Source organism: Pogoniulus pusillus, chromosome 19, assembly GCF_015220805.1.
Source record: "Pogoniulus pusillus isolate bPogPus1 chromosome 19, bPogPus1.pri, whole genome shotgun sequence".
NCBI classification, from domain to species: Eukaryota; Metazoa; Chordata; class Aves; order Piciformes; family Lybiidae; genus Pogoniulus; species Pogoniulus pusillus.
This window is the reverse complement of record NC_087282.1, coordinates 13,727,127-14,013,654: the sequence shown is the minus strand read 5'-3', so window position 1 is coordinate 14,013,654 and position 286,528 is coordinate 13,727,127. Positions and strand designations below refer to the sequence as shown.

At 41.8% G+C, this 286,528-nt stretch overlaps 7 protein-coding genes, 3 long non-coding RNA genes and 1 other non-coding gene across 25 annotated transcripts; 5 read left to right on the top strand and 6 right to left on the bottom strand.

Annotated features, from left to right (window-relative positions):
* Positions 1-3,719: 3,719 nt before the first annotated feature.
* Positions 3,720-65,246, bottom strand: AMOT (angiomotin). Of its 5 annotated transcripts, none has more exons than XM_064159390.1 (14): positions 52,629-53,440; positions 51,671-51,830; positions 38,087-38,252; positions 35,556-36,474; positions 28,003-28,459; positions 26,054-26,198; positions 24,168-24,260; positions 21,185-21,330; positions 10,050-10,199; positions 8,815-9,005; positions 6,513-6,635; positions 5,609-5,841; positions 4,982-5,206; positions 3,720-3,940 (listed from the first exon to the last, which is right to left on the bottom strand). In XM_064159390.1, exons 4-14 carry the CDS (start codon positions 36,425-36,427, stop codon positions 3,840-3,842), a joined length of 2,736 nt encoding a protein of 911 aa, XP_064015460.1. In that variant the 5' UTR covers positions 36,428-36,474; positions 38,087-38,252; positions 51,671-51,830; positions 52,629-53,440; the 3' UTR covers positions 3,720-3,839. The 5 variants fall into 5 exon arrangements, with proteins under 5 accessions (XP_064015460.1, XP_064015463.1, XP_064015462.1 ...); XM_064159393.1 differs by lacking the exon at positions 51,671-51,830 and having other exon boundaries at positions 52,629-52,922; positions 53,298-53,440; XM_064159392.1 differs by lacking the exons at positions 51,671-51,830; positions 52,629-53,440 and adding an exon at positions 65,106-65,246.
* A 3,908-nt stretch (positions 65,247-69,154) lies between these two features.
* PGK1 (phosphoglycerate kinase 1) lies at positions 69,155-81,504 on the bottom strand. The gene is made up of 11 exons (XM_064159388.1): positions 81,351-81,504; positions 78,603-78,653; positions 77,393-77,548; positions 77,134-77,278; positions 74,999-75,102; positions 74,149-74,268; positions 73,185-73,299; positions 72,712-72,891; positions 71,601-71,778; positions 71,234-71,332; positions 69,155-69,632 (listed from the first exon to the last, which is right to left on the bottom strand). Exons 1-11 carry the CDS (start codon positions 81,413-81,415, stop codon positions 69,592-69,594), a joined length of 1,254 nt encoding a protein of 417 aa, XP_064015458.1. The 5' UTR covers positions 81,416-81,504; the 3' UTR covers positions 69,155-69,591.
* A 6,585-nt stretch (positions 81,505-88,089) lies between these two features.
* On the bottom strand, positions 88,090-116,448 carry ATP7A (ATPase copper transporting alpha). 5 transcript variants are annotated; one of them, XM_064159384.1, is made up of 25 exons: positions 116,414-116,448; positions 113,425-113,517; positions 112,402-112,471; positions 109,131-109,267; positions 106,345-106,834; positions 104,920-105,654; positions 104,156-104,362; positions 102,848-103,011; positions 102,164-102,325; positions 101,512-101,588; positions 101,158-101,383; positions 100,486-100,719; positions 100,105-100,196; positions 99,567-99,694; positions 98,679-98,833; positions 98,292-98,426; positions 97,247-97,441; positions 96,640-96,819; positions 96,111-96,324; positions 95,221-95,367; positions 94,657-94,799; positions 94,126-94,329; positions 93,271-93,388; positions 92,691-92,793; positions 88,090-91,782 (listed from the first exon to the last, which is right to left on the bottom strand). In XM_064159384.1, the coding sequence occupies exons 4-25, from the start codon at positions 109,236-109,238 to the stop codon at positions 91,509-91,511; spliced, it is 4,491 nt and encodes a 1,496-aa protein (XP_064015454.1). In that variant the 5' UTR covers positions 109,239-109,267; positions 112,402-112,471; positions 113,425-113,517; positions 116,414-116,448; the 3' UTR covers positions 88,090-91,508. The 5 variants fall into 5 exon arrangements, with proteins under 5 accessions (XP_064015454.1, XP_064015455.1, XP_064015456.1 ...); XM_064159385.1 differs by lacking the exon at positions 116,414-116,448 and adding an exon at positions 115,953-116,178 and having other exon boundaries at positions 112,383-112,471; XM_064159386.1 differs by lacking the exon at positions 116,414-116,448 and adding an exon at positions 115,953-116,178 and having other exon boundaries at positions 109,131-109,270.
* A 1,185-nt stretch (positions 116,449-117,633) lies between these two features.
* Positions 117,634-120,233, bottom strand: LOC135183984 (cytochrome c oxidase subunit 7B, mitochondrial). The gene is made up of 3 exons (XM_064159382.1): positions 120,039-120,233; positions 118,355-118,479; positions 117,634-117,833 (listed from the first exon to the last, which is right to left on the bottom strand). The coding sequence occupies exons 1-3, from the start codon at positions 120,073-120,075 to the stop codon at positions 117,759-117,761; spliced, it is 237 nt and encodes a 78-aa protein (XP_064015452.1). The 5' UTR covers positions 120,076-120,233; the 3' UTR covers positions 117,634-117,758.
* A 161-nt stretch (positions 120,234-120,394) lies between these two features.
* On the top strand, positions 120,395-120,510 carry TRNAL-CAA (transfer RNA leucine (anticodon CAA)). Its single transcript has 2 exons — positions 120,395-120,432; positions 120,465-120,510. It is a non-coding gene; the product is annotated as a tRNA-Leu (tRNA).
* Positions 120,511-121,752: 1,242 nt separating this feature from the next.
* On the top strand, positions 121,753-133,191 carry MAGT1 (magnesium transporter 1). Of its 2 annotated transcripts, none has more exons than XM_064159395.1 (10): positions 121,753-121,930; positions 123,171-123,340; positions 124,167-124,284; positions 125,566-125,706; positions 126,212-126,352; positions 127,194-127,283; positions 128,044-128,107; positions 130,023-130,097; positions 130,557-130,647; positions 131,741-133,191. In XM_064159395.1, the coding sequence occupies exons 1-10, from the start codon at positions 121,817-121,819 to the stop codon at positions 131,754-131,756; spliced, it is 1,020 nt and encodes a 339-aa protein (XP_064015465.1). In that variant the 5' UTR covers positions 121,753-121,816; the 3' UTR covers positions 131,757-133,191. The 2 variants fall into 2 exon arrangements, with proteins under 2 accessions (XP_064015465.1, XP_064015467.1); XM_064159397.1 differs by lacking the exon at positions 121,753-121,930 and adding an exon at positions 122,020-122,267.
* Positions 133,192-139,081: 5,890 nt separating this feature from the next.
* ATRX (ATRX chromatin remodeler) lies at positions 139,082-224,924 on the top strand. Of its 3 annotated transcripts, XM_064159376.1 has the most exons (35): positions 139,082-139,255; positions 151,410-151,522; positions 153,889-153,941; positions 155,716-155,768; positions 156,941-157,065; positions 158,332-158,451; positions 162,087-162,196; positions 164,249-164,316; positions 165,723-168,631; positions 171,292-171,370; positions 177,910-178,040; positions 178,535-178,714; positions 180,294-180,387; positions 180,925-181,033; positions 181,676-181,855; positions 182,245-182,386; positions 183,539-183,648; positions 187,322-187,468; positions 187,670-187,847; positions 193,679-193,816; positions 194,721-194,896; positions 197,302-197,419; positions 201,254-201,384; positions 201,682-201,770; positions 201,941-202,113; positions 203,378-203,531; positions 203,833-203,936; positions 205,519-205,627; positions 207,796-207,973; positions 209,378-209,572; positions 217,306-217,455; positions 219,092-219,217; positions 219,933-220,028; positions 221,053-221,181; positions 221,973-224,924. In XM_064159376.1, exons 1-35 carry the CDS (start codon positions 139,236-139,238, stop codon positions 222,249-222,251), a joined length of 7,266 nt encoding a protein of 2,421 aa, XP_064015446.1. In that variant the 5' UTR covers positions 139,082-139,235; the 3' UTR covers positions 222,252-224,924. The 3 variants fall into 3 exon arrangements, with proteins under 3 accessions (XP_064015446.1, XP_064015447.1, XP_064015448.1); XM_064159377.1 differs by lacking the exon at positions 158,332-158,451; XM_064159378.1 differs by lacking the exon at positions 151,410-151,522 and having other exon boundaries at positions 139,083-139,255.
* Positions 224,925-230,329: 5,405 nt separating this feature from the next.
* Positions 230,330-243,182, bottom strand: FGF16 (fibroblast growth factor 16). 2 transcript variants are annotated; one of them, XM_064159379.1, is made up of 3 exons: positions 242,900-243,182; positions 235,941-236,044; positions 230,330-231,601 (listed from the first exon to the last, which is right to left on the bottom strand). In XM_064159379.1, exons 1-3 carry the CDS (start codon positions 243,174-243,176, stop codon positions 231,356-231,358), a joined length of 627 nt encoding a protein of 208 aa, XP_064015449.1. In that variant the 5' UTR covers positions 243,177-243,182; the 3' UTR covers positions 230,330-231,355. The 2 variants fall into 2 exon arrangements, with proteins under 2 accessions (XP_064015449.1, XP_064015450.1); XM_064159380.1 differs by having other exon boundaries at positions 230,330-231,598.
* Positions 231,761-240,390, top strand: LOC135183983 (uncharacterized). Of its 2 annotated transcripts, XR_010305805.1 has the most exons (4): positions 231,761-232,027; positions 233,065-233,152; positions 238,584-238,784; positions 239,513-240,390. It is a non-coding gene; the product is annotated as an uncharacterized LOC135183983 (long non-coding RNA). The 2 variants fall into 2 exon arrangements; XR_010305804.1 differs by lacking the exon at positions 239,513-240,390 and having other exon boundaries at positions 238,584-239,200.
* Positions 243,183-244,238: 1,056 nt separating the features above from the next.
* LOC135183979 (uncharacterized) lies at positions 244,239-266,597 on the top strand. Of its 2 annotated transcripts, none has more exons than XR_010305803.1 (3): positions 244,239-244,502; positions 246,400-246,559; positions 266,426-266,597. It is a non-coding gene; the product is annotated as an uncharacterized LOC135183979 (long non-coding RNA). The 2 variants fall into 2 exon arrangements; XR_010305802.1 differs by lacking the exon at positions 266,426-266,597 and adding an exon at positions 252,143-252,225.
* A 3,512-nt stretch (positions 266,598-270,109) lies between these two features.
* Positions 270,110-273,142, bottom strand: LOC135183690 (uncharacterized). Its single transcript, XR_010305655.1, has 2 exons — positions 273,066-273,142; positions 270,110-271,906 (listed from the first exon to the last, which is right to left on the bottom strand). It is a non-coding gene; the product is annotated as an uncharacterized LOC135183690 (long non-coding RNA).
* Positions 273,143-286,528: the final 13,386 nt, after the last annotated feature.

Below are 286,528 nucleotides of genomic sequence, written 5' to 3'. Positions count from 1 at the left end.
GGTGTTGGGATTCACTGTACGGGTGTCATGGCTCATGGGATGTGGCTGCTTCACGTCTCATGCACTGCTGGCCATCACTGTGGGCTCCTGGAGCAGGAGGTGTCCTTGGAAATGGTTCTGGCCTAAAACTCTGCAAGTCTCCTTCTTTAGATAGTCAATGCCAGTTTTCAGCTTCACTCCACAAACCTGCCAATGGAGGCAGAGGCCACATAAAAATTTTCAGCCCCCTGACAGTACTTGGTGACCTCAGCTGCCCTTTGCTCCTGAGGAGCACGTCAACAGATCCCTGTGAGTCCACAGACAGAACATTGCTGGTTTCGACCCCACAAGAGTTGCCAGGTAGGAGATATTTGAAGTTAATGATGACATCGGGCCAAATGGAAACAAAAGTCTCTAGATTCCAGGCAGTTCTCTGAGCTGCCAAATCCCAAAGGAACTGCCCAAGGGAAGGTCTCGTGAGTTTGGCCACTGTAAGCAGTGAAAGAAAAAGAGGCAAAATAACTAGATTTGATTTTCTTGGTTTGTTCTACAACAAATATGTGGCTTTCTTTATCAAAGCTACAATTCTGCTTCTAATACCCGAGTTTAAGAAAAACTCTTAGTCTAAACTTTTGGTTTGCAAAGGTCATTGCAATCATCCTGTTAAAAATCACTTCCTACTAGAAATAAGCTCTATGGCAGGAAAAGGAACTAGGTGTGCAGTTTGTCTCCTTAAAGCAGTTTATGTATAAAAACAAAACAAAGATCTGTACAGAGAGACTGAAGGCTATAGTACACATCTTCCTCAAAGCAAGCAGCTCTTTTACATTCACATCAGGATGGCTCTGAGGAAGCTCAAGGGAAAGAATACATTCCTGATGGCTCCAAGTTTGTCCGCAGAAGAAAACGAGCTCAAACTTACAGGTCCAAAGTTTTGGGGGTTTGGCTTTTGGAAGAAATCGAAACCATAAAAGAGAGTAAAGAACCTGACCTAAGCACCATCTTCTTGCAAATTAGCTTCCACAGGCACAGAACTGCTAAGGCTCCTGCAATCCTGATAGTTTGGACTGTCAGAGACTACCTGGCTTCTGTTACTACAGGAGACAGTTGCTGTTCATAATCTGTATTTTACTCACAGAAAGCTATTATGTCCTTTTTTTTCCCTTTGTAAAAACAGATTAGAGTGGCATTCAGTTTGAAAACAGTGAGCTGCCAGGAGGATAAACACATTATTTACCTAGTCCAGTTGGGCAGCCAATATCGATCAGGAAAAATCAGCTTTCTAAAGCAGCTTTTATCTCCAAAGCATGTAGACATTTTTGAATGAACGTGAATAAGGCAAGTTGGAACTGTTTATCTGGAGCCCCACAGCTGCAAAACTTCTCTCCTACTGATGAAAAGTGCTTGTAAAGATGGAATCTAATTTCTCCTGACTTGAAAAGAACAGAAAAGCACTCAAATATCTCTCCTCCCTTCTCACACAGACACTCCATGGCATTTGATCTCCCTTAATGCTCATTCTCAGCCCAAACCACAAAACAGAATACAGAAAATTATGCTGAACTGGCAGAAAGGTGAACACCTTGAGCTAATGAGAAAAGTTTCTCCTGCATTTTCAACTGTGGAGGAGGACGAGAAATCACATCATCCAGAGTGGGCATTACTTCATATAATGGGATGGAATTAAGCCAAGAGAAATAAATGTGAGACATTGTCAGGGATGAGAACAAAGGGGTTGTGAACAGTTTGCCTAGAAAAGAGTAGAGAACTAATTGGATTACTGTAGTATGCTTAGGGAAGGTCTACCATGTTGCCCAGAAAGATGTTACCCCACAGGGCAGAGACAGTCAAAGTCTCAAAGTGAAGCTCTGAAGTGTCTTAAGTAGTGCTGATGAAGGAAAAGTTGTTTGGATGTGGTACTTGAAGACATGGTTTAAGGGTGAAATTTGCGGAGTAAGGTTAACAATTGGATTTGATGATCCTGGGGGGGTTTTTTCCCACCGGAATGTTTCTGTGCTTCTGTGAAGCTTGTGCTGCCCGTTAGAGCGGGCATGGGTACAGCCAGGCCATGTAGGCTAAGCTCTCACTTCACCATTGTGCCTGAAGAACACTAACAAGCAGCACATCTACTGGAAACAATGGGAAGGGCTTTCCTTGGGGTTTAAGTGATTATCACTAGAAGACAAACAGAATCCAACTCATGGCTTATCTTTAGCACCACTAGGTCACCAGTGCAGAAGAGAAAAGGCACTTTCTTTAGCCTCCCAACCCTCCATGGTGAAGTTCACGTTGTATCTGTTGATCTGATAAGGCCACTTTAATTGGATACTGCATCTGTAGTGTCAACTAAGTAGGAATCAATGACATTCACTAACTGTCTGATGACTGATTACTGATTTTCCTTATTTCTGGGGTGAAAAAATCTGAAATGAAAATCTGGCTACTCTAATGCTGCACAGAAAGCTAAGACCAGCCAGATTCCCAATGTGTAATCACTGGTTAATTAAATATTTTAACATTCAGGTAAAATGTAGTAGTTTTTAACAGAAATTAATATTGAAGTGTGTTAATAAAATGCAAAAGTAACAAAACACATTCATGTACTTCTACTGGATTTAACATTTCCTTGCAGCATCTGAACCAAAACATTGCTGCATCTCTGCTAGTTTCCCAAAGTCTGAAAGTGAACCTGATCACTTTTTCTTCTGTAACGCCTCTGGGACCTTTTATAATCTGCTCTCTCCAGTTAGATGGAGAAAAACAAACAAACAAAAAACCCAAACATTTTGGAAAGAAAGAATCTGAAAGATCTGAAATTTTACACAGAGCTCTGGCTTTGCTATTTGAAGAAAAATTTCCTCTCTCCATGAAGGAGGGACACAGAAAATAGAAGGACATTCAAAATACAGACAGATCTGCTACAGAGAAAGGTCTCCACAGACACAGTATATGAAGTTGCCAACACTGAAAAGCAACAGGGCTTGCCACTAGCACTATGGTAAATTTGTAATAGTTCCATGAAAGCCAGTGGAATTACAATGGCAGAAATCTGATCTAACAGATCAGGACTGAGCCTGTAAACTCTCCTTTTTTAATTTATGTAAAACATGAATGCAATATATTACTTGCTATCCACTGTATAAATTACTGAAGAAGTACTTAAGTATAAAAGTGTGGCAAATCTTGCACTGAAACTAAAGAAGTGTGAAATGTGACATTAATCACCGGAGTCATTTTGTTCAACAAAGATGTAACACATTTTGGGATGTTAAAAAAAAAACCACAAAGAATGTTACCACACTGAAAAGGGCAATCTTTCCAGCCTCTGAATGTGAAAAAAAACTACTCTGAGCTCTTGCACCGAGTGTAAAGAGAAATCTCCCTTGATCACAGCTCAGATTTTAGCAGTTTCTCAGAACACTTGTATTATAAACATATAAAGTCATGCTGACAGCTCAGCCCCTAGTTCTGATCATTTTAAGGCTGTTGGGCTCACCCTGCTGCAGTCACACTGGACATTTAACCAGCTGTCAGAGCAGGTACTTCCGTTTAAGACACTTTAAAAACACTGAAATGAAATATCAGACATAGTGCACCTAAGTTCTAGGGGCTTCTCCAGGTGTTACCAGATCCAGTATTTAACAAAGAGGAGGGGAAACTTTCAAAAGACAAGCATTACAGGCTTTCTATAATTTAGAGCAAATTATAAATTAACCTCTCCATACTTTTGAGACATAATATACAAGAGCAAACAGCTGAGTGTTCTTTTATTACTCAGGTACTACATTTTTTTCCCAGTAAAAATATCTTTTAAAAAATGTCTTGCTACTGTATCCCAGCTCAGATCCTGGTCCAGCCTTTCAGATGAGGTATTCTACCATCTCTCCATCTGGTTGATCCTGCCCCATGGCCTGAACAGGAGCTTTTCTTTCCAGAGTGCTGGAGTGGAAGAGCGACCCATCTACGTGATGAGGAAAAACAAGAGACAGAATCAGAGCTGCAAATCCAATGGGGTTAGACAAATGACGTTAACATTTTAAAAGTCTTATTTCTGTCATTGCCCAAAGGACAGCTGAGAATTGATTTTATTTTAAAATATTCAATTCTTCAGGTATGTAGCCAGACAGACAAATAAAGATACTTTATCCAATTCCCTTTGGGTATCTCCCACTGATACACAATGGCATATAAAACTGGAGTGACTGCATTTAAACCAATGTAATCAGTGTAGACTTCCTCCACCAAACCTGTTCCCCTGTCTCCCTCGATGCCCATTAAACAGCACAGCACAGCACAGGCAAGAGGCAGAGCAGAGCAGCCAAATCCACTCTTCCATAAAGAACAACATAATTGCAATGCGTCTGTGAGTAGAAGAGGCAAGGTTGTGTAATCTGCATTGATTTGGCAGAGTGGGCTGGAAAACGAGCAGCTCTTGCCAGCTCGGAGCTCTGTGGGAAGCAAATTCAGCTTCTGTGACAGTCACTGTCAACTGCATCTACTTGTGCCAGCATTGGAGTCACTCCTGAGGCTGGGACAGTGTAACAATGAGACAGCTTTATCACCATAGTCACCTTTCCTCCTTCTGCCTTCCCCTTTTGTGTTCCACTTTGCTCTGAATACCCACCAAAATGCAATGATCCCTTTCCGCAGCTCATTCTTGCAACCTGTTTAAACCCTGCACACCTGTCAATTTACTTCAGAGCAGACATTGACTCAGAGGCTACCCTGAGATTTGCACATACCTGTTCAATTCTTCAATCTCACCATACCTCTCTACACTGTGTGTCCATGCTTGTGCTACCACTCTTTAAGCTTTTTCCCTTCAGGGTGTTTGAGATCCCTCAGGACAGCCAGACTTGTCTTTGAATCCCATCCTTTCTCACAAAAACTAACTCTGAGTTTCCTGAACAGAAAAAGGGATGGCGAGGCCTGTCCCCCAGAGCACAACTGATGATGGGTCAGTGGCAGGGGTCCCTTTGGAAGAGCAGCTGAGCTTTGTTACCTGTTTTGTCTGCACTGTAGGTCAGATTGGTACTGGGAAGCCGTCCTGGTGTGGGAGCTGCAGTGGAAGGTGCAGCTTTGCTTTGTTCACTCCCCCGGTCAGTCTGGGTGCTGCAGTCTCTGCTGCCTGTTTTTGAGTGAGCTGACAGCAATGGGGTGGAAGGAAGGACAGGAGAGGGGGTGGAGGGAATGGATTCGGAGCGATATTCTGTTCCCAGCAGAACACCTTTGTGGAAAAAGGGAAGGAAATTTCACAATCCCAGAAAGCTAACTGGTATGGAGTTTACACCCTCTGTAGTGCTTGCTCTAGCATCTGTGCTTCAGCAGGCTGTAAGAGTTCAGGCAGCACTGATTTTCCTCCCTTTCACTTCTGAGAGCTGAAGTACCTGAAGAATAGCAGCATCCTCGTGTTGCTGCATGCAGCTGCTCAAGTGGGCACTAACACCTCTTCCCTAAGCAGTGATGGGGTAAATCTGCACACTCTAAAACCAGCTGCAGCTGATTCTCATTCACATTTCAAGGCCTTTCATTCACCTGATATGTCTGTCCTGCACCTTCCTTCTCCTGCTTCCCTCCCCTTTAAGCAGTGACTCACAGAGCTGCACTGCCACTAGTATTTAAAACTTACCTAGGCTGCCTTTCCAGCTCTTGTCCTCCCTCTTCTCCTCCAGGATGGGAGTGCTGCTCAGCGTTGATGAGTGGGACAGCAAGCCTGAGCCGGCATTTGAAATGGACATCAGGGACTTGGCAGGTCTCATGGAGGAGAGCTGGTCTGTCTTCCCAGGCTCCTTGCGGGAGCGCTGCTGCAGGACTTTGATCATGGCATCCTTCTCAATGATCTGAGCGTGCAGAGTCTTAATCCTTTTCGAGAAGCACAAAGAAGGACACTATGTTTGTACTCCTGTCTCCTTGGACTGAGACCTCAGTGCCCCCCAGCTGTGACACGGATTCACTTAAGAATTTGGAGAGGCAAAAAGTACATCAGTGAACTTACTGCTCTGAATATCTGCTGCTAGCTGGCCCAGTAGAGCGGATCATGCATAAGACTTTCCGTATACATGCGCAAGAGAGTGGCACTGAGATACCCACCTGCTCTTGGCTACTGGAAGCAGTTCTAAATAGCCATGAAGGGGCTCTGTGACCAAGCTGAAGGTTATGGGCAGAACATGAGATCAACAGCAAGGAGGATTAACACACTTGGAGAGTCTGCACTGAACCTAACTCCAGGGAAAACAGGTCTGTGAGACTGTTAAGAGATAGATGGAATTTGAGGTCTGATGTTCTGAACAGAGAGGAGGAACAAGCTAGATGCAAAATAATCTAAGATAAGACTTTTTTTTGCATTAGCCCTGAGCATCAAGATAGGTTGTGGATTGCTGTGTAGATGCTTCCTTGGCCAAATGAGTGTCTGGCATCCTACATCGTTGCTATTGGTGACGACACAAGAATTTCTGGTTCTGAGGCATCTACCCAGGCAATTAATTTAAAACATCTGTTGTAAAGAAGCCAGATAGGACCAAAGTGCATTTTACCTTCCCTCCATGTCGAGGCATCTTCTGTTGGCAAGCAAGATTTCTTCCTCCTCCTTCTGAATGCGAGCTTCCAGAGAGGTGTCATAACTAGGGTTAGGTGAGTGGTTGATCACTGTTGTGTCCCTGAGAACAAGCAGTAGAGCAGATGAAGGACCAGCCCATGTCACTGCTTTCCAACTAACAGCACAAAATTGCTACTTAAAAGTAACAGTCATGAATATCAGCTGAGTTTGGGCTGGGTCAATCTACTGTCCATCTTGGGCCAATCTATAATCCAGTTCTACGATCTACTATCCCACTAGGTGTTGGACTAGAAGTCCCTCCCAATGCAGTGCATTCTATGATTGATTGTACTACTGTAAACTGACAGATGAGGCACATCCAAGGACACGGGGAGGAAAAAGATGCTACCACCAGACACTTTAGTTAAAACAGCACAAACTTCAGATAAAAAGTTTTTCCCATCCCCTTCCAACAGCATCATACAGATAATCTGAATATCAAGAGGGGCTAAGCATGAAAGTCTTTTGAATAATTTTAAGCAGCCTGGTCCAGAAAAACTTGGGAATGGGCTGAAAACAGTTTTAGACTGATTCCACATTGTGTCTGATGTTAACACTGTGATAGCTGTTCAGTCCACTAACCACAACATAATGGAGAATTTTCATTCTACTTATTGCTGTTCAGCCAGAACAGCATCACTGTGCTATGTTCTGTATCACTCTATGACTCACAACATCAGGAGCATGATACTGACAGAGCTGTGCATTAATAGAACTAGAAAAAAAGAGAGTACTTAAAAAACGGGGAGCTACCAAGAGCTCCAACTGACTGTAAGAAGAAATCTGTCCTCTCAGACCCTGCAGGTCTAAGAACTGTCCAATAGATGAGCCTTTAACTCTGAAGAAATTCAGATTGGGAACAGCAAAGCACCAACGTGAACAGCCCAAAAAGGTCATTTATTAAAGAAACCTAACACCACCCAGACTTCTGCCTGGGCTGTGGACCATTCTTCCCGCAACCTCAGGAACCGCTATCAAAGAAAAGGGAAACTTCTGTGCAAGTTGCCACTGAAATTAGTGGAATCCCTCACAGTCTATACTTGTGAAGGTGCCAACTGCCTAAAAACTTGAAGAGGCATGGATAATAATGGAATAGTCTCTTTTAGAGGAGAAACAGCTTATAAGGAAATGGAAAAACAGAGGCTGCCTCTCTCCGGACTGGAGGGCATTCCTATTCATTAAGAAAACTTGGACAGGTCTAACACAACCCCTCTCATTCCATGACAAACAATAGATCAGGCCCCTGCTTATCAGTGCACACTGAAAAAGTACATGGCCTCTACGCATAAGCAATAGCAAGAGCCTGTAGAGAATCTCTAGGGAGGTGGAAAACCATATACAAAAAGCATCAATACCCTAAAATAACAGCCTGCTTCTGGAGCAAGATATGTGCTTAAATGCTAGCACAGCAGATCTGCAACTTTATCCCTTTAACTCTAGTATGATCTTACAAGCTAGGAAGCCAGCTGCAATAATATCCCCATTTCAGTCTGGTTCTTTAAACAATCCAAAACAGAATCTGCCATCAAGAATCAGAAAGTAGAGTGCAACAAAATGATATGTAAGCAATACCCAGCACTCCGACAACAGCTCTTGTTTACCAACTAGCTGAAGCACTCCGGGTCTATTTACAGCCATATTAAGTGTTTCTGTCAGTTGTCTTGGAATGTGAGCTTGTTACCAAATTTCAGACACCCTCCCCACACCCACAAGCAGTGCTCTCCATACACAGCAGAATGTTTTGAGCAGATTTCCTAGTAGATGTTTCTGGTTAGTAACCATGTTGAGGACAATACCACAAAGCAATTTGCAAAAACATTCTGGAGAACAAGCAAGCCATTCAGTGTGAACAACGTGAATCACCAAGCTCACCCCATCTCACATGACTTCAGTAAGGACTGAGTTCTGCTTAGACAAAAAGAAACAACAAACAACCCCCTTCTCATACACCTATTTTTGTACCAACAGCTTCTAGGAATGGCTGAGAGACAACTGCAGCCTGGAAAATGGCTCCTGCATGTGGAGAAGTCTTTCTCTGGAAAAAAGCTTCTCACTGTTGGCAATTGCACGGCTCCCAGGCAAGGCAGCCAAGCTTCATTTGGATGCAGAAGTCTGAGAATCTGTTCAGACCACAAGGCAAGGTATCATGGGAGGGTGGTATGACAGCATTCCTTGGTGGGAAATACAGCACTCAACTGGAAAAAGAAAATAATCCTTGCACTATGAAAAGTCTTGTTTACCTCTGAGCAGCCACAGTTGCAGCTGCATCCAAAGCAAACTGTCTCATCACACTCTCCTCCAGGTATTTCTGTTCCCACTTGGTCATGTCAGCTTCCAGAGCAAGAATCCTTTCTTCTTTCTCACGCAGGAGTTCCATAAGGGCTGTGGCATTGTACTCTGAGACGTTGGCAGCCTGAGATGTACCCTGACGCTGATTTCCAGAAGTGAAACAAAAAAAGGCAACATGGAAATCTCAGGATGCATCTGTCACACTCGGGGTTGGCTTGTTTGCTTTTCGTCTGAAGGACAGAAGTTGCTCCAGAGCAGTATGGGTCTGATGCAAGAACCTCCCCAGAGTGAAACCAAGTGGCCTGTACCATGCTGGGCAGACTAGGTGATGATAATGGTCTCCTTGAGAGCTTAATCTGAAACATCTGCAGGGGAATTTTGGCCTCACTCTGTGAAAGCCAGGAAACAAGCTCATGTAATACAAAAAAAGGGCTCCCTCTATTTTCCAAATTTTGGAGCTCAAAAGTCATAAAACATCAAACACTGCTCTCAAGAAAGAGACCTTTGCTTACAGCACCCACACTAGAATGCTTCCTGGTGCCATTCCAGAGGTGATCAATTTTAACAAGCAAATATCTGAGGTAGAAAATACTCCTCCTAAGGCCTTTTTCCATGTGCAAAGCCCTACGTGCGCCTGAGAACAAGATCATTCTGTTCAGGTCTGATGTCTACACCCCATCCATAATTCCTAATGTACATAGACATTCCAACATCATTCCAGCAAAGCACTATGACAGTTACCACACTTCAAAAAAAATACATCCAAGACGTTTTTAAAGGATTTGGTTATTAAACCAATATGATCAGTGTACACCTGAGGATTAAGTAGCTAGGGATCAAAAATAATCCAGGTCTAAAGCCAGATTTGGAAGAGAAGCAGTATTTCAAAACAGGAGAGTAGAAATTTGCTGAGCTAATAGTTCAGCTGGTAAAAAGCATAGTTTTATATGGAAGTCTCCTCTGGAATTAACAGGATATTTGATTACAAAGATAGTTTAAAAGACAAGAAATTGGGCAGACAAGCCATTTCACATTCAGCTAAGAATTCTTAACCATGACAAGAAAGTGGGGGTTTTTGTGTGTTGACAGAGTACCTAATCTTCCAAAGGTAACCTGAAAATTCACTGCCCTTCTTTCATGTGTGGTGTAGGGTAGAATGTACAACCCTACAAGGCACAGTGGGTACCTGCTGCATTCGGAGAGATTCCAGTTCTCTCTCCAGCCGGGTCCTCAGCCTGTGTTCCAGCTGCTCCCGTTTCTCACATGCTGCCTGCAGCTGAACCAAGGCCTGCTGCATCTTCTCCACCTTCTCAACATAGACCTGCTTCTTTTTGAGCTGAAACAAAGGAAAGCAATGCAACAGAAGTCACACAATGGGAACACGATTGAACTTCTGGCTTTGTACGCACTGCAGAGCACAGAAGTACCAGCTGGGAAGAACATGCCCAGATGACCAGTTGGACCTGCTGGAATGGGTCTAGAGGGCCACAAAAATGAAGGGGGGGCTGGAAGCCCTCTGCTGTGAGGACAGGCTGAAAGAGTTGGGGTTATTCAGCCTGGAGAAGAAAAGGCTCCAGGGAGAGCTTGTGGTGGCCTTTCAGTGTTTAAAGTGACTAGTAAGAAAGATGGGAACATCATTTTACCATGGCCTGTTGCGACAGGACAAAGGGTGATGGTTTAAACTAAAAGAGGCAGAGTCAGACTGGAGAGAAGGAAAAAAAAAAGACACTGAGGGTGGTGAGACCCTGGCCCAGGTTGCGCAGAGAGGTGGTAGATTGCCAAACCCCGGAACCACAGCAGGTCAGGTTGTTTGGGGCTCTAGTTGCAGACGTCCCTGCTGACTGCAGGGGGATGGACTAGATGACCTTTAAAGGTCCCTTCCAACCCAAATCAGTCTATGATCCTGTGACTGCTGTCAGCATTCCTCAGACTCCCAGTCTGGACTCACTCAGGACATCAATCATAGGTCTTTATTTTTTCCTAGGTATATTTGTTCATTTTATCCTCAATGATCCCATGGTAATGATGGGGAAACTGAGATAATTAACTGTTGCAGCAACAAGCTAGAAGGGACACTTGAGTTCACAATAGAGAGCGTCCAAGTAATCTGACCCATGCTACCAAGTGTAGCAAAGAACACTTAGAGCTGGTCTGCAAGTTTGGAACACTTTTCAGTGAAATACTGAAAATTAAGGGCAGTGTTTTCAGGAGATTGAGCAGAATTTCAACCAGAACTCCAGGCCCATAACAACAAAATAATACAGGATCAAAGCACACACTAGACATAACCTGTGTTCTCTCCACACTGCAGCCGGGTTTATTCTAGCAGTCCAGACATGAATCTTGGTCATCTTGACCCAGTGTGACCTGCAAAGTCCTACTCTACTCCTTGCCCTTGCTCTTCCATCCTGCTCCATTGATCATCTTTCAAGCCAAGCTGTTCTCCTCATGATAAGCAATGAGCCTCCCATTAACTGTCTTAGCATGGTTAATCCACAGTTTAGGAAAAACAAAACCAAACTAAAACATGAATTTTAAGACAATGAAGCACACCCCAGGCCTAGCTCAGTTTTAATACTCTGCACACCTATGGACATCATTTTCTGTTACGGAAAAGACAATCACAAATAGCTGGCCTTCTGCAGCCTATCTGGAGCATTGCTTTTTCAATTATGGGTGCCAGAAACCCTGAAACACAAAACTAGCAGGAAGAAGGCAACTTTTCAGAGCCAAAGTCTAGAAAAGCACAATGTCAAACACAGGCTGCCTTATGTGAGTTCAAAGAGCTACTCTACAGTTTTATGGAAGAAAAGCCCACTGAGGAATATTAAAGATAAAAGATGACACTCTTGGCTCAGAAGTCCTTGGAAGCGAAAAGGATTCTGGGAAACAACCACTGCTTGTTGACCCATTCTGACAGTGCTCCCTAGGACTCTGCTCTAAGTTTTTGTGCAGACAGGACATTAGGCTTGCTGGGTTTTGATCTGAACGTGACCTGTTCTTACATGGCACCTTTCTTCTGAGAAGGCCTTATCATGTGTTTCTTCAAAATTTTCCCTTTTCATTCTCCTGTTCCTTGAGGCAATCCAGAGACTGTGATGTGAACAGCAAAGAGAGCAAAAAATCTCAAAACCCTACCAATCTCGGACATAGTATCCTTTTCTTCTCTTCACAAAGTCAGGAGGCATCTAATCTCACAGCATGAATGTTGCTGCCCTAGAGGATTTTCCCAAAACAAGTATTTTATAATAAAAGTTACAATAAATAGTGAGTAATCAGCCAGAGGCCTTCCCACCAGCACATATACAGTAGCAAGGTATTTTTATTCTTTGATTGCTCAAGATTTCAAGCATGGAGGGACAAGAACGTTTTACTACAATTTAATATTCCAGTGCTGCTCTGCAGAAAATCAATAAAAATGTTATACTTAATAAATCTTTTTATTCCCAATCATAATGCTTAATAACACTGATTCAAGCTTTTTCATATTCCAATAAAGCATAGATTAATGCACTGGTTTTACACTTAGATTAACAGCAGCTCAAAGTTCTTCTGTAACTAGCCAAAGATTATAACCTCCGAATCAGCAGAAGAACCCAGAAATGAAGAGCATTCAATATCTTGGGTTTGCATATGAGCTTACTGACATGCACAAGAGTAGAAACAACCTAACAAATTCACCAGCAGCAAAATATTATGCATGAAGCTGAATAATAATCTCTTGAAGTATCAGCTCTCCTCCCCCAGTTTACTACATGAAAAAAAAAAGGAAGGAAGGATGGACATTTGATCTCTTATCTACTACAAAGAATTTAAATTTCTGAGAAGTTTTTTAAACATGCAGGTAAAATTCTCCTTGCAAAAGGCACCACTGACACCATTTTGCTAATTTCATAATTAATAAAAACCTGAGTATGCCTATGCTTGGATTAACATTTTGGCCTGTGTTCAAAGAATACCAAGAGCCCAGCCAAAAGAAAAGAATGAGGACACAGAAATTCCACTGAGATGTTCACTTTGAAAGTGCTCCCATCAGCCAAACCTGCAGGTGAAATGTTGCAACACAAGCTGTTGCCCAACTTAGCAGTGCTGCCTGCACATGCCTAACCCATGTGCTAAAGTACAGGCAGGGCTTGTTCAGTGGCTTTTCATAGAGACAAGGTGGATTTTTTATAACCCCTTCACAAATTAAACTTCAGCTTCCAGCATCAGGAAGAGTTAGGAATGTTAGAAATCTTACTGCAGGGAGGTTGGATTAGATGTTTAAAGGTCCCTTCCAAGCCAGTGTAGTTCATGATTCCATTCTAAAATTTGAGGGGCTGTGTATGTTTTTAAAATGCTTTAAAAAATTCATAATTCCTCAAATGATATTCATTTTTTTGAGACACATGTTCAGTGAGCTCTAAAGGCATGTTTGTGCTCCAGATCGCTCAGCTTTCCTAGTGTGCCTTTTGACACAACTATCCTTTCCAGACCAGACTGTTTCATTTCATGCACTCGTTGCACACTGCATATTCTAGCAGCGTGGCTCATTTCTAGCTCTGCCATCTCTACTAGTGCAAGCATTTGTGAGGAACAATCTACCTGTCAATGAATCAGGACTCTCCAGAAGTGGTACCAATGCAACCTCTCTTGTTCTTTTTTTTTGTTTGTTTAATCGTTCTGACTTGATCTGTCCTCTCAGTGTAATCAAGGATCAGGGAATAGTTCTTGCAAGCACAGAGGAATTACATTACCATAAATTGAGAGTATGATCATGCATTCCTAAGACAAGAATTGGATGCAGTCTCCTAAGTATTGCCAGGATGCTGCAGACATAAATGAGATGGGAGGAATTTAAAAAGGCAACATGCTGAGGCTTGTTCTTGGTCATTTGCCATGGATTCCCCACCCTCTCTCTTCCAGCAATGAACCAAAACTGTCTGCTCAGTGCCAAGGGCCACAGCAACACCTACCCCGGGGAAGATGGCATCAAAGGACTCTGGAATTCTCTGCTCTGCAAGAGGCCTTGCAGTGAACACGTGCTCTAGATAAGAGTTCATTCCTGAAGCTTTACGAGGATGCAGTCACACCCCTCGGTATAGAATTTTAAATCCATTTGACAGGATAGCAATTTTCCTTTTGATGGTGCTGCATTTGACTAAGAAGCAAGATTATGCTCAGGTAATATATAGTAACTGTTTTGCCTTGAAGGGTGCCCTGAAAATGCAAAACATTTTACTCCCAATAATGTCTTTATTATAACACCTCTTTAAGACAGTAAGATCTCAATGAACCTCAGTACATGTCTGGAAAGCACAGCAGAGAACTTCAGTATGACTGTATCCCTTCCCAGCATTTTCTACAGCACATGGCACAAATTTAATTGTGTGCATACCTGCTCCAGGTCAATCCCTGAATGCTTTGAAAAATGTCCTAGCCAAGGAGCAGAAGTCAGGCGTCAACTCTATCAACAAGATTTTCTCATTAAAGCACTGTAAACCAGAGCTGCCACTCTCCAGTTCACACTCACTACAATGTTTACACAAACTCTGTACCAGGACTGAGGACAAGAAAACACAGAAGGCAAAGAATGGCTTGGGACTGTAGAAATCTAGTACACAAAAGTGTGAATTGATGGAGGGACTACCCCTGAAACATTCCCTGACCTCCTGATCAAGTATTTATGTCTTGATTTTATCTCCTCTATCCCTTGTCAAGATTACTTTCTGCATTTGAGCAGCAGCTGGGGGAAACAGAATACACTTGGGATTCAGAGGCTTCATTGCTCACGAAGTCTGGCTGACCTGGAGAACAATCTGCTTCCAAGTTAGGCAAAAAGATTTACTGCCTGGAAATGTCTGCACACCAATATCCCTGAACTGCAGGGCTTCCAGCAATGGAAAATGAATCAAGCAGTCTAAATAAATTCACTGAACCTAGAAAACTGAAACTAGGCCTTCTGAATCACAGGAGAAAAAAATTTCCCAAGACAATGTAACACCTGGCAGTAGGCAGCCTGCAGGCTTCCTTGCTACAGAGAGCATTTGCATGGTCTGAAATCAATGGCCAAGGAGAAAACCTTCCTTCAGAAATAGGGACATTTGCTTATTACTACACTAGCAGAAAAGGGGCTAACAGGCTAAAATCAAACCCTGGTTTTGCATTTGCTTTAGGCTTTAACACACCACTCAATCTCTTCCAGAGCTTCTGGTCTCTTGCAGAAGCAAGGCTCTGAAGAGGGCATAGAGATTTCACACACATGGCACAAGGAGCATGAGTACACAGGAATGAGGAATTTTCACTGTCAATCGCAAAGCAAGTGAGATGGAGGCTGTAACGTTCTCTGGACTGCAGCTGCCTCTGCAGGACAAATGGACTCTGGGACACTGCAGGTGAGGGAGAAGGAAGGATTTTCTTTTGCAAAGAGATCCATTGCTTCCAGGTGCAATAGGCAGCAAAGAGTTTTTCTAAGGAAGGAAACTTCCTGCACAGTTAGCAGTGATTCAGAAACTCTCCCAGGCATTTTGACAAACCCAGCCATTACCCTCTTCGTCTTAGACAGTTCCCATTTCAGCAAATTGGTAACACTCATCAGCATCTGCTTGTCTCCCACCCACTATTTCTCATGTCTTTAAATTCCTTTGTTTAATACATTCAGGGTGTTCTCATTACATCCTGGGTTTATCCTAAAGCTGAATCCATTCAGACGCAGCTGAAAAATGTGTTTCCCCACAAGAATTTGCCTGCTATGGCAGAAATGTAGTTTAAAAAAAGAGACAACAAGCACATTTAAACCACCTCTCCCTCGTGCAATTGGAATATATTCCTCTAGGATGCCTTTGAACCTTCAGTTTGCTTGAATTCAGGCCCAGTAAGGCACCAGTGGCCTCAGCAAGAACTCATGCTGAAGCAATTTGGTAACACTATCCTTTTGCTAGGGAATTGCGTTTGTTGCAGGGGAATGTCATAATTGTCCTCTCTCTGGTTTTGTTAAAGTAAGTTTTAACTTTCAAAGCCACCTCTGGAAAACGACTAAGAGACAGAATATGAGAAGCAGTGACAGGGCAATAAAAATCCAGTGCTGTGTCAGGAGAACGCAGGTCATTAGAGACTTGCACATGCGTCAGCTACAAAGAAGAGAAGGAGTTTTCTCTCTCTACCTTAACCATCAACGAATGAGAAGTCATCCAAAACCTGCCCTCTGCAAAAGCAACTCTGGCCTGAAAGGATACGTTATGCAGCTCCGAGAGTTTAAGCATTTAAGTGAGACAAAGCAGTGGAGGCTCGGGTTGTCTTTTTATAGACCCAGAGAAGTGACTGGGAAAAAAAAACAGACAAGCCTTCGAGCACACAAACTCTCCTTTGGGTCTCTTCCCTCTAAGATACAAAGTATCTCAGACAACAGATGCCACTTAGAAATTAACGTTTCTTTATTTCCCCACAGACAGAACCCTCAGCGTTATCAGAGCTAGTGTGCTACTTCTCTCCACAAGAGCTGAGCAAGAAATGAATATAATAACTTAGCTCTGATAGATGGTTTATGCTGAATTCTGATGGCTGAAACATCTCACAGCTTCTACATACAAGTCACTTGTAGAAAAGGTATTTCATTCAAACTTCTTCCCTTCAATTTGCACCCATTAGAGGTGATGTCTGGCTGCTCTTTCCACTGCAAGGTGTGTGCAGGAGGATGGCAAGGAATAGCTATTTATATCTTCTTAGTGGTAGGCATTATTCTTCAAAGCTGTCTCCTTGAGGCACTCATTAAAACAGTGGCTTGTAACGTGGTGGAGTGAAGGAGTACAAGTTACACTACTATGAAAGAAACCACAACCTTTTTTAAGTTGAACTGTGGTCTTCCACAGCATGAATTACCAGGATAAGCAGAAATGACCAAGTTCCACAAACCTTCTGGAAATTCCTTGGTTTTATAAAGTGCAAAAACAGTAGCAATTGTACCCTCTATATCCAGCAGCTGTGGTTAGATAAAGTATTTGGCATCAAACTCTCTCCTGCAATATTACAAGCCTGGTAAGGACTCACAGTAAGGCAGTGTTTATCCAGCCTTGGGCTGGGCAGGATGGTCCTTTGTGTAAACTCAGCAGTTCTGCCCTTGGCCCAGCACAAAGCAAAGATCAACCATCTGCTCTGTTTGCTGAAGACTCTCAAGGTGGATGCCAGCAGGAGCTCACATATACAGGCCATCTGTGACCATCTACCAGCTACAAACCTGCTGCATGCTGCAGTCATTCAAATGTTTACATCAAAATTGAGCCCATCTTGGTAATCCATGCCCTAAACCGAGTGTTTTTCATTGCTTTAGCAAATATTTTTATCATTAACCATTTTGAGGGTTAATGATAAAAATATTCAAATTGGAAGAAGCTTGATATAGGTTAGACACTAGGAAGAAATTCTTCCCTGTGAGGGTTGTGAGGCAATGAAACAGGTTGCCCAGAGAAGTTGTGGAGCCTCCAAGCCTGGAAGTGTTCAAAACCAGGTTGGATTTCATCTAGTGGGAGGTGTCCCTGCCTATGGCAGAGGGGTTTGAACTAGATGATCCCTTCCAATCCAAACCATTCTGTGATTCTATGATTTCTGACCACAAAATACATCTTTAAACCAACGTGCATTTTACTTCAAATATATTCAATTTATCTCAAATTCATTTCATGTAATGATCTGAAGTTTTGATGTAAAATAAGCCAAAACAGACTATTACTTTGCTAGAAAAAACTTTCAATAAGCTGCTGACTTATGCATAACTGTGGAACACCTCCTAAAGGGAAGAATTCAAATGAAAAGTGGAAAATAAGGGTTAATAACTGGGTATCTTTATATAGATAAGTAGTAAAGTTTCAATATTACACATAAAACTAACTTAGCAAGTCTGTTCATAATTATATTTAAGTTTGTTTTAAATACTCATGATCACTCACCCTTTTTAGCATTTTGCAGAAATAAACTCCATACTATTGAAAACTTTAATGGCAGCTTGTTCTAAATTTCAAGTCATCTCACCCCTGCTAACAGACCACAGAATGTCTACTTCTGCCTCCAGCTGCTTCACACTATCTCCAAGATCATTCCTTTCTCCATCACATTTAGCATCTCTTTTTCTCTCCCTTTCCCTCTCACTTGGCTGCTAAAATCCAGTATATATAAAGGCTCTCAAATCTCTATAGGAGCGGACAAGTATCTACATTTTACAGATGGGTGGTTTTGTCCAAATTGGCAATGCAGGTAAAGGATTTAATAACCCAGCAGTTCCAATTCCAATGCAACACTTAAATTCAGTTGCAGTGATATATGGCTTAAAGCTCCCATTCAAACAGAAATGTCCTTTTTATGAAGACCCTGGAGCATACAAGGCAAAGGAACTCTGCTTAATGGGAAGTCAAAACGGAAGAAAGAAAAAAAAGGCTGAAAACTTACATTACAGGATAAAACAACTGAAATATGCACACTCCCACCCAGGCCCGGCACCAGACTGGCTGCCAAACCTTAGCCTAAGAAACTCCGCCCTCTTCTGCAGGACTAGTCTGGAAACTCCTGACAATTACAGGGACTGGTAACTCAGATTAGGCTGGCAGAAATAAAAGAAATGACTGACAAATTATCCATGTATCTTGGTCACTGGGAGTCACTAACTCAGGCTCACATTTATAGGCCCTTCTGAGTGGTGCCCTGAACACTGAACAGTTTGCTTGGCTGTCTTTTGGAAAGTCACCAAACAGCTTGAGGTTTTGAGAGGTTTCCACAATTTAATACTACACAGGCAACAAATACTTTATAACCCTAAGTATTTAATTAAAAAGTCCTTTGGGAGACCTGCAAAAGTGATTCTTTACCCCTTTTGTTTCCCCTTACTCCTCCTCACCTCTAGGAAAAAGCAGAGTTAATTCCTGCTGCCTCATTGAGAAGCTTCCATATTTATCTACAACAGGAAGGGTGGCACTTCCTGCACACCCGGGGATTTGAGCAAAGGTTGGATGCAAATGACCACAAACTCTCATGCAGGGCATTTTATGCCAGATGAGCAGATGTGTGGTTTTTAAGCTATCATACAATCTAGCCCAGAGCTACTTACCTATTTTACTATTCTACCTGGGCAGAAATACTTTGCAACAGCACTAAACCCATTTTTTCTATGAAAATGAGAGAAGTCTTTTGAAAAGAAAACAGACAATGACTATTAACCCTAAGGGCTTCAGCTTCACTGTGAGGGACCTATAATCGTTCCTTCAGAGAAGGTGAACCTAGACAAGTGCTGTGTGCACACTGGTCTGGCTGATTACAGCACCTCTGCACAGGCTGACTCCAAGCATATGAAGAGTTCCTGGGGAGCCCCAGTGATGTCCCATGTATTTTAAGTTAGTTACACAGCAGATTCTAGTATAATAAGGTGCTGAAATCTGGATGAAAGCCAAAGAACTCCAATACACTGCAGGATCAAATGACAGACGACTTTTAGAGCCAAAGAGAATCATGTCACATTTAAATTACCCTATAACCTGTCCCCCTGAGCCATAAAGGTGCAAGTCATCCCTGCCAGGAGATGCTGCAATTAGTGAAATCAACTGACTTGTCAACCATGTGCAAGGCAGAGTGTGGCCAGAGAGGTTTAAGAATTTCTCTGACTCTGCTCTTCCTCTTTTGTGCTGTAATTTGTATTGCACAGAACCTGGTTTGCCCAGTGATGGCCTGGCGATGATTTGGGATGCATAAATGAAAGCTCATTGCCCTGAAAGCTCACAGTCTGACTCTGGGAACAACAGGTGGAAACACATATGCAGAGCAGGCCAAGCCAACCAGACCGTCTAGGTTAGGTTGGTGTGAATAGCAGTAGGCTTTGCTCCTAGCCCCTGCCAACCATGTTGTGAGCATCACACTGAGGAATGCGTCGAAGCTGCCTTGGCAGCGTCTGCAGTAAAGGTGAGGACAGTCTGAGAGAAAGCACAGAAATGCTTGTTTAGGGTAGGGAGGAAGAAAGAGTTGGAAATTGAGAAGGACAAAGATAGAAAATATCCTCTCAGTAACAAGAGGAGAAGGGAAACAAAGTTGCGTAAACCATGACCTTAAAGGTATTTTCCAAACTAAACTATTCCAAGATTAGCATGGGAGGTGAAGAGCAACTGCCTCAATTTGACATTTTTGAGAAAGGAGAGTGAAATGGAGCACTGGGCTAATAAGGTATGATGGCAGGTAGTCCTGCAGTGACATCCCAACATTGTTGACAGGTTAAAAGAAGGGTTCTGCAACGGGCAAAAATTAAGGACAACAGAGAAAGACATACAGGAAGGTTCAAGGGAAGGGCTACTGAGGTAATTACAGATCTTAGAGAAGAGCAGGCTAGAATTAATAAGGCAACTACATTTCTACCTGGAAGAAGAGGAAGGCAAGCAAGACAAGGCTGAAGGATGTTCACTTTGTATTTGGTCAGCTCTCCTGTCTTGGCACAGTGGGATTCTGAATGGGCAGAGGAGCAGAAGCAGGCAAGGGGAGGGTTTGCAGAATGTCTCTGAGGACAGCAAGATGCAGGTGGATGTGGGTACAGTGCTCAACTGCAGGTGATGATGACAGCTGGTAGGCAGGAAGATGGCAGAACTGAAGGAGAGAACAAATCTGCAGTGGAGGAAGTGTGCTTGGTAATGAGACTTCCTCCAGAGGCTCTCCATGGAGGAAGAGTAGGACTAAAGGAAGCAGAGGCTGAGAATGAGAATGGAGCCTTTGAGAGGAAAGGAGTAGGTGGCAGGAAAGAGGACAGGCACTGTGACGCAGAAGGGCACCAAGGTGAGAGCCATGTGAGAGTGGCAGAGAAAAGGCTACAAAAGAAACTGCTGTGAACACTGCCCAAGTAAGTAGCTGAAATGCATTCTCCTCTCCTGCAAGGAAAGGGAGAGAAAACAACCAAGGTCATGCCCAGCTTATTATAAATGCTGGGCACACATGGTGATCTGCACCATGCAGCATGATAACCTGTTGTAAGCAGAACACCTGGCAAGGGGACAAATTGCATTCATTTGATATTAGTTAGAAGTCCATCCAGGTCTGAACTGCTGCCAAGTTCACGAGGTTGCCAGGGCTGGGAGTTCAGTTCCAGCCTGCTTTTATCAGTGGAAACAAAAAGAAAATGAAACATGGCTGCTTACAGACTAAAGCACTTCCAAGGAAATACAGATTTGTGGCTTATCTGTGTACAGCTCAGTGGTTTAGCAAAACCAACACAAAGCTAAGCTGATAGAAACAGCTTTGAAGCCAGCAGATTACCTTACAATTCACACAACCACTTTTACTGGAACCCAAGTTATCCTAATTTCTCTCTCCCAGCATCCTTACCTCCTCCTCCAGTTTCACCACCTTGGCCTGAGCATTGTTCAAGGCCTGGTCTCGGATCTCGATGTGTCTCCGTTGGTCCTCGTTGGTGGAGCGAGCAGCAGCAAGTTCTATTTCCAGTTTCTCTTTTTCCCGCTGTGTTTCCTTGTCTAGCAAAACAAGTGAGAGTTATCAATGGCCAGCAGACATCTCTACTCCAGCTTTCAGAAGTCTTTCACTGCATAGGTGGAGGAAAGATCATACTGGAGCTTCTCACAAGAGAGAATGCAAATCTAGTGCTAAGGGGAAAAGTAAGTACCTGGCTTTCAAGGAAGAGGACTTGTAACCCTGAAAAACAAGTATGGCACCTCCAACCAGCAATGTGCCACAGCACTACTGAGAAGGAATACAAGGTGCATCACTCAGTACAGTTAGGTAATTTGCTCTGATTATGCAGATGGTTAGTGAAACCTCACACTTCTTTACCTCTGAGCTTTCAGCAGTGGAAAACAAACTGGGTAATTTAAATATCCTAGGCTGGTGAAAGGAGATAGCCAGCTTGTATACCTGAAAAAAATTTGTGCTCCTTTTTTCACACTGACCCAAGAAGTAGGAAGGCTGTTCTGCCTGGGGCAGCTGTCCTCCTTCTCAAAGTAACACCCTGTTGTCCCACTTTACTGGTGGTACCTTTAAAGGAGTCAGAAAATGAGTGAGTGATGAGAACTCCTCAGTCTTTTTCTACTGCTCTTAAAAAAAACTCCCTGGGCCAGAACTGAGACATATACATCTGCCACTGCCTCATATCAGGCCTGCAGCTCAAGAAAGCCTTTTGCCCAGCACTGCTGAGTTCATATGTGATGCTTTAAAGTCACCCTGAGCACAGCAGCCAGTCCTTTCCTGACGCTCTCCAGAAAGAGTTGAGGCTAGTGGGAGCAGCTACGTTGTGTGTTTGAGAAACAGGACAACTGCTTTCATGAAAAAACATAAATAGGATAAAATAATTGGGGACTGAAGACTTTATCACACAGGGATGTAAAGCAAAGCTGCAACACAGAGCTGACATCCTCACTGTACGCTGTCGTTCCCAGCTCAAGCCAACCAGCTAGAATGATAACATTAACACACTTGCTGGGTACAAAACCACAGAATACTCCCTGCAGTGATCTACACCCAGCACTGATGACACCAGAGAAACTGCATTCCAGAAAGCAATATCCCACGACAAAGGAATGAGGACAAGGAGTGGAAGGCTTGAAAAACAGGACCTAGATCCTGGGTGTTAGGACAGACTGCATATGAAGTACACAGGCCCGTTTGTGCAAGCATGTGCATAACTATATTTACAGGGCCACAATTACTCCCTTTCTTCTGCCAGCAGAGAGCCAGGAGCAAAGCTTTAGCAACAGAGTAGCTAAAGATTCCCTCTGCTAGGGAATCAATGCAGCCCACACACAGGTTGCAAAACAAACCTGTCCACCAACAGCACCCAGAACTCCATAAACTCTGACTGCAGCTCAGAGCTGGCCTGTGACGTAAGACATAAGGACAAAGGCTAACATCACCTTCTGTCTATTCTTCCCCATCTCTCCCATCTCGGTAGTTCTCCACCCAGGAAATAAGCTGCTGAGAGTGCCAATGCACTAAAATATAATACAGAAAATGGGCAGAGATGAGATGGAGTGGCATTATGCCAGCAGGTATGTAGGTCACTGCCAGCATTCCATGTTCTTAATCTGAGTGCCAACAGCAAGGCTTCTGGGGGTTTAGTTCCAGATTTTTCCCCAAAGGAGTACTGCTTCACTTGACAAGTGCCTCCAGCACCCCTAGAAATGCTGAGGCTGATGACATGTAGGATTATGGTTTCCATATCCATCCAAAAGGAGAAATTGATTGTGGGGCTTCACAGTTTTGACTTCCACACCTACAAACTTCAAAGTCCATCCAGTTTGGATACAAGACTAAACTCACAGACTTTGCAGGAGTTTTGAATTCACGCCCTGTCAGCCATCTGCTTGCAATGTAAGCCACAAGAAACACACTAAGGACAATGCAAGAGAGGGACAGCAGCCTTTGTCAGAGTGGAAGCAGTGTGTGTTACACCACTGAAAATCCCTATTTTTCAGTTTTATGACATTACCTTTTTATATAACTGGAGAAAAGTGAGCATTGTCAGAAGGGTGGAGTACACTGTGAGATGAGAAAAAAGTTGACCTGCTGCTGTCAGCCTTAAGACATTTCAGTACAAAGGAAAAATACCGCTTCACATCCATCATTTTGGTTTGCCTTGTGAGAAATCCACTGTTGTGGACAGAAGTCATGACCCTTATCCAGCCCAGCACACTGCAGGCAGCATTCATTCCCTTTATTTTTGTCAAACTAGATAGGGCAGTGGCAAATTAAAGAGTAAAGAGACAGAAAACCTACCAGGTTCCAGTCCTACTGGCCTTAACTCATGCTAGGACTTTTGTCAGTCTGGACAGGTTTAGCGCCAAAGCTTTCAGGGGACAAAACAGGTGGACAAAATATCCTGCAGGTTTTGGGGTAAATACTAATTTCATAGTTTAACTGCAAACTCCACTTGTTCCAAAATCCCTAATAAATGCCATCAGAAGGACACTACACACTTCAATCCCTGCTCCATTCTCTGCAGTCACTTTCGGACTGTCACTGCCCCGATTTCTATCCCAATAGAAACCTAACAAGTCTGACCTATGGTAATCTGCTGCAGTGTTATCCTTCCCAGGGTGACCAGAGCATTTCATAGAATTGTAGAACAGTCCATGCCAGAAGGAACCTCTAGAAGTCATCTATTCCAGCCCCCCTGCATTCAGCAGGGATGCTCCCCACTAGACCAGGTCACCCAGGGCCCTGTCAAGCCTCACCTTGAATGTCTCCAGGGAAGAGGCCTCAACCATCTCCCTGGGTAACCTGATCCAGAGCTTCACTACTCTCATAGTAAAGAATTTGTTCCTAACATCTACTGACCCATAATGACCGTGTAACTCACTTTGTGCAAAGAGCTGAGAGATAGTTTTCCGATTGTCTTCAGAGCCTTCAAATTCCTTCTCAGCAAGCTGCTTGTTGGCTGTCTCCATGCGTTCTGTAATATTTTTTCAACAAAAGGAACTTTAATAATAATTACAAACTTTCAGGCATTAAGTGACAATTCTAATGCAAGCAAAGGGAATGGATCCCCTAATTCCACACAGCCAAAAGTAAAATGCCTGTCAGAAACTGACACTCACTTCTGACACGTTTCTAGTTAACGTCCTTGAGAAAATATTCTCCATGTGACAAAAGAGGTTAAAGAAAGCTCCAAAGAAATGACTTGAAACAATTCTAACATACAGAAAGTTTATTTATTAAATTTCATAAATTCTAAGATGCCTTATTTTTACCGTCCAGATAAATTTCACCATGCAATTAAAAGATCTCCTTATAATTGTCCACTGAATTCTAATAGTTGAAAGATTAAATCGCTATTGTCTGATTACCTGACTTTAAGGAAAAGTGTAAAACCCTAAGTACAGCTCAACAGTTGTGCTGCTGCAGGCTACTAGGAATTTATATGTCTACAAAAATAAGAATTAAACGTTTATGCTGTGCTTTATTATGAATAACATTATTTAATGCAGGCCTTTGTGCACTCTCAACAATGCCGGGCACCATATAGCCTCCCTTCTTGAAAGCAAAACAATTCTGGGAGCACAGCCTGAGTAAGTGACATGGGGCAGCAAGAGCAGATGACACAGAAACATAGAATTGATGAATCACTGTGGTTGGAAAAGACCTTTAAGATCATCAAGTCCAATCATTACCCAACTCTACCAAGTCTGGTCCTAAAACATGTCACTCAGCACCACAGCTCTGCATCTGTTAAACACCTCCAGGGATGGGGATTCAGACACCTCCATGGGCGGCCTGTTCCTTGAGAACCATTTTAGTGAAGAAGTTTCTTCTAACATCCAACCTAAACCTCCCCTGGCACAACTTGAGGCTATTTCGTCTCATCCTATCACTTATTACTATGGAGAAGAGATTGATCCATACCTGGCTCCAACCTCCTTTCAGGGAGGTGTAGAGAGCCAGAAGGTCTCCCCCTCAAGCCTCCTTTCCTCCAGGCTGAACAACTCCAGTTCCCTCAGCACTCCTGTCCACGAAGGACAGACAGAAGTCTTTCATTAAAAAAATAAGTTTACAGTTTAAAAGACTGATTGTGCACCTTTAAACACCTCACATTGCAGATGTTTTTTGCCTCTCAAATTAACACGTAAACTTTTACCTCTGTTGAGGTCAAATACCATTCAACATCACTCTTCACTGCTAGCCGTCACATTGCCTCAGCCTCTTAGCAAGAGCCAGACATTAATAACATCTCACTTTGGAAAAGGAAGGGAGATCTAAAAAACCAGATGCCTAAACTGATAAGGACTGACAAGACCTTCAGGAAGAACAGGGAGTCTGCAGTTTGTGTGTCAGTGGAAAAGGGTCACTGGACAGGAAATAAAGTGAACATGCCTGGTGTGGGATTATGCAGTCAGCAAAACGTCTTTCCATTTGTATAAACTCAACAAATTGTACAAATTGTCTCTAGGATATAAGACAAGGGAGAATTCCAGGCTTGCATTTGGTTTATGGTATTTGGCTTATCAGATGTTTCTTCCCAATGAGAAACAGGCTGGAAATGTGAGACAGCAGCATTCTCCTAAACCTGCCTTTTCCATACTGCCAGCAAGAGCTTAAAATCTGAGACTACTGAATATATCAGAATATACTGAAAATTCCCAGCAGGCACAGGGAATTCTGCAGCAAAATGCTGAACTGCCAAGAACATATAACAATAAAAAGAAATTTTAAAATATCATCAATATAAGGAAATTTTACTTCATTCACCTCGTAGATCCCTGTTGAAATCGTGAAGCCTACGGATTTCTCCTTCCAGCTTGTTTCTCATAGCCTTTTCCAGGGCATCCCGCTTAGAGGATGATTTCTCCAGGTTTTTGTATGCCTCTGAAACTTGCTGAATTTCAGTTTCCAGCTGCAGTGGAAGCAAAAACAAGCACTTACTATTTTATTACTAGTAATTCTTCTCATTCAGTTTCAGAAAGGAGATTACTTTCTCCCTAGTCTTCTTCATGGAAAGAAACCTATACATTAAGTGAAACAACCATCACAGATCTGTGATGGATCCTTCTGTATAAAGAATATCAATGTCTCTCCTAGACTCTAGCTGTTCCAATAAAATCAAAGCATAAATGCAGCAAAACTGAAAAAGTGCAAATGTATTCTGTCTTTTCTCAGACTAGGGCAGCTTGGCCACTACTGTTAGTTCAGGCAAAAAAAGAGCCCTATGTAAATAGCTCATGTGATATCAAGTCGAGTAAGTAAAATAAACAGAAAGGCAGACAAAACTGAGAAAAAAATGTTAGTGGTGCATCCTGCTTTACTGATGAACTTGCAGATCTCTAAGTGTTATGGCCTCAAATTCACAACAATACCTCCTGACGTTACGTGTTTACACTTCTATAACTTAAAAATTGTGCTTTTAAAGGTACAATTTATGAAGTGAACAGAAGGAAACATTTGCAGCAAAGCATGTTTAATCCTTCCTGTAGTCTTCAGTGTAGAGATTCTCTGACCACTCAGAGCAGTTCAATTCTAACCCTCCTTACTAGGCATGGAAGTATGGATTCATGGAACAGCACTGTCTAGAGCAAGAAATCAACAGGAGGGTGGAGGGAAGTGCATTTTTATTCTTCTTTCATTCTCAGGAAGCTGTCAAATATTTCTCTAAAGCATTTCCTTGCCAGAAACCTTAAAAAAACAAAACAAAACAAAACAAACAAACAAAAAAAAAAAAAAAAAAAGAAAAAAAGGAAAGAAAGAAAAAAAAAAAAAACAACAACGAAACCAACATATGTCCCTAGAAACTGGTAACACAGGGAATAACATGTGTGGAAAGCCACACTGGTCACCTGGACTCAAACAAGCATTTCAAGCAGCCACACATTTTTAAGGCCCTGGAGACTGCTCAGTGCAAAGGGCACAGCAAGGCCCACAAAGTCCTAAATCGCAAGGCACATCAGCCTTTTCACAGCTGCAAGGCAACAGCAAAGCTGACCTGCTGCACAGCTTGAAAACACAGGCCGGCAAGAAGTTATTCCTATGAGGCTGGAGTGAAAATGCCTCTACACGTGCATCCTAATGATGGGTCTTAACAGAATACTTTGGTTTTAAGTATCACTTACTCTACTTATTCACAAAGCCAAAAGGTGGCAAATAGCTTGGTCCAAAATGAGATATGAAGTTTTTATGGAGGTTATGTGGTACTGGGAAGGTGACAAAAGAAGTGTTAGTTTCAGTTCTACAATCCAAACATCTGATGTAGCCATAGCACCAGTACTTGTTCTGCACACTATTCTGCCAGTAGCAATGTCCCCTGTTGCCTCCTTAAGTGACTATGGTCTTGTGTCACTTCAAATAGAGCCTTCCTGCAGTCTCTAAAGCCTTTTAAATTGACAGGAAAATTAAACCTGCTGCTATCCTGGACATAAGAACATTAGTTTTAACTTAACCAAGCAAGCCAAGAACCCAGCCTCTTCTAGACAGCTGATGAGGATGCTCTTTTGAGCATGGTCAATAAGCTGTTAGAACAAAGCTGAAGGCTTTGATTTTATCTTCTGACAAAGTCAGGCTGCTGCCCAGAGGGACAGGCTACAGACCAAGCATTTTGAAGCAGATAATCAGTCCCTTAGGCAAGGAACATAACAGTTGCGATTGGATGATTCAATTATGAACCATGTTAAAACACAGGAGAGTGCCTGACATGCAAACCTACCCACCTTCTGCAGCCGAGCTACTTTCTCATAGCAACCATCCAGCTCCTGCCGTAAAGACCGATTCTCTTCTGACAGGATTTCCACCATCTGCTGGGCCCTGGAAACTATGGCAAAAGGATCTACTTGCATCTGCTGATATGGAGAAGGTATCTGCTGAGCCCGGGACATTACTGAATAGGAATCGCCTTGCTGCTGCTGCTGCGGGCCTAGGAAGGGCTGGCATAGTCGGTACAAATCTCCCTGATGGACTTGATTGGACAAGAATGGCTGCTGGGTCCGTGGCAGAAGGCCAGGATCTCCCTGGCTTGGAGTTAGAGGCTGCTGGTGCTGGGAAGGGGACAGCCTGGATGGTGGTGGAGACTGAAGCAAAGTCAAAGATCCCAGGGATGTCAAGGAAGAAGTTGGGCTGTGGTGGTGAGGTGGTCTCTGTTGTAACTGTAGCTGCACATCTGGGTTCTGTCTGGAAAACAGAGAGCAGAAGTACCATCAAAGTCATGCAGCAGATTGTGCACACATCGAGTTACAAGGCACAGGATGACCTGCATAGTTCCTATGCACAAATCTTCCCACTCATAAGACTCATATGTGAGGTCTTTCTCATTTTTATAAGTTTGTTTAGAAAAGAAAAGCTACAAAGTCAAAACATTCTCAGAAAATACAGTCTAAGAACATGAAGGTCTTTCCTCTTGAGTTTATTTCACACAGAAACAGTAAGAGAACCTCCATCAACAACTACTAAACCAAAGTTATTTTTAGAACTTTTCTCCATACTTTGTGGATAAAATGGCTAAACTGAGCACTGTTAGGAATGAGCTTTTTTGTTCTGTTCTGAAATATGCCATCTCCCAGAGAGAAAACAAGGATTTCAGCTTTCTATGAATATCAACCAAGAAGCTGCAGCCTGGTCAAATGAGACACTTAAAAGGATCTGAAAACTAGCCTAAGAATGAGAAAAGCAGCCTTTTGACACAGAACCATTCTCAGTCCTGTGCAGAAGGTCTGCTCCTAACAATAACCTCTACAGGATATCAAAGACAGACTTAGCAATCTACAGCATGCTTGAGGCTACCACAGAACTAACTTTAAGCTACATCAGTTCACATTTCCCAGGCACTGGAGATCCCCAGTTCAATTTCTGCTGCATTAGACAAGTAAAAAACCTCTCTTAGAAGATCGTGTGGATTTATTGTTCTTGGATGACCTCAGAAGACAGGATTTGCTTCCTCCTCCAAAGATATCCAACCTTTAACTTCTCTCTATGTTCTTTATTCTAACAGCTGAAGTCACTCTTTCTCCATACTGTAGCCAGTATCTTCCTAAATGCAGAGCACAGCCTGGTGCAGACCCAGTTTGGCAGCTCAGTATGTTCTGAAAAACTCCTGTTCTGAAAAAATTTCCCAGCTGTTGGGATTCAGTTCAACCTTGCACTTGGAAAAGCACATGATGTTGCTCCACCTAGCCAGAATACCTTCCACCACTTCAGCTGCTACAGAATACCTGAATGTCTGTCTTCACAGGAAGGACCCTGAACGCTGGCTTTGTGGAGTGCAGCAAGGGTACTGGGTGTAGAAGACTGTCCACAGCATAGTTGTCCCACCACACCAGGAGCATTAGTGGCATGTCAACTGAAAACAGCAAGCATGAAGCTGAACTAGGAACTAAAGGGTTACATAATGGGCTTCTCAGCCGATATGCAAACACTCAGCATCATCCTTCCTGTTCTCTGCAGAAAGAACGCATCCACTCTTCATACGAGTCCAAAGAGGAAACGTCTGTATTACTCACATCTGGCTGGCAGCACATGTAGGAATTCACATTCAATTCTCAGCCCAGGGTTTGCTGTTTCAATCTCATGCATCTTACATTTCATTTTCCTTGCTTTCTCACATAGAAGGTGCAGATAAACCTGCAACCTAATGCTCAAATTCCTAATGGGGACACAAATCTAGCCATTGTTCCTTGGGGAAAAACAAATAATTATTGCTCTAGTCACTGTTTCTCTCTTTCTCACACTCAGGTGACTGTGATCCCTGCCAGTAACATCATTTCAGGAGCTGTGTTCCCCCCGAAAATGCTCATCTGCAGCATGAGGATCTCAGAGCTCGGCTCAGGCAGAAGACAGACATGCAGTTAATTTCCTCAGGAATGTTCCATTTAGTAGCAGCAATTTGGTTCTTCCTCTCCTGGGAGGTCAGCTCTGCTCACCATTCCATTTATTTCACTACCTTTAGTTGCCAGTTCTCACAATGAAGAATGAGGCAAAGCCATCACATACCATGCTCAAGGTGACCTGGTTTGTCACAGGTGGTTTCCAGCTCCTTTCCCAGTTCACCCACTTATGTGCAGAGTTAAAACTTTGCATCTTCAGAAATCACTCATCAACCTGAGCTGATGTTTCCCTATCACTCCACTCCTCTGCTTTAATTTTACTATCAGCTAGGGAATAACCTTGCTGTGACATTTAAACTGTGATGACTTGCAGAAGTTTGATCAAGAGATACATTGCTCCATCTGCCACATGGACGCAAAAAAACACCTTCCCAATTTCAAACCTACAAAATAATTTCTTCCAGCCTGAAAACAACCTGAAATAGCTGCTCTGGAAGACTGACTCTGCTGATATCGGTGTGTTAATAATATAAGGTTAATGAGGACTATTCAGATGTCAATTTGAGCTACTTGCCTAAAAACACCTCATTATTCTGCCAGCAGAGAAACACAGACAGAACCTCATAATTTCTGCAGGACCTGAGCACTAATGAACACAAAGATGGCCAAAGGAAAACAGCAGCAGCTGAATTCTGAAGTGACAGTCTTTGTACTGACTACTTTATAAAGAGCAACTCTAAGAAATCATGGCTGGGTATTTTTGAACAAGACACATTTCCAAGATTTCCAGCATCTTGGCATTCACATCTGAAGCCTCTCATCTTCTTGAAATGATACCAATCTTGCGGGTTCAAACTGAAACGTGAGAGCTGGGCGCTTCTAGTTCAGTTGTAAGACCAACAGCACTAGAACTTCCAATATGTCACAAAGGGGGTTACATTCCTGGCAAAACAAGGTAACACAAGTGGGGTAACACATCCAATTGTAAAGAAACAGGATTTCAAATCTCAGTAACCTCACAGTGATAACCAGACCTTTTAAGATCTTATAGACAAGCTTCTACATACACATTCAAAGAACTTTTCAGCAGCTCCACTACTTTGTCTTATAAAATATTTAGATGTATTTCATGGATTTAAAATACCTGTCTCAGAGATCCCACAGTTTAACAGAAGAACCGTGGAAATTATTTCTCTGGTAAACTAATTTGGGACTGATTCATAAATAAATGTGCCAAACTGAACTTTGAGAATTATAGAATTGCTTTGGTTGGAAAAGGCCTTTAAGATCATTAACTTCCATTATTATCTAACTCTACCAAGTCTTGCGCTAACCCACATCCCTCAGCACCACATCCCTACATGTGTTAAACACCTCCAGGGGTGGGGGATTCAACCACTTCCCTAGGGAGCCTATGATTCCAGTGTTTCACCCTTTCAATGAAAAAAATCCTTCTAATATCCAACCTCAGCTGGGTGCAACTTGAGGCTGTTTCTTCTTGCCCTGTTGTTTGTTACTAAGGAGAAAAGACCAACACCCACCTCACTCCAATGTCCTTTCAGGTAAAAAGTCTTCCTAGAGTTTCCTTTTCTCCAGACTAAACAATTTCAGTTCTTTCAGTCACTCCTCACAAGACCTGTTCTCTAGACCCTTTGCCAGCTTCTTTGCTGGCAAGCTCACGCCAACATCAAAGTATCTTTCTTGTAACAGAGGCCCCAAAATTGAACCTAGTACTGAAGATGTGATCTCACCAGTGCTGAGTACAGAGGGACAATCACCACACTTCATGGTCCTTCTTGTCACACTACTACTGATCCAGGCCAGGATGCTGTTTGCCCTCCTGGCCTGTATCAAGATTTTTCAAGACTTTCAATCCAGAGTGCAAATTATTAAGGTATAAATCATTATTGGGGTCACCTAACTGAATTGCTGATAGAATAGTAATAGAAACTTTTCTCCATGGGAGATCAATCCTCAGGTGACCCTGCGGTAGTAATCAAAATTACATCTAAACTTCCCTCCATGAGAGATCAGTTTTTGAGTAACCCTGCTACAATAATCAAAATTACATTCAAACTATCCACTTCATGCAAAAACGAAGCAGCAGGGCTCTCAAAATACATGGAAAACAGAATTACGCAATCTCCTTCCGTTTGCTGCAGTCATAAAGGACCCAAAACCCCCAAATGAAGGAAGAAAGCTCAGAGCAGAAATTTCCACAAGTGCTTAAGTCTTAAAGGACAACTTTAAGGGCCACTTCATTTTGAAGACTATCATACGTGGATCTCTGCTTCCTTGGTGTATACTGGAGAAATGCACTATGCAGGCCAAGTACAAACCTGGATTTATGGTCTTGCACCTACATGGGCTTTTAAGTCATGAAGACAGAGATATGGAGAAAGGGCAGTTCTGCAAGCAAACCTCACCATCAGGAGTCCTGAGGCTGCCGGGATCGCAAACATCAAGTCACGCAGAAGATCAGTGAGCAGAGCAACAACGCGGGGAGGGGATTGGGGGTGGTTAGAATAATGATGAGATCAGGAAAGGTCTCTGGCTCGTTAACACTTTTCCTGCCTTCCCAGATTCTACTGCCTCTCTCATGTTCAAGAAGCTACAGTTCCCCGTCTCTTCCCCAGCCCTCCTGCACAAAACCAGGAAATGCTGACTGCAGGAGGGAGCAGACTCCGCTCGATTAGACCACTGAAATCAAACCCAGGCATTTTTGTTCTGCTTCCTAGTCATACCTGATTATCCCTCACTTTGATGCTGCTCAGGGGAACGCAGTGCACATAAGTGATTTACTAATTATGGGACAAGTTCTGCAGAATCCTTCTCCAAAAGTTTCTATGAAGTCAATAGGATTAACCACCACAGCAGGAGCTCAGCCATTTGGGCTGCAGACAGGGGACGGCGCTTGAATCAGAGGGACAGCAAGCTTCCTCTGCGTCCAAAACTACACCAACAGGAGCCCTTTTTCCCCTCATCTCTCACTGCTCTGACACAGGAGACCTTCCAACCCCACGGGATGCTGAACTCAAGGCATCCATCTTCTCCACTTAGACCTGAAGGTTTGTTTTCATTGCCAATGCTGAAGTGTAGTTATTAAGGAAGAGAAGAGGATTTTGGAGCTTCACATGTCGCCATCCTCCTTCTGAACCTTCTTTATATTTCCAAACAACAGCTCAGATGCCTCGGGCATGCCCAGCATTTACATTAAACCAACATCATTAGGAACATATACCTGTTCCCAACCTTACACCGCCCAAGAGCAGGTGAGGCAAACTGTTTGCAGACTGGTTCAAACTTACCACACAGCCCCATTCCTTTCCCAGACTGGGGAGGGTGAAGCATGAGAATGCTGTGAATTCCCCAATGTTTATCTTGCTCAACGAGTTTTATTTAACCGCATCGTTAGGTCACCCTCAAATTCCCCTGAACAATGAGGGGAAAAACCCGCAGAAAAGGGTGTGGCTTCAGCAGCAGAAAGAAGGGGCTTTGTTTCCTTGACGCACAGTTCAAAAAATGCACACATTTACCAATCCAAATTAACCCAGATGAACACAGAGCTGCTGCACAGGAAAGCTGGAGGCTCTGCAAACACTTTATCACTCCAGCCAGGCTGCAAAGACACTCGTTAGCACTGCCTGGTGCGAGACAAACACACTACGCGAAGTTGTCTTTAAAATCCTCACACTATTACCCAGCTGCACCTTTAGTAACACAGAAGGTTTCTTGTCTAAATGACAGTTTCTCTTAGAGTGTATGGGAGAGGGAGGGGAATAGAGGACTTGCTCCCTTCCCTTGCTACGCTGCTCTGTAATTTATGGATTAGTCTTGCAATTGTTCTACTGCTGCAGCATTTGCTTGCAAAGGAAACCTCTTCTCTGTGCAGCTATTTAGGTTAAAAAGTAACCTCATTAGATTCCCAATGCTTTGAAGACAAATTTCAGTTGCTTCCCCTACTGGAAACTTTGCCAGCTGAAACTTTCCCCTCCTCCCCCCTTCCCCCCCCCACCATGTTCTTTCAAAGCAGCCAGGATCCATCCAATACAGACAAAAATCACCCTGTCTAGAGGAGCTGACTGTTGGCGTGTTTTCAAAAACCTCTCCTTGAACAGCGAGCAGGCTACATTCCAGACTCACTATATGTAATATTGTGAGCATTTCTGATGCTGCAGAACTGTACAGGATCTCTTTACCTTTCCCCTGTGCAGAGATTTGAGACCTTTGAATCTTCGGAATCATTTGCAATGAGCTTCTACAATCGTTACCCCTCCTAAACCCTTTACTTCCCCTTTTCCTGGCCTCTTTATTATTTATTTAGCCAGATCAAAGGGCCTTTTCATCAGGCTTGTATGCTGCTGAAGTCATTTCAGATCACAAACAATGGTGGACAAACTCTGAAAATAGCTCCCCTTAGGACTAGGAAGGTTTTGAGCAGCTTCACATTCCCTTCACCACAGACTCTAATCCCAAATACAGACTGCATTTCTTTATCGTGCTCCCCTCAAAACACAACACAACATGTACAAGCACAAATGCAGAGAGACCTCGCACAGTCTTTCTCCAGTTGCTCCACTGTATTACCCTCTTGAGCTTCAAAATGAAACCAAAATCATTACACCAAATCCCACCTGGTCTTGGAGAGAGATAGAAAGGAAACAGGTATAGCAAAGCCTGCTCTATTTTCAGTCCACCTGAATAAAACTTCATCTCTACTCACAGAGACACCAGAATTTGGCTCAAGCCAAATCTAGCTACTTATCTAAAGGAAGCCAGAATAGGCTGAGATTTCAAATGATCAAAGGAAATCAGCAAACCCAAGACTGGGTTGAGGCACAAAGCAAGCTCCACTTTCCATTCCTACACTTGGGTCCACTAAAAATAACACCTGAAGAACTCTAAAGGAAACTCAGGTGACTTTTGTTACCTGTGCCATCATTGCTTTCTCCTTTTTGCACATCTCACTTTCTCCTTTCCTATATAGTATCTAGATGCAGTTTAAACCTGAAAGAAATCTTTTGTCTGGGCAGACATAATTAGAGAGCAGCTTAAGCCTTGCAGAAAGTAACTGCAAGGTTCTCCAATGAATCACACCATAACTCTGGCTTTTGCAACAAACCTTCTGAGGCTCTAGAGCTTCAGCATTAAACTTGTCAGCACCACAAAGCTGTCTCATTTCGGCTTGGCTTTTTTTTGTTGTCATTGTTTGTGGCAGTTGTTGGTGGTTTTTTTTTCACATCCTTCTAGGTAAGCTACTGAAACAGAACACAGCAAGGACTGTGCCCTTCCAGACACAATTTGTAGCTGAACTCAGTATGTCATCTCACATTCATCTATGACAACAAAGATGAGAGCTTTGCCAAAAGAAAACCTGCCTCAGGAGCGAGGGCGAAGGACTGAGTTCTATGCTGGTTTTCCTCATGGAGTTCTAAGATCTTGCTTACCTGACCGACCCATACTCAGGGGGATGTTGATACCTCATCATAGGCCCATCAGATCTTCCCTGCTGGCTCATGCGGTGATCACTATAGAAATGTCCCGAGTCCTGAGGTTTGCAGTTCACAGATGGGGTGGACACATTTTTGTAAGGATATTCTGGAGGAGGACCCCGCTGCTCCATTCCTTTCATGTTGGTCTGGGAAGGGGCCTGCACTGAGTTCTTGTAGAACTCACTGGAGCCAGAATTTTTGTAAGGATCACTGGACTGCTGGGGAGAGAGCGGAGAGAGGGGGGAGAGCGGTGCGCTCGTGACAGGCGCGTGGGCCTTGACCCCACTGGTGGCCAAGGACAGCTGCATCAGCCTCTCGCTCAAGGAGCGGACGTGCCCTTGCTTGAGGTCCTTAAGTCCTTCATCCTGATGGACCTTCCCTGGGCTCACCCGCTGAACCGTGGGCCGCCCTTCAGTCCTCATTTTTTGGTTGGTGACCCCCGTTACATAAAATGCTGCCCCAACACTAGCATGTGGCTGGCCCCTGAAATACTGTGACTGGACTTTGGCTTCTTCATAGGTCGGGAGATCCTCGCTGTTCTGAAGTCGCGGGGAGAGCTGCTTCTCCATGATGCTGTTGTCCACCTGTATCTCCTGGCCCTGGGGCTCCTGACGGGCAGCATGAGTCACAAGCTGGTGGTCCTGGGAGCTCAGCCCTTCGTTCTGAGATGCTGGACTCCCGGTGCTGTTGAAAGAGGGGGCATTTCCTGTGGCTTGCTGGTGTAAGGCAAGAAGGTTACGGTTGTCATTTGGGTTTCCGTATCTGAGCTGCTCCTGCAGCAGGCGTTGTAAAACTGTCGTAGCTGCTTGCTCTTCTGAATTCCTCATCTCAAACTGTGGTGCCTTTTGGGTGGAATGTAAAAGCTGCCCTTGACCTAAGGAAAGGAGACATGGTTATTAGCGCCTGAGTGGATCAAGCAAGAGACATTTAAGAGCAATGGCTTGAAATACTGGAAAAAAAGCAGGTTAGATTACCAAAGGTTCCCATAACAATGAGGGTCATTAAGGCTCTTGACCTAAGAAGGACTTGCATGCCAGGGGGCAATGCCTGGAAAGGTGATGAAAGGTGACTTGCAAGTTTATAGGAATATCAATCAAATGCAGGCTGTGGGGATGCATGCCAATCTCTCAGACAGCAAGGCTGCTTTCAGGCAGAAAGGAGGCATAACTCACAGGATGCCAGTTAAAATGCCTAAGACCTGTTTGCTTTACACTGAGGGCTATCAGCAGTGAAATACACTTCCCATATTTGCAGGCAGACAAGGATTAAACGGTGAAATCAGCAACTTGCCAGTTTTAAGAGAAGGAAAAAAAAGAGACTCGGCAAACGGGTCAAAGGATGTAAAGAAATCTCTTAGTTTAAAACAATTAACGAATACCTTGTTAGCCAGCAGTTTTTTTAGAGACAGAGTGAGATCAGCATCTGAGTCTCCCAGCTGCAGAAAACTCTATACAGACTGGTGAGGGCTCTGCAGCTTCCTGCTGTACAAAGGCAAGCAAATTCTCACACACCTAAAAATCATCAGCTGAATGCATGCAAATGGAAGAGGAGGAGAGAGTTGTCTGACATAAGGAACAGAAAAATACCTCTGAATAGCAGGGAAAAACACTGTGTACCAATGGGAGAAACACAAAGAGCCAATGTCAAGCACACAGATTAAGCCAGTGGCCAGCAGTGCAATTTTCCAGTAGTCGAGAATTTGTCATGGAAACTCAAGCCCACTGGCCTTGCAGGAGTTGAAATATCCCAAATTAACAATACCTGTGAGATGTTTAACTAAAAGCACAGCTATTTTTGAGAGTAAGTTTTATAGAATCATAGAATTATTTCAGTTGGAAAAGACTTCTAAGATCATCAAGTCCAACTACCAAGCCAACACCACCACAGCCACTGAACAATGTCCCAAAGATCCAGGTTCACACATTTCTTGAATGCCTCCAGGGATGGTGACTTCATCTCCCTGGGCAGCCTGTTCCAATGCCTGACCACTCTTGCAGTGCTCTTGCACTTCCTAATATCCAACCTAAACTTCCTCGTCACAATATCAGGCCATTTCCTCTTGTTCTGTCACCTGACACTAGGGAGAAGAAACTGGAGCTCTGCCCTGGAAGCATGGTGGTATTCTAGGACTTTATTTTGATACCTTTTTTTCCTGCATTGTCCCTTAGTGTAAGATAACTTGCTCCCAAGTTTTTTCCATGGCAGAACCAACGATGGACTGCAGAAGTCAGGAGACCTGCAGGGTCTGCTTTGTTTTGTGTCTCCACAAGTACTCAGTTTCCTCCCTCAGGACAGCCTACAGCCGTAGTCTAACCCCGTAACAAAAAGCCTCAAGGCATCAGGCAGGCAGAACCCTCCGCAAATGTTCATGAAGAGAAAGTTAAAATCCATCTCACTCCAGGCTGCCACGTCAAACCAGGAATTCAGGCTCTGTTAACTGGCTCGGAACATGATTCTTCTGAAATCCTATTTGAAGCGACACATACCTATTTCCTTCACTTTGAGTTCCTTGGTAAGAAGGAACAGTTCCGCCACATGAGGAGATGCACACAGCCTTCCTCCTGCAAGTCCAAGCTTTCCACCCAGAGATAGCTTCAATCTCCTCTTCTTTAGGCCAGATCACTTGACACTCTCTTCACTTCCAAAATAATTCTGAGGAAAGCAATGAAAACATCATTTTAACAAACAGATGACACCCTTGAAATACTAAACCTTGGCCCATTTTAATTTTTCTTTTGTAGCTGCATTTTCTCCCACAGCCCATCAATTTGGATCCCTTTAGGATGATCGAACCCCCTTGTTTCTAGCAATCTTCTCCAGCTGCTGCTTTAATCATGACAATTTCTGCTCCAAGTTTAAATGTTGCCAAGTAATGCTTTGTCCCATCTGTGCCTCCAAGTGAAACAGTGATTAAAACTTGCTAATTCTTTAACTCCATTGTTTTAGTTTTTGCTCAGAATGAAAGCTGCAGCACGGATGATGATACTGTGTGCTCATGGCTCCTTTTCCAGCAGTGTTGGGTTTTTCAAAATACATCCGCAAAAATCCTTTGATAAAAAGGTTTTACATTTTATAAGCTTCAACAAATCATGCCTCAGAAACAACAGTGAGAATGATCACTCTATGAATATTAGCTCTACTTTACAGCTGGGAAAGCGAGGGGAAGAAAAGGACACTGACAAAGCATATGCCAGAAATATATTGCAGAGCACAGCTGTAATTCCCCAAACGTTCTTTAATTACATTACTTTTCTCTTTCAGAATATAAACCACTAAAGAAGCTTTATCCACTGAGAGGAGAACCAAATATATTTTAAAAATAGTATTTAGGCACATTATTTAGGAAGCAGTTGGATCTACTAGTGAAAGTGTCTTAAAGAAAAAGGCAAAACAACACACGAGAAGTGGAATGTACTTGTACGCTCAGTGTGCTGGTATGTTCAGGGCAGGCAAACAAAACAGAAATAGTGAAATCAGAAATATTCATTGAGATGTATAATTTAGCTTAATTTCCTGGAATGTTGCAAAAAATAAAGTGAGCAGATGCAGTGAAGGAATGCAGACGTGGATACTTCTGTCTCTGTCTTATTATGGCACACATCCACACCCAACAAAAACTATCTCCGATCTGCAAGTTAAATACTTGAGGTGTCAACAGCAATTTCAAGGCACATGAACAGTATCTAACCAGAGCACAAGGCTGTGTTGTGTGGTATGGTACTTCAAGATGGTGGATGAAAAAAACCAACATCTAATGTCAAATTCTTAACTGGTGACTTAGCTTGAGAGGGATATATTGAAAACAGCTGCCAGAAAACATGCAGTAAAGAACCTTTAAACCAGGCATTAAGAGAGCAGATAACTAGAGCAATTGCCAGCCTCATGTCCCAGTGTTGCACAAGCTAAGGATTCCTTGTCCCTCTCATACCAGGATCATCACTGACTCTTCTTACCACCCCCCAGCCCCCCTTTTAAAAAAAAAAAAAAAAAAAAAGTTGCCCTAAGCAACCTTTTTTATTAGAGCATAAAAAGGCTTTTATTATGCAATATGATGCTGCCTTTCCACCCAAAGATTTCTTTTGTCTCAACTGGAAAAATCTAACGGGGTAGGGGGGAGGAGATGTTTATTTTTTTAATACAAAGATACAACCCAGCTTGAGATTCTGTGCCTCTGCCTCACAGATTTTCTCAACAGACACATTCAATCTGTGCATGTTTAACTCCTTCAAACACTCAGGGAAGTAACTCTGTGTGCAAGCATTTCACACAGCGCTTTGACTCCACAGCAATACAAGCTCACTCTGCTGATCTGATGAAGGGAGGGCACAGTTCACACTTGAAAGTATATGCTGGAACTGAATCCTACTAATTTTAGTGTGGAAGCAAATTGGGAATCAGCCTGGAAATACAGAACAAAAGGGGGACTGATGTACCATACAAAGATATTCTGACCAACAAGTCTACTTTTTTAAATACCAACTGTCAGCATTAAGCCTCTTTTCTCCTTCCCAGTTTTATCCCATTATTTATAATTAACAAAGAAAATCTTGTGCAACTAACTTGGGTGGCAGCATTCCTGAAATCTGCTTTCTGAGTGAGCTGGAAACCCATGGCAGAAGCAGTGAGTTAACTCCTCTATGTAATGAAACACAAAACTGAGCAGCACAACCAGTACGGAAGCCCATGTGCTACTTATCTGGACATCAAATTCTAGTTGCGTTCAGCAATCCCAGCAATTCCAGTTTTCAGCCAGATGAAGATGGAAATTAGTGAGGTGCACTGGCAAAGTTTTTATGCTAGAGCTGGAAGGAAATCGGAATAGGTTCTGTAGACATTTTAAACAGACAGATGTGAGGTTTAGCCTCAATTTATTACAATGCATAAGGCTGAATTTGGACTACTAACAACTCTGCAAAACTGTACTGGCTTATGGAGTGGATGCTGCACTCTTCATAACCACAAACTCTAGAAACATCTTGCTTTCCAAGTGGAAAATGCACGTTTAGACCAATTCTATCCCAAGAAACCACTATGAGACAGTTTCCCCAAGCTGAATCAATTTTGCAGCCTGTCCCTGAGCACTGCAGCTCTATCACAGACTCAGAATGAATCATTCAGTGGCTTGAGTTGGAAAGGACCTTAAACACCATTTAGTTCCATCCCCCCGTGCCATGGGCAGGGTCACCTTCCACTAGACCAGGTAGCTCTCATCTCAGTACCTTATTTAACTTCTAGTCTGAAATTATTAATGATAACTTGATGCTTGTACATTCTTGAGTGAAATGTGAGTCTAGAACTGGTAGAACTAACAGAGGAAACGCAAAGACTGTTGCATAAAACCATCCCGAGACCAAGAATGGCATCAAAGAAGAGGCTGCATAGGTTCTATTTAAAGAAGGAAAGACCCATGTTTGCAGGGCATTGTGTAAAAAACTCAGTAGCACAGGCTTCTGCCTTTAACATCATGTAATTATGCACAGGAACCTTGCCAGTCCCCTGTGAGGAGGAAAGATTAATGAAGAATTTCAAATGATACCACTGTCAGGCTATAAAGAACCAAAGCAGAGCATTTCTGTATAGCATGCAAATATTTTTCAGCATTATAAAAATAAACAAGCTTAGACAAGTGAGCTACTCACCAGTGTTTCATGAGTGGCTATACTGTACAACTCAATTAACCAGCATGGAGCAATCATAACCTCACAAGAGAAGAGAAGCATCTTTCTTGAGCTTGTGAAATGTAGAGGAATGCAAGAGTCTCTGTGAGGACAGCCTGCACATACTTGCCCAGAATTACGCCTTAGCCAAGAAGCTAATTAGCTTACACATCAGGTGGGATGGGAACAGGTTCACCACCTCAAAACGGCTGCAGTACAGTTAAGCACTTTCAGTTTTACTGCTAAATTCTGTGTTGCACATAGACAGTGACCGACTTCAAATGCAGGCAGCAAATGTTGATAAGAAAAATTAATTCTGTGTTTTCCTGAAAAGATGTGCATGTGATACCACTTATCCTGGCTGGCAGCAAGTGATGGGATGCTATCAGTGAGATGAAGTCTTCAGCTGTTTTTCTAGGTGCAGAGTTATCTTCAGACATACCTGCACACTATAATAGAGGAGGGGAACACAGAATGGAGATCATACAATCATTGTTGTTGGAAAAGACCTTTAAGATCATCAAGTCCAACCATTACCTAATTCTATCAAGTCCAGTGCTAAACAATGGCCCTGAGTACCAGGTCTCTGTCTTTTAATCAGCTTCAAGAATAGGCATTCAGCCACCACCCTGGGAAGCCTTTTCCAATGTTTCACCCTTTCAGTGAAAAAGTTTCTTCCATTATCCAATCTAAACCTCCTTGGTGCAATTTGTAAGCATTTCTTTGTTCTTTCTTCTTTTCTCCCTCCTCTCATCTTATGATTTGTTACTAGGGAAGACACCAACTCCCACCTCACTACAACCTCCTTTCAGGTAGTCCTAGAGACCTAGGAGGTCTCACCTCAGCTTCCTTTTCTCTAAACAACGCCAGTTCCCTTAGCCACTCCTTACAAGACTTGTTCACTAGATCCTTCAACAGCTATTGCCCTTTTCTGGACCTGCTCAATGTCTTTCTTGTAGTGAGGGCCCCCAAACTGAACCCAGCTCTCAAGATGTGTCCTCACCAGTGATGGGTACAGAGGGACAATTTCTTGCCTGGTCCCTCTGTTAGCATAGAAAGGACAAGCTGTGAAGTGCCTAGGCAATCAGAGAGAGCAGCTCAGAGGGTGAGTTAACCACTGGTTAAGAGAAATGTGCATTTGGTGCATGACCTACACAAAACCCAGCAGCCTGATTACCTAGACCTGCAGAATTTGCTTAACATGATCTGTGAGACCACTGGAAACATGACTGCTCTTCACACTCACTGAGGTGGCTAGGAGCACCAGACTCACAAGGGCAAAGTCCAAAATTACTTAATGAATAGTGCAGCTTATCACTGAATGCTCTTTGTTTCATTTCAGTCCTACCCGATGAGGAGGAAAGGACAGAATACACACTAGGACAGTCCTTCAGAATGAAGGTTCCCAACATCTAGCACCAACACCCAAACCCAGAAGGCAGCACACAGTGAATCCCAGAGTTGTGATACTGTTTTGGCAGCTTCTCTTAACCTAAAATGGGTTTCAGACTCCTACCATAAACACCTCCCCTACTTTCACTGAACCATCCCATCCCTGCTTGTCTCAATCTGCTGACTGCAGTTCAGGTGATCTTGGAGGGTGGCACTGAGCAGGTGCACGGAGTAGTGCCAACATTACTCACCTTCATACCAGAGGGACAGAGTCACTGGGCAAACAAGAAAAATTTCCTTCTTTTAACTAAAATCAAGAACAATGTCACCCGGAGGGGTGCAAGTAATACACACAGTCACTATATTAGATCATCAGGCAACTACAGCAAGAGGCCACCACAACATCCAAGGATGGATTGTGGTACTAACAACTCTTCAGGCCAAATCCAGTAGACCTTCAGTAAGGACAAGATTGCCTCACCGAGAGACACTATCCATTCTCCTCCAACACTCATAGTATCAGAATTTGAGCACAGAATGGCCCAAGAAAATCTGGAAGAGCTTAAGAAAAAGCACCAGGGCACCTGGCCTAGCTTGGGGGAAATAAGTCACAGGACATCAAAAAAAGGAAGAATGCCTCTAAATATCTCTATGGAAAAATCTAAGAAGATCTTACTTGACCTTTGAATTACTGTTCCCTCACTATAAAGCATCAATTTCTTCACAAGGAAGTTGCTGTAATCTTTACTACCATAATTTAGCTTTTATATTACAAAAGGCTTTGAAGCATTTTGATAAGAATGCTATGGAATTACAAGTTGCTCCATAAAATTTCAACCATCAGAGGAGCAAGAGGACGTATCCTCGACATCCTAGTCTAATAGCAAAACCAGTCAAGGTATATTCATCCAACTGCTTTTCTTGGAAGTATTTCTACACAAATACATCACACCATTAAAATTCTTAATCTGTTGTGCGGCACTACCCAGCACTGCTCACACATTTGCAGAGAGACAACCTCCTAGTGCCCTGTCCTGTGCTTTCTGCATATTTAATGACACACTAATTCCAGCACAGGTGACAGGAGCTCTGCTATTAACTTCAAAAAGGTCAAGACCTCATCTTTTAGATGTTGTCTTGATAAAACTAGATCAAGCTCACAAAGGTTTAGTCACATCAGATCTCACTTTAGAGGACTAACTCTCAGCATGTAGCAAACAAGATTCATCTGCTTCAGACTTCACAGATTTCCAGTAATTATCCTTCTAGAACTGGGGAATTGCTGCAAACCCAAGCTGCAATTTTAAGCTTTGTTTTGTCTTTTAAGAAAGCTCTACTTCTTGCTGCTGCTAGCACTCAGGCAGCGCCCTGCTTCTGTCATCAGCAGGCCCTGTCCCACAACTATCCCAAGTATGCCTCAGCACCATTTTCATTGCATTGTGTGGTTTCTCCATTCCTTTGCTGATTTAGTCCAGGCCTCTCCTCAGGGCTCTCAGATAATGAAAACCATGTGAGAGTAAAATGTAATCTTCAAACACGCAAACCAGTTTCATGTGCATTATCAGAATGGAGCAAAACGTTGACAGTGCATCATTTGTCCCTACAGATAGGATCAGGCTGCTTTAATTGCTGGAGAGATAAAACAGATTAGAATCAACCTCTACATTAAAAATAAAGTAAAAATTCAACCCTAAAAGCTTAAGGCCTGAAAACAATGGAAATACAATCCCCAAACAACTATCTCTGTTTTATGCTAGCTTAAGGTAGTTTTTCCTCAATATCAGTTGCAACACCCTGAAAATTTGTATGCAAAGATGACATAAATAAAAAATGAAGGTGGAGAAGTGTGTAGAGAAGAGAAGAGAACAATCACTCTGACCTAACTTTAGTATGGAATTTTCTGGTGTTTTCTAGCATTACCACAACTTAAACCATTTTAAGCCCCCACATGTAGGAGCTCTTTTACAGAATTTAACAGGACTAGCCACAGCAGAGGGAAATAAAGCAGGCATGGCTCCTCTAGTCAAAGGGCTGGTGAGTTCTGTTCTTTATGAAAAGAAGCAGTTAAAATACAAGTAACTTCTCAGTGTCAGTCAGCCTGACAGAGCTGGGAATGCTCATTCTGAGATACTGAAGAAAGGAGACAAAAATCCTAAGAGCTGAGGGGAGACCTCATTGCTCTCTACCCTACATAAAAGAAGGCTGTAGTGAGGTGGGAGGCAGTTTCTTCTCCCTAATATCAAGTGACAAAATGAGAGGAAATTGCACCAGGGGAAGTCTAGGTTGGATATTAGGAAAAACTCCTCTAGTGAAAGAGTGTCAGGCATTGGAACAGGCTGCCCAGGGAGATGGAGTCACCAAGAAACACACGGACATGGCATCTTGGGACATGGTTTAACAGCCCTGGTGGTGTTGGCTTGATGGTTGGACTCGATGATCTTAGAGGTCTTTTCCAATCAAAACAGTTCTGATTCTCATGCAATGCTGGGACAACTGTGCAGCACGAAGCAAGCCCACTTTGTGATCTCACAGGTAGCACAAGTTAAAAAGATGGATCTGCTTTTCTGTTTTTTAAGCTAAAATCCAAGAGAAGATCCAGAGCATCACATTTTTTAGAAAGCAAGGATGTAATAAAAGTGGTTTTGGTGGTGTTCTTTTATCACAACCACCTGGGCTTTTCATGTGCACCTTGTAAAAAACCTTTAATGACTTGTAAGATGATTAATTAAGCCTCACCACCACACTGGGAGGAAGATGTTATTACCTTCATTTCAGAGTAGCGTGGATTGGTTAAGTCCTGCCCCCTGTTTAGGGTTTTGTTGCCATAATTATGTCACTCAGGGAATTGATTTCTTTCAATACAACTCTTCCAGCAACCACTCAAAAGCAGATGCAGTTACACTAGGAAATAATTTGGTTTAGGTATATTACTTAGGAAACCTTGTGTAAGCCATACCAGCTAAACTTCCTCACTTATATAAACTTCATCACTACTAGAGAGGTCTTCTGTCATAAATGGAGCAGCAAATATTTTAAGCAGAAATCCTGCCTACATGGTTCTGATCAAGGATGTAGGTAAGCATCCCAGAACCAGTGCAAACAGCAGGGAAACTTTCTGAGTATTTTCTAGAAGATACTTCTGCAAGGTATCCCCAGCAGCTGCAGAAACAAAGTTAGAGCTACATAATATTCCCCTAACGAAGGAAATGCACGTGTTAGTGTTTTGATGGTGCAATGTCAGCATCTAGGAACACGTCACAACTTTATGCCACTTTAGCACTGAGATGTGCTACAATGAGCTTTACTGAAGGCACAGAAACAACAGGTAACACAGATTCCAAATAATGAACCTTGCCCAGCTTCCACTCAACACCATCAGCAAATGCACTGAGCTCTCCACTACCTCAGGAATGTGACTGCTCAGGCCACTCTAGGGCTGGAAAACATGCTGCCCTGCATCTGAAGTGCTCCCTCAGAGCTATTCGCCTCCCACAAGCACCATCTCCAGCCTGATCTCCAGCCTTTTGAGAATGCTCCATGGAGACATCCCTTCAAAGTACCACCTAAGCAGTTTGGTATGGGGCCAGTGGCCTCTTACACAAATTTTCTCTTGCCCATCCCTACTTCCCCAAATCAAAAACACACTGATCTTTCATCAGGTGGAAAATCCACTCATTCCCAACAGCTACTAAGACTTTTTGAATCACCTTTTTTTCCAAACAAGATCCCAATGCTCCACACTGGACTCCAACGTGGCAACAGCTAAAGTTGTTTTTTTTGTGTAACTTTGGAGTGTTCTTTTCTGACTGCTCTCTACAGTTACCTAAAGGAGGATGGAAGAGACCACACAAGCACCCTCAGTCTCTTCAGCTTTTGCCATTTTGCAGTAAAAAGTGCTTTAAGTTGGGTTTTACCTACCACAAATATCAGCATTCAGTTGTGATGATTTCATTAAGCAACAAGTGACCAGTTCCTTGCACACTTCTACAGGCTACCTTAAACTGGTTTTATGTTCTGTGTCTCCAGAAATACAGGGGAAGTATCAGCTTGCTTTCTTTTCCAAAAGACAATGGGAAAATTAGGAAGATCTGTTTTCCCAGCCTGTTTTTCCCAAGCCCCACAATAAGACTGGCTACCCCTAGTATGAAGCAATAAAATTTGTTTCAGCTGAACACAGAACCAAATTAGACCAGCAGGAAAAGTCCACCAAACCCTGAAGCGAACAAAGTTACTGAAATGTGGAATTACTTTCCTTGAGGGTTACAGTAAATAATCCAAAGGGATTATGTAATTCTCCACAAAAACAAGTTATGCAGAGACACGAAGCATTTTAAAGTAAACAGACACTACTGTGATACAACTCTCAGACAAGGTCTAACAAATGTTCATTAATTCATTAAACAAATACTTTAAATGGCTTAATTCATAGACATTCATGTAAGAACGGCTCAACAACTTGGCCTACAGTTAAACAGTCTAAATGCTTTGCTAATACAAATCATAGCAAGACCTTCAAAAACCAATTTTATTAGATCAGTGATTTTTTTACTGTTTGAACAAAATCTTCATTCTGCCTTCATACTCACGAACCTTACATAGTCCAACAGTAATTACCAAGGAAAATGACCAAAGACCTCTCCAAATTTCCAACTATTTAAAAATATTTAGTATTTTAATGAAATAAAAGCTTAGACACAACCAAACTAGACAACAGTCATACTAAGAGAGGATGAGACAGTAAAAAAGCACCAAGTATGAATGGCAGTATTTATCTCTGAAGCTCTTCTGCAGGGCCAAGAATGCAGACTGCGTGCCAGTAAAATATGAGACGATTCAGCTCTTAGCAAGAGGAAAAAGCATTCCCTCTTCCAGTGCCAGCCCAGCAACATGGGAGCTGCTCACAACACAGCACGACACATCCAACAACTATCATGAAAGGATGGCCACAGCTCATGATCTTTGGGTACTACAGGAGACTCCAGCACATGTTCTTCCTTCACTTCAGCTAAGTGCCTCACACAATCACTACTCCACCAAGACATAATTTTAAGGCTTTAAGAACTGAGCTTCCACAGGCCTTTTCATTTTGTTCTCAGTTTTAGACTTTTTCTATTCATTCCTTTAGTAATTCCTCATTCACCAGCCTCCTGCTTATATCAAATGTCTGATTTGCTCTGAATCAGCTATTTCAGACACTATATGCCCCCATCCCTGGAACCATTCCAGGTCAGGTTGTCTGGGGATCTGAGAACTTGATCTGGCTGCAGATGTCTCTGCTGACTGCAGGAGGGTTGGACTAGATGACCTTTAAAGATCCCTTCCAACCCAAACCACTCTATGATTCTATGATTTACACACAGGTAAGTTTCAAACATATACTTTAAATATAACATCCAAGTCTCTAGGTAAACACAAATTTCATCAACCTTGAAAAGCTCATTTCTCTTCCAGGTAGACTAGACACAGTAAGACAAACATTATATTGCATATTTTAAAATTCATTGCTCCTATGAGCTCCTTTACATTATTATTGCCCAAAGTTATTGAGAGTTGTTTTTTTTTTCCTGTCCTGAAGATTACATTTCAAGGCTACTCTGGAGAGCCAAGTAACGTGCAAGATTTGGATATTTGCTGACTTTAGAGTTCCCCATACAGCACACTATTTTCACATGGATACAGTTTCAGTATCAGATCTGTCCAAGGCATAAACCAAATAATCTTGGTGAAGGTACAGCCATAGTGTGAGACTGCAGCATGCAACTCTTCCTGTGGCCGACACTGCATTCCAGAGCTGTTTGGGAATATACTCTCTCCTGTCTAAAAGGGTTTAACAAGCTCCGGCAGCCAAACTGGACTCACAGGGCAGTTATGTGTCCTTTCATAAAGACGATGGCTGAAAGCCTACAGTATGATGGTTCTACGTGTGGGGGCATATACAGAGAGAAGATTAGACCCAAGAGGTAGAATAAAGACTAATCTAGAAAGGATCTACTCATCAGAAAGCAAAGAATTCCTGAAAGCAGAAAATAAGCTTACAGAAATCAGTTGTGGCCCACATTCAACACAATGGACTAAATTATTCTGACAAATCCTCTGGTGCTTCCTGAAACTTTATAACCTCAGCAACAGGCAATTTGGAACACTTCTATGAAGAACCAAGAGACCCAAGTCCTCTCTTGTATTTCAGTGGATAGAAGAGGAGAAAGAGAGCCTTGAACCTACTTGCCAATCACCAAGAATGGCTGTTCTCATACTATTATAAACATCTGGTCTCCATGGAGGGGGGATACCTAGCAGCAAACATTGGCAACCAAGAACATTCCACTCCCACTATACTGTCCGTAATAGCAAGGAGAATAAAAAAAGTTGTAAGGCTATTTTGATGAAGAAACCCTTGAGAAGACTTCTTTAAAAGTGTCTGAAAACACCTTCAAATATGGGAATGTGTAACAACGGTTAGACCGAGAAAACAGGCATCTCACTTTATTCTGAAATCACACTTCACACCCGAGTAGGAACATCTAATAATCCACCAACCTGCTGCCAAAAACAAGCTCATACTTTTCTTTTTAACTCAGAACAGACCCTAACACACACCATATTCTGCACTGAAGAAGGAATCTGGTAATTTACAGGTGTCTGGAAGTAGGTCTCAGTTTAACACAAACTCTTCACATGTGAGAACTTTCTCTTACTGCATTTTGTCTTCCTGTTGGGTCACAGCTCTGCAGCTCTTTAAAAGCTGACAGCAAGAATGAAGCAAGAGCAGCAAAATCAATCTCTGCCCCAAGAGAGGTATGAACAGATAAACTCATTCACAGCTAAAGGTATGTTAATATATGAATACACTTGGCCTGTTGATAATTCTAGAATTAAAGACTTAACTCACTAAATACATTAATATGGCAATAAACTAAATCTACATTGTATTTTACTCCACTTTAAGAAAATAAAGCCTTAGAGGAACCAAAATTTTGTTTTGGCTGCTCATTCATTGCAGGGACAGTGAGCCTTAGTCATGGTCCAAGAGATCTTTGTGCTGGATGCTATGCAGAATTAAATGGTGCAAGTTGTTCCATCAAAAAAATCCCACCACCAATACCACCACCCCCAAAAAAAATCAATCACATTACACTCAAGTGGAGACAAAAGGAAGGGATAGACGAGGGAGAAGTGTTTAGACCTTCAGAACTTGGGGGCTGCAAGGCAGGAAAATGTGGCAGTACAGCAATGCAACCTGATTTCTAAACAAACAGAAAGATTGGTCAGTCTGCTGATGAAAGACAGGATAAAGACAACAAAAGAACTATTAAATTATCTACACTTCTAGGATTCTTACTATTCTTTTGCAAAGTGAATGGCTTATGCTAATCATCTGACATACATCATTCAAGCCTTTTTGTACAAATATAGTTCTTATTTATCCAGAAAGATCCCCACCAGCTGGCAATGTTTGCATACAACGTTAAACCCAACTTCCAGAGCTCATGCATTATGAGTCATTTCACATTTAAAAACATTAGTTCTCTTCCCTCTTCTTGAAGATGGTATAACCCATGAGAAGAATTTGAGTGAAATTCAACACTAACACACTATGTTATCATCCTACTTCCTCCAGCACAAACAAGTTACAAGCTTTTGTTGTTAGGTAGAGTTTTTTCCTTTTAATGGTGGTCTGTCTACAGAGCACCTTTGGAGAAGGGACAAAAGGATTTGCACCAATCTCTTCTACATGAATCAAATATTTATGCTATGCCCTCTTTGAACATTTTCATCTAGTAACCTGTGGAATGTGATCTCCTGACCTGAACACTCAAGCATGTCTAAGTCAGCTGCCCTTTGAGCTGTAATACAGACTGCAGAGAATTTTTATACATTCGTATTGCAGGCATAAGAAAACCTTCTGGCCCAGCTGCAGCACGCGGTACTACAAAGCCGCACACCAGTCCAAAGTCACTCAAGCATGCTTCAGGCAAGAGCAACACTTCGATTCTCCCGTGGTTATGGCACAATCTGAAGTCATGTATCGCGATAAATAGGTAGAATGATGAACCATGCTATCAGTAACCAGCCATCACAATTTACATATCTGTCATGCCCAACAACACCACAGTTAGGAGATGCCAACATCACTGCAATTCCAGGACCCACTATACAGCTCATTCTGCCCAGCCTGCACTGCCCAGCTTCCTTTCTGTCCCCATCCTACTTCCCAGGTCAAGCTGCACTAACTCAAAAACATCTCCTGATTCAAAAACAACACGAGCTTAGGGGACAACCAGGTGCTCCTCCCCAACTCCTGGAAATCTTATCCTTTCCTCAAGGAAGTGCTAGAGAAGAAAAAAAAACTATTCTGTGTTTCATTTGTGGCTCCCAGGAACATTTTAAGAACAAGGGTGATGTTGGAAATAAGTGTCCTGGAGAAAAAGAGAGAGTGACCAAGTGTCCCAGGTGAACTTGCAACTCCAACTATGGGGTCAGCTCATGACCCTACTCCTATGACAAACAGTCACTGAGGTAACCCCTGGTCTGATCCAAAGATTTAACAGGATCGTGGTCCTGATGGTAAAGTTCATGTTTCTATATCAGTTCTGAAAAACCGATGTGATGCTGACCATCACTCACATGGGAGCAGCATAAGGGAGTAGGGCAAGGCCAGGAAGATAGTTCTTGTTTTCCCACCCTGACTTGGTAGAAAGGGTCAGCCATGTCCTCTGCCCCTGGAAGGAACCTGGTCACCAGCCCCCTTGCAAAGTGCCCCACTAGTTCTTGCACCTCAGCAGAGACAGGTACTCTTCAAGAGTCCATCAGTTCAGAGAGCAGTTGACTTGCTCCTCCTCCATGGCAGGAAGAAGACACTTTTTTCCATTTTATTTTCCTACAGAAATCCCTCCAGGGAAGAAAATGGGAAAAAAGAAAGAGGTACAGGGACCACAACAGATGAACATGTAGTGTTTTCTGTAGCATCTACAGGAAAAGCCCATGCAGTGGGGAAGAGCACGGTGTCAAGGTTAGGCTCACCACACAAACAGCCAGATCCTTCTGCTGGAGGATGCTCTGTCTTCACACAGGGAACAATATACTTCTCCCTGCTTCCAGATCCATAAAATTCCATAAGCCTTTTCCTTGCACAAAAGGCTGGCAGCAATGAAACTCTGGCCCTGGATAAGTGGGTACAGAGCTGGGGGGAGAATTCACAGTGGTTTAACCACTTGTAAAAGAGCAGATATTCAGCACTTGGCCCCTACAGCAAGGAGCATGCTACAAAACACATTTCCCTTAACAGAGACTGGGCCTCCATCCAGTTATTATGTGCCCATGTCCCTGCTGTATTTTCAGGCTTACTTTAAGAACAAAAATCACAAAACAAAGAAAACACACCCTCACACTCACTCTGCCCAGTGCTAAGCAGGTTCCTAGCCAGGTTCAATCACCTACTACGGTGTGTTAATGATGGGTTCAAAACTGTTACACCTTGTGACACAGTAGTAAAGCACTTAATGTAAAGCAAATTCCAGCATGAAACAAGAAATCTCAGCAGACTACGAGAGCCCTGCTTGCACACGTGCATATAGAAAGGCACAAACATGCTTCTCTATGGAGCACGACAAGCAAAGACAATCTCAGCACATGGATTACAACACAATGACTGCAATTATTTTCTCAGAGGAGAGGACCATGAGAAACGTGGCTGCTTTCAAACACAGCCTGACACAAGACTACTTCAGCCACTTCCACTGAATTTTACTTTGTCCCAGCACACAGGTCACGATGAATTTTTGCTATTTACAGCCAATGACGAAATGAGTGGAGAGACGTATTTACTTTTTAATCTTGAAAAAAAAAAGAATTACTTATAGGAGAAAGAAGTAATGGACAGAAGCTGACAGAAAAGAGAGGCAGGCTAACTCCCAGGTTTATGCTGCAAGAAGGAATGCGAGTTCCTTGCGCCATGCGCTGTGAGCCATGAGTCTCTTACCTACTGATCTGTTGAAGACAAAAGGGTTTTCTTCTTTTCAGAAACTGGACACTTGTAGCTCGTTGGGTCAGTCACACAAAGCTTCCCTGCTGCCAAAGGTATTTTTCCCCCTCAAGTTTTTGTTGTTGTTTGGGGTTTTTTTTACCCCGGAGAGTAAAGGGCAGAACAGTGGATTCAGCAAGGGCAAAGGGTGGAATTCAGGACTCAACAGGCAAACTGCAGAGCTCTCTCCAAAAGATGTACTTCAAGGCGATTTCATTTGCAAATCCTTCTTCATCCTCAGTGTCAATAAAACTGGAGGGAGGGGAGTAAACTTTTAATTGCAGAAACACGGCGGACTCCACAAAATGGGAAAGGTGATATGAAGCGGATTTATGGAGCAACTTTTTCTTTTATTAAAAACAAATATACTCTCAGACACGCAATGAAGATAGACGGGTAAAAATCCACAACAGCCAGACAGGACCTGCCCGCAGCCCTTGGCAGGAGGATAGCGGTATCTCAAGAGCGGCACAATAAACACAAAGCGCGGAAAATCTGCGTCCCGGCGCAGGCTCCGCTGTCAGTGGCAGCAGCCGCGGCCCCGGCAGGTCAGCTCGGCCCGCAGCATTGCGGCCAGGGCAGGCTGGGCTGGGTTGGGCTACTCCGCGCCTCCTTCTCCGCGGTTACCTGTGCGCAGCGGGGCCGGGCGGCACACGCTCCCCGCGGTGGCGGCAGCAGCGGCGGCAGCAACAGCAGCTCACACCGGCGGGGCAGGGCTGAGCAGCTTCGCTCCCTCCTCCGCCTCCTTCCGCCGGGCTCTGCGGCGCGGCCGCCCCACGGGACGCTGCTCGGCCGGGGCGGGCAGGAAGCGCCCCACGACCCCGCCCCGGAGGCCGCCCCCCGCCACCGGCACCGCCCCTGCCCCCGCCCCGCCCGCCTCTCCAGTGGGGCTGCAAGCTGCAGGAGGCTGCTGTTCGCTGTCTGTGCCCGTGGGAGGCGGCGAAACTCGGCCGGGGATCGCATCCCGGTGGGACGCGGCAACACCTCGGGGCTCCAGCCGTGATGCCCGTTAAGACCCACTCTGCCCCGCGGCAGCCCGCAGCGGAGGATGGAAGGGCTGGAAGGCGTTCCTAGGGCAGTCACTTGGCCACTTGTGGAAACGTGCCCCAGAGTTAGTCCCAAGGATTCCAAACCATTCTGCTAAGCCAGAGGAGTGAAATGGGTTTATTCCGAGGTACACCAGCCAAGGATCTGACTCACCCGCTTTTTGCTAGCCAAATGCTGAAAATAATTGGAAGTATGGCAAGAACTGACCATGACTTAAGCACAGAGAAGCAGGATAGTAAAGGAGATAGTTTCCTGTATATAATGTTCTGCTCCAAACTACAATGTATATCACGTAGTTCAAGGCTCAGTCTATCCTCAGGTAAACATCCACTAACCTGTGCTGCTCTACCACAGCTGGACTGAATGGTAGGTGTAGAAAGGGGATGGAACAAACTTAGTTTTCCCCAAATGCAACCATGGCTTCACTGTGTTTCATCATTTTACCCCATGACAGAAGATGGCAGCCACATTCATAAATCATAGAAACTTGGAATCATCTAATTGCTTCAGTCCTTTAAGCTAAAGCAACCTTTAAGATAAAGCAATACCACTATGTCTGTTAAACCATGTTTACACATTTTTTTAACAATTCCAGGGATGGTGACTCCACCACCACCCTGAGCAGCCCGTTCCAATGCCCAACCACTCTTCCAGTAAATAATTTTTCCTAATAGCCAATCTAAACCTCCCCTGGTACAACTTCAGGCCATTTCCTCTTGTTCTGTCCCTAGTTACTCAGGAATAGAATCTCATACTCACAGAGCTATTTCAGTTGAAAAAGACCTTTAAGCTCATGAAGTCCAACCATTATTTAACTCTTCAGAGATGGCTTTTGTTGAAGGCTTTAGTGCCTGGAATCATGCTGTAGTATTTCAGCTTTAAAAATAGTTTGGTTTTAAACACGTAATAATGTTTGAAGCTGGTGGTTTGAACACCAGCTCTGTGTGTCTCCCCAGCCAATACAAGCCCAAAAACGTGGGTAAAAAGAAAGTTTCTGGTTTAGATGATTTAACAGCACTTGGTAATGACAATGACACCATCTGTTCAGTACCAACCTCAGTCTCAGAGAGGCAAAGCTCTTGTTTTGAAACTGGGTGAGCAACTTTAACTTATCCCAGCCTGCTGCCTGTAATTAGGGCAACCCCCCCAGTCCAAACAAGAGATAACAAACTGGTCCTTCAATGGGGACATATTTGTGTACAAATAATGGTACCTTTCTCACAATACACCTCCTCCTCTGGCTCTTCCATACAAAACACTCAGATTTTCCTCCTGTGAGCTCACTTCTGTCCATGAACTCCAGAAGCACATCTCCCCGTGACAGCTTCTACTCTCTGCTGTTCACTAATTTGGAATTTCAAGAAAGAGCAAAATGAGAGAAGCTGTCATGGTGTGCCACTAAGACCTCACCATGCAAATATCGAATCCATTAAGTAGTCTCACTTTGGTAAGGTTTTGCCATAAGATGACACCCATTTCCTGAAGTACTCAACATGCAAAAACTGGGCCCACATCAAATCCTTGCTTTGTGAAACTTGGCTTACTTGCTGCAGTTAGCTGGAGCTCTGTGTGAGAAGAGGTAACAGGATTCTACCATTTACCTTTTAATCGCTCTAAGCAAACAAATCCCTTCCAATATTCCCAACTCTTTAACATGGAAAAGTCTGGGAAAAAAAATCAGGAAATCAAGTTTTAGAACCCCAACTGCAGGACACAAACCCATTGATTTTTCCCCTCATAACCGACATTCATTTGCTGGAACACTTCAGTGGAACAAATGTAGAAACACATGTAAACAGTTCATTAACGTCCCACAACCTTACAGTCTGCAAATGCCAAAAGAAGACAAGACAAGGCAGAGCCAGCTCATGAGGCACATATTTACCAGATACTGAGCGAGATCGCTGAGGTGAGCTGAAGTTATAGACTGTGCTTCAATCATACTTCCTGTCTCGTTCCCACAGGCTCCAGGAAAATAGTGGGGAGTGTGGAGAGAAGGCAGAGTCATCAAGAAAGCGAGAATGCTGCTTAATGCAGACAGTGAAGAGCAGCCAGCCTTGCCCCAGGCACATTAACCCCAGCTCCTCAACCCCTCTCACAAAGGACTGGCACTGTTCCTGTTTAACCTACATAACTGGAGATAACGGCTTTATCAGAACTGGAAAAGAACAAAGACACATGAAATCCACATTATCTTCCTTAAAACATTCTCCCTGTGCATCCTCCCTTTGCCCAGCTCCCCGCCCAGCTCAGTCCTCAGGAGCTGCAGCACTCATCTGAACGTCTGCCAGCAGAGGAAGCGAGCAGTTTCCACACTCACATCACGCCACAATGTGGGAATTCAGGAAACAACACAAGAAAGGGGTCCCGAATAACTGTTCCAGCACTGTCGGGCCAATTTATGCAATCATACAAAAGGCCACAGGAGATGTGCTAAAATGCACGAAAGAGCAACATTGCAACGGCAACTAGTTCAAAGTGGGAAAATAAATCTTGCGCTGATGAAGTGTTTGGATGACTTGGAATTGCTCCACCTACAATTTCTTAAGAGGTTGTCCTTCACATTCCTTAAAATTCCTCCATCTTAAAAGTTCCTCCCTCCAGGAATGGCTGTAACTCGGCCAGCCTTTGTCTACAGCAGCTGGAGCTCAGGAAGCTGCTGCTATTATCCCTCATGTAGATACAGATGCTCAGTGCTGCATACATTCAGTGCAGCTGAGAAAGGTAGAAATTAATTTCAGTGGACCTCTGATCTCAGGCCAGTTTAACAGAGCTTTTCTTGTCAGACATAAAAATAAACCATTACCAGTACTCAGAAGTGCCATTTAGCTCTTGGGACCAGACAGTTTGTCCCCACCACCACCAGCATTGGGGCTTCTAGTCTGTAAATACACTGGTGGGTGAAATAATGACCCTTCAGTAAATAAGCAGTAATGCAATAGTAAAAAGGATAAGAAGAGAAGATGAGTCGAAGTTTACTAGGTGAAGAGGAGCAAGGAACATGCAATTCTGATAAGCAAGATTGCTTTATCTTTCTTGCCATAGAAGCCAAACAGCTGGAGAGGTACATTAAAAAAAAAAAATTTTAAAAAAGTAAATTAACAAATACATCAGGAAATACAGATCAAAATGAGATTGGGATGTTTGTTTCAAAACAGCACAAGAATCACAAGAAATGCGAGGAGAAGGCACCAAGGTACAGGACAGTGAAGTGATTTCTCCAAAGTTGTGCTGGGAGTTCAGTCTAGACTTAGAGTCTTTGACAGTTACAGGACACAGGACATGCCTTGCTGTCTGCATGTATGGAGAACCCAGGTGTACAGCAGTGCAGCTCTTGCTGCTGTTTTATCACTGGGTTGGATAGCATACATGGCCATTTTTAGGCTGTACTCAGAGGATTTGATGTTGGTGCTATAATCAGTCCCAAGCTGTAAAAAAAGTTCCTACCATTGGGTACAGCTGGAGACCAACAAGGATTTTTGAAGAGAAACAACATTAATCAGACAGACATGAATTATATTTAAAGTCAAATAACATTTGCCAACGGAAGGTAATGACAGGTATTCACAGACCAGCAACACCAGAAATAACTACCATGAAACCTGACATGTACAGAAGCACTATAAAAACTCTCATTTTCAAAACACAGGAGTTATGCACTAAGTATTCCTCTGTCCTTCACAAGTAATCCCTGTGTCTCTCTACACTGGTTTATTATTCAACCAATCTATACGATAAAGATTCAATGACCACAACATTTCTGGAAGGGAAGTAATTGAGACAGGGACTTTTGCACAGCCAAGTTCATCCATTGTGATTTACACTGTAACATTGCTCCTGCTGATCTCAGGTTTTGTATGCCAATGCACATGGACATAGCACCCCCAATGAAGTGTAAGTCAATTTCAGAGGTTGCTTGGGTGAGGAAAGGGTCTGCACAGAAACAGGGGGGGCAAAGCAACAGCTTACCACGGTGAAATGCAATACAGAGGTCAGCAGTGATGTGTCACCCAGGAACTGATTGGTCAAGTACCACCTGTAAAGAGAATTATTCTAACTACTGAAGCTTGGCCCCTTTTTAGGCAGAATTTCAGAAGAAAGCTGTGTAACCAGAAGAGTGACAAACACCTGCCATCTGTAGAAAAACACATTGAATGTTTCTGCTTTGTTCCAAATGCATTCACACCCCAGTCCCCTAGGTTTAGAGGTAGTTTTGGCAACATAAAAACAGTGGGGGTAGTCTGGACAAAAGGACTTCCTCCACTGCTCTTCTCCTGAAGTACAATTGATGCCTATCATGTCAACAATTTCAATGTACATAGTTGGGCCATCTCCCCAGTTTCTCTTCAGTCTAGCTTCTCAGTCCTCTTTATAGTGAGATGTCTCTTCAAAATCTGCTGAAATTAATTAAAGGGTTCCCTCAGTTTCCAGTAGATTTGAATCAGAGTGAACTCTAAGATTAAGCAACAGAGGCCCTGCACTTCCACAGTCCTTGTTTGCTCTCAAAGACTAAAGAATGTAAGAAATCACAAGAGAGTGAGATACACAGCAGATCTTGCAGCAAAAAACATACCTAATAATCCTGATATTTCAGTGACCATAAAGATTAAGGGGGGAAAACCACGGTTAATTTGAAACCACAAAGCCTAACGTCTTCAAGATCTCCAGGACCTAGAATGGTGCTGGTAAATATTGGTAAATATCATGAGAGTGGGGCAGAAGGGCTGCTTTTTGATCTAAAGCTTTTGCAACTCAGTTTCAACACTGATGTCAGAAGCAGACTCAGAACTAAGAAATGAAAGAGACCCATCCAGAGTAATCTTGGCTGGAAGCACCTTCCAACAAATTCCAATAGGAAAGTTAAAAGCATGGTCTCAGTGAAACAAGTAGCACCATACAGATACTAGAGTTCTACAAATGGTAGGAGGACCATCTTCCCCCAGTACAGAAGCTGTCCTGAATAGTAAAGAGATTATTTTGAACATTACAGAGAAATGAAAGGAGAAATAATGTTACCTACAAAACGACAAAATACATTGGAACAAAGTACATTACCTTCTGTTAAATAATTGCTTCAAAAAGCAACAATTCTCATTTTTCCCAGCACACAGTTGTGCTCCTAAAAACAATCTTTTTCCTGCAGTAAGCTACAAAAACGCTGATCATTAGAGACAGCAAGACATCAAGTTACAAATAACTGATTAATATTTCATTTTCTCAGAAATAAGAACTATGGAGCAAAGTATGATTGGATTTTACAATCAATTTCTGAAGCTGCTGCCACATTCTGAGGAGCACCAGCACTCTCTGCTGGTGATCTCTGCTCAATCCTTATCTCAAGGGACAATGAGGAATGAAAATGCAAGATACTTTTTGTATAGAATATCTGATTTTAATGGGTGATTTATAAGTAGATAGGGAACTAATTAAACAGTAGCTCTAGAAGCTTTCTTTGGGGGGGGAACAATACAGACATTACAAAGAAAGTATTTATACTGGGCAATCATCTTTCACTGAAAGACATTTCACTGCCACAAACATCTGATGTTTAATGCTTCTCTCTGCAAAAAGCACTTGTGCTGTGCTGGAGCACAAAGACAAGCTGGTGTGAGAAGTTCCCATGATGCCAAATCCCTTCACTCTACCTTGACTTTCCATCAATTTCAGAGCTATGCCAAGAAAAGTAGCTCTCCTTAAAGAGTCCTACTGTAACATCAGCATCTTTCCCTAGAGCAGTCACAGTGGAAATGCTACTGTGTTTTAATCAAAGCGAACCTGCTCCCAGCCCCATCTCTGCTGCATCCTTTTTCAAGAAGACGGAAAAACTTAGACTCCCTTTCCCCAGCATGCACCCAAACCTTGTCCACACCCCTCCTGGACTGCTTTTCTGCAACCAAGCCAGAGACTCACAGGAACAAACAGATTAGGAGCAAACAAAAAAAATGCAAAAGCAAAGCCAAGTACCTAAGTGACAGCTGTCCCACTTTCCAAACTATGCACAGATCAGGCATCAGGAAGAAGGGTTAAAGCCTGGCAAATTGAATCCATGTGCAGCTCATGAAAGTGTGGGAAACAAAAGAGACAATGTGAGTTAAGGACAGAGTATTCATTAGCAAAGGACTCAAGTTTCTTGGCTTTTGCTGGGCTGCTTCCCAATGGCCATTTTTCAAGGTAGCTTTTTGTTCTTTACTTTTGAACACAGTTCTGGAAAGACTTCATACTCTTTGCTAGCTAACGAACTAAAGCTCAGTACATGTTGAACTGTTTAAAATTATTTGTCTTTTTAATCCTCTGGGGGCAAGAGGGGAGAACAATGTCAGATTTTTTTTTCTGCTGGGCTTTGGATCAGAGCTTTGTATGACATTGCTGATCCAAGGACCTCAGACACCTTCATAAATATTCATTTAAACTACAGTATTAAACATATAAAGAAACCCAATGTTTGAAAAATAATAAATGAAACTCCATAATGCAGCCCTATAAATTTGGTTCACAGTAAAACTCTTACTGGACAATGGCTCCCAAGCTCTGAGCCACTGCCCCATCTTAGCTCTGCAGTGCTGGGGCTGGACCTGCCACCCCTCCTTTATAAACACTTTCAGACACTCAGCAACCTCTTAATGAGAATGGCTTAAAAGGGTTTGGGATGCTGAAGAGATTCAGTTTTTGGGATGCTGAAGAGATTCAAGAGCAACACACCTTGGAGAAAAGGGTCCCAGTCATTCATAGGGAGGGGCCTGGAGTCTCCATTTATTCCACTTGAGGGATGACATAGGAGCATGAGGGCCCAGTGCTCCCAAAACCCTGTGGCAGTTCTATACCCCTCCATCACACAGCAAATTCCCTGGGCCAACATTCTGAAAGTAGCTCCATATCTGGCAGGACATAAATACTACCTTCTGCTTTATAAGGTTCCCACAGATGAAATGACTCTTGAAAACCTGACCTTTGCTTCTGAATTTTGGTAATGCTGGAACTTAGTGGGGAACCGATTTGCTGTTCAGCCAAGAAAAAGCAGCAATTAGGGTGAAGTTCTGCAAAATGCAGTTAAAATAGCAGGTTAAAAATTGAAACCCTAGGTCTATTTCACTGTGTGCATCAGTTGATATCTGCATATTAAGTGTAGCAAGATGCACAGCATTTTGCTTTGAATGCTTTACTTTATTAAGTAAAAAATGGGAAGAACAGCTCCTGAATTAGAGAAACAGCTAAAAGCCCTAAAGGGAACAAATGTAGTCATGAAAATAAGCAACTTTTAACATAATTGTAAGTCAAAGTCAGAAATACTTGTCCTAATGCATTCTGCTCCTGACAAATCACAGCTTCAGAACAACTTCCCATCTGCAGAGTCTCAAGGAACTTTTTAAGCATTCAGGGATCACAGACACTTGGCTGAGAGGAACAGAGTGACAGCCAAATGCCAAGCACAGGGCTGTAAAACACTGCATGAGGAACAGAGATTCCTGCCTAAAGGACTGCAACAAATTTCCCATTGCACAGAAGGACAATAGATTTCAAACTTTAAGTTTTCTGCTTTTCAAGAACATTACTATTTTGGACATGACAGGACCCAGCAAGAAATTGCTGACCTGCAAGGAATGAGAAGATGCTAAAAGACTTGAGAACTTGAGTAACAGCAGGAAATTAACATGATTACTTTGTTTTATTAATTCTACATGCCAGACTGCTCTGAAATATTCTCCTCCCACACTCATACCCACACCTTTACCTTAGTACCACACAAATTCTGGATTCAACTCTGTCCCTTGATCATTAATGCAGACTCCTAAGCTTCAGACTTCAAAGAAACGCACATGGAAAGTCACAGGCACAAGACTGGAACAGTGTCAAAATCTCCCAGTGCAGGAACCTCCAACTCCTGTTTGGCTTCACTGTCCAAATATCTTGTTCTATCAAGACTAGGAAAACCAATGATTTATGTAGGGCTTCCCACAGATTAAGTTAATAAGGGAACCCAACAGTGCCTCATCTCCTTCCGCCTTCCAAGCACTGGTAAATGAAAAGAAATGGGAATGTCTCCCGGGGTAAGGGAAAGACGTGAGCACTCTGCAAATGTGCAAGGGAAGAAACCAAAGGCTTCATTGTGTGGATATGCACTTCTCCAAGAACCCTCTTCCCTTCTTCTCCCTCTCATAAGCAGTAAATGATAGTGCTCTTAGGGAAATTTGGTTCAGTTGTAAAGCTTCACCCACGGCACACCACGTCACCAAGAATGGTGGTGTCTTCATGGGTTTTCTTCTGTATTTTTGATTCCTTTGTCCCTCCCTGATTTCTTCTGTTCTCACCCTCCCTCTTTCTGCTGCTCACAATGTCTGGACTCATGCTTCCTTATTTCTGTAGGTTCCTTTCTGTCACTTGTAGTACATTTTCAGTATCAGCAGCATTACTCAGAGCTCCAGTCATGCCTTACTACTAAACACTTCCAGAATGAGAGACTGAATTACAGTTTAACACCACATAAATGAAGAAATGACAGCACAGACAGATTAAGATACAGGTCTCTCCAAAACCCTTAGGGACTCACTTTAATCTAACTTGCTATCAACTTCTCTCTGAGTTGCATTTGAAAATGACACCAGTATTCCTCAACCAAGATCAATAGACAATCATAGAGACACTTTGGCCTTTTTCAGCTCTATTTGTGGCTGCCAACTTTCAAGGAAATCACCTAACACCAAACTAACACAAGTGCAGTTTCTTCAGTGGTAAGAAACATGCTACAGCTTATCAAAGTCAGGTATTTTCATCAATAAGATGGTCTACACTTGCTCTGAGCTCAATTGGATGTTACAATGGTGAAGTGTAAGAAGCTATTGTACACAAACATGCTTCAAAGTCCACTCGTCTACCCCTCATGATCCCTCATAAAACATCAGGCTAAAGTGACAGTACCAATGGCATATGGTGTTAGGATGCCAGGATTTATTTCCTGAGAAGGTGAACTATAAAGCCAAACTCAGAAATTTCTCTGCCTAATCAGAACATTGCAATTAGGTCACTGTTGAACACAAATCAGAGCAAAAACATTCCCACAGAATAAGCAATAGGTGACAGCAGGTATTTGGAATGAGAACAGGGATTTCATCCATGTAGCATAGCTGCTGAATTATGCAGATAAACAGCACTCCTGAGAGGGTCAGCATAAACAGGGACAGGATACACAGACTCTGTTTAGCACTACCAATCAAGAGCCTGAATTCCCAAACATGAAAGTTCACATCCAACTTGAATGAAATTTAACAGCATGTTCACAGCAAGTTTTGGGATCAGAATTCTATTTAGGTCATGCATGAATTTGATCCAGGCCACAATTTTCCTTGTACCTCCTGAGCTCTGGTTTGAGCAACACTTTTAATTTCCAATAAGTTCTGCTAAAACCCCAGATCAGTTCTGCGCCTAATCTTGCTCAGGTCAGGCTGTACACTCTGGTGCACCTCTGGAGATGAGATCTCTGTTCAAACAAGATAAGGGATTTCAGTAGGAGAACACTCTCTACACTGGTCACAGAAACCGACCCTCTCCCTCCCACGAGTCCTGCAGAGGCACCAGGAAGTACCTGCTGTTGGGGCAGACAGGTCAGGAGAGTGAAGATTTGTGAGGTAATGGGATACTGCTCTGATCAAGGAGATTAGGTTACAAGGCATTGCCTTTGAAGACTGGCTCCTTCAGCATGGCACTTCGGTTTACAACTGGGGATTCCTTTTAATTAGATTGGACTCTTAATTATTTATGACTCATTATCCACAGAAGCTGTGCAAACTCTAAGCCTTAAAAAGGATAACTAGAATAATCATATTCTTACCTCTTTTGTAAAGTACCTTGAACCTTCCTGATGAAAAATGCTAGGATGGGATTAGAAGTTTAATGAATAATTATCATTAAATAGTGGAATAAAAATGAAATGGAATTTGCTATTTTATACAGTATTAAGTATGAATTGAGGATCATTTATCAAAGATGACACTAAGAATTTTAACGTGAAAATTGAATGGGGATCTTTATGCATCTCACAATGGAAGATTCCAGGTGAGGATGACAAGGTCCAGAGTCACAACAACCTCCCAGGTGCCTGCAATATGCAAGCACTGGGCTATCTTACCCTAAGTCAGTCCTTGGCTACAACACCCAGCAAAAACAATGGGTCTTAAAGATCATCTGAGTTCCTGTGTCCACCACAGCTTCTCCACACTAAAGATCTAGTCTTTCAGCCCTCACCTTCCCCAGAAAGTATCCTGGAACTGAGACAGATGGGATTTACAGTTCTGAAAACCATGTGGTAAAAGTCACGGTGAATATTTATGGGCCTCTTTTTATCAGCCCGTTAAGGAAAGGCACAAACTTCCAACCTGAGGCCAGACCAGGAAGCAGCAGCAGCAATGATGGCTAAATCCAGAGACTTAAGGGGCTGCTGAGAACTCCGTTCCCTACCAGGAAAGGTGCAAATGCAAAGCTTTGAACTTCTGAGGAATTACCACCTTCAGACTGGCGTTTTGTTCTCTGAGAGATCAAAGCAGGACGATTTGGAGTCATTTCTCCTTAATTAAGAGTTTGGGCCGATGTGGATCAGCTCCTGTGGGTGTCTGGGCCAGGGATTCTAGAGTTATGAGGAGGGGACAAAGCTTGCAGCAGGGGCAGAGGCCTCGGAGCTGTGGGTAGCAAAACATTCCCTTGCATCGCTTGGACTTGAAAATGGACCAGGAAGGGGACTGGACTGTTCTGCTATCTCCTTCACACCAACTCCCCTGTCCCCACTGCCTCATTTACCAAACAGTCTCTATCACAAGCCCTCACAACCTTCTCACTTCTTCCCTTGCCCATGAAAAGACGGTGCCCGCGATGACCCCCAAGTACTGGACGCAGTCTCGGGGACGAGAGGGTGCAGGCAGAGCCACAAAACTGTCCTACGCCCACACACCTTGCCCTGAGGAAATGGTTGGCGGAGAGACACGGGAGCCCCTTCCCCGGACTCCCAAGGGACACCCCCTACCTTGGGAGCGTCGCGGGGCCATGCAGCCCCGTCCCAGGAGTGGCGAGGAGGGGGCAACGCTGTGAGGGCGAGCCGGCATTGACCTCAAGCTGGAGGCGGGGGGCGCGGACAAGGGCGGGATGCCCAGAGGGCCAGAGCCAGCGCGCCCGTTAATCGGGAGCCGCCGCTGCACGCCCCCGCCTCAGCGGCCCCTCCAGTGGGGGAATCCCAGAGCCGCTCCCGCTGCACCTGCCCCCGAGCTTGGCATCCCGGCTGGGCAGGGCAGCCACGGACCTCTCCCCGTCTCCGAGGCCCACAGGGGCAGCAGCCCCTCCAGCAGCCGGCCTCGCAGCGGCGGCCTGACCCTCCTTCCCCCCCCACCGCCAGCAGCCGCTCCTTACCCCGCGGGCGCCTGCCCCAGCGGCCGCCCGCTCATCCATCTTGCTCCTCTTTCCTCCGAGGTGACAAAGCCGGCATGACAATGAGAGAAACCGAGGAGCTCTGGGAAGTGCCTACCCCAGATTCAGTTATTAACTTTCAACAGGCGGCTGCAACTACGGCCCCCGGCATCCCCCGCTGAGCCGGCGCCTGCAAAGGCGGCCGGGAAGTGTAGTCCTCCCGCCCCGCCGCCGCCCCCCGCCAGCCCGCCGGCCGGAGCTCCGGCCCGCCCAGAGACGAGCGCGAATACCGGCGTCGCTGCGGGGCCGTAGGGCGGAAGGGAGCTGGTTTGGTAGCCTTGTGTAGGTTTCCACAGGGTGGCTGATGAAGGAGAGGTGATCTAGGCGGTTCCCATAGAGGCAGTTCATCTCCAGCAGGCCAGGAACACACCTGAGGGCCTCAAAGTGCCAAAGTCCTCGATGAGACATTGTGTGAGCTGTGAGGCACACCAAGGCAAGCATCAAAGGGAACACAATGAAAAGGAGGGAATGGAGATGCCGATCCTTCCCTCAGGAAAGAAGGATTCCCTCACCGCCGTCATGGCGTCCCTCACAAAATGGCCGTTGCCCTCAGGAGGCCCCGTTCCTCGGGAAGCAGCCCCTCAGCAAATCGCTGTGGCGTTTTAGCAGTGACAAAGGTATGTTTGCCACAGACGGCCTCCTGATCTGCAAATATTTACCATCTCCTGGGTCCCCTCTGCCACATCAGGATTGATGTCCCTTCATACTAGGAAAAGTATCTTCCTTAAGAGGGTCATCAGTGCCTCGCCCAGGCTGCCCAAGGCAGTGGAGGTGTCTCCATCCCTGAAGAGATTTAAAAACTGCGTGGATGTGGTGCTGAAAGACATGGTTTAATGGTGGTCTTGGCAGTGTTTGGTTTATGGTTGAACTTGATGAACTTAAGTGTCTTTTCCAACCTATCCAATTCTATGATTCTGTGTTCCTGCCCATGGCCACAGAGCCACCAGTGCTAAGGCATCTGGTTAGACCACACCTTGAGTCCTGTGTTCAGTTCTGGGCCCCCCAGTTTAAGGGACGTTGAGATGCTCGAACGTGTCCAGAGAAGGGCGACGAGGCTGGTGAGAGGCCTTGAGCACAGGCCCTATGAGGAGAGGCTAAGGGAGCTGGGATTGGTTAGCCTGGAGAAGAGGAGGCTCAGGGGTGACCTTATTGCTGTCTACAACTACCTGAGGGGTGGTTGTGGCCAGGAGGAGGTTGCTCTCTTCTCTCAGGTGGCCAGCGCCAGAACAAGAGGACACAGCCTCAAGCTACGCCAGGGGAAATTTAGGCTGGAGGTGAGGAGAAAGTTCTTCACTGAGAGAGTCATTGGACACTGGAATGGGCTGCCCAGGGAGGTGGTGGAGTCGCCGTCCCAGGGGCAGTTCAAGGCAGGGTTGGACATGGCACTTGGTGCCATGGTCTAGCCTTGAGCTCTGTGGTAAAGGGTTGGACTTGATGATCTGTGAGGTCTCTTCCAACCCTGACGATACTGTGATACTGTAAACACCTTTTCCAAGTACCATTAGATTGCATGTTTTACAACACTGAAACCCTTTCTCTACATCCTGCAGCTAACAGTACATTGTAAATCTACAGGGAGACACCAATGTGAGACCTCATATATTTTTCCCTAGGAGAAACTTAAATTCTTTACAGCAAATTTAAAGTCTTTCCTATTGGATTTTTTTATCATTTCAGCCATGGGGATTTAAGTTCTTTCTGTTTCATCTGGGTCTTATTATCAGCCCAATTACATGCTAAAGCTATTCACTTCATAATTCTATGATTCTATGAGCTTTTTAGGACAGTTTTATCTCTTATCTCTCTCACAGCATTTCTAGTGAGCAATGTTTCTTGCCCCTAGAAGACTCTCTATAGAAGTAATGAAAATGTGAAACCAGATCTGTCAAAGATTCAGGTCTAGAAGAGTCACCAGTAAACATGCCAAAATAATCTAGGAAGACCTGTGTGACTCCAGAGGGTTTAAAATTTAGTGAGCGAAGGAACCTTGAGATGCCATAAGAATACTTTATCACTGCAATAGCCAGGTACTAAAATGTATTAATAGGAAAAGCTTTAAAAACATCTGGAAACTCTGTCACTCAGGTAATCAGCTGCTGCAGCCTTGTGTTGAGATCTTTCACCCATTTTTCTTTAGCCTATAAAGCCGAGCATGTCTCTGGCCTCGTTGCACAAACTTTGCTATGTTGAGCACACAGCAGTGGACATTACCTTAGTTAAAACAAACCATGTGGGAACAAAAGAACATTTTAGAGATGTGAATAGCAAGCATCCAAAATCAGGTGTAAAATGCTTTTCAGCACAGATACCTGCTTTTGTGAAGCATTACTTCTTGCCATATTTGATTACAGACAGCTCTGTTTTGTTGCTTTTGATGAAGAAGGGAAAAAAACACAATAGTTAGTGGTCACACATCAACCTTTCAGGGTAAATACCAAAAGAGTTATGGAGGGGAAGTCTGCTGTTGCTCTGTGGAAATCCAGGAGCACAGGGGTGGAAGAGTGACACTAAAATGGGTTGCACTGTCACAAGGCCTTTTATGTCAGAGCCAGACAAGAATGATCTATTATAAAACGTGGTGGAATGTTTGTTTTTTTAGCATTGGATTTCCAAAATCATAGTCTTTTTGTGGCCAACAAGCTCTCTCCTTTCTTTGCCTCCTTAGTGCAGCTGTCGGAGGTCTGCACCCCTGCCTGGAAAACATGAGTAGCAGCAAGAAAGCAATCCTAGCAAGAATCTGCATCACTCATGCGTAAGCAAACAATGCTTGGGAGATTTACAAAGGAGGGGAGGAGGAAACCACAGTGCTGCAGTCATCTACATTATTTTGAGTTTTTTGTTTTTCCAATAGTCACTTGTAGCCTTAAAGTGTATATCTCTCATACACAGCTTTATTTGGTTTAACTTCAGCGTTACTGGGTTTGAATTTGCATCCCACTGACAGCAAAATCTGGCACTAGACTGGTTCTGTGTAGAACATATTTTTGTTTTGTTTTGTTGATGTATGTATAAATTAACCTAAGTGTTGTGGCTTACTGGTTACCTCAAAGATTCTCTCCATGGTCCATCTTGGCTACTTTATATTATTCAGGCCGTTACAAGCAGACCCACGACCATAATCCAACACACACTTTTGGCTGCTCAGAAACCAGTCTGAGCTTGGAGTCCTCCTTTGGTTTAGAGCCACCCTGTGGCCATCATGACCCACCTTCTGGGTCCTGCGGCAAGCATAGAAACCAATGCCAGATGGTTAAAAATATAAATTCCTACTTCATGTTTGCACCAGGTGGGTGGTCCTCTGCTGACAGCATTTCCAATTCTGCAACATGCTCAAGCCACACACACCCCTAAATAGAATAGTTTGAGCTGGAAGGGACCTTTCCCTCCAACATGGGCAGGGACACCTCCTACTAGACCAGGTTGCTGATGTCCCTATCCAACCCGGCTTTAAACACATCCACAATTAAAGCCTCCACTTCTCCTGGGAGCCCGTTCCAGTGCCTCACTGCCCTCGGGGTACATTGTTCAACTCATGGAAGTTATCCAGCTGTGGCGTTTCACTGTGCTGGTTTTTAGTGCTGAGCAAAGGTGCACTGCATCTTGATTACAGTGGCTCAGACTTAAGTTGCCACTATCATCAAAGTTCTCCCTCTCTTTAGATTCATCATTTGCCTACTGTAAGGCAAGTTCTCTAGAGAAGAAACACTTTTACATTTGTTTTTTATTTACTAGACTTGCATATTCAAAATTTCATCTTACATTAGCATTTGATGGCATCGAAGTTCTAACATAATAGCACATCTGTAACATTTCCTTACCAACAAAGTTCACTTCAGCAACAACCGAGCACTTACAGGTCCTCAAAATGGTATTTAGAAATATTCCAATTAGTGCAGAAAGGAAAAATATCTCCAACTTCTGATGCTGGGAAGAAAATATTTTAATATAGACAGTTCTAAAAATCTGAAAGAAAGACCACATACAAACTGAGAGCACTTTAAATATGTTTATTCAGCAGCTATTGCAATCAGCCTCCAAAAAACTGGAGTCCCCTCTTGTTTCTGAACCGTGTCAAGTGATGGAAATGCCTACTGAAGAACATTGAAGCTAAACAGTGCACTCCTTTCTGAGAAACAGACATTTCTAATGGGGATTAATCTCTTGAAAAGGCAAAATATAAATATATACACTCTAAATTCACAACAACGGTTTAAACTCACTACGTTAATTCAAGTGGGAGAACAGTGGACAAATCCACATCATGTAAACTGCAGTCATAAAGTATCTCTGCTGTCTTCTCCTCAAAGCCTGCCCGGTTTTGGTTTACATTTTGTGATCTGCCTGTTGCAGAGCTGGAATACAGATGCGTTGAAGTGTTGAATCTCAGGGGCTGTGCACAAGACTGGGAAGTGGGGCCATACACGCTCCTCTACACATTGCTCAAGGCATCCACACCAGGAAGAACCTTACCTGTTAGAAGTTAAAAAAATAGCAGTAAAGTTAACAACCCTTCTGGGCCTCTAAAACATAAGGTTTACATTTGCAATCGCAACATTTAAACATACCAAAAAAAGAGAAGAAAGGAAATATCAGAAATTGTAGCCCCAAAATGGCAAACTTTGGCTCTACAAGAACTCCTGTGTGGCTCTGCAGGCACATTGGCATTTAGTGTGGAAGAGTTGAACCCTTTAGAGATGCAGTGAGAATTCCAAGTACCTCTGCACTCCTATGTCAGCAGACATTCTTAATGCAGTCGTCAATTCCCAATTAACAATGGTAAATATCACCCAAATCTCTGCTGAGGTCAGCCTCAAACACTTAAGATCTTTTTCCATTAACTGGATGGCAAATAGATTTTTTTATTTGCTCTCAGGAGCTGTTGAATTTTCCCTCAGTGCCCAGTGGAATGTGATAGAATTTTGGAGCGTGTGGTGGAAATTTTAAGAAATAATTAAGAAAAAGAAACAAAGCTTACAAGGTCTATTTCTTTACTAAGTCTAAATCAGCCAGTTTTAGGTATTAACGCGCCTCGTTCCAGCTGACAGAAGCAGGTAATACGCTCATCTCTGAATATGAGGGCTCAGATTATTGAAATGCAATGTCTATAGCATTTGTACCTTTTTGTCTGACATTAATAATAAAGGGAGACCATTTGGGGTTTGCTTTTCTTTCAGCAAATCTCCCTTTCTAATGCTCAAGCTGTGTGGCAGTACTGAATTTTAACAGTTCACAACCCACTAGTTTGCTGGGGTTTGGGATAGGTTTTTTTGTCTTTTTATTTCTTCAAACTTCAGAAGGTTTTCTAATTAGCCAGACTTCCGTTACATTTAAAAGATCACACACACAAACCCACATTTTGGGCCAAAACTTAGACAAGTTTGTCCTTTTGAATAAATTGGTTGCACAGTATTTCCTTCAAGCCATCTGCATTCTTTCCCTTTACCACCACTCCCTAGGCAACAGAAACAAAAGCTCTGTCTCCCATCTAACCACTGGAAACTCACAGCTGCAATGCAGGGTACTGCAGTTCCTCTTCTTCAGTGGAGCTGACAGCATTAGATAATTTACACATATTGGGAAACAGCTAATTACGAGAGGAAATGAAAACTCAAAGCAAGTCAGAAGAACGCTGTAAATTCTCTCATTCAGAATTCCAAGTGCCCTTCTGCAGGTTTATAAGTGATCACTAGGGGGCTCCCCAAAACCGGGGAGCTTCACACATGCTGGAAAGAAGCCTTCTGGCAAAAATTCCAGGTATTCTGATGAGAGTTCCCTAATAAAAACGGGGCATTTTCAATAGTGGTTAGCAGGTCTCAGGGAATCAGCTACAAAAGACAGTCTGCTCTGAAGGTCATTTCAGTTTGTATACCAATATTTTTGCTTTCTGGAAGTGCATTCTCTCCTGTTTACAAGAATACTCAATATTCTCACCTCTCTTCCTCTAAGACCACAACAAAGAAGAAGCAATGAGGAGCTCATTACTAGTGGTGGAACAAAAGAATATCAACACAAGGTAGAGCACCCAGAACAACCTGAATTGCTCAAACCAGTTAAGATAAAAGAGCAGTTACCCTCTAGCAGTTCCAAGCTGGCGCCACCTCCTGTGCTGACATGGCTAACTTTGTCCTCAGTGTTCCACTTGGCACAGCAAGTAGCTGTATCTCCACCACCTGTGGTACCAACAGAATCAATGAGATGCATGAAAAAAATTCAGCTTTTGATCAACTTCAGGGTCATAGCTACAGGCTACTCCTGCTCCCAAATACACCAACATTAGCACATCCTGCATCTTTTAAAGCCCTAGGTCCAAGCCAAAAGACAGATGAAAAACGTGAGGACAGAAGAACAATTTGACAAGTATTTTTATCATGGTACTGGCATGCAGACACTTCCTTGCTGCATTTAGAAAGACAAGAATAAACATCTGCAACTACTTACCAATAATAGTAATGCTGCCCTTTCCAGTCACTTCTACCACTTTGTCCATCAGAGCTTTGGTTCCTTTGGCAAACTTGTCCCACTCAAAGACACCAACTGGACCATTCCACACAATTTGCTTGGCCCTTCCCACAACTTCAACAAACTTCTTCACACTTTCAGGCCCACAGTCCAAGCCCTAGTAAGAAAAGCCACAGATATATTTAATGCTGACCCTCATTTCAAACCACCAATGCCTAACTGGGATCCTCATAAGCTTCCTGCTTACCCCTGGACACAAAGCAAGTTTATCTGCACTGGATACTGAGGAATAGAAGGATTTGCCAGCAGCTGCTGCAGCAGTAGGCTACAGACTGGTGTGGTATTTATCTTCCCAGTGCAAATAAGTAATTTTCCACCTGTCCTATGGGGAAAAGCTAAGAGAGATAGGTTTGGTGGAGAAGGCTCCAGAGAGACCTTATAGCCTTTCAGTACTTAAATGGGGATATAGAAATATGAGGACGGACTTTTGAGCCAGGGCTGATGTGACAGGACAAGGGGTGATGGGTGTAAACTAAAAGAGGTTTAGACTAGGCAGAAGGAAAAAAAAATAATCACACTGGGTGGTGAGACCCTAAACCATTTTTCCCATGGACCTGGTAGAAGCCTCATCCCTGGAACCATTCTAGGCTGTCTGGGGCTCTGAGCAATGAGCTCTAATTGAAGATGTCCCTGATGTCTGCTATGCGGGGTTGAACTAGATGACCTTTAAATATCCCTTCCAACTCAAATCACTCTGATTGCATGATTTTCACATCAATGTCAGATGCCCAAAGCCTTAGTTAGAAACTTCAGGCAATGCTACTTAAACTCTAGTCAGATAAATGGGATTTCTACTTCATTCAGATCTGAAAACGTTAGAATTCTGCTCTTTAAATCCAAATCTCATGAAACCTACTTTAGACCTAAAAATCCCCAGGACAAAACATTTCATTAAACCAATACACTCTACACTGCTTGAAGGAAACATTTACAACGAATCACAAACGCTCTTTCTACTCCTTCAAGATATGTCCTTCCCATCCCACTGCTGCTTGCTACTTCTTTCAGTCCCTTGCCTACTCAAACCTACCATCCAGCCAGCAGGAATGCCTGAAGCCACTGTGGCTTCCCCAGTCTGTGCATTCTCATCAAATTTGTCCGCAGTGATGAAGTCAACAGGCAGAGTAATCTTCACACCATTCTTCTCTGCCTTGGCCATCAGGTCTTTGACAATTTTTGATCCCTCTTCATCAAACAGAGAGTTGCCAATCTGTTTGGGAAAAGTAAGACAAGTGTTTGTTTAGCTACGGGTCATTACAGAAGACACTAGCAGCAATCAGGCCAAACTGCTCAGAGAGCAATTCTGGAAGACTGTTTCTCAAAGCACCTTAGGTGGACGTGGGCAGTAATCTGATTTTTGCAATGCAATTGTCCAGTAACCTGTCAGTGCTCCCTACCGCAGAGTACAGATAGCCAGTTATCAGTATACAGTGTCAGAATATACAAGAGACATTCTGACTGTCTTCTTTATTAGGAACAGATAACATATTGCTCTTTTCATACCTCCATGTTGTTGATCACTTTGAGGAAGGTGAATGCCATTCCACCACCAATGATCATCTCATTGACCTTATCCAACATGTTGCTTATCAGCTGGATCTTATCCTGAACTTTGGCTCTGGTGAGAGAGCAGGAAGAGAATTAATAACATAGCCACTGCCAAAAACTCCTCAGATAGAACTCACTCTCCAGTAATCTTTAGCTAAGATAGTATGTATCAGAGTGGTGGGGGTTGGAAGGGACCTCTGGGGATCATCTAGTCCAACCTCCAACATGCTAAAGCAAGGTCACTCACAGCAGGCTGCCTAGGATCACAGTGTCCAGGCAGGCTTGGACTCTCTCCAGGGAAGGAGACTCCGCAACCTCTCTCGGCAGTGCTCTGGCACCCTGACAGCAAAGATCCACCTTATGAGCTAAAATATACTGTCAGAGAACTACTACACTGGGTGCACGTGACAAAAAACTGCAGCAAGGGGAAAATATTTCTGCAGGCAAGCAGTCACTTGGTTTTGCACCTCCAAGTTTCTCTGCACATCAGCTCCATGGAAGAGCAGAGGCCAATCCACCTACAGGTTACCACTGCATAAGGACAGGCCATGTCTATTTACACAGTGCTGAGCCTGCGTGATGCCTGTACTCTGAACCCTGGAGGAAAGGTCACCAACAATGTCTCAGGGCCATTGTGTCTATCTAACAGCTCTTCTGCTTCATCTGTACAACAAAGTGCTCTGGACTATCTCAGTTTTGGGAATGTAGAAGGCCAGGAGATAAGATGAACAGACTCTGACAGTATCACCACAGGAGTGCATGGTCAGTTAGTTCTTTTCAAATCCACATCTCAAGATTTACCTAAAAATATGAACTGTAGGTACAGTTAAAAGGAACCAAAGTTGTTTGAACTGAGCCAAAATAGCTCTTTATTTGTTACAGGGAAGTTAAATACAGTCAATATGTTTTTGAGTCTTACCCTCCAAGAATTGCTAAGAAGGGTCTCTCTGGACTCTCTAGGGCCTTAGCAAAATAATCCAGTTCTTTCTTCATCAGGAAGCCAGCAGCCTTCTGGGGCAGATTAACACCTACCATGGAGCTGCAGAATAAAAGTTAGAGTGAGGAAGGGAAGAAAAGACCAATATAGGTCAAAACACCATCACCCCACCTCCCAACCCTGTTTCACAACATCATAAATGTCAATCCTTTAGTCAGCTGCAGCCATGAGAAAGCTACCATCTGCTTGGAAACACAAAGGACTCCATTATTCTGGTTTGGTAAGACAACTACACACTTTCTGACAGTTTTTGCATAGACATACTGGCATGCAAGAAATGTGTAGTGTTAATCAGTGATCCAAAATGCTGAGGGACAAATAAGCAGAGCAAAAGCAGACACATCTCCTCCAATAGCAATGGATTATGAAGTCAAGCTCAAAGAGGACCACTTGAGTTTGCAAGGAAATGTATCTAAAAATACTCCATGAGAATGATCAATCTAGAGCTATTAATCTTTCAGAGAAGAAATCTGCTGCAATTGCAGAACAATTTATACAACTTCTTGGCAAGTCATTTTTGTATCTTCAAAGCCTAAAAAGTCAATGCAAATCTTAAGCACTTTGGCTGCCTCCTGTTGCCAGAGGCCATCCTGAAAGAGCAGACAGCAGTTACAGCTGCCTCCACTGAACCCACTGTTTGGGAACAAACACAGCAGAATGATAATGGGATAAGTCCAAAGGGCAGTTAAAAGCCCTTGCAAGCACACTGTGCGTGTTTCCGTGGCACACATCATTTGGCAGTTCTGCCTGTGGAAGGAAAGCAGGTACGCACCTGTGAGCACGGTGGGCAGTTCCAAAAGCATCATTGACATACACATCTCCCAGTTTAGAAAGAGAAGCTCTGAAAGCCTCCACTTTTGCAGCATCAGCCTTGATCTAAAACAAGAAAGAATGACAAGTTTGTGCTATTCAGGCACACAGAGCTGAAGCTAAAGTCAAAGTCAGCAATTCAACTATAAACCTAAAGCAAAGTCAGCTGGAAAGACTATAGTTCATCCTGTGGGTCACTGCGCTTTATAAACTCTTTCCCAGTCTTGCAGAGGCAACAAAAAAAGTTTACATTTCACAATAAAATCCTGTGATTGCTATCACAGGCCTGAGGACTGTTCCCACTACAAACTTCTAGTACATCAAAAGATCAGGAATGAACTGCAGCACTTCCAATCTTGCAGTTACCCTCCAACAGATCCCTGGTTTGTGTAGTGAACACAGGTACCGTATAAACAGTGTGTAGAGACACAGCAATGCTGGGAGGAGATTAAATAAACTCAGACTTGGTTACTGAAGAAGAAAAATGTGGTCTCCAAAACCCATGGGTAAAAAGATGATCTCTGAAAGACTGGATGTAGTTATTGTTGAGAATTAACTTTGAAACAACCTGCACACTACAATGAGCCACAGTGAAAGCAGCCAGCTCTAGGAAGCTGCAGATAAGCTTAGCACACAGTAAGCAAGAACAGATGCGTTTCTCTTAAAAAGACTTTTTCTCCACTCTCCAAGCATCCTACCATACCCTTTTGGGACAGTTCATGAATTTCCTGTTTTTTTCCCATCAAGAAAAAGACAGCAGAGCTCACCGACAGTGACTGCTCAGACCTAGCTTACAGCCACTTGCCCCTAGAGGACAGCCCAGACTGGCATTCAAGTGACCACCTCTTCAAATGCCTTTCTGATTTATCAGCTCATCATCCCAAGTGCCTGGCCCAATATGTGACACCACAGAGATGGTGGCAGGAAGGTACTCTTATTCAGCAGATGGGTTCAGCATGGCTTTGGGTGCCCTTTTATTCACCCAGCCTGAGTAGAAGACAGGCCAAAAGGGACTATACAGATTACAGAATGAGTGGAAGTTTTTCTACCTGCTGTGGAAAGCCAGCTTCCAAGCACCAGTCAGTAATCTGCATTACCATTTCCACAGCACTGACTTTCACCCCTGTGAGGACAACAGGCAGGTCAGCCAACAGCTCCTCTCCTGTTGTACTCCAGCTGCAGTGTATGTTTCCATATGCATGTGCCTAGCTAAAGAACCTGAGAATCACAGAAATGCATAAAATGAAGGGACTGCTTCGCAGAGAAGATTAAATTCCTGCCCCATTCCTCTCCATGCCACCGTGTTAGTTTTGGGGCACAGTTCTAGCAGTAAATAATTCCAGACTTGCTCAGTTTCTCACTGCCATCTGCAAAGGCTTGTGTAGCTCTCCAGGCTACTTTTCAAAGCTACTGTGTCAGCCCATAAAGGGCAACACACCATATCAGCATTCCACTCCACACTCTGAATCCAAAAGGAGCCAAGGCCTGTGTAAGTCAGCAGGGTCACCACCACTACGAAAAGCAGCTGTCTGGAGCAAGCATTCTTCCTGACCTTCAAGAAAATGTCAGAGGTGTAAGGCAGCCTGGTTCTAGATGACCACTCATAAGAGCAGACAGGTTTATAAAAGGGTTTGATAATCCTTCTGCTGCAGAAGGTTTAAACGTTACATTGAAACATTAGCCAGATAACCTCGACAGAAGCATCATTCTTACAGCATCAGGGCAATAAGCAGATTCGAACAGACCTTGATTTTTGTTCCTGACACATCCAAATACAGTCTAACAAGCAGCAGACAATTTCCTGCACAGCCCTGTTTTGCTTCGTTTTCCTTCTTCTACATTGGTCTGTAGCCTTTCATTTCAGATGTTTCACTGTGGAAATCCAGTGCATTTGACTCAACACATGACTCAGTTTGACTCAATGTGCGACTTTTGCACAGCATGGTATAAATGGTTGGACACACCAAACCCAGCAACTCTAACACTGTTCCAAGAGCAAATATGCGAACTGCACGGGCTGCTGTCTCTCTGTCAACCTGCAGCAAACAAGGAGTAAAACCAGTGCAGTCATTCACAAAGCTTAGCTTGAGGTTTCACCTTGTTCCCTGAAGCATCTTTCCCTTTCCCTTCTTCTTCTACGTGGAATCGGAGGTTCTCTAGCAGGATGATGGAGCCAGGTGCAGGATTAGCACAGGCCTTCTCCACCTCAGGACCAACACAATCCTTCAGGAATAAGACCTCCCTGCAAACACAAGATACATGCTGTCATCCTACCAGTGACTCCTCTTTTCAGAAAAGAAAGCATTCAAGAGCAGTAACAGGGTCTGATGTACACTGCCCTGCTCTTCTACTTTACCTGCCCATGAGTGCTTTAAGCTCCACAGCTACTGGGGCCAAGGAGAACTTTTCGGGCATGGGAACACCATCCGGACGACCCAAGTGACTCATCAAAACCACCGACTTGGCTCCATGATCCAAGCAGTGCTTGATGGTAGGAACAGCTGCCTTGATTCTATAAGGGCAGAGAAGAACAGATTAAAAAGGATTCAAGCAGAGTTTACCAGGCAGCGATTTAATGACACAACAGTGCTGGGAGTTATCCCCCAAAAACAACAAAAGACATGGAGCACCAGAGCTGGGCAGAACAGTTACTTAAGAATTTCATGCTACCTCTGGTGATTCACACAGTTCAGCCTTTCACCAAAAGGCAGCAGGGCATCACAACCAGCCAGGGATGGGTGGGCCTCTTAGCAACCTACCCTTACTAGAAAAAATATGTAGGAGGCTAACCACACCCCACAGAGCACAGCTTTCTCTGTGGAGCTAACCCAACCCACTCCTAGGCACTGTGACAAGCCTGAAGTACAGTCCAGAAAGCAGTAACACAATTCTCTGTCCAAAAAATGTTTTCATGTTTCACTATTCTCTTCCATGCAATGTAAAAGATAGAAGTAAAAATGCACTTTGTAGTATAAATCTTACTGATTACTTGCAGTAAGAAGTGCCAGGACACACTTGAACTTTACTGGGCTTTCTGGTTTAGTCTGTAATCCTGAAGTAGTACACAAATGACAGGAAAGGTGAGTAAATTGTGGTGAACAAAACTGGCAGATGCCTGTAGGTGACAGACAAGACATTTAATATCCTGTTTCTACACCCCATGTCTGTCTGCTGCACCAGAATGATTACCCTAACATAAGCCAACAAGTTAACACAACCCCAAGGTAACCAGGAGGCAGAAAGGCTTCTGAATACTACTAAAACATCCAGGAAGTTTCCACACACAGCCAAAGGGATGTAGTTGTGAAATGGTTGTAACACTTCTATAGTTTTTAAAACATTAAGTTTAAGATCTGTACAATTAAGAGGCCCTTTCTATGTGCTTTCCACAGCAGCTATGGTGAGAAGAGATCTTGTAGTTACTGTAGCTTGCTAATTGCTGCAGAGAGTTTAATTAACTGTTGGACCTTGTCTGAAAGAAGGTGTGAGCAATGACAACATTACAGGGACTGGTAACAGGACTGGGCTAAAATCAGAGGGAAAAGAGGATGGACATGATAGCTTACCTTTGATTGTTGGTTATTTTGTGATCCTTCATTGGAACATTGAAGTCAACCCTAAAAAAAAAACAACCAGAAATAAAATTCAGCACTCCACAAGCTTCCTTTACAAAGAGAGAGAGAAGCTGCTAGTGAAGGTGCTGTCTAGGAAAGAACATTACAATTACACTAAGACTGTCAGCTTTGCCACGTATGCAAGTTCTGTTTTGAAATCAGTCTGTAACAACCAATTTCTGCCTCGAATGACAAAGCATAAATGGAGAGCACCTGATAGAATGGCTCAGTGAAGCTGTGTCACTAATACATCCTGATACTCAATGATCCCAGTGGTACTGATGTTGAAGCAGAAAATAAAGCTGAGACTGAACAAGCTCCCCACAACCTTTTCATCAACAACACATTCTCAGATCACCAGCTAGAAGCTCCTAAGGGAAAGGAAAGAAATGATTAAAAGAGGCATTGTGTTTTCTAATGAGGCCTCTAAAATACTTGGTTGGGGCACTATGACCAGCAGGAAGGCTCAAGTTATTGCTCACTACTTCAAACTGTTGTTCTCTGCAGTGCCAACCTCTCTGCAACTCAGTGCTGTGGTTTTATCACATTTCCACAGAAGACCTGATCTGAGGTAGCTTCCCCCACGATGAAGGGCTGGGAGGAGTTCCACCAGCCATTTCTCACTAGTATACCTTGTGTCCACGTGCTCAGCAGGAGGAAGCTGTGTTGTGTAACTGCAGAGGCAGAAATTACTCACAGAGCTGGGGAAGAGAACAGCTAATCGACTGTAACAGCGTATCACAAGGAGAAAAGCAAAACAGGGTGTTACAGTTTACCCTCCATCCTTCTCTATCTTTATTAAAGTGTAACACCACTCAGGAAGTAGCTTCAATTCTCCTTCAGCTTGCTCAGTACGAGAATACATGGACAGAAAGCCAAAAAGCTGCCAGCAAAACGGGAGTAGCTGAGCAGAAAGAAATTGAACTGTTAGCCCCACACTGCAGTGAACTAATTCTAGAGGCCATTATCGTGCCACTAGTCTAAAAACAGAGACTAGAAGAATTTGCTTTACAGAGCCACCAGAGCCACGAAAGAAACACCCAGGTCAGCCTTCCTCCTCGATAGAGACAACTGAAATCTAAACTCCCCCTGAATCCTCTCTCCTCTCCATTCCCAGCTTCTCCTCTGTCTCTGGAATCAGGACTGGGAGACAAGCAGATTATGAGCACACCAAAATTGTGACGAATATGAGAAGACAGAGAGGTATAGAATTCAACAGTACTGAGAGCACATGGTGACTCTTTTCAGAGCCAAGGAGTTGCAGGCGGGAAACACAAAGGCTAGCAATTCATCTGTTGCTTCATTTCGTTTTAGTAGCCCTTCACAGAATTAATTAACCATCAGAGACTAAGAGCTGTGTAACTTGTCCTTTGCCAAAGCCAGGCTGTTCCCTGTGACACAACTCAGAAAGGGAAAAAACAGTCAGAGAGAAAAAAAATCAGTTGTTACAGAGATAAAAAGATCTTTTGTTGTACTGGATTTAGGAAGCACGTGCAAATTCTGAGCCGGCTTCTTCAGCCCTCATTTTAAGGCTAGTTTCTGGTAGTCAAATTTCTAGGCAACTACTTAAAAATTAGGTAACAGAAAGATAATATAAAAAGAACAAGTTATCTAACACAGATTACAAAGAAGAAAACTTATGACTTTGTTATACCTGCTGACTCACTGAGCAAAATAACAGGCACGTGGTAGCAAAACTATGGTGACCTTGAACGAAGAATCCCACAATAAGAGTATTTTGGATGTATCACAACGTACCTTGGTGCCGTTAGCTCCCAATATTTAGCAGCAATTCTAACAGAAGGCTATTTCAGCAGGCTTTTATGTTTTATAAATAAGCTATAAATTCCCCGTTTCAGAGTTTTATACGGACATGCTGATACCTGCGTTTTGATTCTTATTACAAAGCACAGAATTATTTTATGTGGGGAGGTGTCTAGAGCCATATTTGGACTTCTTTATTCCAATGCTTTCGGGTTTGCAGGAAGGAAGAGAACTAGGAAGTAAGTCTCATTTTCACTGTTCCTGAAAGAAAATACGGTAGAATGGACGGTTTTCCCCTCCAGCAGCCTGTGGATGAGGCATGTGCAAGCACAGTAATGTGTGAAAGCACAGTCCTGCGGGTACCCGATGCCTCCCTCTCTCCCCACCAGAGTGCACCTCGGGCAGCGTTGGACATCGTCCACGTCGGCTTTGCCAGGGCTGAGGAGGCCTGGATTTACACTCCTCCCCATCAATCAATCACATCCCACTCACAAGGATCAGATACGTTTCTCTGCTGGGTAATTCAGGACGGACTGGGCCTTTGCAACACTCGACGTACGAGAGAAAAAACGAAACCAAAACCCCACAGAAATTAAAGTGCCAGGCTCAGACAAGGAGCTGCTGAGGACAGAGATGGCTCGCTGCTGCCTGGGGAAATCCGCAGGGAAACCGGCGCGCCCCAGGGCAGCTCGCCGAGCCTCGCCGCCCGTCCTCGGCCTGCTCGCACTCAGAGCCGAAGGCTGGCAGGGTAGTCCCGCTGGGGCTCCCCACCCTCCCCCCAGCTCCGGGAGGCTCCGCCATAACCCCCGTGGTCTCCAGCCCTCCTCGGGAGAGCCTGGCCGATGGCAAGCGACGACGCCGGGACAAGGGCACCAGGGGAGGCGGCCAGGCCATTCCTCCCGGATGGAACACGTGCGTTGGGCCCCAATTCCTCACCTCATGACGACCCGCTTGCCCTTCACGTCCACCTTATCGAGGGTGAGCTTGTTGGAGAGAGACATGTTTGCTCTCGACCAGATCCGTTCCTCCCCGCTGGGCCGCTCTGCTCTAAACCGCACCTCTGCCGCAGCGACTGCCAGCGCCACCGGCACCCAGCGCGTCCCGCCCTTGTCAGCCAGCGATTGGGCCGCCCTGCCCGCCGCGTGTCGCCATTGGTTCTGCTGCCTGCCTGTCGGCGGACTGCCCACCCCCACGGAAGGGCGGGCTGCGGCGGGAGGCCAGTCACGTCCCACACGCAGCCGCCCGGACCGGCCTAGGCTGGCCTGGCCGTCTCCGGTGGAGCTCCGCCTCAGCTCCGCTGCGGTGCCCTTTGGGGACATGCGCGTGTGGTCCACAGCGGCTTCCTCAACAGGGGTCCTGGGAGGCAGTCAAGCAGCCAGCCACGAATTTAACTGTAGTTGGCTGTGGGATTAAGAATCTGCAAGAATGAAAACTAAACCTGCAGCGCACAAACGGTTTTTTTCTGGCAAGCAAGGCACAGCAGCTCCTGCCGGGAACAACCTGTCCGGCCTCACAGCGATATTCTTTCAGCTTTTGGAATTAATCAGCTATTTGTTTCATTTCCTCCTTCAGTACTTATCAGCTTTCACTCTAGTTAAGCTTCTTTGATTTCCAGCCTCCGGACATCCAAATGAATAGCTTGGGATATCTGAAGGCAAATGATCCATAAATGTTGATTGTGTATTAATTGTTTGGGATTACAGAACCATAAAATAGTTTACATTGGAAGAGACTTTAAGATAAAGTCCAGACAGGAACGCAGCACTGCCAGGTCATCACTAAACTGTGTCTCTCAATACCACATCTACACAGCTTTGAAACCTCTCCAGGGCTGCGGACTCCACCACTGTGCTGGGCAGCCTAGACCAGGCCTTGACAGCCCTTTGAGGAAGGAATTGTTCCTTATGTGCAACTGAAACTTCTTCATATGAAGATAAGATGGCTGCACAGACGACAGGTGTGCTTGCTGTAGGCCTGGCATCTCAGCTGCAAGAACAAGGCAAAAGCCAGAGAGATGAACACTTTTCAAGATAACTGACAAAAGCAACTGTTTACAAGCATACACTTTCCAGAAGCATGGTTTGTGTTTTCTGCCAGAAAATTGCCTGGCCCAGCACAATGTGTGCAGCCTCTAAAGCAGTGTAACGTGCTGCCAACCGAGAAAATGGAGCTCATTGTCTCTTGACTTCCACCTATACGATATCTAGGCCTTTCTCTTTGCTGTCAGGGTTTGGTTTGGTTTTGCTGTGCTCACTAAATTGACACACTGCTGAGAAGATTGTGGTAGCAAGCTGAGTTCCTGACAAAAATTGGTTCTTTGCTGGCAGAAAGGCCAGACATTGAGGAACAGCCTACAGCAAGCAAGCAAAGTGCAGGCAAAACAGAGGAAAACAAGTGTGCACTTCCAAGAAATTAAATACAAAGTTATGCCTAGAAAGCCAAACTAATGCATTGCTCCTGGGTGGATAAAAGCACCCATCCTGTGTGGGCTCTGCACAGAAGAGAAGGAGCCTCCTCTGCAAGATTTGTCAGAAGGCTTGGACAATGCTGGGTGAGCCTTCAAGACAGGGTGGAGACATCAGTTCACCTGAGTTACATGGCAATTCCTAGAGCAATAAAAGCAGAAGCAACACAAATGGGAATGAACTCATAGGTGATGTGAAATCACCTCTTAGGATGGAGAAGACCAGGCAAGCTTTGCCTTAGCTTATCAGTGTGAGTCACTTTAGCTTGTGACCTATAACCATACACCATACAACCAGGGTTCAAATTAAGGTATGTCCAGTAAAAGTCTCAATATTGACTATGGAGTAACTGGTGTGTATGTAGCAGTGCCTTCTAAGAATGAGTAAACCAGCCCCTGAGCCTGAAGAGCTGGGTCCATGTAACTTAGAGGACCTTGAGGGCACTCAGAGCATCACCAGTGGGCAGGGACATCTGGAAGTATCAATGCTAATACAACGTTCACCAAGATCCAGGAGTCAAATCCAAAACCGGTCCTGACTCCAGCTTTCCCAGCAGCCAGGAGTGTTCCATTTTCAGATCCTCTTGCAGGGTTTGTTGAGCAGAGGAGTTCTCTCAGGAGTGGGAATCACCTTCATACATATCTGCAAAGAGTGGCTTTTACCCACAGAGCCCAAAGCATAAGCAACAACAGGTGAACAAACACATTAAAAGGACTCTGGGTAAGAAGACAAGGAAGGGATACTCCGGATCCAGAGGAGCTGTAACTATTTAACTCTTCTGAAACAAATCTATTTCCTTCTTCCTGTTCTACTTTGTGCTGCTTTCTTCAAAGGAAACAGTTACATTCTTTGATGCTGACTCAGAAAGAAAGGCTCAGCAGCAGTCCACAACAAATCCTTGCAGCATCTATTACTTTCCCAAGTAAATTAATTCATTCTTAGAACAAGGCTTTATTTTAAAGAGCCTGCATGCCAAGTAAGGTGGGATTTATTTCTAAGGGTAAAAAATGTGTGAAGGAGAAATGTCACCGTGTGTGGCACAAACTCAGTAATGTGAGCACCCAAAGTAATGTAAGATGGAAGGTCACTACATATTACAGCTGACCAACAAGACAGGACAGTGAGGCACCTGCAAACTCTCACTTAGAAGAGAGCACTGGGGAATAAGGAAATAAGCAAACCAGAGGTAAAAATAATTAAACCCCACCAAGAAGGCACTGATCAATAGGGCTAACTCCGCCACAACTCTTTACATCCAGTGTGCTAGTAGAGTATTGCATAACTAATCTGTAGTCATCTCAAATTAGAATCTTGGTGCAGTTATAAGGATCTAATTTTTGGGGGGCAAAACTGCAACAATAAGGACACCTCATAAGGTGTTAGGAACATAGGGTGTTTTGGTGTGCTTCTGTGTGCTTTATGAACATAAGGTGTACTCCAGATTTATCCTTGCTTGCTTTTTCTCCATTTTTGGGGATGAGAAACATAAGGTAGGGGAATTGAGAGAAAGTCACATGAGAATCTGTGTTGGCAGGACCTAATAATACATGAAGTATGTCCAGGGCACCAAAATTTGTGCATTATAAAGAAGTTACAAAGAGAGGGAAAGTATTATAGACATGTGTTTGAGACTCAAAGCTCATGCTTGAGTCACCTTTCTGTCCTTCCCATCCTTCCCTCTTGTGAAATATTTAGAATATACTGCAAATATTTAAAGAAAAAAAGTCCCTGTAAACAGTCCAGAACCTGCACTTTTAAATTAACCAGTAAAACAAAGCCAAGAGGGCAAAGGGCTGGCAATGAATAAAAACAAGGATAGACCTGTGACTATCCTAGGAAGGAACCTGTAACAGAAGTTGTAGCCACTGCCTGTGTGATCCTACCTGTCTTGTTTAGCCAAAAGGAATGGAAGTGTGGCAAGTGCACACAGATCGGGGGCTTTGGTGCGCTGGCCTGCATTTTTATATGAATCAAACTGAAGTGCTGTAGTTTAGAAACCAATAATCTGCGTCTTCATCTCTATCCCATGATAGAAATTTGCTGCTTTTGTAACCATCCTTTGCAGGTGAAGCTTCTACTTAAAAACAGGCTTCAGCACAAGTTCCAAGTTTTCTCCTTGCATTCACACACTATTCACCGGGAACAAGCACAATCTTAGAGGCAGAAAAATGACAAGGGATTTGTTACAGTGTGCACACACCAGGTTAGCTTTTGCTTTTTTATTCTAAATAAAAGGTGGAGTTACCTGCTAGCACACTTCTCTGCCATTCAGAGCAAGGCAGGGCACCTGCCTCCAAAGAATGTGCACTGCACTCTGTATTCCCACAAAGGAGCACTGGAATACAAGGACAAATTAGGAAAAACTATTAAGATTTATACCCACAAAGTGACTACTGCACTGGAGATTAGAGTATACATAAACACAAATGCAGTACATCCTCACCAGCTCTAATTTTGTCTGTTTTGTGTAACCCTTTCCAGCTCTTCCCTTTAACAATCTTTTGGGATCTGGACTATGAGTAGTCAGTTTGACGCTGGGGAAAAACTGCCTGAAGCATGGGCACAATTCAAAACTGCTAGCTCAAAGAATAAAGGTGTACATCTCCTAGCTGCTCCCATCACCCACTTAACATCAGCAGGATGGCAAATTATTGTCTACTATGCCACTTTGAATATTAGCAGGAAATGAAGAGCTTCAGATCTGTGCAATCATGAAATTAACGATGAGTTAGAATGAAAATGAAAAAAATCAACTCTATACACACTGTCTCTTTTCTCTTGTATCTGAGCATGTAGATGTAGAGCTCTCAAACTCTCCTCAAGAAATTTATCTTACTGATGAGTTTAATGGGGTAGCAGTGTTCATTCATGACTTAGTAGGCATGATACAAACTCACCACTGCTACTTCAGTGTGGGTTCTTCACACTGCTGCTGTGAAGAAAAAAAACAAACAGTATTGGCAGTAGCACAACTCTGGTATCAAGATAGATGCTGAATTTGTGACCTTTAGGGCTTGTAACTATTCTGCAGAGAAACTTTCTAAATATGTAACTTAAAAGAAAGAAAAAAAAAGCATCTTTAAAGAAGATAATCTATCCATACTAACATGAAAGTATTTAGGGAGTAGTTAAAAAGAACTATCTGCAGGAACTATGTGCTGGTAACAGACTTCATCAAGTCTGAAAACATGTTTCAAGTAGCAGCTGCAGCTCCAATGGAGTACCTGGCTCTGGTAAGCAGCTGGAATACAACATCTCTGCATACTTCTCTAAGGCTAAGCAAAAAAGAAGTGTTAGAATATCATATAATTATCTGCTATATTATCTTCCCTCAGACCCTTAGAAGCTGATAATAAATCAATATTTGATCCAAACAATTTAACCTTTCCCTTCCCTATACAATAAACCAGCAGTACTGGCTGCGAGGTTTTGCTCACTCCTCTTACAAGTGTCTGCTGCCACCAAGGGATGAGGCAGGTGAAAAGCAGAAATTAGTGGCTTGCAATAGAGTTCACTCTGTAACGACTCAAGATCTTTCGATCTGTAAACATCACTGACTTCCCAGATTTCTGGTGAGGAAAGACATTGTCACGTTTCTGGAGAGCCTTAATTATTTCTAATTCTGTATCTGTTAGCTGTTACTTGAATCATGAATACTGCCAAGATTTAACACAGGAGCTGGGAACTCCTGGATATTTAACCAGAATCTGAGGTGGTTTTTGAATTTGCTTTTTTTGTTTTTACAATACAGTATGTTACAAACAAAATGTATCTCTACATATAGATCAGGGTCCTCCAGACCTTCCCTGAAACCATGTATCCTTCGGCTGAAAAAATCTTAAAATCCAGATGCGTTCTTCTAGAGGTTGTGCAGCTTCACACCAGGGTAATTTACTTGAACATTATGCCAGAATTCAGAAAGTACAGCGTTTGAGGGAAATGCTGTTGTGTGTTGGACAACAGACTTTCAATTACAGTAGACACTTAACACCACCAGTGATGTCAGATGAGGTGGATGTATGTCTGTGTTCTGTCAACAATATAAAGGCCTGGTTTGCCGATGTGAGATATCTCATTGCAGCTAGGTTGGCCAGTCTGGAGTGACTCACAACAATGAGCCACTATCTGTGGGATTCAAAAGATAAAGATTTCCCAGGTCTCAAATACCCTCACATTGCTATAACCCATTTTACTCCATTTTGGTAATAAAGCTGCTGAAAGACAATAGGACAACTGCAGCATTCAGTTAGTACTTACTTCAAAATACTCCTGAAGAGCTCATAAATACAAGACCTGCTCAGGGTTTTCACATTTTTCTACCTATCCCCTGGAGATGTGCTGCCATCAGAGACCACAAGCAAGCAGCAGCCAGGCTGCCAGGACCACTGCTAACAAGCTATGCAGCTTAGAAAGGGATTTTCTTCTGTTACTGCTCCTGAGGTGTTGTCCTGACCACTTTGTGCTTGGCAGTCTTCTTTGGAAAAGAAGTGACTGCATATAGCACTGCATTTCAGCCAGGCTCTTTGCAGTAGGACCCATTGAAAAAGCAAGAGGCACAAACTGTCACAGAGAAATAAAACAACACTGCTTTAGTGTGTGGATAACTAACCACTGGAAGAGATTGTCCAAGGAGGCTGTGGAGATATTCAGCATCTCAGCCCTGGGCAACCAGCTGGATTGCACCTGCCTGGACAAGTTTTGACTATGTGACCTCAAGCAGACTATTATAGCCTCAGCTATTCCACGACCTTGTAATGCAGCCACCTTCTTTACAGCACAGTTTTTACACAATTTCCCAACTTTCACTAGTATCATTTGCCTACAGCTCTACAGTTGGATCTAAGTGGAGTGTCTCACTCAAGGGAAGGCAGTTTAGCAGAGCTGGAAACATATAAAAGAAACCATGATCCTCATCTTTTTGCTGAACAGGCAAAAAGCAACAGTGCTTCACCTCTCTTGTTTCACTCAAAGCACTCTGCCCTGGGGAAGATGAAGCACATGTGACATACAAAGCTGTTCTCAGAAGCTCCTGCCTGTATATGCATGTTTCAACCTCCTGCAGGGTAAATGCAACAGCATCACATGCCCAAGGTGCCACATTGGACTTTTTCACTGATCAGTGGAAGGAATAGGGAGAAATTCTGCACAGCTGGCAGTAGAATGTGTTAAGTCAGCAAAATAATGATCACAGAACAACATCCAAAACAGCCTTTGGACATTACATCTTTATTATATAGCTTACAATTGCCAATATAGTGATGGAGGCACACAAGAGGAAAGGTGAGGCTACATGTTTGTAGAGGTAAAAAACTGTAACAGCATTGGGTCAGCATTCCACAACAGTATTCAGTTTCATTTTTCATACCAAAACTGAGTAAAAAAAAATTCTCAAGTTTAAAACATGTCACTGGAACTCCTAGGGGGAAAAAAAGTGTTTTTAATAAATAGAAATGTTTGTTTCCACTATGGTTAGTCAGCTTCACATTCATTTTTGTATAAAATGTTCAGTGTTTACTCTTCTAAAAAAAATATTGGAATATTCAAAGAGCATTTTTAAAGCCTCCAGCATACACAGTTTGTTTTCTTAAATAGAGGTTTCATAAATAACTAGTTACAGAAAACAACAAAAATAGACAAAGTAGCAATACGATTGCTTTGTAACTGTGTGTTGCTAAAGGACGTTGGAATTCTTTTAATCCAAACTGCTTCCAAGAAGAGCAACACATTTACATTTTAAAACATTTATGTCTGGCAAAACATTGAGCTCCCACATGATTTCACTTGTACTGCACATTCAAAATGAAAAAAAACAACGTTTTGGTTCTTCAACATAAAGCACCTTAGATAGCATTTTAATCACATGATAAACGTTCTGCAAGCTGGTAGCACACCTTTGGGGGAGTGCTGGACACACTCTATTTTCAAAGATCTAGACTCTGAATGTCCTAATCAGCTACACATTACTCACACAGTATCTTAAATCCAGCCTCAAAAGGCAAGTCCAGACAGATATCCCTAAAGAGCAGAACTGGACTGACAGGGACCTCCTGAGTGTGCAAGTCCTGACCACTTTTTTTTGCTGGCATCACTGATACAGGCCTCTTCCAGAACAATTTGCATTCTGCCTGTATCAACTCTGAAAGAATTGGTCTCAAAACCTAATAGCTGTTATACTTTAAAAGCGTTATCTTTAACTTGGTTATTACCTCTCTAGAGCTTGATCATCTGCCTACTACAAGCTGCTTTCTCATTCCCTCTTAGGCAGCATTTTGCTGTTCCTCATTCCTCAGAAATCATCTTTGCATCTCATCGAGAATCCTGGTTTTGAAAAGTGGCCTTATTTTGTTGTAGCTGGATCAAATGCTGGTTTCACAGAAAATGGAAAAGTCTGGAAATACACCTGTGCTGGGAAAAAGTTGGTGATAAAGGTAGCACCCCACCCTAAACATTCAACTCACACATTATTTGGACAACTAAAGGTTGAAACTAAAGTGTTCTAAAATACATCTGAGACCAACTTCACATATCTTTCGCACTGCTTTATCTGCCAACATGGAATTTAACCTGAAATGACTATTCTGTTTCCTGCAGTAACAGCATGATGCCTGTGCTTTACATGCTACGATATGTATACTACATAACCACTACCTGCAGGAGAATGCCCACCTGCAAGCATGCAAGGGTCTACACTGCATGATTAAGACCACCCCACTGGCACAAGCCAGACAAAAATGGGTGAAGTATTTCCCTTTCTTCTCCAGAATCTTGCTAACAACACCAACAACAGTGAGGGTGGATAAACAAGAAAACTGAAGTCTTTGGAAACACTCTGAATGGTCATGAAGCACTAAAAATCCATCACAATATGATCAAACAGCTCTCAGCTGAAAACTGAGAACAGTATCTTATGGAATGGCTTTGCAGTAATGTATCTAAGCATGTCTTCACACTATAATATGCACATGCAGCCAGCATCTGATTTACAAAAATAATCTATAGTCATGTAGACACAGTAGGAGCCTAAATCCTGCAACAAAAATATTTTGTTTCTTAAACCAGAGGCAGGAACAAATCATGTTACATGTACAGTGATTCACTAACAAGTGTCCTACAACACAATCCTGATTCCAAACACTAATGTTTTTCTGGTAGTTCACAGACAAAAAGCAAAAGCTGTTCACTTATGACTTAGACAAACTGTGCACCAACATCAGACTTCCAGTAAAAAACAAAGATTACAGAGATCTCTTTTTCATACTCTGAACTGAGCACTTCTCCTCTACAAGCACAAGGTGGAATTCCATGTTTACACCGTGGACTGTATTTTGTGACGTAGTTCAATGTTACTGAACACAGAATTGCCTCAGCCACTTCAGCAGAGGATTTAAAGCACAAGGTCTATTAAGTGGCAAACACGTAGCTACTGGGTGATGAATACCTTTTTTTTTCCTCACTGAGAATATTGGTAATATTCATGGTTTAATGATTGAAACCTGCATTTTGATGTTTCAGTTCAGCCACAAACGAAGAATCTTAATTTGCAAAGCCTCAAACTTGACATCCCAAGCAAAGGAGGTTTGGATCATTCTGTGGAGTGGATTCTGGGCCATTCCTGGTATAAAGACTCCTTTACAAGCAATTGATGTCAGTTCAGTATCTGATACAAACAAATCCTCTGATGGAGTCTGATATCTGCAGAGACTGAGCTGTAAGGATTTTAAAAGCAATCTACCTGGCACCAGCCCCAACTACTCTGGTTCACATCAGGAGTGTTAGCAGACACTGGTAGTGAGCACCTGCTGCTCTGCTGCCTTCTTCAAAGTTAAACATTTCAGCCCACACCACATCACACCACACTCATCTTGTATTCACATATTGCAAGAGTTTTTGGTTCAGGAGAAGTTGGGAATGAGCAAACTTCCCCCCACACTCAACCTTCAAGCAGAAAACCTTAGCAGTAGGAGTGTACTGGGGCAGGGCTTTATGGAGTTACTGTGGATATGACATTAGAAAGCAAACCTAAGCCTCTCAGTTATCTCTGCTTTGCAGGAAATCAGACCACAAACAGGGAGATAATTTGAAGGCATGAGTGTGGGAAGCTGGAATCAGATGTCTGTAAAAACAAAAAGCATTGGTGAGGAACCATCCCTGGTAGAAGGGGTTGCAGGAGGTATGAATTAAGGCACGTTTATCTGCAAACACAGATCCTTTGGCGTTCCGCAGATGCAATAATTCATCACATTTTAACACAGCACTGAATGTGACTATGCACAAGGCAGACTGTTATAAGACTGGGGAATAAGTTTCTGGTTCTGTAGACTCATTAATTGTATTTTGATATTTTGCCAAAACCATACTACACTGCAAGCTTCCTGGAGTGGTAACACAGCCCTGTTTGCAAGCAGGAACAGCCCCTGCAGCAGTTTTTTTGGTAAGCCTAGTTTAAGACAGACGAAGACCCTGAACAATCACTGCAAAAGCTACCTTTCTACATTAAAGATGAAACACATCTGAAAAGACATCCAGAAATGCTCAGCACATGCACAGAGTCCTGAACAGCTGTCTGGCTGTTCTGCCACTTTGCTTCAGGGTTGTTTTTTTTTGCTCAGTGGGAGAGGATGGTTGAGTGTCATAATGCTGTGTCATCATCTCCAAAATCTCCCACCAACAGCGAATGCTTATCTGGTTCATGAAGAACGACACTGTTCACTGAGCGCTTGTCTGAGAAGAGAGAGTTTATGGAGGCTCTGCTGTAATTGATGATCCGATCCATTAGGCTCAGTTTAGGAGAGCCTGTCCCACCCTCATCAATTCCAACATGGACACTGATTTCAGATGGGCTCTTGCGCCTCATTTGGCCACGGGCCTGGAACTGAAGTTTCTCAGAACTTGGTTTCTTGTACCTAAGGAAAAAAAACAGAAGATGACAACATATCTCAGGCTGAAGCAAAGCACACTGAAACATGGAGAGGAAATCGCCTATTGCTATGCTCCTTGGTTTGTTCCCCAAGTAGTAGGTGACAGAAAGAAAGGAAACAGCCTCAGGTTATACAAGGGGTGGTTTAGTTTGGGCATTTGGAAAAATTTCTTAACTGAAAGGGCTATCAGGCACAGGAACAGGCTGTTCAGGGAGGTGGTTTTAAGCCTGGAGGCTTAAAACCCATGTAGATGTGGTGCTGAGAGACATGGTTTAGCAACAGACTTGACAGAGCTAGGTTAATAGTTGGACTCAATGATCTTAAAGGTCTTTTCCAGCCTTAAACAATTCTATGATTCTATGTCCAAGCTAGAGGACATTTATAATTTGGTTGATTAGATAGTGAGGAAAGTGATGATAGATTCAGATGTGATAAAGCTACTGCACAACCAGAAGCTAATTCAGTGCTTTTTGGCCAGGATACAGAAGAATGGCTACAAGGTGACAAGTATCACTCAACATTAAACTGCTTTGGTGATGCTCACATCTGCACAGCATATTGGCAAGTTGTGTATACTCAGAGTGGACCACTATAGCTACTGCTGACCAGATTTCTCACAGACAAACAAATGCCACTAGGGATTTCTCCTTTTTGAATGCAATTCTCATTTGTATATTTCTCTTCACATCAGAAATGTGAAGCACCACTGTCTGAAATGCTTTGAACCAACTGACTCTTCTCAAACAAGAACTCAACCAATTGCTTCTGAACACAGACCAGTATTTCAAAATGCTTTGAAATCTGTTCTGGTCCCACACTTCTTTTCTGCCACTCAGTGTTAAAGATTTGAGATTCAAATCCATATTCCAAACAATAAAACTGTTCATACTTACATCTTTAGCAGCAAAGAAGAAAGCACAACAGAAACAGAAGAGGCAGCCATGGCTGCAGACCCCATCCAGGGCTGCAAAACCAAACCAACAGGCATGAAGACACCTGGAAAATGAAATCATACAATAACATTTACGTACACAGCATACAGTAACAGTTACAATTTTACACAGACTGTCTAACTTAAGTTGCACTTCAGTATGCAAAAATATAGTATTTTAAAGGACAAATACATAACAAATCAATATTTGGGTCTGTCTCAGCTGGATGTGTCACCCAGTCTGAAATGCAGAGATAAGTGTGTCTCACCCACCTTGCAGTAAGCTGCTTGTTCACAGGGGCAAGCTCACACAATAAACCTTTTATCTTGAAGTTATTTTGCTGTTCTGAGCATCCCCAAAACAGCCATAACGTGGAAGGACAGCACAGAAATACACCACAGCAACAAGCCCAGGCAGAGAAAACTGCACTTACTGACAGTCAGAAAACCAGAAAGTAGGCACGATTCCACAGAGTGGTAAATCACTGCAGTTTTCTACTCACTAAGCACCATGTCATTACTGCAGGGAAACCTTCACATACCAGCAGCAACGGGAACTCCAATGAGGTTGTAAATTAGAGCAAAGACAAAGTTGATCCGGATCCTTTTCACAGTTTTCCTGGATAAATCTATACTTGCAACCACATCCATCAAGTCATCCTGTAAGTTAATGTTTATTGGAGAAATGAGAGAGGAAAAAAACACACACATAGTGTCATCATACCTCTGTTTTTAAGCTCACCATATCATATGTTGGAGTGGAACTAGATGATCTTCAAGATCCCTTCCAACCCAAACCATTTGATGAATACACTGGATGTAAACTAGATGTAGCAAGTAATCTGTAGGCTGCTCCAGTTTGTCTGCATAGAGCCTATACAGTCAGCATCAATCTTATTCCAGAAGCCACCATAATGCAAATAACACACAGCATCACACAACACAGCTCTGGACACTGACTACAGCTTCTGTCAAGGTGCTGCTGATATGTAGGAAGCAGTGACAATAACCTTGGAGGCCCAAGTGGTATGTCACTGAAATATAACTTATGTTTGCTGAAGGTGAGGTCACTTTTTTAATCCTTTGCCCACTTGCAAATTTCAGTTACCCCAAAATTTGTAGCAGTCAGAAAACAGGGAAGTTTCCTTCATAGGATAGTTACACTGCACCAAGCAAACATTATCCCAACAATCTCTTCTCTGGTCCAGATCTCCTGGCTTATGAAGGTCATACAACTCAACAGGGGTCTAAGTTGTGCAGGACAAATGAGGCCTTCTAACTCCTCTTATAACCTCATTTTCACAGTATCACCAAGGTTGGAAGAGACCTCATAGATCATCAAGTCCAACCCTTTACCAAGGGGATACCATTTTCAATAAAGCACTGTGATTTCTTACCTTAATTAGAACAACATCAGCTGCCTCAATGGCTACATCAGTTCCTGTGCCAATAGCAATTCCCACATTGGCCATGGCAAGAGCTGGGGAGTCATTGATACCATCTCCAACCATGGCCACTCGTTTTCCTTCGTCTTGTAGCTGCTTCACTTTGGCCACTTTGTGGGAGGGGAGAACCTCTGCAAACACTTTGGTGATGCCAACCTGAAAAGAAGAAGCACAAAACTGTTCTGCAGCTTTCTGCTGCCTGTGAAAAGCTTTTGTCTTTAACAGTGCAACTAGGAAGGTTGAAGTCTATTATCACTTACAAGCTAAAGACCAAACCTCTCTAGTATGAAAATAGTTTTGAATTCAAAGGTGATGATGCTTCTGTTAAAAAAAAAAACTCCTTCCATGCTCCCCTGCTCTGAATTTATTGACATGACCATTTTTCACAGCAGACCAGTTCTGTGCCAACCACAAGCAGTACTAAGATGACAGAACATGCTTCCTGTGAGCAGGCAAGCTCCAAATACAGGTGTCACAGCTTACCTGGGAGGCAATAGATCTTGCTGTCTTGCTATTATCACCAGTCATTAGAACAACTTCTAACCCCATACTCTTCAAAGTGTAGACTGCCAGCTCAGCCTCTGGTTTCACAGTATCAGCAATAGCTATTAAGCCACAAAGCACTCCTAAATTAACAGAAAGAATGTGTTGGTGATAAAGATACTTAGTGCTTTAGGAGAGGAAAAAAGGTAACTTTTCCAGTAAGACAAATTCCAGAAACAGTATTACCAACAGTAAAAAGCAAGATGAGAAGCAGTATCAGGGCAGCAGTTTAAGGCAATACAGAGCATAGACTGCTCAACAACAAAAAATCCTTTTTAAAATCCTTCCTCTTTGTCCTTCAAGTCTTTGCACTATGTCCAAGTTCCCTGTCAACTAAGGCAGGCAGGAAGGTCTCTCCTAGATGAAAGCATTATAAAATTAGCTAATGATCTCTTTTCATCCTATTGTTCTGCTTCGGTTATAATTGCTATGACATTACAGCTTACCTTCTACTCTGAGAATGACAAATCAACCTCTGAATTAAAAAGACAGCACTGAACTTACCATCAACAGCTGCTAGAACTGCTGTGCGACCTCTCCGCTCGTGCTCCATCATGGTTTTATCAACTTCATTTTTAACAAGGAGGCCATTTCTGTTCATCCATTCCCGGTTCCCAATGAGGACTGAGTATTTTTGAGAAGTCATAGCAGCTGAAAAAAGAAATTTAAATATAATCCTACCATCATGTGGATAGCCAGGAAGCTTCCCTCCAACTAATCCTATCCAGTGGGCACTGAAATATCATTAGGGAACCCAAACAGAAGAAATCTCTCAATACTTCGTCCCACCAATCTTTTCATGGTTTTGACAAGACAGGCACCAACATTTCTCCAGTAATGGGTAGTTACCATGTAAGCATGCCAAGAATCACAGGCCAAAGGATGGTGAAGGGCCAACTTCCTTTCTTAGTGCTTCTACTTATATATCATAGCCCAATACAGTTGAAAGATGCAACCATGAGCTGCTTTTGACTGAAAGCCAGTCAGTTGTGCAAATATACAGAATTCTGGCTCAGAAATGGTAACTTGGAATGCAGCAAAACAAAACAGAGTGCTGAAAGGCAACTAATGTATGATTGTCCAGCCTCGCACTCAAGATGTTACTTCAGACTGCATTTAATCATCACATCCTGAGTGATCATAGAATCACAAAATTGCTTAGGCTGGAAAAACTTTTAAGTTCAACCATTAACCCAGCACTACCAAGTTGAGTGCTAAACCCTGTCCCTGCACACTACCTGTGAGCATGAAATAAATTAGTGTGAAACCATTTAATGCATGCCTTAATGCAAGCCCAGTTCTCCAGGACAGAAAAAAGTGACTCATTTTTAAGGCTCCTAGAGACACAAAGGCAAAAATGATCCATTTCAGTCTATAAACCGCAGTTGTCTTACTTGGCAGTTCAGCATCAATAATCAAAGCAGGCTGCACAGATTCATCTGTATTCTCCTCAATTTTCACAAGTGTTGCATTTTTAATATTGTTTTCATCAACCATTTCATTTTTCCTGTAAAGCAATGCTTCAATATTGGAGACTTTACAACTGATGCCGCAGCCTGGGACTACTTGAAAATCTGTACAAGTCCCAAGAGTTTCTGAGTCCAGCTCCTAAACAAAAAGGACAGAGTGTGAGAAAATAGCTGAATCTATAAAAGTATGCTGCATTTACAAATCCCATAAAACTAAGTGCAGTCAAAGAACTCTAACAGGAGCAAAGGAATATTCAGTCAATCAAAACATGATTATATATCCAGTGAATCTAATGTTGTACTAAGTGATTCATGTGGCTCCTCAGTTTTCAGCTTTCCCAGGTGGATACTTCAATTACCTTCTAAGTAACACAAGACTACTCATAGATATTAAGTACTGCCAGAAATGTTCTTCTATGTAATAACCTTCTCTTCTCCTAAGCCAGGAACTTACCTTTTTGCAGTATTTTGTTATTGCTGCTCCAAGAGGATGCTCGCTATTACCCTCTGCAGTCCCCACTATTGCCAGCATTTTATGACGAGGCAGCTGGTTACCCTCTAGAAACTTCACCTGCATGACTTCTGGAGTTCCATGAGTGATAGTCCCTGTTTTGTCAAACACGACTACCTTTACCTGCAGCAAAACAGGATGCCTTCAGTCAGTGAACAAAGTTTTAACATAGAGCTTCCTCAGAAAAAACTCAGAGGACACCTTCTCAATGCTGACTAAAGGGTTGAGAGGCAAAAGGATGGGACCACACTCTTTTCAGTGGAGCAATGGGCACAAAGTGGAACCCTGAAGAGACTGCAAACCTGCGGGGCCATTGTGATCCTGAGCAACCTGCTGGGGTAACCCAAGCAAGGGGCTTGGACTGGATCATTTACAGAGTGGGATCCTGTGAGAAACCCCCAGTTTCCCCAAGTGACCAGGAAATCCTGATCGTGTCCCCTTTACCAACAGGTACTGCCACTTGCATTAAAGATCTGCTCAGGCAGCAACTGGCAAAGTGTTACCAGTATCAGCCTTTGAAGTTCTTGTGACAATGACCTACATCCCTCACCTTGTGTGCCATCTCTAAGGGCTCTCCTCCTTTGATCAGAATGCCGTTCTGAGCTCCTATTCCAGTCCCAACCATCACAGCTGTTGGGGTGGCTAATCCCAGAGAGCAAGGGCATGCAATGCACAGGACTGTGATGGAGGCTTGGAAGGCAAAGCGGATTATCACTTCAGCTGTAGAAATGCTCTTGTTATAGCCCTAGTGATAGAGGTTTATGTCAGTAACAGAAGAAATGGAACAATATGAACAATATTCAGCTACACATTGCCTTGAATGTTGAAACATCTGTAAATATATAAGCTAAAGTATTAATATTAACAAGTAAAGCACAGGCAAACCATGAAAAAGCTCAGATTAATGATTAAATTAATGACTAATTAACTAATTCTACTCTGCACTGCATATATCATCTGTTTTACTTAGGGGATAATTACCTAAATAAGGTACCATATGCTATGGTAACTCTTCAATGTTGCAATGTAACATAGTATAAAGACACTCTATCAACAACATAAAGTCACAAACAAGGTGGACATGAAGCTTGATTTCCTGGAAACTAATGAATTCTAAATCAGAAAGAGTCAGAAACCAAGAAACTGGTGATCTAGGTAATCCCAAGGTAGAAGTTAAGATCCACAACATCCTCTGTAAAGAAGATGAACTCCCCTGATTTCAAAGATGAATTTACACAACGCTAGATGGAAGCGGAGGCTGTGGCACAGGGGACTTCATTTCCCCACAGAGAAGGGATGGAAATTAGGAATTTTTCATGTTTAGCTTTTTTCCCCCCTTTCCTTAAATTCACTTATTTTTAAACACTAACTTTCAGGAGTTGCTTAATTACTGCAGAATAATTTTAAGTATAACTGTAAGAGTGACATGGTGTAAAATAATAATTATAGTAATTATTGCTACTACTACTACTAACAACCTGTAGTCAGCAGCTGCCTGCAGGGATAACTCAGAAAGTGAACCATTATAGCCTAGTGGACTTATGGGCTAACTGCTTTTTAAGTATTTCAAAAGGCGTTTAGGGAGACTTACTTACCAGAAAGTACTTCTCTACTATTTCAAAATCCACAAATCCAATTATAATCCAAGCAAAAAGGGTAACCACAGAGACAGCCACAATAGAAGGAACAAAGTAGCCACTAAGTTTGTCTGCAAATTGCTGGATAGGAGCCTAGGAAGTAGAAACACTCATTGGCTCCGGCAACATCATATGCCTTCAGACAGATATAATCACAGCTGTTTGCAGCATACCACACTTTATAATTACCTACTTAATTTGACTATGAGACTTGAAAGAGCAGATCATTTCATAATCCTTATTCAGCAAAATGCTAAACAACCTTAACCACTCTTTTCATGATTTGGAATGCTGATGCCTAAACAGTAAGACAAACCCCAAATGTTTCATTTGGTGGCACTCTACCTTTGAGGTTTGGGCCTCCTCCACAAGTTTTACAATCTGAGAAAGAGTTGTGTCAGCTCCAACGTGGGTTGCTGAAATCAGGAGTGATCCATTCTGGTTAATAGAACCTGCAATAACTGTATTGCCAGGTTTTTTAGTCACAGGCATCGCTTCACCTAAGGAAAGGGCAGCGACAGATATTGAGGTACATTTTTCAGCAATATCTCAATAGCTACCAACTCCTGGCAAGCAGTTTCAAAAGTGAGAACATCAGCTTCAACTCCCCTTGTCAGATTAATTTATAGGAAATCAGTATTTTCACACTTGTAAAAATCAAGGGCTGCATCAAGTCAGGTGTGTCAAGCAGATCAAAGGAGGTTCTCCTCCCCCTCTACTACTTTGCCCTGTTGAGGCCACATCTAGAATATTGTGGCCAGTTCAGGGCTCCCCAGTTCAAGGACACAGACTTGCTGGAGCAGGTACAGAACAGTGCAACACAGATGATAAGGGGACTAAAACATCTTTCTTAGGAGGAAAAACTGAGAACTGGGGCTTTTCAGTCTGGAGAGGACTGAGGGGAGATCTCATAAACATTTCAAGGGTGGGTGCCAGGAGGACGGGCCCAGGCTTTTTTCAGTGGTGCCCAGTGACAGGACAAGGGGTAACGAGCATAAATTTGAACACAGGAAGTTCATCTAAACAGGAGAATGAACTTTAACAATGATGGAGCACTGGAACAGGCTGGCCATAGAGATGGTGGAGTTTCCACCTCTGGAGACATTCACGACCCAGTTGGATGTGTTCCTGTGTTACCTCCTATGAACGAACTTGCCTTAGCAGAGAGGTTGAACTCCATCTCCACATGTCCCTTCCAACTCCAACCATTCTGTCATTCCGTGAAATGCTTACCTGTGATAAGAGATTCGTCCACCATAGAATGTCCTTCGATAACACGGCCATCAACTGGGAATTTGCCTCCTGGGATCACTTTGACAATGTCACCTCGTTGAACCAGTTCAACATCAACTTGCTCTTCACTAGAAGGATGTAGAGTTATTTTAATAAGATTGTTCACTGGAGTTACCCAGGCTAAAGGAAGTCTCACTATACACAAAGCATAATCCCACAGTTTGACATTAACTTATAAAAAAAAAAAAAAAGGCAGAATAAAGGTCTTTTTAAAGAGCATTATGATTACTTCATCATATTTTTCTTTACTATCCAGTTGAGAAAATTCACTAACTTTCTTATAACAGCAAAAAATAGCAAGATTTCAACAAAACAAATCAGAGCAGTGTTAGTTTTTCAGTATTTTTAACATTCACAGCTGGCAAATAGAGAGTTATTTGCTTCAAAGCTCTATAGAATGGTAACATTTGTCTGTGAATTAAGCACATCAACAACAAAAAAAGGAACAACAGAAAAAGCAAATGACAAAGCAAGATACCTTAAAAGAACGTTACCAGGGCCCAAGGTAACAATAGTAGCTTCAGTAGCTTGTAATGAAATTAGTCTTGCCAGTGCTTCTGATGTTTTACCCTAGAATAATAATTTTCATATTTTTCTGACTATGCTATTGCAAAACAAAAAATTGCTGGGTAAATGACAACTGCAGATGTTGCAATTTACCCTATTAAAAACACTTTCTGCATTTACATTAAGCCATTTAATATTTTTACTGGTTCAGTTACTGAGGATGATTTTACAACAAAGATGGTTAGAAGAAGTGAACAAAGCTTTTTTGTGGTATTTTTCTTTTAAAAGGTACATAACAATGATTCTCAGTGTCTTGCAGCTTGTTGACATCATGGGCTTTTGTCTTCCTTACCTTTGCAACATGCTCTAGCCACCGGCCCAATGAGATGAAGACGAAGAGCATTGGAGGTGTGTCAAAGAAAGTTACAGGGTTGACTTTTGCTTTCTCAGCCATCGCAACTAGGAGAATAACAAAGGAGTAGACGAAGGCAATGGAGGTTGCCAAAACAATCAGCACGTCCATATTTGCAGTTCTGTGCTTCAGTGCTTTGTAGGCCTGTATGTAGAAGTGCCAGCCTCCAAACATCTGCAACAGAGGCAGCAGTTGTGGTTTTACACACACATTCGTAGCACAGCAGCAGCATTTCCCTAAGAAGGGGACATCTATATTATTTGTATTATTTGCCTTCTCCATCTCTTCCCAAGCAAGTCTTCTCACCTCCACCCAGTTCACAGGAACACAGGATATTAGGGGTTGGAAGGGATCCACCGGCTCCTTCCCATGCTGAGCAGTGGAGCTAGAGAGGCTGCCTCAGATGCTAGCTGACTGCACAGCACCTCTACACTGACTGGCCTGCCTGTAACAGTCCTTGGCACCACCTACTTTGGCAGCAGCAGAAGCACAGAGCAACCTCAAGAGCATTCTGAATCAACATAATCACAGGTGTGTTTCAAATCTAATTTCTGTATGCCTTCCATTTTGATTGTCTGAGCCCAAAGTAGGAGTTGTCCTACTCCCACTCACCTGTACAGGGACACAGAGTAAAAACGACAGTAGATTCATAACAGACAATCCTGGCAGGAGCTGGTATTCCAAGACCATGGAGGAGCGAAGAGCCTCCATTTCCTCATTGCTCATGTTGTGATGTGCATGAGCATCTGACATTTGACTGTCCATAACCATCATGTAAATCATCAGACCCATGACAGGAATACAGAAAACCAGGCTCACAATGAAAGACCTTTTCCACCTCGGATTTAAAAAACAGAAAAGAGATTTGGTTTGCAGTGCAGAGCTGGGCAATGTTTTGGCTCACAAGCCTGGCACAGTCACAACAAAACAAAGTGTAACTTTACCAACGATTAAAAGAGTACTTACTGCCTTATTTCCTGTTTGTGGTCCAGATGACTAGCTGATCGATCTTTTTTGACTAATGAAGTAGTGAAACCTAAATCCTAAGGAAAAAAGCAGAAAGAGAACAACCAATTTTTAGAGGCTCTTTGTGCTCCCATAAAGTTACTGCCAGATCACTGATGGTGCCAGCATTAGATTTGATTTACTTAATTAACATTTCCAATATGATTGCTACGTTTTTCAGCTATCTTGCAAAGACAGAAAAGCAATCTTATGTAGAAATCAACCTTTCTAGAACATTCCAATGCTATTCTAAAATGTATCTCCCCAAAAAGATTATTTCTGAAGCAGGGAAATTGAGAGAGAAAGATGGGAAACTTATTTCACGTCTCTCCTGCTGCACTATTCATTGTTGCGCCTTATTTTTCTGCAAACCTCTAACTAGTAACTTAACTCTACTATAGACTGGCTTTCCTAGTAGTTTGGTTTAAAAACTTTGGCAAAGTCAAAACAGAGCTTTGCTTTTTAGCCAGAACACACATTATCTGCAGAAACCTGCACCAAAAAGGAAGCAGATGGAAGACATGAGATTTTTTTTTTCCTTTAATAGGCTTCTCTTCTGTTTCTGGAGTATGTAATTCTGAAAAGGACTCTGGATATGAGACATAAAACATACCTGTATTGTTTGTATAACATCTCGAGGACCTATAATCTCAGGATCATATTTAATATGTGCTTTGTTGGTTGCAAGAGCTACTGAGCAGTACAGAACACCATTAGTCTTCATGAGGGTGGATTCTATTTTGTGTACACAAGAAGCACAGGTCATTCCTCTCACCTGTAAAACAGAGGTTTCTCCCTGTTATTAAAACCATGGGTTATTGGTAAAAGAACTAGGAAAAGAAGTCTTTATGGCTATTATGAATTATTCAGTGCATACTTCCGGGGTTTGAAGCAATGGGAGGAAGCCCCCTAGGTTAAGGATGAGAACACTACAGAGGAAGCACAGCGTACAGACCAGGTAATTAAGCTCTGGTGGCTCTTCAAGCTCAGAGCTGAGGTGCTCAGAGCTAGACCCAAAGCTAAAACACAACCAAAAATCCAGAAGGAAATTCATGCAGAATAATCAAAATTCTGCAGAGTAATCAAAGCCCCACAGGAATATGCCTCTGTCTTCAGTGTAGTAGCAGTGAGCCAGAAGAGTTTGCAGGACAAGATACAGTTTGTGACACATACCTGCTGCACTCTTCCACTAGAGCTTAATTTAGGAAAAAAAGCACCTCTATGATTAGCACTTCAGGAAGTGGATTTTTACACACGCATGTAAGTAATATATGGTCGGTTTTAATCAGTAGCTTACGACAAGCTCCAGAACTCCATCTCCTTCATCACAGTTTTCCATCACAGTAGCTCCAAATCCCAGCTCCCGTATGAGCTCTGCAATGGCTGCAGGGTGTATGACAGCAGGGTTGTATCTCACTTCTGCTTTTCCTGCCATTAGGGCAACAAGTATTGAATGTATTCCTAAAAAACAAAGGGTCACACTTCAGAAACACAATGCGTTAGTGGTAACATGGGCACAGAGGCCAGCCACTGAAACTGAGAAAGGGAACACAGAAAGAAATACACTTTGGGAAGACTGATCAGCAATGCAACAAAAGCTCTCGACTGTAGGTGTGACAGATAAAGGTGTCACCCCATGTGAGGTGCATGTTTTTAACAGTCTAATTGTAGCTGCCCTCTCTCTTGGAAGTGTTCAAGGCCAGCTTGGATGAGGCCTTCAGCATCCTGGTCTAGTGGAAGGTGTCCTTGCTCATGGTGGAGAGATCAGAACTATATGATCTTTAAGGTCCCTTCCAATCCAAACCATTCTATGATAATTACAAGCATTCAATCCACACTATAGGAAAAGATGATCTGGTCTTCCTCAAAAGAAGTTCTTATAAAATACAATTTTGCATATTTGGCTGCTCTGCATTTACTTAAAGCCTGTTCTTCAAGTGAGAACATGTATGAAAAAAGTAGATCTAGCAATGTGCAATCCTACCATGCACAAATTCAAAGGCTTTCAATCCATCCATTTTCTAGGATGAAAAAAATTAACCTGGAGCACATCCACCTTCATCACAATAATTAAACATAGTCTACATTAGTGATTCTTCATTACATCACAGTCATACATCTGTTTACTTCCTGCAAATGTAATCAGCACACTGAGAGAAGCTATCAGAATAGATACAACTGTCCTGACTTGGAGAGCCAAAATTAATTTACACCTCTCTAACCCACATTAATGCTGTCCCTCTCTTAACAGGTCCCCTCCTAACACAGGCACATAAGCTCCTGCCTTTAAGTTGTAGGCCATGGCAAGTTCTCCGATAGAAAAGATTTGTTTTCATTTCAAAAGGATCCATATTCGATCTCTGTATTTTCTTTGGAGCATCAGAACTTCTTTTCCAAAGGGAGTCTCTAATCAGCACACCTGCAAAGCAGCAATGACAACGCTGCATCCATCCTGTGAACCAAGAGTAAGCAGACTGTGTTCTCACCCTTGAAACACCAACTTCTTCTCACAACTCCCCACTCAGAATTCTGTACAGAAGGTGGATGGGTTCTCTGAAGGAAGCACTTGGAAATGTAACAGATTACACTGAGATTAACCTCTTACCATCTTCTCTCCTCAAGTTCCTCTCGATGTTTGCGACGCATGAAGCACAGGTCATTCCTGTCACCTGGACATAGCACTTCAATACAGTCTTTGTCTCCTGTTTGCCAAGGTGAGTTGGGGAGAGTTTGGAGGGAAGTTCAGGTTTGTGAGATTCCAGCTGCACTTCAGGTGAGGGCTGGGCTATTGCCACAGGTAGTTCTGCCCTTGCTGGAAAGGAGATTGCAATTCAGGATATTATGAATAGCCATGGCAATGAGGTATGAGCTTGTACAACAACAGCCAAACATACATGTTGCTGTGGTCAGTTTAGCCCAAAAGAAGGCTGAGAAACCTGGGTCTGTTTAGCCTGAAGAAGGGCAACCTGAGAGGGGATCTTCTCAATGCTCAGCAATAGCTAAAGGCTAGAACGCAAAAGGATGGGGCCACAGACAGAACAATGAGCAACGGGCACAAACTGGAGCCCAGGAGGTTCCACCTCAGCACGAGGAAAAAATTCTTTCTTGTGAGGCTGCCCAGACATGTTGTGAGATTTCCTTCTCTACAGAGATTCCAGACTCACCTGGACATTGTGATCCTGGGCAAACTGCTGTGGCTCCCCCTGCTTTAGTAGGCGGTGGGACCCAATGATTGCCAGAGGTCCCTTCCAACCTCCCCCCCTCCCCCATGCTGCAATATGCCAACTGTTAAATTTCATTTTGGGTGGCAGCAAGTCATAAACAGAACTGAACAATCCTTTTAAATGAATAAGTTCAGCATGTCATTACCTGGTAAAGATGCATCAAATCCCATGACCTCTATTGAGGAAAGCAAGTCTTCCGGACACGTTTGCAGAGGGTCATATTCTATAGTCCCATTATTATTTGCAAGGGAGACACAAATGGATTTGACACCTGCCTTTTGGGATATGACTCTTTCAATGGACTGCACACAGGAGTTGCAAGTCATCCCTTCAATATTTACCACCACTACTTGAGTAAGTGGCTGGCTACCATCCTTCAAAGCTGGATGAGGAGACTTGAGTGGAGATGCTAGTGTGGGGAAAAGTGCTACATTTTCATACTGGTCAGGAAGGCTGACTTTAAATGTCTCTGGAGACACCATCTCAATGGCTTTCTTCAGGAAGTCTATGCTAATTAAGTGTGGGTTATAGTTTATAATAGCAGATTTCTTCTCTAATGAAACAACTACATTTGTTACTGATGCAAGTGCTGATATGGTGCTCTGAATGTTGAGGACACATGAATTGCAGTGCATGCCATCAACTCTGAAAACAACTGTCTTTGTATCATTCACATTTGAGTTTTCTTTGGGTGCTGTTTCAGCGCCTTTGGTTTGAGTATTCCTCAACCTTTCCAGGTCCATAGCACTGAGCTTGAGAGGTTTGGGCTGCTTTTTGAAAGATGCTGTGAAACCTGCAGCTTCGATTTGATGTTTTATTTCTTCTGCTGTAATTAGATGAGGTTGGTAGACAACAACAGCTTCCTGGTTGTCCAGGGACACTGAAAATTAAACAGTAAAAATAAGTGTGCATTTCTGCCCTAAGCATAACAAACACCTTGCTCTATGAGCAACAGATCTTCTCCAAGCTTTCCAAGAACGCTTTAAACACTCAGAAATATAATGGCAAAGTAAAGAAGACTGAACTGATTTACTAAACATCAAACTACTTAATTCTTCAACCATTCTATGTCTAGTATTACAACAATTTTTAACTCTTCTTTTCCTCAGCTTTTTGCTCTTTCCCCAGGACTTTCTTACTAAATTTATCCTTTTAATGAGGGTTCTGTGGCAATTTTATGCTAAAACTATTTATACATACAAATTTGTCTTTCTTTTTAGATACAATCACCAGCATGCCAGCATAAATTTTTAATTTAACAGAAAACACAAACTAATATTAATTATAATTAAACTCAAGACATCTAGTATTAGAGACCTCCATAACCAGTAATACAATTATGAAATACTACTAATACAAAGTAAACCACTGAATACTGTCACACAGCCTCATCCCAGTTTGGGTCCCTAACTTCACTTTTAGTCCGAAATAAAGATGTACTAAGTAGCTGGTATCACAAAGAGTAACTGTCACACTAAGCTATCTCATCTAAACCAAAGACACCTCCACAATGCCATCAGAGAATGGCATGGTCAACCTCAATTTACATGAAAAGACACTAAGGTTTTACCTTTAATCCGCTGGACTCCTTGCAGCTTGCCAATCTTCCCCTCGATGGTACTGGTGCAGGAGTGACAGGTCATTCCTGCTACCTTCAGGCGCAGCACAACGCTGCTTGCTTGAGACCAGCTGGAATCTTCCCAAGTTCCAGGAGTTATCTCTGGTGCAGAGATAGTTAAATCTACACCTGGGACCAGGTGGATGATTTGTTTGGCACTGATAATGGAAGGAAGGAAAGTCACCACTGCAGTTTTTTGGTCAGAGGACATTTTAACATCCAGGATACCTTTGTTCTTTAGCAGTGCACTACAGATCTGGTTAGGTGATAGAGATGACCGAGTAGGAATTGTAAGAAAAACAGTGTCATGTAAAACAGGTTGTGGGTTTGAATCAGCTAATGTAGCATCAAATCCCATGTCATATATTGCTTCCTGCAGCGTTGCTGGAGTGTGCAGTTTGGAGTCATAAACAACAACTGCATTCTTATCCTCTAGAGATACCTTGTGAGGGAAAAAGACACAAAACCACAACATTTTAGCAAACTGCAATACTAAGAGATGAGAATTAATACCTTGCAAGAGACTAGAAAAGCCACAGATTACTAACACTTGTCCAGTATATTCCTCTGTCACCACCTTGAAGAGCAAAGCCACACCAATAGCCAGCACAAAGTGACTTCTGCTCATCTGTGCAACAACACAGCCAGGAAGAACAGACAATTTTTTCCTCACACCAGTTTCAGAATCCTTTACAAGTCTGTCTGGTCACTGTTACTTATGACATCCAGACAGCATCAATGCAGTTAATGAAACCTCCAGAGCCAACCTCTCTTGAATTGAGATGACTAACACAATTAAATCTCCAAAGCAAAGCAGCCCAAAGAAGCAATTCTAATCACAGGTATAATTCTGCACTGAGTAGTAATTACCCTTAGGCTACAAGGAAAGAATAAAATGTGCTTTGGTAAAACTCAGACGTTTAAGTAGCAGGGAAAGGAGTCAGTTTTTCTAGGCATCTTTGACACAGGCTGTGAACTTCCTATGAGCAATGAGGTACATCAGACCGTGCAGAACAAAATTAACTTTGGAAATTTGATATATTAAAAACATTAAAGTAGTTGGTTTTCCTCTCTCTACATTTTGGTGGTCCAGAGACGTCCTGATTTGGTACTAACCTTTCACATCAGATGGTACAAACATCCTCAATTTAATTTGCTCCCAGCTGATGATGTATCAAACACAATTACCGCAGTTTCCAAAAGAGAAAGCCAATGACTGCCAGAGGCCCAACACGTTATCATTCAATTCTATCTTTCCTCTGGGCAAAGTACAACCTAAAGACCACGGTCATGATTAAATTAGACTAGGTAAATCATTTTAAGAATGACCTTTCCTCATTTTGGTCACAATTATGTGCCTTAGCAGAATTAGGAATATGGACATTTACTGGTTTCATTGCAGTTGAAGGCAAAATAACCTAAATGCAGCTCTGTTTGCCTGTATTAGCCATCTAACAGTCATCTCCCTTGCTGACCTAATTCATAATCACTTTACCATTCTGATTTTTTCAGAAATGAATGATGTGGCTAAATGAAGCTGTGATATTAGCATGAGGATAATTAATAACTATGACCTCTTAAAAAGTTTCTTACAGCCTTGTTCTACTCAGATTCAGTTTTTGTAATGTATTTTATTTCCAAGAGTAGTTTTAGAAATAGCATTCAGGTTTGGGGTAAGGTCTTTACTGTAAAACCTAAATTCAAAACTGCTAATAGCATCCTTTTAGAACCCTGTATCATTCCTTATGTAAAAGATACTATAGGATGCAATTATTTTCAGTTACAGTATGAATCTTTCCCACTTCCCCATCTCAGGTCATCTGTATATTCTCAGCACAAATCAGCTCATAAAACTAACAGAAACCTCCCAGGTTTTAAATTGCTTCCACTATTATAACTACTGTAAAATGAGCATTGAGTAGGAATTATGAGCTCAGACTGGAATATTCTATGGTCTGATATTCTTGCCCACAACAGAAAAAATATTAACAAAATACTGATTATCTCCTCTGAGTTAAGGGAAAAAAAGTTAAAAACAAGTCAAACCAAGGAAGTCTGTGTTACGGGCAAACCATACAGCTTTGTTATCATTTGGAGACAGCAGGCCTGCTGCTCCTAATCTCATTTCTTCACTAACGATACAAAGGAAAGGAAACTTCTAATGCTTGAAAGGGCCAACAAGGGTTTCCTTCATCACCTGCATTACCTGCTACTCCTATTTCACTAACCACAACAAAACAGCTTTATCTTTCATAGTCAGTCACCTACCGCAAGATTAACTGGACACCTCAATCCCACAAATGCTTCTGAACCTGTGCAAGTGCCCTCTGTGTACTATCAGTTTGAAAAAGACACAAAAGGAAGATTGGGAATAAATCTTGACATTGGTTCAGTGTAAGGGACAAGGACAGGTTGATTTTTTCACCAGTGTACATTTTAGGGCTTTTGCCTTCTCTTACTTAACATGTCCTGTTCTTGCCTTTTCCCCTCATTACTTCACATTACTGAACTAACTGCAAAGCAGAATGTTACTTAGGAGTGACAGACAATGACCTAGCTCCTAGTGCCAAGCACTTGTTTTCTCTTACATCAGAAACACACTAAGATACTTCTAATGCTAGCTTCCCATGCCACATAGAGAACACACTCTTATCCACACACTTTCCTCCTCTGGCACACACTTTATCACAGTTTCTCATACAAGAGCAAATCTTTGGAAGAAGCAGTGGTGGTGTTACCTTGATGTGATGGACGCCATTCATCTTCCCAACATGCTGCTCAATGGTTTGAACACAGGAATTGCAGGTCATCCCCTCCACACCAACGACTATGGATTTTGTCTCCATTCTGATATTCTACTCACGTCTTCTCATTGCTGCTGGCCAAAACCAAAAGAGACATTTGTTCATTAAACAGTTCAGAGACTGAAATCAAAACAGAGATTTAAAAGATGACGCACATGTGACCCTAGAAGTAAAACCTGAGCAAAGATGAACAGGAAGGATAATTTTAGATATTTTTTCCAAAGAATTTTCAAAAGGGGTAAGTGTTCTGACATTTATTATTTGAATTGTCTTACAATCAAGACCATTTAATTGCATGATGCAAGCTGTCACTCATAGGTGTGTGAGATGAAACTATAAGGAAAAGCATGTGAGAACGGAATACCAACCAGCTCTTGGACGTTACAACACTGGGGAATGGCACATAAGCCACACTGGCACTAGTGATGCTCACATTTTTCCACATTTGTATCTCATATATTATTCTTCTCACAAACAAGTGACACTGAAATGAGCCCTAGAAAGTAATTAGAGCTTTTTCCACATCTTAATCAGAAATGTCTAATTTCTGCTCTCATTATTATTTTTGTTCATAAAAATAAGGCCAGAAAAATAAAATTACTAAATTTAAATGAAATTAATTTGTAGAAACAATGGTTAAGGCACGTGACTTTTTTTCTCAATGCAAAGGCTGTTAGGTAACAGAGAAGAAAGGAGACCAGAAGTTATTTCCAGGGGGTCTTTCTAACGTTTTGAAAGTTGGCATTATTTTTTTCCAGTGACAAAGAGATTAGCAACCAGGAAAACGATCACAGTTAACTGTTTAACGTTTGGATGCAGTGGAAGCAGCAGCAACCTTTGATGATTAACTGAAGACCTGAAGTTAAAACAGCTGCTTAACTTGTTTTTGTTCACCCTCAGAATTTACATTGAAAACTAAGTTATACAAAGTTTATTAAAATTAATTTTCTTGCTGCTTGCTGATGCTTCAGAACTGTTCGCTGCTACAGGTCTGCAAGTTTCTGGTTTCTCTTTCAGACATGCTACAAACCGTGTAAGAATACAGGGGTGCTTCATCACAGCAACAGCTTTAACACACTGAAGCACAACAGTAAACGTGGAAGCTTTATCAATAAGAAAACAAGGCAGTATAAACCTCTGGAAGATTGGAATTTCCAAGAGGTTTAAATATTTTTCCCTTGAACTACATTTTGTGTGAAGGGCTAGGAACACATTGCACCTTTCTGTCAGCCACTGATCAGTGAGAGAATTTAACTCACTTCTAGGTCGAAAAAGTTTCACTCCATAAATAATATGAAAGAAGTCTGAGAAGGTGACTTCAAAGATTTACCTTCCTAATGCATTCCCTAAAGCACTTACATGACCAGCTATGTATCCAAAGGACTGGGCTTTGATGTTCTTAAAGATCTTTTCCAACCTAAGTAATTCTGTGATTCTACTACCAAAGAAGACATGGTATTATACACTGGTCAGTAGAAAACAGCAATAATTCATCTCTGCTAAGAACAGAAGTAAGACAACTCTTCAAACAGAGTTATTACAGACCTCCCTTTCTGGCCTACTGTTCTAAGATTTGAGTTATTAGATACAAACATACACGAGTATCTTTATGTAAATATTCACACATTACAGAGCTGTCACTTGACACTCAAGAGACTTATCAATCAGCAGAAGAGTCGAATTTGAGCAAAATTCATGACAGGTCCTTTTCTCAGGCTCATCTGCACACTCAAGAGGTACAAGATATTTTTAAAAGCACTACAAAGCTACCCAAGAAAATCCACCCTTCGTCACATTGAAATATGATCCTTACTGATTATCTCAGCAGTTCAACAGAGAGTGCTTAGTCCATGTAAAACAAAGACTTAATTGTAACTCCACAGTCCGGGAGCAACAAATACTCCCACAAAGCAGAAGGACAAATAACGTTCCACAAAGTACTTGACTCTGTCTGTGGGCACAACCAGACACACACAACTGAGGCACGGTGGTTTATCACAGAGTCAATCTGTACTCCAGTAAGGTTTGGACAAAAGTGAATGTAAAGGCATTTCAAGTACCTAATCAGCTTGAACTGCCTCAGCAACTGCAATATTACTGCGTTTTGAAACACAACACAAACTAAGGAAATACTTTGGTCGCTAGCTACCATACAAAATTAATCCAAGGTTGGCACATAATATGGTGAACCAGTACTACTACAGTGACTAGAGTAGCCATCAGCACTGCTACAGAGTGCCCACCAGTGGGCTAAAAAATTAACTGCTTTTGCATGTCCAACTAAGATTATACTTTATTTGAACATTTACTATAATTATAACCTGTTATATTTTCCTCCATTTCCTCATTTTGTTTTCTTGCCTTTCTGCTGTTCATTTTGATTTAAGAAAACACATCACCTGCTATTTATGCTTGTATTTAAAACACAAATCACAAGCAATCATGCATCAATCACTCCACTGTTGGCTTGGTGAGTTTTTAAAGACTGCCCTCCTGGAACCAACTGATCAGGGCCTCTTGGCATTAGGCATTATAAAAAGACAGCAGAGAAAACCTTTTCCTGGAAGAGATTGCAATTCAAACGTGCAAAATGCACAAAGGCAGAAGTGAAAAAGAATTCTAGCATTTTTTTACCCCTTAAGGCCCCAAAGTGCTACAATTGAATCCAGAACTTCCATCACGGAATGTATCTGCTGGATCAAACTGTCCCTTCTTTTTGTTCTCTGACTTTTAATGAAGAAACACCATGGACTCTACATGATGTACACATCACTAAGCTCTCTGCTAGTGGAGAAGATAACAAACAAGGATTTTTATTTCTTTGTTGCAACTTGCTCATGGTTTTCAAACAGTTTTTAAATCCAGGCTTTTCTCTAAAAAGAGTGATATATGTCCAAATGTAAAAGCAGAAAATGAGCCATTTGTAAGCAACAGTCTCTTCACACCAGTTACATTATACTATTGACAATGAACTGAGAAGCAGAACAGTAACAATGTCAGTTTTCTGTACAGCCTGAAGACCAAACTGTATGAATTTCGAGCTCTCACAATCCTTTAAAGATTGTGTGCTGAGAAGAAAGTACAGGCTTAACGCATAGTGACTGTAAGTGTACACACCCCCTTTACCCTATCATCACTTAAAAACCACGCAGGACAAGTTCAATTTCAAAGCCAATCCACACTTACATCTCAGCCAACGCTCTACCTTGTTATATCCTATGTCATGTCTGATCTTCTGCTTCCCTTACAAGTGCTTCCTGATAGAAATACTTTGGCTGAAACGTAAAATAAAGATTTTTGTCATAATTTCCTCCTTCTGACAACAGAAAATTAAGAAAAAAACATAACTAAGCAGCCTGAAAAGTACACTACACCAATAAATTATAACTGGATGCACATAAGGGGTGTACAAACATTGACAATATAATCCTAAATTCTCCCTATAGATGTTAATATTCACCTGGAAATGGTTGCAGAACTCAAAAGATCTTCATGAAGCTGTGCAGCAATTTGTGTAACTACAGTTACAGCTTGAATTTGGAATATGCTGTTCCATTATTCTTGATATCTGACTCTGTATATCCTGTGTTGGCTTTCCCTGTTTTTTACATTTTTAAATAGATAGAAAATAAATGCACAGATACATATGTGTAGGTGTCTTAGCTAAAGACAACTCCACTGTACAAGGGAGAGTTAACAGGTCTAGCAGGATGCATCTGATGAACTTCTAAAGCTTCTCTAATACCTAAAAAGCCTTCCTGGGTGACAATATATATTTACAAGCTGTCACTGAAGATCTCCATTATTACTGCTGACTGCCAAGCAAGTGACTGGTAATTAAAAAGAAAAGTGATTCAAAGTTATCATGGACATACTCTTTCAAGAGAGATGCTAAGGTGTGGATCACACTGTTTCAGAAGAAATTGTTTCATTCTTAATCCATTGATTCATCTATAAAACATCTTCATCAACTACTAAGGTATTTTAAGATCTGATGATGCAAATGAATAGTAGCCCAATCCCATTTAGTCCAACAGTTATACATTTAGAATACAAGAAGCCAAAAATTTTGACTCAACAGCTGCTGTTGGAGTAACACCTAAAGCAGCTTCATCATACCTTGGCTTTGAACAAACTTTGTAGCAGCTTTTTGTAATCTCTACTACACTGTTTACTGCTTAATCCCTTTTGAAACTCCCATCTTGTGTTCTCTTTCATGACAACTCACCTGTGTTTTGCAGCACACAAGGCAGCAGTACTTCCTTGTTTGGATATTAACACCATCAATGAAGCAGCAGATCTCTAGAAATAGACTGGCAGGCTGCATGTGAAAAAGCAATGCTCAGTGACAGGAGACTACAAAGGATAATTAGAACCAAAATTCTATTTGGAAATAGACATGTCTATTTTTTTCAGGTATAATTTTGGGCTTACTGCTTGGGTTGTCTGTGTGCAGGTTAAAATGCAAACAAGTTATTTATTTTAAGGTTAATTAAAGAGTTTCTATTAAGAAAGAGAAATACTTTCTAGTTCCCACAGTAGCTTCTCCCCATGTCAAGGAAAATTAATCAGCAATCAAGCAGAAGGTGACTAAGAAACTCATATTCAACTCTCTAAACCATTTTTTGTTGTGCTAGCAGCAGTCTCTGTAAGTAAACTAATCTTAAGTCATTCACAACCTCACACTATCAGAAATACAAGCAATGTGAAGATGACTTGACAACACTGGTGAAAATCCAGACTCGTTTTACCCTAAAAGAAACACTTCACTGCTTTTAGAATCCAAACTAACCTAGATGTCCCAGTGTAACCAAACACACTTTGTGCCTGTCCTAGGACCAGGAAGGACACACAATGGTCCTGCCTAGGTGTACAAGTTCAAGTTTCACTCAGATTTTATAAATATAATTATTTTGAACTTACAGCTGCTTAAACTGAAAGAGATCAAAGCTAAGCAAAAAAAATCACACAAATGCCAGATACAGAATCTGTCAGATTTAAGTGCAGCCTTGAGACTTTATTAAATTTCTAAATGTCTGAGTCCTATTTCAGAGTTCACTTTATTTATGGCAGCAGAAAGAAATTACTAATTACATTAGATGAAAAAAAAGGTGCCTGTGCCTGAAAGTGTGCAGTGTCCTACAGAAAAGAGCAATGGACAGCACAAAGGGAAAAACTTGTCTCATCTCATCCTTGGGCTTAGAAAAGTGATGGAAAATGGGTTATGGAAGGATCTGGTCCAGCACGGAAGAATGAGATTTATTATGTTCATTGGCAAACAAGTGTATTTGAAAATATGGATATATGAGGCTTAATCATCAAGGGAGAAACTGTGCATCTGCAATAAACACCTGTCGCAGAAAGCTACGTGACACTTGCGCTAGTTTGCAAATAGGTTGCAATTTAGGTTGCTCAAGACTTTAACAAGTCGTGCTTGGTCAGCAGGCCATGCAAACTGCTCTGAGGAACAAGCTGGGTGAAATGAAAAAACTATACACTGAAAACATTCTACTTCTAACAACAGCTTTGTAATACTTGAGACAAATTCCCAGCAAATCCTTTTACTTGTTTGTGTCCCTCCACTACCTCTTCAAGTCAGGCTTTGAGAATGTTGGGACAATCATAGGAAATGTTAGTGTCATTTATAAATCCCTCTTCTTTGAGCATAGTAAGGCAAAGTGGGGCTCCCCACTGGCAGAACTATATGTAATACATCAGATAGGTGAACATAAGAAGATAAGACAGTAAATTACATGTAATGCCAGCTTTTACTTTCCCAGTTTACTACCTGGGAAAGAAAAAAGCTTCATGTCTTTTCTGTACAACAAAATACTGTGCAATTGTTGACTTTGAATCCAACAGTGTTTGTGCTCGCACAGTGCATCATAATATAAACAACTAAATTCCATGTTACCAAACAGAAAAAATATTTGTTGGTTATTTATATCCACAAGCAGAATCCAACAAATATTTAAATACAGAAATGCAATCTTTGGTACTTATAGAAAACATTTAAAGGAACTTTACACTAGGGAATATTATGAGCGACCTCCAGAACACGGACACAGAAAGGCAATGAACTGAATTTACTCTTGCTCGTTTTTGTGAGAATTTCCCCAAAGCATAATAAATGCTTGCCTTTTTCCAGAATATTTACTCACATTAAAGAAAATGTACTTGTGTACAGAGTGCTGTCATCACAAAGCAAAAAGCTATGCAAGCTGTTCCAGAGGTACAACTGAAGCAACTCAGATTTGAAAAAGACCTTGGAGAAGAGGCTCACTCGATCGACTTGTCCAGCCAAACTCACTTTTTTCTGTGAAGATCCCCAACAGCTGAAGAGGTACCTTCCCCAAGCCACCAGCGAGCGCACACTTGGTCTACACCAAGAAGCAACGAGATACCCAATGTGGATGCCTACTGATAAGAACGATCCTACTCGAGCTGCTGGCACTGGCTGTATCCCAAGGAAAGCACAGGACTGTGGATGTGACTCCTACCATCAGCCCTTGCCTAGCACTACGTGAAAACAACCAGGAAGGCAGAAACAGCTTGCACTGAGAGAAGCGGCCGAGCAGGAAATACCGTTCTGGACCCAGAGCTGTGCCGTTTCAGTCCCAGACCCTCCCTCAGGTCCTCTTTCCCAAACACTCCGTCACTCCCGGGCGGCCCCGCTGCTCGCGGTCCCCAGGCCCACACCAATTCCCCGAGACAAGCTACATGGCTCCGTTTGTTTTACAGTAAAAGGAAGCTCACCACACGTCCTCATCCCTTCGAAGCCACAGCCCTCCGGAGGTGCCGGACAGATCAACGAGCGAGCCGCAATCGCTGTTTTCGGGCTCGGACCCTCCCCCGGTGGCAGGTCGCTGAGGGACAGCCCCTTCCCAAGCTGCGCCTCAGGCAGCGGCGCGGCGGGAGAGCCCCCCGAGAAGGGACACGTAGCCAAGGGGGACACGTAACACCACCCGCCGCCGCCGCCGCCGCCGTCGTCGTCTTCACCCTCTCCCCTCACCCACAGGCGGGCTGCCTCTCTTCGCTCCCGCAAGCCCGGGACACTGCGAAAACGGCTCAGACGGCGCTGGGCAGAGGCAGTCGGGGAAGTCCTACGAGCGGGAACGAGAAGGGGAGCCCCGTGATGGGCAAAGGGGCGCGAGAAGGGGCCATAAAGCAGACCACCCGCGGCAGCTCGGTCCCGCGGCGCTCAGGCCCACACTCACCGGCGGCTCCGGGCGGCGCAGACGAAGCGGCGCTCGCCAGCAAGTGCTCCCGCCTGGCACTTTGCCCCATGCGCCAGCCCCGCCCAGCGCCGCCGGCAGCGCGCCGCCGCGTGACCACAGCCCCGCCCCCGGCGTCACGTGACACGAGCCTGCGGTGCGCGCCGGGTCACGCGCCGTGCGCCGTCACGTGACGCAGAGCAGGGCGCCCCAGGTTCAGCGGCCAGAGCATGTTCTTACTGTCTCCTCTGAATCTCTGCGTTCCACTTTCAACCCACCCCTTCCCCTGGCACAACAGGCTCTGCTGAAGTCTGCCCTTACCTTTCCGTCCCCTTCCAGAACTGAAAGGCCACAGTTCCCCTGGATCCTTCTTTTCTCCAGGCAGAGCAACCCCAACTCACCCCGGCCTCCCAGTGGAAGGCTCCCAGGCCTTCCATCATTGCTACAGCTTCCTCTGCTCCAACAGCTCCATATCTCTCCTGTGCTGATGACTCCACAGCTGGACCCAACACTATTGATGGGGTCTCAGCAGAGAGGCTGAATCCACTCCATCAACCTGCTGACTGTGCCAACTGAAGCAGTTTGCTACTGGGCTGCAAGCACACATGCCAGTCCATGTCAGACTAAAAGTAGCAGTGTGGTAACTGGAATCTGAGAATAAAGGCAGCCATTTCACACATCTCTGCCGTATAAAAAAAGGCAGGGTATTCACACTTTACAGGGATTTAAACTGACTTGGAGGTTTAGAATCTGCATTATACCCTTAATTTAAGCCCTGATATATTACGATTACTGAAGAATTAATTAGGAAAGTCACATTTCTCTCAGTGTCAGCACTGCTGAAATACTGCTTGTTTTCAGTATAAAAACTCTCCAAGTAAGTTTTTCTCTCAAAGGCCTCCCTGGGAAAAAACTTATTTGGAGTGTGATTCAAGACATAAAAATACTTCTCTGGGAAAAAACAGGAATCTCAACTTTGTTGCAGCAGAAGTCACAGGTAAAGAGATGTGAACTCTGTAGTGGGAACACATGTAAGGTTCCCTGAGGCACATACATCTGGTTAAATGGACAACCATACCATGTTTTGGGTGTGTCCATCATCCACTAGTCACCTTCACAGAAACAAATGGGCCTACCTAAAATAAGACTTAATTATTTTGAGCTTTTACATTGTTTCCTATACTTCAGCTGACAAAACAGAAAGGAATCCTGGAAGAGCAAGACAGGTTTCTAGGTATATTTATTAGACCAGGAATGCCACTGAGCAAGTGGCAATCAGGGAACAAATGCCATTACATTATCATTTTTGCAGTGAAAGTGTAGACCAGTTAATTATAAGCAAAGGCTGTTACTCTCTCCATTCTTTCGGAGTGACTCTGCCAACAGGTGAAAAGCCCCACTCTATTCCTAATTGTGTAAGTGCCTGTAGGAGGATAAAAACCAAAATTATTCACTCTGAAATAAAAGAGGCCTTCTGTTTGGAGAAAATTTCTGTTGTTTCCGTTTAGATTTCTTGTATTAGGACATGGCATTTCATTCCTCTAACAAGGCAAGTGGAATAGATTTATATTAAAAATATTTAAATACTTAAAGATATCTAGCTTTAGAACAAAGAATTTGGAATGCAAAAACCCCTTATTACACTGTTAGTTTCATCTATACATTTTTCTGCTGAAAGCTTTACTGGTGCAGCTTAGAAATCCCAAATAAAATACAGAACACTTGTGTTTCTACCACATTTTAGAACCAAGCAGTAGACTGACACACAAAGCTCTGTAATTCAAAATCAAACCATGAATTAACACAATTTTCATCTCCATCACATCACTACGTAAAAAGCTCCTAAATTCTGGCCACATGAGTTATTTCAGACAAGCTTAAACGTAACAGCTTTCAAGTTTACTGCTACAGTCACAACAGAGTGATGATAAAAGGATGACTTACATATCCCCAAACAACAGTGAAAACTGCAGCTCCACCAAGGAGTACCAGGTTTCCATATTTATCATGGAAGTCAGGCTCGTGTTTGCGATGAGCTTGTCTGACTGCGCTGTGCCGAACGCTACGAGCTAATGAACGTTAGAGGGAATTAGAAGTACAGAAAGCAACTAAAACACGCATCCAAACCATTCACAATTCTCAGCTCCCCTCAAACCAGAGGTAAGTGTAAACGCTAAAACATTAAGAAAAGCTGAAAAAAAATTAATCTCTTGGACTCCGAGGCTTGGAATGATTCCAAAAACCACTGCATTTTGTTTTTGCTCTCCTCTGACTTCTCCGTAGAAAGTTATTCCTCAAGTCTAATCCCAGTAAGAAAATTCTTTATTTTTTTCATTAAAGTTTTCTTCTTTCAGCCCTCAGCGTGAAAGTTCAAGTATACTTTTAAGTATTACTGTTTCTCTAATACCTTTAGTATTTAAGGTTCACATTTCTGTACGTATTTATGTTATCAGTATGTGTATCCAATACAAGTATTTTCACAATGAAACTCACTATCAAATTAGGAGGCTGAAGATAGTGGGCACAGGGAACACTTTTCTCATTTCTTCAGATTTTTGAAGGGAGGGGAGGAAAACGAAGAAGGAAGTGTAAACAACCATGGGCTTAACATGAGGTAAATAACACAGAATGAAATACAAAAGCAAATCTTCAGATGAGAGAATGTATGACGTACATTATAAATGCACACCCTCATAGGTACACTCACCGAGAAGAGAGAAGAATCAAATTGCCATCTTCAAAACACACAGACTATTTAATAGTTACATACAGAGCACTTGATGAGACTGTGATACAGGCACAGATACCACAAAATCTTCACCTTCAAGTCAGTGTTTGACATTTACTCAAAAATGACCTAAAGATCATGATGGCAATACCCATAAGGGTACTACGTCCCTAACGTGCTGAGGCTGCACAAGAGTCGTTTCGGTCTGTTTTTTTTAACAGATAAAATAAGTTTGAATATCTACCAAGACAAATACATGCAGACACGCTGGGCTAAGAACATGATGAACAAGGACCAGATTTGAGAGAACCAGGTTAAGGACTGGGGAGCTGAAGAACTGGTCGTTCACTACACCTTGCCATCTCAGGCAGAAAAAACTGGATGTGCTATCCAGGTTAGTAACTATAATCTCAGAATAGTTTCGGTTTGAGAAGACCTTCATCAAGTCCAACCGTTAACCCAGCAGTGCCAGGTCACCACTAAGCCATGTCCCTCAGCACCTCATCTCCACGGCTTTGAAAGCCCTCCGGGGATAGCGATTCCAGCACTGCCCTGGGCAGCCTGTTCCAGGGACGGACAACCTCTACCGAAGTTTTTCGTGATGTCCAACCTCAGCCTCCCCTGGTGCAATGTGAGGCTGATTCCTCCCACTCTAAGGTTACGGGAGGAAAAGCACCGAGGAATGGAAGCCAAGGTCAGATCAAGTAAAAGTAACCAGGAGGTAAAAGAGGCAAAGGTAAAGAAGTAGCAGACGAAGGACGAGACGAGAGCCGACCGCAGCCCCTTAGCTGCCCACACGACCCTCCCACAGGGCAGCCTTCCCAGGGAAGGCAAGAAACAGGAGACTCCCTGCTCCCGAGATATACCCCCAGTACCTCAGGGAACCTCCTCCATGCTTACCGGCGAGGTTTAGAGCAGCCCTAGCCACAGGAAACATAGTGACAAGAAGAGCTGAGCCCTACCGCAGCGGGACACAGGTACCCTTGGCGAGCAGTGAAAAACAAAATGGTCGCGCCGGAAGCGGCCGCGGCGCCGTGCCCCTGAGCCCTGTGGGTAACGCAGGCGCGGAGGGCCGGTGGAACGGTACCAACTCGGTAGTTGAGCGAGAGCCGGAAAAGCTCCGTAGCTAGAAGACAGAAGGAAAAGAGGAGCTGCCCCGCACTTTATAAACTAGGAAGCGCTAGAGATCACATGGAGCGGAGACACGGTGCTGACGACAGTGGTAAGAGGCTCCTGGCGGCAACTTCTGCCGCAGTGTCAGGATGGCCGAGTGGTCTAAGGCGCCAGACTCAAGGCGTTCCGCGCCTTCCCGCGGCGGGTTGGGTGTTCTGGTCTCCGCATGGAGGCGTGGGTTCGAATCCCACTTCTGACACAACTTTTTGCCCTTTATTTCCATGCTAATTTAATGAAATGATTGAAGCGCTAAACCCGGAGATTTTGGCGCGAACAGCGACTGCAGCGAGGACTGAAGTGTGCGCATTTTCGAGTAGAGAAATATCAACACAAATAATTACTTTTTCTGTGGCATTTACACTTGAGAGCCTGTAACATTACATACTGGCTGAGAGTCTCCTGATTTATAGATTTCAACAATATTTGCAACACAGCTCCCAGCAATATACATGTACATAAAGTAAATCAGCTTTGGGGAGCTGCTGAATAAGTTCTTTGGAGCTTTATTCTGAATGGGTTTTGTTTGTTTGTTTGGGTTTGGGTTTTTTTGGAGCTTACCAATGTAAAGTCTGACCTCTCACTGCAGTGCTGCCCTCCCAGCGCCTTCTATGAGCTGAGTACAGTGTGGCTGTGCAGCAGTTAAAATCACTTTGAGTAATTTTGGTTGAAAAAGATCTTTCAGGTCATTAAATCCAAAACGCTCAGGTCACTACTAACCCACATCCCTCAGCACATCTATATGTCTTTTTAAGGCCCTCCAGGGTTGGTGATTCCACCACTGCCCTGGGTAGCCTTTCCAGGCCTTGACAAGCCTTTGGGGGATTTTTTTCCCAATAGTCAACCCAAATCCCCGGCACAATTTGAGGCTGTTTGCTCCCATCCTGTCCCTTGCTTCTTTGCTGATTTGCCCTCAGCTGGCTCCAACCTCCATCCAGGGAGCTGTGGAAAGCAAGGTCACCACTCAGCCTCCTTTTCTTCACACTGAATAACCCCAGTTTCTTCAGCTGCTCCTCACACGATCTGTTCTCCAGACCCTTTTCCAGCTTTGACACCCTTCTCTGGACCGGCTCTAGCACAATCACTGCTTTAGTCTTGCTGGCCCCAGTGTTGGTGATCCAGGCCAGGATACTGTACTGTTGGCTGTCTTGGCCGCCTGAGCACAGCCACTGTAAAACAAATTTTGCGATGATCTTTTCCAACCAAAGCAATTCCGTGTCTGACAACCCGCAGGTGCTGAGGACAGCCTAGGTGTACCCTCAATGCGAGAGGGAAAACGCCCGCGCTGCCGCCACCACCCGGCTTTCCGGGCGCGCTCCAGAGCGGCGCGGCCCGCCCTCGCCCAGGGCTCCGCCAATCGAACGGCTCCAGCTTGTTTCGCTCCTATGGGCTAGCGGCAGCCCCTGACCGAGACAGGTTCAGCAAATGGGGAGCCGGCGGCTAGCCGCGGGCCGGCGCCGCGGCCAATAGGAAAAGTGCGTGGGCTGCCGGGGGGTCGGAGTTCGCCAATGGGCCTGAGACACTGTGCTGGGGCGGCTATGGCGGCGTTGCCGGTGTTGGTGTTGGTCTTGCTGGCGGCAGCCTGGGGCGGGCCGGGCGTTGCGGGGCAGAAGCGGAAGGAGGTAAGAAGCCGTCGGGAGCTCGCTCAGTGGTGGTCGGGCGGTGGAGCGGGATAGAGCTTCACGGGGCCGGGTAGCGGCGGATTCCCGCTGGCGCTGGCCTGCGTGAGGTTGTACAGCGCCGAGCACCCGGGGCTGACGGCAAGGCAGGGCCTAGCGGGGCACTCTCTGGGCGGCCTGGCCTTGCCCGGGTCGCCCGCGGGCCTGCCCAGCCTGCGGTTCTGCGGTCCTCGGCGGCACGGACCGGGCAGTGAGGGGAGGCCAGTGGCCTCGCCCGGGCGCCGAGCGGAGCGGTTGGCTTCTCACAGTCACACAAGTCTGGATTTGCTTTTACTTTTGAGTGCGTTTAATCCCGGACTCTTTTATTCCTGTAGAAACCGCTCTAAGAGCGTTGTCTTCCTGCTGTACGGACTGGGAGAGGAGGCCGGGTGGGGGGACTGTCTTTGGTCGTAATCACAAAAGTGTCCTTTATTTCCACACGCTCGACTCCTTGGTTGTGCAGAGATCCCTCTATATAGATTTCTGTCACTTGGAAGTCAAGGAAGAGTAGTTTATGATTTAAAGTATTTCTCTGAAGAAGAGTGTTAATAAGTGGGTTTGTCACAGTACTTCTCTACTCCTTAAACGTAACTTTGTTGGGGGTTGTCACTCATTTCGTACATGATCGTATTATGCTACAGAATTGGTTAGCGCATTTGTAATGAAGAGCTTGGTGTTGAGCATTCCAGAGTTCTCCAAACAGGTACCGAATCAGGTTGAGTTTTTCCCAGCACTGCTGAAAAGAAAACGTTGAGCTTGCTTTCATCTGTAGTGTGCATTCCACTTCCACCAAGCTCTGAAATCTGCAATAGCGTGGTGTTTTAGAGGCAGATAACTATTCCAGAGTGATTTGGGGCAGCTAAGTGCTTCTGAAAGAAATCTTAAAATTGGCGGCATGGAAGAGTGCTGATGAGCTGACAGCCTGCACCAGTGCATGCAGTAGTGTTGAAAGGGCAAGTGCTTAAAGCATGAGTAGTTACCAAGTGGTTAAAGTCAGTGAGTAACATTAGCATGACTGTCAAAAGGATCTGTGAATTCGTTAAAGATTCTTAATGAAGTATTGAAAGGAGTGCTTAATAGGTTCTCTTTGGAAATATGGAGCAGCTGTTTGTTAAACCAGACCTAAGAGCCTTCAGGTTTGAACTGTGAGGCTGGAGGAAAAAAAACAAAACCCAAACAATGTTACTCTGGCTTTATTTTTCAGATGGTGTTATCAGAGAAAGTGAACCAGCTAATGGAGTGGGCTAGTAAAAGATCCGTTATTCGAATGAATGGTGACAAATTTCGACGGCTTGTGAAGGCACCACCCAGAAATTACTCTGTGATTGTGATGTTCACTGCTCTTCAGCCTCACAGACAGTGTGTTGTGTGCAAGTACGAGCTCCATTTAGTCCTAAATTGGAACTTGAGAGTCATCACATGCTTTGTATGGAATTAAGTTTAATTGCAGGATAAAGCTCACGTGTGTGGGAGGAATATACTAGGGCATGTTACAGTAAGGTTAGCATTGAAATTAAATGTGTGAGAATTTGTGTAATGTGCATGTGAGAAAATAACCTAGCCCTTAATTATTTATCTCCCTCCTGAAATAATCACTGCTTTGCAGAAACAATGTTCACACTGATAGGCTTCTGGAGAAACAGTGAAAACTGAACTGTCCTGGCATAAACTACTGAACAAATACCTGTAGAATTACTGCTGGTCACGCACTCTGAAACTTACTGTTAATTAATAATCTGAGTGGCACTTATTTTTGACACATGCTGGATTCTTAACCATATGATAGCTCTCATGTATTAATCTGGAGGTGGCAAAAGTCTGTAAGGATGACTTTTATATCTAGTTAACTGAAATTAATTGGCTTCCCAGGGATATGGAGACACACCTGTAGTAGTTTTGGTGCTCTGTGAGCTTAGCAGATCATGAGCTGCTGGTTTCCATTTCAAATTTAAATTAGAAATTATCACTGCCTGTGTTTGTGAACTCAACAAAACTTGCCCTTGGGTTTAAAAGCCCATCAGGGTCAAAAGCTTTGCTTGATTTTTGAATGTGTCTGGCCTTAGACTTTAACACTAGGAAATGAATGTGAAGGTGAGTAATGAAACCATTAATGGGACAGGTGACTGCAGCTTCCTCATCTGGTTAATAAGGTGTTCTGGGCAAACATTTGATACAGCATCTTGCCTTCTGTGTTTTACAGGCAAGCTGATGAGGAATACCAGATTCTGGCAAACTCGTGGCGATATTCCAGTGCATTTACCAATAAGATTTTTTTTGCTATGGTAGATTTTGATGAAGGCTCAGATGTATTTCAGATGGTAATGTTTGTCTTTTTTCTTAATTTTACTTTTAACATGGGCTTTGGAGACTGAGGGCAAGAAGGTGAAGATGTATGTGGAATTTAGTGTTGTGATAACGAAAGAAGTAGTTGAAAAGTTAAAAGCTGCTGCTTAGAAGAAATGAGAAGAGCACAGGACAGTGTCATGTTTGCAGTAATAGTAAGAGCTGATAAATCTGGCTTCTCTGATTGTTTTCTGTTTGTCTCCTATAATAACTTAAAGCGTGACTCTTAATGCAATTCCTCTCTAATACATGATGAGGCAAGACAGATCACATTGATGTCATTAGGAGCAGCTATTACTATTCTTAGATTACTAGGGAATGATAGATTAGGTTTTCATTGTGGGTAAACTCTTCAGTTGCCCAGTCATTTTGCTCTTCTATTAACATTGTGTAATGTGTTTGGTTTTTGGTTGGGTGGGGTTTTTTTTGTTAAATGCATGGAAACGTTCCAGATAGACTTGCAATCGTGGATCACCTTAATAGTTCTTTTAAAAATTGTTTTTAGAGGTACTGATTTCTATTTAAAACCTACACAGTTTAGGCAATGATATTTTACTAAGTAGAAGCTTCTTGACTGGAAAAGTTCACTCCACAAGAAGAATGTCTTTCATTATTAAACTTTCCCAGAGTGTTACATCAGAAGTCAAATTGTGACATTTAAAGATCATTGTATGCATTCCTATTTAGCAGATTTCTGTTTCAGAAGTGTTGTCTAGAGAAGAAACAGATGTAAAATCCCTGAAATACTGTGGAGGAAACAGTGTTGGGAAACAGTAGAACTGCATTTTATAAACAACTACTTTTATTTACTTGTGATAATCTCCCTTTAATGGATCAGAATCTTTGGACTCAGTAGCTGTAGATCTGAGTACTAACAAAGGAATGTCAGTCACTTCAGAAAACTGGATTAAAAAAGGAACGTCCTCTCAGAAGTGATCTTTTTCTGAGACATCCAGAACTTTTGGTGACAGAGCTAGAAAAAACCTCCCAACTTCCTTAACACTAAAAGGAGAAAACAGCATGGAACACAAAAGGGAAAGTGCAGGATGCAGTGGTTGCTCTTATGCAGTACAGCAAAGCAAGCCTCTGTCTACTGTCTTTACTTGTCTCTCTAAGTCATTGACAATGAAACCTATTTGTCAGAGTTGCTTTTCCTGATTAATACAGTGACTGTGTTGCAAGATACAAACGGAATAGAATTGTGTTACTAAACAGACTTTTTATGCTGCTTTGTCCTCTAAATTTCCTAAATACAGCTAAATATGAATTCTGCTCCAACCTTCATTAACTTTCCTGCTAAAGGAAAGCCGAAACGAGGTGACACATATGAACTTCAGGTGCGTGGCTTTGCAGCTGAGCAGCTTGCTCGCTGGGTGGCTGACAGAACTGATGTCAATGTAAGTATTCACTTTTTTCCCCCCCTCACCAACTCTGCAGTACTCCCTAACTGTGTTGTTCTAGCTGTGAAATACATTGCTTGTGTCCTGTGGCTGTTGCTCTACTTTGAGATACTCTAAATAGTTCTTGTCTACAAAAATGTAGTTTGGACACATGACTCCATCTCTAAGTTCCTTTACATTCTGTGTTCTAATGTTATGTGCAATTCTGTATGTGGTAAGATGGGAAAACTCCTTCCTTCTCTCTCTTCCATTCCTACAGAAGGCAAAACAGCCTTGAAATTATTAGGTAGGGTAAAGATGCATAAAACCGAAGTTACAGTAATAGGGGAAGAAGCATTGCTTACTTCCCAAGTCAGCTTTACTACACAGAAAATGTTTGTGTGTGTTTGTATTTTTTCCTACCGTAATGTATTGTGGGCTTTGTTAGCAGGAGTGTCGCTGCAGTGTGTTAAAATGGTAATAATCCAATTAAAGGGAGATAATTTCAACTTCATCTGTTTAGATCCGTGTGATAAGACCACCAAACTATGCTGGACCGCTGATGCTGGGCCTGCTGCTGGCTGTCATTGGAGGCCTTGTGTATCTGCGTGGAAGCAATCTGGATTTCCTGTATAACAAAACTGGCTGGGCACTTGCTGCTTTGGTAAGTAAGCATAACTCTTGCCTGCCTGAGTTTTGTAGCAATGAAGTCTTTTAAAGATTTTGTAGTTAAAGATACTTTAACCTGGTAGAGGAAAATGAGGTGTATTCAATTTTACTTTTTGGTAGTCTGGGTTAATGCTTGATTAGACCTCTTTTATACCAATAAAAGGTAGGATATTGCTTAGCCTAAGACTATATTCCATATCAGTTTGCTTTTGTTAAAATAAAAAGTATATTGGATTGCAGCAAAAGCACTGTGGCCAGCAGGCTGAGGGAGGCAATTTTCCTCTTCTGCTCTGCTCTCATGAGATCTCACCTGCAGTAGTGTGCGCAGGTTTGGATCTCCCAACATCAGGACTTGGAACTGTTAAGAGTGGGGCCAGAGCTGGCCATGAAGCTTATGTCAGTGCTGCAGCCCCTCTGCTGAGGGGACAGGCTAAGAGAGTTGGAGTTGTTCAGCCCAGAGAAGAGAAGGCTCTGGGGTGACCTTAGTGTTCTGTTCAAAGTGGGCTACAAGATAGATGAAGAAAGACTCTTTGCAAAGGCATGGACCACAGGACAAGGGGTAATAGCTTCAAACTGGAAGAAGCTTGATTTCAGTTAAATTCTTCTCCATGAGGGTGGTGAGGCAAGTTATCCAGAGTAGTTGTCGAGACTCCCAGCTTGGAAGTGTTCAAAGCTAGGTTGGATGTGGCCTTGAGCAACCTAGTCTAGTGGAGGTGTCCCTGCCCATGTAGGGAGGTTGGAACAAGATAATCTTCAAGGTACATTCCAGCCTAAAACATTCTATGATTGTAGGAAATTAGTAAATAAATTATTTCTTCTTATTCTTTCCTTTTTAGTGTTTTGTATTAGCAATGACATCAGGCCAGATGTGGAACCATATTAGAGGTCCACCCTATGCTCATAAGAATCCCCATACAGGACAAGTAGTAAGTCTTTCTTCATTTTCTTTTCTGCATCTCTGTTGTGTTTCCACAGAATGAGGCTGGTACTAAAAGAGGCAAGTCAGTGCAAATTCTGTTCTTGGCTGCTTTCTTTGTAAGTCGGTGAGGCTGACCTGACCTCCAGTGAGCAAGACAAATTTGAAAGCTGTTGATAAGAAAGGGACTGCCTCCTTTTAAAAGATGCCTGTGGAAGAGCGATTTAGATTTGTGTGAAACAGGAGTGTTGGAGCTCTGGTCAAGATTTAGATTTTCTTCCAATTAGCTTTATCCTCCTTTTGGCTCAAAACTTAGTTTGAAAATTGGTCACAAACTAGTTGTCTTAATCCAAAATAGGTGCTCTGTTATGTAATTGTTGTGTGATAGCTTCAACCATTACCATCCCTAAACTGAGAAACAACATATGTGACCTAAAAGTCTAAGGGAATGGATGGGGCTCAGATCTCAGTGAGTGCATGAGGGTATTTTGCCATGCTGAACACCAGAAGTGTTCATAAGTGAAGACTACATCTTCACTTATGCCATCTGAATGGTTCTCTGGGCTACTATGCTTGTTAGTTGAAAAAGGTGTCTTTGAAGCTGACTCAGTTCTTCCCAAAAATCAGTGGTCAGCAGCTGAAATTGTGCTCCAACTTCTGACTCCTGAAAGAGACAGTGCAAAGCCCAGTTCCAGGCTCTAGCTGTTGTTAATTATGTTGTAGTTGACTCCAAGTCTTTCCTAAATTCAGTTACTCTTTGTCTCTTACAGAGCTATATCCATGGGAGCAGCCAAGCCCAATTTGTGGCAGAAACACACATTGTTCTTCTGTTTAGTATCCTTCTTACTGAGAAGCATGTGGGTGGTGACAATTGTTCTGTGAGCTTATGCTGCTGCCTGTCCTATAAGAGGCTTGAATTTGCCATGTAACACTGGTGCAGAAGCTTGTGGAATCTTTGTGTTGAGAATTATTTTTTTCTATGCTAGAGATCTTTTAAGTTCAACAGAAAAATGTTTACTGCTTTCTCATCACCTTCTTCCTTGCTTAGCGACTGAACTGAATGCAGTGTTAAGGATGTGAGTCTTTGGAGTTGTGAGATTCTTCAGGATGGCTCCTTCCTCTGTGGGTGTCTTTTATCTTTTCAATCTAACTTAGGTCTTGCTTTGGTGTTGAATTCCTTCTCCTGTTACTGATCTGTCATCTTTTATTTCTTTGCTTACCTTCTTTTAATCTTACCACTCATTCATGGTAATGATACAGGATTTTTTTCCCTGCCAGTATTATGCCATCAAGAAAGACAAGTGGAAACTTGCATATTGAGAACTTCTGCCTTTCCCTTTGGAGTCATAAGAATATTCAAAAACTCAGTTATCTTTTCTTCTGTTTTTGATCCATCATCTGTAACTTTTGTCAGCTCTGAGTCAAACTTTCCCTTGTCGCTTCTGTCATGCTGTGCAATCTTTTATCTTCTAACAAGAATTTAAAATCTTATTTAATATTTTTCTTGCAGCTTCACAGTCCTAAGTTGTTTGCATGTTATGATAGACAAGTGCAGAGTATAGCAGACCTGCTGCAGATACCTTTCAAAACTTCATTTGAAGTATCTTTGCTCTTGACCGCTTCACAATGGTTAGCAAGCCCCTTCTCTTGCAACAGCTGTTTGCTCACAGAGCAACTTCTGCTTGTTTCTTCTCTTATTCTATTGAAAATCCCAACTGCAACGAGTGAAACATTGGGGAATTTGTGATAATATGAAGTAGGTAACTGATGTTTAAATATGTTGCAGTTAAAAGAACTTTACTTTCTTGCTGTGTATTCATTATTGTAACATCAAATATCCATTTGGAGTGGGACTTCAGATCTTTGTTTCCTTACTACTGGTCTTGTGATGCACTCAAAATTCAACCTAGAAAGTTGTTTTTGATACTTATTGGGGTCACTGCTGTCCATCTCATTAAGGACTCGACTCTCTGTCACTGGAGACATTTAAAATGGTGAAACTGGCAAGGTTCCTGTAGGTTGAGGTCACTTTTGTGATGAAAGTAGACTGCATCTGGAATAAAAAGATTTCTTAATGGTCCCATTGCAGTCAGTGGTAAGTATTTTTCGTTTCAGGAGGAGGATTTGGACTGAACATCTGTAGTGAAATGGAATTAAATCTTTTGTGCATTCTGTCTTTTCCACTGGACCTACTATTTTGCTTTGCTACTATTCATGATTTGCAGATGTCAGCCTGTTTAAGTTGTCTCTGCTTCTTTAACATTACAATTATTATCAAGTATTATTTGGTTAAGGTTTAGAAAATACCTGAATTGCTACCTGAAAGATGTTCTGTTATATTAAATATTGCCTGCATTTTATTCCTTCTCTTAGCTGAGTGAAATGCAGAAAATGAGTGTCTTTGGGCATTTCCCAGTGGAATAGAATTGTAGTAGGAGTGCACAAAGCTCTCTAGGAGGGAATGCTGTTTCATAGCAAGCTGAGATAATAAATGCATGGGTTTAATTCTGTGTCAAGCCCTACTATGCTTTCCAGTCTGTATTTATTTTCTTAGAGGAGTTGACATTATGAATGCCTTTCAGTGGCTTTTTTCTTTCCATAGTTACTTTTTGGCTGGAAAGTCTCTATTTTTTCCAGTGGGATTTAATGTCCTAGGTATGGTGTGGGAGCTAATTTACAAGATTAGGAATGAGTGTATCATGTTAAGTCTGTTGTATTTTGTTGATTTAGCCTTAAACAACGCCCACAGATGGTGGTGTTACTTTAGGAATGGTACTTCTTCATGAAGCTGCTACTTCTGACATGGATGTGGGGAAAAGAAAGAGTGAGTGCTAACACTTTTTTCTCTTGAGAGAAGACATATTGGTAGAGATGTTTGATTTAATAGAAAAGCTTTTGCACTGTGCACTCTTGTGTGCTTCCCATCTCTACACAGAACTGAATTGTTCAGTTTCTGGGCAGCATTTGGAATTGCTTAGCAAATTGCAAGGTGAACTCAAAGCCTTTTTGGAAGATGGGGAGATTTTAAGATGCTTTGCAGCATTTCACTGGTGAGAGAAAGGGGGGGGGATGCAGTTTCTCCTAAAGTGGTAGTATGAAATTGATATGCAAGAGGAATTGGAAAGAAAATTGGCATTAATTTAGTTCTTCTCAGTGACTATTAGGAAGATCTTGTCTGACAAAATCTGGAGACGCTGCAGAATGCTTTTAGAAACCTTGGTCACTGTGATGTGTTTAGGAGCTGCTGTTACATGACCAGAATCTTTCTCTGCATCTCTTGCAGTTATGTGTATTGCTGGTATTGGCTTGGTGGTCTTGTTCTTCAGCTGGTTGTTGTCTGTCTTCAGATCTAAATACCATGGGTACCCATACAGGTATGTCTGTCTTCGTGCTTCAGTTCTTGTTTCTCTGTCATTGCAGTATAACTGCAACACCATAGGCTTTTTCAAGTGAAGTGAGTAAACAGAAGTGAGAAGTTAAACCTTCTGGTATAACTCTTGATCTTCGTTTTCATACCTCTTACATGCTTAAGAATGAATTTGTTTCTGCTTGCTGGTATTTCCTTGCCTGATGGTATTAATATAAACCAGACTGGAGAATTAGGCCAAGAATGTATTTCATGAAATGTCATTTGGTGAGAAATACTCTTCTAAAAATGCTCACCTTCTCCAGGAGTGGCAATATTGGTCAATACAATCTCCAGAAATAACAAGATTTTGTGAATTCTAATGCTTTTTCAGCTGAGCCAAAAGAAAGATTGTGGTATTCTCTCTTTTCATATTCTCATAGTGGCATCTCAGCCAATCTATACTGAAAACAAATGTCTTCTTTTCTCTTCCTCCATGTTCATACATCTTGATCATTGATCCTTACTGTGAGAAGGAGGAAGGCTGATGCTCTAAAGCTGCACATATTTTGGGATTGCTTCTGTAAAGAGTCTAACACATGTATATTAAGCAGTCAACTGATGTGAGATGGATATCTTGTGTGGTTTCACTACTTTTTATGCATTTTGGAGTTAAAAAATGATGTTGAGAGACCAGCTTCAAACCATTTCAGGTTCTGCAAGGAGTTTAATTTGCCTGGAAGGCTAATTGCATAGGCAGGTGTTATCACCTCTCTGAGAAGTCAGTTTGTGTTTTAAAATAACTAAATAATAAATCTTGTTATTTCACAAAGACTTTTCTCAAGACCAGAAGAGAGCTTAGCTTATTCTGTGCTTAACAACTGATCAGCTTTTATTCTAGTCCGTGCTAGAGATGCTTCTAGCTAACTCTTTTGAAGGTAAGATGTGGTTGTCTTGGCTTTTAAATTACTAGAAAACTCCTTTTGAAGTGACTTTTCCCCAGCTATTTATGTTGTTGATGCATCAGGCCCATTTCTCATTCTTAAGGAAGCTAAGTAAAATGTTAGACACCTTTGTTTCTTACATAATTAATAACAGTGTTTGTTACTTTGTTCCTGCAGTTTCCTAATGAGTTAAAGGATCCCAGAATCTGTAAGATCGGAAAGGTGGTGACTCTGAAGTGGCATTAATGGAATGGAAGAGCTAAATATGTATGGTTCGTGCTACCTCTTTACACTGAATGAGATAGTTAAACACTGAACCAAAGACGACGTGTAGTGCCTTAAACATTGCAAGCAATTTGCTTTGAAAGATGGAGTATTAAGATGCAATCTCTTTTTCCAGAAGCTTTACATCCTCCTAAACGGCTCTAATTCTACTGAAATTCAGAACCTAGTGCTTAGAACTACATATTTCAGTAGCAGACTAATTAGAAATAGTACTTTAAATTCAAATGGATAATTGGCATTTCATGTGTTTATTTTTTTCCCTCAAATATTTATCACTTCATGTCTGTGTATAGGAAGTGACAACAGCATCTCTGTTGTGCCTTTTGATGGCTGAGGGAGTCTTTGTATACCTGAAAATCTTTTCTGTCAGACTGTGTGCAACCCTTGGAGCCTACTCCACATTCCAGTGTGGGATGTGCATGTCCTAGACCTATATCTCATTTTTTGAGAAGAGTTGCTTCACTGCTGTATGGTGCAAGAGGTTGTTTCACAGATGGAGAATTTTAGCAGGTAGACCTGAGTTATTTGTTCAATTATTCATTTGAAAACTTTGCTAAATGCTGAAACTGCAGCATTTAAGTTGTAAACATTTGGCTCAGAGCTGAAAAAAAGGTTTTACAATACAAACCAAAACTGCAGAGGAAAATACCTACTTGTAGTGTAAAGTAAAGGTTGTCAACTGGCTTTCAAGTCACTCCTCAGAACCACGATGAACTGCCTGGTGTCAGATTTTTGATAACTCTCTAAGTTCTTGTGTTTTCCACTTAGTTTTTCCAAACTTTTATTCTTGGTGAGGATATGGAAGTGGACAGTGATATCCTGGGAAAGATTTGCTAGTCTTACAGTTGAATGCATGTTCTTCTTACTCTCTCCTTTTGTTTTTCATCTCACAAAGATACTTTGCCTTAAAGATTCTTGAGTGGAAGATATTGTGCCTCAAACTGTTGTAGTTCAGCACCTCAACAGGAAGTCTTTTCAGCTTGAGTCTGTAATACTTCCTTCCATAGGCTGTGGTGGCCTGAGAGGTTAATAGTCAAACGGAGATATGGTGACACTTTTGTCTCCTCCTTTTGCTTCTCCCCAGTCTCAAGGAATTACAGCATTTGGATGTTTTAGACTGAATCTTGGAAAGGACTATATAATTCAAAGTAGAATGTTATTCTTATGCAATTTTGCTAAATTAACACATATCTCAAGTGCCTTAACTTCACTAATTCAGTTTGATGTTTCAACTTGTTGAGATGCATTGTTCTGTGCCATACAGACTGACAAGGCTTAGTGAAATGGATAAATTGTGTGTCTGACTGGATTTTGGATGAGTTTCAATAAAATTTTTAGTCTAATTTATGCTTCTGTGTCTTTTAAGCATCAACAAAAAACAGAGCAAATGTCTTTTCTTCCTCTGATGCGTCAGTGTGCTAATAACCAGACCGTGGCGAGTAGACTGGATTACTAGCATATATATGTTTATGTGGGGAAGCTAAAGCCCAGAATGCCAATACTTGAGGTCTCATGTAGCCAACTAATAGCATAAGGGTTGCATGGTTTTCACTTGTCTGGGCAGCTGTCCTAAGGTGAAAATCTTGGTTTCCTGGAGTCCTAAGCAGATCAATTAATACTGTTTCTGGAGGTGGAATCTAGTTAGCACTGTTGTTTTTGGCCTAGAACAGCTCTGGTTTGCTGTGCTGTTAATTTTCCTGCCCTGCTGGTGGAATGCTTCCCATAAACGCTTAGGTTGGTCATACTTCAGTCATTAGCAGTGCATGTGAAAGTGGCTTACAGACTCAGTCTGAAGTAGTAAACTTTTTTCTTAAACTTTCAGACTTGTGTCTACCCTTTCTGACATGGTGCTTATCTTACATACTGACTACAAGCAATCACACATCATGTGGATGGTGGAGACATGATGTCTTTCCACTTGAGGTGGTATAGATGTCAAAGAGTTTTAGATTTTCTTCTTTTGATCCATGCTGAGATATGAAATTAAAATCATGCTTACTTTTCCCAACAGTTTTTTCTGCTCTCTAGGCTGAAACTGAAGTACATGGAGAAGAAAACAATCAAATGAGTGCTTGCAAAGACCTGTACCAGATTTAGAGAGGATGCAGTTCTGGAAAGATTTGACTTGTGCAGCAGATGGGAGGTAATGGCCAACTATAATTGGTACCCACAATGATTCTTTGGGACCATTGGCATGTGCGTCTCACAAACAAGTTAGTATAACATAGTTCTGGACCAGTAGAACAAAGCTGGAAGAGGCAATGCCTTTGAGGACTGTTGTGCTAACACTGGGAATTTGGTAAGGCCATTTCCTTTAGAGAGTGGGTTGTTAAACAGCTCAAGCACCACAAAAGCTCACCTTTAGAAAACACATTGTAGTAAAAGCAGGAAATGGTTTATTCTGTAGCTGAAAATGGACTGTGTGGTTTTGGTGATGTGGCTGGTCTCGACTATTGCTCCTTTTCCTGCTTTGGAGAAGGGGCTGTGGTGTATTTTAAAAATACTTTGGGGCTCATAGCTAGAAATAATTTAGAGAGCTCTGCGATGAGCTAAGCTGGAGGTAAGATGATAAATCTAAATGGATTAATCTAGGTACTGGAAGTTTCTGTCTTCGAACCATTGTAATGCTGAGCATGGAACATGCTTCTTGGTGGTGGTGCCTAGTAGTCATTCCTGCAGTTAAGCCTTGAGCAAAGATACTTCATAATCACGTGCTCATTGAGGGCAGAATTGCTTTGTCATCCAAAAAGACTGAAATTGTGCTCAGCTCTGCTTTTACTGTGTATAACTTGGTGCTGGTGCAGAGAACCTTAACTAATGTCATGGCTGGTGATGTCTGCATGGCTGGGTTGTACATCTGCAGTCACAGGATTGAGATGCACATAAGGACATAAGGGTAAGAACAAGTTAAACCTTTTGGCAGGCAATGGGATAGCCATCAATGCCTGGGGAATGTGAGGAGACAATGGCTGCCTGGAGATTGTGGGAGGATGATGTAAGTTCTTTTATGATCAGAGCTATTGCACTTAGTGCCATGGTCTAGTTCACTGGCTAGGGCTGGGGGATAAGTTGGACTGGATGATCTTGGAGGTCTCTTCCAACGTGGTTGATTCTATGATTCTATATACAACAAGGCTTACTCTGAGCCTTGTTTAAAATGATGTAAAAGTAAGTATAACCAAGAGTTTTTTACTTTAGTGGTTTTTTTTTTTTTCAGTCCTATTTTCCTGATAGGTCTATCAAAGTAGAAGCTTTAGAAATGCTGAAGGAAGTCTCTTGCTTAACCTCAATATTTGGAAGATACAAAGAAAATCATACACCTAAATCACTAAAACTTGTTTGGACATAGTGCTTCTGACATCAGATTAGGCTACATCACAGCATTGTGTGGACAAACTTTTCAGGACAAAATGCTGGTCTGTAGTGTTGCTTTATGGTTTATTAGCAGTGGTTTCTGATAGTTGTAAAAATTGTTCAGTCAATAACAGAAGCTCACATATGTTGAAATAACACATTTTTTAACAGGCTTTAAAATGTCAAAAGTGCTTTCATCTGCTCCCAGGAATTGCCATAAAGCTTATGGATAAATGCTGGCACTTTGTTTCTCTGTTGATGTTCTCTGCTTTCTCATGCTGAAAAAGTTTATCAACTAATTCCACACCATCACTTTGAACTTTTAAGGAGAAACAAATAACAGCAAAACAAAGCACAAACCCAGGCTCTTGAGTAAGCAGTCATCTGTTTTCAGTTTCGTGCTTTTTGTGTAGTGAACAAAGAATGAGTTTCATTGCACAAAATCTATTCTGTTGAAAAACTGAGTTCTTGACTGTTCTATAAATTTAAAGCCAGTATTTTACTGTGCTGGACTAATTGTGCTACTTTTATCACAGATGATCACCTGAAAATAATGTAGATGTAGTTGGCATTTCTAGGTCAGGAGCACATCAAGCTATTAAAATATTCTCTTGTCAATTGATAACTATACATGTCTTACTGCCACTTCTCTTGAAAGTAGGATAACATCTACTTAAGAAAACTAATTACTACCATTATGGAAAAAATAATCAGTGTGATGGGACTCTACAATGGCCCTTGGTTTGTCCTGCAAGCGAAGCTCTGAGTTCATGTTCTGCCAGGTATACTGGAGCATTGTCTTAAAGAGCAAACAGAAACAAATTTTACCCCTGAAGGAAGTAAAATAAAGACACTCTCATTAAATTGGAGAGAGAATACAGAAATTGCATTTAAAGATGTACAGGTATCATAGAATTAACCAGGTTGGAAAAGACCTTCATTGAGTCCAACCTATCACCTTCTACTCAAACCATGGCAGTAAGTGCCTCATCCAGCCTCTTCTTACACACCTCCAAGGACAGTGACTCCACCACCTCCAATGGGCAGTCACTCTTTCTGTGAAGAATTGCTTCCTAATGTCCAGCCTAAACCTACCCTGGCACAGTTTGGGACTCTGTCCCCTTATTCTGTCACTGGGTGCCTGGGAGACAATACCAACCCCTGCCTGGCTACAACTTCCTTTCAGGTAGTTGTAGAGAGCAATGGGGTCTCCTCTGAACCTCCTCTTTTCCAGGCTGAACAATGCCAGCTCCCTCACCTGCTCCTCACAGGGCTGTGCTCTAGCCCCTTCACCAGCCTTGTTGCTTTTCTCTGGACACATTCAAGTGCCTCAACATCTTTCTTAAATTGAGTGGCATTGAATTTAAGAATGTTGAGGTGCTTGAACACAGAAAATAGAGAATACATGAATCCTTAACACCTAATACAGTTACAGGATCCATGAGCATTCCCCCAAAACCTTCCCAATCCAACTAAACCACAAAACCCCAGTGGTCATTTTCACACACCCCTAACCCCCATCATCTCACATCAGGCCCAAACAGGCCTTGCTTGCACAGCAGAAATTCAGCCTTGCAGACCACAGGCAGGTCTACTCTGGCATTGTCTACCAGATAAGGATTCCCTCTGGAGAACTGAAGAAAGGGGAAAAAAAGAAAGAGTTAGCCTTGCAGTGAACTTACGAAAGAGATGGCAGGGTTATGGGGCTGAGTAACAAAATCTGTAATTTCCTGGGTCTACCTCCTGGACCTTCCTGGTCCTCACTCAACTCTTGCCTTCTTAAGGGGCAACTAGCCCAAACCACCATAAGCAGCCAGCAGTGTCTGTTAGTAGAGCACTGGGGGAAGGGAGCCTGTGTGCTGGGGAAACTTGGCTGTAGGTGTGTTAAACGTGCAAATGCGTTCTTTACTGATGCATGCAGTATTTCTTACCCAGACTGCAGTGTGCTTCCACAGTCTGTGTTTTGACAGCCTCATGATAGCATCAGATTTTATCTTTAGGAGTGATGGTTGGAAGATGGAAACATTTCCATCTCCCACTTTATCTTGACCTTCTCTCACAACAGGTTTTCTTATTCATGTGCGACTTCAGATAGCTATGTGGAGGTAATTAAATTTGCTTTTTAAAAACTGTTTTCAAATACCTCCCATCTCCCAAGAAAAGAGTAAAAAAAAAAAAGAGTAATAAATTGGTCTGTGTAGCTGTTCTAAGCCAGTAGGATCTTAGTCCATAAAGTGGACTCAGCCTCTCGAAGAGGAAACTAAATGTTTTGTGTTCTTATTGGAATGCTAATGCAGAGCTAAGGATAGGTGATGTTTCTACTTCAGTTTGCCTGCTTGGGAAAAAATAAAAGATGGCTTTTTGCTATGTTATAATGTGGTTTTTTTACCAGTCAGTTAATATGGTTTTATTTTTCTTCTAAAATTTAGCTAGAAGGCAGGTGATGCTTTGGTCTTAAAACTGGAGTATTGACCATGAGATAGCATTGGTTAAGAAAACTGTTACTAAATCTGCTGTTTGGTGTTACTAAAGTTCAGCAAATACAGAACGCAGTTCTTGGGCACAATGTTAAACTCTAAAGCAACTTCAGTGTAGACCAGTTTGCAGAGTTTCCCTGGGACATGTAGGCTTGTATGTGTTGAAGTGTGAAATTGCTATTTATTATCGTTGCCTTTTAGGTATTAAGAAGAAGTTAGACTTAAGATGATAAGGCTTTTACTTAGTGTTGTTTTGCTCTTATTTTGCACATTCGTTTTGTGAAGTCATCTGAGTTGGTACCTTTTTTCCCCTTAGTTCCTGCAGAAAAGTATTCGTTTTCAAACCTGGCATTCATTATATGCGAATCCCACTTGTGTCACCTGTTTCAGATTGTTTGGTACAGGACTTGGTTTTGCTGGTTCGTTTTCTTAGTCATGTGGGGCTGTGGAGATGGACATTAAAACCTTCTCAGGAAAGCATGTAACTTCATTCCCTCTGAAGAGGGATGTATTCCAGTCCTCACAGACTTTAACATCTGACAGAAACACAGAAGCTGCTAGCATAAGCAGGGAAAAATATCTTGGTATACCTTTGTGAGGCTGCCAAAGGTGTGTTTCCTTACGTAAAGAGTTTTCTGTGGTTTTTAAAGCAATCCAGCAAAGCTAGGCTTAAGTGAAGCTCTAGCTAGCAGTAGCTTAGGTGCTGGTGGACAAGTGTGACCTTGATAATTCTCAGGATAGCTTATGGTGCTTATATCTTGCTTTCTTTTTATTCTCTACCTGAGTAACTGTCTCCTCCAAAGCTTGTTTCTGTGGTCATGTCTGGTCTGATTTGAGGTCGGGTCACTCTGCTGTTGGCCATGAGCTTGGCCATCATCACCATGTTGCACTCCCTACAGCTAATATTTAAGTGTCATGATTAACTCGATTCCATTGAATCTATGTACTGGAATTGCTCAGAGCCCCAATTCTCATTAACTGGGCAGCTGAGGATGCAACCTGACCACTGCCATCACAGCCTCCTCTGTCTCCTGCTGCTCATTTCACCCATGTAATGCATTGTCGCCTGGTGCCAGATGTGTGTACTTAGCTTCTGCTGCCAGGGCCCAGGCCCTTGGGGCTCCCCGTGGCCTGCTGCCCAAGGAGTTGGAGCCGAGGCTGTTAGGGCACCCATTGGCAGGAGCCCCCTGCTGGGCCCGGCCGGCGGTACACTTTGTTTAGAAGTGATGTCACGGGATTTGACGCGTGACGCTAGGCCCCGGCTGGTGATGTAACTCTCTCTCCAGCCAATCAGAGCAGGGAAGGTTGGGGTGGTGACGTAAACGACCCTAGCAACAGGGCCCGTTGCAGCCGTCCAATTGGAAAATAGCTGTGGGCGGCAAGGAGCCAATGGGAGTCGGTGAAGAAGGAAGGCGGCAGGAGGCAGGTCTCCCTCAGTCTCTCTCCGATAAGATGGCGGCGGAGCTTGCGATGGTGGCAATAGCGGCTTTGTCTCCTTTTAGCGCCTGAGCCCGGTTCCGGCCCGGCCGGCCGCACCGAGCAGCCGCAGCGGAGACATGACTGCAGAGCCTGTGAGGTACGACCTGGAGCTTGGCCTGCGATGGGGGGAACGGCGGTCGCTGTTGGCGAGCGGCCTCCGCGGTTGCACGGCTCGGCCCGGCCCGCGGCGGGGGTGGGGCGGGGACGGGCCTGGGGCGGCGGGCGCCGGCGGAGGTTGGGATAGCGGTTGGGCGCCGACTGGAGTAGAGTACGAGCAGAGGGGAAAGCGGCGGAGGCGGCCGGGTGCAGGCCGGCGGCCAACGCTCGCCTCGCCCCAGCCCGGCGTTGGAGGAGCGGCGGCATGCTCGCCCCTTTTCCTTCGGGCACGGCGGGGTCGGCGCCGGCTCAGACACGAGAGGTGGGCAGGGCTGGATCCGGTAGAGCTGCCCCGTCTCCTCCCGGTGGAAAGAGGCGGGAAGGCCTGGAGGCGCGGGGCTGCCATCGCCCCCCGCCATCGGCCGCCGTGCCCCCGCCGCGGGGTGCCACAAGGATGTGCCCTCCGTTTGTCCGCCCCCGCCCCACGTGTGTGTACTGTAGTAAAGTCCTTCTTCTGTCGCAGATTCCCCCATGAGGGATCTGTTTGCGTTTCCGTTTACAAACATCTCCCTCTATCCTTGAAGACCTGTCTCTTGCCGTCTTAATTATTGCAAGCGGCGCCCGTTTTGCTGTGTAAAGTAAGCAAGCTGACAGAAAACCGAGCGAATTCGGTGCCGAGAGACGCCATGTTCAACTATTAATAAATAATCCCTTTCGGTTTATCGGTATCTCAAGGGGTCTGATCAACACAGTTCCTCACAGTACTCCAGATGCCTGCGGCACTATATAAACAACAAAGCACTGTCACTTGACCCCGATGATTGTTGCCCGTATCTTCAAAATCAGGCAAGTGTTAAGAAAGGAAAGCATCACTCTCAAATGCTGAGCATTGGGTAATTTTTTTTCTCTAGTCGTATTTGTGTATCTCCACCACCTAGTTTCAGACTTATTTGAAGTAGTTTACAACTACTATTTAGTTTCAGATGAAAGTAAAAGAGTTGGTAGTTTTCCTTCCCTTGTGCATTGCTTAATTTTAAAGCCTTAACATCTGTGAGAGTGATGCGTATGTCATCTATTTTTAACTAAAGAAAATAGTTGTTTAGAATATTGCCGTCGTTATTGATGTTGATCTTATATTGGATGCAAGTCATGAGTGGTGTAAGTACAGGTTATTTGGTGTGTAACATTCCAAGAGTTAGCAAGGTTTTTTGCATAGGTTTGTTCAGTATTTTGGAAGATGGGCCATCTTGGTAGGATTGTCCATGCCTTGTTCTTTCACACCTCTGCTTTATACCCTCTATACGTTTGCAGTTCTTTGACAGTTGTAAACCACTTTTTGTGTGCTATCAGTTATTTCATGTGCAGACTAAAATACTAATTAAGTGTTTTCCTCCTTTTCCCTCCTTAATCACTTAAAATCATGTGTAGAGTTTCATTTTAGTATAGCAGAAGCATCAGGCTTACTAGCATTTGATGATTTCTTTTGTTTTGTGGTCATAATCAGTATTGCATATTGTGAAAAAAGCACTTGCAGTAAAAAGTGAGACCACTTTTTACTGTGATTTGTGTTTTCTTTCCAGTTACTGTAGTCTGCTTTGCCTTTTTTTTTTTTAACTCCTTGTTCCAGCTCTACCCTAGGAAGATTTTGTATGTGACCCTTTCATATCTTTGTGTTGTCATTAGTGCAGCAATTAAGAGTTGCTGCTTAAGGGACTTCTTTAGTTCGTGCTTCAGTGGAAGAGCATACAGACTCATGCATTTTCCATGCACTTTTTCAGACTGCCTGCAGACATAAAGATAAATTGAAATATTTCTGATCTTGAAGATCAAAAAGTATATACAAAATAGATCTGACGTTGTTCATAGTCTTTGGGTGCAGTTGGTCCCACACAATTAACAGGCCCTGTGATTAAGTACTTTTAAGTAGATGATCAGAATATATATATAGACACATATACATATATGTGTTTTTTATGTGCTCTAAAATGCTGTTCATGAAGTCAGTTCTTATTGAGTCTATTTTTCTGTTTGTTTGTTTTTGCAACTTTTATCCCATGTAGACCTCACCTTGAAGGCTTTGATTTTAATCCACAGCAATGCAATTCCATGTCTGGAACTATGGACATAGTGGGGCACTGTGGCTTCAAGGTTGCAAGCTGATGAACACATTGCATGGACTTGTTCTTATTTTTTTATCATTTCCAGTTCTACTTAAAATTGGAGTTGCAGACAATAAGAGGGAAAAGAAGAACATTCTTTCTCTCCTTTCTCTCTCATTCCCATTTCCCACAAGTCCTGTGGCCTGTCAGCTGCCTGTGTTTCTGTCACCCTGCACCGTCACTCTGCACATTAATTTAATCTCCTGCTATCTGCAGTTTTGCTCGTTTGAAATGTGTACAGAAAGACAGCTAGGATATTGTTATTAGGATTCCATATGCAAACAATAGAATTTTTGTTGAAAATCTTGCCTCAGCACTTCTGAAAGATTGATTATTTTCTTTTTAAACACTCTATCAGTACTCTGCTGGGTATGAAGATCTGAACTTTTGTTACAGGAAATGCTTTTATTTAATATTAAGAACCTGGGAGTCTCCCATGTTCAGGATGAGAAGCTTGGAAAGCTGCAAAACACAATGAAAGCTGCAGAAACTGACTGGGAAACAACAAAAAAAAATGCTGTTTCTGCAAGTGTTCGTAAGGATTTCTCAATAACTTCTGTTTCCAAAACTTGATTTTTAATTTTTGTTTTTGAACTGGAGTAATCTTAGTTACAGTGACTTAACTTCTTCCTACCCATCAGTTCATATATTGTACAAAATAAACACAACAGTAGTAAGAGACATGTTTTGAGTCTTACTGGAGCTGTCTGGTTGTGTAGTGTAGTGCTACTAGATCTTTTCAAGTTGGCAAATTCATTCTATGAGTCACTTTTCAATATGATATTTTGGTAACTTGGCCTTAATAGATTAAAAAAAATATTCTGTGTTTTTCAGTCTCTTGAATGTCTTTGCTCTAAGTGGTGTTACAGGGCTGCTCGAGGCACGTTATTTAATGACCCAGTAATCTAATCAGAAGGAAGTCAATATCAATCTTCATATCCTCTGAAGGTACAGTGTAAATTATCCCTCTTTCACATAATCATGTGGAATAGGCATAAAGAGAATTCTTTGCCTCTTCCCCCAAGGAAAGCAGAACTTCAGTCTGGCTGTCATCTTCTGTGCCACATGCATCCCAGAGCCAATTTGTTTACACTGCTGAAATTAAATTCTTTTAAAGCAGAACTTACTGCAGTGGCTGCATTATTGCTGCTAGAGTTTTTTGAACTGTGGGTCAGTGTCTCTCATCAAGCTTAACTGAAGGCATCTTCTTTTTCTTTTAAATGATTTGGTGTGACAAAAAGGTGTGTAGTGTAAATTTTGCAGTAGGATGGCCTTAACATCATGGACACTTGGAGTTCCTGATGTTGTAGATAAACATTTGCACCCTCTGTTTCTATAGAGGAAAAGTTTAGTGCTTTTTATGTAAAAATAGGTCACAAAATAAAAATATAAAAAATAATACTACAGTAAACCCAAACGCCTGCAATCTGGGACAAAGTGTATTTTTAAATTGAATCACTAGATGTGTCTTCTTTTCACTGGAAAGCCTAGGGATAGTGCTGAACCCCAGGAAATCACATTTCATATCACTGGAGCTCAGATTGTGTCTGCAGGTGATTTGGGAAAAAATCATGTCATCGGTAGGTCAGTCAGTGGCAGGTTGTTCCAGTGGCTTGCCAGGAGGAGGAAGGAGAAATTGTAGAAACAGTGGCAAATATAAGAGAAGGTTTAATAATGACTTAGAAAGATGGTAGGTAAAGTGCCCTGATGTAAAAAAGGAGTTTAAAGGTTCCATACTTCTTTAGTAGTATCTGTCGACTGAGTGATTGTCATTCAAGATGGATGATGGATTGATGTATGTTAGTGGGTTTGGGGTTTTTTGCTTTTTTGGGTTATTTTTGTTTGAGTGAAATCTTAAGAAAAATAACTGTATTACACATGTTGTTGACCAATGCAAACTTTAGTGTGGTTTAGGCAGTTTGTGTGCTAGGCTGAAAGCTACACAGTTGTAGAAATTTTTGTCTTACTGGTTGAACTGTAGGGCTGAATAGGTTCAGCTGTAGGAGCCTTGATGGGCAAATACATCTGTTGGGTAAAGGGAAAAAAAAACAAAACAGAAAATGAAGCAAATTCAGGGTTGAGGCAAGCTAAGATGACTTTTATCTTGTAAAGTAAAAGTGCACTGCTGATGGGCTACAATCCTCAAAACCTGGAGCAAGCCTGTTTGGGGATATCTGGGAGACTTGAAGGGACACACTTCAATTCTTAGTTTGCAATAAATGATGTGTCATTTGGAATCTGGTAAACTGCAGCAAGCAGAAAGCAAATTCAGCAAAAGAGAAGGCAGGTTTAGAGTTAGCGAGGCATGATGTTGTCACGTGGAGCTGTTCTCTCCCTTTGAACAAAGCATCTTTGAGCTTTTAAAATACACCTTCATGTTTTGTGTGTATTGATAGTAGCTGGCTCTTAATTTCCTGAGGTACTACAGTAAACTAGTCAGTTTGTCATGACTTTTGTCTCATGTGGTGTTTAGATTTTCAAGTCATTGACTTCAGTCAGTATTTTTTTCAGCTTGCAGATTATTTTGATTTTGAAGTTACACACTTCTGTGTGGCATTCAAGCTAGCCTAATGATGAAATTGTCTTAGCTGCTTCTTTCAAATTTTTTTAGATCCCATTACTGAAACAGGTTGAAAACCAAAGAGTTTTTCACTTTTTAGTGAAACATGGTAACACCCAGCCCGATTCTGATGTGACTATTTGATGGTTGCTTGGATACCATCTCAACAAAAAGAAAAGGTGTAATCTTTCTTGAGCAGAATAAAGGGTCTCTTAGTGACTTCGAACCACTGCTTTCTTATTCCCCTTGTGTGTTGGGAGGAAAATAATTCTGTTTACTTGTCTGAACCTGTTTTGCTGTACTTACGAAGATGAAGTAACTTTGGGGCTTCATTTATAGTCTTCAACTATACTAGGTATGACTTGATTAAGCCCCTGTGGATTTAAGTTCAACCAAAGTAAGAGTGAATTTGTGTTAATGAAGTTACAAGTGTAGAATCTCCAAGTTTGATGAAAAATGCTAGATGCCTGCATCTCTTTCCAGTCAGAGCTTCAGTGTTCAGGTATGTTCTAACTGCGTTTGATGTAATAGGTTCAGTGTGGTGCAATTCTGCCTAGCCACGAGAGAATGTTTTTACTGTGAGAATGCTCAGCACGGAACAGGTTATCCAGAGAGGTTGTGGAGCTTCCATCTGTGGAGGTATTCTGGGTTACCTCATGTAGCTGTCTCTGCTTGTATTGGAGGTTGAACTGAGCAATCACCAGAGATCCCTTCCAGTTACTCTGTGACTTGGTGTTACTAGCCTGACCATCTCTGATTTTGCTGCTGGTAGTTCAGGCTCACATGGTGTATTGCTGCCACTAAAGTTAGTCTTTTTCCAGCTCATCTCAGATTGTCATCACCTCTGCTTACAGCAACATATGTACCAGTGAGCAACTGGATTAGGGCAGTTATCCAGATCCAGTAAAAGAATTGGTTATTTACATGATGAATCAGTTTTTGTGTATAGGTTGCAACAAATTCTTGTGCTGGAGGAGACAGGGGAGAGCTGAATGTGTGGGTGGCATAAGGTACGTGTGTCAGGGTGCGACAATTTGCGTCCCTTGGCAGTAGAGCAGGTTCCTGCCAACTTGAACAGCTTGTGTGAGTCCTGACTGGAAGGTCTTGCTTGTTTTGATGTAATTGGTATATCAATAACTTATACAAGTACCACATGGCTTTGGTTTTGGAAAACTATTTTTGAGCAAAGAAACAACCACTGGAAGTGCTCTCTTTCTCCACCTTTATACAACCACATGCTTTTGGTAGGGTGAATTTATTTTCTGGTTGTGTTTTTTTTTCTGAGATGAGAAGGCTCCTTAGGATATTGCAGGTCTGTTGATTCCTTGTTGGATTAGGAATAACAAAATCAGCAACTCCTTTTGGAGATTTTATTATCTTTCACCCTTTCTAACAATCTTAAGTTATTTTTGTGTGTTCGGTTACTGTATTGACATGTGTCATATGAAACAACTATGTAGGCTCTGCCTTATAACTGAAATACTTCAGTTTGGGTAAGTCTGATGCCTTTTTTTTTCCTTTCTTCTTGTCAGGAAATCTTCAGAAAATTTGCAGGTGATAAAATACTGACCTGATTATATCAAGACTCGGGCTGTATGAAAGGAAATCATACTTTTTGGGGGGGAAGGGAAAAAAGGGGCCTAGTACCAGTTTTAAAATTGTACATTTAATTAAATTCCATCTATTTCAGCTTTATTTACTATAATCCAATGATTTTAAAATACGCTAATGTGTGTAGCATATTAGAGAGATGCTTTGGAAAAACATGTTCTGATGTCCTCCAGATCTTTGGGTGCATTCATATTAGTATGTGAGTTTAGATGGTCCTTTGTTTATTCAGTTTTCTTGATAATATAGAGGGGCTTGGTGAGCACAAACTGGATCCCTTGAGAGTGTAAGTGACCTAGAACAGGGTCACTGTTCATCCAGCCTGGCCTTGAATACCTCTAGGGAGGGAGCATCCACAGCTTCCCTGGGCAACCTCTTCCAGTGTCTCACCACCTTCACTGTAAAGAACTTCTTCCTAACATCTAGTTTAAATCTCCCTTCTTCCATTTAAACCCATTACCCTTCATCCTGTCATTACAAGACCTTGTAAGTAATCCCTCTCTAGCCCTCCTGTGGGCCCCCGTCAGATATTGGAAGGCTTTTAAACTGGTCTTCTCGAAGCCTTCTCTCCAGGCTGAGGAGTCCCGACTCTTGTCGCTTGTCCTCATAGCAGAGCTGCTCTAGTCTTGTGATCATATTTGTGGCCCTCCTCTGGACTCGTTCCAACAGTTTGATGTCCTTCTCATGTTGGTGGCTCCAGAACAGCACAGGGCAGTCCAGGTGAGGTCTGATGAGAGCTGGTCCCAGCACTGACCCCTGAGAGATGCCACTTGGCACTGGTCTCCTAGTGGACATTGTGCTATTGTTCACCATTCTCTGCATGCGACAATCCAGCCAATTCCTTATCCAGCCAGGGTGTTGTCTGGACAGAGGCAAATGCCTTACTCAGATGTGCTCCATCGTTCTGCACTCCAGCTGCTGGTGCTTGTTCAGTCTGCGGAACCACACTGCACTTAGTTTGACTCACCAAAATGTATGTAGCATGACTATGGGGTCATCGGCACCAAACCTTCTTGTGCTTTCGTGTAGATATAGTCAGTTCTTTCCCTTCCTCTTTCCCTGTCTCAATTAAAATACTTTTGATGTGAGTTGTTGGATTTCTGTTATTCACACATGGATACAGTCTGAAGAAGGGGACGATAGTCTACAGAAAACCAGTTTAAAAGCACATCTGGTGTTATTTTTCTTTTACTTTTTTTTATAGAGGATTAATTTTGTCTGTTTATTACTTGTTCCGCAGTGTTTCATTTCAGCTTCAACAGTGAAAATAACTGGGACTTAACATAAAACAATTGCAAAGATGAACTAAAAAAACTTGTGCCCTTGAGCTTCTGTTGAAGTTTAAACATTGAAAAAAATTAGATAAGTCTTGAATTTGAAGGTGATCACTTAAGATAGGAAACATTTTGCAAAAGCTTGTTTGCCAACACTGATATAGATGAAAAGCTAGAAAGCACTCCTGTTCCACTGATGTTTTGAAGCCACTTTGAAATTTGGATGAAGGGCACTCAGGCTAGAGGCTGGTAGGATGCTGTGGAAGAAAGAAAAATAGATTTTTGAAAACAAAATTTAAAAACTATTCTTCCAGATGCTGATAATAAATGGAACATTCCACACCTACATTTTTGAAGTGTCTGAATAAAGTGGATGGTAACTGTGCACAGGAACGAGGTTTTCCTGGTGCAATTTCACAATCCAACCCATTATGATCCAGCATTGCTGCTGAATTGGCCAGTCCTGCTCTTTGCCCTGCTCTAGCTGTGAATTTTTAGCACCTCACTTGCCATCAGAGAGAATTGTCATGTGAATGTGTGGTAAGTGGAATCCAAATGAAAACTGTTGCCTAAAATCTTATTTGTCCAAGGTGTTTTGACTCGCTTTGCAGAAGCATGATCATTAGTAAACCCAGATGATGAACTAATGTAGTGGGCTGTCCTTGGCTTGGTGTTAGGTGCCTGTCAAAGCTGCTTTATCACTCACCTCAATTGGACAGGGTAGAGAAAAGATAACAAAAGGCTCGTGAGTCGAGATAAAGCAGGGAGAGATCAGACTGAACTTGGGGAAATTAAATTTATTAGCAGTCAAATCAGAGCAGGGTAACAAAAAATAAAAGCAACTCTTAAAACGCACTTTCCTCTCTCTCTCTCTCTCTCTCTCTCATCCGTTCTTTCCAGGCTTAGTTCTGCCCCTACGTTCTCTACCTCCTCCCCTCAAGCAGTGCATGAGGACAGGGAATGGGGTCAGTTCATAAACATTGTCTGTACCACTCCTTCCTCCTCCCACTCTTTTCCTGCTGCAGCATTGTGTCTCTCCTACAGTCCTTCACAAGTTTCTCCAGCGTGAGTTCTTCCCGCAGGCTGCGGTTCTTCACAGACTGCTCCAGCACAGGTCCATTCCATGGATGCAATCCTTCAGGAGTGGGCTGCTACAGCATGTTCTTCATGGCTTCATAGCCTTCTTCAGGCACATCCACCTTATGGGATCTCCCATGGGCTACAGGGATCTTGCCTCACCATGGGCTTCCCCACAGGCTGCAGGGGAATTTGCTCTGGCAACTAGAACACCTCTTCCTTTCCTGCTTCACTGATATTGGTGTCTGCAGGGCTGTTCAGTGTATTCTCGCTCCTTTCTCTCAGCTGCTAAGACAGCAGTTTTCCTCCCTTCTTAAATATGCTATCTCAGAGGTGTTACCACCGTTGCTGATAGGCTCAGCCTTGTCCAGCAGTGTATCACATCTTGTCACCTGCTGGCATTGTCTCTTTCAAACGTGGGGGAAACTTCTACATTATCTTGCAGAAGCCACACCTGCCACAAAAATCTTGCCGTGCAAACCCAATATAGGTAAGCATGTACTAGGGGACAGCAGTCAACAGCCAAACTAAATTAAGTGTGTTGTGTCTATATTAGGACACCACTTGTCCTTTCATTTCCTCCTTCAGTATCTCTTGATCTGTAGAATCATTTGACCTAATACCTACTTTGCCTAACATGTACTGCCTTTTAATGTTTTTTTATAATCCTAGTGAGAGACAGGTGTTTACTGTTTGAGTGCAGCACTTGCTCTGAATTTAGGTGAGCAGTGGTATTGTAGGATAGTTTCCCAAGGTCGCAAATCAGGTTGATAGCTGAAACAATAATAGTAGGACACCTTTCCTTTCAGTCCTGTTTTAATTAGGCTAAACAGTGTCGAAATAGCTCTAGACTGGTGGTGAAGCTGTTTCTTTAGAACATGCAAGCCTGAAAATGCTGGTGTAGGGACTGTTGCTGTGCAGTAGAGGGAGGAGCAGGCTTCACTTAGTGCTTCTGAAGTGGTTCTCAATTTTTAGGCTCCTATATTTAAAAAAAAAAAGTCTTTTTTTCAGGTTATGACCAATTTAATAGCTGATGGATCTATTAATACATTACAGAGAATAAGGGTTTTGCAGTGTAAGTTTAAAAAAACCTTACAGATAGATTCTTAGCTACAAATGTGTGACACAAAATCACTTTTGTACAAAACCAGGTAAAGCATTGCCCTAAATGAAATTTTCTTTGTGGCAAAGGCTAGTAAGTCTAATGCCTTTACTTACATTTGACCTGCTATTCTTCACACGGCTTTATAGCACAAAATGCTGAGTAATCAGAGGACAGACAAGTTGAGAAGACATTTTACTATTAATTTGTATGTTTTCTTTGGTTATTGTTTGTCTGTATGAATATTTTGCTCTCAAAAGATTAATTTTTGTGTGGTTAGAATAGGAGTTAGCAAATGAGAGTAGATAATGTCTCAAGTGTTAGTCACAAAGACATGCATACTAGTCTGAATTTATTATGTAGTGAGAACAATAATATTAGAACTTTTCTGTAATTCCCATTTTTCTTTTCTAAAATATTGTTTCCAAAACAAGTTATTTATAAAGCAAATGAGCAGAATTCCACATGTGGTTTGGCTTTTTTTTTTTTCACTACCAAAAATGTACTTTTTTTGTGGCCTCTTTCAATGTGCATTAGTTTTTTTAGATCATCTGGAATGGATATAAAACCTCTTTACATACTTCTACTCTTAAATAATTCCCAACATATCGTTATTTTTTTTTTAACTTAATGTAAATAAATTGTCATTAGATCTCTCTCCTGAAATAGAGCATGCAATTTGGTAAAAACAAAGTGTGCCATTAGAAACTTCTGTAGTTTTTATGAGTTTGCTATCCATCCATGAGAAAAAGGGAAGCTTAAGTTCAGGGACCAGCAGTTGTGTGGCAGCATGAGTCTAGTAATTGGAGAGGTAGACTTTAGACAGATGGAGAAAAGAATTTTTGAGATACACTTGAGAGTAAACTGGGCTTTGTTGCACTCTGTCAGAGTTGCTCAAATGATTGATGGTATCTGTGTAGTTTCAAAAGCAAAGTGTCCTCTACTCATGCAGAAAATCTTTTCATTACAAAGTCCTGTTTTGAGTATTTCAGAAGATTTAAAGACATTACAGATTGATTTTGTAGCAGATATTTTATATGTGGTTATTTTCACTCCTTTAAATAGTAATTTGCATTAATGTAATGACACCTTTCACTCACTTTGTGAGAACTTCCATGTCTTCCTTATCTAACAGATTATTTTTATTATGTTTTTTAGCAATAATGGCTAAATAGAAAGTCAGAAGTTAATAATGTAATAGATACTAGAGACGGTAAAGATGAGTGGTTTGAGATGATGATATTCTGAAGTTCCTGTAACACAAAAAAGGACAGAAAATCTTATATTTTCTGGTTCTCAGAAAACCAGTTTAAAAGTAATGAGCAGATTAAAAAAAAAGGATGGAAGCCTGTATCCTTAAACTGGGTAAACTTCTGAAGGGGGTGTTGTAATTGAGCAGTTTGGAAGCTGGTATCTGGTAGCAGATGAGGTACTATGACTCGGGCATCTCAGCTGGCATGTTTGAGAGGGGTGACAAACTGCTGAGTGCTGACTATTGATACAGAGGGGTCTGAAAGGGCGATTGCTCTTGGCCTCCCTCAGCATGCTGACAGCTAGAAAAAGGCACTCGTCCTGGAAAGCAGTAGCAGCTTTGGGAAGAGAAAGTCTGAAACAAAAAATGTAAAATGAGAAGCAATAGCATGCATTATGAAGCGGTGGAGCTTCATAACAAAAGCATAGGATTAAGGTGTTGCCTTTTTACTGTAATGAGCGTACAGTGCAAGAACTGTAGTTCCTGGTGTCATAAGCTGCCTAGACAAAATTCCCAGGGCGATGTGTTTTATAAATTAGTGATGAATACTGTAACAAACAGATCAAGAAATGATCTGATCCCACATGGATGTTTTTTTACAAAATCAATGCAGGATACATGTATATGTACACGGTTGATTTCATGGAAGCTTTGCATAAGCATGTAGCTCTATCATATCTGTTTGTTTCTAAAGTTGTAGGTGAAATTCTGTCATTATTACTCAAGTTTTACATCCCCAAAGGGGACTTTAGGTAATAAAATAAAGATTATATTATTTTTACCTGTAGTAGAATCTTAAAGTCATTTTTCACCATCTCCTGTTGTAGCAGAGTTACCACAGACTTTTTTGATTTTTTTCAGATGATTTTAAACATTAAAAAAACATTTAAGTAGGCTTTTTGTTACTATTTTAAATGGAGTCCTTGGTGTGTTTTTATAATAAGGTTGCATGTATTTTACTGAGGGCTTAACAAAATTTTAACATTTTTATTTACTCTGATATTTTCTTCTAGAAACAAATGTTTAAGCAATAACTCACTTTCTTTTCTAGATATGTGTTGAGATTAAACATAATTTCTTTGTGAGATATGTAGGTAACTGAGTTTTACTTTTATTTCAACAGTGAAAGCAAGTTGAATACATTGGTGCAGAAACTTCATGACTACCTGGCTCAGTCATCAGAAGAATCTGAGGACGCAAATTATTCTCCAGCACTATCTAAAAACAGAACCATAGGTCAAGTCATGTTATGTTTTCATTTTTAACATATGTACGATTCTAAAGTCAAGTCACTTTGTGATGTTACTTCACTAGGATCATGCAAAGTCCTTATGTGGGTTCACTGGTGATACCTTAACAAATACACAGTAGGACTTTGATGCAATATTTACTTCAGTTCTGAATCTAAGTGGGAAAAAAAATCCCACTGGTAATTGACCTATGAAATATGAGATGGCAAACACACATGTGTCTGCTCTGGTAGAGGACTCCCTGTTCACTTTATATAAGTGCAGTATCTTGGTTTTTCTGCTGAAATAAAGTTTTTACAGTCTTTGTAGCTGTGGAAGAAGTTCTGGAGGTTGTTCTTTCATAATTATTTAAAGTAGATTTCTGCATGTAATCTGTAAAGACATCAGACCAGTACCTCTGAAAAACCTTGAGTCCAACAAGAGATCAATTCAGTATTAGAAATTTTTACTTAGAAATAGGTGTTGAGTTTCAACACTCATTACAGGCTTGTAAAGTGAAAATGTTTCACAACAATACTGAACAAAATTTATTTCTGAATTAAACTAGGTTAAACCCATTTCTTAGTTTAGTTAGGACTGGCTGCATATGCAAACCTTTCAATCTCTGCCGCTTACTGAGCTAGAAGTTGTGCTGAACTGGTAAGACTGATGTTGACTGTTACAGAGCTTATTACCTAGGACAATGAGAGTTTGAAAACTAAGCTCTTATTTTCAAACTCCTGTTGTCTGAAGTAATAAATTTACATGGGTTTTCTGGTGTGCAGTTAACATTTTTTATTGAGTTTGCTGCCATGTAGTGCTAACCTCCTTGTGTCAGCAGCAAACTGAACTGTTAAGAAAAATTATTCATGTGATACTTCAGCAGAATAATAAACTAAACTATGGTACAGATCATCTCAAAGTGATATTCTGCTGAGGAGCATACTGTGAAAAAGAATTCTTTCCCTGTATCCTGTGTAGTTATAAAGCAGAATTTGACTCCTTGCCTAATAATACAGATTTCCTTTGAAACAGGGGAATACTTTATTAATAGCAAACATGATTCAGTTTTGGTTTTGAGATCTTTATGAAAAAGAGCACAGTTGAAAAGTCAAGATTTAATTGCTTAAGTATTAAGAAATGCCAGAATTAACTGCAAATTTACTTCCCAGTTTTCTGTGCATAATGGAAGTGTCTTTAGCTGCTGCACCTTATCTTCATCAACAGGATACTCAGTCCTTGTACAAATGATAGACATGATTTGGGCCAAATCATGTTGAAATAGTAATGGATTTTTGGTTTTGTTCCCAGCATTTGAGATGGTGTGTGAACTACTAGGTAGTGTGTTGCAAAGAGAGAGATGATGATGAAGAAGATGGTCAAGTGTGGCTCAGGAGGGTTGGAGCATGTCTCTGCCACGGACTGTTCAGTTATAATATGAAGCCGTTGCACACTGAGCATTCGCATCTTGGGCACTGCTGTGGAGCTGAACTGTACCATAATGCTAGGAGTGATAAGATGCCCCAGTAACTTCCACTCTGGCTTTTCTTAATTTGATTTTAACTTGATTTTACAGCCTTGACAAATAATGTTTCTTTATCCTCCTTGTCTTTGAATTGGATATCTCTCTTCTGTACAGGAGGAGAGTCGTTGAGAGTGTAAGAGAGACTTACTTGCTGCTCCTGTGTGGAGTGCCTGGCTGCTGCCATAGAGCAGCAGTCTCGGGGAAAATCCTGCTTGTAGCCCTGAAGTGGATGGAGTGCATGTGGTGGGCTCAGCACCGGGAGCTGGATTTAGCACATTGTAATTCTGTGGGGTCAGTCATACAGAGAAACAAATAGAAGAGCAGGTCCTCTTGATTTGGGAGTTAGCGTTTGTGCAGTGTGTTAGCAGTCAACACAGAATCTACAGAGATTGTAGTTGTCAGGGTCAAAGAACTCTTTACCAAGCATGTACAAACTGGTGTTTACCATGGTTGTGATTTCACGATCCCAGGTTCAATATTAAGTTTTTAATATCAAGGTGGAGAAGCGAAAATAGTTCTAGTTAGTGCATTTCTTATTTATTCATTAAGAAGTTATTTTATTTCTGCATATACAGTTGCACTCCTTTCTTCCATATATCCTCAGCACTTGGAGGGCTTCTTTGAGCCTGTCAGTGACTTGACTGGAAGTAGTATCTAAATGCTTTCTGTAAAACCAATGCCATACAATGATTTGTGCATTCTTGTGAGGGTTTGTCTCTGAAAGCTGAGGTGTTGTCTTTATTCATGTTGGTGGAACATACAGAATGCTATGATGTAGTGTTAAGAACTAATATTTCTTGCATTTCAGTGGTTTAATTCACTTTCATTTCTTTGATTTCTCTCTATAGGTAAGAGTAGAGAACCTAAAAGTAGTTCATCTTCAATGGAGAACAGTAAAGAGGTAGGAATGAAAATGTTTCTGAATTTTAGTTGCATGGCTGGTACAGAAAATGCTGACTTTACTGGTGCTTTTACAATAAATTCTTAAAGAGTATTGCAAGAATCATGCAGTAAATGTTGTAATTTATGCTGAATAAAGCCATAAGCTATAAAGTATTTTAAAATCAGTTTAAAATGGAGTTTTAAGTAAATTTTAATTTTTCTGAACGGTAGTTACTTAGATTAAGGCAATCCTGTTTCTCTCTTCCCACCCTTCTTTATTTCTAAAGTATTGCAATACACACATTTCCTTCGTTGTCTTTTTGGTGCACAGTAATTCCTGGGAAAAAGGTCTTTAAAATGGTTCAGAGAGTCATATTTTACTTACCTGAGGTACATGATTGCATTTTGTTAAGAAATTGATGCATATTAGACTGGATGACCTTGAAGGCCTCTTACAACCAAATATGTTCTGTGATTCCCTGAGTATATTGCAAGAGGAGTTTTTCTTTTTGAGGAAATGTGCAGAACATTCTTTCATCCTTATTCTGTTTTTTGGCTTATGTGTAAACATGTTCTTACTTATTTTTGGCTTAAGAGAATTGGTCTCTACCTTGTGATTAACACTTGGCACCCTGTCACTCAGATAAGAGCAGGTACTTAGTTGTCCTTTTAGGCCAATAAGCTTCCTTTTTAAAAAAGAAGAAAATATGGAGATAGGGGATTCTTCGTGATGACAAGTGAGTTTCCTTTGTATGGCGTATGAGAGGCATCAAAGACCTCGTTCATGTGCTACGTCTAACACGTACTCTCCTGCTGCAAACAGTGGTGTTTAATATATAGAGAAAGCATAAGTGCCAGTATCCTGCCTTAGTTTGCCTCTGTTGCAGTAAAATTCAGTTATTTATTTGATACTGCCCAAACCTAGTTTATGATGTGCAGGCAGAAACCTCTAAAATGCAGATTTTCTTTAAAGACAGCCAGGTCTTTCTGGCATAAGAGCCAGATAATAAGTGTCTATATTCTCCTGGTAGTTCTTTGGTGCATGCTTGTGGTATCTTCTTAATGCCAGCTCTCAAGAACCCTCCTTATCTGTATGCCAGAAAAGATGATGGTTCTTTCAAATAGGATGAGAAACATTCATAGACTTGCAGCAGCTTCTGCAGTCACTTAAGTGTTGTGAGGGGTCCCAGGTGAGTGTAAGGAAGTAGAAGTGCACAGGAATGTGGAAGTAGGTGGGTGTGTGAGTGTGCTGATCACGCAAGTTAATATTGCAGCAAAAATCCACAGAGCAGGAAGCACTAGAACTGTTGATGAATAGGACTGTCCAGTGATCAGGAACCTTTTTCAGCCCCTCCTTAGGAAAGCTGAGAGAACTTTCAGCAGGTTATACAAGTTGAGAATTTCCTCAATTTCATGATGCCTCAGTTCTCAATGTCTGCAGTGTTTTTCTTTGAACATCTCAACTTGTAACAGTTCCATCTCCATTTCTTTTAAGATACGTGCATAAGGAGCATTAGTGGCTTAGAGTTTGATGACACCTATTTTTAAGTCTCTTTTAAAGAACTGTGTCTTCTCAGGATCTTCCTACTGATCAAAAATCCATAGCTTTAGATGACCTGAGCTGGCATGACTACTGAAATCAGGAGTCACTTTTTAAAATGCCTTTCTTGATTATTATTTTTTTTTTAATAAGAGTACTGGTGACTTCCAAGATGTGTTCTAGTAAGAAACTGTCTTTGTTGACAGGTTTCTTGGTCACAGATGTATTGACTTCAATGTTTTCCTCTTTTTAGGGCAGTAGTTCTTCGGAAAGAACCAAATCTGTGGGATCATCACGTTCAAAAAGGTTGGTTTGGAAAATAAATAAACTGCTTTTTTGGCATGTGGAACTGGAAAAGCCCATCCACTAAACCGGCTACTTCTAGTATGCACCAGCATGAGTCCATCCGGTTAGCAGAGTGCTGGTTAAAAAATTACCTTAGAATGATATCAAAATTCAAACCATTTTGCAGGATCATAAAATGTGGGGTTTACTAACAAACACAGCAAAGTTATCCTCTATCTCCAGGACAAAGCTGTTAATACAATTGTTTTTCACTCTTGCTGTTCCTATATGCAGAATTCCTCCAGAATTGTTAACTGGGTCATACGATAAAACGGCTTTATGTACCTTATTGTGGGAGGACTGCAGAGTTACAAGTCTAGTTTTATATTTGGCTTTAATTTCTCCCTCATCTTTGAATCTAGTGCCCTGCTGAACTATTTGATTTATATTGTTTATGTAGTCTTGATATTTTTGCTCCCTTTCTATCACTAAGGGCATTTTCACTCATACATTTGTCATGCTATGCCTGATTGAGACAAAACCAGTACCCTGCAGTAGTTCATGTATTACCTTCAGACTACTGAAAATGATGCTTGCACCTTCCCTTCCCTTCCGTAGTTATTTTCCTGTGCCATAATATGGTAAATTCATTAATTTTACTAGATTCAGTTCTAAATTATGTTTGTGTGCAGTTCTGGCAATTGGTCTTTTTATTCAGCAGTCAGCTTTTAATTTCCTTCTTCGTATTCTTTATTTCCTTACAAGCATCTTTTCTGCCAAGCTGCTTGTTGTCTTTTGCTGATGTCTGTGTGTTCTGTTGCTCTGCCTGTTAAACTCAGAGTGATGAATAAAATTCCTGAGCAGACAATCATTTGTTTCATGTAGGCTTTTTCCTAGAAGTGTGATTTCCCTGAAAACCTTCATAAAAAACACATCAAACTTTGATTTTAATAAAAAAATGCAGCAAGCATTTGAAACAGAACTATTTTATTAGTGTGTCTTTCTGTTTTACCTCAGAGGGGAGAATTCCTGTTCCTAACAAGAAAATTGGCCTACAGCTTATGTATTGTAATAACTTGGAGAACCCCAGCTCACAATGGCTTAATTTAATTCTGGTATTCTACTTGCAAAGTCTCAGTTTTGCCTGTTTGTCACATTATGGTTTGTTTGTTTTTTTCTTTTTGTATATGCAGGAAACCTACAGTTGTAACAAAATACGTTGGCTCAGATGATGAACAAACTTTAGATGATACTGTAAATGAAGATATTTCAAATGAAAACTCAGAAAATGATGTTGATATGCAAAGCTTGCCTAAAGGTAGTTCATGTCTGTCTTTATTTCTGAATTCAGCTAATCAGACAAGATTATGGTGCAGCCTAAATAATTAACTAGAATGCACATGTAGTAGTAAAGTGCCTGTGTTACATCCTGCTGGCTTTTATATGTAAGCGTAGAAGCTAGAGCTCAAGCACACACACACTGCACACTCATTTTAAAAGAGGAAACCAAGCACCTTTGGTTTTGGACCCAGCACATACCAGTCTGCGTGACTGTGCTGGTGGCTTAGTTTCAAATGTTTACTGGCATCTCAACATGAAATGAGATAAACTTCATTCTTTTGTGGAAGTCTTGAACTCTGTCCCTTTCAAGACTTACTTATTTTACTGTTATGTCTTTGAGGTTTTTGACAATTAGATTAGGGCAAAACTAAACCGGAGTGAAGGAAATGTCATTACTTGATCTAGTTTCTAGTTCTAAGCATCCTTTTAAACAGTTAATACTATAAGCCTACCTCTTTCTCTTCTTAACTACAGTGTAAGTTTGATCAATCCCTTCTGTTTCTTACCTATTAAAGCTACAGTAGAGACTGTAGGTAGGGACTACTACTGCAGTAGCATGTAGCTACTGTATGATTTCCAGTACTTAAAAGCAGTCACTTTACTTTTTTTTTCAGAATATTATTTTATTTCCACTGTTCTTACATCAAAAGTGTGAATACTGAGCTCTTCAGTGGAAAAAAAAATTTAATTCCCATGATTTTGGTTAGTCCTCTGTTTAAAAAACAAAAGAAATTTTGAGTTTTGTAAGATGAACCGGGTTTTATTCTATTGATTTTTCATCTATTTCATGTTGAGGGAGACTGGTTAGAAAGGGGAAAACAGCAAGAAAAGTGTAGTTCCTATAAGGCTTTTGATTCATATAAGTGATCTAACCAAATCCCTTTATTTGTAGCACTGTGTTGCAAATCCCTGTAGCACACACACCTAGCAGTATGATAGTCTTGGACAGTCCTATTCTGTATGTATTGGGCCAGGGCAGGGAGAGCAGAATTTGCTCTTCATAGCCCATTCAGTCTTTTCCCTACAACCGAAAACTGAACGTAGGGAAAAATGTGGTGGGGTTTCCTGCTTGGTGGTTTTGTTTGTTTTTATTTTTTTCCTGTGAAGATCTGTGCATTCCAAACTTTGAGTTTTAGTGGAGAGACTGCACTTTTTTTTTTAAAGGTACTATGTTGGCTTTTATTTAAACAGGACTTTTGCACTTCATTTAATAGTCTCCAATTTCTAAATGAAATTATTCTAGGTACAGTGGTTGTACAGCCTGAGCCAGTGCTGAATGAAGACAAAGATGATTTTAAAGGGCCTGAATTTAGAAGCAGAAATACCGTTAAAATGAAACCTGAAGCTCCTAAAAAGCGTGGAGGTAAATACAATTTAAAGCATTTGTTAAAATGGGTTTAGATTGTTGCTCATGACCACATTTGGTACATTTCAAATTGTTCATTATTTCTGATAAATTATCCTAAAAATACCTCCACTCTTCTGGCTTTTTGTTCATGAAGGATTCTAGCTGGTTGAAATTAGCCTCCATTGCTGCCCCTGCAATGCAGCAGTGAAAGCTAAGATAAGTTCTCATTAAACTTATTTTCAGCAGCATAGGATGCATCATTAGGTGCTCCATACGTACCCTTGCTTTGTGTCCAGAACAGTTGCTTGATTGCAATCAGGTGTTTGAGGTATTCTTGTTTTAAGGAACTATGCTGAAACGTGATGGATGGGGCAACATTCACTGACTCTCCAAGAAAGCAGTCATATTTGAGCAGGAATATGTGTAGGCATATTACCAATCACCAAGTGAGCAAGAAACCTAAAGCTTCTAATAATCCAAAGACTTTTTTTTTGTTTTGAAATGATGGCGATCCCCAGAATCTAGGGGAGATTCCCTACCAATGGGCCTGCCTAAGGATTATCTTTGAAGAGGTGCTCTGCCAGCCAGTTTTCCATATCCACTGGTAAAACTTGAGGAGCAATCAGGTAGATTATAGTGGTAACAGAAACTAATCTCCTATTTTTTTCCAAAAAGTAAAGGAGAGGGAGGATTTTATGCAAAGTAGCCAGCAAGAAGGCAGATATTTTCCTTAATACTACTGGCAGTGTCTTAGTTCACACATACAACAATAACCACTGGACTCAGATAGCTCTTGTACACACTATTCATCCTTTCCATTGCATCATTTGAGATACTTGCTCTTTTTTAAAGTCTTACTATGATTTAATGAGTGTTGTTTCTTCATCTGTGGTTGAAGAGGAATGAAACGTGACTGTGTGGAAATGTGCTTGTCTATACACATCTGGAGCCATGCGTGACTTCAATCACAGTCTGAGCAGTAATGTTTTCTCTGAATTATTAATCTTCAACAGTTAGTTTCTTTCCATCCCTGCATGATGTCTTGTTCAGCAAAGAGCAATGCTTTCCTCTTTGTCTTTGTAAAAATTCCACAAAAGGCTTGACAGGAATCTTCAGGGTTATGGTGTTAAAAAGATAGAACTGTTCTACTTGAGTTCTGTGGCCTTTGTCTGCTTTCCAGGATAGTTTGTATGACCTGTGCTTTCAGCTTTTTTTCTCCATCCCTAGGGAATTTGAAGGCCGCCTTTTGTGTATCTGGACTGGTTAATCATGTACTGCTGCCTGGCATAATAGTTTTGGAAGTCTGAAGTTTGTTTAAGCCAGATTAAGCCAGGCAATTTTGGGTGTATGTGTTTCATTACTGATAGTCCTTGGGTTGACTTTTAAAGTATCCAATATGTGTGTAAAGGTCCCGTCAGCTTCCGGGAAGATGAAATAGGTACTGCTTCCTCTTGTGCTGTCGCCATTTCCAGATCAGGAAAGGTAACCTGGTGAGGGACACAAGTTCAGTCTGCCTTAAGAGCAGCTGGGTTAGAGGTGTATGAAAAAGAGTTTCATGTTGTGATCTGTACAGAAGAGGTAGTGGAAATCCATTTAGTCTACACTCATAGCAAATCTTGTTACACAAAATGGCACTTAACATTCTCTAGGGTGAGGTACCCTGCCCATGCATGTACCAAGTTATTCATTGCTGGTTTAAGGTAAGCATGTAGTAGCAGCCACTTGAGATCCTGAATTCTATGCACAATGCAAGTAAATAAAGGCAACAAAAATTGCCTATCTGTCTTGTTCTTTGTGGAGTATGTATTCACATTTTTAGCAGAGCTTCTGTGCCCTGTTCAAGAGAAAGCAGTAGTGACAGAGCTGTTGCTTTTCTGGCATCCAGATGCTCTTACCCCGGAGTCTAGGAGACATTGTGTCAGTTTTGTACTACAGAATACTTAGGTATTTCTACTAAAAATCTTAGAGTTAGGAATAGTTTTAAAGTTTTTTCACTGTATTGGTTGACTAGCAGTTGTTTCATTTCTTCGCATCATCATAATTTGTAGTAGTAACACGGTTAACAAAGGTTTGCCTCAGAAATTATCCTCTTGTTTCTGATGCCAGCTTGTAGGTTTTAGGAAAGAGACAGGAGAGCATCCTTTTAAAGTTGTAGAGGAGGAGGAGATTGCTTGGGTCTTGAAAACAACTTATTCCTCAGTTGGCTGTTGTCCTCTGTGATTTTTACACATGTAAAAGGTTTGGGAAAGCCTGGGTAACCTTCTGCACTTTCTTTTCCAGGTAGTATGATGTGGTGGATAAATTTCTTCAGGTTTACCAGCAGTGTTTGAAACAGATGTTTGAGCTAGTTTTGAGGTCATAAGAGGTGCTTTACCAGTCCATGAGCTCTGCAGTACATGCAGTCATGCATGCACGGAAGTTGAACACCACAAATCTCATATTCAGAATTCTAGACCTGCTATTCTCACTGCATTGTTAAAGTATATTAGTTGTTCTTACTGATCTGTGACCCAGTGGAGAATGTGCTTCAGTAGCAAGTTGTTAGTAGCTGATATTGTATCTTGAGAACATGCATTCAGCTCCATAACATTGTGGTGTTGATGTTTGATTCTAATTCTGTGTAGGGATTATTTAAATAAATATGTATATAGTCTGTACTCAGACTGTAACTGTTAAGTTAACCATTTCAGTTAATTCCTTTGTACTGCTTACTGAACATGACAGTAAAGGGAAGGCCACAGTTAAGTCATCCTATGTCAAATTTCTGCCTCCTTGACTCAAATTAAGTTTTGGAAGGTGCATGGACTGACTATATGACCTTTCAGAACTGATTTTCCTTTCTCCTGACGGCATCACTAATGTTGAAAACAAAATGGTCTCATAGTATCAGTTAGCTGGTTTAACTGCAAACTGCCTGGCATGTAGTGTGCTTCCCAACTCCACGATCACCTCCCTTTGAAGTGAATTGAATGATTGACATTAAAAAACATTCTTGTGACCAAATGTAGGTAGAGCAGAAGAGCAGTGCACGAACTGTGGGAGCAGTCAGCAAGACAGTGAGAGTATCTGTGTTCTAGCAAAACTGTAGTTTCAAAAAATAAAACTAACTCAACCCCAAACCAACAAAAATTACCATCAAGAAGTGAACAAAAAGTGAAAAAAGACTTTTCAGACATTATTAGAAGGATTTCATATGTCTCCTGTAAATATTTCCCATATTTTTATTTGAGAAAGAGACTTGTGTCAAAGAGATAGCATAATACAAACAGCAATGAGAATGGTATTATATGAGTGAAGAATAAATGAGAAAGGTCATACACCCTATCAGGACTACTTTAAAAGAGTTTTAGTGATGACTCTTAGGTGTGTTGTGATAGATTACCAGTTAATCCACATTAACTGTCAGTGGAAAATAAATTACAAAAGAAAAGATATCTTGACTCTAAGTGGAGTATAGAAATTAGAGGAAAAGTTCTTTCACTCTGAGTGGATGGAGGTTACACAAAGATTAATGCAGTGTGGTAAAGAAATAAAGGCATAACAGGCCAAAATAGTTGAAGAAAATATTAGAAGAAAATTAATCAGCTATATACAGATTATTTGAAAAAATATTAAAGCAATTAATATGTGGTTTATAATCCTTTCTATAGAGGAAGGACTACATGGAATTGTAAGCTGTACAGCTTGTGGGCAACAGGTGAACCATTTTCAGAAGGATTCAATCTATAGACATCCTACACTGAAAGTTCTTATTTGTAAGGTATGTGGTAAACAGTTCTGCAGTTTGTACTGCTTGTTTTCATTTGAAATGTCACATTAGTTGATTTGGGTGGGATTTTTGTGGGAGTCTTATTTTTAGCCATGAATGTCTCAGAACTAATAGTTACAATTCAGGAAACTAAAAGCAGGAAGCAAATACAAATTATAAATTTATATTCTTGTTTTCTTATACCCCAGTTAAACTCATTGTGGTTTATTTTTCTTTTAATGTGCTTTTGCAATTTGAAAGATGTAATTTTAGTGCACTTTTTATGTTAAATGATCTGTCTGAAGTTTATGCCGACTACTCATGAATTATGAGAGTACATTTAATTCTGGATCTCGTGGTAAGGTATTGTATGTAAGTCAACATAGCAATAAAAAGTGGAAAAATAGCTTCAAAGCTGTCTCATCTTGTGTACAGTTCCTGCCTTATTTAATTCATGGCAGCCTTTGTAATAATGGTCTAGTTTTTAATCCAAAACCATCATCTCGTTCCTCAGCTACATGGTTTTGTGGTGGCTTCAGTTAGGCCCTTAGTGCCTGCAATGGAAAGAGATGGGGAACAGGGGAAGAGGGAAACATCCCTACCTCTTTTGGAAACTCCTTAATTTTCAAAGAGGTGTAGAGATATCTCTGTTATCTCTATCATGGTAGAGATTACGTGTGTGAAGATACCTCTAAAGACAAAGAGAGAGATCTGTGTTTCAATACACACAAAGTTTGCCCCGCATTTCCCAAATAATGTTACCTGTTCAACTGTCAGAGTGTCTGAGTCATGCCCGCCTAGTCCAATGGTCTGGCTCATTTCTCCTCCCCATTCATTCTAGCTTGTTTCTTTTATAAAACATGTTTTAGAAAAATCAGCTTAGGAGACAACTGTTTGCAGTCTGGATTGGAGTCCTAACTCTTCTTTATAGGCATGAAAGTCCTAAACTGTACATGTTCTTTTGATATCTGCAAGTGATTTTTGGAGCTTCTTTAGAGTGTTGGATCCAGTAGCAGCTCTTGACTGAGCTCCAATAAATAATTGTATTGTTTGCCATAAATCCTCTGTCGTCACTTAATTGAATATGGCCCTACATTAATGTGAGAGGGAAAGATGGAAGTCCCTCTTCTGTGCGCTCTTCATCTTCCATTACTTTCTGTACCTAGTCCTTCCCTTATTATTGTCCTGCTTAGGTAAAAAGTCCCAGAGTTGAGAAGCTGTTTTCCTTTGACGTTCCTTCAAGAATCTAAGCATCATGTTTTTTGTTGTTGTTTGTTTAGTTTAGTTCAACAGGTATGTAACAGTGTTCCAGATACAGAGTCGTCATCATTGTAAGTTCAGGTGCTGAAGCCTCTTCTGGTCTCTGAATTCATGGATTTTCTGGATTAAAAGACAGAATTTACCTGATAGCTTGTATTGATAGGGATCAAAGTCATGCTTCAAGTCAGGGAGAACCTTCTGTAATAGCAACTGGGAAAAAAAGGCCACATTTTCAAACTTTATTTTAAAGAATTCCACAGCTGAAGCCACTGCTACTACTAGCTGAGTCATGTAAAAATGGTTTTTTACTGTTACCAATTTTTCAAGGAAAATGCTTAGTTTGAACATGGAGATTGGGTGTTAACATCAAGATAAATACTGAAGACTTTTCTTCTTAAAACTTTATGGGATCAATTGCTATCATAAGGATCATCATAATGTGTGTAGGATTAATAGTGTCAGGGAAGAAGTGGTGTTGATTTACCTAGGAAATAAATGGGAACAATGTAATAAATTTGAAGAGAAACAAGCAGTTGATGTTCCAAAATATGCAAACATACAGCCATCAACAAAAACGTGTTTAATTTTTCAAACAGACCTTGAGCCATCTAAATAAGAAGTCATGGTGTAAGACCTGTCCTGTCTATTGACGGTGTCTTTTAGATCAGTGCAAATGTAAAAGGGATAGACTGCTGAAGACCTTGCAGCTGCTGCTTTTAATGACTTTTAATAGTTGCTGAAATTGTAGGAATTGCTGAAATCCATTTGGATTTCAATAAAACATTCCTTGTCCTGTCTTTATAGACTTGCTACAAGTATTACATGAGTGATGACATCAGCCGTGATTCAGATGGAATGGATGAGCAGTGTAGGTAAGTAACACCTGCAGCTCCCCTGGGTTTTGTTTTGTTTTTTCTTGCAATGGTGAAATTAGTGACAGATAAAGATCAGTACATAAGGTCTTAATCAGCAGTTGTTTCTCACCAAGAAATGCTCAAACCCAGGATGTTTGTAATTATTTGAGCACTTGACAGGAAAACATAATAAATAAATATATCTAAAAAAAACAGGAAAACATTTAATAAAGAAATCCATCAGCAAAAATGTTGTAAAAATGACATTTTAAACTAAATTGCATGCTGCCTTTCAAATACTTTAACGTTGAGGATGGAATTTGACATTCTAAGTCTTGTGAGTCATGAAAACTTAGTTTTCAAGAGGCATCTCCCACTTCAGTACTTCCCTATTCTCATATCAAGTATATAAATGTGTAATCCAGTCTTTGAGCCTACTTGTCAGCTGCTTTTCAAGTCACTATCAAAGACTATTGAATCCAGATAGAGATCAAAAAACATGTTTTAGTGGGTTTTTCTGTTTGGTTGATTTGGGTATTTTTTGATAATAAGTGTTTGTCCTAGTCGGGTAATCAAATGGTTTGGGTTGGAAACAACCTTAAAGATGGTCTAGTTCCAGTCTCGCTGCCTTGGGCAGGGATACTTCCTACTAGATCAGATTGCTCAAATACCTGTCCAATGTGGCTTTGAACACTCCCAAGCTCAAAGCCTCAATGAGTTCTCTGGGCAGCCTGTTTCAAGTGCCTCACTACCCTTTTCAGGAAGAACTTCTTCATGATAACTAATGTAAATCCAGCCTCATCCAGTTCAAAACTGTTCATCCATGTCCTGTTACTCCATGCTTTAACAAAAAGTCCCTCTCTTGTAGTCCTTCAGATACTGAAATGCTGCTCTAAGGGCTTCTTGGAGTCTTCTGTTCTTCAGGCTTAATGACTCCAACTCTGTCAGCCTGTGCCTGTACGAGATGGGCTTTAGCCCTCTGATCATTTTGTGGCCTCTTCTGCTCTGAAATTCCGTCAGCGTTTCTCTTTTAATACACCAGTTAGGGCTAGTAAGACTTTAAGCTATTTCCTTTTCCTGTAAAACAAAAGAATTCACTTGTTTTGTTGTTTTTGAAGTCTCAGAAGTAATATGGTAAATAAAATTCAATTAATGTTTTCCATTATTTAAAATGAGTAATGAGATTGTGTTGGGATTTACTGACTGTTTCAGCTTTGTGAGGTGTTAATATAATACCTTAATTTTGTGACTTCAGCTGAGTGCTTTTCAGTCATGCATTTACCAATGCTTTCACTTAACGGATCTGTTTATCATCTACATTTTTAAGCTCTTTATCAGATAATGACAAATACACAAACACCTCAGAATTTGTTGCTTTGCTGGTAAGGAGCCAAGACTCTTACGTTTCCTGTGTCTCGTTTCAGGTGGTGTGCTGAAGGTGGAAATCTGATTTGCTGTGACTTTTGCCATAACGCCTTCTGTAAAAAGTGCATTTTGCGCAACCTGGGTCGAAAGGAACTCTCAACTATACTAGACGAAAACAACCAATGGCACTGCTATATTTGCCATCCAGAGCCTTTGTTGGACTTGGTCACTGCCTGTGATAGTGTCTTTGAAAATTTAGAACAGCTGCTGCAACAAAACAAAAAAAAGATAAGAGTGGAAAATGAAAAAAGTAAAATCTATGACCATACAGTCAAGTATTCTCCAAAGAGAAATAACTCAAATTGTAATGGTGAAGAAAAAAACCTGGATGATTCATATTCAGGTTCACTAACATATTCTTACAAAACACTGATGGTGCCAAAAGACTTGCTGAAGAAAACAAAAAAGCTAGTTGAAACTACAACAAACCTGAACTCTAGCTTTATAAGTTTTTTGAAAAAGGCTGCAGAAAACGTTGAAATGAGCCCAGCGGTGCAACTTTGTCAGCTAAAAGCATTTAAATCTGTTTTGAATGACATGAAAAAAACTCATCTGGCATTAGAAGAAGAACTGAATCTGGAGCTTCAAGCTTTTAATGTTAAAATCAAGGATAAAAATACCAAAGAGAAAAAAACTGATGTTAGATTAGAAAAAACTGAGGTGAAAAAAGATGAAGGAAAGGAGCGTGTGGCATCAAAAGAGGATGACACTGTAAAAACACACAAAAAAGTTGTATCGGAACAGCCTGACAGTGAGCCCATGGATCAAAGTGTTCCCACAAGGGAGCAAACAGACACCAAACATACCTCTGGTGAAGAGAAAAGGTCTGGTGGAAATGAAGAACCTCAGTATGAACCCAATAGTACAGAGGCTTTAGACATGGATATAGTGTCCATTCCCTCATCTGTTCCTGAGGATATCTTTGAGACTTTAGAATCTGCTATGGAGATTCAGATTACATCAGATGAGCAAGACACTGGAAACACAGGAACAGATCATGAGACTCCAAATACAAAATCAAGCACTCCTGCAAAAGATACCAAAGGTGGTACAAAGTTAAAATCATCAGCTAAAGGCACAAAAGAACTGATTGTAAAATTAACTCCTGTTTCCCTTTCAGAGTCTGCAGTTAAAGCTGAAGATCAGGGCAGGAGTCTAGAAAAGGGAAATAAGGATGTGCCTAAAGCAGAAAACTTTGAGTCTGTAAAACAAAATCATACTGCTGACAGTGGCAGTGAACCTTCCCCAGAGAACGACAGTGTCTTATGTGTAGAGGATTCTGATCTCAGGAGGTCCCCGCGTGTGAAGACCACACCTCTGAGGCGTCAGACAGACATCAGTCCTGTAACATCAAATTCAGAAGAAGATAGCAATGACATGTCTAATGAGAAACGTAAGAGAAAACCATCAAAGCAGCCAAGGAGGAAAAATGATAAAAATTCTTCTGACAATTCTGCTGATGGTCCTAGCCCTAAGAAAGTTTCTAAGTCAAAAAAGCCATATGAAGTAGATCATAGCTCAGATTCTGACGAGATGCCAGCTGTTCTTAAAGAAGTAGCTATGATGAGTCGCAGTTCTTCAGATATTGACAGCAACAGTGAAGCACCAACAAATGATCAGAGTTTAGATTTTGTAAAGAATCAACCAGTAAAGGATGAAAATGGAAAACGGAAACGAAAAAGTTCCAGTTCCGGTTCAGATTTAGATGCTAAAAGAGGCAAATCAGCTAAAAGTGCAGCTGCTGCTAAAAAGAAACGACAAAACTATTCAGATTCTTCAAACTATGATTCTGAGTTAGAAAAAGAAATAAAGATTTTGAGTAAAATTGAATCTGTCAAAAAAGCTAAGAAAAAATATTCACGAAAAGAAGGTACTTATGATTCCTCTGAAGAAGAGCAGAGGAAGAAAGTAAGCAGTAAGAAAAAGATAAATTTGAAGAAGAAGAGAGATAAATCTTCTGAAGATGACAACTCTGAAAAATCCTCCCCAGAGAAGGAGATTAATGATTCTTCTAAAGATAAAAAAACTGCTAAAAAAGGGTCAGCTGGTAGAGAAAGCATAAACAGAGACTTAAAGGAAGAAAACTTAAAGGGAAAGCATGAGGAGTCTTCTGATGCTGAGAAGTCTTTGCTGGAGAAAGAGGAGAGTTGTCCTAAAGGTGCAAAGCTCACCGAAGTTAAGAGCGAGGATTTGAAAAAGGCACAGGAAGATTCTTCTTCAGAGAGTACTGAGGAATCTGCAAAGAAAGAGCGCGGGTTTGATTCTTCAAAAGACAGACTCAAGAATAAAAAAGGATCAGAGAGTGAAGTGAACAAATCTGAAAAATTGAAGAAGAAAAGTTACAAGAAGGAACAAGATGATTCCTCTTCTGATGTGGAAAAGTCATGTCCAGAGAAAGGAAGTTGCAATTCTTACGAAAATGACAAAACTAAAACCGATCCAGTGTGTAAAGAAAAGAGGAGGAGGAACTTAAGAGAGAGAGTACCTAAAAGAGTACAGACAGATTTATCCTCTGATGCCGAGAAATCTCCCCCAAAAGAGGAGAGTTCTTCAGAAGATGCTGCACAGAGGAAAAAACAAAGGGAAAGTAAAGAAAAGAAAAAAGTAGGTCACAAAAAGAAAATCTCCAAGAAGGAGCAGAATGACTCATTGTCGTCTTCTGATGAGGAGGCATATGAAGACAGTAAGAAAAAGATTAAAAGAGGGTCAATGAAAGAAAGTAAAAAGAGTAACTTGAAAAACAAAGTGTCGAAAAAGAAGGTGGTTGTCACTTCCTCTTCCTCCTCTGATAAGGAAGAAAATGATGAACAGAATTCAACAGGTCTTGGAAGCAGCGATGAGCAGAAAATTATGCCAGTGACTGAAAACTTAATGCTGTCTGCTGGTGTCGGATTTTGTCAGTCATCAGGTGTGCAAAAAATACTCAACTACACATATAATTGATAAGCTAATAGAGGAAATCTCTTTTTGGGGTAGCATTTAATAATGTAGAAGTGAAAATATTCCCAGGTAGGTAATCATGCATTTACATGTTGGCAGACAGAATTTCTGATACTGATTTTGGAAGCACCCATTTCATTTTGCACAGCTTGTCACTTGTGGAAAAAGTTAGGTCACTGTCCGTGGAGATGCTTGAGAAGCTCTAGTTTGTAATTCCAGCAGACATTTATGTGCACCACAGCTTTCAAAAGCCTATTCCTCTCTTTGGCTACCCATGGTCTGTTTAGCAGAAACTGCTTCTAATTGATTGGTATTGGTGAAATCAAATCTGTCAGCTCGGAGCTGTGTGCTGGAGATGACTCCGAATACTTGTAGTATCTTAAAAATCAAGTAGATGATCTTCATGCAGACGAAAAAGTTGCTTTTCACAGGTGCTTTGATTCTTTGAGTTTAGAGCCCTGTAGGAAAGCAAAGTATGATGAATGGTGTTTTGCATCATTGTAGAGTAGCAGAAAACAAGTCTCTTTTTCTGCATGCTACACAGCCCTGTAATGTTTGTTTTCCAGGGTCCTTTGATGTAGTAGGTGTAGTTGTGTCTGTGCATGTAGTATAGGGGCTTTTAAGGCTTTTCCTTGATGGCTGCCAGAGCACTGTTTTTCCCAGTGATGCCAGTGCTGCATGAGGTTGGAAATAATGAGTGGTTTGCATAGTAATGCATGTGTGGTGGCTGCCATGGCTGTTACAACACTTCCCACAGACAATTGATGGCACTTAGTGACAGTAACTTACATGCAGCAGTACTTTGTATCACTGAACCATCAAAGCCAAGTAGTTTAAAAAAAAAGTTGCTGGTGGACAGTGTATGTTTGTAGATCTGATGTTGAAATGGCCCAAGAGGAGAGAGATGGTGAGGGTATGACAGGAGGTGTCTGAGGCAGTAGGAGTGATTATTTTATTTGCAAGTTGTAAGTGTAAAGATTGGATAATTACTGGATATGAGAGACAGGTGACAGTGTACAAAGCAGAAAAATGAGATGATGATGTGGAATGATTGACAGCAGAGCTAGAGAAATGGTTAGTTACCCTGTAAAGAGAATGCCAAAAATGGAGAGTCTTAATTGCTGTCTCCTGATGACCTAATGGGAAGTTATAGCAAAAACTAAGCTTTGTCAGTGATGAAAGGATGAGGCCCTGGATACAAATTTTGGCAAAGCAGACCCTGAATATATACTAGGAGAAAATTCTTTACATTGAGGATGGTTACACCTTGCTAAATTTTGGACTCTCCTTGGAAATATTCAAAACTGGACTGATCAGGTCCCTGCGAAAGGTGACCTCACTTTGGAGTTAGCTCTGCCTTGAGGATGAAGTTGAAGTGGACTATGTCCAGAGGACTTTTCCTGCATTAGTTACTGTATGATTCTATGAGATTATGCCTGTATTGTTTTAAGGGGAAGCAAATGTGCCCTTTCTCTTAAGTTTGCTTTTAGCATAATGTGTGTCCTGGAAGCTCTGTAGGTTGATTGTTAAAATGAGACTTAGAATCTGGTTTAACCAGCAGGACACTTGTATTTATGTAAGCCTGAGAGTCAGGGCCTTTTGGTGAGCACCTCTTACACAGTCTTGTCAGACATCTGTCTGACTGCCGAACAAGTGTATCTTGAAAGTGCTCAGAGTGAGCTTCTTTTAGCCTAATTTTAATCTTCTCCCCACAAATAGAAAATAAACAATAGAATTTAGGACTGGTAAGGTATTGGTTCATTCACATTTTGTTCTAAGCTTAATTTTACCAGCTAACAGATTTGGCTTCCGTACAAGTCAGAAGAGCAAGAGAAAAGAAAGGAGAAAGGCCTTGAGATCTTGATTCTTCTGATTGAGGCAGGAGAGTGCAGAGCAGCTTATATCACACCATGCTGTTCTTTCTCTCCCACACTACTGGTTTCAGTGTGCTTTCCATGTGAGACAGTATCCCTGTAGTGCAGCTGGGCATTGAATTTGCACTGTGGATGATAGACGTATTTGTCAAAATGTCAGTCTTCACACATAACCAACAGACATGCATGCATTGATTTGGTAATCTGAAAGCAGCAACAGGTGAGGATTGTGGTGGTGAAGTACACTTAATGGCAACAGGGTAGCTCCTAAGTTTGCGAAAGGATTCTGGAATAACATTTGTTTGGGTTTTCTTTTCAATTTATGTAAATTCAGTAATGGAGTTTCTGAAATGGAGCTAGTAAGTTCTTGGGGATCTTAATTTTGGACTCCTAAGTGGAGTATTGAGTCTGTTTTGGTTTAGAAGTACAGATTTCACAGCATGTAATAAGAAATTGCAAGTTGGGTGTAGTAGTAGCAAGCATAGTGTGGCTAAAAGTGCTGCTTGAAAAGCTGGGTACTTTTATTGAGTGTTTCAAACTTCTATAATAAAAAAAAAAAGCTATAAATGTACCATTTAAGTGGATAGGAAAATGCTTACATATTAAGATGGGTAGCTGGCTTTTTTTGTTTGCTAGTAGAATAGTGGCACTATTACTGAGCTGTTTTTAAATGGGGATTCATGTGCTGTGTAGTTAATGGCTGCTTTTACACGTATTGAGTTTTGAAACTTTTTGTTTCCCCTTCCTTCCCCAGGAGATGAGGCAGAGACTAAATCAAGGGCTGTTCCAATGGAGGAGGAGGAAGATGATGATGATGACGATCCTGAGAATAGGTATGATACCATCCATAAGGACTTAAAAAAGATTATAACACACCCTAGGCGTGGGCGCAAACCGGCACAACGGAAGAGCAAGCAGGTTGTGAAAACCACGACTGCCTGCCTTGTAAAGACTCGCTCACGGGCTTCCCGCAAGTTTGAACAAGGGGCCAGAAAGCAGAGGCCAAAATCCAGAAATGCAAAGAAAGTATTTAGAAGTGTTAATTAACACACCTTGCGTAGGGTGTGTTATAAGTGCACTGCAGCACTGTCTGGTTTGTGTTCATACTCACAGTGAGAAGTTTGTGATGAGTATTTCATTCAGGCAGGTCAAAACCAACTGCTGATCAATGTGAATTTTAGCTAGTTCTATGAATAGAAAATAAAGATTTGCATCTGTGCAGTATGCAGTGCTAGAGTATTTTCAGACTGAATTTGATTATTATTATTATTATTAAATAATTTGCTTCTTTGAAAAAAAAAACAATTAAATCACCTTTTCTCAGTAAATAGAAAACATAGATGTAGAGAAAATAATATTAAATATTTTCAGCTGTTTATTAAACTGAGTTTTAATCGACGGAAGAATACCTGAAGTGACTAATGTCATAGTTAAGACCCTGATTCTACAAGCACTGTGTGTGGGCTGGACTGGTATCACAGAGACAATTAGACATTTTAGCTCTTTGCATAGCTGTTTTCAGAGTTGGGGCTTAATACATACTACTTCAATTTCAAGATGAATGAATATGAATCTCTTTAAGACACAGTTAGGTCAGATGCCCTATTTTACCAGAGATTGAAAGTAATCAAAATTATCTTGGCTGGAAAATGTAAATGCATCATCTTCTGACGAGTGGATACACAACACGAAGGATTACTCCATGATGAGCCACAGTTTCCTTTTGGAAGTTGTTAGAGTGAAATGAGTTATTCAATACATTTTTATACAGTATTTCAAAAACTGATTTTTTTGTGGTTTTTTTTCTCTCTAAGCATGTATGGGACCAGCTTCATAGCTTTGCACAGCAGCTGGTGGAGTCTTTTTCTGCTTTGGAGCCTTTCTAGTTTAGAATATAGTATCTTTGTTTCACAGAGTTGTGTTTTGATCTGTGGCTGAAGTAAATTTTCAAAACATCATTCTCTATCCTTTATGAACCTCAGTGGCGTCAAATTTTTGCCGCTGCTGTAGTTCTTGGTTGTTTTCAGTAATCAAATTGAATCAAATTATTCAGCTTTCGAAGAAGGATGCTCTTCAGGGACTTGACAGCACAGGGTCATAAGCAAAACATGGTAACGTAAGATTTGCTGTGATTTGAATCCTGGATTGATTTTAGTTTTAATTTTTCCTTCTTTTTTGTTTTGTTTGCTTCTTAAGTGTTTCTGGTTGATAACTACAAATGTTACCAACAGATACTAATTATCAGTTGAAGAGTTATATTGGGAAATGAAGTAACCCACTTGCTAACAAGTAAATAAGTACTATGAATTTGAGGTTTGAAAATCAGTTTCTGTACTTTTGTTTTTTACCCTAATCTTTGAACCTGGCGGTTAAAGGAGATATTTCAAATTTATACTAATGAGATGAGGAGGTATTTTTTAGTAATGTTAACCTTCAGACATACGAAGTCTGATTTTACGTTCATCACATTGTACTTGGCACCAAAATCAGATACATAAACTGTAAAAAGACGGAACAAATTTTGAGAAATTAAAAGCTTGTTCTTCTGTTTACTCAACACAAAGTGTTTAAGTAGTTTACCTACTATTCAGATAAGTTGCCTATTTTCTTGCAGGCCAAAGAGGATATGTAGTAGCTATGGGGTATGTGTAGTGTGGGAACTCTCATGTTTGCAGATCTCTAGTTTAGCTGTTCTGTTATTTGCATACCTTTGGATGTGCATGACATGAATATTAATAGTCTTGAAATCATCTTTGCCAAGATGCAATATCCAAGTGGGTCATAATATGACATACAGTATTGTATGCTTTCATCTTATGTTGTGTAATTATCTATTATTGGTCCTTCTGATCTTTTAAATGGTACTGTTTAATATGTTTGCAGTAGTTTTGTTTATTAAGAAGTTAATAGTGTATTTCATGCAGAATGCCTTTAAGTATTTGATGGTTGCAATAAATTTTTGTAAAACATTTTTCTTGTCCAAGCATTTAATTTAATACCACTGTGGCAGCTTGAAAATCAGACTGTTTCAGCAAAGACAGCATTTAGTGTTTGGCAGTTTCCATTATTTTTTTTCCTTAAATGTGTATGGTGTTTCATCCAAATGTTCATCTCTTAAAATATATTTGAAGTGGTTCTAATTTTTTTAGTAATACACCAAAGGCTCATTTAATTCTGTAGCTGGAACAATGCTGGCTTTAACCGCGTAAAAATGTCCTCCCACTCCTCCTCCAGAGGCTTGTTTTGGGCAACCTTGTTTCTAATTATAATTAGTAGGTATTTGTGAACACTGTGTGTGAATTTCTAAAGTCTAACTGGTGATAATACATCACAATAATTGACTGATATTTACAGTTATTATGATCTCACCACAATTTGGGCAAGTATAAATCAGTCCATTATATTGGCACTTAAAGATTCACAAACAAGAATGGTGGAAGTTACCAGATGGACCTACTTTCTACTTCACAAGTGGCTTCACCTATTATTCCATTTTTGCTGAGATGTCTGAAGGGTAATTCCAAGTAGGCCTATATGTAGACTAAACTGCTCCTGGGTGACACCCATTTTTCCTCTCTCCTTTTTAAAAATGTTTTGTTGGTTTTTTTGTTTGTTTTGTTTTACCCTGAGTTAAAAAGTAGATGGTAAAGAGTTGATTATTAATGCATATTGTTGGTGTCATTTGTGCACAGCTGAATTATAAATACCAGTTGGGAAAATGGCCTTTTATCCAGATCTCATGCTATGTGTAGATAAGATGGAGTAGGGTGAGGCAACATGACACACTGAAGGTCACAGCAGAGCAGCAGCAGAAATGAATGAAATGTAAAGGGGAGTTTATGTTGGTGTTTTTTTACTACCTGAAGTCCTGCGCGAAAGGTCAAACATCTCTCTGTGCTGCTTAATTAAATGTGTTTATAGTGTTCAAATGTTACATCTGGTTGGCCAAGATATCTTTTCTGTCCTTGACTTGAGTAAATACCTCGGTATCTTTTGATTTTCATGGGTTTCTTGGGAACAGTGTGAGCGAGGGAGTTTTCATGCTATTTTAGCTTGCTTTTCTTTGTACTTGGCAGTTTGATGTTAGTACAAGAATTAAAATGTTAAAGCTAGCCTGTGAAGTTTCTTAGCTTAGAAACCTGGTCACTTCAATGGGGTTTCTATCTTAAAATAAACATGTGATAGATTATCCTGAGTCACATAATTCCATTTAAAACCTGTTTCAGAAATCCAGTTCGCAATTTATTCTGATTCATATAAGCCATTTGCTAACAGCAGTCATTTGTCAAATTTATTTACAAGACTTATTCCGTTTGGTTGTAATATTGCTTACACTTTTAATTCCCACCAGAGATGGAGTTACTTTAAAAATAGGAGTCTTTTAAATTCTAAACATCTTGGCATCTTACACTCTTCAGCCTAACATGCCGGTAGAACACAATTTCGCTAACAAAGTTCCATCTTAGTTTGATTCAAATGGTTCAATCATGCTTCTAGCTAAAAAAAAAGAGCTCTAATTTTCTATGTAAAAGCAATAACATACAATAGCAAATACTTATTTAGAAACTAGTAAATTTACCCAGTCTGGTTGTTAGTTGTGATGATGCTTAGGCAGTAAATAGCAGTATCTTCTGTTTATGGCTAGTAGGTTTTGTGTGTAGCACTTTCAGATGGATGATACATTTGGGTTGATTTGGTTGTCTCCTTAAAATCTCTGAAAAGAGGAACTAGAAATGTGTCTGATCTTTTGTTAAGAAGCAAAGTCAACCTTTATTTAAACATACAAAGTTAAATTCTAAAGGTGACTTGTGTGGCAGGTAAGTATTGTTACCCATATACGAGTTAACTTTGCTAATGCAACTGAGGGCACTCCAAAATAAGTTAAAGGCAGTACTCTCAGGATTGAATTATAAAGTTTTGCAGCTCTTTAGAGCGTTTCTACTTTTTTCTCTTCCAAAGCAAAAGTTGGGTGATGATACTGTTATTATTTTAAAATGACAAATGTAGCCAGACTGCTGCTGTTCGTATTTCTCGGCACAGGATTCGTTATAATGTACCTTAAAAGCTTTTAAAGCGAAGCAAATCTATGCTATTTCAAGTGGTTCCATTTTGATGAAGAAGTTCTTTTTACCATTAAGAGTTGGAAGAAGTTGTCTTTATTTCTTATGTGAAAAACTATTTATTCCTATTGCTACTAAAAGTGTTGTGATGGGGTTTAAAAAAAACACCACCAACCAAATAAGAACAAAATAAACCCCTGGAAGGACCTAATGCAAAAAATACTTGGAAGAGGATGTTACTTGTGTGTGGACTTTAACTGCATTTGCACTGTGTTATTTTGATATATATGGAATTAAAGCTTACCAAGAGTAGTGTGGTTTAAAGGTTTTCATTCTCAGGACATTTCTCAAAAGAGAGTGTGGATTCTGATGGATACAGGAGTCTATGACTCATTGAGCACTCTTAAGTTCCATCTTTTAATAATAACTGAATATACATTACCATTATAATCTTTTTGGAAAATGTACTGCCACTGTGTGAAGTGTTAGGAGAGGTACCTTGGGAAAATTCCCTTGAAAAGTGTATGTTTTAAGGACATGTTACATGCTGAAAAATGAAATGCATTTAAAATCTGTTTTGTAGTGCTGCACAAAAAAACCCAACAGTGTAATTTTCTGATGTGTAAGCAGCAGTATTTCAGAGATCATTGTTCCTTTGCCAATACCAAGTGAAGCTTGAATGTGGTTTAGGTTCCTGGCACTTCAACTATTGTTTTGACTGGCATAAAAGCTTTCTTATTCAGAGATATGTATGTACAGTGTACATCAATTCTCTTGAAAGGCAAGAAGGACCAAGTTTGATCTATGGAAAAAAAACCCCATTCGTTTGAAATTGATGACTGTGGAACGAAAACTGTAATTGTTCTGGTATTTATGTGAAGAAGGCCTGGTTGCATTCTTTCAGGATTTGTTTTGTTTTCCCCTGGAAGTATGAGTTCTCAGTTAAGTCCACTATTTTGCTATGCTTTTGACATAATCATTTCAGATTTTACCTTGCATAGATTCCTTTTTCCATAGTAACTTCTTGTATGTTAGCTGAAAATATTGCTGTGCTGAAAGAGAGAACAGTTTGTGGAGGAGGAAATAAGCCATATTTTTTCTCTGAAATACAGGCCCCACGGTGTTTGATAAACCTTTTGCATGTGTCTATGCACACATTTGTTTCTTTGTTTGATTGTTTTGCTTTAGTTACTGCAAGGCAAGTGCTTGTAGTTATATGAGGGGTTCAGTGTGAGGTTTTTACCCAAAGCACAATGTAGCAGTTCGCCTTGAGACATGAATTTCCTCAAGTACTAGGGCATCTCTTTTAGTTGGGCTCAGGCAATTAGCTTGCCTCCAACTGTGTTCACAGTATCATCAGGGTTGGAAGAGACCTCACTGATCATCAAGTCCAACCCTTTACCACAGAGCTCAAGGCTAGACCATGGCACCAAGTGCCATGTCCAATCTTGCCTTGAACAGCTCCAGGGACGGTGACTCCACCACCTCCCTGGGCAGCCCATTCCAGTAGCCAATGACTCTCTCAGTGAAGAACTTTCTCCTCACCTCGAGCCTAAATTTCCCCTGATGCAGCTTGAGGCCACCTGAGAGAAGAGAGCAACCTCTTCCTGGCCACAACCACCCCTCAGGTAGTTGTAGACAGCAATAACATCACCCCTGAGCCTCCTCTTCCATTCTATGTTACCATTCTATGTTGAGGTAGGGTAATAAATTATTAGGTTAACTTACGAGTTAATACATATTACAACAGTACTTTTCTCCTTGTTTTAAAGGTGTGTTCAGTGATATGCTGTTATTAAACCTGTTAATGCTCACATATACTGTAGTCAAGTCGATTCAGTGCCTCAGGAAACGAATCTCATTGATTTAAATTAAGTAAGCGCGATAACCGGTTTTGGAGGGAATGATTTGAGTATTAGGATTTGGTCTTCCACATCCTCATATCCTTATTACAGTTAGAATTCATCTAGGTGGCTGTTCCAGGACTAACAAGAGTCCATCCAAATAGATCATGAACAAAGCAAAATGTTTTAACATTGTACTTTTTCTAGCTGTCTCCAGTTGTGCTGTAAACCAGGAAACATCTTTTTAAAGAACCGTTGTACAGCTTTATGTTCTAAAAGCTAGTTAAAACGTTGCATTTAACATGAGGTTTTTGCTGATACATCCTGTCTTGCCCCAATGACTTTTTATCATGTCTTGTCCAGCTTTCAGCCTTTTTCTTGATATTTTCAATGGTATGGGATTACAGTTATCATTTGTAGATTTCCTTGAACGATAGAATAAATAGTTTTTTCTGTTTTGCTTCAAAGAATTGCCAAGAAAATGCTTTTAGAAGAAATCAAAGCAAATCTTTCCTCTGATGAGGATGCATCTTCAGATGATGAATCAGATGAAGGAAAAAAGAAAATTGGAAAACAAACTGAAAACGCAGCAGATGATGGTGAGCACTGAAAAGCATCTGGGGAAAAAGCAATATTGTAGGGCTTGTCATAATTTCCATGGTCACTTGGGAAAATGATCATGATTCAATTTAGTTTTCAACAAAGGTCATTGATGTTAAGAAGTAGTTGCCAAATGGAGGTCATTGTACATGCTCACGGGGACTATGGTCTCTTAAGCTCCTATAAATGTATTTTTTTTGTTAACAGTCTGATATTTGTAACCAGTTGAGATGTAGGGATTTGTGAGGAATAATCTAGACAGAGCAGTAGGAAGTGTGAATGCATGGCAGAGATCTGACTAACGTACACAGTCACTGGAGCAGACATTGCAAGTGTTCAGCACCATAAAGTACTTGAGATTTGAGGGAACAGCAGTATGTTGTTGCTCATAGTTACCTGGAAAAGCAAAGAATTTAGCTTACGTCAATTCATATCTTAATACTGGGTTTAACTAAGAAAAATAATGATCAGTGTGCATGTTTTACTCTGACAGAAGAGAATGAGAAAGAAGATAATTCTGATTCGGAGTCAGAGGAAGAGGAATCAAAGAAGCCCAGATACAGACACAGGCTGCTGAGGCACAAGCTGACAGTGAGCGATGGAGAATCTGGTGAAGAAAAAAAGGTGAAACCAAAAGAGAAAAAAGAAGGGAAGCGCAGAAGTAGAAGGAAAGGTACGTAATTCTGGCCTTTTTTGTCACAAAATGTACTTGCTTCTCTGAGTAACCCCAAAGCATATCAGAATGGAGACCCAAAACTCTGTCATGTAAAAATCTCTGCATAAACCTTTTTTGGGTGTTAAATCTGAAATTCCATTTTCTGTGTTTTGTTTAAAACGTTGAGTACAAATGCAGCTCTGCTTATTGTATCCTCTGAATTGAATTAATCTTGCTGAATGTTAGAATATTAATCTTAAATAACAAAGGCAAACCCAGCATGTTTCATTTGTGAAAAATAGTTTTGTCCCTTATGTAATTTCTTTCTTTAATTTGCACTATTAGTAGAGCCTTGTGCTTCAGAAACGTCACTATCCTGGAATTTGAATGCTGTGTGCATTAGCTGAACAGCAGATGGCACTATGAAATGATGCTTGACTTGGATTTTTCCTTTTCACGGCTGCATGCAAGAACAAAGGAGCTGTCAGCCCCTTGCAGTTAATAGTTCTCAGCAGAGGAGGGGGGTGGTCAGTGTAGATGCTGCACAATTCTGTGGCCAGGGGAAGTCAGGGTACACAGTACTTTTGTGTTGCACTAATGCTAGGTGAAAGATGCAGTGCAGTTTGTTTATTGCTTGCCTTCATGACAACTCATTTTTATCTTGAGTGTATAGTCATGCTCTTCCTCCCTTATGGAATTAATAATTCTACCAACAATGTTTCTTTCAAGAGAAGTAATTTTAAATTACAGTGGCAATATGCTGATAAGATGCACCCAGACCAATTCTTAGGATTCTTAAGTGTTGAGCGCACTAGGCTCAGCCAGAACAATATATTTCAGCTCACTGGGTGTCAGCCCTGTATTATTAATATTCCATTTCCTCATGAACACAAAACAATGCTTTTTTTAGGCCTTGTTACCCATAAAACAGTTAAGCTTTCCACTGTGTTCAAGGTCAAGCCAAAATTCTAAAGGTGTGAAATGGCATGATGATCTTAATTACCTATAAATGCCAGTGAGAGCTCCTAAAAATAGTTATGCAAGGATTACCTAATGCTGCTTTTTTTAGTTATCTTCTGAGTCCTTTTTAAACTTGCATTACCTGAAGAAACATCAAGCCACAAATACAGTAATATAATTACATATGTTGTTATTAATTAAGGGTTGTTTGAGTAAGCGAAGTATTGATTATGAAATCATATGTGAAATGTTTGAAACAAAAGCTGCCATTCCACTCATCTGTTTTCTGAAGTTCTGTGCTGTCCCCCACTATGTTCTCTCCTCCAGACCTTCAAAATGTGACACCTTCTAAGATAATGCTCTCTGTCATTTGCATGTAAAATGTCCATACATGTTTTCATGCCTGAAGATCTCAAGTCTTGCTCACGCAGGACTTGTGTGCTTATGTGTTAAGCTTTTCCACTCTACCCTTATATTCCTGTTGCTTCTTATTAGTGTGTTTAATGGCTCCCACACTGTCTAAAATGAACTTTTACAGTGCTTATTGATCTTAGAAAGTTTGTTGTATAATTAGGTGTGTAATATTGCTAACTTTGCAGTAATTATCCAACATGATATCATACTTTTTTTCTTGAAGTGAGCAGTGATGATTCAGATGACTCCGAGTTTCATGAATCTGCAGTTAGTGAAGAAATCAGTGAGTCTGAAGATGAGCAGCGTCCAAGAACAAGGTATAAATAACACTTAACTGTGCTCATCTTGTGTTTGGGTTTTGGATTTTAATAATGTGATTTAGGCAGTGAGATGGTAAATGATAAAGATCAGTCCTTAAAGCTGTTGATAGTTTTTGTCTGTAACTTGGTATCTGCTAAAAAATGAGCTTTCCAGCAAATGTGAGAATGTTGAATTTGTACCACAGTATGTGGTACACAGCAGTTTGATGAGCCAATGTGAAAAAAAAGGTTAACAAAAAATAAGCATTTTTATGACAATCTCTATTCAGACATGGTAGATTGAAGTAGAAAACTACTACTACTTAGCAATTCTGAGATTCTTCAGGATCTGGAGTCAGCTGTTACTATGTGTGTTGAATGAGCTGAGGAGAAGGAAGGACCTTAGAAGTAAACCTCTGACTGCACAAAAGGCAGTTTATATTCTGTTAGTTAGTGGTGTAGTTTGTGTACTGGTTTTAGATTTTTTTTTCAGTGAGGCAATGAATCGTTGTTTATCAGTAATACTCTGGATTTCTGGATTGTTTTTTTAATCAGATCTGCCAAGAAAGCTGAGGCAGAAGAAAACCAGCGCAGCTACAAACAGAAAAAGAAACGAAGGCGTATAAAGGTTCAGGAGGATTCTTCAAGTGAAAACAACAATAAGGTACTACATTGTGTTCTTAAATTCATATTTCTTGTGTAGCGTGAATTAATAAGTTTTGATATTTTCTCAGGGACTTGAATATCTCAAACAGCTCTGTAGAAAGTAAAAAATGACATGATTTTGCCGTGTTTCTTCAGTGCTAAAGCTTGTGAAATGGCACCGTTGTGGAGAGAAAGCACTGAGTGGAGCTAAACCCATTTCTTGATAAAAATTCACAGTATCTTCCAAGTAAATGGATTTTCTAAACTAAATGTAGAAGATGACATAGTAGGTTAAGGCTTTCCTAGTATTAGTGTTTCATTTTCTGTGTGGTGTAGATGATAGCTGGTCCAGTCAAGCACCACTGGAACAGAAAAATGGTTCTTTAGTAATAGTCATTAGCTACCGTCAGATTATAACAGTACCTACCATTAGCATTGACTTTGTACAGCTGGCCTTATCTTCAGTGTCTCAGAATACATTATAGTTAAGGTGGCATTTCTTTTGTCATGCTGGCTAAATTGTTCTTTTAAAAAGTATAATTTTTTGAATGAGCTGTACTCTCACCTCTGTACATAAAAATTTACTTGTCTAAAAATGTTGGATTTCATGGTCTGTGGGATTATTTTCTTGCTAATACTTAATTTATTTCATTTGTAATAGAGTAATTCTGAGGATGAGGAAAATGATGATTCAAAATCTCCTGGAAAAGGCAGGAAGAAAATAAGGAAAATTATTAAAGATGATAAACTTAGAACAGAAACACAAAATGCACTTAAAGAAGAAGAAGAAAGAAGAAAACGTATAGCAGAAAGAGAACGGGAGAGAGAGAAACTAAGAGAGGTATGCTCTATTCTTAGTGAAATGAGAGGAAGCTGAACTGTTGATGATGTTCAGATGATGTATTTCTGCCTCAGTTTAATTTGATAGGTAGTTTTAAAAATATTTACATGTAGCCTTGTAAGCCATAAGTTTTATGTGCAGTTTCCTATGGGTTACAATTGGTAAGTTTTATTGAGGACTGCTGAGGTCTCTATAAAGCTGTTTCAGTTGCCTGTGGTTTTATTTTCCAAGGGGAGAGCACTCACTCTAAGCTGTGATGCACTGTAAAGAAGTTAAGGTTTCTCTCTATTAAATAAATGACTGCTGATTTTGCTAAAGCTGGTGTCTGTCAGATGCTTGGTGCAACTGATGTGTGAAGTTGTCCTATGGTGCCCTGTTTCTACTTCCAGGTGATAGAGATAGAAGATGCTTCACCTCTAAAGTGTCCCATTACAACCAAGCTGGTTTTAGATGAAGATGAAGAAACCAAAGAACCGTTAGTGCAGGTTCACAGGAGTATAGTTACCAGACTGAAACCACACCAAGTAGATGGTAAGAAAAAAGAGTTTAAAATTATTTTTGGTGGGGAGGTTTTGTTGTCTTTTTTTTCCCCTCCACTGCAACCTGAATCAGTATCGTAAGAAAAACCTAGTCAGGCAGATGCCACAATGTCAGGTTTAACGCTTTAGTTTTGGAAGTAGAGTAAATGAGATCAGCAATACATAGTTCTGTTTCACAGGCAAAAAAAACCTAGAAATGTAAAATTGTAAGGGACCTCAGAATCATTTCATTATCCACACTGATGCAGAATCAGTATAATGAGTAAAAATATACTTGGGGAATTAATTCATTCACTTTTTACATTTTTCAGTGAAGATGTAAAAAATCTTGCAGTACTGGCTTTCTCAACAGAAAATGGTACCTGCCATGACTGCAAATCAAGTCAACTTCTACGTTCCGTTTCAAGTGAGGGAGACAGGAGAATAACCTATCACAGTTTTCCACAGCTCGTTCTTCACAGTTCTTCATTTACAAGCTCTCCACTTTAGTAAGCAGCTTGTGGGCTTGTTTCAACTCTTAAAGGGAGGTGCCTTGAACCAGACCCGAGCAGTCAAGTTGAAGACTAACATGTGCTAACAACAGCATAGTAGAGTACAACTCCACAATAAATACGTTGCAGAGGACTAAAAAGTCACCCAGCAGACTTTCAATTTGTTAATGCATTTTGTTATGTAGCATATATTTCCTTTTTCAACTTTGACAGTTCTTGATTTTTTTTCCTCTTCAAGCATAAAACTTAACGTCTGATTTGTCATGGCAAGATTTCTTCTAGTTGGTTTTGGATAATTTTGCTTATTTACCAAGATAATTGCAGACTTTTCATGAAGCCCTTGCCACATTTTTTTCCTGTCACTGCTTTCCACCCTGTTTCCTCTTTCCACCCTGTCTCTGAGATGCAATCATCTACAGTCTGCACATATATTCTAACCCAGATGCCACAACTTCAGTTAAAATAGAGAATATAATTGAGTTCATGAGAAAGGTGAACCCACATCCAACTCACTGGACAAAAATGAATCAATTGTTATCCAGAGCACTGCTTTGCTGAGCGTTATCCTGATCTTACAGTGATCACACCTATCTCCTACTGAGTGAACTTTAATAAAATGACTGTTTAATAAGATGTTCAATGATATCCTTCAGGTGTTCAGTTCATGTGGGATTGCTGTTGTGAATCTGTGAAAAAAACAAAGTCATCTCCTGGTTCTGGATGCATTCTTGCACACTGCATGGGTCTGGGGAAAACGTTGCAGGTAAAAAACAAATGTCTTGTTTACTAATCTGTAGTTTGCTCTCAAAAGCTGATCCAGCAAAAGCCAATTTTACTGACTTTCAGAACACAGTAAAACCTGTTGTTTTCTAGGCAATGGCTCAATGAGAGTTAGTGAAATAAAATGTTCTGTAAAGACGTTTTGAGAAAGAAGTTGTGCTTCATAGTATATAGCTGTGAAAGTCCTGATACACACTTGTGCTTCCTCTGTTTTTGGAAGATATAAAATTAGATTAGTGATTGATTAGTGAAAAGCTCATGTTAAATTGTAAGTGATTTCTAGCTCCTTTGCAATTCAGAATATGAAAATACAGCCAGTAGGAGACACACTTCAGGAACAGATGTTTCAAGGACAGTTTAATGATCTTAAGCATGTTGTGGGGTTTTTTTTCCTATCTTCCTCATTCATGTGTTGCACCTTAAACTAAGTTCACTTTTCTCAGTGGTTTTTCAGTTGATTTGTTGTGCTGATAAAGTAGAGGTTTGTCAGGGTTGTTGTGTTGTGGGTGTTTTATGCCAGACTTCTTTAGTATCGAAAGTCAGATGCTTTGTGTTTTAATATAAACAGTGTTTTGCTACAGTTTAGATTCTTCTGGGTTGAGGGGCAGGAGACATTTGTTTTCTATTTCCATAATTGTCCATACGTACATATTTTTGGATTGTTTTGCATCGCAAACATTTAAGACCTGAAGCTTCCACTGCTGTGGCAGTTGACTACAGGCCATACATTCAACCTTTTTTATCACTTTGTAGCTTTGCAATTCTTTATTTCCTGAGATCTTCAATCTTTCCTTGTCACGTTCCTTCTTCTTGGCAATGCTGAAGACTGCTTTGTAAAAACTCTTTGTGTGTTTCGTAAAATATTTTCATCTTTCGTGGTATGAATCAAGTGGCTCTTCAGTCATGGTATAAGTTGCACAGTGAACAGCTTAGAACTTCTATTAGTCTTTAAAATCTGAAGCTCCATCCCCATCTTAGTGTTTCCTCTGAAACTGATCACCAGGCAGTTGCTAAAAAAAATTCTCCTGGCTCTTTTTCTTGAGTCTCTTATAATCATTGTAGGCCTCAGGAGAGGCTTCATCTTTGAAGGAGATAGAGGATGAGAAGTGCTTTTCTTGAATTCCCTGCATCTGAATGTTTATGTTTTTCCAGGGCAGCCAGGGGTAGTGAATTCTTTTTTGGTTTTGTTTTTTTCCAAGGATCTGTCTTCACAGATTTTGGGTTTGTGTTTAGTTGCATGTAACATCACCACAAATGCTGTGAGCAAACAACTGAAGAGGGCTTTCCATCCTGATGCTCTGCTGCCTGGTCTGCTCCCAGGAATCCCTTTAGTGAAAGTTATTTGACGGAGGAAACTTTCCCTTTGATTGTGGTGAAGAGGGAAATTTTTGAGAACTCTGAAGAAGGAGGCAAGGTAACAACCTTACCTGCACTTCAAAAGGCCCTGAAAAAAGTAGGGCCACTTCTGTCTCTTTGCCATTCACCTTCATTGGTGCTGTTTTCTCATTCTGGGAGGAGAGAGATACTCCCTTGTGCTTGAGACAAGTGGCTAGTCAAGTGGTTTATGAAACTTTTCCATCCCTGGGTGGAACTGCAGCATTAGAATTCTAACTTGCCATTTCTGCAGACTGTGGAATTGATTAGAACTGATTTAAGGATCAATCAGAGTCTTCCTGTGCCTTCCTTAGCTACAAAGTTACTTGGCAGATCTGCATAGTGCTCTGTTGAGTTTATGACCAGCCAGACTAGAGCATCTGAACAGCCAGTGCTCATGCAACACTTAATTCTAAATTCTTCCTTCAGGCTCCAGATTTGGACATGCTTTACTCATGCTTTGCAGTACAGTCTCTATAGCATGGTGGTGATGGTTCTTAAAGAGATTTTCTTCCGATGGTGAGGAAGGGATTCTCAAAGCATTTGTGAGGAAATGCCATTTCACCATCCTCTTCCATCTTGGTCATTTGTGGTAGAAGCTTCCCCGTTGGGTTGGGAAGAAGCTCTATCACCTGACCTGAAGGCTCAAGATCTGTTCATTCATAGAGAGATCAGTGTATCAATGTGCTGGAATTCCAAGCTGTATGAGAGAAGTCTTAACAATTCTGTGCTGTAGCTAGATACACAGTTTGCAAGTGACAACAACAGGCTTTACGATCTCGTTAGTCACTTAGCAAAAGAAATGCTAAGGTCGTCTTGACAAGTGTTTTGTCTCTGGCACTTGCACGTTTGGAGTGAGGTGTCTAAGTAGTTTTTAGTTTGCCTCCCTAGTTGGTGTTTGTTGTAGTCAGCGCACCTGAATGCTGCTAGATAGCAGACTTGGCTTGGCTTGAAGTCTTTCATTGTTATTTTTAGAGATTGAAATTAGCTCCAGGAGGAAATCTTGAGGGATTTCAACAAGAGATACCTGTTTATTTTTGCCTAGTGTTAGCTTTACCTTACTGGGTCAGATGGCTTCCTCCTTCTTGTGTCTTTACTGTTAACCAATGCTACTTAGGATTCTTCAAAAAGTAAAGTCGCACAAGTAATACTCAATCCTGCTCTCCTGACCATGCTCAAACAAGTGTGTTTAGGACTTTCTCATTCTGAGGATCTTCTTTCTTGACCTGCAAATTGCAGGATATTGTCATGGAGCTCTTAAGCTAGTCTAATATCATCAGATTCTTTAGGTCCCTGAAGATTCCTCTGCAAAGAACAGGCTCAAAGGTATGAAGGGAAGCTTGGTTTCAGGGAGCTTTCTGATGTGGGAGGTTTTCATGGAGTCACAGGGTGGCTTTAAAAAAAGAGGATTTGCAGATGATCAGAGTGACTCCATTCACTCTGTGTACTGTTTAGGTAAAACAGGCTGCAGTCATGGTTGGTTGTGGTGCACAGCATGAAGACAAGATGTCCTAGCAGTGTCTTCTGTGTGACTTTGTACAGTTATATTTTAGACACTGAATATTTAGTTTGTTGAAATATTTTACAGCAGAATGTACTGAACCCTGTAATGCCATTTATTCAGCCCTTAAAAGAGCTAAATCAGTGACGTATTTCAGCAACCTTTGCAAGCTACAGAGAATAATGGCAGTAAAGGATCAGAGAAATAAGACAATTAGGGACTTGCTGGTGGTCCAGGATATGGAACTTCTGTGATTAGTCTTCACGGCTATTTTTTTCATCTGAACATGAGATGCTTTTGTCTTGATCACAAAACCATTAGTAATTCCTTTCTTATTGCATCATCTAAAAGCAGTTTGTTGCATGGTGTTCCAGGCTTAGTCAAGTGCAGTTTGAAATATGGCAACTCCGATGGAATGCCAAGATTTGATCCAGAAAGAACTTTCCAGGTGTTGTACAGTTGGGTGGATTAGTGTAGTTTTCACCATTATAAAAGTGGAGTGAGAGCTGGAGCTGCCATGGTGACTCTTCTGCCCCTGAGTTTTTACCTCTAGTCCTATCTTGATTTGCTAATGCACAAGAAGATTTAGGTGTGCTTTCCCAAGCCTAAAGGAGCTGTTACTGTTTGCTATGTACAGCCAGTCTGGCTACTTGGAAAGCGTTTCAGTGACCTGCTTTAGAGCAGTTTTGAGAGATCTGTGTGTGAATAATGCTTGTTATTTTTCTTTCCCTGCATTTAATACTCATTGTTTCGGTGTTTTATCTGTTTTTCCCTATTGCAGGTAGTAAGTTTTCTTCACACAGTCTTGCTATGTGACAAGCTGGATTTTCGGACAGCTCTGGTTGTGTGTCCGCTGAACACTGCCTTGAACTGGTTGAATGAGTTTGAAAAATGGCAAGAAGGCTTAGAAGATGATGAAAAACTAGAGGTATAAGGTCTAAAGATTTCTTAAAAATTAAGTAGTAGAACAGTTTACATAGCTGGGAAGCAGTACCACTGAAAATACAGGCTAAGGAATGCACATTAGGTTAAAAATCTCCTTGCTTTAGTAAGCCTAACATATTTAAAAGTTGCAGCAGTCCTTTGGTATTTTAAGAGAAGTGTAAGCCTCTTGTTTCCTCTTTGAAAGGTCTGTGAGCTAGCAACTGTGAAACGCCCTCAAGAGAGAAGCTACATGCTGCAGCGCTGGCAAGATGAAGGTGGAGTGATGATAATTGGCTATGAGATGTATCGTAATCTTGCACAAGGCAGGAATGTGAAGAGTAGAAAACTTAAAGAAATATTTAATAAAGCTTTAGTTGATCCAGGTAAGTGAAAATTTATACAAGTATATATTGTGCTGTGTTTCCTGGTTTAGGTATATGGGCTAAGTAATCTTGCAAATGGAAAAATCTATTCCAGTAATGTTAGTAAAAATGTGATCATTTTCTTTGTTTGCTTTTCCTAAGTTACAGAAATAATTGCTCAGAAACTTACTCATCTGCTTTTGTAAACAGATTTTTGAAGCAGCCTTTTCTATTAAACCTAATAGTCTGGAGAAGACAAGGCTAAGGGGCGATCTTACTGCTTTTCACAGCTACCTGATTATGGCCTGTGGTGAGGCTGGCGTTGGTCTCTTCTCCCAAGTAACCAGCAATATGATGAGAGAAAATGGGTTTAAGTTGTGGCCAGGGGAGGTTTAGATGGGGTATTAGGAAGAATTTGTTTACTGTAAGAATGTTCAGGCATTGGAACAGGCTGCCCAGGGAGGTGGTAGAGTTGCCATCCCTGGAGATGTTCAAGGAATGTGTAGATGTGGTGCTTCAGTTGTAGTTTAGTGGGCATGGTAGTTGGGTTATGGTTGGGCTTGATGATCTTTTCCAGCCTTAATGATTCTGTGATTCAAATAAGTGACTACAGGAATATATACTGGAAATTTTTTCTAATAGCTATTAAGTCTTTTGCTGCTAGCATTGCTTTCTTTGCGAGGTGATTTGAAGAGACTCTGTTGGGAACCTAAATTTATTTTAATCTGCTAATTTACTAAAGCCACAAAGTGCTTTGCCCTTGATAGAAATGTACCATTAAGGGAACAACTACACATGAAAAGCAATTGAGAATGTACCTTAGAAGTATGAACAAACAAGTGAGAATTAAGTGCTAATTAATTGATTGCAGATAAAGCACTTAGACTAAAAAGTAATAAAAAAAATAAGAAGTGGATGCCTGGTTTGAGATCAGCTGAACTGAGCAAACTTCTGTGAGCGCTTAAAAATACTCCAAGATGATATAACCAACCTAATGGTCATCAAAAGGAACTAAAAAATTTGGGATTAGCAATTTCCACCAAAACAGCAAAATGTTCTTACAAATTCTGTAGTGGCAAGTGATGTCTGAAAATGGTTTATCTTTATGCAGCTTGCAGCATACCTTGAACACTGTTTTTAAAAGGCACCTTTGTTATATCACAGCATTAACCAGGTTGGAAAAGACCTTTGAGATTAAGTCCAACCTACATTTGTAAATTTGATACTTATCTTGGAGTTGAGAATGCTGGATAGAGTAAATGGTTTATTTGGTTCTGCAGGTAGGTTTTCTTGGATTTAATTGTCTGGTTGGACTGTAGGTTTCTTGACAGACTGTGACTGATTTTTTTGATTGATGAAATACAGCATTGGTCTCATTTATAATTGCTCTTTATGCTGGAAATGTTCACAGCCTGGTTGGATGTGGGGCTTTGAGCACCCTACTCTTGAAAGTTCCTTCCAACCCACCCCATTCTGTGATTAGATGAGCTTGATTTTTGTGAAGTTTCAAATAATAGACTAGGGCTGTGAGTTTCATTCTGACAGGCAAAGGGATCCTTCTAGTGGGAGCAATAGCTGCGGTTATTTGCATTGGCCAAATGGAACTGGCATCTCCAGCTTTGCGGGAAGTCTGTTTGAGCATTAATAAATGCTCTGCCAGTTTGACTCAGTAAATCACATAACTGCTGTGGAGTCAGGGAGGCTTCAGTACAGTAGCTGATGAATTATTTGTGCGCTCATAAGCATTCTTTGTAACAATGAAGAATGTGCACCGGCTACCAGTGGGTTTTCTCACTCCCATTAGTGCTGCAGTTACAAAAACAACCCCAAAACCCAACAACAACAAAAATGGGGAACAAAGGGTGCTGTCTGTGTCTGGTCTGCTCAGGATTTGTTGAGAATGTTGCTAGGAAAGTCAAAGCTAGAGAAGAAAAGGTGTGAGCTGCTGTCTTGAAGTAGTGGTGACAGAACAGCAGCTTTCTATTCAGTTCTGGTGCAGTGATGTTGATTGGTGTAATGATTGATATTTCTGGTTCTTTTTTCCTTTTGGAAAGTGTAAGGGAAGCTCAACATAGGGGTTGCTACCACTTATCTTTTCAGTAATCACTTCTTCCATGGCTTTGTATTTATGTAACTTCAAAAACACTGGTCTGTGGAGAGAGGTGGCATGTTGGGCATGAGATTTTATGGAGGAGACAGTGGCTTGTGTAACCTCTGTCCCGTCTCTTGGTTTTTACACCCTGCTTATAGACACAGTTCTGTTCTGATTCCAAACCTCTTGAGACAATTTAAAGCAGTGTGGTGGCACACTGTTTGTGATTAGTTTGTTTTTTTTTTTTTAACTTGTGGATTTAATCAAGTTCAGAAACTGCAGCACATTGAACCCTATAGATTTCGAATCATTTCATATGAAGATGGAGCCCCCTGTTTTATTCTCTTCTTGGTTTAGTTGATTGGTAGGATGGAACCAAACTGTAAGGGAAACAATCTTTTAATAGCTCTGTAATTATTTTTGTGTTGCTTCAAATCTTTTCCTATTTTAATTACAAAGAAGACAGAAATGTTCATTTCTTGCTATCCATTAATTGTTGGATGCACTTGCATGGGCCAAATTGATGAGAGGAATGTTGCAGCCACCATCATTTGTTTCTATCTTCATGCATCACAGCATGGGTGATACAGCAGGCTGCCAGAGAAAGAGTTTTGGAGCTATGTGCTGGCTTACTGCTGTGACTGGAAATAGAAAAACCTTTGCCTCTGGGAGCATTTTTAATTTAAAAAGTTGCAAATTTGGTATTTGAGCGATAATTTAATGGCATGTGTTTGGAGAAAATGAATCCTGCTAGGGTAGACATATTCCATAGCAGGAGCTTATATTGCACTGTATACTGCAGAAGAGGGGAGCAGAGAGGGAAGGTTTAGCCAAAGTTTATGGGTGGAGAAGTGATTTCATTAATTAACTAGCTCTGCTATGTGTAATAATAGCAGGATTATATATGCATGCAGAGCAACAAATGGCTTCCCATAATGCTTTGTGCAGATGGTGAAATGCTCTTTGGTTTATTGAGATCTGTTGTGCTTTGCTTGCAGCATTTCAATAACTTTGCATTTATATTTTAAATTTTTTGTACTTGTTGCTACTAATAAGAATTCCATCTCTGTTTAGCTTGGAAACTGCTCTTTAATTGGCAGTTGTATAAAGCAGACTGAAGTTCTCGTTGGCTTCAGAGGAAAAGAGCTGTGTGTCTATCTATATATCTGTCACTGTGTGTGCTTTGTGTATATTAATATACTAACCTGCAGGTACAGTGGGGAGGATAAAAAGATGAAGACTGTGATCTTTGAGGAAAGATTGAAGGAGTAAAGCTTTTTAGTCTAGAAAAAAGACATCTAGTCTGGCAAATTTTCCACTGTGTAAGACCAGGTTGCTCAAAGCTTTATTATCAGGGGTTTTTTACATCAGATGGAGAAAGGAAAGGGCAGAATTTCTTCTGATACAGAGCAGAAGTAATTTAGATTTTATCACACAATGCTTTAGCAGAAGAGAGAGTTTGTGGAGAGCTTCCTATTTCTGTGTCCCTTCCAATCCCTATCACTCATGATTCTGTAAAGAGAGGATATGTCCTTTTCTCATAACTTGTCTCAGATGAAGAAAGTGGACTAAGTGATCTCTTGAGGTCCCCTTAAGCTTTACATTCCCTTAGAATGTTTTGAGAAATGTTCTGTCTGTAATGAATTGCATTCATGTTTTTTAAGAAGGAGAAAACCCACAAATTTATGAAAATCCCTGCTGCTGAATTGTAGCCAAGATGTTAGTTCAAGATACCAGTGCTACAGGCCTGCCAAACAAACCACAAATAATTCTACTAAGATAGGGCTTTTCCTATTTTTACTATCATTCACTTACTCTAAACAACAGTTTTTTAAGTGTTGCTTTTGTTTTGTTTTGAACTAACCACTTCATGTTACTGAATTGCAGTCTTTATTGAAACTGATTTTTGGGTTATTTGGACAATTTTGATTGCTTTCTATCATTCAAACCATTATCCTTCCCCTCTTTCTATACTTTGATTCTGATTTTATATGCAATGTGTTAGAAATCTATTTCTGAGAATGATATATGAGTGTGCAACCTGTCACATCTGGTGGGGAGATGCTGCAAATCCTCACAAATGCTTCAGTTCTACAAAATGGCTCCAAACCAGCTCAGCAGTGTTGTACGTGGTAGAAGTAGCTTGTGTGCAAGATCCTTATTCTGCAGGAAATGCTACAATGAGGGCCAGAGAGGATCTACTATGCCCTAGTGAGACCACATCTGAATCAGTTCTGGGCACCCCAGTCCATGAGTGACGGGGAACTACTGGGGAGAATCCAGCAGACGCTACAAAGATACTGCGAGACCTAGAGCATCTCCATGAGGAGGAAAGGCTGAAAGACCTGAGGCTGTTGAGCCTGGAGAAGAGCAGCCTGAGAGGGGATCTGATCAATGCTTATAAGTATCTAAAAGGTGGAGGTCAAGAGGATGTGGCCAGACTTTTCAGTGATTCGAATTGACAGGACAAAGGGCAACAGGCACAACCTGGAACCCAGGAAATTCCACCTACATATGAGGAAAAAGTTGCTATGAGGGTGCTGGAGTCCTGGAACAGGCTGCCTAGAGAGGTCATGAAATCTCCTCTGGAGAGATTCCAAACCCACATAGACATGGCAGTCACTTGTTGATCACTATCCTAGATTTTGTTTTTTTTGCAAGACAGCCTGAAGTTGGTCTGAGAAAAACTAAGTTCTAAAATAATAGCTTGTCCCTGGTGAGAACTGCTCCTTTACCACCTCGAATACCAGGCTATTCAGAGCTAAATAGATGAAGCTTTGTGTAGCATTTTTCAAAGGCACATGAAGTATGGATGATGGTACTGGAATTGAGATCAAGTATTAGATCTGGTAAAATACTCAACTTACTGGCTGGATCCTAAAATGTCTTGTACAACTCCTTTCAAACAAGAGAGTTTTCAGAAGCTGCCCCTTATCTCAAGGCTGTTAGGGTGTCTAAGTCTTGTTCTGGATAGGGCTGGTTGGTAGGTTGAACTGGATAATCTTGGAGGTCTCTTCCAACCTGGTTGATTCTATGATTCTAAGTTTAGTGTTATCTATCTTAAACCCCAAATTGTAACACAATGTTTTCATTAGAGTTGCTTTGCGTATTGTGGAAATGTATTGAGGTATGGATCTGGCATTCCTTGTGTATCCAACTGAAACAGCAGTCCAGAATCTTTGGTTTCATGTTCTGTAAGAAAGCTGTTGTGACTTTCTCTGGTGACTTTCTGCTTCAAGGTGGCAATGCACTTGCCTGTAATTCAAATCAGATTTTAATTTGGTCTTGTCTTAGATAGGACTTATACACCGTTTAGCCCTTTATTGATGCTCACCTGTTGCCTTAATGGAAAATTCTGGTTACCTGATCTTTTCTTTCCTTTAGAGTTGTCCCAGCACCAGTAGATGGCAGCCTGAGCTGGAGTTAAAGACCAGTTTGGTGAAGTTTTGAGAGGGTGAATGGAAAAGTAAACATGCACACACTCGCAGTGTGGACAGATAATTTTTATAGGAATCTATTGCAAAGCTGTATTTAATCCTACCCAAGAAGACTTTACAAGCAGCAGCCTGTAGTTTACCAGAATGGCTTCTGTGAGTGTTCGTGCAAAGGCTGAGTGAGAGAACCTGAAAAAAGCCAACCATAAAACACACAAGTTAAAAAATCTTAGTAACATTAATAGAACAAATTCTGTATTCTTCAGGCTGCCAGTTTCTTTGGGGTTATAAAAGATGGAAGAGAATCTAATGTTATTTCTTTCCAGGTCCTGACTTTGTCGTTTGTGATGAGGGACATATACTGAAAAATGAAGCATCTGCTGTTTCTAAGGCAATGAATTCTATCCGATCTAGGAGAAGAATCATTCTTACAGGAACACCACTGCAAAACAACCTTATAGAATGTGAGTATTCTCCAGTTTAAGAAGTTATTTCTTCCAATACACTTCTGCCTTTCAGCAATATATAGTCTGATGTAGTTTAACTAGAAGAAAAGAATTTGATACCGTGAAGCTGTTTGCTGATTTCTATAGCTAAGAAAAGCTCAACAGTCAGTTTTGCATTTTAAATAATTTTCTCAAGATGTGGCTGCACGAAGATTCAAGCCAAGTCAAAATGGAGCTGTTGGGAATCTGGCCTCTCCTCCATCTTTTCCCTTGGCATAGCTTTACAGACCATCTGATTCCTCAGGGAGCCTGTATGAGAGTATCAGAAAATGAACAATGCAGCAGTGAATAGCTTTCTGACAGTTCACCTCATTGATTTGGCTAACCAGAGGATGAGTCTTGGCACGTCAAAAGGAGAAGGGAGAGAATGTTCAGAGGGGAGATGGGTGGACTAGGTCTTCTAGCAGAATCAATTTAAACTGTCTTAAACTATTGTAGAGCAGTGTTCTTGGTGAACTTAAGAGTGATTTATGTTACTGTCTTGGGAATTTCATTCCAAACTAGCTTGTAACACTTGCCTCTGTTGGTTAACATGCTGTAATATTTGTATTCCTATTCATTTATATGTTTTGAATCTATTTTAAAATCTTGGTAAAAGTGTTTTTTTTATTACATGATTGCTTTCAAGCTTTGTGTAATGAACACAACCAGGTAGTTCTAAATCAGACATTAGATTGAGAAGTTACCTCTGTGAAGTATGAGGTACTCTTACTGGAAAGTGTGGGGGTTGTTTGAGTGGTGCTTTTTTTTTCCTCAACAGAGAGTTCTTAATTTTAGCTTTGACACATTTATTTTCTGCTAGGTTAACTTCCAGTACCGTACTTTCATTTTGAACAACCCAAGCCTGATCTTTTTGTCCTAGATCACTGCATGGTGAACTTTATTAAGGAGAATTTGCTAGGTTCAATTAAGGAGTTCCGCAATCGATTTATAAATCCAATTCAGAACGGTCAGTGTGCAGACTCCACCCTGGTAGATGTCAGAGTCATGAAGAAGCGTGCACACATTCTCTATGAGATGTTAGCTGGATGTGTTCAGGTAAGGACAGTTTTACTATAATGAATTACTTGAGTTAGATGTGGGGAAAGGGGAGGAGTTACTTTGTTTTGTTCTGATAAAAGCACTCTGAAGCCTATAAACTTGCTATTTGCTTGCTACACTGAACTCAGCTATTATTTTATACTGAAATATTTTCACTAATTACTAGATATCTGCATTAAATTTCATAGCTTGTATTCTAATATCAGCATATCCTAATCAAGGCATACACATATATTAGGAAGCAGAGCTGTTTTCTGTCTAGGAAACCAGAAAATGATATGGTAGAGTGGGACATCAGGTGCTTCTAAACGTTCTCTCTTAATTTCATATGGACATTTAAAAGGTGCACATGTAAAAAGTGCACAGAAAGTTGGTGATCAATCAAGTTTGTCACTTGGTTCTGAATTCTTTTTTTTTTCTGGTTTGTGAGAATGAGAACAGTAGGGTAGAGAAGAAGATTTATCAGGTCTAAAAGGGTGAAGAACTTGTTACCTTAAAGACTTCAGATGAAAAAAAAACAAACCAGAACTGCCTAGATATCCACAAAGAGGAATGGATTCTTTGCTTTTGACTCAACTTGCTGTGATACCGCTCCTTGTGTGCTCTCAGCACATGGCGTTACTGCCCTTTGGCTTTATAAACCCAGGCACCAGCAGCCTGATCTACGGTGTGTGATTCAGTGGGCACTAAGTGTCTCATCCTGGCTGTTCACTTGTTGGCAGTTCATTAAATAGTTCTAGTGGGCATGAGCTGGGTAAAATAGTCACAGTGGGATAGTCCCACAAGCAGATATTTCTTTCTCCTAGAAAAGGAAGTTTTACTCCTAGGTGACTGTGCATTAGCAGGGTGTTGGACCAGATGATCTCCAGAGGTCCCTTCCAACCCCTACCGTTCTATGAAATAGAAAGTTTATGGCAATGTGTAAGGCTGGTAAAGAACCTCTTATTGTATAAGTATGATTGTGGAAATAGAGTAGTGAGTGAGGAGAGTACATCGTTCTTCATGTACGTACAGCAGTAGAGGAACAGAAACACAAAGACAACAAGAGGAACACATACAGCAAGTAGCAAGCAAATCTTACTTGTCTTCAGATACTGGGCACCTTGCGTTTGTCCAGCATCAGTTGGAGCCCAGATGATATGTAGAGCAGATCCTGTCCATAGGGAGCAGCTCTCTTCTTTTGTTTTTCAGACTACTGTATAATCTTAGAATAAAACAACTCTGTTCCTAAAAGGATGTTCTCATGAGAGTTTCTTGCTGCGCTTGTAGATAACAGCGAGGCCACACAGTTGACACAATCTTGAGTATTGGGTGGGAGTTGTCTGCTGGCTCCTGTTGCAGCAAGCTGGCTAAGGTTATCTTGCAGCCAAGCAGTTTGAGCAGTACAGTGCAGACAGGTTAGCTCTCATAAAGGTCACTTAACTCCTACATGTGCAGTGATCCCTCAGTTAGAGTCAGTAAACTACTGTTTGGATGAAGTGGTAGGTGGAGAGAAGTAAACTAGTCTGAGAATAAAAAAATAATAAAACAGAATTAAATTTTAGAGTCATTTTGGTTGAAAGAGACCTTTAAGATAATCAAGTTCAGCTATTAAGCCAGCACTGGCAAGTCCACCACCAAACCATGGCCTTCAGCACCACAACTACATGGCTTTTAAATACCTCCAACACTGTCTTGGGCAGCCTGTTCCAGGGCTGGTCAACCGTTTTGGAGAAGAAATTGTTTGTAGTATCCAACCTAAACCTCCCCTGAAACAACTTGAGGTTGTTCCCTCTTATTCTATTGCTTGTTACTTGGGAGAAATTACCAACTCCCATCTGGTTCCAGCATCCTTTCAGGGAGTTGTAGGGAGCCAGAAGGTCTCCCCTGAGCCTCCTTTTCTCCAGGCTGAACAGCCCCTGTTCCCTCAGCTGCTCCTCAGAAGACTTGTGTTCTAGATCTTTTATTGTCCCAAGCAAGTGTTCAAAAGCCAGAAAGCTAGCTGGGTGCTATCTGTGATACAAACATTGACTTGCCCATTGACTTGCAGCTTGACTTAGCCATGCCTTCACAAAAAAAAGACTTTGATATTTGAAGGAAAACCAACCAAACACAAGAAAGCAGTTACCAGAGCAGCTACTGAAGTTGCTGTCAACTTTGGACAAAATTGGAACTGGGACACGGAGTTGACAGGTCATCTACTTTTGATAGACAACTGCATTTAGTAGTTAAGATGGGCTTCTGCAAACAGTGCCTGTAACTGGGTTGTTGTCAGTGGGCTATTTTTTTCCCTTTGTGGTTGGAGAGCATCGGAATCATTGTAATTTATGCATGGTGCTTTGTTGTTTAAGATGCCAGAAGTTGTTATACTCTCTGTAGTTGTTTCCATGTTTGTAACTGAAGTACTGTTTGTAAAATTACAGAGGAAGGATTACACAGCATTAACAAAGTTCCTCCCACCAAAGTACGAGTACGTTCTAGAAGTTCGAATGACACCTCTTCAGTGCAAACTCTACCAGTACTACTTGGATCATTTGACAGGTATGTGCCAGGCATTGATGGTCATTTAATAAGGGGCTATTTGCCATAGTTGATACATTGAGTGCAGTTTTTATGTGCATTATTTGCTCTATAGATGTCTTTGCTCCTCCCTCCCTAAAGATTTACTGTAGCTCTGAAGCTTGAGTTCTAACAAAACATTTGATTGCACATAATAATATTTTTGGAGGAATAAATTACACCTTGCAACAGTAGTTCACCTTCAGGTTTTGGTTCATCTCTCTGTTCATCCTTCTCTAAGCAAAACATAATGAGGTTAGTGTCTTGCTCTTCCAAGAAACAAGATTCTGACAGGAGGGACAGAATGCAAAATTGAGATGTACTGGTATAAACACTCTGCCAAGCCTTGCAGTTTCCTTTTGTCATCATGCTAGCTGAAGCTGTTATTTGTCAAATACTGGCTCTTTTGTGGAACTCTCTCTTTTGTTCTCAAAACCCACAAGTCTGGTTTTCACAATGCCTGTGCTTTTCATTGGACTTCAGTATGGTCTTGACTGATCTGTCTTGGGGACTTCCTAATAAAATGTTACACTTATTTAATAACAAAGATATATAAGGAAAAACCCAAATCCCCAAAGTAAATTTCTGTGAGCTGGTGTGCTCATCATTTCTGTTAGAGATAAGCCACTGAGCTTGTCTTTTTAGTTTGTCAAGGCACTGGAATATCAACGTTTCTGAATGGTACACACCTATATAGCACAGACTATCAGAATGGTAATCTCAAGGAGCTCGTAGTGAGGTTTTCTCTACCACAGAAAACATGCACATACATGCAACCAGATTCCTCAGCAGGAGTTTTAGGGTTCTGGAGCAAGTCTGTGTTCTTCAAGTACTGTCCGAAATAATGGATTTAATGCTCAGGGGTTAAATTTCTTAGTGAAGCATGTTTAAGGCTCTGCTGATAGGATTTTCTGAAGGCTTTAAGTGCGTGTGCGCGTGTGTGTTTGTGTGTGTTCACTTTTTGCAGTGATTATAGAATGTACTCTAGAATCTGTTGTGCTGGTTTACTATGGTGGCTTTTTTTTTTAACTTGCTAAACTGCCTGTCTTCAGATGCCTGTCAGTTGTTCATAAATTTCCACCTCTCCTAATTTTTAAACCGTCTTTTTCTATTCTGGTTACTCTCCCAAGTTTAATTACAAGAAAGATTAATTGTATCTCATATTAAGTTGTGATTATGGGAGCACAAAACTCATTGTGTTTTCTTAATGACTTTGTGTTCTGGATAGTGCAGTCTGTGGTCTCCTGAATAAACTGCCAGATAGACTGCATTTCCACAGTTTTCTTGTCTAGTGCCTCTATTTGGTTAAATTATAGAAGGGAAGAGTTTTGAAGGACCAGTTAAAGTAATTTCACTGCTACTGATACCTTCGTTAGTAATCCAGTGCCTCACTGCCAGCTGCTCGCTTTGCCCATTTACTCTAAAGGAAGTAAAACCTGTGTTTTACTTTTAAAAATATAAAATAACCAAACCAAACAAACAACTTTACCCCTTCAAAGCTGTGTGTAAACAAGCCCAAACGTTTGTGTGTGGCTGTGATTCTGAATTAGCTCTGCACTTTTGTTTGTTCTGTTGGCTTTGCTGTGTAGAAATGTTTTGGAAAGCAGATAGTTCTGTTTATTTCTGCAGCATGCTAAATGCCTTCCAAAAGCTAGTAGCAAGAGGCAGTAGCCATTTACTGGCATACACCTAAATGATTTAGATTAAATTGTTGTAGCTCTTCTTAGGAACTTTTATTCACAACAGTTGGGGTAGTTTGGTAGGTTGTCTTTGGCCCATTTCCAATACAAAGCAGGGCTGGTTTGTAATTTTAGCCTCCCAGCACCAGCTTTGTTGGTCTGATGTGTTTTTTAGATAGCAATGTAAATCTTTCACAGACCATTGATCAGTGTAAGAGCTAGTGCTGTGTGTTTACAACTGTTTTTCCCTCACTCTGTGTGGAATTCTTTATGTACAATGGCTTTCCATGCTTCCTTATTTAATAAATCAAGCAGCAGATGAGAGGAAGCAGCTCTTGGTCCAGTGTCTGTTAAGAGAAAGGTTTGCTCTGGCAAAAAACCTATTACAGTGAGCTTCCAATTTGCTGAATTATTGAAGCCATTAATTTATTACCCTGTTGTATGTGTAACTAGTTATAAATGTTGTGCCCAGCAGGCAGTTCAATTCACCTATAATTCAGGGGCTCAGCAAAATTATTTAAGTTTATTTGCATTTGTCGAAAGGAGTTTCACTGTTTCACAACTTACCAGCCCTTTATGGGCTGCTCCCTAAATGAGTAGAAAGCATTATCTGTTTTCTCTGTCTGCATCTTGAATTAGTGTCCTGCCAGTTCGGTCAGCTCTGTCAGTGCCAGAGACAATAGGAGAAAGAAGAAGGGAAATGAGAAAGGAAAGACAAAGGGCCCCTTTTAGAGGGGAAAAAAACCTGCCTAAACTACTAACCATGGCTCAAGTCTTCAGAGCAAATCTCTGTGCTGACTGCTGCTGGCCACATTAATTCTTTACTTTAGCTCTGTATTCCACTGTAAGATGATGTGCTTTATGATTTGCATTAAATATAGAGAGTCATTGCTGCTGCTGATAAATGATGAAGGGGAGTTGCTGCTTCTTGACTGTGAATTTATTTAATTGCCTTTTCCTGTGGATTCTAGCAGGCATAAACTACAATAATTTAAAAAGCAATTTTAGCAAGTTTTTCTTTCATTTAATGGGAGTGATACACATTTTCTTTCACTTCTGTAATACAGAAAATTAAAGGTTTGTAGGACTTGATAACTTGAACCTTGTAATAGCAAGTATCTCTGATGTTTGCTCAGATTTAGGGAAGTCAAATCTAAGAATTTAATCTCTCAAAGTCATAGGGAAGCACAAAGGGAGCTCCTGTTTGATCAGAACACCACAAGAAATTGCTTTGTTAAAATATTGAGGGTGGTGAGGCACTGAAACAAGTTGTTCAAAGAAGTGGAGGCTCCAAGCAGTGTTGATTCAAAGGCAGGTTGCATGGGGCCTGGGAGCAGCGTGGTTTAGGAGGAGGAGGTTGTTGCATAGGTTGGAACTAGATGACCTTTAAGGTCCCTTCCAACCCAAACCATCCTGTGATTTACACTCTGGAGGTGTTACTGCAGTTGTCTTGTGCACAGAATAAGCTTTGTATGTATTTTGCTGTAGACATTTGATGACTGGGATGTGAGAAAGGTTGTCTTGCAGGTTTGCATGCCTTAAATGACGCATGCAATAAATATTAAAACCAATCTATTTCCAGAACCTAAAGTCAATGCACTGCTTAATGAGAAATAGAGACTAAAAGAAGAATTTTAACTCTGTGAATGGTGTACTGTTTTGTGCTTGGACAATGAAGTAATAGGCTAGGCCTTGGTTGGGCTCCTTATTGTAACAGAGTACTGAAGAAATTCAAGTCATTAAGTAAAGGTAGCTCAAAACAGTGAGCCAAATTCACCGAAACCTAAATGCAGCTTTTATTTTGTGTTTTCTACCATGGGCTGCTTTTACAAAACTTAAATAGACATGACTGTCCTTTTAAGAGGATTTGGACTCAGTCCTGTACTGAGGAGAAAAGTGCTTTCATGTGAAAAATGTAATCATGTTTCTCATTATCAAGAAAAAGGGGAAAATCTAATTTTGACAACTTTAACTAGGAAAAAAATGCCTGTTACTCAGTAATTTGACCTGTTTTACAAGACACATTACAATATGATGTGCATCTGGAAAGAACACTCAGTACTGCACTGAGGGATTGTTCAAAGGGGGAACAGTATGTGGCAAAGGTTTCACTCTAAAACCTGGACTTTATTGTCAGGTGTAGGTGGTGGCAATGAAGGTGGAAGAGGCAAAGCTGGAGCTAAACTATTCCAGGATTTCCAGATGTTGAGCAGAATCTGGACTCACCCTTGGTGTTTGCAGCTGGACTATATTAGCAAAGAAAATAAGGTAAATTAGATACATCAAAATACTCTCTATTGAGAACTTTCCAGATGAGCTTTGCCAAATGGTAGGTAAAGTTTCGTCAAGTTAATGGAAATCTTTGTTGCTGTGGGGTAATTTTGCTGCTGCTGCTTTTGTCGCATTTTCTTTTTTGGCTGTGTTGTCATTCTTAAAACATTTCACAAGGCCAATTCTTTGTAGAAGTTACCATTGTTTAAATGAAGAAGCAGCAGATGGCTAAAGGTTTAATCAAAGCTTCTGGATGAACAAACTTAATGAAATTTCTGTTTTTTCTCTTTTGAGGGCTATTTTGATGAAGACAGTCTGGATGAGTTCATAGCTTCAGATTCCGATGAAGCATCAATGAGCTTAAGTTCTGATGATTATACCAAGTAATTGCGCTTTTATTTCTTGTTGGTTTTGGATTTATTTCCCTAACAGAAACTCTGTATTTTGTTAACAATTTTAAAATTATTGTTCTTATTCTATATATCTGTTAGAATATGTTCTCTGGCAGTAGAAGTTGTAAAAAATAATAGAGTGTACAATGTTACCTTTCTAGGAAAAAAAAATCCAAGGGGAAAAAAATGAAGAAAGAGTGTAGCTCAAGTGGAAGTGGCAGTGATAATGACGTTGAAGTCATTAAAGTGTGGAATTCAAGGTCTCGTGGAGGTGGAGAAGGAAATGTAGAAGATCTTGGAAATAACCCTACGTCTGTGACAAAATCAGATGAAGGTGAGTATAATGAACAAGCAAATAAAATACAAGGCAGCTTCAGCTTGCAAAAGGTGATTTTAGAGGCTGTCAGCTTTGCTACAAAATGGAAAATAAGGTCCTGAATTCCATGAGCTGCTTCTAGGCTTACAGCTCCCGCTGCTTCTAATGTACTCATCTTGGTGAAACTAGGGCCATTGGTGTAGAACTCAGTGTTCTTGTGTCTTAGAAGCTGCACAGTTAATATTTTTAAATCATAAGTACAAAACAATAGTAAGTAAACATACTGGTGAAAGCTTAAGGAGAAGGTGAAGAAATATGTGTCATTTGTTGTTGTGCCTGGAACTTGAGATGAATGTAGAGCAAGCAGAGATAATAGAGCAGAAATGCAAGACCTTAAGAGATGTTATTCAAACTGCTTACATCTGTACATTTAAGGTTTGGATTTTCTTTTGCTAACCTAGCCTTTGTCTTACCTGGTGTCATGGGGCTGGTTTTCTGACGGTATCATTTATTGCGTGTTTAGTCACTTTCCCTAAATGGATGATTTTTAGGAGACTGTTAAAGTGAGAATATTTCTTTGGGAGGTCCCCATCCTAATGGCAGAGGGAAAGAGTGTGTGTATAACACCTGCACAAACAGATTAAATGTATTAAAGTACTCACTTGCATTATAGGCAGGATCTTTGTCTCTGAGTCACTTAAATACTTACCTCTCGCATACAGCCTTCTTCAGTTTAATGTAGCTACAAGATTTCTAAGCCATCATTTACTGCTGCACCAGAGGAGGTTTGTGGGCAGACTTTCTATCTCCCTGCAGCTGGCAGAGGCCCTTCTGCAGAGGTTAAGGATGAAAATAGAGACAAGTTTGTCCCACAGCACATTTCTCTATGGAAAACTATTTTCAGTGGCTGTAACATTTACGGATAAATTTTCAAAGACACACACTTGTTGGAAACAAAGCTGGTCATAAGTAGCCTTGGGCAAAAAGATGGGTATGGTAGAAATATTTGTCCAAATACTCTGCAGCACAAAAAGGGTATTTGTACCTCTTAGTGATGAGTTGTGCTGTTGGTAGTTGCTAGTCTGGTAACAGCTCATCGTGCAAGCACTGGTTTTAATTTGTCTATTTATCTCTTTTTAATGCCAGTTAAACCTAATAATGAGAAACCAAATTCTGTAGTCGACGTTTCAAAATACTTAAGTGCAGACCATGCCTTTATCTTTTAATTGTTTTATTTGGTTTTTTTTTTAATCTTGGTTGTTGGTTTTTATTTTTTTTACAGGCAAAGCTACATCCTCTTCTAATCCTGGTAGCCCAGCACCAGATTGGTACAAAGATTTTGTCACTGATGCAGATGCTGAAGTATTGGAACATTCGGGGAAAATGGTGCTTCTCTTTGAAATACTTCGAATGGCAGAGGAGCTTGGAGACAAAGTGTAAGTCACTTCTAGAGAAATGTTTCTGGTGACCTTTATACATCTGATAATCTGACAGTGTTCTTCTTTTCAGTCCTCATAATGCTGTAGCTCAGTTTTCTGAAGCAAATGAACATGCTGTGGTCATTTCTCGCAGTGAGTTTTCCCATTCTTGCATGTACTCCACCAAAATCTTTCTGTGTCTGGAAAGGCCCTTTTGTCTCAAAAGTAGTATCAGAGTGAGAAGGGAAGAAAAAGAAAGCAATACAATAATTAAAATAACTCAGATGTGAATTCTGTGTTTCTCTATTTCTGTTTTCAGCCTAGTGTTTAGCCAGTCTCTAATATCTCTGGATTTGATAGAAGATTTTCTGGAGCTGGCCAACAGGGAGAAAACTGACAAAGATAAGCCTCCTATTTATAAAGGTGAGTGTCACCTTGAGCAATTGCAGAGCTAATAACTCTTCCACAAGTCTCTGTTCAGTCCAAAGGGAATAGATTTGAAGTAGTTGTTTTTATTAGAAGTAGTTTATGCTCTGTATTACTCATGACTTCGGCAGGATTATTGGTCTCCCCTGCAGGTGGTCTCTGCTATCTCACTATGGACTTCTGCTACTGATTTCATTCTGTATCTTCCATGCTTGATATAGCCTAAAGAGATGAAATGTTCACCTGAAAAGAGAGAAGACATTTTGTTAAATTCTGTACCAGAATGATGTTACACGCTGATGCATGGCAAATCCTGATCTTTCCTACTAGGAGAAGGATAATGAAAGAGAATTAGACTGCTTTCAAACAGGCTGTAAAGCATATGAATTCTAAATCTGGGCTTTATATGCACTGCAGTAGATTCTTTTGTGGATTTCAGAAGGGAGAGAAATACTGAATTAATGATTATCATGGTGATGCTGAAATGGCAAGGAATATCTCAGTAGCCAAGCATGTCCTCTTTTCATAGTTGATTGTACTGAGCACTGCTGTCTCCTAAAGATGCTATTTTCTCCTTAATTGGTGGCACAGTGTGATTCCTTCTGTCTCCATACACCTTAATGGACAAAGAAAGTGAAAGGTTGCTTGTGAATTGAGGAGAGAAGAAAAATCTTCCATTAGTTACAATCATTTTTTTTCACTCTGGCCTGATAGAAGTAGCCATAACTCACAGGGTGATTAAATCAAAAGAGGCTTTTTGTGTATTTCACTTGCAAAATGATTAGAGCTTGACTTTTGAAATCTGCTTTTGAACATTTACTTATGAATGCTGTTTGTATGGGAGAGCTTGCTGTTGCTAACTCTGCAACATCAAACTACAGAGATCAACTAGAAAAGTACTATTAGTACTATAATGCCTAAATATTAGGTGTAGTTACTTTTTAAAATTAACTTTGGCTCTAATTTAAGGCATTAACAAATTTTATAATACTACAAATGTGTATATGCAATTAGAAATACTGAAGAATGGGGGGAACTACCCCAAAAAAGCTCAGATATTCTCAAATACTTCAAGTAAAGTTTAACTTTGGCGTATAATTTGATTAGAAATCTGTGTCTTTATATGCCAATCTGTATAAAACTGCTTTGAGGGGTTTTATTTAATATTAAATAATTGATCTTTCTGTAAGAAGAAAAAAGGAAAGGGCAAAATCTTAAGGAAATGGGCTCTGATAGGTGCTGGATACTTATTGTAAGGTAAAATGGTATTGATAGCGATTATTTGATTCTGGGTTTTAATAATTGTAGACAAAAGTGGTTTCCATAGGTCAGTTGCAACCCCTACCATGTCAATTGCAACCTGTGCTTCTGTTTGTAGAAGCTGTTGCAGGTTTGTGAGTGACCTTTTCCTCACGAATACATTTGCTGTTATTTTCTGCTGTATTACATATTTTATAGTTTGCTGTGCAAGCATCACTACATATTTTTCCAAGCATTACTCTGTAGAGTTGTGTACATCCAGCATTATCAGCCTGGATGCTTAGGCAATCAGCATTTTAATAATCTCTTACATTTATAGGTGAAGGAAAATGGTTCCGAAACATTGATTATTATCGCTTAGATGGTTCAACTACAGCTCAGTCAAGAAAGAAATGGGCTGAGGAATTTAATGATGAAACTAACGTGAGGTGAGATCTGTCATATTTACACTTGATTTCCCCCCTTTCTGTTATTCTGTTTCTTTTTTACTTATATTAGCTTAGTGACCTCTTAAAGCTAGGCAGATACATGCCTCAGTGTTGTCAGGTGCAGCACATGTACAAAAACTGTGCAGCAGCAGAGGTTTCTGGTTTCCTGAGGTTACTTCCATTTGTATTGATCAATACTTGCTCAGTGTTTCCTTGATGTTTTCATTCTTGTTTATAGATGGTAAGAAATTTGGATCAGTCTTTTTATTGCAATTACATAAAAGGCTACAACAACTTCTGAAGGTCAGAGCCCCATGGGGTTTGTCCAGGAGACAGCAGTCACTTGGCCAGACAGAAGCATGTAGCTCTCCAGAATTGTGTCTCCCAGCCATCCACTGTTTATACAAGATGACACTTTCAAATCTCATTTGGATAGACAAGTAGACAGAAAGATTTGAATGTTGGTATGTTAAGAAACTGGCCTTGGAATCACAGAATCAAACAGGGTTGGAAGGGACCGCAAGGATCGTGTAGTTCCAATACCCCTGCCGTGGGCAGGGACACCCCACCCTAGATCAGGCTGGCCAGAGCCCCATCCAGCCTGGCCTTAAACACCTCCAGTGATGGGGCCTCAACCATCTCCCTGGACAACCCATTCACTCTCATTGTGAAGAACTTCCTCCTCATGTCCAGCCTGAACCTACCCATCTCCAGCTTTGCTCCATTCCCCCTAGTCCTGTTGCTCCCTGATATCCTCAAAAGTCCTTCCTCAGCTTTTTTGTAGGCCCCCTTCAGATACTGAAAGGCCTCAATAAGGTTACCTCGGAGCCTCCTCTTCTCCCGACTGAACAACCCCAACTCTTTCAGTCTCTCCTCATAGCAGAGGTGCTCCAGCCCTCTGATCAACCCAGTGGCCCTTCTCTGGACACGCTCCAACACATCCACATCCTTCTTGTAATGAGGGCTCCAGAACTGAATACAGTACTCCAGGTTGGGGTCTCACCAGAGCACAGTAGAGGGGGAGAATCATCTCCCTCGACCTGCTGGCCACGTTTCTCCTGATGCAGCCCAGGATCTGGTTGGCCCTCCAGGCTGCAAATGCACACTGCTGGCTCATGTTGAGCTTCTCATCCTCCAGCACCCCCAAGTCCCTCTCCTCAGGGCTGCTTTCCAGCCAGTCACTGCCCAGCCTGTATTTGTGCTTGGGATTGCCCAGACCCAGATGCAGGACACTGCACTTGGTATTGTTGAACCTCATGAGTTTGGCTTGTGCCCACCTCTCCAGCCTGTCCAGGTCCCTCTGGGTGGCATCCTTTCCTTGCAGAGTATCTGCTGCACCACCCAGCTTGGTGTCATCGGCACCTTCCTAGATCTGTTTTAAAAATAAAAGACATGGTTCTGTACTGTGCATTTGTACTGTGCAGAAACGAATATTAATAAAAACCCCACTAATAAACAAAACTTGACCAAACAAAACCCACAACCTCCTTCCAGAAAAAAACAACAGAAAATAACTCCAACAAATCAGATAAAACAGACAAACCCCCCCAAACAGCAAAACCCAAGCCCCAAACAAAGACACACCCACAAAAAACCCAACAAAACCAACTAAAGAAACAAACAAACAAAAAAAATCACACCCAAGCCCACCAACAAGCCAATTAATTTGAGCAAAGTGAACTAACCCCTTAAGTAGTTTATTTTGTCAAATATCTCTCAAGAGCCCACTTTAAATTGAACCTGAAGGAGATGGTGTTCAAAAAAGGCAGATACATCAACAAGTAATTCTAGAGTTATCCTGAAAGCTTGCTAGCCAGGAAAGAGTTTTAAGAGCATGGGCTATGCCTGTTTAAAATTAAAACATAATTTGATATAACTAATTTTATTAGACTTTGAAAACTCAAAACCTAATTTTTTTCCTTAGCCAACACATTTTGTTAACAGTTGGTTTGCAGAAGGCCCTGATCTGTAGTTCTGGAAGCGAATATTTTGCTGAAAGTGTTGTCCTTGTAAAATCTGCATCTGTTTTGTGCTTAATACAGTATTTTAATGAAGTTTCTGAGTTGTTTCATTCAGTGTACTAACAACTGCATAGTAACACAGCAAAATGAGAAGAAGGAGGTTTTTTTTCCCACAATAGTGACTTTTGCAACTTTTCTGTGTTCCAGAGGCCGCTTGTTTATCATATCCACTAAAGCAGGTTCTCTCGGAATTAATCTTGTGGCTGCTAACAGAGTCATCATCTTTGATGCTTCTTGGAATCCCTCGTATGACATCCAGAGTATTTTCAGGGTTTACCGCTTTGGCCAGAACAAACCTGTGTTTGTGTACAGGTTTTTGGCTCAGGTAGGTTTTTGCCTGGTAGTTTTGTGGTACATTGTGGTCCAGAATTCAGTTTGTAAACTGTGACTATTTGACCTTGACTTGAAGTTTGTAGTGGTCCACATTGATTCGGTTACCTTCCAGTCCTCACCTGATGGCAGTTATTTGACTACTGAAAAAGCTCTTGAAGGAAAGATTGGTAAATTAAATAACAGCTGCAATTATTTCCTGTTAAACTGACTTTGGCTGACTCCTTGTGTAGCACTAATTCTGGGATTCTGGCAGTGATTCACACATCCAGACTGGGGTTGGTAGGCAATAGGCTTGCTCAGTGTAGCTGTCTTCTATAGTCTTCTGGTGTGGGCCTTGGACAGTCCAACTGGACTGAAAACACAGGGTACTAAAGAATTTTCATAAACAGGCATCCTGTCATCATCTGAAAACTTGTATTGCACCCCACAGGTGTTAAAGATGTGTAATAATTCTGATAGTCGCTGATCTATGCTTTTTTCTAAGTGTAGTTCTGTTAAGCATCTTAATTCATCTTCCAGTTCTTCAGGTGTTAGAGAGTAGACTGAAGACATTTTCCCAGTGTATTCCCAACAATACTTTTGATCAAGTCACTGTTCACTTGCCAACTTCAGTAGATCTAACATGTTGCTGTCAGGAATGGGTTTTTTCTTCAGACTTCAGTCTATTTTTGTAGTTTCCTATGTGCACTTTTGAACTGTTGATATCCTTTTAAAATTAGGATGTTCAGTACAGACTGTGCTGTTCTTGTAGTTCTCATAGTCATCATCTTTCTTATTTTTTTTTAAAGAAAAAGTAATTTTCCTTTTTTTTTCATCAAGGATCTAATTTTTTCATACACAGCTGTGATGAATTAGACATGACTACTTCTCTTCTCCTCTGCACCCCAGTGATATGGTATCTGTTTTCTTTTGTACAGCTAAGTAAGGTACATGGTGTCATGGTGTGGAAATAGCTTTTTTTTTTTGGCTCATAGTCCTACTTTGAAGAATTGAAACAAAAAATGGATCTTTTCAAAACACTAATGAAATACTACATTTCTTATTCTAGGTAATAGCTAGATGACATCTCTCACATGTACAATTCATCTTACTTTGTGTTTGCTTCCAGGAGGTGTTTTTTCTTTCATTTTCTCAGCAAAAGAAGTGTTTTCTAAGATGAGAATGGTTTGCTTTCACTGAGACTTGCCTAAATCTATTTGAAATGGGTGCAACATGTGTAGAAGAGTTTCATTATCACTGCTTTGCCACATAGTGGTGGTTTGTAGATAGGGGGTCAAAGAAATGAGGAAAATAAAACAGTGTCATAGTGTTATGGCTCTTTCACAGCTATTAATCTTTTTCTTGGATGACAAGAAGGTCCAGAATTTGTATGCAATGAGTGTCTTGGGTTTTGTAGGGAACAATGGAAGATAAGATCTATGATCGTCAAGTAACCAAGCAGTCCTTGTCCTTCCGAGTTGTCGACCAGCAGCAAGTTGAACGTCACTTTACTATGAACGAACTTACAGAGCTCTACACTTTTGAGCCAGATCTGCTGGATGATCCGAATTCAGAGAAGAAAAAGAAGAGAGATACACCAATGCTGCCAAAAGTAAGTTGATGTACATCACTGGGGAATTGGATGCTGTAAAAATGCCTTGTATCTCTTTCAGGACAATGGGGTATTTGATTATGGAAGGAGAGGAGTGCTTTGTTTTCACTTCAGAGCACTATTTTTCACTTTGAATGGAGATGAATAGCAGAAAACATAATAAAGGATGTAAATATTATAATGGATTGTATAATGAGCTAGATTAGTTTTCCTTTTGTGTAATTGACAGCATCAGAAAAAGATCTTCAGTTGAAAGAGGAAAAGTTTAAATCAGAAGAAACCATAATACTTTTTCACAGAATTTGATCGAATTGAAGTTTTACTGCAGGAAACTGGAAGCCAGGATTCAAATTAAAGTGAGGGCTGCTGATAGCGAGCGTTACCTCCATTTGTGCTAACAGGTCTGGGAGGTGGTGCTGTGCTTCAAGGTCTTGTTTTTTATCTACCTAGGTGAGACTTTTTAAGAGTTACATTAGTTTATGCTGTCTTTTGCCAGGCCTTGTTGTTTTTTTTGTTCCTTTCTAAACTGTTCTTGTAGGGACCATTACTAGAGGTAAGGAAAAGTTGTACTTACTTGCTGTGTGGTTGAGGAAAATTGGACAAGCTAAGTTGATGTCATCTTAGTGTTGCGAGTGACACTTTCAGTGGACAATGATAACATCTCCATGAGAATGCTGGTAGTCAGATAATACGAAGTAGTGAAGTCAGACCTTTTTCCAGCTTGGTGCTAAAGGCACTTTGCCAGTCACAGTGCCTTGTTTACACTGCGGCCTGCCTAAATCTCATTGTAATGGATGTGACATACGCAGTAGCGGTTCTTTGTCACTGCGCTGTGTAGTAGTGAATCACAGCTTTGGGTGCTGAAAAATTCACTAACTGAAATTAAAAACAACAACCAACTTTTACAGCCAGGCAGGAATAAATTTCATGGGAAAGAAAAACTGGTTTGGTTACAATTTTGTTCTTTTTACCAAGTTAGTTTGTATTTAAGATTAGGCTAAGGTATTGTACTTTGTCTTATGTTTGCTCTTTTGTATGTGGTCTGCTAAAGACTAATTCATCAGTAAGCTGTTTTTCAATTATCTTTGCTTCTTACCAAGTGAATAGCTAATAAAGACTAACACATAAATATGTGGCTTATAATTAACTGGTTACATTTCCAAGCTACTGGAATTTTATGCCGTTCTACAGTGTCAGAATATGGTGAGGGAAGTTTTCCAGTTTGTGAGTCTATTAATTGCCAAGCAGAATCGATATGTTTTCCATTCGAGCCTATCTGTAGAACACTATAGTGTAATAAATCATGGTCAGGCATCATATTGGCATTCTTAATAGCAAAGCCATTCTCTGAAACAGGCTGTTAGACCACCTACAGTGTCTGTGCAGCTGCCGGGGGGATTTGGGAAGTGTTAGCCCTCTAAGTGCTAGTCACTGTTACACACGCATTATAAAACCCTGGAAAACAAACTTTAATGACTGTATCTGAGCTCTTTTTATGACAGAGTTTCTCACCATAAGCGGGAAATTGTAGAGAAATGAAAATGCTATTTCATGGTTTTGTGCTATGTTGTATGTTTTTATTACATACATTTTTTCCTCCTAAAAAAAAATCTTCATTGAGGTTGTAATTAATAGGATTTAGTTTATTTTTTTATGTTCTTAGTTCTTTTATGTCATGTACATTTGTGCTTCCACAAACTCATTGCCAGTAAATCATCATTTGCTGTTGCTGAGACTTATTTTTATGGAAATAAAAATAGGTTGAAAGCTGTAAAACCACTTGCTATGTTTACTCAAAGCTTTAGTCAATCCAGTGCAATAATTATGTTTTGAAAATTGCTTTCTTTCACAATAATAATTAATGAATGAAGTGTAATGTAAAAGCGAAACTTCACTGTGGTTCAATTTTGAATCTTAAATTCCATAGTAATTCCCTCCCAACTTTCAGTGTAAGGTTTGTGTAAGTTAATTTGAATATAGGCTTTTAACCAAGTCCCTGGCTGTGAATAGAGCAAACCAGTCTACTGGAATTCTTTCCTCCCCCCACCATTGTTTCAGCAAATGGGTATTGAATAGCATTTTGTCCTTTTAGAGAAGTGTCTCACTACATACTGTGTGCAAATTTCTGATTCCCTTTTTTTGTTATCTCGGTTCTAAAGGCTGTAAATCAGGTTTAAATGACTTTTATTTTAGCAGTTTCTGTATGTATTTGTTGAAAACAAATAGCTTTAGTCTCATAGAGTATGGGAAGTTACTGTTAATCCCCAGAATTTCCTTCCCTTTCTTTGTCCCCCTGAATTAGTCTTGGTGTTGAGGAAGAACCTGCAGAAGCCAGCAGCTGAGAGCTGCCGTTGTGAAGTGTGGTAGGAGGTACAGAGCTCCCAAGATGTGCTGGGTGGCAAAGCAGCATGTGGCATGTGTGGTGGCTGGTGTTTTCTTAGGCCCTTGGTATAGTTGTGGTCTAAACTTGTCCAAAAGGTTGTAGGAGACTGGGAAGCATTTCTGGGAGTATTAATAAAAATCAGTAGCTGTTACCATGTGAAGTGTGGTTTGTGATGTGGGCTTTGGGCAGGGAGTCTGTGGGTAGAAGTTAAGTCTGTTCTGTAAAGCCATCAAATGTGCCTTGGGTAGTAAATTGTTAGGAAAGAATCCTGGGCAGTTCAGCCAAGGAAACATGGCAAGTGAATATTTGCATTTAGAGTGACTTCTCTGCTGCCTGAGCATTATCCTGCCTGGCCTGGCTGAATAGTGCTTAGCATCAGGATAGGAAATATCAACACAGGAATTGATACTGGAGAGGTCTGTTTCATTTGGTGCTTATGTTTATTATTGTGATGATCTCAGTCTTGTTGGGTTTTATTATTTTTGGCTTCATTTGTCTTCCCTGTGGATTTCATCTGAGTGGGATATTTTATTTTTATTTTATCCACACATAGGTTCTTGCTTTGCACACAAAACTGGGTTAGCCCAGGAGTTGCAGTGACCCATTTCTTGATTCTTGTGATCTGTTTAATTGAATTGTGGCTGGTGCCTTATATCATAAGGTTAACTTTTAGGTTCTGTTTCCTATTTTGTCGTTTTTATTCATCCATCCAGTTCTCTAAAATCCTACCTAAACAATCCAAATCAATCTTTAGCTGTAGGAAATACCACAGTGGATGTTATTCTCTAATTTGTGCAGGTTTATTAATTCAGAAGGTTAACTGTTCCTTATCCCAGTGTCATTTTTAGCTGAGATGCATAATTTATAAAACTCCTTAACAATTAACAGCACAAGTTGATTAAGAACTGTTGGTGTGCTTATGAAAACATCTAACGGCAAATGTTTTTGGGATGTAAACGTAAAATGGATTCGTTATGCACCAGTTGGAAATGAAGCTTTTCTTCAGGATTGTATTGCATGATATTCTGCTGCTTTGTTGGTGGGAAATTTAGCACACCCAACTTGATCTCTGCAGCTCTGAGCTGGAAACAAAGGCCACTAAGATGTCACCTGTATTCCTCTTCCATCATTGAGCTGTCTGCCCCTTGCTTACAAAGCCTGAGCTGCTCCTTTATAATTAGCAGCAAAGCAAAACAGGCATTTAGGGTAAAAGAAGGTTTTAGTTCTGCCTTTTCCAGGTTTTGTGTGTAATTGTCTCTCTTTGTCTTCAGGCTTCTTTCTCATCTTCAAAGGAGAGCCTGTTGAATAGTGTTATCACTGTAATTTTACTGTTGTGCAGACAGTGGGGTAAGGGATTACCTTTGTAATCTTTAAGATTGGTGCAAAACACCAAGTTACAACCCATAAATACACTTGAAGTGTCAAGTGGAGATATGGCTTTGTCTGAAAGTACAGATTCCTCAGAACGTGGTGACAAGTAGGTTTGAAAGTACACATTTTAGAACTGACCCCTTCCATGCAGGCTTTTTAGAGGGGAATTCTGACTAGGAGTTCAGTGAAATGTTTTCCCTCTCCAAGCATGAATGTGGAAAAACTTGAGGGATGATAGGTTTTCTGTGGGTTGTTGACCGAGGCACAGAACTTCTTGACATCAGGGATGTCCCACAGTAGAAAGGTTCTTCAGGTGTGCAGCCAGGAATTGTGTTGGTTGAGGAGGAGCAATTCAGTGCCGAGTGTTGAAGTTCTTGCATAACTTAGTTTTAATACACTTTTCAACTTCTGTGACGTAAGAAAAGAGGGGGTGGGAGTTAACTCTTTAACTTTTAATGGGTTAGGAGAATTGAGTCTATATTATTTGAAAAGTCAGATGTAAAGCCACTGTGTGAGTGTAGACATAAAAACTACCTGATCTTTAAAATATGTCCTTGAGAGTTCTGTTTTGTAATCCAGGTTCAGGTCAAAGACCAGTTTTTGTAGAAAGTGTTGTTGAGAGGTGGTAAATGCTGCTGTTTGATATAAAAAGTCACATGGCAGTTGTGCAGTATGTAATTTCCCTGGAAGTCTATCAAAGTTTTGCGTCAAGTTTTAATTTCAGCAGCCGTTTTCTGCCCTTTGTGATCTGAACAAGACCTTTCAGGTTGCTGAGGAGTGCTGAGGAGTCAGGATGTGTGGTTCATGGGGAAATGCATGTTGCACTGCAACCAAAACCATTCCCAGGGTTGTAAAGCCCTGAAGCAGCCTGCCAAGGGTAGTGGTAGAATCCCCATCTCTGGGAGGATTTCAATGCTGTGTAGATGTGGTGCTGAGGAGAATGGTTTAGTGGTGACCTGGCAGTGCTGGGTTAACTGTTGGATTCGATGACCTGAAAGGTCTCTTCCAAACAAAACAGTTCTGTGATTCTGTGATTTGCTGTCCTTGCCCCTCTGAAACAGTTTCTGCCTCTTGAGCAATGTAAATACTTGGTTTTGACAGGGTATTTTAATGATATATGTTGTTCATATGAATTACTAAATTAGTCTTAACTTCCACTGCTTGATGCAATTGATCCACCATCCTTGCAGAGCTGAAAGGGACTGCAGAAATTCAGTCCAAAAAGTGCCATAGGACTGAGTAGTTGCTCAGTCAAAATTGCTGTGTTTAAGTGTAGAAATAGTTCTGTATAGAGGCCATGAGCTTTATGGAAGTGCGGTAACTCCATGTCTAACATGAGCTAAAGGTTTAGTTGCTATTTCTGGAGAGCAGCAATTCCAAAGGAGAAAGTCGTATAAAGTGAGAAGATGGTGTTTAATATCTTGTGATTGTATTTTGGGTACTACATTTTCATTTGCTCTGAATTCAACAGTGGATCTGGAATCTTTTTAAAGTTACATTGATTTATGACTGGGCTGTTCTTCTGGGTTAGTTTTTTTTAGTAGATTCTCACAGACTCTTAGCACTAAACTCCCAAAGGATTGTATACTGCAATAGACTTGGCTGATAAATGGTTAGAAGGGAAAAGTTTCTTTCACCACAAATATTGATAGCCAGGCTCAGAGATAAGTGCAATACTTGTGTATGCAATGACTTGGCCAGTGCAGTGCGTATTTCAGAGCAGTATATATGAGGTGGGACAAAAATAAGGGGGCATGGTGTGCCTCTCACAGCTGGCACTGCTGCACCCTTTGTTCCTAGGTTATTTTTCCCCTAACCCCAGTGTGTTGGGTGGATTAGAGTCACAATCACATTTTTATGTGAAATGAAAACTTGGCTTAGTTAAGGTCATGTAATGCAGATTGGAAAGGCAGATGAAAATAATAGTTTAGATGCAGTTGGATATAGTCTATCATTATTTCATACTACCTCAGGACATAGCCAGGGCATGTGTTTTACTGTAGTTCTGTACAAAGGGACAGTTCTGTGAATTTGGAAGACTGTTGATCTCAGAATCAGAAGAATTTGCTGCTTATTTAAATTTATTTTTATTTTTAACCATGTTATTACATGTTCAATTGGTTGAGAAAAACTTGGTTATAAAATACAATGTAACTTGAATTCCTTCGTGGAGCATTTCCTTTCCAGTACATTTATCTCGTCGTAGCATTTCATTTCCATCAGGGTTTTAAAAAGACATTTCTAAAAATGAGAAACCTTTGGTCTATATCTCTTTAGTTTCTCATCACCAGGATTTAATCTTAAAGTTTCTAAACCAATTGATTGTTCTATCATCATGATAAACAAATGAAAATACTTAGTCTGATGATTTTTTTTGTTGTGTAAAGTGAATTTAAGTGGAGCAGCACCTTCTGTATCTCAGTTTTCAAGCTCCATCGTTAAAGTTAATGCAAAATAAAGTTTAAACAAAGAAAAGCAAACACACAGTTGGATGTAATTTAAACCACATTTTGAAGACTGTGTTGGCTGAGTGTGGATTATATTCCAGTATTGTTTTCAATAATAGTGTTACCATGGAAATGAATGCATATGCATGTCCAGGACCCCTCTACACACTGATGTACAGCTATGGCATGCTTAGAGTACTTCAGTTGTCTCAGCTGGCTTGGGTAATGTCTTCTCAACTTCACCTGCTACTTCTAGATATTTTCATCATATCCTGTTATTGCATCCTTTCTCTGCCTTCTCTCTCAGCACCCCAAAATACCATTATTTGTACCTTGTGCCTTTTAGATGTGCAGGTATTAAATTGAATATTTTGTTGAGGAGTGGGTGATGAAAGCAATGATTCCAGTGTAGGGAAACCAGATAGCAGAAGGGTGAAACAAAGACTAGCTTAGACAATTGGTTAACATAATTGAGTTGTAAACACACAGTCCCAGTGTTTCTCCAATAATGTGGCTTGTGGGTGCAAGCCACTCTTTCCAATCATTGTTCCATTTAGGTTATACAATGTCAGAGTAAGACAGTTCATATTTCTGTTGGTAAAAATTTGTAGAGGAGAAGAGAGTGTGATGGGGAGTGGGGGTCTGTAGGTATTCATACAATTCCACAACAATTACTCTGCAGTTCATTTCAGAAGTGATCCAAAAGTGCAATGAGATAGTGGGTTTGTATTGTGAATCTTGGACTGAATTATAAGCTTTATGTAGAATCATAGAAACATTTTGGCTGGAAACAACCTTTAAGATCGTCAAACACAAATATATATGTAAAAATACATATTAAAATAAAAAAAAAAACCCAAAACATAAACTATTAGTTGCCTGAGAACAAAACCTTCATAATGCTTTGCCATTGTAAAAGATATTGTAAATATTCTGCCGAACTTTAAGAACAGTCAAGCATTTTGCAATATAGAGGTCTGAATTGCAGCCTGCTGATCAAATGCAATTCATAGCAATGATTTGACCTTTCCTAGACCAAATGGATGGGGGTGGCTGTTTATCTCAACATCTATCTCAAGTTTTAAGCAAGCAGCCTTGTCTGTTGAGTGCCGATGGCTAGTTGATGGACCAAAGTACTACTTAGTGTTTTAAATCCGATAGAAGAGCCCTTTATATCTTACAGATGTAGATTATTGGTGGGTCCTCTCAGGTATCCAGCCTAAGCAAAGGCAAAAATCATTGAGCACATTCCATTCTTTTTAGGTTCTTAAACTGCATTTGTTGTTGTGGAATCTGAGTGCATTCCTGTGGTTCATTAAGTGATTGTACTGTCATTTCAGTAACAGATTGTTAATCCATTACCCTCCCTCTGAGGAAAATGGGGCTGTTTAATTATTTTTAAATTTTCTTTCAGTCTGAAGTGCTCTGAGCTGCTATTTTTGAGGTTGGGTCCAAGCAGTAAGTTAGGTGTTCCCAAAGAGTCAATATATAGAGTATTGCTGCAGAGTTTTATCTTCTCTTCATTTGAACAGGACACGATTCTGGCAGAACTGCTGCAGATCAATAAAGAGTATATTGTTGGATATCATGAACATGACTCACTCCTGGACCATAAGGAGGAAGAGGAACTCACTGAAGAGGAAAGGAAGGCAGCGTGGGCAGAATATGAAGCAGAAAAGAAGGTAAAGCTATCTAATCAGATTTACCCACATGAGAACAAACCTCTCCAGATTTAAGTACCACTTACCTTTTCACTTTGTTCTGTGGAAATTAATACCTTATAGGCCAAAAAAAATATTATGGAGAGCAAAACTGACCTGTGAAAAGTGGAGATACTGTGTTTTATTTGCTTTTTCAGTGCTGACCTTTCGTGTGTATTTTCTTTGTTGCTTTGTTGAAAAGTTACTTTCTCTTAATTACACACATATATTTTTTTTCTTTTTCATAATAAAACTCAGATTGGGTCCTGTGTGAAGCCTTTTACCAGTGAGGGAACTTTTCTAGCTTTATTTCAAGTATACAATTGGTTTCAAAATTTTTGCAGCAATCCCACAAACATTAGCAATTTCCAGAAAGGATCTAAAAGTTTGATTTTTATGTAATTTTATGTGTTTTCCCCCATTATTCTCTGTGTGTTGTGTATTTGATATTTAAGCAGGTGATAGAATGAAGAAAATTGTAGATTGGCTACAGGCTTGGGATTTTTTTACTGTGAAAGGGATATGATAACATGGTAACTGGAGGCTAATAGCAGAAAATTCCTGGAAAGGCTAAGCTTACTACTCAGATCTGATCAGTAATCTGGAATTACAATGAGTGGATATTTCAATTGTCACTGACCGTCTTGAGTGAACAAATGACACATGCAGTGTTGGGAGAAAGTTTTGTGTCAGAGAGGAAACAGCTTATAATCCAGTAAGCAACCTCAGCACTAGAAGGATATTAACTTGTTGGAATGGGACTAGAGGAAGCCAGAGCAATGGTGGGAGGACTGGAAGCCCTCTGCTCTGAGGCCAGGCAAAGAGAAATGAGGTTGTTCAGCTTGGAGAAGAGAAGGCTCCAGGGAAACCTTCTGGTGGCCTTTCAGGACATTAAGAGGCTGATCAGAAAGCTGAGGACAGACTTTTGAACAGGGCCTGTTGTGACAGGACAAGGCATGATGGGTTTGAGCTCAAAGGGAGATGTAGACTGGAAAGAAGGAAAAAAAAAATCAGACTATAGGTGGTGAGACCCTGACTCATTTTTTTCATAGAGGTGATAGAAACCCCATCCCTGGAACCATTCTAATTCAGGTTGTTTAGGGCTTGGAGCAGCCTGCTCTACTTGCAGATGTCCCTGCAGAGGGGTTGGACTACATAACTCTTCCAACCAAAACCGTTCTATGAAATTACCCTTTGAGAAATCCATATGGGAGATGAGTTTTATATTCCTGCTAATGAATTATGCATGTCACGTTCTCAAAATGTTATTTCAGTCAGGTCAGGCTCAACAGTGGCAGGTTAGCAATATAAAAAGTGTATCTTTAACAACTTAATATACACTGATAAGGCTTGGTCATGGTTTGCTGGTGTATCAAATAATTCAATTAAGCTAAACTCCTATATTACAACTAGAACTTAGTTTTCTCTCTGATTAAGATATCTTTCTGAACTGAGGTTTGGAAAGAATCTTCAGTTTGCTGAGACTTCATATGCAGCATAGAATGCTTCTCATCATCTCCAAGGGCTGGTTTGCTTGCATATGGTATTTCCTGGGTTGTTGCAGAAGACTGTAAATTCTCAGAGTGTTTCAAACATAAATGTATTGTGTGTTTTTAAGGGCTTGACGATGCGTTTCAACATGCCAACTGGGACCAACATGCTTCCCACAAACTTCACCTCTCAGACGCCGTATATTCCTTTCAATTTGGGTGCTCTGTCAGCAATGAGCAATCAACAACTGGAGGTGAGCAGCAATGCAGATAGCGTAAGGTGTCTGTGTGGCTGTAAGCTCCTCTGTCACAAGTCATGGCCAATGTCATTCTGAAATACCTTGACATTTATACTATTGTACCTTGTTTTTATGCATAGAAACCTATACGTGGGTAGTCTCTCAGGATTCTGGATGATGAGCTGTATCCTTTGCAGATACTAATTACCACATCTAGCTTTCCACCTCCTGGCTGAGAAGGAATGGGAGAGATGCTCTGTTCCCCAGTTATCCCAGCTCCTGTTTTCCCATCTTAGCTGAAGTAGCTGGGACCATTTCTTCCTAGTAAGATGCCAGGCTATGAAGTGCAGGAGCACAGTGCACAGTTGTCTGCTGATACATACTAGTGTTTGATGAAGAGTCTGTGCTAAAGAGTTGAAAGCCTCTATCAAAGTGCAGATCAGGGAGACCTGTGTTGAATAATGCAGCATATGTAGCAGTATTGCACTGAAAAAGGTAATTTACCATAATGGACATTATTTTGAACATATGGAATGAGTTAAAACTGATTACTCTGTACTGAGATTCAGGTGTGTGAGAAGCTAGTGTTACTGGCTTCTGCAAATTGAGAGGAAAAAGTAAGGAATGCCTACATACACAAGGCAAAGATGAATAAAACTTTAAAGAGGTAGGCAAAGGAATGTACTCTCTGTATCTTTGCTTTATAATTGATTTTGTGGCATTTTCTCAGGACCTTATTAATCAAGGAAGAGAGAAGGTTGTGGAAGCAACCAACAGCGTAACTGCAGCAAGAATTCAGCCCCTTGAAGACATCATTTCAAACATAGTGGGTGAAATGGGTGACTGTGGGGTTAGATCAGGAGGTGATAAAAGGTTAAATAACATCAGGCAAAGAAATTACTATTGTATGTGGTCATTCAGCAGATTAATTGTATTATTAATGAAGATCCTTTCTAGTTTATATTTACCTTTATCTCTGCAGCTTGCATTAACCCTTGATGCCATTGAGATCAGAGAATCACAGAGTTAACCAGGTTGGAAAAGACCTCTAGGATCATTGAGTCCAAGCTGTCACCTAACCCTTCTAATTAACTAAACCATGGCATTAAGTGCCTCATCCAGCCTCCTTTTAAACACCTCCAAGGGCGGTAACTCACCACCTCCCTAAGCAGCCCATTCCAATGGGCAGTCACTCTGTGAAGAATTTCTTCCTAATGTCCAGCCTAAACCTGCCCTGGCACAGTTTGAGACTGTGTCCTCTTGTTCTGTCACTGGGTGCCTGGGAGAAGAGACCAACCCCTGTCTGGCTACAACCTCCTTTCAGGTAGTTGTAGACGGTAATGAGGTCTCCCCTGAGCCTTCTCTTCTCCAGGCTAAACAACCTTAGCTCCCTGAGCCACTCCTTGTAGGGCTTATGCTCCAGCCCCCTCACCAGCCTTGTTGCCCTTCTCTGGACACAAAGATGACATAGAACCTTAGAGGACTAGTGGTTTAGATTTATCATTGTTTGCTATGCTCTGAAAAAGCTGTTTTTCTCCAAATAAGAATACTAATTAAACACAAACATGATGCATTTCCTGTAGCTTGTCCCTGCCAGTGTATCTTGGGCTGCCACCTTACTCAGCTTGCTGAATATAGTCTGAAGGTGGAATGCCTTCATTAGCAGTTTGAAGAATTAGTAACTCACAGTTCTAATTCTGGTGAAGTATCGTTTTAGATTGACTGGAAATTGGGCTGTGTTGTAACTTGTGATGTAGCTCTGGTCTGAACATATGCGAGACCTCAGTTAGCATTGTGCTGCTGTTAAAATATGTCAATAAAATTTAGGAGTTTTTTTTTTTACTTTTCAGTGGAAAGAAAATGTGACACTCACAGAGAGCCAAGTACAGGCCCTGGCACTGAGCAGGCAGGCGAGCCAGGAGCTTGATGTCAAGCGCCGAGAAGCCATCTACAATGATGTCCTCACCAAACAACAGATGGTAAAACAACATTGGCTGTCCATGTTCAGTGGATGAACTTTGCATGTCATTGTGTTCATAATGTAGTTTAGGTGCATAAATAGGTACTTGGAGAATGTGTGTTCAGTGGGAGAAGTGTTTGCTGGCGTTGTGTAAGAGTCTACATGAACCTGAGGAGATGGTTCTTGTGCAGCAGATAGGGTTGCACTGCTCTCAGCCTTTTTGAGGGAGACTCTGGAAAGTTAATTGTAGAAATATACTCACCAGATTTTTGTGGGAGCATTTTGTTTGAAGGTCATGAGGTTTAAAGAGAAATCTGACACCTGGAGCTCAGAAAGCAGCTTAGGAAAAACACATCTTAGAAAGGTCTATTAGTGAGGCTTTAGCTCAGAATTATTTTGCAGAATCTGAAAGTTGCCCGAAAATGTCAGTGAAAAGAATTTTGTCTTAGACAAACAAACATTTAGTGGCAATCTGTGTGCAGGACTCTCAAAGAGAGATAAAAGGTACCTGACAAATAATGTTGTGAGTTATACCTGGAAATTATGTCATGTGTTGCTGTGGCAACTTAGCTACATGCTGCCCGCAAGACAATAGGCAAGTCAGTGAGGGAGCTTAGCCCTAGGTAGTGTTATTAAATGGTTTCTACAGTAGTCAGCTTGTGAATACCATCACATTAGTGCTGGTGATAACAATGGTGCTTTTTTCCTTCAGCCATGCTGTCCCTAACAAATTGATTTGAGCTCTGAACTTGATACTTGGGGTGCTGAGGCGGGTCAGGCATTCACCACATCTCTGCTTTCTCTTCACAGTTGATCAGTTGTGTTCAGAGGATACTCATGAACAGACGACTACAGCAGCAGTACAATCAGCAGCAACAGCAGCAGATGTCTTACCAGCAAGCAGCAATGAGTCATCTCATGATGCCAAAGCCTCCCAGTTTAATCATGAATCCTTCCAACTACCAACAGATAGATATGAGAGGAATGTATCAGTCAGTGTCTGGTGGTTTGCAGCCACCACCGTTACAACGAGCACCACCCCCAATGCGAGGCAAAAATCCAGGGCCTTCCCCAGGGAAATCAATGTGATTTTGCACTAAAAGCCTAAAGGATTGTTAAAATCAGAGAAAGAACTTTTATTTTTTTAGGAATCAATGGCTTAACAGAACTCAACTGTAAAAAAAAAACTTAAAAAATAGTTTGGTCCCCTTAAATGCCATGTTCCATATTAGTGTTTCAGCTTTGTTTAAGTAGGACATAACGTTCTCCCTGCTGTCAGTGATGTTGCCTAGAATCTTCTTACATATGTTGAGTACAGGAGATAACAAGTTGTTTTCAGTGAAAACAAGTCCTCCCATAACAGTAGCATCTCCACAGGTTTCCTGTCTAAACTCCTACGTTTGCTTTTAGTAGCTCCGAAGCTGTCAGCAGATGGGAGCAGCTTAGGAAGGACCACAGGTCTGTATGCTTCAGTTTGCCACATGTGAATTGGAAACAGCTGAGTTCTTGATTAGAGTTGATTCCTCAAATTATGGAATATTTTTCTGCCTAGCCATTTCTTGATACTAGTGGGAATATTCTAAGGGAAATAGTCTAGTTTCCTTTTGACTGAGGTCTGGACTCATATTCTGTCATCTATGCTGAATGAAACAGGAACTTAAAATACTCTTTGAAACAGAATTTGAGTGCAATATTCTTAAATACTACTGCTCTGAAACTCCTCAGTTGTGCAGTGACATCAAAACTGTGTGTACAGCCTTAAACAGTGACCTGGGGAGGTAATAGTGCTTCCCTGGTCCTCTGCCATATTTTGTTTGTTGTTCCATCACATAAAACTGAAAAGGGTGATCCCAGAGGTGGAGATGTTTTTCCTTCACACACTGATTTATTTTATGGGGGAGTCCAGTACAAAGCACATTTCTGTTAACTCCTTAATGCTGGTGCTACTGTCTCTTCCCATTGCCGGCAATGGGAGACAGGCCAAGAAATTAAATTCCTGGTATTTGGGGGTTTAAAGTGGTGGTAGTGTCCAGGGTCAATCTCTGTCAAACAAACATCTTTATACAATGGCAGAACCACTGCTGATTTAAAATCCATACAAAGAAAGTGCTGTAGCAACTTCCCGAGCTGCCAGAACAGCGAAATCTCTTTTTCTCTATTAGATAGGAGTTTTTGTTATGTACTCCTCCCCACTCCCTCTCATTTGTGTGAAGACAGGGTTTAGTACACAGAGGGCTTGATTTTTTTTGTTGGTTTGTTTTTGTTTGTTTTGATTTTCTTTTTTCTCTTAATATAGACCATTTCTGGTCTGTAGTCAACCGATTTCTGGTTGCTTTGATTAGCACTCTTTACCCACACTTTTTGTGCTTGTGAAGATGTAATTATACCCAAATAGGGCTTTTCTTTGAGTATAGTTTGGGTTGATTCTTCCCCCACCTCTCATTAAAAAAAAAAGGGGGTTATAGTTTGGGGGTAAAAGTGAGAGGAATGTTTGAGGCAATGGTGTATTGACTACAGAGAACTCTGGAGAAGCAGGCAGATGGAGGCACTGGCTCCAGGTACTGCCGGACTCTTCTGACATGAACTGAAATTGTTATGGTTGCTGGGAGGTTTTTTGCAGGAGTTTGTGGAGTTCTTGCCCTGAGAGGACAAGTGGGTTTTGCATCTGAATACACAAATCTTAGGTGGTATTTCCTTTTGTGCTTGACACTTGGTTTGTGATCTGAACAGAGTTGGGTTGTTGTTAACACATTGCTGTCTTGGACTCTTTTGTTACAAGATACCACAGGAGAATCTCCGTATGTTCTAGTGCTTTGCCACCTCTACAGTTCAGTTTAATTTCAGAGGAGGGGAGCAAGTAGAGACCTGTTCACACTAGAAGAAACAAAACGTGAGACTTTTGAGACAAACATTGGAAGGCAGTTGTACTCTGAGCAACTCTCACGGATGCTCCTACGTATCGTGAGTAAGAGAAATTCTTTCTACCAAACCTGGGAATGTTCAGTGGAGTTTTACAGTAACTCAAAGACTTAAATGTGGAAGTTTTAGGCAACATTTAAAGGCATTTTTTTTTTCATTCTGGACAAACCTCTGGGTAACAGAAGACTAATGCATACGCAGAGATCAGACTAAGCATTGAAATTAAACTTGGACCACTTTGCATACGCATTTCTCACTTGACATTTTAGCTACTTAACAATGTGCTTTGAGTATAACATCGAGCTTTAACCAATATTTAAGGACGGAACATGCATCAATAAAATGATAAAAGGCTCATTTTTATATTTGTTTTAGATGTTTTAACTAGATTAAATGGCTTAAGATGACAAATAAAAATGTTGCTTGTAATACAGTTTTGCCTGCTAAATTCTCCACATTTTGTAACCTGTTTATTCCTTTGGATGTAAAGCGTTTTTGCTTAGTATTGTGATATTGTATATGTTTTGTCCCAGTTGTATAGTAATGTTTCAGTCCATCAACCAGCTTTGGCTGCTGAAATCATACAGCTGTGAAGACTTGCCTTTGTTTCTATTAGATGGCTTTTCAGTTCTGTATTAAATATCCTAAGTACTATAGAAAAGATGTCCCCTCTTCCTATAAGGCTGTTTTTGTAATATATATAAGGACTGGAAATGTGTTTTTAAAGAGAAGAAGCATTCAAGTATGACGATATACTATCTGTGTTTTCACCATTCAAAGTGCTGTTTAGTAGTTGAAACTTAAACTATTTAATATCTCATTTAATAAAGTGACCAAAATCCATCAATGTGCCTTGTGCTGCATTCACCATACCTCATTAACTCCACAGGTGCATGGGCTGAGAACCTGCCATTGGAGAACTGGGGAGTTCAAGCTCTCCTCTTTTCCCTACAGTGTGGTGCCCAGTACTGGATGTAGCTTTTAATTTCATTCAGAGAAAGTACTTGTGCTCTAGGTTTTCCTGTTAAATCAGTAACAGCAGCTCCTGCAGCCAATCTGTCTGTTAAAAATCAAGAGTGATTTCTCACTCAGTGATGATAAATGAAGAGCAAGGTGAGGTTCTGCTTGGTCAGATTAGAATAACCTGCTTGGCTCTTTTAACCTCATCATTGTACTGCTCCCTTTCTTAGCTTTAAATCCCACTTGTTGGAAAAAAAAAACCCTTCTCCTAACGAAAAAAAGGTATGACTGTGTTTTAAATCTGTCTTAATGTTCATTTCCTCCACTTGAATCTGTGGCCTGTGATGCAGCCGTGTTACAGCCCTGGGTGTGTCTGCTTGAGGAGGTGCTGTTTGCCTTGCTGTTAGCTGAGAAAGGGCAGATGCCATGGAAATAGTGACTGATGTGGAAACCATCAGTGTACTACAAATGTGGGCAACATGGGTTTAAATACATCAATTTGATTAAAACTTTGATAGAGGGCACTGGGAGGCTCTCGCACATGGTGGAGGCTGAGTGTTGGCTGTTGGAGTTTGCCTGGGGAGTGTCCTGGGATGAGACCCCCCTCTACAGAACAGGCCTGCAAGATGCTCCAGCAGTCAATGCTGATGTTTTGAGGTGTCATGTGCTAAATGCTAGACTTGTGGGTTGTCTTGTCCTGACCTTATTTACCCTCTGAGCAGAGTAAATAAAATGAGTCAGTTCAAGCAAAAGAATTTTTGGTAAATCTTAATTTTTGGAAAGACAAATGTCCTAAATGTTCTCAGCAGGAGATGTTTGGAAAAGTGCTGGTGTTGCAGCATAGAATGGTTTGGGTTGGAAGAAATCTTTCAAGGTCATCTAGTCCAAGCATCAGCCACGTAAGCATGTAGCATCTGAATTTCCTTTCCTAGACTGGCTCAGTTATTGAAATAACTTGGTGTACTTCCTCTCTGCTGTAGAATATACCTTGGAGATGCATGCCAGAGCACTAGCAGCATTCGACCCTAGCATGTGTTTGGGATAGCTGTGCTGCTGTGAAAGGTTGAGAGCAAGATGTGACCTCAGGTTTGTGTCTCGGGTGTGCTCTGCCCTTCCTCTAGTGATCGCAGGCTGGGTGCTTTGCAGTGAAGGACCTGGAGAAGCTCCTGGTCTACTGTGGGTATGCGTTGAGTTCATCCTTCTGTGCATCACTCTAGGTGACCTCCATGCAGACAGCTACTGCACAGCAGGCACATAGAAGCCCTTTTCCATTCAGTGGCAGCTGCTGTACCTGCTGTGCCTGGTGATGAGGTGGTGACTGAAGGAATGTGTTGGAAAAGGGCTGAGGCTTGACATGGGGAGAAGGGTGAGTGGCTCTATGGGGAAGGTGGGATCACTGTGGGATCACTCCTTGAGTCTGTGCTCAGCCTCTTTTGAGATCTGTCTCAAGCATCACATTGGCTTTGTGTTTCATGTCTGGTGTGCACAGAAGCTGTGGGAGACACTGGCTGTGGAACAGCACTGATAGGTGGGGTGTTTATCAGAGCTGACCTAGGGAGGGCAGGTCTTGCAGAACTCAGCCACACAAAGCATGGTTTTCCTTTCCATGGGTTCTTGCCAGTGCTTGTTGGTGTACTCGTGAGCTTGCCATGTCTCATGTGGTGGTCTGCCACACTTGGTCATGGGCATCTTGATGTTAAATGCTTTTTGTCATGGTGAAGGAAGAGCCTGAGACCCCTCAGTTAAGTTGGCTTTGCAGATCTTTCTCAAACTCAGCCAGCAGCAGGCACAAGACTCCATCCTTGCTAGTGTCCATTAACTTTCAAGCACAGATTTTGTGGTTCATGTTGCATGACTTTGTGCTCTGTGGGTAAATTCCTTTCTACAATTCCACAGCCCCCCTGGTGGCAGGTTGTGTTCTGTCTGTACCTTAAAAAGCAGGATCACCAGGAAGCGTGTTTAGCAGCTTCAGCCACGAAAAGTGCTTTTCCCATGGTGCTGTGTCCCCCCTCCCTCCTGAGCATAGCATTGTTCCTGCCTTTCTGTCCATGTCTCCACCTTTGATGGCTGTCCCAGGTGCCTGGAGTGCCTGGAGAAGCAGCAGCACATGGCATCCGTGTTTGATGGATGCTTGCCCATGAATTAAATTCAGCACAGATCTCCACAATGTTGTCTCTTATTGACTGGTTTTAGTGAGGCCTTGGTGTTGCTCTCACAAGTGAGAGATGATTCACCCATATATGTGGTAAAGAAATGATACTGAGATATCAGGTAAGCCAGATTGTACCCTCAGTGTACTCTACGTCTTCTGGCTTAGGGAGAGCACTCAGTAACCTCACTTTATTTCCCTGCAGCGCCTTTGTGATTGTAAAGCTTCTTGGATGGAGCTGAAGCTAGACTTGGCTCTGCAGAGGGCTCCCCTGCCTGGAGAGTTTCAACCAAGTCCCCAGCTACAGGATGAATCTTGACTGTTGGGTTGTAGGAGAGGACGTCGTCCTTTGGATGAGGTACCCAGAGTCATCTTCTACTGTGGTGCTTTCAGACCTGTGGCTTTTTCTGTGCAAAACAGCAGTGGAGAGTGAAGGGCTCAGCAGTGTGTCCTGCAGACCACAGCCATCTCCTGCAGCAGCCAACTTTGCCTTCCCTCTGGGGGAAGTTTTTCATCTGGCTGCTGTAACATGGAAGCACAGGGAAGCTATACAAGCTGAGGTCCCAGATGTACACTCACAGAATGGTTTGTCTTTTCCTTTTGTTAACGTAGGAGAAAAGTTTCTTAGGTTGAAGCACTGCAAAAGTATTTTCCTCTAAAACTTTCCTAGCAGGAAGAGGGCACACCCTGGGGCTGGTCCACTACCACTAGAGCAAATGGCACCTTGCTAAAGGCTGTAGGGTCCATTTCCCAGCTCTATAAAAGCCTCCAAGCAGTTGGTGTCTCCAGCTGGCTTTTGCTGCAGAGAGCAGCAGCTGGTGGGTAACAGCTGGATAAGGAGTCAGTCTGTTATTCTCATGGACACATGAGTGTGTCCACATGAGAACAGCAGTGAGCATTGCTGCCTGCTCCCTGTGCCACCCAGAATGCAGCCAAAGTTGTTAATTCTGCTGCTCTTAAGCTCCCAGGTCAATGAGGTTACTCCTTGTATCTGTCAAAGCAGAACCAAACTCAGCAAATTTCTGCTGAAAACAACTACTTGGGTGGGATCAGCAATGCTGAATTCCTCCTTTACAATGTCCCACATGGGAGATGACACCAACCTTTTGCTAAGAGGTTCACAGTACATTTTTTGTGGATTTTCTTGTTGACAAGTATTGTGGATTTTGTTTTCACATCCTGCAGAAGGGTTTTACACCACCCCTCGGACCTGCAAGTCCCTTAACAGCAGGAGGCTCTTCTGATGCGGCTCCTCCATTCAGATATTGGATGAACGAGTCCATCAGGTGCTGAAATTGGTCAAAATGTGCTTGATGTTGCTGAGATGTTTGACCTTTGTTTTGAAGAAGAGGAGCGGGCTCCACCAGATTTATCTTCAAGTGCACCAGAAAGCCCTGTCTGGAAGGAGGCAGGATCATCCTGGAGGCAGAGTTAAGCTCAAGGTCTGAGGGATTTCCCTTTGTGCAGAAGGTCAAAAGTACACATCAGGACATCATGCTTCTGCCGTGGCAGCAGAGGATGAGATGTTTCAGCAGTGACTCAGAAGAAGAAGGTAAGTAAACATTTTATTTCAAACCCAGGATTAAATTCCTTCATGTCTGGATCATTCAAGGTAAAGCTCCTATAATCTCTTCATTGTGATCCACAGCTTGGTCGTCTATGGCTGCTGGACCTGCTGCACCTGGCATGGGAGCATATGTGACAGCAGAAGGGGTGTGGCAGGGACACAGGAGGTAGCAGAGAGGACTAGAAATGTCCAGGAGTAGAGCTAGGCACCAGGGCTACAGCTTCATTAGCAGCACAGCTTATGAAGAACCTGGCGTGGACCATCCCTAGGTGAGTGAAATCATCCTGAGAATTCAGGAACGGAAGCTGGAGGAGCTGAGATTTTACCTTGACTGCTTTGTGAGGAGAAGGCTGAGAAACAGCTCTGAAAAATGCAGCTGTCATAAGGAGAACCTCAACCCACGGCCACTACACTTGGATTTGTACATATTTTTGGATGCTTTAGAGAACCTCATTTCACATCAACCTCTCCTCTCTGATGCAACTACACACTCTTGCTTTCTACTATGTGCTAAAAACCCTCTTTGTTGATCACAGGGCACAAAACCCAAACTAGAATCATTCTAGAAGCTTCTCCTGTAGTTCTGCAACATCCCAAGCGGGAACTGAGGGCCTATGTTGACTTTTGGGCTAAGCTGCAGAGCAAAGCTCCCATCATGAGTGCCCCCAACTTGGCCAGCCTGACCTGAAAAGGGCTGCAGGAATCCAGCACAACCCTGGAAACATGGGGCTGGCTCAGGCTGCCAAAATGCTGGCAGGTTTGCCTAAGCCCACGGGGACAAAAGGTGATGGGACTGTGTGACCAGGAAGCTCCTGCAGAGGAAAATGCCACGCAGCCATGAATGTCCAAGCACTGCCTGCAGGGGTGATCTTCCCCCAGGGTAACTGCTTAAAAATGGAGATTTTTTCCAATTGCCTTTGTTGCTTTTTACGTTTTCTTCACTGATTTTGTTGTGATGCTTCAGGTGAGTCTTGAATGAGATGCAGTGAGTTTATTGCAGGAAGGAGTACATCCAGTGGCTCCTCAAATGTTTCTTCACTTGATTTTCTGCAGGACACTTAATCCACAGCAGCTGCTGCTGGCAACTCACACTGTGAGCTTACCCAGTGTTTCCCAGGCTTGTGGGGCTGCAGAGGTGAGAGTGAGCTGAGGACACCAACTGTGCCTGTGAGGTTGCTCCATTTGTAGTGATGGTGGTGCTGAATCTGGGCCTATCCCACCTCATGGCTAAAAAAACCTGAGGTGTGCCCAGTCCTCAACACGGCCCAAGCACCTTTTTTACCTTCCTCAGAGTAAAGGAGAGAGTTGGATTTGCAACTCATGGGAATTCCAGTTCAGCAGACACCCAGCTGGGCATTCTAGTAGGATTATGCTTCCGAGGTCCACTCCAGGTATAATTTCATGTCTTTCGTGTACAAAAGTTTGAGGTTCAGGTAATTTACCATACAAAGCCTTTTTAGGGGTGAATATATCCATAGTGATGGGGAAATACTGGGTTCATAGTTAAAGAGTGCCAAAAAAAATGAAAAGGGGCTGGCAAGAAATCTACAATATAAAGACAATTTTATTGCCAATAAGCTCTTAAAACTCATTTTTTTCCCTGTTTCAGTAGGACCTTATTCTTCCTGATGAAAATCCTGTCATAACATCTCTCATTAAAAATAAAATTATTTTGAAATAAATAAATATATAAAATAAATATCATATACATTTTATAAATAGTTTTGTCCTTATGCACAGTATCCATGCTTACAGCTGAATAATGTTCCTCACCCCGTTCCCACCCCAACAGCAGGAAAAAACCCATGCATCAGGACCAGTCCATGTGGTATCATTAATGTAGCAAACTCCTGGGCTGCTCAAGCAGGGAACCACTCCAAAGGCTTTTTCCTTGCAGGTGGCCATCCCAAGCTCAGCAGCAGCTCCTGCAGCACTTCTTTGGGCTTTTCTTTTCTTTCTGTCTTTTCATTTTTAGGTTGTTGTGGGTTTTTTCCCTTCCTCTCCTTGGTGATGAGGTTTGTTCACCTGCTTGTTCTTTTAGAATCATAGAGTGTTAGGGGCTGGAAAGGACCTCTGAAGATTATCAAGTCCAACCCCCTTGCCAAAGCAGGATCACCTAGGGCAGGTCACACAAGAACACATCCAGACTGGTCTCAAAAGTCTCCAGAGGAAGGAAACTCCACAACCTCTCTGGGCAGTGTGTTCTAGGGCATCATCACCCTCACAGTAAAGAATTTTTAACTCGTGTTGAGGTGGAACTTTTCCTGGGTTCCAGTTTGTATCCATTGCCCCTTGTCCTATCTCAGGACAGCACTGAAAAGAGACTAACAACCCTAACATTGAATATTTGGCCTCAGGTAAAGAAAGTGAGTGAAAATGAAAGATTATATGGTGGGTCCCTCCCTTCCCCTGCCCCAGCAATAACCCAGGGTTGATATACACTTGAAACAAGGAGGATCAGCAGTGTCTGCACTCCGTGCAAGTGCTTTCCTATGCCAGCTACACTTAGGGGAACGATGGAATGACTATGGAGATAGTGCTGTGGGGAAAAGCTTGGGAGCCCAAGTATGTACACTGCTGGGGCAGCAGCAGGAGACATCACCTGTAGTGGAAGAGGTCTCTGTACATCGCCGGAATTTTGGCAGGGTCCACAGGCCGGGGTAAAAAGTGAGTGAATTTCTGGTGTCTCTTAGTCCTGTACCCTTCGCGGGGGGAGCCGTCCTTGTTCAGAGCCACATAGTAGTGGCGCTCCGAGTCGGGGTGCTTGTAGAGGGTCGAGGCGTAGGTGTTGTACCAGTTCTCTTCAAACTGCTCACGGAAAACACACTCCCGAGTCAGCTTCTTCTGCGTGGCGGCAGCAGCGGCAGGGGAACAAAAAGACATTTGTGTCAGAAGGTATTAAAACATTACATCTTTTCCTCAGTAGATTCACAGGATGGTTTGGGTGAGAAGGGACCTTGAGGATCATCTAGTTCCGACCCACCCTGGCATTGGTAGGGGCGCCCTCCACTAGACCAGGTTGATCAAGGCCTTATCCAACCTGGCCTTGAACACCTCTGGGAGGGGGTCATCCGCAACCTTCCTGTTTCAGTGTCTCATCACCCTTGCTGTAAATTTACCCTTACTTTTATTTTCCTCTAATTTTCCCAGAGATCTTGTCCTCTGAGGATGGAAACTGGATGTTGCTGGGTGAGAGCTGGAAGCAGGCACAAGCCTTTCAAGCCAAGACCCAAAGACTTCTGAAGTTGGAGGAGGAGACAAGAGGAGGAGGTGAGTGTCTATTTTGTAAAGGTGCCCCATAAGGAAAAAACATCTGGCCATAACAGAACTCTAAAGCTGGTAGCCAAGTCTCTGAGATTTAGGGTGTGAGTTCAGAGCTTGGTGCCCACCTGCAGACATGTCTTACCATAGCAGCCCCACCTATAGGCACCACACACTCCCCAGAATTGCTCTCATAGGTGAGAGGCACCCCCTGGAGAAGCAGTGGACAGCAGATCGGAAGGGTTTAAACAGGAACAAGCACCACTTTGGAAGTTCAGGGTGCAGAGTGGCTGACACTGTGCTGGGAATGAAAGCATTCCTCAGATGAAAGCATCTTCAGATTTGCCAGGGAGCTGTGATGTGAGCCCTTGGAGGTCTGGATGGGGAACAGCTTTCTCAGGGTATCTAACCCCAGAGAGGATTTACAATGATGGTTGGTTATGTGATGAGCATGTGCCAGCCAACAGCCAGTCCACCCCAGACTGAGGTCACCATGCCACAGTCAGCCTTTTCCTTCACCCCTCACCACTAAGACCTGTTGGCTTCATGTCCCAGGATGGCTTTTCAGCGTGTGCCCGTAGCTCCTTCCCTCTCCCTCCCTTCTCGCCAGTGTCAACTACAAGGAACACTGAGGCTGTCCCTCCAGGAGGACATGTGTGGGTGGCATTGCCACTGCTGTGTCACAGAGGGACCTGCCATCTCACCCCACCCCAGGTGGGACTGCCAGGGGACATCTGCAGACCTAGGATGCTGCACCCTTGCAAGCACTGGCCTTGCCCTGCAAATAGTTTGGGTAAGGAAAGATCCTCAGCCAGGGCACACAGAGCACTCGGCAAATGTTCTTGCCTACAGACCATGTTTTGTAACATGATCCAGGAGCTCACCTGTGCTCAGAACCTTTTTTGAGTGTTTTGCTGCACCCTGAGGTGAGTTGTGAGCCTTTCAAAAGCCTGCACCACAGCTTCTGCCATCTGAGTCCTGGGGAACAAGGGTTTTTTCTTCCCAGATCCATCAATAAATACAGAGCACTTTTTTCCTTCCTCTAGGGCAACATCTACTTGGAGTATGTTAGCAAATGCTGACCAAGTGAACTCATGTGCTACTGCTTTGCTCCAGATTACCTGCTGTTTAGAGGTACAGTGTTTGTATAAAATGAAACAGCTGTGTGTAGAAGGACCTTTGGGGCTTGGTGGACAACAAATTCACCGTGAACCAGCAGTATGCTCATGTGGCCAAGAAGGCCAGTGGTCTCCTGGGGTGCATTCAGAAGATTGTGACCAGCTGGTCAAGGGAGGTTCTTCTCCTGCTCTGATTTGCCTTAGGCCACATCTAGAGTGCTGGGTTTAGTTTTGGGCTCCCCAGTTCAATAGACACAGAACTCGTGGAGATAGTCCAGGAAGAGGCCACAAAAATGCTGAGGGGACTGAAGCATCTCTGTGAAAAGAAGCTTGAGAGACCTGAGGCTGTTTAGCCAGAAGAGCAGCCTGAAAGGGGGTCTTCTCAATGCTTAGCAAAAACTAAAAGGCAGGAGGCAAGAGGATGGGGCCAGACTTTTCTCAGTGTTGCCCAGTGACAGGACAAGGGGCAACAGGTACAAACTAGAACCCAGGAGCTTCCATCTATACATCAGGAGAAATTTCTTTTCTATGAGGGAGCCCTGGAGCAGGCTGCCCAGAGAGGCTGTGGTGTCTCTTCCTCTGGAGAGATTCCAAACCAACCTGGACATTGTGATCCTGGACAACTTGCTGCAGGTAACCCTGCTTTAGAAGGGGGGTTGGACTAGATGATCTCCAGAGGTCCCTTCCAACCCTCACCATACTGAGGTTCTGTGTGATTCTGTGTTTGGAGAATCTGGGGTGATTCTGCAGAGTATGACTTATTCAGTGGAAAGTCTCCACTGATCCTGCAAGCCTACCACTTTTGCTGCTCTCCATATTAGCTGTGTGTTCACTATCAATGGCAAGCTTAAGAGAAACACTGGCACAAGGTTAGCAGGGCCAGGCAGAGAAGCTGTCCCGAGGGGACTCCACGTGTCGCTGTGGGGATGGGCAGCTCTGGCTGTATCAACACAGATCAGGCAAAACCGTCAGAGAGAGAAATAATAAACTTGCTGAAATGTTAAGAACCCCGCGGTGCTGCTGGCTCCCAAAATACCCCTGTAATGCTAATGCTGCCCTTGGGAGCTCTGCTATGGACCTTTAATTAAGAATTGTGTAGTGGCTTTTGATTTCGAAAAGCCATCATTGCACAACCCACGTATCCTGGATTTTCTGACTCCAGGGTTATTTGGGGACCTGGCTCAGGACTCGTGCACAGCCCGGGTCGGTGGTTTGTGTCCCTGCAGCCTCCAGCCAGTGTCTTGTCAGAAAACTCCCATGGTTGTGTCTTCAGGTCAGTTCTGTTTCCAGATGAAGTGTTGTAAAATGTTCATTTGTTTCTGTGTCGTAACAGGTGACAGAAATATGGTTCTTGTGGGACTATTTAGCCTGCAGAAGAGAAGGCTGAGAGGGGAACTTATCAATGCTTATAAATATCTGAAGGCTGAGTGTCAAGAAGAAGGGACAAGGCTCTTTTCAGTGGTGTCCTGTGATTGGATAAGGGGCAACAGGCACAAACTTGAACCCAAGAGGTTTCACCGGAACATGAGGAGAAACTTTGCTGTGAAGGTGCCAGAGCCTTGCAGCAGGCTGCCCAGAAAGGCTGTAGAATCTCCTCTGAAGAGATTTCAAACTCTTCTGGACATTGTGATTCTGGGCAACCTGCTGAGGGTGACCCTGCTTTTAGCAGGTCTAAATGATGTCCGGAGGTCCTTTCCAGTCCCTACCATTCTATCATTCTGTGAACACAAGCCCCATAATTTAATTATCCCATCATGAAACAGTTGCTTCGTAGTGAGAGCTGTGGAGTTTGAAAGCAGAGAAAGGCACAGTCAGGCTATGTCAGTTTCAGCAAGCACAGTGAACACAGAGAAGCTTCTTGATACATGAATTTCTGCACTGTGAGATGGATCTGAGTTGGGCAGAGGAAGATTCTGCCTTCCACTTGGGTTTGAAACTGGTTTCTTTTGTTTGAAATTTCTTTCTCAAAAGTGTTGTCAAGCTCTTGAAAAGGGCTGCTCAGGGCAGTAGTGGAGTCCCCATTCCTGGAGGAATGTCAGAGATGCAGTGCTGAGGGACATGGTTTAGTGTTGACCTGGCAGTGTTGAGGGATGTATTTTAGTGTTGACCTAGCAGTGCTGGGTTAACAGTTGGCTCTGATGATCATTCTGTATTTCTGTGACTAGGAAGGGTTTGTAGGTATTCAGGAGTTTATGTGGACTGAGAAACTAACAAGGAGTTTACACTTGGGTTTTGGCAAAACACAGGAAATTCTAATCTGAAAAGGGCACTTCTGGAAAATGATGAGCAACCTCCCTGATCTCCTTAGAGGAGTTGTAGAGAATGTTATAATAAAGTAACACTCAGACCACAACTTGAGCTTTTGTTAGTGAAATATCTATACCATAAATGTAAATTCTGCAGACAGGTGCAGATCCTGGCCACATGGAGAATAAAACTGATGTGTTAGGCAATGAAAACACAGAAGAATTCCCTCATTTCATGCTAAATTTTCCCCCTGACTTTAGTTGACCCTTGCCACTCTGCTTCTGAAAGGCAAATGTTTGATAACCCCTGCTCCAGTTCCCCCAGGCGCTGCCTGGGGTCTGAACACCACGATGGGCTCTCACCACATGAAAGCATGCTCCCTGTTTCACATATTCCTTTATGCTATAACCACAGTGACATCATGGGTAGGATGAAGGCATGTAGCAGCTCAGGGATTTTGGAGGCCTGTGACAGACACAGCAGATGACACCAATGAGGCCCCTGTGTTGCAGTGTATGTTACATAGCGGTGTAATTAGCACAAGACCTTAAACTTACCGACCCATACAGCTCGCCTCTCTCGTTCATGCCGAGGTAGAGTCCTGAGTCCACCCCACGGATGCTCACCAGCCCAACTGCCAGGCTAATAAACTCCAAAATCCCTGAAACAGAAAGGAGTCCAAATCATAGAATTGTTTTTGTTGGAAAAGACCTCTAAGATCGTTGAGTCTAATCATCAACCAACTAAGACCACCATGGCCATTAAACATGTCCCAAAGTGCCATGTCCACACACTTCTTGAGCACCTCCAGGTACAGTGTCTCCACCACCTTCCCAGGCAACCTATTTTCATGCCTGAGAATCACACAGAGGTTCCTGCAGCCACCATTTTCCTTATTTCTATCTAGAGAGTTCTTTATAGTCTTATAGTATGCAATCTTCCACTCTAGGCTTCTCCCCAGCATTGCAAGTTTGACCTGCTCAAAAGGAGTTAGCTTTGCTAATGAGAGAAATTCTGCTAGGTTTCAGTGGTTTGGGCTTTGGTGGTTATTTTCTTCCTAATTATCATCAAGGCAGCAGGTGCTGAAACTTGTTCCTGGCTACATGAGAATGTCAGAAGACTGTTAGCACACTGGGTTTTGTTCTTCGCCAAAAGGAGAGTGATTTTTGTCACCACAGAGTTTCTGGTTCCAGACAACAGTCCCATGTGGTTTCAAGTCATGAGTTAAAGAAAAATAAGTAAGAAGTACTAGAAGAGATGTCCGTGAGGGCTGTCTTCATCCTGGCACTCCCCTGGGGTACCTGCTGCCCCCAAATGTATATATAAGCCACAAGGATAAAATCACTTCAGAAGCACACAGGTAGAAATGGATCTTCCTCCACAGCCTTTGTAACTGCTGGTCCTTCTTCTGCCATCATTACTGCCAGCAACTCCCTCCTGCCCCATAGGTCCTGCTGCCTCCCTCACCCTCAAGCCAGCCTTTTCCTGGTCCTAGCCATCCCCAGCCCTGCAAGAGCAGCCTACATGGGCCTCAGCCTACAACCATGGAGCCAGATACTTTAAATAACAAGAGGCAGCCTCATTTCATGGAATCACAGACTGGTTTGAGTTGGAAGGGATCTTTAAAGGTCATCTGGTCTAATCCCTTTGCAGTCAGCAGAGATACCTACAACTAGAGCAGGTTACTCAGATCCCCAGTGACCTGATCTGGAATGGTTTCAGGGATGTGGCATCTACCACCTCGCTAGGTAGCTTGGGCCAATATAAACAAGTCTTCCTCTGGCAAAGAAATTAGCAGGGTCTGCTGCTGCCTGCTGCAGCAAGGGAGATGGCACCAGTTTACATGGGGGAGAGATTTGTTATGGGGGAAACCCTTGGTGAAGCATGTGAAAACAAACAGCCCCCAAGCAGCCCAGAGAGGTGGTGAGTGCTCCATCCCTGGAGACATTCAAGGTCAGGATGGACAAAGTTCCAGGTATGTCTGAGCTCAGTGTAGGATGGTCGAACTGTGTGACCTTTAAAGGTCTCTTCTAACCCAAAATGTTCTATGACTTTAGTATCACATCAGACTTCACAGGAAGTCCTCTTGAAGGCATTATTGGGACTGGGTTAGACTCTGGCTGTCACACACTCCCTAGGTAGAGGTCATGGGCACAGGTCACTGGCCTGTGTCCAGTACTGAATTAGCTGGGAAGGCAGCAGCAGAGGAAGGAAGAGGGTTTCCCCCATCCCATCTGATGACTGGACTAGATGTCTCTGTTGACAGGAGGCCAAAGTTGCTCTAACCTTTAGTGTGGTTCTGAGTCTCTTAATATAGCTTCCAAAATGTCCAGTCCTGAGTGATTTCTGCTCTGATCAGGTTACCTCCCAAAGCTCCTCTTCAAAGTATGCCCTAAGTCTAAAATCACCACATGACAAGCAGCCACCCGAGCCAGTTGACTTTACTGGCAGTCAAAGCTCCTGGTTACCCCTCAGCCTGGGGCATGTCTCTTCTGCTCAGCCACGCCTGGCTGTGATAGCTCTCAGACGATAACTGTATCACCACCTAAATATAGGATGGATCAGAATGGACACTTCTGTTCTGTTCTGTTCCCCCTTGGCTCAATGCAGACTCATGTCAGATGCTGGCAGCTGAAGCGGGTGCAAGAATTCATCTTCCTACCTTCCATTGAACTTTTTGTCCTCATTTTGCCCTGCCTGCTCTGGTGCTTGTGCATCAAATCCAGCCCTCCCTGCAGTCAGCAGGTGCTTTGGAGAAGAAATTAAATAGGAACTTGGGAGCTGCAATGTCTCAAGACAGGAAAGCAAACAACAGAAAACATGGTTCATGGTCCAGTGCAGTTGTTTTCCAGGCTGAAATATGCCCAGTTACAATGCTCTGGCCTAGGCACAGATAAAAGCTGCAGGAGGGTTGGATGAGAAGAGCTTTAAAGGTCCCTTCCAACCCAAAGCATTCTATGATTCTATATATTGCCTTCAGAAATGCCAAGAACAGGGATGGCAGCCTTCCCAAACCAGGACCCTGGCTCTGCTCTACTTGCTTCCCAGGAGTTATTGTGGTTTCTTGTCTGAAAAGAAGCACAAATGGGGAAGGAAGAGGGATGAAGGATGGTCTTTTGCCTCTTCTATCCACCAGTTCTGATACCTGAAGGGAGTTACTGAGCTGTTGTGTGTGTCTGTTTCTGTTTTCTGTTCTGCAGGACAGAAATCGTGACAGTCACTGTTTGAAAACGGAGGAGCAAAGGAAGATTGACAACAACTAGAGGGAGTGTAAAAAGTAATACAGGGGGAAAGGAGTACAGGAATACCCAAAAACTGGGGAGAGTCCAGACTGGAGACAAGTGGATGTTCAAGTGAAAAATATCTGGTAACTGGAGAGCCATAGATGGACCTTTCTGTAGGTACAAACACAGTCATCAGCACCAGCATGTTTTCCGGTTTTATTTGCCTTCTGTCACCCATCAGAAGCAGGAAAATGCTGCCGGTCCCATTTAGAAACTGAGGGATGTCTCAGAAAGGGAGACCAAGAGCTTTTCTTGGGCATACCCACTAGCACACCCTGTACATGGCACATGAACCCAGGTCTCCAAAGATATGTTAAGGAGCAAGGCAGGAGCAGCCATTAGCATCTTTTTTCTCTGAGTAGTTGGGTGAGACACCCCTTATCTGGTGCAGATTGGGTAATACTTGGTTTTGCAAACAAAATTGCTTCAAGGTGTGCCTGTGGTAAACTCTTCTGACTTCATCCCTTGCAATATTCCCCTTTTCTGATCTCAGAGTGGCACTTGGAGATGTGCTCAGAAAACGACTGTGTTGAGATGGCATTAAGAATGTAACTTAAACCCAGAGAAGTCAGGAGACAGAGTGAAGGCTGAAAAAATGTGGGCGGGTATCCATCCTGTCCTTAACTCACTCCAATTGCTAGACAAAATTGCAGCTTCGTACATCTGATCTCCAGCAGCACAGGGAGCGGCCACTGGGGCCAGCTCAAGAATGTTTTTTCCAGTTGTAGCAGAGTATGTTTGTAGTAGAACATGCTTCCCCCACTGTGTTTTTCTCCTTCCCCCAGGACTTGCTGCTTTTTTCCTGCTTTGATTAGTCATTCTGTTTGTTCTTTGGGTCTTTCTAGGTAATATGTGGAGAGACTTGACTAAGACTCCAACTGGTTTCATTTATCACCAAAGCAGTGAATAATCTCCAAAGCTGTGCTGTGGCTGGACCCGCAAATTCTCGCTTTATTTAAACCATCCCTCAAAGAACAATTCAGCTCCTTGCACCTGTCTCTTCTTACATGACTACAGTCAAGAGCAAGGGTACAGAAACATCAGATGTTGTATTAATGGCTACAAACCCAAAGCTTCAGCTAAAAACCTCAACAACTGTTCAGCAACAGGTGCACTATGGTCTGGATGTCAAAATCTACAGCAAAACTTTCTCTGGAGGTTTCACAGACTTCTCTAGGAGCCTGTGTTACACATCCATCAGCAGGTTTGTGCCCCAGAAGAGCTTCAGTTGCTGCCTTTATTAGTCTGCAGTACAAACTCAGGGGCTTTTGACTCTCCACACTTGCGGTTAAGAGTAGCAAAATTGGTGTTGCTTGCTTAATGCTGCTGTAAACCAGGCACAAGGTAGAAAAGGGGCAATTTCTCCTGGCAGGGATTTTCCTGGTGAGTTTGTCTCAGTTCCATTCTCAGAAGTATTCTCATAGGGGTGCTAATGCCAGTCCAAACCCCCTCCAGATTTTGACTGTCCTTTATTTCGTTGTACAGGAAAGTTCTTAGCACATGCAGTGAGAACAGATATATTTCCAAAAACACTTAGCCTTGCTGGGATGATTTAGGAGGAGCTTCCAGTTCACAGAGCAAATCTGGGCACTCCTTTAGCATGAGAGTGATCTTTCTTCCAACAGTCCTGAAGGGCTTCACCAAATTTTATGTTAAACCTCCTCTAGGAAAAATAAGCTGTGCCTCATTGTTCTTGCTTGAAACTGTATTTTTACAAGTATAAAATATCCAGAAGACAGGTGTGAATTAGGAACACTTCAGTCCTCACCAGATGAAAAGGAGTAGTTACTGTGACTGTTCAGGCAAGTCTGATGAACAATGCAGCTACCTCTCCTGTGTCCACTGTCTACATCTGAATACTGTGGTACAAAAGAATCCCTGCCTTTAACCCTTGCTGTTAAGACCCTGGAACTCAGTTCTGCATCACTAGGGCTTTGCCTCTTTGCACATCTGGTAGCTTTTGGGATGGTACCTGCCATGGGGGGGTGCGGGTACTGTCCATCTTTTCCTTGAACCCCTTCCAGTATGAAGAGATCAAGATACAAAGCTTGGTTCTACCCTACTGCAGTAGATAAACTCTGCTGCAGTGTCACAGCCAGCTCTGGAGCACGTTATCTGCTCATGGTAGCAGGAAGCACCTTTCAGCCATGTGTGCTTGATTCACCAAAGCACCATACTGGATTTCTAAGTATTTCCCCAGCTGGTCCTAGATTTTAACTGCTGCCCTGAAACCCTCCTTGAGCTCTGCATCTCTCCCCACAGTTTTGTACTTCCCCTGGACCACTCCAGCTGCCTCTTTCTGTGCTAGGTTACTGCTCTCCAAGTGCTGCATGCAAGATTGAGGAATGCATTGATACATGACATCCTAATATGAACCATACCAGTAACACTGGAATTTAAATATTCATGGCTACTGAATGCAGATGGTGAATGCTGTGTGCCAGCACATTATTGCTTTGAGTCTCTGCTGCAGTGAGGTTTAGTCCAACTTTATCTGCACACGAGGATTCCAGTCTAATCCTTTGAGGCTTTGTCTTGCAATTACAACAAATAACTATTTATTTTATACCACCTCTGGGAAAACCCTGAAGCAGAAAACTATAATATTTTATATCTGAAGTCTGGTCTAGTTTACGTAGCTGGTTGCTGACTGCTAAAACACTTAGGGAATGCCAATGTTTCAATTTATTGAAGGCACTGTGTGACTTAAGCTTAAGCGTGCAAAACCCATGAAAAGTTTCAGCCCATTTAACATCTTTTTCCCAAGTTTGTTTGGAAACATACTTACTTTACTCAGTCTTTATCAAAAAATGGAACTGAGACAAATACTGCCATTTGGAACTGGCTGTTAACGTGTACAAAGATAACTGAAAAGAACTGATAGAAATAGTACGTGGCAGATTGAACTAAACCCAAACAGATGCAATGGGTTTGCTTTCCGTTTCTTTTAACGTGGATAGCCACTGCGTGCTGCAGCATGGAAGGTGAAAAGATGTGTGCCTTTCAGGAGGTAATTAAAGAACACTTGCCCCACAAGCCTATTACTACCTGTCTCTGACCCCCAGGTTATGACTTTCTGTAGATTTAGGCAGGGACATGCTATGCACACACCTGGTGTTTATAGAAAGCACAGTGCAGAGATAAGCCTCTCCAGTTGTTCCAAAAACCTGCCTTACACCACCACCAACAGCAGCAGGAGTGTTCCTGACATAGCAGAAAGGAATGGATGCAAACAAGTAAAGGCCAAAAAAAAATTCTTTCACTGAGGAGTTAAATCACTTGAAAACTACAGAAAGTCTTACAACCTATTAACAACATAGCTGAGCTCACTGGCCTGGGATTTGTTGATAGCTTACACAGACACCTGCACTAGATGCTGAAGTAGCGGGATTTTTTCTGAGCTGTGCTCAAACTTAGTGCACTTCTTCGCCTGTGGCTTGGGATGCATTTTTTGAAGGTTACATATAGTCTCATTAGCTATCCCTGCTCTTGTGTGACACTGGTACAGGCACTGCAGTCTTCCAGCTGTATTACAGGCAGCAGAGTAAATCCACGGTGCTCTGCCTATTGTTCCATCTTCTCCTTTCTTTCGGAGGTCCCTTAAGCGGTTTTCTCCAGCTTCCCCTTTCCTATTCAGCAGCCTCCCCAGACTGACACCCGCCCAGCTGACTGATCCCTGCCCGCTCTGGGGAGACGCTCTTCTCCGGAAATTCATGCCAGTAAAAGAAATCAGCTCACAAATAACCTGCCGAAGCGACACCAAAAACAACAAAAAAAACCCACCCCAAAACCCAGCAACCAAGAGGGAGAAAAACCGCCGAAACTAAACAACCGAAAACCCAAGGAATTTATTTTTCCAGCGTGCTCTCCTCTCTTTTGCACCTCTCACCGCTAACTTCAGAGGCACTTCTAAAGTGGTTTCCTCCTTTTTTTTCTTTTTTTTTTTTTAGTGTAAAAAAAAATTGTTTTAAAATTTGATTTTTCCTCCCCTGCTATGGCACGGTTTTGTGCACCTGCAGAAGGGCTGAGCGCCGGGAGAGTAGGAAATTGGACATAAAAACTCCCGCATTGCTGGGGAGTGAGCGCATTTGTTTAGGAGTCTAATTATATCCGTCCCGGGATGATTTATATTAGCGGAGCAATTAATTCTGTACGCGGGGCACCTGCTCCCGGTGCTGGCCTGGGCCCGGCACCGGCCCGCTCCGGTCGCCCCGTTCCCGCCACCCCCTTACCGAAGCGGCTGTGGTCCTGCCGAGTGCCCTGCACCGTGCCGTTGGGGAAAATCTCCAGGTGGAAGCCGGTGCGGCAGTAGAGCTGCCGCCGCCGGAGGATGCCCTTGAGGTGAGCGAAGTCGGTGGGGGAACCCCGCTGCAGCCGCCCCTCAATCTGTCCCAGACGCTCGTTGAGGAAACCGGGAGAGTCAGCAAGGGGCAGCCCGGCGCCCAGCCCGGGGGGAAAGCCGTGCAGGTCGGGGTCCAGCGCGCCCAGGAAACCGCCCACCTCGGCCATGGGGGCCGCGGCCCGCGGGCGGGCGGGGAGCGGCGCGGAGCGGAGCAGCCCCTCAGAGCGCGGGCTGCGGCCGCCCGGCCCCGCGCTGCCGGCCCCGGCCCGGCCCCGCGCTCCCCGTGCCTCGCATAGCTGGATGTGTCCCGCGGTCGGATGCAAACTGCACTTTATATACGTACACACTCCCCTTACATTGACATATTGGATATTTAAATGCAAGCCACACCTCACTAGCATCCCCTTTGGCTATTGCTTCCCCCCCTCCTTCTTCTCTGATCCATTAGGCTTTTTTTCCTAAAAAAAAAAAAAAAAAAAAGCAAAACGCAAAAAGCCAGCTTCACTCCCTCTTTTATTACCAAAAAAAGGGCAAGAAAAAGCTACACATCGCAGCGAGGCGTAACAGCTCTTGGCAGCTCCTCGCCAAGCCGCCGATGAAATCATGGAGCCCCCGCACGCATCTCGTCCCTCCCGCCCCGGCTCCCCCGCACCGCGGGCACCCTCTCTCCCTCTCCCGGCTGACCCGCACCGCTTGCACCCTCCGTCCCATTCCGCTCCCTCTTTGCCGGGTGCTCCCCCCATAGAGGCGGCAAGAAGCCATTGGGTCGGGCTGGTTCTGTCAGTGCTGCCGGCCCGCGTCCCCGTTATCCCATTCCCCCCGACCACCACAACGGACACAGAGGAGAAAACACGTGAGAGAGGGGCTGGAGAACGCGCTTTTCAGATGCATGTGTGAAAATTGAAAGCGATCTTTGTGAGAAGCGATCCCGCAAGCTTTACGGCCCGGTTTACAGCGGCGGGAGGTGAGGAAGGCAGGGAGGGCGGCGCTGCCCGACTCCGCCGCGGGCTCCCTCCCCACCTTTCCCATGTTGGAAACAGGTGTTTCCGCGCTCTGCCCCGGCCCGCCGACACCGTATCTGTAACGTCAGCTGCCCGGCCGGGCTGCAGACAGACGGAGTCCGGCTCGGGTAGACGGGCGGGGCGAGGCCGGGCCGGGCTGGGGAGGAGGGGGGCACACAGACAGCCCCGAGAGGAGAGACAGGCCCGCGCCGCCGCCTGCCCGCCCTGTCCGCCAGGCGGCGCTGCTGCTCCCGCCGGCCCGGGGCTCGGGAGCTCGCGGCCGCGGCCGCCGCTGGGGTCAGTCGAGGGCTGGGGAGGGGGACTGGGCCTTCGTGCCCCTGACGGAGAGTGTTGCCCACGCAGAGGAAACTGCAGCAAGCCTCCAGACTGCCCCCAAGCCACCAGCCCGTTCTGCTGCCTGCTCCTCCGGCAGGCAGCAGCGTCCAGAGCTAAGGTATCGGCCTGCCCTTGGCGAGTGTTCCTCATGCTGCAGTAAGTCTCCTTTCAGTGGGATCTCTCCCCTGGTGGATATCGCCTCAGTGATTCTTTCTCCTCAGCAGTTCCCCCCCATGGTGGATCTCCCCTCAGGTCTCTTCCCTCAGCATGGGTCCTCTGTGGTGGACCTTTTCTCAGCAGATCTCACCCAGCAAGTTTCCTGTGGTGGGTATTCCCTCAGCAGGCCTCAGCCCTCAGTGGATACTCTCTCAGTGGGTCCCTTTCCTGTTTTTTCCTGTCAGAGTTGTGGCTGTAACGTATTTGATGTTCTAGAGGTAGTAAAATCTGCAGAAGTGTGTTTCATTGGCTCTTGGTTTATCATCTGTAATTACTGACTTCAACAGCATCTGGATCTCCTACAATATCCTTAAACCCAAATCCATGCAAGCGTTCCGAGGAACGCTTAGGACACTGAAAAAGATAACAGAGTTCAATTACATTACAGTAAAATCCAAGATAAAGTAAAACTCACAAACCTGCATGCTTAACTAATGTGGAACAAAAGCAGCAAAATCCCCTGTCCAAGCTTACATTCCTTGCTTAACTCTGGTGATTATGGTCAGCTTTTGAAGTGTCTGTTATACATTTGATTGAGAAGTTGGGCAGGCTGATACAACATACTGTATTTAGCCACAACAGGATGTGGAAAAGGTAGATTGGTAGATTTCTGTCTCCCCCCTTTTTTTTGTCTTTAATTTCCTGGTTTATTTATGTCTTACTAAGCTGAGGAAAGAGCAGAGGTTTGTGTCCTGTATTGTTTGAAGGGGGAAAAAAAGGCACTCCTTTAGAAGAAGAAAGCTGTTTATTGGTTCTTTTTCACGTGTTACGTAGAATACATGAAAGTCATCATCAGTAGTTCCTTAAAGGAGGATGGGAACTTGTATACGATTTTTATCACAGCACATAATGGGTCTCAGAATTCATTTTCTGCTCTGCTTTGTTTCAGTCATGCAGTTCCCCTAGGTTTCTTCTTTGATTACAGCGTGGCTTGTGTACGTTGAGAAGTTACTGCCAAACTGCTCCACCTTCCAATTTACTGAAGAACTAGCAGTGATATTTTCACACAGTTTGCTGAAATGGACCTTTTGTACACTGCAGAGGTGTCTATTTAGCAAGGCAGTAAAAATATTGATGGCATTATTTGTCAAATAATTACTATTCATGGAGAGGAATCACATTTGGTATCTGACTATAAAAAAATCAATGGAAGAGCAAGACTGGGCTCAAAGCAGTAAATTAATTAGAAAAGAGTAAGATAAATAAATGCAATGAGCAAATGTAGGTACTGCATATCCACTGCCTGGGGCAATCCCATTTGGTTAAGAAAAGAGCAAGACAGATGAAAGCATTCGAAGTAGCAATGGCCATGAATGAAATGTCAGATGTGAAGAATATCTGAGGATAAAGAAACAGAACCTTGAGCTTTAATAAATAATACTTCTGCTTCCTTAACACTTCCCACCTTGGGATCTCAAAACAATTTATCTACACTGATGAAGACTCATACCCGAGGTCACTCTACCTCTCCTTTTTTTTTGCCAGACGGTTGCTTTTTCCACTAAGAGCTGTTGTTTAAAGGATATTGATGGCTTTCTGTATTTGGGATTTTGGATGTGTAGCAGCCTTGCTGGAGCAGTAGCTCTGAGCAAGCTTCTGTACATCCAGAAACCAGACACGTCCACCGTGCGTGTGCGGGAGCCCTTCTGCCTTTTGTTGTGTGGTGACCATCTGTGCTGCACATGCAAGGAATGTCTGAGCTTTCTCAGCAGATAAATAGGGCAACCTCCTTTGTGAGGGGCTGAGTAAACAAATTTTCTTAAGGGGAGCAGAGGATAGTTTATTGGGTTTTATCTTGGATTGTTTTTACTTCAGCCAGTATTATTATCTTTTGTAGTACCACTTCCAGGCCCTAGACCCTGTTTGTGCTGCATACTGCGTTAAGAAGTGCGTCACAAACCTGAGTCCTTGACCTGAGGAATCTCACTGCGCTGGCTCATGGAAGAATTTTTAATGGAAGGCAACATGAATGAGGACAACTGAATTTCAGTAGAGAGGTACAGATATATTTTTGTAGCAAGTTTAGACTGTCTGGTGGAATGAAGGTAAGGGTCTAAAGATAAAGCTCTAGGTCTACCAAACTGGGTCTTGGGAATAGGTGCCTAAATAAATGGTGTGATTTGCAAAAGAGGAAGTACCCACCTTTTCCAGTTATTTGAAACATGGGTCTGCTGGCTTTAGTAATCCCATATGGATTATCAAGTAGGAAGAATCCTACTACACCTCTGACTCACGAGAACCCCCATTTGGAGAGAACTGCTGTAACTAAGATCTGTAGTCCTTAAGAGAGCAAGTTATGGATGAGCAAATGAACATCAGAGCTTTGTTGACTCTCATGTACGCAGTTTTGCCTTGGTGCCTTCTGTCGTGGAAGGGAGTTTTGTTTGGGGGAGTTTTGGGGAATGATATGCAAGGCCGATGTTTATAAAAGGTTTAAATGATTTAATATTATATACATTAAAAATCCCCTTCCCCAAACTAATTTACAACTATCCCGCGTAAGTTCTTTATATGCGGTTTGCGAATTAGATCACAGAATGATTATGTACAAGAAATTAGGAATTTAGCAACAGTTTGTGTATAAATGAAAATTTTGCAATAGGGCTCTGCTCCCTTCCATGACACCATCCCATTTGAAAATGCAGGTACTTATTCTCCCTGAAAGATTATACCTGTCCCTGCTGTGGCTAAGCGCAGGTTTGAGTCCTGGCTCAAATTGTGCATGCCCATTTCCAAGTAGCAGATGCTGAATGAGGAAAGCTTCTTCATTCTTAACTACTTTTTTTTTTTTTTTTTTTTTTTGAGATTTGGGGTATAATTAGGGGACTACTGAGTCATTAAGACTTCAGTATTTGGCTGTGTCAGAGAATATGTACCTGTGTCAGCCCTCTGTAAGTTACACACCAGTAACTGGCTACTGATCAATGCACAGTTTTTAAGGACTGTTTCACTCTGTTGTTGAAAGTAAGCATTCATGATTTCAAATTCTGTCCTAGACCCAGAGCAAGGCTGGATGTTGCAGTCTGGGGTTTAAAGCACCCATACAGCATTGCCACATTTAACAAACTTGATAGGTGGTTACTTCAGTGATTCTTAAGCTAAGAAGCTCTCAGTACTAGAACGTGAATCATTGTGTGGCTTACTGCTGAAATTTGCAGCTCATTCTTTCTACTGGACTTGTCTCCTGCTCCAGTTGTATAATTGTGACAGATTATGCAAAATTAATAATCTGTATTAATTTTGATATCCAGGCAAATGTTAATAACTATGAAAACTGTTTATTAACATTAAAACTCACCAGAAAACTTATTCGCAAGGTTCAAAATGCACAGTTTGGAAATTTATACACACAGGGAACAGGCAAAAACTAGATCACTTATTTCTTAAAGTGGCAAACACAAACATTATAAGAGAAGATTCTTGCGGTTGATTATAGCACATGCGGTTAATTATACTGCTTATCCACTAGAGGACACAGGAAGCTCCTTTCTGCTTATGACAGGAGGCAATTACTGATTTACAAGAGGTTTTAAGTATTTACTTACAAAATAGTATCAGACAGTACCCAAAGCGCGCGGAGGGGTTGCTTGTCTGTGGTCTCAAAGCTGTTAGAGGCTTTGGAGTTTCCCAGGCTCTTTTCTCAGGAAGCTGGGAGTCTCTAGCATAGTCTCTGACCTGGTTCCTCTTGATTCCTGATTCAGCAGAAGGCTTGCAGAGGGGCGGCAGGATGCAATGCGATGTGTGGTCTAAGCGCAATGTCATGCTGGCTATGCAGGGTGGTCATGTGCAGACATCTAGAGTCTGCTTCTGCTAAACTCAAGGCAATGGTTTCCAGGTAATTTCAGGATGCAGTGAGGCAGCAGCAGCAGCAGCATGCTACCCACTCGTCTGCTTTATTAATACCAGCCTGAGATTAATGGGACTTTGGACATAAATTAGCCAATCAGAATGGCACTTTGCCAAGCTTGACCACATCAGGTGAAGCCAGGACTTTTTGTTTTCCTTTCCTGTGTTTGCTTTCCCCTGCACAGAAGGAGGGGGAGCAGGGGAACATGTCTGGACAAGCCAGAGTACTTAGACTCAATGGCTCCAGGTACTTTGTCCTCTTTCCTATGGTTGCTTCTCCTCACAGCAGAAGGGAGGGAGAGCATCAAAACATGCCTGGGCAAGCCAGGGTATGGATAAGCCCGTTTTTGGCCTATCCGGCCTACCACAACAGTAATAAAAAGGAAACTTAACTCCTCTCTGGAAGGCATAGACTCAGAACATACCTAAGGGAATACAGAAACCAGTTCTAGTTCTACACAAATGAAAAGCACTGTCATTTATTATGTTGCTCCTCTAAGGATGACTTTGTAACTGCAGCAGCACTTCACAGAACTCTCCATCACCATGGAGGATGTGTGCTTTTATCTGGTATGTATTTGTATCCCCATCAGTTTGTATCAGTCAGATGTAACAAAGAGTCACAGCAAAGGTCTGCCTAGCCCCATATCCTGCCTCTTGATAACGGCTAATATTTTGTGTGTGGAAAACAGGACAAGTATGGAGTGATACTTCCTTTGGTAAACCCTCCCAGTGGTTTCTGGTTTAGAGACCTTCCTGAGTTGGAGGCTGCAGCTGTATCATTGTTTTAGATATTCCTTGGTGGACCATTTTCCATAAAATTGTCTAATCTTTTTTTTTTTTTTTGCAACCCACTTGTGTTTTTGGCTGCCATAACATCCCGTGGCAATGCGTTCCACAACATCGTTAGGTATTGTGTGAACATGAACTTCCTTCTGTTTGCTTTTGAACCCGCTTGCCGCCTGCCAGTTTGAGTTGGTGCCTTATTTTTACTGTTAAGACTACTTCAAAATAATCATTGATGTTTACCTTTCCCAGCTGTAACAGCTTCTCTAGGACTGAACTGTTATTCTCCTTGTTTTCAAGATTGAAAGGATCTGGCTGGGTTAAGTTTTCCCTGTGCTAGTGCTTTTGGCCGTCTCTTGCACAGCTTTGGTTCACTGCTCTTCCTCTTTTGGTAGCTTTGTATTTGCACGGTTAAGGGCATTGGAGTCAGTGTTGAAAAGATGGGCATACTATGGATTTATATGGAGGAATAATGCTTTCTTCTCATTTTTCTCCTCAAAATTCCTAGCAGGATGATTTTTCCAAACTGCTGTCCCTGTGCTGATCTTTTCTGCTTCTCCAGAATTTCTTTTGTGACAAGTAGTAGTTGATGTAAAGCATGACGGAACAGCTTTTTTCTTCTACATAATTTTTCATTTATGTATTGCATTTAAATTGACTACTTTAACACCCACTCACTGAATACATTTTAGGTTTCATTTTGGGGAATAGCTTTGTATCATCAATCACCTACCCACAGCATTTCCAGATTGTTTATGGGATATGAAACAGTCACATCTCAGACCCTATTCAGAGCCCACTGACATTGAAGATCTATTTCTCTTGGTTATGATCCTTTCTCCAGTTCTGTCACTTATTGTCTCATTCCTCTTGCCATAGGACTCATTTATGATCTGGATTTAGAATCACAGGATCATTTAGGTTGGAAAAGACCCCCAAGATCATCAACTCCAACAGTTTCACACTGTATTTCTAGCATAGTTAATAGTCTGGCAATTTCCCATGTGGGAATTTTAGTTAATCCTCATATTATTTTATTATCTTTATTCATTCTCCTTGAAAAAATGTTGGAGTTTTCTGTATTAAACAGAGATACAAAGGTTTGAGGATCTTTCTTGCTCTCCTCTTATCACCTGTGAGTGTCTTTTAAATACCTCAGTCAACCCTTAGTACTGTGAACTGTTCAGACACAGGTTACACATTGGAACAGCGTTCTGAATTTTTCAATGGTCAAGTTGCTTTGGGATTTTTGACCTGGTAGCTGAACTGCTCTGTGTCTGTCTTTAAGGGTACTAACACGGGTTCTCTCACAAAGAGCTAAAAATGAAATATATTGGTGTGAGTTGGAATTAGGAAGTCTGAGCTCAAAGAAATGAATGATTAAATAGGACATGCTAAAATAAAGAACATTTTTTCTCATGCTAAAAAGCTATAGTTCTGATGACTGAAGCTTTTCAGCTTAGTCACTTATGAGTAATACATGAGTAACATTACTCAGCATCATTTAGTACTGTGTTTATTTGCATGGTGTGTTTATAAGGAGACACATAAAAAGTGTTAAAAATCAAAATAACCTGATTTGCTGATTAAAATACAGCCTATTCTTCTGTTGTTAAAAGGCAGCTAGGTGCTCTGCAAGCTTCCCTAGTTAAACATCAGTTGTAGAATTCCACAATGAAGCAACCAACTACCCTACAAATCATGCTGCTTCATCACTGTATCTGTGTGGAGAGAGGAACTATCTGGTTATGAAGACCACTGTAAAGGCATGTTTTTGATGAGTCCTGCAAGTGGGCAGAGGATGGGAAGGAGATATAAGAGAGCACCTAATTAACACCCACTGAAAGGTGCAGTAATGTTTAAGCACAAAAAGGACATTAACCTGTTGGGGCAGGGCCAGAGGAGGCCACAACAATGATCTAAGGCCTAGAACACCTGTGAGAACAGGCTGAGAGATCTGGGGTTGTTCAGCCTGGAAAAGAGAAGTCTCCAGGGAGACCTGCTTGTGGCCTTTCTGTATTTAGAGAGGACCTACAGGAAATCTGGGGGCAGTCATTTTAGCAAGGCCTGTTGTGACAGGTTAAGGGGTGCTGGTTCAGAACTAAAAGAGGAGATATTTAGAGAGAAGAAATGTTTTACTTTGAGGGTAGTGAGACACTGGTCCAGGTTGCCAAGAGAGGTGGTAGGTGCCCTCATCCATAAAACCATTCCAGGTCAGGTTGGAAGAGGATGGTGTTGACTGTAGTGAGGACAGAAACATAGAGCCGAACACAGCGAAGATGAGACCTCAGGTGTCTGGATTCTCAAACCTCTGCTTTAATAGTATGGGATATTTATGGCCTTGATAAAATTAGGGAAGAAAGATGAAGAGCATCTTCTCATGCAGCAATCTAAAAAGGCCAGGAAATCCTGAAACTGAGGTTTTCTAAAAGATTAGAAAACTAGATATCTCCCTCAGCAATGAATGTATCAAACTGTGAAAGTTAAAATATCCTTCTCAGAAGCTGGGAAGCATCAGTGAGTGTATCAGTTGCTTTGAAGATCTTGCTGGTGTCAGGGCTATGGTTTAATGTAGTTGGACTCTGGCTCTTTCAGTAGGGGAAAGAATCAAATACAAAAATGAAAATAAAAGAACACTTCTGCAACTTGCTTTATAAACAACTCAGAACTTGAGGATAAGAACACAGTGGGTACTGACTGGAATAACTCAACTAAGACTTGATAGAGTGAAGTGATAGGTCTTAATTATATAGCTACCTCACACTAAGATTGTAATGAAATCCAGCCAGCTTCAAGAGAAAAACAAAACTTATTGATTGTATTCCCAGGGAAGAAAGAGAAAGAGAACAGATGTATGGAGTCTTCTGCCCACTTACTGCAATCTGCAGAGCTGACTCCGAAAGAGATAAGGGCTTAAACTTCATTTTTCCTTGTACTTCCTTCTGTAGAAGTGCCTCTGCTTAGACACCAACAAGATTTAATTTGGGGTACTAGAGAGGAGGGGGAACAAGGACCTCACACAAGAACTGACCTAAACTCTGAGGAGGTTTGTATAATCTAATTTACAATAAAGTGGTATTTACAATGTTATCAGACAAAGCTTAGCAGTGTTAAGTTAAACAGCATATAATGTGATTAGTGGGGGAGTCATGCACATGATGTCATACGCATTCTCTGAAGTCTTGGAATGGGCAGATAATGTCTCAGGCACTTACTCTCTTGTGACACATAAGAAAAGCTGGGTGAAGGCTTGGGGGATGGGAAGGAATTGTATGTGTGCACAAGGGCGAGAGCATGCATGCACACACAGCGACAGTGGGGCTGGCAGCACTGACGGCAGCCTCTCCCTTCGGTGCACAACTCGACCTGAGCTTGCACCCTGCTGGTGTGGTACTCTGTAGTGGTTAAAACAGGCCTTTGGGAATAGCTTAGAAGCTCCAAGTTCTATTCTTGACTCCACCACAGACTTGGTTTCTGACCGCTAAGTTTTCTTTGCCTCTGGTAACTCCATTTTTAACAAGCAAAGGTAGTCAGCTGGATCTGCAAAGTGCCCCAAGTGAAGCTCTGTGTGTAGATGGAAACCACTGGCATTCTGTTCATTATGCAGAACAAATACACCCAGACCACAAAGAGCTTTGCTGTAGATAACAGCAAGCAGTTTCACAGTTAGTAATGGGCCATTCATAGAAAATGAAATCTTTATCTTTCTGTCTCTCTGAGGTATGCAAAATGGCATTAAAAATGTTGGATAATCTAATCTGGTAGGCAATACATAGCTATAGGTTCACATCAAAGATAATCTAGACCATATTTGTTTTGAAGCATGTTTATGTTTTAAAAAGCTCTTGCTAAAAGCTTCTGAATTAGGCAAAGCTCCCTGTAAACTTTAAAAATATTGTAGTGTTTGAGAAAGGACTGACTAGATAGTGTTCCTCTTTTCAGTGGCATGAAAGGGATGTGGGCTATACCTGAATTCAGGTGGGAGCTGCGGATGTGCAGCATGAGATGGGACCTGCAAAAAGAGCTGAAAAACATGAAGAAAAGTGATAGGCAGAAAGGAAGAAGTGAGCTTGGAAGCTAAGGCTCATCTGTTTTCAACTCTATTATCTGTTAAAATCATTTAGGCTGGAAGAGACTTTTAAAACCATCATGTCCAGCCGTTAACCCAAGACAACCAAGTCCAATGCCAAACCATTTCCCTCAGCACCTCATCTCTGCCTCTTTGAAACACATCCAGGGATGAGGGTTCAACCACTCCCCCAGGAAACCTGTTACATTTTTTGAGAACCCTTTCAGTAAAGAAGTTTCTTCTAATATCCAACCTAAACCACCCAGGGTGCAACCTGAGACCTTTTTGTCTCATCCTGTCACTTGCTACTAGGGACATCAAAAGCCACCTCACTACAACCTCTAGAGAGCAAGGTCTTCTTTCAGCCTCCTTTAGTCTGGAGTAAACAACCTCAGTTTCTTCAGCTGCTCCTCAGAAGGCTTGTTCTGCAGATTTTTCACTAGCTTCACTGCTCTTCTCTGGATGTACTCCAGTACCACGATGCCCTGCTTGTAGTGAGTGGCTCAAAAGTGAGCACATTATTTGAGGTGTGTCCTCACCACTGCCAAGTTCTGGGGAGCAATCACCTCCATGATCCTGCTGACCACACTATTGCTCATCCAAGCCAGGATGCTGTTGGTCTTCTTGCCACCTAGGCACACACTGACTCATCTTCAAATAGTGTGATACCCATTTTCTATCACAAGTAGTCCTCGTCTTGCCTGCAGCCCTGCTGTGTGTTTATGGCACTGGTATGGATGTGTTGAGAAATGCATATGATGATTTTATTTGACTGCAGAGGGATGCCTTCAAGAACAAATCTTTGTTGTTCAGAAGGAGAAAGCCAAACTTTTGTCTCTGTGGCTGATAAATCAGGAGCAGGGGCCAAGTGTAATCTGAAGCGAGTGTGTTGGCCAGTCTGATCAGACATGTGCGATGTACTAATAGCCACAGTGAATGAAAGAGAAGCCTTGCAGGTAGACACCTTGTAAATAATCAAGGCTGACAGTTTTACTACAGCAGCATAGTTTAACACTTTGTAGGTACTTGCTTCATCATTGGTGCTGCTTAGATGAGTCTGTGAGTGTTAGACAGTTTATTTGGGGGTGAACTTTTATTTCAGATATTTTGAAGTTTGTTAGTGGGCTTTTTTTCCACTCTTACAGTCATTACAAATGGAATATCATATTGTTGCAGATGGTATTGCCGCTGGATGACTGAATGATGTACCAGAAAGACATTTTAAACTGGAAGAGGACAGGGCATCCCAGATATATTCTCAAATGCTGAACACTTCCATGAAGAAGTCATTCTGACACTCTATGTTAAAACGATGAACAAATGGTTAGCTGATACTTAGGCAGTTTTAGGAGCTGTGTGGAGGCAGATTACACACAGTGTCTTGAGAGCTGGGCTGGGTTATGGATGCTCTGTGTCACTGTGGTGAGATGTCCTGTCCTATTCCTCAGTTTACCCATCTTTTTAAGTTGGGGTGTGGTGCTTTGTGTAGTATCAGGCCTAGGAAAAGTGCTTTGGATAGCTAGTGACCACACAGTTCTTGAAGCAAAAACACTTCACAAAGTACAGAGCCTGGATACCTCAATGAAGAAAACGTCTTCCTTCTAGCTCTCACAGGAAGCCAGTTAATTGGAAGGCCAGTAACTATAATGAGGCAGAACCTGGGGTTTTGCCTGTGTAGAGTGAGATCCTCCCCTTGGGGCCAAACTCCTGTTCCATATTATGAAGGCTGTAAAAGGTCCCCTCAGCAGGTGCTGCAAAAAGGCATTTCATCTCTGCCTTTGCAGTGCAGGAATTGCCAAGCTCTTGCTTTCCTGAGTCTCCAAATGAATTCCCTAACTCAATGTGGAACAGCTGTGTGGTAGATACAGTCCTGAGAGAAGGGATGGCAAAAGAACACAACAAATGGGGATTGAATCAAATCGCACTGGGCTGAAAAACAGCATCAGTGTGGTTCTGCTCAGTTTTTCTTCCAGTAAGGTAGACTATCTTGTTCTCATAGTTCAAAGACAGGTAACGTGTGCTTGTGTGCTGATAAGGGCCATGTTGTGTACTGACAGTAAGTGAGTAACATTGGCTGTGTTCATTAGTGCAGAAAATAACAGTGTGGTCTATCTAGAGTGAGGCCTGAGAACTTTACACGCTGAAGAAGAATCTCTTTCATCACCACCAGGGCATTGCCTCTGCACAGTTACAGAGGGAGTGGTTGAACACAGCACCTAGACTTTGGTCATCTTTGCTAGGGAGTTAGAAACTGAGATCAGAGAATCACAGAATCATTGGGGCTGGAAAAGACCTCTGACATCATCAAGTCCAGCCTATAACTTAACACCATGAATCAAAGATTGTGGTTCATGAAATGAAGTTTTCAGATCTGCTGGTCCTCAGCACTTAGGATAGAAATGTGAACTCATATTTCCACCATATTACAGTAAGAGATGATGGAACAAGTCTGAGGGGACGGAAGTGATTCTTCTAGCAGATTTTAATTAGCATAGGGTAGCATATATGACTGTGGAAGTACTTGCTTTCTTCCTTATTGAAACCTCTGAAAGATAGTTTGCACAAACCCTGTTCTCTCAAGTAAGAGAAGGTGACATTAAATGATACAAATGGTGAAAACTACTGGTTTGTACTTGTCCTTAAAAGGGTACTGTTAGCAATGCTTTTGTTTAACACTTTTTGAAAGGAAAGCTTGTTCTGTGTCAGGTCTACCTGTGGGAGTTTCCAGAGGGCTTCTTAGGAGCTTTTTGGAAGTTTGTTTGCCTTGTCAGATAGTGACTATGCCTGTTTGATCTGAGAGATTGCTTAGGTATAAGTGTTATGTCTCAAAACAGACTAAGAGAAAAGGTGAAATGAAGGAAGAGTTTGTAACAAACAGAAGGTAGCTAGATACTTACTGTGGCAGAATAATGTCTTAGAAAAATCAACATCCTTCTGAAACTGCCATTTTTTTCTTGTTTCTGTGTCATAAAATTTCCTTGAAATCTTTGGGGTTTGAGTGTGTGTGCACTTTACAAAGTGATCAGAAGCTAAACAGCAGCATCTGTCAGAGAAGATAAATGACCTACCAGCAAATCATCTCAGTTAAAAGGAAGACAAAATTCTATGGATCAGGGGAATGAGTTTTAAATTAGCCATCTCACTTAACTTTGCCCTAATGAAGGGCTAATCTTTGGACCCCTGCAAAACAAATGAGAGCATCTAGTTAGATCCAACGGAAACTTTTTCCTTATGGACCTAATTGGAAGCAACATAATTCCTTTGATAGCTGTCTTAATTTAGCAGTATCTTTCCCTTCTCCTGATTTATATACAGTAACTAAGGACTCTCTTAATTGCAAACACATTTACCTTTTTGCAGACTGACAACTAGATAGGTTTGGGCGAACCTGGCCAGAGTACTTACAAATAAGGTGCAAAGATCTGTAGTGCAGTGTCTTCATAGGTAGCCTGAAGGAGCCTCAGTCAGAAGCCTTTTCTGCCTATTGTGTCAGCAATGTGCACAGTTAAGGTGGCGTGAGCCACTCTGGAAATCAACTAAATTGATACAATTTCAAATCTGACCTGGAATTTCAAGGATATTTTATCCATTAAATTACTTCATTCTTCATTTTTTTATATGACAGAATAAGTATTTATTTTTCTAAAATCTGAAGGGATGACAGAAGAAGAATTGGACACTTGACTGCTGTAAGGGCAGGATTGTGCCTTTAAGGCAGAAGGAAGGAATGTGTCAGTCATGGCCCCTCTAAAACAGGGACTAATCTTGATTACAGTATTAGCTTGGTAGTAGAATATGATCTCATCACTGTGAAAGATTACATGAAATATCAACTTGGCTGGCCTTAAAAACATCTCTGTTCTCAGTTGCATTTGCAGCTGACACTAAATTCTGTAATTTGAAGAGATGGCCATAAAGATATTTTTGCAGCACTGAGGCTGTGTAGGCCAGTTTAGAAAATCAGGAATGGATAAAAGCATGACTGTGACTGTCTCTGATGTTTTCTCTTTGACTTTTTTTTAAAACACCTTTAACTTAAGGGTACTTAGAATTTATATCAAACCTGGGAAAACAGATGCTAGTTTGAAGGAAAGTCACTGAATTCATTGTAGGATAAAATACAAATTACTGTCCACCTTCAGGATATTATATGCTTGAAGAAACCAAGTGCATTAAACAGTTTTGAGCAGTAGGTGTTCTGGGTATTGGAATCAGAGGGACAAGACAATGCTGTTTGTAGAGCACATGATAGGCATGAGCACAGCCTCCAGTGTTTGCTCTGAAGCCTAGAAGCAATATGGCGTCTTTCCTGAGTATTAGGTGTAACTTACTCTTGAGTAGTTTTGTGGAATCCATTTTGCTTTGAATTTGTACCTTTCTAATTATGTTTCCACATTGAATATGGTAATTTGAAAGGAAATAGCTTTCTACCTTGTAATTAAGCTGTAGACTCATTATTTACTCAAGCCAACCAGAGGTCCTTGGAGTGCTGGAACTGTCAGTCTGGCAGATAAGAACCTATCTGAAAAGTAAGTTTCACCTGGAGTACTCAGCTGACAAACCTGGTGCTTTGAAGGTAAATTTGGAAGGTCTATTAATTTGGTTCTTGGTTTAAGTCAGCACCTTAAATGCTTCCTCAAAGAAGTGAAAATAGAAAAAAATATTTATCTGCTAAATCACATAGAAGCCTGGCATGTATATTATCCATTTACTTGTTTTCTTTGAGCTTAAATGCAAATCCTGCCCAATGCCTTATCTACAAAGTGAGGATGGGAAAAAAATACAAACTCTCCACAGTAGTCAGAGTTTTCTCATGCACTGGTTCCAGCCCTGATTTCAGAAGTGACCTCATTTGGACAAAGGCACTGATACCCCTCAAGTCACATGCAAACAGGGTACAGGAAGCCCTTAATACTCACTGCAATGTTTGCTCCTCCTTCTGTCACTTCTTCTTCCCTCAAATTCTGCTATTTACCCATTTATCTCCCCTTTTCCCCCTAAATTAGTTATTCTTTCCTGCACTATACTTTACTGCTTGGTGCCTTGGTGCACTCTCCTACCTTGTGGGCTGTTTGCAATCATGAAATCATAGAATTGTTTAGGCTGGAAAAGATATGTAAGATCAGTAAGTCCAACTATTAACCCAACCTTACCAAGTCCACTGCCAAGCCATGTCCCTCAGCGCCACATCTCTGCCTCTTTGGAACACATCCAGGGATAGGGAATCCATCACTGCCCTGAGCAGCCTGTTCCAGGGCTTGACAACTGTTTTGGGGAAGAAACTTTTCCTAATATCCAGTCTAGACCTCCCCTGGCACAGCCTGAGGCTGTTTCTACTTGTCCTGTTGCTTGCTACTTGGGAGAAGAGATCTTGCTCCAACCTTCTTTCAGGGAGTTGTGGAGAGCAATGATGTCTCCCCTCAGCCTGTTTTTCTGCAGAGGAAACAAGCCCAGTTCCTTCAGCTTCTCCTCAGAAGACTTGTGCTCTAGACCCGTAGCCAGCTTCATTGGCCTTCTCTGAACATGCTCCAGCACCTCAGTGTTCTCCTTGTAGTGAGGGGCCCAAAACTGCACCTAGGATTTGAGCTGTGGCCTTGCCACAGCAGAGTCCCTGGTCCTACTAGCCACACTACTGCTGATTCGAGTCAGTATGCCATTGGCCTTTGATAATCCTGCTCTTGAAACCGGATCATTCTCCTTCTGCATTGTTTGCTGTGCTTACAAAAAAAGAAGTATCTCTTGCCAGAGGAAAGCTCTGGCATGTGCTGTCTTCCCCCTGCCTTCACCATCTCCTTTCACATTTCTGCCAAAGCTTGGCCTTGGATCCTGGCTGGGTGCAGGGCAGCTTCAATAGCTACTGCACATTCCTTTCAACTACCTACCTCATCTGAAGACTTTCAGGCTAGAAAGGCATTCAGCTATTCACTCTGCACATGCAGTGTAATCTGTTCAGCTCCAGAGCATTACTCTTTATGCCCAAAATGAGAGCCAAACACTTTTTTTTTTTTAAAAGAGTTTTCAGTTTGACTTCTGCAGTGGTGTAGGGGGTGCCATGCCCTGCAGGAAGTAAATGTCGAGTGATGAAGCCATTTGGGCACGACTGAAGCTGTAGTCTGAACCCCAAATCTGTGGAAACAAAACATCAATGTCAAATCAAGAAAGGGAAGAAAAGCTATTTCATTTCTAGACATACATCCCAGGACCTGCATTTGGAACATAGGTGCTGTTCTGAGTGATAGTTGTAGCAGATTTTGTGGCATTCTGTGCATCTTTTCAAAAGCCCAGAATTGCTGTAAGCAGAAAAGAGGTTCTCACCCTCACAGCAGAGCTTAGATTCTCTTGCATTTCTCTCTGATTCTTGGTGGCAGATCTGACTTAAGATGGTATCTGAATGCACAACTGGAAGACAGCAGAATTTTTCTACTGTAATGAGCAAAACTTAAAATGAATGAGTTATGGACTTTCTATTTGATAAGCAGTTGTTGAACTAAAAGATGGTGCTGTAGTATCTTCTAAACTACTCTTTCTTGTGAAATCTGTCTGAGGGGAAGGCTCTGGTTGATAGAACTAAAGTTATATGAAATTCAATCACAAGAGTGGTGAAACAAGGTAGCACTTAGTCCTATATATCTGTGCTTCCAGATAATCCTGACAAAGAGAGTAAAAAGATGAACCACGAAGAAAAGGAAGTTAATCAGAGCTTTCCAATAGAGTGCAGTGGGTGTGAGCTCAGGACCATGGTTCACTGAGCTTCTCTTTTAGTATTCTGAATTTTCTATGTCATTCTCAGCAAAGGTGGTCAGAAATATTGGGAGCCTAACCTGAAACTGTGAGGTGTTTCTTCTGCCACAAAGGTGCTGTGGCTATCAGGAGGTGCAGAGAGATTGTGATGAAGCACTCCCAGAGCTCTGCAGTCTGACAGCTTTTTGGGATGAAATAGAATTGTGCATTGAGGATCTCAAATTCTTTCCAAGGAATCTCACAGATAGTGGGAGTGAAGGTATTGAGTCATTTCTTGGGAGAGAATTTTTGGTTTTATATCCTCAATGCAGGGTGTTGCCATAATAGTGATTGTTATTGTAGAGAGAAACAAATGCATTCAGGCTGCAGTTTTGACCCAATCTGTGTTTCTGCTGTTTTGCATTGGTCTTTGCTAGTGTGAATTGTGTTGTGTGCTTTTTCTCTTTCTTTCAGTATTTGTAATTATGCTAAATGGAAAGAGCAGGAAATAGCCCAACCCAGCTCTACAAGCTAATCCATTTTCTAAGATTTTCTAGTTCAAAAGCAAAGTGTTTTGGTGGTTTTTCCTCCTATATGATCTGATGCTAATGTAACTGCAAGATCATTTGTTTCCTCTCTACCCTCAATGGATTGCGATCTGGGAGAGTTCAATCTAGTTGGAAATGTGCATATATATTTCTTTCTCAAATTCAATTATTTTAAGCTTTAAAAAAAGAGATGAATCCTTGACATACATTAAGCTTTTGATTATTTTCTTCCTGTGCTACCTCCTGTCAGATATCTTCTCTGTTGTCCTCTGACCCAGTTTCTGTATTCCTATTTCTAATCTAATTCTCTTTCTCATTGTACTTCCCAAAGGTATAAAAGCTCTTGTTCAGAAACCTTTGAATTCACATTGTTGGCTACATTCAGAACCAGTAAACTGCAGTAAGTTTGGTATTGTTTGTCTGTTTTCTTTGTCTTGGTTTTTGCACTGTCACCATGTCAGGGCAATCACTATGTATCTGATGTATATTACACAGCATCTCATTACTTTGCATGGGGTAGCTTCTGTCTGAGTATTGGTGTATCTTAGCAAAAACTGGTTTCTCTTTATCTAGCAAGATGTGTTGAGGGATGCAGTGTCCAGATCTGGATTTAGCTGGGATAATATTTTAAGGGTCGGGGCTGAAATGGAGCCATATTTGAGACTGGACAGAAGGATGCTCAGCAACAAGATTTTAGACTTGAAATGGAATGTCAGGATGTGTCCATCTGCTCCACCACTGGAGGTGGTTGTTCTCAGCCTAATTGAACTTCTAATCCCTTTACAATGATAGATGTGTGTATATGTGTAAAGGTTTTTTAATTCTAGCTTTGAAACACTGAGTTTTGGAAAAGTTGGGGGAAATGAAAAGCAAGAATGCATTTCCTGTTGTGCACAGCACTTGAACTTCTGTCTGTGTTGGCCCTAAATGATTTCATGGCTTCAGTCTCTGGATTTGAGCAATAGATGCTTTATGTGTGCCTTTTCCATTACCTTTGGTAACCCAAATATTATGTCTTGTTTCCTTCATGCCTTCACAGATTTCTTGCTTGCTTTTCCTGTTTATTGCCTTCTGGCCGAATTGCCACCAAAATGGCAAAATGCCACCAAAATGGTTTAGGTGTGCAAGGAAGACATTAAACCAAAAATGCTGCCAAATCTCACAGAATCGCAGCATGTCAGGGCTTGGAAGGGTCCTCTGGAGTCATCTAGTTCAAACTCCCTGCTAAACCAGGGTCACTCAGAGCAAGTTGTCTGGGACCACAGTGTTCAGGTGGGTTTGGAATTGCTGAGGGACTCCACAGCCTCTCTGGGCAACCTTTTCCAGTGCTCCACCACCCTCACAGAGGGTGGCAAATACTTGTGTATTGCTTAACCTCAAAGCTTTACCTCTCCTTACTGATGCTTTCCCTCATCTCTGGTAGACACAAAGTGTGACCCCCTCATGATCCCTTCTGTTTCCTAAACCTAAGGGTGCAAAAGTATTTTGATCAGACTGTCCAAGTACAGGAACCATCTCAGACATGGGACAAGAAGTTGATCAAGTTGATCTTCTCTGAGGTCCTGTGCCTGGTGAACAGCTGAGACAAGGAGGGGAAGAGCCAGGAACCTCCAGGACTGTCAGGCTGGTAAGCCTCAGAGTGGGACCAAGGGCTGAAAACTGTCTTGAGTGATGCTTTGAGATGAACAAAACTGTGTGAGGATTAGAGTATTCATGAAAAGACTTTAGAAACAGTAAGTTACTTGAAAACTCTGATATATCAGTCCTGTGTGGTGATCTACAGGGGAATGAAAGGATAAAATGTATGTAGCAGAACCTGTTGCTAACAAAAAAGTGAGCAATTGAAGAATCTTGTGTGTGGTCAGAGCATAAGCAATCTGCATAAAATCACACATGAATTTGGAAGATTTTTTTTCCATTGTAGACAGAAAAACCTTTGGTAGGAGTCCAGGTTTGTCCTCACTGCTTTTTTTCAGGAATACAGATGCTAATTTTATGCTAAGAGTGGCTTAGCCACCCCTACTGAAGACAATGGCTGTTACTCATTCTGTGCTCCAACTACATCCAGGTTTCAGCTGAAGCATAGACAAAAATCTTCTTTGCACTGGAGATCTTCTAGGGGTTTTGTGTGGTTCTTGCAGACCTACCAAACCAGAGGGCCTTACGCCTGCTTCATGTTGATCAAGCTTATGCTGTAGTTTTAATTTCTTCAAGGAGGGTTGAATTTCATTTAAATAAATCCTGAAGTATCTAGTTTTTCACTCGTGGATTAGAAATGTCCAGCATGTGTTACACTGGCTTAAAGGAATTTGCTTTTCTCGAGCTGCTGAGACTGTGTTCATTTTTCATTAGCCTATTTTTTTCCCTTGCTTTTACTTTCTTGGTTTCTGAGCTTAATACTTGAATCAAATTCCAAACATTGATGTTCAAAGTAGAGTTGTGATTGGGCTGAAATAATTCATTCTGTCCATTCTGAACCCACCTAATCTACTTGCAAGTTGTATTCTTGCCCTTTGTAGTGCAACGTTTCTGTCACCCAAGCAAGAAAAATAGATCTTCACATGCTTGGCTGATTCATGTAAGCCACTGTTTAGTGAATAGGCCCTTTGGTGTGTCATTTTTTTTCTCCTGCTTGTTTGATAAACTTGAGACATAGTTACTTTGAAGATTGGGCATTATCTACCTGCTCTGGGAACAGTTCCATGAAAACTGAGATTGGATCTCTGGGCTGCTGACAAGCTAATTCTGGACATTATTGCAAGCCTGAAGGTCAGTGTGCCTTTCAACAGCAGAATAGAATTTCTGGTGCATTCATCTCTCATTTTAAATAGGCCTCTCTAAATCTGAGCCATGCTTTTTTAGGCATATGAGAACTCAAGCTTAGATGCACTGTAGAGGACTTTAAAGATCTTGAGATAGGAAACGAAGAATAATTCCAAAATCTGGAGAGGTTTAGTAACAACAGGAGTCTTCATTCGAAGGAACCTCCAGCAATCCTCTGGGCTGAAAAAAATCACCTTACAGGGTTACAGTAAATGACATGAGAAGAATTGGTGAGCACATTTTCTGGGAGACAAATAGAAGGGAGTTCTTGGGTGATTTTTGTTGTTGTTATCTACAGGCAGTAAGTGGAAGTTTAATTAGGGAGATAGAAGAATTGAAAGAACAGGAATGATGATTCTTCAACATTAGATTCTTCAGAAGAAACAGTGTTGATCTGAGGCTGAAGGGAGAAGTGTGATTCATGGTTCCCTCTATTCTCAAACTGCTCCAGCGAGCCTATTGCCCCAGGATGCACTCCTGGCATCTGTGTGCAGTTAGGGGACTTCACTGTTGCCAGAAAAGGATTATGGGTGTCTTCTGCTGTTCTGTCAAAACATGCTTAGCATCTTCATTATTGCCAGTTAGTTCTGATCATATATTTGGGCAGAGTAGAACCCTGGTGTGTGCTGATACTCTATAGAAATTTCATCTTGCAAGCACAAAATCTGGCAAATAGGATACCTTGCTGCAAAGAACAGATCATCATTTCACTCACCATCGAACACTGTTAATGCTGCTATCTGGAGACTGTCATCTCTTGTTCAGACTTTGGCTATTTTTATAGCATGGTTTGGGTTGGAAGGGGCCTTTAAAGCTCATCTAGTCCAATCCCTCTGCAGTCAGCAGGGACATCTGCAACTAGAGCTGGTTCCTCAGAGCCACAGGCAACCCGACCTGCAACAGTTCCAGACACGTGGTATCTACCACCTCTCTGGGCAACCATGGCCACTGTCAGTGTTATTACACTTGTGGTCTAAAATATTTCTTCCTTCCATCAACTTTTAGTTTACGTCCATCATCCCTTTTCCTGTCACTATGGGCCCTGTCCCCAGCTTTCTTATAAGCCCCTTTAAAATCTGAAAGGCCACAAGATCTTTCCAAAGCCCTCTCTTCTCCAGGCTGAACAACTCCAAATTCTCTCAGCCTCCTCTGGCTCCATTCCAACAGGTCCGTATCTATTCTGTGCTGAAGACTCCAGAGCTGGCCCTGGCACTGCATGGGGTGTCTCAGCAGAACAGGGCAAAGGTGCAGAATCCCCTCACTCTGCTTGCTACCCATGCTGATGGACACCAGCTTAGGACACAGCTGGGGCTGGGCTGTGAGTGTGTGTTGCCAGCTCATGTCCACCTTTTCACCCAGCAGCATCCCCAAGTCCTTCTCCTCAGGGCTGCTCTCAACTTACTCATCCCCAGCCTGTGCTTATACTGAGGGCTGCTCTGACCCCAGTGCAGAACTTTGCACTTTTTAGTTCTGAGTTCCTGCAAACAAGCTGAAATAGATATTGGACTTGCTTAGTGCTTTCCAGTCTGCCACAAGGCCACCTCCTTATGGAGTGTCAGGAGGAGCTGAGCCAGCGCCCTTACCCTATGAGATCAGTGTCTTTCACAGGTGCTGGGTGTGCCCAGAGGATCCACCTCTTCCTTGGGAAGTCAGCCAGGAGGTCTGCTGCTTTCACACTCACGTCTCCTGGATATCTCTGACCAGCAAATAAACTCCAGGGTGTGAATACATCCACAGCTAGTTGGAACCAAACACAGTTGTGACAAAAAAGACCAGCAGTTAGAAACACTTCAGTTCTCAACAAGAGTAATGAACATAAACACAGCAACATATGAAGCAGGAGATTTAGAAGTACAGAGTCTTCACAGTATCACCAAGGTTGGAAGAGACCTCACAGATTTCCAGGCAATGGAAAAACAACATGTTAGGGGGGAGAGAGAGAGAGAGAGAGAGGCTGTGTCGTGCAGACCAGGAGATGTATGTTCTGATATGCTTGCTGTACACGAATGTGTGCAAATTGTTATCTCTCTTGGTGCTTTGGTTTCTCCAGGAAATAGAGGAAAATTGCACTCAGATGAAGTATGCCATGTCAATTATTTTTCTTTCTTATGAAAGATCCTTCCTCTTTATCCACACCCTGCAATGTGTGCTGTGTTTTGCATGCTGTTTCTGAACCCTCTGACTTGCTGACCTTCTTCGGGCAAATATGGGTCTGATGTAACTTCCCATGAGTCTCATCTGATCCAGCCTCCTTTTGATCCCATCAAAGCTGGTTTATGATGACTGGAGTGACTGCTGCAGATTTCCCAAAGTTCACTTTCTTGTCTGACCACTGTGGACCACTGTAGACCCCGACTGTCTGGAAAATCAAAACTGTCTCTAGAGTTTCTTTGCCTGTTGGAAAGTAGCATAGTGGTAGCTATATATACACTTTTAATACTGCTCAAAAGACCTTTATTAGTGTTTGTGGAATGTCTGTAACTTGTACTTTAATAGTATGTACTATTAACAGTACCTTCAAGCAAGGGGGAAGACCCTGAATTTTTTAATGAAGTGCTTATGGCTTTGCTGATTGCAAGAGTGTCCAGCTCCCTGTGCTATGGGACTGCAGAGGTAATGTTTGGCTTTGGGTTTGCATGTTCAGGCTGATCTGGCTTAGTCTAAGACTATGGGCTTCTGAAATTGTGCCTTCAATCTTGCAAGACTTGAGTAGAAAATGGCAGAAATCTTGTAGGGCTAACTTTCACCCTCATGAATGTTTCTGTGTGCTTGGAATGAGATTTGTTAAGACAAAACTGCTTTTTCATGCTAGAATCAGGTCTGTGTTTCTTCTGAATTGAGATCTGGATAAATTAAAACCAAAGAAGCATGATACTTGGTGTTGAGGATATAAATCCAGGCTGTTCATCTCCTAGTTTTCAAGAGCTGCAAATCTGAGGGTCAAATTTCAGGAAATCTTTCTTTAGGGAGAGACTGTTTAAAGAGTTGCAAGAGCCCCAGAAACCAGAATTCTTTGTTCACAAGCCATACACAGTGCAGACAACAGCAATGGCAGCAATCATTTTCCCCAGGAACTGCAAACAAGATTAACCCTGAGTTGGAAAGACCATACTCTGGAGAGGTGGAAGGAAATTCAGTATCTGAGCTAAGTGCGTGCTGACTTCCTTGGACAAAGGACTGCCAACTGTGCAAAGTTATGATGATGATGTGATGAGGACTCATCATCCACCAAAGCCTCCACAAGCCAACAACATTCATGGAAGACTGCAAAATAAACAGTCCCACAGGGTGGAAGGCATGAAGGCAGGCAGCAGGCTTTTGTTATTCTTATCCCTGCTGTACTTGGATGCCTCAGAGAGCTTCAAGGTAAGGCTTTGATGTCTCTCTTACAATGATCTGTTTCTCTACATATTTTGAAATATCTGGTTCCAGTGGTACTAAAAATTTGCTGTGACTGAGAACTTTTCCAGTGTGCAGTACTTGTTAAAATCTAACACGTGTCCAGACCAAACTCAAATAAGGATTGTACTATTCAGATTATATTGAAGTTTGATGCTTTTTTGAGCTCACAATGTAATTTTCCATTGAAGTCTAATTATAGACTTAAAAGTAAAAATTCTTTCCTGTTTTATAAAGAAATACAGTGACCTTTACCACGTCCAGTCTCTATTTTTGAAGTTGGACATTAAGGGATGTGTTGCTATTTGGCTTGTTTTTCCCTTCTTTCTTTTCAACAAGTGATTCTAAAACACCCTGTCATCCTTTCCAACCTGTTTGCTGAGCATTTCTGTTTGTCAGCCCAAGCTTCATCACACTCTGATAAATGTCCCTGCTGGACTGTTTATGTTCTCTATGTGTCTCATTTTTGACTCTGTTTGTGTGGGTCTTGCCTTTTTATTCTTATAGTGTGCTCTTTGCCTCTGAACTGTGTTTGTCTTCCCCAGCCAGAGGTGGATGTGACTTGGTACAACCACTTTTCATAGAATCATAGAATTGTTTCATTTGGAAAACACCTTTAGGATCATCTAGTCCAACAATTATCTAACTACCAAGTCTGGTGCTAAACCATGTGCTTCAGCACCACATCTCTGTGCCTTTTAACCATTTACCTGGGGAGCATGTTCTGGTGTTTGAGAACCCTTTAGGTGAAGCAGTTTCTTCTAATATCCAACCTAATCCTCCCTTGGGGCAACTTGAGGCCATTTTACTTGCTACTGAGGACACCAGCACCCACCTGGCTCCACCCTCCCTTCAGGGAGTTCTAGAAAGTGAGAAGGTCTCCCCTGAGCCTCCTTTTCTCCAGAGTAAACAAACTCAGTTCTCTCAACCACTTCTGAGAAGACTTCAGCTCTAGACCCTTCACCACCTTTATTGCCCTTCTCTGAACACACTCTAGCACTTCAGAGTCTTTCCTATATTGAGAGCCCCAAAACTCAACCCAGTACTCAAGGTGCAGCCTCACCAGTATGGGGAACAGTCACTTCCCTGGTCCAGGCCAGGCTGCTGTTGGCTGTCTTGGCCTCCTTGGCACCCACTGGCTTATATTCTGCTGCTGACACTCTCAGGTCCTTTTCCACCAGGCAGTTTCCAGCCACTGCCCTAAGCCTGGAACTTTCATGGGGTTGTGACTTAAGTGCTGGACCTGGCACTTGGTCTTGTTGAACCTTATGCCCTTGGCTTTGGCCCATTGGTCCAGCCTGTACAGCTGCCTCTGTGAAGGCTCTTTGCCTTCAGTTTTTTTTACTGTTTCAGAAGATTGTCCTATGGTAGCAAGCAGGCAGCGTTTCTGAAACATGGAGGGCACCCTCACTTCTTGTGATGCTCGCATTGTTTTCTCAGCCAGTCATTTGGAGTTTGAGAGGGTCAATGTTGCTTTTTATGGACCTGTGCTGCCCATTAGCTTATTTCAGTGAAAGCCCTGATTCTTTAGCACTGCTGGAACATAGGTTACTAACCCAAAGCTGTATCTAAACACGTTTATATCAACCATTTTCTGCCTGAGTTTCTGTATTGTACAAACTGAGATGTGAGTAGCGCTGCCATCAGGTAGAAGAACCTGTATTTTCAATCTCTTCTCAGTCTGTGTGAGTCTTATTGAAAGATTACCAGATGAAATGCCAGTATTCTGGGGGACATGGTGTGTTTTGCTGTAGTTACCCAAAATCTTTCCTGTGTTTAACCCGAAGGCTGACTAATTTTTTGAAGGAGATATTCTCACTATCATTTGTGGAATATGGGTGAGTTCCTGAAAATTCCTAAATGTCCTCCTTGAGCACTCCACTAACTTCAGCTTTCTGCAGGACTGGGCTTACAGTTTATTCCTGACAACCCAGATAATTGCTTGTTGAGACTCTACTTGTAAGTGATACTCTGTGGAACAACCACTTGCTTTGCTTCTGAGGATCATCACAAATTTCCTTCTCTTCAAGCTGAGTTTATTACTTTATGGTTTTCCACTGCAAGTGAGATTTGTACTGTGCAACTGTGTCCAATCGTGTAAGAGCTCAAAGCCTTTGGTGTAAAATATTTCCTGAGTGCTTAATACACCAGATAAAATCAGTTGAAAGCAGCTATCTAAATAGTTTTGTAGCAAATACTAATTTTGTTGAAGAGGGTTCATGTACGTGCTTAATTTTGTTCCTTTGTTCATATTTTCATTGCCTTTCTCCAGCTTATTGTACTTCTGTTGATGCCATCCACTTCTCTTTTTGGATCCATATATTCCTAATGGCTCTTGGGAAATTAATTGAAAGCAAAATCCTTGATCATAGTTCTAGGAACTTGATAATTAGAGATTTGTTCCTTCTGACATAATATGGCTAGACAGGTACATTTTCATTTGGGAACCTTGGATTCAGATCTTGAATTCATTATACTGGTCAGTAAAATACTTTCTTTTAGTGCCATAAGGTTTTGCCATTATTGAAAGAGAAGAAAAAATAGGTGGAAAAAAGCAGGTGAGGAGACTAGAAAAAGAAGGCTGTGACATTTTCTTCTTAAAGAATTTATAAACACTGGTATGAATCTTAGCCAACATGAGGAATGTGAAGTATTAGAGACGCTCCTTCTCTATCAAAGTTCCTTTTTTTTCCTCATATAAGTAGTCTATATTTGATTTTTAAATCCTCTGTCCTGAAGGTAGCAAAGACTTGGAACCATTCAGTCTGAGGAATCTCTGTGGAGCTCATTTTTACAAAGAAATGTGCAGTCTGATTTTTCTAAACAAAGAGTGTCAGATCAACTGCCAAGTCATGGAACAGTCTGAGGTTTAGTGATCGTTCCTTTTGTATCTTTGTGAACGTAGGTGCTACTTTGGAAAAATGAGTGAAAATTGCTACAGATTGGTGTTGTCCCTTCAGTCATGGGCTCTATGATTATATATTATACTGCAGTGATGCTGGGAGACTTGGGTTCCCATGTACTGGGCAGGCAGGGGGTGTTCCTGGTTTTTAAAATGGAGACTTCACATTTGCTTGCTTCAGCCCTCCCTGAGGAGGAGGTGAATATGCTGCTGAAGTCCCCCAGAGGTGCAGGTTTTGGTGACTGCTGTTCTTAAAGCAAACTGATCCCCCTGTGTTCTTCACATGCCAATATCCTATCAAATTAACCTAACTAGATGGATTAACCTACAGATGTGGAACATGATTTCTGAGGGCATGTGAATTAATTGGGTGGGGGGGCTTGTTTGTGTGCACTAATCCTAAAATCATGCTGAGAGAAACAATATTATAACTTATCATAGAATCATAAAACTATTTTGGTTGGAAAAGACCTTTAATACTGAGTTCAATCATGATCAAACTCTGTCAAGTCTGGTGCCAAAGCATGTCCCTCAGCACCACATCGCTGTGTCTTTTAAACACCTCCAGGGATGCTGATTATGTTCTTTTGTGTCCTTCCGGTGGGTGTGCTCATGTCTGATTTTGATTTGAGCAAGTGAATGATTTGATAGCCATTAGCAAGCCTTTGACCTACTGTGTTCCCCGTTTCCCTTTCCAACTTTGACACTCTGGATAATTTAAGTAGCAGTTACACTTGAGTTGTAACTCAATTCCTGGTTTTGTTCCTTTAACAGAAATTAATACTGAAAGGTATTGTAGTGATGGAGGGCTTAAAATAACCACCAAGCTATTTGTCTATTTAATATAATTTTTTTTTCCAAGATGATGTTTTAATGACTGGGATAACACAGTAGGGTGAACTGTGCTTCACAAGTTCAGCACTGGCCTTCAGACTCTTCAAATTTCAGGCTGAGTGATACCACTAAAAGACTGTGAAATGGAGAGCTACCCTGCTCCCCCTCCCTATTCCCTTCACAAAATAAAATGTGGAGGGGGGGAAACAATGCTACTCTGACTTATTTATCTTTATCTAGTTCCTCTGTCAGTAAGGGAATGAAGCGAAAAATTCAGAACAAAGTAACTTAAAAAATCAAAGGATTAAAACCCCCATGTATGTGATCCTGATGAATTGGATGATTCAGAAGATGTTAACCAGAGCAACAGCTGTAATGGAAGGAGAGCCTGTAACAAACAGGTTTTCTGATTTATCGGGGTAATCAAGCATAGAAGTGGGCAGGCACTGGGTGGTACAGAATGCCAGCTTTTTTTTGTGTGTGTGTGCGCTGCCTGAGAGATATATTTGAACCTCTAGGGAAGAATTGCCCCCTCCCCCTTAATTCCCCAGAAGATTTTTTTTTTCTTCTCCTGAAATGAAAGCAGAGAACAAGCATTTCCCTGCATCTCCTTTTAACACTTCCTAAGTTTAAAATGTCTGCTACTTGTTTATTGCTGTGGGTACTGTAAACTACCCCCAACATGAGACTAATCCTGCTTTTGAAGGACTCCATTCCCTAACATAAGGGCAGATAATTGAAGTGGAACAGTCAGATACACATCTAGAGATGTTGGGCTGCCTAAAGACATGCAGCAGATGGCTTTCAGTGTGGTGTAATTTGGTGGCAATTAAGTCTTTGGACTGAAGACTTTTTAAGAAACAAACCACCCTACAATAAGTTTTAAACACGTTTCTAATGCTGTTTCCTTTGCCTGATAGTGCAGTGTCCTAAATACTACCTTCAGGGTGTAAAATCAGTGGGGACATGATGCACACCAACTTTAATGCGACTAAACTTTGTTCGTGTTCCTATAGATCACAGTGGGTGTTGCATGCCCTGCAGTACAGGCTTTGTAGTGATACTCCCTGAAATGCCTCAGGCAGTGTATTAGTTAAAAAAAAGAGTAAGTTTGATAGTTATCAGTCTGTGAGGTTTCTCGGGCAGAGCTGTTTTCTTCTTCAGATCAAATCTCTGGAGAGCTGTCCTGTGTAGCCTTGACTGGGCATTTTGAGCTTACAGATGTCTGGTTACATCACCGATTTCTTCCTCTTTATTACTTCAGGATATTTTCCAAGCTCCCTGCAAGCAGCATGAAATCCTCATCTCAGTTTCCATTGAAGAGGTCTGAGTTCTATTCACATAGCACCTTGCAAAGCTGCCCTTGTGTCACACCAGCCATAAGTAATCGATGTATATAAATTCCAGCCACGTGTAACTGTAAGGAAGAAAGCCTTCAGTTACATAGAATCACAGAATTATTTTGGTTGGAAAAGACCTTTAAGATCAAGTCCAACCATTCTCTAACTCTACCAAGTCTGGTGCTAAACCGTGCCTCCCAGCACCACATCTCTGCAGATTTTTGAGCAGCTCCAGGCATGAGGATTCAACCACCTCCCTGGGGAGCCTGCTTTAGTGTTTGAGAATCCTTTTAGTGAAGAATTTTCTTCTAATATCCAACCTGAATCTCCCCTCAAACTTTTGTTTTCACCATTACTGGGTTTTTTCTTTAGTCTTTTGATCTTTCTCAGTAGCACTTTTGTCTGTTGTATGTTTGTTAAGAAAATAATTCTTTGCTTGTTGCAAGAAGAAAGAAGTTCACTGCACACATGGGATAATATTTGTTTGATTTCCTGATCTCCTGAAGCCAGAGTATGAAAATGTTGATATAGCCTCTTGGGATGGTTATCCCAAGGAAGCAGTCATTTCTACTGTGTGTCTACGGAAATGCCCAGTTTTACTTAAATATAAAAATTATCATTGTCATTTTAGTATTACAGGCCTCTTAGAGTGGGGTTTAATGGTGGTGTTCTTTCTTGTTGATTTTAACATGGTGCACATTGCTGTGGTCAATAATTTCTCTGCAAGTGTTCTGACAAAGCTCTTACCAACTTCTGAGTTTGCTGAGTGAATTGAGTGCTGTTTCTCTTCTTCAGTTGGATGCAAGTTCAAAACCATTGCCTATTGTTAGCTTTTGCTGTTTGGTATTTCTGCTGCTGGATTTGCTGCAGTTATAGGAGTGAGATGATTTTTTCTGTTACTCGGGCGGTACTTGACAGCCCCATCACAGGCTGAGAAGCCATTCCATTAGCTGAATCCAGTATCTGCTTCAATGAGAAACCTCTCAAAAATAATATTGGAATAAAAACCAAATGAAGAAACCAGGCTGCCTTCAGTGCCTTCAGGGGGAGCAAATGTGGGCTTCAGTAAATATTTCCCCTGAGTTTGTGATTTCATAGCAGAGCAACTGCCTGCAGAACCACCTGTTTGCCAGCTTTTACCAGCCCCAAGCTGCTCCTTTCTCCCCTGAGCCTTCTTAGAATTTTCCTGCTTGGACCCCCCCCCAAGTCAATGCCCCTGAGACTTACTGTGCTTACCTGCCTGGTCACAGCTGCTGTATCCCTCTTCCCTCCCATGCTGATGTTAGCACCAGTTCTTTCCATCTCACTGGCCACTCTGGTCAGCTGAGCCCACCTCTTTGTTCACCTTTCCCCGCAGACAGCCTTTCCGTATCTTTGAGGGCATTGCTCTGGTAGCAATTTAGCAATTAGCTCTGGTAGCAATTTAAGAAAACCTGGAGGCCAGCTGGGACTTCCAAGGAAGAAAAATAAGATGTGTCTGAGAGAAAACAGGTGCACCACAGCCCTGGCTTTGGTGAGCTCTAACAATACATCTGATGGAGCAGCAAAAGTATTTTGGGTAACTTTAAGAAAAGCTGTCTTCTGCACTACATTATCATTAGTAATGGCACATTCCTGGTTTCAGTGAGTCTATCAAGGATGTTTATTTTAAGGAGAAAGGGCACAGTTTATTTTGCACAGAACGTGTTTGGGAATGTTTGTCATGATGTGTCAGTGACAATCTAAAAGACCTGGTGCTGCCTTCTTTGCATATCACTGACTGCCCTGACTCCCAGCAGTTTGCATTCTTGGTATTGAAAGTGTCTCCCCCAGTGAAATGTTGATAATGTTTTGAACAAAAAGAACCTTCATATAGTTGATATCTGCAAGAAACTGAGCTCTGAAAGCATGTTTTAACCTGTGTATTTTGTAAACACAACATGAAAAATTCACAGAGAATTTCTGTTACATCCTGAGGCAACTGCAAGTCTTTTCCAAAGTAAAGGCTTGAGGAGCTCTATGGTGTGTAAGGAAGAGGAGGTGAACAAAGAGAAGCCAGATGGGAATGTACAGGCAGAGCTTGCAATTAGTGTGTCTTGTGCACCCAGCAAAAACTATTTATTAAGCAATGGCTACAAGGCAGACTACCTCAGAGGCACAGTATGTGCTGTCAGAAGGTTTTATGCTGGTTTAGGGACTGCACCTTCCTAACCAGCAGAATCATAGAATCATAGAATCATGATCATAGAATCAGAAGGTATGCTAACACAGACTCTGTGGCTAGTGCAGATGATATCAGTCCCTGGAGTCCCACCAGTGTAAGTGTCAGCTAGAGGATGTGCATTTTCCATGCCCTGAGCTGACCTTGGGTGTGCAAAACTTTGGCAAAGCTTTACAGTCTAGACATGGCCTAAGGCAGGTTGAATTTGCCAAATGTAGTGTTTAATGAGACAGCCAAATGAGTGTAATACACAGCAAGTTCAGTAAAGCCCCCAAGGGCTGAGGTCCTAGGAATGTGCTCTGATGTAGCAAAATAGGCCAATGGTCCTTTTTATCCACCTTCCTGGTGGGACAGAGCCTGGCTTCAGAGGGGCTGCAGCAGAGAGAGGCTCACAGAGCAGGGGAACCTGATGTTCTCCTGTGGTGTTTAATGGTGCCTCTCTGGAATAATCAAGCACTGCCCTTGTCTTCTGGGCCCACACAACACCACTATCCTCAGTCTATGATAACTAAAAGGAAGGGCCGCTAAACCCTGCTGGACAGTAGAAAAGTTCAGTGCAGAGCCAGGCAAAGCGCAAGTGGTATCATGGAAAAGAGTTGTAGGGGCCAGGGGGAGGTTGTGTTGGCAAAGGGCTGGAACTCTAGTGCAGAATGACCATGTCTGGGTAAGTCCTACAGACAGGTGGTTCACTTTTACCCTCCTGTTACATTCTCCTGGTACAGCAAGTTTCATGTGAAATGCCAAGCTTTGGACACTGTAATTGGCACAGACGTGGAACAGAATCACAGAATTAGGCAGGCTGGAAAAGACTTTTAGGATCATTGAGTCCAACCTATCACCTAACCCTTCTAATTAACTAAAACATGGCACTGAGTGCCTCATCCAGTCTCCTCTTAAACACCTCCAGGGATGGGGACTCCACCACCTCCCCAGGCAGCCCATTCCAATGGGAAATCATTCTTTCCATGAAGAATTTCTTCCTAATGTCCAGCCTAAATCTGCCCTGGCACAGTTTGAGACTGTGTCCTCTTGTTCTCTCACTAGGTGCCTGGGAGTAGAGACCAACCCCTGCTTGGCTACAACCTCCTTTCAGGTAGTTGTAGACAGGAATGAGGTTTTCCCTGAGCCTCCTCTTCTCCAGGCTGCACACCCCCAGCTCTCTCAGCCACTTCTCATAGGGCTGTGCTCCAAAACCCTCACCAGCCTTGTTGCCCTTCTCTGGACACGTTCAAGCACCTCAAGATCTCATTTAAATTGAGGGGCTCAGAACTGGACACAGCACTCAAGGTGTGGCCTAATCAGTGCTGAGTACAGGGGCAGAATAACCTCCCTCATCCTACTGGCCACACTGTTCCTGGTACTGGCCCGGATGCCATTGGCCTTCTTGGCCACCTGGGCATGCTGCTGACTCATGTTCTGTTGGCTGTTGACCAGCATCCCGAGATCCCTCTCTGCCTGGCTGCTCTCCAGCCACTCTGTCCCCAGCCTGTTGTGCTGCATGGGGTTGTTGTGGCCAAAGTGCAGAACCCAGCACTTGGCCTTGTTAAAACTCATGGCGTTGGACTGTGGCCATCCATCCAGCCTGTCTAGGCCCCTCAGCAGAGCCCTCCTGCCCTCTAACAGATCCATACATGCTCCCAACTTGGTGTCAGCTGCAAACTTACTGATGGTGGACTCAGTCCCCTCATCCAGATTATCAGTGAAGATATTAAACAGGACTGGGTGCAGCACTGATCCCTGGGACACACTGCTAGTGACTGTGTGCCAACTGACTGTGGCACCATTCACCACCACTCTATGGGCCAGTATGTATTTTTTTTTTGTTAGAAACATAGTTATTCTGAAAAGGGTATTTACTGTTTTGAACAGGTTTAATCTTGAGTACTTGAGGTACTGAGTACTTGAGGTAGTGACATAGTATTATATTGCCCTAAAATGCTATGATATCATCACTACAAATTCTCTAAGTTACCTTGTGTCTGCACGGATGAATGTGTCACATCCTACAAACACAACTGAGACAGACCTATTGCCCTGTAATTCTCAATGCTTCTGCAGGTGAAATAGAAAGAAAAAGACTAACACAGATTTCTAGAGGGTTCTGAAGGACAAGGATGAACTTTATGGAAGGGTTTTTTTCTTTGCCTTGTTTCTTTTATTTTTAAAGGCAAATCTTTTTATGTTTTCTGCTACAAAAGCTGCTCATCAGGCCTGTGGTTCATAGGTGAGGGCCAGAACCCATTGATCTGTACACTGGAAACAAGGTCCTGTTCACTGGATAAGGCTGTCCAGTGTTTAGCACCTGCATGTAGGTACACCACCTTTTAAATGTCTCTAAAAGTGACACTTGATTGAGTTTTCTTTTATTTCTAGATAAAAGTTCTTTTTTTCACACAATGTTTGTTCTTTAAGATTGATTTAATCACAGATTAGAACCACTAGAAACATATGGTTTTAGAGACCTCCTGGATGTGCATCAGACCACACCCAGCAGGTTTGTCTGTCTTTTGCTGGCAGAAGTTTAAACTGGAAGGAGAGTCTAATAGGAGTGCTGAGAGTTGCAGGTCTGAAAACTGAGCACTCCAAGCAAAATCTCTTTGAACATAAGAGAAATTAGTTCCATTTCATCAAGGAGATAAGAAAATAAACATGATCATTCCTTGGCTCTGAAATGCTTTTTATTCAAAGTAATCTCTGTTTAGAAAGACATTTAGAGCTTGCCTGCTTGGCAGTAGCTTGCTCTTTGACACTCACCTTTAGATTGTAAGAAATAATGCACTAATACTGTTTGTTTTGTAGAATTTGCAAGTATGTTGAGAGATGACACTGTGACACAAACTGAAGTTTAAGCCAGAAAGAAGCCCTATGCAGTGGTAGCACAGCCATGCAACAGGTTAAGGTATACACTAAGGCAGAAGGGGAGAAAGACTGAAGTTTAAAGTGCTATTTGTTTGTCTCCTCCTTCTCCCATTTTTGCCCTGGGAGCACAACCTAAACCAGATCCCCTACAGATACAGATGTCATACTGTTTATTTCTGTCACACTCATGTGGTCTGGCCAATAACAGTGGAGCATGAATCATAAGCCTAATCTGAAACCAAAAATATATGGTGTCACTTTGTATTGTTAGAGCATCTGAGGACCAGTTAGGATCAGGGCTTCTTTTATGTGCTGAATTTGTTACGAGTTGACCATGGTGTGTTGTTGATCCTCTGGGAACTTTCAAGCCAAGATGCAGCAAGCTGGAGAAGGAAGAGTGAAGGAGCTGAGGCATTGGGTGGTCTGCATAATGATAGAAAGGAGACAAAAGGCTATACACTAAAAACTGTCACTTTTAACTATTTAAGCAAGTAACTGAAAAATAAGACTTGGCATGGAGGAAAAGACCTTCTTTGTTTAACTAAAGACATCTGAAAGATCTCAAGTTGATGTAGGGCTGAGGTGAGAGGAGGCAGGACAGGCAGGTGAGCAGATTAATACCACTGTTGCAGCTTGCCCACGTGGTGATTTGGCTCTTTATGTCCTCATATATATTTATTTGGTGGGATGTTGTTGGTAAAATCTTGGTCTGGAAAAATGAAATCAACTTATCTGGAAAGGCTGGTTTCATGAGAGCTGTGTCACTGTATGTCCAGACTGTTTTTCAGGGCTGGTGAGCTAGATGTGGAAGTATGACTGACAGCAGTTGTCACTGCAAAACCAGCTGGAGAAAAAATGGAGAAATGCCTCATGCTGAGGATATAAGGTGGGGAGCAGAGAGAATTAAACTAGTTTGTTGTGTGGTACAAACATGTCTCTCTCTCTTTGTCACATCTTCTACTTATGAAAGGCAATGTTCTCTCCAGGCACTCAGATGAAAACTCAGAAATGAAAAGTCAGAAAAGCAATTAATTGATCTGTGCATGGATGCTACTGCTATCTCCAGAATTAAACAAACAAAAACCCTAAACCAAACCAAAAAACCAACAGACAAAATGCTTGATCAGAATCATAAATGTATAAATCTCTGGCTAATGCTACTCTCCTTCTACATGAGCATTTCTGCTGGAATAGGAGAAGGGTAGTCAAAACCTTCCTGTCTCCCAGAAAGTCTGTGGAGCTGGAGACAGTATCCTGGGAACCTTGGTTAGGTATGTAGCATTCAGCAGCTTCACAGATGAGTTTCCAGGAAACCTTTACAGCCTTTGTAATAAAAATAGTGTTGGTATATGACTTTGTTTATGGTGGGGCCCTACAGAGAATTGTTTGGGTTTGGTTTGTAAAGCTTCTAGCCAGTTGGTCTTGTGAAGAGCAAGGGTGAGCTGGAGCCTTGCAGCATTTAAACTCTTGTGAGAAGGAAATAATATTTTTAGAGCAATCATATCTTGGGCCCAGCAAGTTTGACATTGCCTAGTGCTGCCAGAGTTTTTAATATTATGGAATTCAGCAGTCTTTTCCATCAAATTCCAGAATCATCTGGAACGTTCCCTCCTATGTGAAATGAATGCTTGTCAGCTGCCAGGTGATTAACAATGTTTTCTGAGATGTGAGGATGTCTCAGGAGACCCTGCTTTGTTTTGCTACTGTAATTTCCAGTAAAGTCAAGACTTGAAACTGCCTCAAATGATGTATTTTGCAGCTTCAAGGTAAAATTCAGACCTGCCAAGAGGTTCTTGATTGTTAGTTTTTCTGGCTAAAACCGCCTTATTTTTCCACTGTTCTGTGTACATCTAGTTATAGATGACCATTTTATCTCTCTGGCTTCAGAAAAGACAAACACTGTATCACTTCCTAAGTGTGAGGAGAAAAAAAAGTCTACTAAAATATTAGTAAGACTTTTCAAAGGGTTACAAATTAATCAGGTATTGTACAAATAAGCACTGAAGGTGTAAGTCCTAGTGAAAAGATTTGCAGCCTAAAAGAGACAAGCCATCGGTTACATTCAAAGGAAAGAGTAGAGGTGGAGAAATTAATGGTTTTCAGAATCTAAATTGTGAGGGCAGTTGGCAGACAAAATGAAAGACCAATCAAGCATAAGAGCAGCAAACTGGTCACAAAATAAAGTGAGGGAGAAGCAGACATAAGGAGAGTTATTGGAAGACCTTAAGAAATGAAAGTGTAAATGAAACCAAGAGTGCCTGGACCCTGTAAGGGAGATCAGAAAGACTGACAGCTAATAGTGTGACTTGGTTAGCAGTTTCTTGGAAAGCCAGGAATCACTGTGAAGTGACTAAGTGCTCTTTGCAAGTTGTGAGCCACATGTGGTGCCAAAGCAGCGCCTGGCAACTTTGTTAATGCAATGGGATGCTTAAGTGGCATTGGGTCTTCACCACTTTAAGCTGTGCAGTCCTCACCCTACTGGTTCCTACAGTTCTGCAGAGTGTAGTGGTCCCATGGGCACAGTCAACAGCTGTGCCTGCAACCTTTTAGCTGTCAGCATATCAGGTCCACTGAGTACTTGAGGTATTTTGCAGTGGAACTATTTTAATTGCAATGTTGTTTGTACTATACTCTCTAAATCACTTGGAAAAGCTTCTGAGCACTGCTTATGTGGAATAAATCAGTGTGCATGGGAAGCAGTGGAAAGCTGTAGTCACTGTAAATGTGATAGGGGGTGAAATGCAACCGTGTTTGTTTCACTGACCCAGAGCCATCATCACCACCCAGAACCACTAAATGTAACACAGGATCACAGCATGTTGAGGGTTGGATGAGACTTCTGGAGATCATCTAGTCAAACCTCCTGCTAAAGCAGGGTCACCCAGAGCAGATTGCCCAGTCACAATGTCCAGGTGGGTATGGCATCTCTCCAGAGAAGGAGAAAGGAGATTTCACAACTTTTCTGGGCAGCCTGCTTCATAGCAAAGAAATTTCTCCTCATGTTCAAATGGAACCTCTTGGGTTCCAGTTAGTGTCCATTGTGCCTTGTCCTATCGCAGGTCACCACTGAAGCTCACAGAATCATAGAATGGCTTGAGTTGAAAGAGACCTTAAAGTTCATCTAGTTCCAACCCCCTGCCATGGGCAGGTATACCTCCCACTAGACCAGGTTGCTCAAAACCTCATCCAGCCTGGCTTTGAACACTTCAGAGGTGAGGCATCCATAGGTTCTGAGTTGGAAGAGTCTGTACCCATCCGCTTGCTCACTGCCCTTTAGCTGATGATCAGCCCTGATGAGATAATCAAGACAGTAAAATTAATTACATCATTTAGTCACTTTTACCTTTTCACAGCTGAAGTACAGTTGAACAGATTTAAACAGTTTATAGAAAAGAAATGCATTTGGACTGAAGAATGAGGTGTATTTTAACATTGCCACTTTCTAAGCTATGTAAGTGCAGGTTTATGAAGAATTGATGACTGCTTCTTGGAATCTCATGAGCTGTTTCTTCTGTGTGCCACCCTTCAGCTGGAGACAGTAATAATTTTCATTCTTTTTCTACTTACAGCATGGTTTTGTGTTTTAATTGTGCAGGGTGTGAATTACTTTGCCCTAACTGAAATGTATGCATGTGGTGCAGCACTGGCACAGTGAACACCCATGTGCCCATAAATTGCAAGAGTAATTCTTCAGAGAAGTATTAAGATACAACCTCATTCTGGCACTGCACAGAGATTATCTGTGTCCTAGTAATAGGTGAAAAGGCAGCAAGAGGGCTGATAGCTCTTGTTTTTTCCACATGGGTTAGTTTGGAGAGTCCCCTCGTAAGAAACAGTTCACATATGCAGGAAACTTTCTGGGTTGGAAGGCCTTAGATAGAACCAGACCTTTTGGTATTTCTTTATTAAACTGAGGTGTTCCAGAGATAAGTTACTATGAGGAGAACTTAAGAAAGTGACATTGAAAGTGCAACTAAATGTCTTTGAAAATTAGTAACAATGTGAATTAGGAAAGAGCAGTGTCAGATCACAGAATCATAGAATCAGCCAGGTTGGAAGAGACCTCCAAGGTCATCCAGTCCAACCTAGCACTCATCCTTATTCAGTCAACCAGACCATGGTACTAAGTGCCTCATCCAGTCTTTTCCTGAACACCTCCAGGTACGGTGACTCCACCACCTCCCTGGCCAGCCCATTCCAATGGCAAATCACTCTCTCTGTGATAACTTACTAGAAGAGCTAGGGACAGCAGAAGGAGTGACATGGAAGTCAGATAAACTGAAGAAACACCTCAAGTAGATCACAGATTCACAGACTGCATTGAGTTGGAAAGGACCTCCAAAGGTCATTTTGTCCAATCCCCCTGAAGTCACCAGGGACACCTCCAACTAGATCAGGCTACCCAGGGCCACATAGAGTCTGATCTTGAATGTCTCTGGGGATGGGGCCTCAACCACATCCCTAAGCAACCTGTTACTATTTTGACACTCTCGCTGTAATGAGCTTCTTCCTTGTGTCCAACTTAAATCTACCCTGAGAAGATCCTTGAGAAGAGCTGCTTTATTTTTCCGAGTCAGCAAGCTACTTAAAACTCTTGGCAGCCTTCATTACATAACTTACTTGAGTGATACTGTAGTCTCTTGGGTGTGAGCCAGTGTGGAGAGGTGCAATGTAGTCATCTTGTATTGGCAGGAGGAGGAAGAGATCAACCAACTGACCCAGTAGGTATTTCCCCTGCTCATCAAAAAGGAATGGGTATGGAGAAGGCATGGGGAGCACTAAATAGCTTTCTGTCTAGTTATAGTGTCTCACCTTCTATTTTTAAGTGTCTCATGAAAGTGCTAAGGAAAAGCAATATAAAAGAGAAAGAATGTAAATATTATGGTTCAGGGATATCAGCCCCAGACCAAGTGCAACTCCTGGCCTTTCAATGAAAGCTTTGAGGGGCTGCTAGTTCAAAGGGATTCAGAGATGTGGAGAGGCAGAGATGTACATTACTTTCTTCTTCTCTATCGGTCAGCCCTTGTTGATGGGAGATAAGTTGAAATAAGGAAGAGCATCCCTCCTAAACAGTTCTGACAGGGCAGTAACACTGACATGGGAAAGAGCAGCTACAAGGTGGTAAATGCTTTTTCAAATGTCAGGATAATTTTTCTGCTGAGGCTGGAAGTGTCAATGTCAAACCAGCTTTACTCATGTCTCAGACCTTGTGATGCAATTGGCTGTTCAGTGGATGTTAAAATACTCAGGAAAACCTCCCCCAATTTTAAGGCTTTATTTTAGGAGGGTTAGCTGCTCGTAGTGATCTTACTGTGTTATTTTTCCTTTCAGGATTAAGGGACTGCTGGCAGATGTCTTAGGACTAAAATGTGGTTTAGACTTTGCTTTTTATTTTGTTTTTCATAGAGTGGAGGATATCTGGGAGCTGCAAAATCCATCCACAAGACCACTGAAAACTGCATATTTTTATTTAAACTTGACCCTGCTGTGTTTAGTGTCAAAGCTAAAAAGTGAACCTGGTATGAATAGAAAATCAAGCAGAAAACTACAATGAATGGCAAAATAAGTGGGATCCCAAATGTAAAAAATGAATTCTTAAAATGTTTTGGCTTTAATCACTATCTTTATCATTAAAGACTGACTTTTAAAACTAGACTGCTACAATAGCATCTTAGGTATCTACAGACTGAAAAGCAGCTCATGTATATTCAGGTCAATTATTTGCTAAAGCAGCATGAGTTCAAAGGTGGTTTTACTTTTCACAGGTTTATTTCTCTCATCTGGCTTTGCATAAGCTCTCTGTTGACAGTATTAAAATGCTTTTTAATTTGTGATTAGAGAGTAGTAGCAAGGGGAAGCAAGAGTTGGCAGGAACAGCTATTACCAAGTAGGTATGTGTTTCTTTTTTATCTCTCAGCCAGGGCTTTGTCAAAGTGGAGAAGCTGAGACCAGTTCATACTCAGACAGGCTGTTGAAGATTCAGTCTGGTTTTCTAATTTTGCATTTCTACTGGATGAGATAAATGGTAGGAATAATTGTAAATTCTATGTGAAAAGGAAAAAAAAGTGAAAGGGAGTCCTTGAGACTGTAAGAAAAGGTCTACAGTAGTCCTTCAAAAGCTAGAACATCTTTAAAAGTTGTTACAGTGTGTGATTTATATTTCAGGTAAATATTTTTCTCACTGGTGCACTGTTTAAACTCGCTTTATGGTATTTATTTGCTACCTAGTTTGAATGAAGGAAAAGAAAAGGTCTGAAGGGTTATCAGTGGAGACATACAGTACCAACAGGCAGGACAAAGCCCTCGAGAAAAGATTAATTATTTCTTTGCATTTTCAGAATTTTTTATATTGTTGAGAGGTTTTGAGATTGAAGTTTGTAAGAAAACTAAGTAGAGTCAGTACTGCTTTCTGAGTGCCATTCCTTCCTCTAGTGAACCCTTTCACCATCTGCCATTTTCTCTTCATTCTCATCCTTAAAAGCAAGACAGAAGAAATAGTATTTAAAAATTATAAATCTGAGAGGCTGACCAGGCCCTATCCTGTGATTATGTAGTGTCCTCTGCTAGATGTTTTCTTCTGCCTGTGAACTTCATTATGCTGCAGAATACCCCATGCACGGTTGGCACCAGGCGCTTTAGACTGAGAAGGAATATCCAGCTCCTTAAACAGTCCAACATTGCCCTTGTTGCCCATGATGCATCACATGGACACTTGACAGGGTTGATGGTGTGGATTGCTGTGGTCATTCACTTTAGCTCCCTTCCATCCTGATCAAGGGTAGATATTTCATCTCCAGCAAAAGAATCTTTAGTCTTTTTAGAGCCTTTCTCATCTCATCTCTCAATGAAACATGGGACACTTAATAGGAAATCTGTAGCCAGAGCACCCTACTGCTTCACCAGACTCTCAGGAGATGATTTTCTTTCCTCATCTCTGAAAGTAAAGGTAATCTTAGTTTATCTTGCATCTTGGCTGACTTGTTACAGAAAGCCACCTCAGTGTTGGAAAAGTACTTGAGATTATGTGAAAAACATGGTCTTGCAATGGTTTAAACTGGAAGAGGGGCAAACTGGGCTAGAGATGGGGGGACTCTGAGCAGGCCTAAATGATGGGAAGAGAAGGCATATAGGGAAGCAAAAAACCTCCCTTGCCTACTAAAATGCCGTGTAACTAGGACTGGTCCTGTGTAAACCATCAGAGCTCCCAAGTACTGCCTTTTATACTGTACTTCAAGTGAGACTATAGGATGGAAAACTAGTTGTCTGAGTTATTTTGAGGTTTTATATTATGTCCAGGACTTAATTTGGATGACAACAATGGTGGTTTTAGTGCAGCAACTCGAATTAAATAAGCAGTCTGGCAGAAGATCTGAGAAGCAGAAGGTGAAAATAAATAAAATGGAGCAGCAAAGAATGCAGAAAGAAACAGAAAGTGTTCAAAGGCATGTAAAGGCGATGAGGGCTGAAGCCAGATTCAGATGCAGACATCTAAGGTACACATTTTCTTCCCTCCTTTTCTCCTCCATCCCCTGATGATGTGCATATACAGCCGCTGCCAGCTCTTGCATTTACTCTTGTGACAGAATTTAAGTGATGGAACAGAGCAAAAAGGAGGCAGATGTGTCTATGTGGGAAGTTGTTTTGCCACTCAGTTGTGCATGGGAACCACATCTTTTTGTGTAGTTTGTGAGAGGGGGATTTATTCTTTCAGCATTTTGAGAAAGACTTATGATTCCACCTGGGTTTATGCACAATGGCTTTCCTGTCTTTCCTCTTTATCTTTCTTTGAAAGCTCTCTGACTAAGTTATTTTCCTCCTGGGATGCATAAACTATACTCTCACCTATTCTAGGATAAAGAAACTCTTGAATACAAAGGCCTCTGCTGAAGGCCTTTTGCAAGTATTGTCCATTCTCATCAAATTTCACCTGGAGCTCATCTCTAGGGCCTTACTCAGCTTGGGTCATGGAGTGGGGCATTACAAACTCAGAATGGTCTGTCTGTGTGCTGTGGTACCCACTACAGGAAGCTTTCTCCAAGGCTCTAAGCTACCAAACCATTTAAGCTTTTTAATTGTAATGATTCTTAACTTATCTCATTAAGTCAGTGATACAGCTCCTGAGCTTCAAGCTGAGATGGTGCTGAAGTGATCTGGTGGCTTGCAGCCTGAGCTGGCTTCCCGTGTACTATGGGCAGCCCTTCCTGGGATGATGATGAATTAAAATTGTGCTAAAGTATTTCTAGCAAGATGAAAAATCACCTCACATCTAAAGGTTTTATTGCTTTTTCCGATTTCTACGAACTCAAAAATGAGGCCATTTCTAGGAAAAATGGCACTTGAGAGTATGAAATTTCCAGAAGTGGAGATTCCTTTTCTAAACAGTCCTTTTTGATAAAACTGATGCTGAGCCTGGAAATGATGGTGCTGTGTGAATCTTTGAACCTGCAAAATTAACTGAATGCTGTGAACTATGCCTGGTTCTAAATTAAACTTACCTCAGTCCCCAAATCCTGTGCTGAGGTCTGCCCAGAGCTGGTGTGAGAGGGTTGCAGAGATGCCTATAGGTCTGCATGTCTGTGTCCATGTGCTGCTGGGAGGCTGTGTACAGTGAGGTGATATGTGTGAGTTATTCTCAGTGCCTGCTAACTGTTGTCTCCAGAATTTCTCAGTAACAAAACTGCTTGGTGAGCCCATCCAAAATCCTGCTCTTGAAGAAAAAAATTGGTTGGCCTTTACAGAACAAAACTAAGTCACAACCAACAGCTAAACAATATCTGATAGTTTGTGCTCTTCTTTGCATATTTCTCCAGACACCTTTGTCCTGCTCTAGGCAGGGTACTCCCAAAGAACCATGTTCTTATGTAGTTTGTAGTTGCATAGTCAGTAATTTGAAACCATGTAATTTATTTAACGCCATCTCACTACTTAGCTTGCAGAATCTCTGTGAGAAATATCCCAGGTCCCTTGACCTTCTTTTTTCTCAAATTTGTTTTGAACAGCATGCCTGGAACATGTGTTTCATGTGTTATATTTCCTCTGTGTATTTATCTTTGACATTCAATGTGTGAATTTTTCTTATAATTAGTTCTGATCAGTAAAGCTAGTTCAGGTACTGATGTAGATGGTTTAACTGAGTTTTCTTGTTGGCAATCACAAACCACTCACAGGATGCAGCCCTCTGGAAGGACTGGAATTCTGCCCTTTAAGGATGAAGTCAGAGGATACTAGTGCACACTTTTGTATGCCCATAGTAGGTCCACAAAACCCACGTTCAAGAGTCCAGCAAATGCATTTGACACACAAATTTCCACAGATCCAGGGTTTGTACATTAGATAAATCCGCCTGTCAGCCAGGTGAAGTTTTATTCCATGATTTCATGAGCTTTACAAACATCTGTAAATTTAAAGTGGACTCACTTTCAATACCATTGCCAATTGGATTTGCTTGTTTCAAGTGGCAGCTGAAGAGAACAAAAGGGATGTTACAGAGGTTAGAGCAGGCTCATTGGAAACTGAAATACTCTCTTTTTTCACTTTGGGGGTTTGGGTAGCTTTTAGGGGGGCAGGATGTGTTAATTAGTCATGGAAAAAATCCAAAGCAGCAAGAGCAAAAAAAAAAAAAAACCTCAGACTGCTCAGG

Bases quoted from the DNA above. Each gene is read 5' to 3' on its own strand.
- AMOT (XM_064159392.1), bottom strand. From the start codon at position 36,427: ATGAGGAATTCAGAAGAGCAAGCAGCTACGACAGTTTTACAACGCCTG. The intron at 10,200-21,184 runs GTAAGGATGCTG...CCTTTGTTTCAG, and splicing joins TGGTGAAACTGGAGGAGGAG to CTCAAAAAGAAGCAGGTCTA. The intron at 3,941-4,981 runs GTAACAAAGCTC...CTCATCACGTAG, and splicing joins CTACAGTGCAGACAAAACAG to ATGGGTCGCTCTTCCACTCC.
- PGK1 (XM_064159388.1), bottom strand. From the start codon at position 81,415: ATGTCTCTCTCCAACAAGCTCACCCTCGATAAGGTGGACGTGAAGGGC. The intron at 77,549-78,602 runs GTAAGCTATCAT...CTGCCCTTATAG, and splicing joins AAAATAACCAACAATCAAAG to AATCAAGGCAGCTGTTCCTA. The intron at 72,892-73,184 runs GTATGAAAAGAG...TTTCCCAAACAG, and splicing joins AAGTGATCAACAACATGGAG to ATTGGCAACTCTCTGTTTGA.
- ATP7A (XM_064159384.1), bottom strand. From the start codon at position 109,238: ATGGAGACAAAATCCATAGTCGTTGGTGTGGAGGGGATGACCTGCAAT. The intron at 103,012-104,155 runs GTAAGAGGTTAA...TTTGTTTTTTAG, and splicing joins GAACTTGAGGAGAGAAGATG to GAATACATTCAATACTTGTT. The intron at 94,330-94,656 runs GTAAGCTGTGAC...TCTTCTTTTCAG, and splicing joins CAAGATCTATTGCCTCCCAG to GTTGGCATCACCAAAGTGTT.
- LOC135183984 (XM_064159382.1), bottom strand. From the start codon at position 120,075: ATGTTTCCTGTGGCTAGGGCTGCTCTAAACCTCGCCG. The intron at 118,480-120,038 runs GTAAGCATGGAG...AACGTTCATTAG, and splicing joins GGCTGCTCTAAACCTCGCCG to CTCGTAGCGTTCGGCACAGC. The intron at 117,834-118,354 runs GTAAGTCATCCT...ATCCTCCTACAG, and splicing joins TCACTGTTGTTTGGGGATAT to GCACTTACACAATTAGGAAT.
- MAGT1 (XM_064159395.1), top strand. From the start codon at position 121,817: ATGGGCCTGAGACACTGTGCTGGGGCGGCTATGGCGGCGTTGCCGGTG. The intron at 124,285-125,565 runs GTAATGTTTGTC...TCCTAAATACAG, and splicing joins GCTCAGATGTATTTCAGATG to CTAAATATGAATTCTGCTCC. The intron at 125,707-126,211 runs GTAAGTATTCAC...TCATCTGTTTAG, and splicing joins CTGACAGAACTGATGTCAAT to ATCCGTGTGATAAGACCACC.
- ATRX (XM_064159376.1), top strand. From the start codon at position 139,236: ATGACTGCAGAGCCTGTGAG. The intron at 180,388-180,924 runs GTATAAATAACA...TTTTTTAATCAG, and splicing joins GAGCAGCGTCCAAGAACAAG to ATCTGCCAAGAAAGCTGAGG. The intron at 182,387-183,538 runs GTAAGAAAAAAG...GATATCCTTCAG, and splicing joins GAAACCACACCAAGTAGATG to GTGTTCAGTTCATGTGGGAT.
- FGF16 (XM_064159379.1), bottom strand. From the start codon at position 243,176: ATGGCCGAGGTGGGCGGTTTCCTGGGCGCGCTGGACCCCGACCTGCAC. The intron at 236,045-242,899 runs GTAAGGGGGTGG...TTTCTGTTTCAG, and splicing joins GCAGGACCACAGCCGCTTCG to GGATTTTGGAGTTTATTAGC. The intron at 231,602-235,940 runs GTAAGTTTAAGG...GCCGCCACGCAG, and splicing joins GAGGCGAGCTGTATGGGTCG to AAGAAGCTGACTCGGGAGTG.